Source organism: Balaenoptera physalus (genome assembly GCF_965194825.1).
Source record: "Balaenoptera physalus genome assembly, chromosome: 2".
Classification (NCBI taxonomy): domain Eukaryota; kingdom Metazoa; phylum Chordata; class Mammalia; order Artiodactyla; family Balaenopteridae; genus Balaenoptera; species Balaenoptera physalus.
Window position 1 is genome coordinate 92,451,167 of NC_138883.1, and position 288,358 is coordinate 92,739,524.

A 288,358-nucleotide genomic window follows, 5' to 3' on the forward strand; every position below is an offset into this window, starting at 1 on the left:
GCCTGAATGTTTTGCCCTGGGAAGCAGAGTTTGGTATCTCTGGCTCCTGATTTATTTAGGGTATGCATTATGATCCTTTAGGCGGGCGACCCTTATCCACAATTTCCTGGGTGTCTTGCTTTAATTGTATCCTTACTAGGCTCCTTATCTGTTCACAACTAGTTTGCTACTGAGTCAGCTTGCTCCCTTTCCTTGCACTTAGCTGCTCATCTCCGAGTTTCAGAGATGCTTGCCAAGGGCTGATTTAAGATTGTAACAGAGGATGAGTGAGTGTTTTAGTTATCTATTTCTATGTAAGAAATTACCTCCAAACCTTAGTAGCTTGAAACAACAAACATTTATTATCTCACAGTTGCAGTGGGCCAGGAAGCTAGGAGTGGCTTGGTTGGGTTTTATGGCTCAGGATCACTCACGATGCTGCAGTCAAGGTGTCAGCCAGGACTTGACTGTGTTGGAGGATCCACTTCCAAGATCATGAATGTGGCTACTGGCTGGGGGCTTCAGTTCTTTGCCATGTTGTCCTCTCCACAAAGCTGCTCATACAGAATAGAAACTGGCTTCCTCCAGAGGAAGTGAGCCACATGAATGAGCAAAAGAATGCCTCAGATAGAAGCCACGGCTTTTATAACCTAATATTGGAGGTGGCATATTACTTGTTTTCTGTGTAGCATTGGACATACAGATCAACACTGGTATAATATAGGAGGGGTCTACACAAGAGTCTTAATAGCAGAACGTGGGTTCCTTGGGGGCCATCGGGGAGGCTGACCACCATATTCTGAACCTCTGACCCCTAATGATGCACATGATTCCCCCATGAATACATTCATTCCTGCACAAGGTCCCCCCAAGTATCTCTTTAAAGCACTAGCTTGAAATCCAAAATCTTGTTATTGAAATCAGGTCCAGGAGAGGAAAAGTCTCCTCACATGTAGTTCCTTAAATGCAACTCCTCAAGTTCAGTTCCTCTTTTTTTTTTTTTTTAACATCTTTATTGGAGTATAATTGCTTTACAATGGTGTGTTAGTTTCTGCTTTATAACAAAGTGAATCAGTTATACGTATACATATGTCCCCATATCTCTTCCCTCTTGCATCTCCCTCCCTCCCACCCTCCCTATCCCACCCCTCTAGGTGGTCACAGAGCACAGAGCTGATCTCCCTATGCTATGCAGCTGCTTCCCACTAGCTATCTATTTTACATTTGGTAGTGTATATATGTCCATTCCACTCTCTCATTTTGTCCCATGTTACCCTTCCCCCTCCCCATATCCTCAAGTCCATTCTCTAGTAGGTCTGCATCTTTATTCCCATCTTGCCCGTAGGTTCTTCATGACCATTTATTTTTTCTTTTAGATTTCATACATATGTGTTAGCATATGGTATTTGTTTTTCTCTTTCTGACTTACTTCACTCTGTATGACAGTCTCTAGGTCCATCCATCTCACTACAAATAACTCAGTTTCATTCCTTTTTATGGCTGAGTAATATTCCATTGTATATATGTGCCACATCTTCTTTATCCATTCATCTGTTGATGGACACTTTGGTTACTTCCATGTCCTGGCTATTGTAATTAGAGCTGCAATGAACATTTTGGTACATGACTCTTTTTAAATTATGCTTTTCTCAGGGTATATGCCCAGTAGTGGGATTGCTGGGTTGTATGGTAGTTCTATTTTTAGTTTTTTAAGGAACGTCCATACTGTTCTCCATAGTGGCTGTATCAATTTGCATTCCCACCAACAGTGCAAGAGGGTTCCCTTTTCTCCACACACTCTCCAGCATTTATTGTTTGTAGATTTTTTGATGATGGCCATTCTGACCGGTGTGAGATGATATCTCATTGTAGTTTTGATTTACATTTCTCTAATGATTAATGATGTTGAGCATTCTTTCATGTGTCTGTTGGCAATCTGTATATCTTCTTTGGAGAAATGTCTATTTAGGTCTTCTGCCCATTTTTGGAATGGGTTGTTTGTTTTTTTAATATTGAGCTCTATGAGCTGCTTGTAAATTTTGGAGATTAATCCTTTGTCAGTTGCTTCATTTGCAAATATTTACTCCCATTCTGAGGGTTGTCTTTTGGTCTTGTTTATGGTTTCCTTTGCTGGGCAAAAGCTTTTAAGTTTCATTAGGTCCCATTTGTTTATTTTTGTTTTTATTTCCATTTCTCTAGGAGTTGGGTCAAAAAGGATCTTGCTGTGATTTATGTCATAGAGTGTTCTGCCTATATTTTCCTCTAAGAGTTTGATGGTGTCTGGCCTTACATTTAGGCCTTTAGTCCATTTTGAGTTTATTTTTGTGTATGGTGTTAGGGAATGTTCTAATTTCATTCTTTTACATGTAGCTGTCCAGTTTTCCCAGCACCACTTATTGAAGAGGCTGTCTTTTCTCCACTGTATATTCTTGCCACCTTTATCAAAGATATGGTGACCATATGTGCGTGGGTTTATCTCTGGGCTTTCTATCCTATTCCATTGATCTATATTTCTGTTTCTGTGCCAGTACCATACTGTCTTGATTACTGTAGCTTTGTAGTATAGTCTGAAGTCAGGGAGCCTGATTCCTCCAGCTCTGTTTTTCTTTCTCAAGATTACTTTGGCTATTCGGGGTCTTTTGTGTTTCCTACAAATTATGAAATTTTTTGCTCTAGTTCTGTGAAAAATGCCAGTTGTAGTTTGATAGGGATTGCATTGAATCTGTAGATTGCTTTGGGTAGTAGAGTCATTTTCACAATGTTGATTCTTCCAATCTAAGAACATGGTATATCTCTCCATCTGTTGGTATCATCTTTAATTTCTTTCATCAGTGTCATATAATTTTCTGCATACAGGTCTTTTGTCTCCTTAGGTAGGTTTATTCCTAGATATTTTATTCTTTTTGTTGCAGTGGTAAATGGGAGTGTTTTCTTCATTTCACTTTCAGATTTCTCATCATTAGTGTATAGGAATGAAAGAGATTTCTGTGCATTAATTTTGTATCCTGCTACTTTACCAAATTCATTGATTAGCTCTTGTAGTTTTCTGGTACCATCTTTAGGATTCTCTATATATATATATCATGTCATCTGCAAACAATGACAGCTTTACTTCTTCTTTTCCAATTTGGATTCCTTTTATTTCTTTTTCTTCTCTGATTGCTGTGGCTAAAACTTCCAAAACTATATTGAATAATAGTGGTGAGAGTGGGCAACCTTGTCTTGTTCCTGATATTAGTGGAAATGGTTTCAGTTTTTCACCACTGAGGATGATGTTGGCTGTGGGTTTGTCATATATGGCCTTTATTATGTTGAGGAAAGTTCCCTCTATGCCCACTTTCTGTAGGGTTTTTATCATAAATGGGTGTTGAATTTTGTCGAAAGCTTTCTCTGCATCTATTGAGATGATCATATGGTTTTTCTCCTTCAATTTGTTAATATGGTGTATCACATTGATTGATTTGCGTATATTGAAGAATCCTTGCATTCCTGGGATAAACCCCACTTGATCATGGTGTATGATCCTTTTAATGTGCTGTTGGATTCTGTTTGCTAGTATTTTGTTGAGGATTTTTGCATCTATGTTCATCATTGATACTGGCCTGTAGTTTTCTTTCTTTGTGACATCTTTGTCTGGTTTTGGTATCAGAGTGATAGTGGCCTCGTAGAATGAATTTGGGAGTGTTCCTCCCTCTGCTGTATTTTGGAAGAGTTTGAGAAGGATAGGTCTTAGCTCTTCTCTAAATGTTTGATAGAATTCACCTGTGAAGCCATCTGGTCCTGGGCTTTTGTTTGTTGGAAGATTTTTAATCACAGTTTCAATTTCAGTGCTTGTGATTGGTCTGTTCATATTTTCTATTTCTTCCTGCTTCAGTCTCGGCAGGTTGTGCATTTCTAAGAATTTGTCCATTTCTTCCAGGTTGCCCATTTTATTGGCACGTAGTTGCTTGTAGTAATCTCTCATGATCCTTTGTATTTCTGCAGTGTCAGTTGATACTTCTCTTTTTTCATTTCTAATTCTATTGATTTGAATCTTCTCCCTTTTTTTCTTGGTAAGGCTGGCTAATGGTTTATCAATTTTGTTTATCTTCTCAAAGAACCAGCTTTTAGTTTTATTGATCTTTGCTATCGTTTCCTTCATTTATTTTTCATTTTTTTCGGGCCTGATCTTAATGATTTCTTTCCTTCTGTTAACTTTGGGTTTTTTTTGTTCTTCTTTCTCTAATTGCTTTAGATGTAAGGTTAGGTTGTTAATTTGAGATGTTTCTTGATTCTTAAGGTAGGATTGTATTGCTATAAACTTCCCTCTTAGAACTGCTTTTGCTGCATTCCATAGGTGTTGGGTCGTCGTGTTTCATTGTCATTTGCTTCTAGGTACTTTTTGGTTTCCTCTTTGATTTCTTCAGTGATCTCTTGGTTATTAAGTAGTGTGTTGTTTTGCCTCCATGTGTTTGTATTTCTTACAGATTTTTTCCTGTAATTGATATCTAGTCTCAAAGTGCTGTGGTTGGAAAAGATACTTGATACGATTTCAATTTTCTTAAATTTACCAAGGCTTGATTTGTGACCCAAGATATGATCTATCCTGGAGAATGTTCCATGAGCACTTGAGAAGAATGTGTATTCTGTTGTTTTTGGATGGAATGTACTACAAATATCAATTCAGTCCATCTTGTTTAATGTATCATTTAAAGCTTGTGTTTCCTTATTTATTTTCATTTTGGATGATCTGTCCATTGGTGAAAATTGGGTGTTAAAGTCCCCTACTATGATTGTGTTACTGTCGATTTCCCCTTTTATGGCTGTTAGTATTTGCTGTATGTATTGAGATGCTCCTATGTTGGGTGCATAAATATTTACAATTGTTATATCTTCTACTTGGATTGATCCCTTGATCATTATGTAATGTCCTTCTTTGTCTCTTGTAAGAGTCTTTGTTTTAAAGTCTATTTTGTCTGATATGAGAATTGCTACTCCAGCTTTTGTTTGATTTCCATTTGCATGGAATATCTTTTTCCATCCCATCACTTTCAGTCTGTATGTGTCCCTAGGTCTCAAGTGGGTCTCTTGTAGACAGCATATGTACGGGTCTTGTTTTTGTACCCATTCAGCCCGTCTATGTCTTTTGGTTGGAGCATTTAATCCATTTACATTTAAGGTAATTATTGATATGTATGTTCCTATTACCATTTTCTTAAATGTTTTGGGTTTATTATTGTAGGTCTTTTCCTTCTCTTGTGTTTCCTGCCTAGAGAAGTTCCTTTAGCATTTGTTGTAAAGCTGGTTTGGTGGTGCTGAATTCTCTTACCTTTTGCTTGTCTGTAAAGGTTTTAATTTCTCCGTCAAGTCTGAATGAGATCCTTGCTGGGTAGGGTAATCTTGGTTGTAGGTTTTTCTCCTTCATCACTTTAAATATGTCCTGCCACTCCCTTCTGGCTTGCAGAGTTTCTGCTGAAAGATCAGCTATTAACCTTATGGGGATTCCCGTATGTGTTATTTGTTGTTTTTCCCTTGCTGCTTTTAATATTTGTTCCTGGTATTTTATTTTTGATAGTTCGATTAATATGTGTCTTGGCGTGTTTCTCCTTGGATTTATCCTGTATGGGACTCTCTGCACTTCCTGGACTTGATTAACTATTTCCTTTCCCATATGAGGGAAATTTTCAACTATAATCTCTTCAAATATTTTCTCAGTCCCTTTCTTTTTCTCTTCTTCTTCTGGGACCCCTATAATTCGAATGTTGGTGTGTTTAATGTTGTCCCAGAGGTCTCTGAGACTGTCCTCAATTCCTTTCATTCTTTTTTCTTTATTCTGCTCTGCAATAGTTATTTCCACTATTTTATCTTCCAGGTCACTTATCCTTTTTTCTGCCTCAGTTATTCTGCTGTTGATCCCTTCTAGAGCATTTTTAATTTCATTTATTGTGCTGTTCATCACTGTTTGTTTGCTCTTTAGTTCTTCTAGGTCATTGTTAAACGTTTCTTGTATTTTCTCCATTCCATTTCCAAGATTTTGAATCATCTTTACTATCATTATTCTGAATTCTTTTTTAGGTAGACTGCCTATTTCCTCTTCATTTGTTACATCTGGTGGGTTTTTGCCTTGCTCCTTCATCTGCTGTGTGTTTCTCTGTCTTCTCATTTTGCTTCACTTACTGTGTTTGGGGTCTCCTTTTCTCAGGCTGCAGGTTCATAGTTCCCGTTGTTTTTGGTGTCTGTCCCCAGTGGCTAAGGTTGGTTCAGTGTGTTGTGTAGGCTTCCTGGTGGAGGGGACTAGTGCCTGTGTTGTGGTGGATGAGGCTGGATCTTGTCTTTCTGTTGGGCAGGTTCACGTCTGGTGGTGTGTTTTGGGGTGTCTGTGGCCTTATTATGATTTTGGGCAACCTCTCTGCTAATGGGTGGGGTTGTGTTCCTGTCTTGCTAGTTGTTTGGCATGGGGTGTCCAGCACTGTAGCTTGCTGGTCGTTGAGTGGAACTGGGTCTTAGCATTGAGATGGAGATCTCTGGGAGAGTTTCGCCATTGGATATTACATGGAGCTGGGAGGTCTCTTGTGGACCAGTGTCCTGAACTTGGCTCTCCCACCTCAGTGGCACAGCCCTGACTCCTGGCTGGAGCACCAAGATCCTGTCCTCCACACGGCTCAGAATAAAAGGGAGGAAAAAAAAGAAAGAAAGAAGAAGATAAAATAAAAGAAAATAAAGTAAAATAAAAGAAAATAAAGTTATTAAAATAAAAAATAATTATGAAGAAAAAGAATTTTTTACGTAAAAAATAAAAGAAAAAGCAACCAGACAGAATCCTAGGACAACTGGTAAAAGCAAAGCTATACAGACAAATTCACACACAGAAGCATACACATACACACTCACAAAAAGAGAAAAAGGGAAAAAAATAAATATATATCATTGTTCCCAAAGTCCATCGCCTCAATTTGGGATGATTCGTTGTCTATTCAGGTATTCCACAGCTGCAGGGTACATCAAGTTGATTGTGGAGATTTAATCCGCTGCTCCTGAGGCTGCTGGGAGAGATTTCCCTTTCTCTTCTTTGTTCACACAGCTCCCGGGGTTCAGCTTTGGATTTGGCCCCACCTCTGCGTGTAGGTCGCCTGATGGCATCTGTTCTTCGCTCAGACAGGACGGGGTTAAAGGAGCAGCTGATTCGGGGGCTCTGGCTCGTTCAGGCTGGGGAGCAGGAGGGGTACGGATGCGGGGCGAGCCTGCTGTGGCAGCGGCCGGCGTGACATTGCACCAGCCTGAGGTGCGCCATGCATTCTCCTGGGGAAGTTGTCCCTGGATTTTGGGACCCTGGCAGTGGTGGGCTGCACAGGCTCCCAGGAGGGGAGTTGTGGATAGTGACCTGTGCTTGCACACAGGCTTCTTGGTGGCAGCAGCAGCAGCCTCAGCGTCTCATGCCCGTCTCTGGGGTCTGTGCTGATAGCCGTGGCTCGTGCCCGTATCTGGAGCTCCTTTAAGCGGCACTCTTAATCCCCTCTCCTCACGCACCAGGAAACAAAGAGGCAAGAAAAAGTCTCTTGCCTCTTCGGCAGGTCCAGACTTTTTCCCGGACTCCCTCCCGGCTAAACTGTGGTGCACTAGACCTCTCAGGCTGTGTTCACGCAGCCAACCCCAGTCCTCTCCCTGCGATCCGACCTCCGAAGCCCGAGCCTCAGCTCCCAGCCCCCGCCCGTCCCGGCCGGTGAGCAGACAAGCCTCTCGGACTGGTGAGTGCTGCTCGGCACCGATCCTCTGTGCAGGAATCTCTCCGCTTTGCCCTCCACACCCCGATTGCTGTGCTCTCCTCCGTGGCTCTGAAGCTCCCCACCCCCTGCTACCCGCAGTCTCCACCTGCAAAGGGGCTTCCTAGTGTGTGGAAACCTTTCCTCCTTCACAGCTCCCTCCCACTGGTGCAGGTCCCATCCCTATTCTTTTGCTCTGTTTTTTCTTTTTTCTTTTGCCCTACCCAAGTACGTGGGGGAGTTTCTTGCCTTTTGGGAGGTCTGAGGTTTTCTCCCAGCGTTCAGTGGGTGTTCTGTAGGAGTTGTTCCACATGTAGATGTATTTCTTTTCTTTTTTATTTTTTTTCACAAACACACACACTGTATTTTTACAAGAGATAAATAGACTGACACCAAGCATTGTAAATGGATGACCACAACAAAAGCAACAATGATTGCAATTACCAAACACGAAACACACTCATGCTATGTCATAATATTGACATTCAGTCCAGTAATCCTCCACTGTAACAGCTCCTTTACTTTGCAGTGAAAATTGATTTGTATATTTTTTGCCTCTGAGTCCTTGTGGGATTTTTTTTTTTATTCAAACAAAATCACAAGAATTATAATTATCCTCATCAGTTCACTCAGTCTCATGTAATTTATTTTTTTTTATCTTGATCTTTTGTTAGCACTTTTATGAATTCATCAGCTTTCCATTAGAGTTCTGAAAATGCTTATTTATTCAGTTCAGCAGTATAGTCAGTTACCAGAAACCTGTCCTTGTCAGAGTCTTTTCCATGAATTCCTTGAAGATGAAACCCTTTTATAGGAACATATTTGCGAAAGCATCAGAGTACACCCAGAACTGTCTGTAAATGACAAAAGACTTAAAAATGACCGTGGTTAAAGATTTGATGAAAGTTCATAATAATGCAATTGACAAGGAAATTTAGTTATTTCTGAGACATACATTTTAAAGTAATAACTAGAATTATGACTTATAACATTACACCAGAATGTATAAGATTTTTAGAAATTTCACTTAATGTCTGAAACATTTATATTAACATATTTCCATACAAATAACCCAAAGAAAGTTTAGTATTAGTTGTTTTTTTGGTTTGTTTGTTTGTTTTATACTGCAGGTTCTTACTAGTCATCATTTTATACACATCAGCATATACATGTCAATCCCAATCGCCCAATGCAGCACACCACCATCCCCAGCCCACTGTGGTTTTCCCCCTTTGGTGTCCATACGTTTGTTCTCTACATCTGTGTCTCAACTTCTGCCCTGCAAACCAGTTCATCTGTACCATTGTTCTAGGTTCCACATATATGCGTTAATATACGATATTTGTTTTTCTCTTTCTGACTTACTTCCCTCTGTATGACAGTCCTTAGGTCCATCCACGTCTCAACAAATGACTCAATTGCGTTCCTTTTTATGGCTGAGTAATATTCCATTGTATATATGTACCACATCTTCTTTATCCATTCATCTGTTGATGGGCATTTAGGTTGCTTCCATGACCTGGCTGTTGTAAATAGTGCTGCAATGAACATTGGGGTGCATGTGTCTTTTTGAATTATGGTTCTCTCTGGGTATATGCCCAGTAGTGGGATTGCTGGATCATATGGTAATTCTATTTTTAGATTTTTAAGGAACCTCCATACTGTTCTCCGTAGTGGCTGCATCAATTTACATTCCCACCAACAGTGCAAGAGGGTTCCCTTTTCTCCGCACCCTCTCCAGCATTTGTTGTTTGTAGATTTTCTGATGATGCCCATTCTAACTGGTGTGAGGTGATACCTCATTGTAGTTTTGATTTGCATTTCTCTAATAATTAGTGATGTTGAGCAGCTTTTCATGTGCTTCTTGGCCATCTGTATGTCTTCTTTGGAGAAATGTCTATTTAGGTCTTCTGCCCATTTTTGGATTGGGTTGTTTGTTTCTTTAATTTTGAGCTGCATGAGCTGTTTATATATTTTGGAGATTAATCCTTTGTCCGTTGATTCATTTGCAAATATTTTCTCCCATTCTGAGGGTTGTCTTTTTGTCTTGTTTATGGTTTCCTTTGCTAGGCAAAAGCTTTTAAGTTTCATGAGGTCCTATTTGTTTATTTTTGTTTTTCTTTCCATTACTCTAGGAGGTGGATCAAAAAAGATCTTGCTGTGATTTATGTCAAAGAGTGTTCTTCGTATGTTTTCCTCTAAGAGTTTTATAGTGTCTGGTCTTACATTTAGGTCTCGAATCCATTTTGAGTTTATTTTTGTATATGGTGTTAGGGAGTGTTCTAATTTCATTCTTTTCCATGTAGCTGTCCAGTTTTCCCGGCACCACTTATTGAAGAGACTGTCTTTTCTCCATTGTATATCTTTGCCTCCTTTGTCATAGATTAGTTGACCATAGGTGCGTGGGTTTATCTCTGGGTTTTCTATCTTGTTCCATTGATCGATGTTTCTGTTTTTGTGCCAGTACCATATTGTCTTGATTACTGTAGCTTTGTAGTATAGTCTGAAGTCAGGGAGTCTGATTCCTCGAGCTGCATTTTTTTCCCTCAAGACTGCTTTGGCTATTCGGGGTCTTTTGTATCTCCATACAAATTTTAAGATGATTTGTTCTAGTTCCGTAAAAATGCCATTGGTAATTTGATAGGGATTGCATTGAATCTGTAGATTGATTTGGGTAGTATAGTCATTTTCACAATGTTGATTCTTCCAATCCAAGAACATGGTATATCTCTTCATCTGTTGGTATCATCTTTAATTTCTTTCATCAGTGTCTTATAGTTTTCTGCATACAGGTCTTTTGTCTCCCTAGGTAAGTTTATTCCTAGGTATTTTATTCTTTTTTTTGCAATGGTAAATGGGAGTGTTGCCATAATTTCTCTTTCAGATTTTTCATCATTACTGTATAGGAATGCAAGAGATTTCTGTGCATTAATTTTGTATCCTGCAACTTTACCAAATTCATTGATTAACTCTACTAGTTTTCTGGTGGCATTTTTAGGATTCTTTATGTATAGTATCATGTCATCTGCAAACAATGACAGCTTTACTTCTTCTTTTCCAATTTGTATTCCTTTTATTTCTTTTTCTTCTCTGATTGCCGTGGCTAGGACTTCCAAAACTATGTTGAATAATAGTGGTGAGAGTGGACATCCTTGTCTCATTCCTGATCTTAGAGGAAATGGTTTCAGGTTTTCACCATTGAGAATGATGTTTGCTGTGGGTTTGTCATATATGGCCTTTATTATGTTGAGGTAGGTTCCCTCTATGCCCACATTCTGGAGGGTTTTTATCATAAATGGGTGTTGAATTTTGTCAAAAGCTTTTTCTGCATCTATGAGATGATCATATGGTTTTTATCCTTCAATTTGTTAATATGGTGTACCATATTGATTGGCTTGCGTATATTGAAGAATCCTTGCATCCCTGGGATAAATCCCACTTGATCGTGGTGTATGATCCTTTTAATGTGTTGTTGGATTCTGTTTGCTAGTACTTTGTTGGTGATATTTCCATCTATATTCATCAGTGATATTGGTCTGTAATTTTCTTTTCTGGTAGTCTCTTTGTCTGGTTTTGGTATCAGGGTGATGGTGGCCTCATAGAATGAGTTTGGCAGTGTTCCTTCCTGTGCAATTTTTTGGAAGAGTTTGAGAAGGGTGTGTGTTAGCTCTTCTCTAAATGTTTGATAGAATTCACCTGTGAAGCCATCTGGTCCTGGACTTTTGTTTGTTGGGAGGTTCTTAATCACAGTTTCAATTTCATTACTTGTGATTGGTCTGTTCATATTTTCTGTTTCTTCCTGGTTCAGTCTTGGAAGGTTATAGCTTTCTAAGAATTTGTCCATTTCTTCCAGGTTGTCCATTTTATTGGCATAGAGTTACTTGTAGTAGTCTCTTAGGATTTTTTGTATTTCTGTGGTGTCTGTTGTAACTTCTCCTTTTTCATTTCTAATTTTATTGATTTGAGTCCTCTCCCTCTTTTTCTTGATGAGTCTGGCTAATGGTTTATCAATTTTGTTTATCTTCTCAAAGAACCAGCTTTTAGTTTTATTGATCTTTGCTATTGTTTTCTTTGTTTCTATTTCATTTATTTCTGCTCTGATATTTATGATTTCTTTCCTTCTGCTAACTTTGAGTTTTGTTTGTTCTTCTTTCTCTAGTTCCTTTAGGTGTAAGGTTAGATTGTTTACTTGAGATTTTTCTTGTTTCTTGAGGTAGGTTTGTATAGCTATAAACTTCCCTCTTAGAACTGCTTTTGCTGCATTCCATAGGTTTTGGGTTGTCGTGTTTTCATTGTCATTTGTCTCTAGGTATTTTTTGATTTCCTCTTTGATTTCTTCAGTGATCTCTTGGTTATTGAGTATCGTATTATTTAGCGTCCATGTGTTCGTGATTTTTACGTTTTTTTCCTTGTAATTCATTTCTAATCTCATAGCGTTGTGGTCAGAAAAGATGCTTGATATGATTTCAATTTTCTTAAATTTACTGAGGCTTGATTTGTGACCCAAGATGTGATCTATCCTGGAGAATGTTCTGTGCGCACTTGAGAAGAAAGTGTAATCTGCTGTTTTTGGATGGAATGTCCTATAAATATCAATTAAATCAATCTGGTCTATTGTGTCATTTAAATCTTCTGTTTCCTTATTATTTTTCTGTTTGGATCATCTGTCCATTGGTGTAAGTGAGGTGTTAAAGTCCCCCACTATTATTGCGTTACTGTCTATTTCCTCTTTTAGAGCTGTTAGCAGTTGCCTTATGTATTGAGGTGCTCCTATGTTGGGTGCATATATATTCATAATTGTTATATCTTCTTCTTGGATTGATCCCTGGATCATTATGTAGTGTCCTTCCTTGTCTCTTGTAACATTCTTTATTTTAAAGTCTATTTTATCTGATATGAGTATAGCTACTCCAGCTTTCTTTTGATTTCCATTTGCATGGAATATCTTTTTCCATCCCCTCAATTTCCATCTGTATGTGTCCCTAGGTCTGAAGTGGGTCTCTTGTAGACAGCATATATATGGGTCTTGTTTCTGTGTCCATTCAACAAGCCTGTGTCTTTTGGTTGGAGCATTTAATCCATTCACGTTTAAGGTAATTGTCAATATGTATGTTCCTATGACCATTTTCTTAATTGTTTTGGGTTTGTTTTTGTAGATCTTCTTTCTTCTCTTGTGTTTCCCACTTAGAGAAGTTCCTTTAGCATTTGTTGTAGAGCTGGTTTGGTGGTGCTGAATTCTCTTAGCTTTTGCTTGTCTGTAAAGCTTTTGATTTCTCCATCGAATCTGAATGAGATCCTTGCTGGGTAGAGTAATCTTGGTTGTAGGTTCTTCCTTTTCATCACTTTAAGTGATGCCACTCCCTTCTGGACCATGCCACTCCCTTCTGGCTTGTAGAGTTTCCGCTGAGAAATCAGCTGTTAACCTTATGGGAGTTCCCTTATATTTTATTTGTCATTTTTCCCTTGCTGCTTTCAATAATTTTTCTTTGTCTTTAATTTTTGCCAATTTGATTACTATGTGTCTCGGCGTGTTTCTCCTTGGGTTTATCCTGTATGGGACTTGCCGCGCTTCCTGGACTTGGGTGGCTATTTCCTTTCCCATGTTAGGGAAGTTTTTGACTATAATCTCTTCAAATATTTTCTCTGGTCCTTTCTCTCTCTCTTCTCCTTCTGGGACCTCTATAATTCGAATGTTGTTGTGTTTAATGTTGTCCCAGAGGTCTCTTAGGCTGTCTTCATTTCTTTTCATTCTTTTTTCTTTAGCCTGTTCCACGGCAGTGAATTCCACCATTCTGTCTTCCAGGTCACTTATCCGTTCTTCTGCCTCAGTTATTCTGCTATTGATTCCTTCTAATGTAGTTTTCATTTCAGTTATTGTATTGTTCATCTCTGTTTGTTTGTTCTTTACTTCTTCTAGGTCTTTGTTAAACATTTCTTGCATCTTCTCGATCTTTGCCTCCATTCTTTTTCCGAGGTCCTGGATCATCTTCACTATCATTATTCTGAATTCTTTTTCTGGAAGGTTGCCTATCTCCACTTCATTTAGTTGTTTTTCTGGGGTTTTATCTTGTTCCTTCATTTGGTAAATAGCCCTCTGCCTTTTCATCTTGTCTATCTTTCTGTGAATGTGGTTTTTGTTCCACAGGCTGCAGGATTGTAGTTCTTCTTGCTTCTGGTGTCTGCCCTCTGGTGGATGAGGCTATCTTAGAGGCTTGATGGGAGGGACTGGTGGTGGGTAGGGCTGCCTGTTGCTCTGGTGGGCAGAGCTCAGTAAAAGTTTAATCCACTTGACTGTTGATGGGTGGGGCTGGGTTCCCTCCCTTTTGGTTGTTTGGCTTGAAGCAACCCAACACTGGAGCCTACCTGGGCTCTTTAGTGGGGCTAATGACAGACTCTGGGAGGGCTCACGCGAAGGAGTACTTCCCAGAACTTCTGCTGCCAGTGTCCTTGTCCCCACGGTGAAACAGAGCCACCCCCCGCCTCTGCAGGAGACCCTCCAACACTAGCAGGTAGGTCTGGTTCAGTCTCCCCTGGGGTCACTGCTCCTTCCCCTGGGTCCCGATGCACACACTACTTTGTGTGTGCCCTCCAAGAGTAGGGTCTTTGTTTCCCCCAGTCCTGTCGAAGTCCTGCGATCAATTCCCACTAGGCTTCAAAGTCTGATTCTCTATGATTTCCTCCTCCCGTTTCCGGACCCCTAGGTTGGGAAGCCTGATGTGGGGCTCAGAACCTTCACTCCAGTGGGTGGACTTCTGTGGTATAAGTGTCCGCCAGTCTGCGAGTCACCCACCCACCAGTTATGGGATTTGATTTTACTCTGATTGCGCCCCTCCTACCGTCTCATTGTGGCTTCTCCTTTGTCTTTGGATGTGGGGTATCTTTTTTGGTGAGTTCCAGTGTCTTCCTGTCGATGACTGTCCAGCAGTTAGTTGTGATTCTGGTGTTCTCGCAAGAGGGAGTGAGAGCACGTCCTTCTACTCCACCATCTTGGTTCCTCCTCCCCTGTAGATGTGTTTCTGATGTATCCGTGGTGAGTAAGGTGATCTCCACGTCTTAGTCTTCTGCCATCTTGAAGCTCTCCTCCCCTCTTTTTTTTTTTTTCATTCATTTGTTTATTTGGCTGCGCCGGGTTTTAGTTGTGGCATGTGGGATCTTTAGTTGCGTCATGCGGGATCTTTAGAACCTGCATGCTGCAAGTAAAAGATCCTGTATGCCGCAACTAAAGCCTCAACTGAAGTTCAGCTCCTCTTCGCATATGAAACTAAAGAAACAACTTGTCTGCTTCCCACAGCCAACATACAATTGGGAGACAGGCATAGGGTGACTGCTATGGACATTCCTGCCCAAAAAGGGGGGAATTGGATGGCACAAAAAGTCACTGGTATTTCACAAATAGCAATTCTGGAATCCAGCTGGTCAAATGTCAGTTATTCCTTGATTCAGTGTAAAGGCCTGGGAATAACTCTCCATGGCTCTCAGGTCTGCCGTCTGGGCTTTTAGGTTCCTTTTTTTTGAGTCATCCTTCCTTTTTTTTTTTTTTCTTTTTTTAAATAAACTTTTAATTTTAGAATAGTTCCGGATTTACAGAAATTTGGGCAGGGTACTCATCCTCTCCAAGCCTCAGTTTCATTATCTTGCTTACTTCGTTTGGAATGTCCTCTAATGTTTTTCACCCACTTGCTTTTCCAAACTAGAAAACTCTTAATTAATTTTCCAGTCATTTTTTTCCAGGGTACATTCCTTGCCCAAATCATGCTCAGTGTGGAGTTACAGTCTCCTGCCACATGTTCCCTCAGCCTCCTGTCACCCAAATGAACACAGTGTATTGGAATTATTTATGTTCCAGTCTCTTGTCTGTTGTTTTTCAGCACCTTGAGGGCTGGAGTCCAAATCAGTGTCTGAAAGAGAGAAGACATTTAAATATTTCCTGAATAAATTGAATACATTAAAAATTAATTTTTAAATGAATATATGGTAAATGTATACATTCATGTAAATATCATCACAATCAGGATCCAAAACAGTTTCAGCATCCCATCAAATTTCTTTGTGCTAGCCCTTCCTCCACCCCCAAACCCTGGCAACCACCAATCTATTTTCTATCCCTACAGGTTTGCCTTTTCCTGATGTCATATAAGTGGGATGGTACAGTAAGTGGCCTTTTGAGACTGATTTCTTTTGCTCAGTATGATGCCTTTAAGATTCATCAGAATTGCTGTGTATTTCAATAGTTCATGACATTTTATTGCTGAGTTGTATTCCATTATATGGATATACCCCTGTTTGTTTATCCATTCACCCATTGGAAGGCACTGGGTTAATTTGTTGGAGGAGGTAATCGAGAGGATGTGACCACTAATTAACCCAAGAGCTGGACCTGGGTAATCAGCAGCTCCTCACCCCCTCACCTCTCCTGTCCTTGGAATGTATATTTTGCCAACCGTTCCCACAGTGGGAGCTGTTGAGACCATCTGGACAGTATGTGTGACTGAATCCAATTAAGGCCTCTATATAAACTTTTAAGATGCTGGCAGGTGGGTGTGGAGATCTACTTATCTTGTGGCCACCCAAGACAAGCCTTGTATTTGAGTTTCCTTGATTATTAGGCCTGTCACCTACCAATTGGGAGTGATCTGCCTCTTTCTTCGGTCTCTCCCTGCCCTCTGTGTATGAGGCCAGTTTGCAAACCAACATAAAACTACTTTTCAGTGATTATGAATAGAACTGTGATAAAAATTCATTTAAACAGGTTTTGGGGTGAACATGAGTTTTCATTTCTGTAGGCTAAATACCTTAGAGTGGTATTTCTGCATTATATGGTATATATATGTTTAACTTTATAAAGAACAGCAAATTGTTTTCCAAAGTACCATATCATTTTACATTCCCACAGTAATACATCAGAAATTTAGTTTCCTGTGAATCTTTTCCAATACTTGGTATTGTCAGTATTTTTTTGGAATCATTTTAATAGATGTGTAATGGTATCTCATATGGTTTTAATTTGCTTTTCCCTAATGGTTAATGATGTTGAACATGTTTTCATATTGCTTATTTGTTTTCCATATGTTCTTTTTGTTGAAGTGTCTATTCAGTTCTTTTGCCCATTTTTTTTCAAATAAATTTATTTATTTTTTTAATTTTTTGGCTGCGATGGGTCTTCCCCGCTGCATGAGGGCTTTTCTCTAGTTGCAGTGAGCTGGGGCTACTCTTCGTTGCCGTGTGCGGGCTTCTCATTGCGGTGGCTTCTCTTGTTGCAGAGCACAGGCTCTAGAGCGCAGGCTCAGTAGTTGTGGCGCAGGGGCTTAGTTGCTCTGCGGCATGTGGGATCTTTCTGGACCAGGGCTTGAACCCGTGTCCCCTGCATTGGCAGGCGGGTTCTTAACCACTGTGCCACCAGGGAAGCCCTGCCCATTTTAAAATTGTGTTGTTTATATTATTACTGTTGAGTTTTGAGAGTTTTTTATTCTTTCTGGGTACAAGTCCTTTGATGTTATATATTAGAAATATTTCCTCCAGTCTATAACTTGTCTTTCCATTATCTTAACAGTGTCTTTTGTAGAGCAAAATTTTACAATTTTGATAAAGCCCAATTTATCGTTTTTTCCTAATGGATAGTGCTTTTGGAGTAATATCCATGAATTTTTTGCCTAAAGATTTTTTCCTATGTTTCCTTCTAAAGGCTGTATAGTTTTACATTTTACATTTGTATCTTTGATCCATTTTGAGTTATTTTTGTATAAGGTGTGAGGGATAGGTCAAAATCCAATTGTTCTGGCCTTTGAAGTCATACAAAATAAATGTAATTTCTTCTATAAGAGTGTCTGCAATTGCAAATTCATTTCCTACTACAAAGAAGAAAAAAATACTAGGTCTCACTAATATCAATGGCAAATACAAAAAAACCATAGGAGTAAACTTCAAAAGAGATTCTAAGACCTGTGTGAAGAAAACTTCAAACCATTTTTTGAGAATATAAGAAAAATGGAAACAAATGGGGAAGGATACAATGAGAAGACAATATTGTAAAAATGTTGATTCTGTCAAATTAATCATGAGATGTAATGTCATTCTCATTCAAACCCCAGTAATTTTACATTCCACAGAGGATGTTTTGCAGATTGGGCTTTCCAGGAAGCTGATTGAGCCTGAGGTTAGCATGCAGGGCATTTGTTTGGGAGTGCTTGTGGAGTCTGGAAAGATGGGGGGGAGAAGCAGGGCTGGATAGGGGGAGAAGTTGGTCTGCAGAGCAGTCCCAAAGAAGGTTTCCCCTGTCGCCATGGGGAGCCCTGGCACTACGTTGAATCCTCAGTTATACCAAGTTGGGACTAGGCAGCTGGTGTTTATAATGCACTCCTCACCCCCAGTCAGGCAGTCATCAAATGCAGCCTACTTCTGGAAGGAGGCCTCCTCAAAGGTGTGACAGTTTTCTTCAGCTCAGGGCTCACAGCTGAGGGCCATCTTCTGGCAGCCCTCCCAGAAGCTGGAAGAATAAGTATTTCTGAAGGAGGATCTGGGTGGCTCGTTACAGCATCCACCACATGGAGGAAATTGGACAAAAGTCCTGTCTGTAACGTTTATCTGAAATAATAAATGTGATAGAAGACTTCATACACTTTTAACAAAGAAGAGTTATGTGGGAAGTCTTGCCCCATAAGATACAGTCCACAGTACTACGAAGCAACCTACAATGGTGAAAAGAGCAAATTATTAGCATAGGCATAGATAGATTAGTCAGTGGAACAAAAATACAAGACCAGAACCAGACCTTTTGTTCATAAAATGTGGCTTCTCGCTCTGTTAGGAATGAATGATTACTCAGTAAATGGTATTGGGACAGGGCTTCCCTGGTGGCGCAGTGGTTAGGAATCCACCTGCCAATGCAGGTGACACGGGTTCGAGCCCTGGTCCGGGAAGATCCCACATGCCACGGAGCAACTAAGCCCATGCACCACAACTACTGAGCCTGCGCTCTAGAGCCTGTGCTCCACAACAAGAGAAGCCACCGCAATGAGAAACCCGCGCATTGCAACAAAGAGTAGCCCCCCCTCACTGCAACTAGAGAAAGTCCCCGTGCAACAACGAAGACCCAACGCAGCCAAAAATAAAAAAATAAAATAAAAAAAAAATGGTATTGGGACAAAAATGAAGTTAGATTCCCTAACTCATACCTTACACTAAAGTTAATGTTAAATGGATTCAAGTCCATCTCAATGTGAAAAAGAAAACTTAATAGTACTAGAAAAAAATGATAGTGAAAGTGGAGAAGGACTTTCTAAGCATGATCTCAAAGGCAGAATCTATAAAAGAAAAATATGAACTCCAAATAAGATTAACATTTCATGGTAATAAACCTACTATAATTCACAAATCTAGTATTGACTGAAAGCTTATTATGTGCCAGTTACTGTTATCAGGACTTGGTATGTATTGCCATCTAGCCCTATCATAGGGCACTATTATGTCCCCTATTTTATCAGTGAGGAAACTGAGAACTAGAAAAGTCAAGAAATGTACCCAAGTTCACAAAATGAGGACACAGAAAAGCCAAGATTTGAACCCAACCCACTGTGTTCAAACTCGCTGTGCTATAAACAAATGTAAAAAACAATGACAACCTAGGAAAAACATCTGTGTTATCAAAGGCAAAAGGTGACTATCCCTACTTTAAAAAGGTTTGTTACGAATCAGTACTGGATATGTGAATACTCCAATGGAACATTCAAGAGTCCAAGGTAAAGCTGAAGAAGAATGACTAATAAACATATGAGAAGAGCTTCAACTTCACAATCTCACAAGTGAGGAGAAAACAAAGAATGCAAACAAGGAGAAAACATTTTTCTTTTGACCCTTAAGCCAAGAGTAAGAAGGCTGCTGTCCTGGAATGGTGAGAGTAAGGACATGGCCACTGTCATATAGCTAGGGAGAGGGTTGAGAAGCACAAATTTTTCAAGGCACTATTTGGCAATATTTATCAAAAGCTTTGACCCAATAATGCTATTGATAGCAATTTATCTTTAGAAAACATGAAAAAATATATATGATATATATACTTTTTTACTCTGGTGCTGTAAGTATAATAAGAGTTTGTAAAAATACACATATATATATATTTCAACTACTATACTATACTGTCATTAATGATGATAATGCATATCTAAATTAGCCTAGTAAGTTGTTAAGGTTTTTTATTGAGTGAAAAAAGGTAAGTATAGTGTCACATTTTTGTAAATATAGCTATAGATATAATAATCTGGATAGATAAATCTAGAATGTTAGCAATACTTATTTTTAGATGGTAGGATCATGGAAGTTTTTCTCTTTTTGCTTATCTTTATATTCTTATTTTTCTGCTATAAATGTGTATGTCTTATGTAATATAAATTTTGGTGCTTGATGTCAAAGTTTTGAGTAGATTTCCTTAAATCTGAAGTCTTGAAAATAGAAAACAGCAGTCACATTCCTTGCTGGACATTTAAAATTCTATAAAATGTGTTTCAGCTTGCTTCATTTTTTTTGGTTTCAATTTGGTTCATTTAAAAAATTTCAAGTTGGATCATTTTTTGCATGGGTCCTTTGTGTTTGTTTGCTCCCTGTACCTAGAAAACTTGCCCTTTCATTTGGTAAGTAAAGCAGTCAGAGAACAAAGTTACCAATGTAATTTGAGTAGGTGTGGATCAGAATGAATTAGCCTACAGGACATTGTTTGGGACTGTTTTTCAAGAGCCTTACTTTTTTTTTTTTTAGTCTTTTGTATTCAGAGAAGATTGAAAGCCTAAGTGGGAGAGGAAGGCTTTCAGGTTCTCAGGTTTTTTAAAATGCAGATCTCGAAGGCCTGAGATTGAGTTTTCTCAGCATGACAGGAACAGAATTTGGTGGAAAAAGCAAGCAAATCACGTTGGCCGAGATATTATCTCTGTGGTCCCTCCATCTCCCCAAGTGTCCTGGGCTTTCTGTGCTCTTCTCTGTCAAACACCCCTCTGCCTTTTCTCTACTTCTTTTTCCTCCAAGCTCCCTAAACTGCCAGTGTCCTTGAATTTGGTCATCTTCCCAAAGAAAGTAGAATTGCCTAGGGAAGTAAGGAGAGAAAATGAGAATTTATTTTCCAGTTTTCAGGGGCTATTTTTAGTGAGACAGATAGCTCAAGGCCTGTGGCAAGTTTGTGTGTGTGTGTGTGTATGTGGTGCTTTGTTTTGTTTTTGTGCATACATGCACTGCCCTAATGCCGTTTCTCTTTTCCATCTGTCACCTACCACCCCACTGCCAAACTGGCTACACACACTTCTCATCCTGACAAGATTCCTAACTGGGTAGCAGTCATAACAAAGAGGAGGGAAGAATGAGATACAGGCAGTAGTGCTGTCATCAACACTGGGTGCAAAAGAATATCTATGTTCTGTTGGGATGTCAAGATACCTATAGATATTCCTGTTCTCTTCTGATTCATTCATTCATTCATTCTTTCATTTATTCATCCATTCCCTAAACGTGAACGTATTTCCTATATATGTCAGACACTCTACCAGGCCAATGGGATAGATGGATAAGCCTACTTCCAGCCCTCAAGTAGTGCACAGTCTAGAGCCAAGATTCCCAAATCTGTATGCTCAAAATCACTTGAAGACTTTTGGAAGAATACGGATTTCTGGGCCCTGTCTCAGACCTTCTGAATCTAATTTCCCAAGGGAAAGGTTCAGAAATTGGTGTTTTAACCAACTTTCCCAGATAGTTCTGTTCTATTAGCACTGGCTTGAGGACCAAAATTAGGAAACCACTAGTAAGAGTTCATTTCATTTTTCAAGAAAGAAAAAAAAAATTAAGAACTGAATTGCAGTGTAATTGTCAGGCCAGCCAGTTCTTCCTCTATCCTCTCCTTCCTACCATTTCTCCTCCTGTGAGCATCCAAGTCAAGGATGGCTTTTTGGTTTTCTGTTGCTGTGTAACAAGCTGCCCTCCAAACTTAGTGCCTTACAACAACAACAATTTCTTACTTTTCACAAGTCTGTGGGTTGATTGAGATCAGCTGGGTGGTTCTTCTGTTCTACAGGGTGTAGCTGAGGTCACTCAGGGGGCTGCATTTAGCTGGGAGCTCCACTGAGGCCATAATGTCCAGGATGGTGTATCATCCTCTGAGAGTCCCTCTCCACATGCTGTCTCATGATTCAGTAATCTAGCCCAGGCCTCTTTACCACTTTTGCAGCTGACTTCCAAAAGAGACAAGCTGATGCTGACAGTTCTTTTAAGGCCTGGGCTCAGAAGTTTCAGAGCATTACTTCTGCATCATTCCATGCATTCAACTGTCAAAGCAAGACACAGGGCCAATGCAGGTTCAAGGAGAGAGAATTAGACTCACCTTTCATTGAGAGGAGCAGGGAAAAATTTGTGGTCATCTTTCATCCACCATAGATTAAAAAAATCCATGGGAATTTTTATGCTGATTTATAAGGCCTATACGCCCATTGACTGCACAGATGACTTCAGGCTAGGGGTTTCGGATGCAGTTTTAGAAATCAGTCAGCTTAGACCAAGACCTTGGCTAGTTGTACAAGTGGCCATAAATGAACAATAAAATTTAATAGGGACAGGCTATAAATACAAGATGGGTCACTCCATTGTGACTACATTAAAAAAAAATAAAAAAGAGCTAAAGATAAATAATGGACAAACAAGGCATGGGAATGTAATCTAGCCAAATCTCTTTGTCAAAAAAGGCTAGCATGATATTGGGTATATCTAGAAATTCTAAAGCATGGTTAAACCTTGACTAGAATATCATCTTCAGTTTTGGCCCTTATGTTGAAGAGTCAGAGTTGTTCAGGCTAGGAATAGAAATGATTCTTTTCTTTCTCTATCATGTCCTGGGGCCTGGACTTGATTAGGGAATCCAGGCTATCCTGTGCTCTGGGCAATGAGAAGTTTGGATGAGAGGAGAAAGAGACGGTGGAGTGCCAGGCCATCAGCCACCATTGACTCTGTGCATCCAGAACTTAGGATGTAAATTAGGCCATGTGCCTTCTCTGTTCCACCTTCCTTTGGCTACTCCGGTTATTCAGAGTAAAGCCAGAGTCTTTGCAAGAGCCTACAAGGCTCCTCCTAGTCTGGCCTCCACACCTGACTTCACCTTCTACAGATATTCTCCTTTCTCATTCCACTCCCATCAGAGTAGCCTTTGTGCTCTTTCTTGGAAATGCCGACACACACTCACCTCTAGGCCTTTGCACTCAATCTTCCCTCTGCCTGGGACACCCCTCCTGCAGATCCCTGCATAGCTCATAGCCTCTCTTCTCTCAGGTCCTGCCTATATTTAGGCCATCACCCTGCATAAGGCAGTCAGTTCCCCCATCCCCTTCATACTCCCTATCCACACTACCATGCTTTGCTTTCCTCCCTGTAATTATAGGCATATGACATGCATTTATTTCATTGTTTGTAAGTTTGTTGTCTTCCCCCATTAGCATGTTAACTTCAGGAAAGCAGCAGCCCTGTTTTGTCTCCTGTTATATCTTCAGTGGCCCTAGCAGTGCCTGGCATCTTCTAGCTACTCAGAAAGGGTTTTTTAAATAAATGAATGAATCTCCTTGTGAGCTTTAGGGAACTGAATGCAAGGTCTGGGTCATAGTGGCCCTTCCATGAATACTTATTGAATCGACTTGTTCGCCAGTTAAACCCAGGAGACCTAAGTTTAAGTCCCTGTTCTCCTTTGTGACTTTGGGCAAGTGTTTAGCCTCTTCATGTCTATATCTCATCAGACATCTCCTCTATAAAACTCAAAATTTAAAAGAATCCTAGATGAGGAAGTGTTTTGTAAGGAAAATTACCAATGGTCCTGTATTATTCATTGAGGGTCTTGCCTGCTGCTCAAGGCAAGAGAATTGCAGCCCACTCTCTCAGTTCAATTCTTTGTGTCCTGCTGGTGGGAAGGGGTAATATCAACCCAGCTCACTGTTAATGCATGAGGAGGTAAGGGCAATGCTGGGATTCTCAGAGGGGAGGGAAAGATGGGTGAGTAGAGATGGCAATGTCCCGGACACAGGGAGATGTGGGTTTTATCACTGTCAGAGTGGGTTAAAACACATGTCAGGAATTCTTGGGCAGGGATTTATTAGGGTTTTGAATCCCTCTTCTGGTAGAAATGGTGGTTATTTTCTAAAATGCTCATGAATATAGCAGGAGCATGGGCTTAGGTGTCAAATTACCTAGGTTTGAATTTCATTTCACCACTTTTCACCACAGGCAAATCACTTAATCTTTTAAAATCCCAGTTTCACTTCTGTACTGTCTACTTTGCTGGGCCATTATGAAGATTAGATGAAATATTTCAGGCAAAGTGGCTGGAACATATACATGTTCATTAGTATTATCAGCATTATTACTATCATCAGGAATAGCAGTAGAGTAGTAATAGTATTCTCATATCTACCACTTAGTAACTTAAATCCTCTGAGTCTCATTTTCCATTCAGTAAAATGGGATGGTAATCCACATTACATGGCTGTTATTGCACCTTCCTTTGGAAACCAGATGATGGTGTATGTCAAAGAAATTTGTAAATGTGTAAGCTTTATCCAGATGTTAGTTATTACTGAATGTTACGATTCATCTACTGTCACCAACCCCAGGGACCCAGCTCCATCTCCCCTCCCCCATGGAACACATAGATGTTTCCTTAGCCCTGGTTTTGGCCTCACAGTCTCCAGTCCTTCCATTTGCAGTCAGATAATCCTCTGGACCTGAGGGGACCAAGAAACTCAGTCCCAGATGCAGGATAAATACAGGCCTTTCTCTTACCAAGTTTCCATGAGGGACCCTAGAGGCCATGATGGAGGGACATACTTTAAGAGCTACCACTGCAGACCTGAGGGTTGTCAAAACTGTCAATAAATAAGGTTGTTAAGCTTCTCTCCCTGAGGTTTTTAAATATAAGGGTCTTGCCTGAGGATGGAGTCTGAATTATATGACCTCGCAAGATCACATCTCATTAATATTCCATGTCACTTCCCAAGTTTGTATAGGCTCTCTTTTGGAAAGTAAGGCCCTTCAGTAATTAGACATCTGAAGGAACTGAGCATTCATTATCTGAGCATTAATTCTGAAGGCAGATCAGGGGATTCTGCAATTTCAAATCATTTTGGTAAATGGTCATTTGATTATTATCCAACTGATGGAATTATAAAGACATCTTTGAACTCCATCTTTGTTTACATCCCTGTTCTTAGGGTTTCTATGTATAAAGGTCTTTGATTAACTTGCTGTAAGGATGCTCTGTTGAATTTTCTTTGTAGACATGTCTGTTCCCCCTGTGATATAGAGAGGTCCTATAGGCTAGAAATCTGTCTTGTCCTTGTGTGTCTCTCACTGCCTGTCACTACACAGGGTATCAGTAGTACAAAGTAAATGTTTTGTTTTCTTTTTAATAAACAAATGAATAAAACTGCAGAGGAATTAGTGAATTGATTGTGGCCACATTTGGGATTGCTACTAAAAAATTTAAGCATACTTCTTGGATTTGCTTTGTGGTTATCTGTTATCTGAAAACAAAATAATTGACAAACATTTTCAAGCAGACTTTTCTTATAATTCTGAATTAATTTTAATGACGTTAAGTACACTTCTGGAGTTTGCAGAAGTCATTTCAGCATGTGGGTTTTATCCAAAGAGGATAGACTAAGACTCTCTTTCCATACCATTTAGAAAATGGGACAGAAGAAGGTCCCTAGTCATGTTAGCAGTGAAAGTACAGATAAATTCATGTTCCAGACCTATGTCCTGTGCTTCTTCATCTGGGTAAAATGAAAATATCTGGCAAAAAATTGACTCGATAAGTATAGTTCCATTTTTCTGAGCCAGGAGTTTCTTGAAAGGCGGTGGTAGATTGAAGTCACAAGATTTGAATTTTGACTCTGATTTTAATGCCGTGGACCTCAGTTTCTGTGTGGGTATAATGTGGGTGGAGTGGAGAGGGGAAGCTCTAATGTTTTATGACTCAATGCCTGGTTTCTGGTAACCCACCCACCAGAGAGTGGAAATAGCAGGAATTTATGGCTCTGACTGAATTCCTTGAGACCAGAGTGCCTCACAGCACCTAACGTGTGAGAAGTGGCAAGGGGTGTCTATTGCTTCGTGGGTTCCTGGCTGAGAGTCACGGTGGTGTGGGCACTGGCTTTGAGGACAGGCTGAATTGGGTTCTTTCCTCAGACCTGCTGCCCATTAGCCTTATCACTCTATGTATGTGAACAGTTCTAAGACATCGTGAAATCTTAATATTTTCGTTTCATTGAAAAACGGGAATAAAAATAGTGCCCCTGGTACAGGGTTGTTGAAAGGACTGAAATGATGAGGTATGTAAGATTATGTAAGAAGCACCTGACGCACAGATAATAGTTGTTAATGTGGTGGTGACGGATGGAGATGATGACAGCCGTGATGGTTAACTGAAAGAAACAAGGATGTCGGTTTCCTTATCGGCCTCTTAGACTGCGGAGAGGATGAAGTGAGTTCATGTTTGCAAAGGAGTTAGCAGAATACCTGGCACACTGTAATTGCTATTAAAGTGTTCATGTTTTCAAGAAAAATACATAAGTTTCCCACACTCTCCAATATAGATCAAACTTCCACTGCATGAAGCTGGCAGAGAAGGAAGGCGTTTGCTGCCATTGAGACATTTTCTGGGCAAGGTTGTTCAGTTTCATGATTAAGAAGGAATGACTCATTCCCTCCTGGATGTGCTGTTGCCTGTAAAGACTACAGGTGCTCTGCCAGAGTATACCAAACACTTTTTTCTTCTCCTTTTTCCTCACGCTCCCCCTCCTTTTGTGTTCTTTTTTTTCCTCTTTTTGGTTCATAGTCAAGTAACTTTCCCTCTGCTGTGATCTTCCCCCTCACATCTGCTCTTATCCTTCCTTTGCTGCTAAGCCACGTGAGTCATGAGGACCGCTCCGACAGAGGTGCAACTGTTCTTTGGCCATCAAAGGGCTTCTCATGCCCTGCTCCGAGTCACACGGTAATGCTGCAAATGCCAGCTCAAATGCTAGCGCAAAGCCGGACCCCCTTTCATCTCTCCCTTTTGAAGAGCTTCTTTGTGGGGGGTCTCCTCATGAATACTATCGTGAGATAGAGTGCATTTTCACCCATTTGTTTTGCTTTTCTTTCTCATTCCTTATGGAAGGGGTGGGAAGTTGGACTCAGAGAAAACTCCTGCTACAGCTGAGGGAGCCTCCCATGAAACTACACCACTAAGCTGGGTTAGAAATGAGGTGATTTCCCAGAAGGGCAGGTTTGTCACACCCATTGTCTTATTCAGAAGACCTCATCTGTTCAGATTTCATTCGCACCTTATAGGTAACTCATGTGACCCCCCCCACCAAGGATTATGGACTTGTCTTTAAAATCTATGGATTTTCTTATGTGATATTTGTGAATCTGAATTAGGTTTATCGCATCAGATTTTTGTGTTTTAAATGTTTTAAACTGGTTTGCTGTGAACCACAATAATACCCCAGGCTCAAACTTATTTAGAGAGCATGTCAGATTCTGGGAATAATCCCAGCAGCCAGTCCTTCTGTCAGAGCTTTTGTAAAGAGCTTTTTTTCCTCACATAAGTAAACACTCGAAAATGAGATTAACATTCCTTCTAAGCCCCAGCATTTAACTCATCATTTTTACTTACTTGTTTACCCTCAGTCTAAAAGGTCTAACATAGATACAGTAATGTGGGAGAAATTAACTGTCTTCATTCCAGAACTGAGCTGATACCTTCTCAAGATGAGATGCTCTTGAAATGTTCTCAGGATAAGTGGAAAGAGCCTGAAGGATGGGCGATTTGGCCTTTTGTCTTATCCTAGTTATAACAAGCATCATTCCTTGTCCAGGTGCAGGTGTGTCAGCAACCATTGAAGGAGCAATAGACCATTTCTGCCTCTCTACATCTGACCCCTAACCTGGACTGAGAACTGGTATTGAGCATCTACTGCATGTACACACATAGCATACACTACCTGTAACCTTTCTGAGAACTCTGTGAAGTGTTATTATCCTAAGTCTGCAGGTAAAGAAACTGAGGCTCAAAAGAATCAAGTAACCTAACCAAGTACGGCAGATTGTAGTTTCAAAATATGGCTACAGCAGTATATCCTTATCTAGAAATGGCCTGTCCAGAATCTTGCCACTCCCCAATCCAGAGAAGTCCATTTTCTCTCCCCTTTAAATTTTTAAGCCTTTGTGATTGCCTCAACAAGTAGAATGTTGTAGAAATGATGCTGCATGACTTCTTAGGTTCGGCCAATGCAAGGTGACATATTTCTGTCTAGCTCTTTCTCTCTCTTTAGGAATACTTATCATCGGAACCCAGCTATCATGTTGTGAGAAAGCTCGGGCCACATGGAGAGGCCACATGTAGATGTTCCAGCAAATAGCTTTGGCTAAGGTCCCAGCTAACAACCAGCACCAATTGCCAAGCCTTCTAATGATTCCAGCCCCCAGCCTCAAGCCATCCCAGCTTATGCCTAGTGGAGCAGAGATAAGCTGACCCTGCCAAGTCCTGCCCCTATTGCAGACTCGTAAGCAAAATAAACATTGTTGTACTAAGATACTAAGTTTCAGCAAATGGCACTTCTAAATACACATTGCTTTGTCACAGCTACCTGTCTACCTCATTTTTTCTTCAAGCAAAAGAAATTGAACAGAAAGTTAATTGTGAAGATAGAAAATCTAAGTCATTTTATCAGAACAATCTAAATTAATTAATGGACCCCAAAGTCAGATGTTCTTGGTGATCAAGGATACAAGGTGATCAAGCCACAGGTTCTTAAAAGTCTATGCCAGTGGTACCATCTCAGGGCAATTGCTTTACCCTGGGACTTTACCTGTAAGTGAGGAGGTTGGACTAAAGATCCTCTGCAGTTCTGCCCTGTGTAGTCACTGATGCTGTGTTAGCCTTACCCCAACCCATCCAATTGTTTGTGTTTCTGTCTCATCTGTTGTTAAGGCAGAAAGATTTCCCCAACCTCTTATGCTGTCTGTCCATTGGCTCCCCTGAGTCCTTATGGAGATATACCCAATTTTCTCAAGTGTCTTCCGAAATAAATTTCGGATCACACATCTATTCACACACATTACAAAAAATTAACAGTGAAACCAAGAGTTCTCATTTGGCAGAAGAGCTGATGTGGCTAAGATAAAAGCAAGGCTGAACCTTGGATTCCAAAGTCTGGCGAGTGTCAGAAATTGTAGGAAACATACAATTATCTAGTCTGTCTCATGGCTGAGGAGCCCTATTGGTGTGATGGATGGCTAAATTAGTTTTACGATATTATTTCTGGCTTCAGTTCAGCTGAATCTAGGGACCCCAGGAGGCACACAAACTCTCTGCCATCTCTCTATTTTTGGGACCTATCCTTGCTATGTGGAAACAAATGTAATATCAACATGAAATATAAATTGAAAAGCTTCCCTTGGCTCTTTGTGTACTGCCTGGCTTTTTAGATCAGTTACTTGATTTCTATCACTTGTCTGCCATGCTCTTGAAGTCTTTGCTGTCTCAGTGTGCTATTTAGATGCTTAATGTCTCCTCTGTCGAAGCCCCGTTCCCTTGGAGCTGGCGTTAATGAGGTCCCAAGAAGTAGTGCTACATTTTGCAGCACAATTTCAGTTGCCCAGAGAGATGGATGGTATGAAACAGGCAAAAGGGATCCCTCAAGTTGGCTTGGAGAACAGGACCACCAGGAGCCCTGGGTGGAATTCAGTCAGGTGGTGCCGTGGCGTAGGGGAGCGGAGAGTGAGCCCTTTGACAGGAAAGCAAATGGAAAGGGAAAGAAAATCAGACAAATGCCACTCTTCAAAAGGGGAGCTGGGAATAGAGGGGCACTACATTTGATCAGACTGAGGCTCCACACTGCAATGGTTTTCTAATGTTCTGGGGGAGATTTCCTTCTGACATTGGACAGTGTCCTGATTTTAAGGTATCTCCTGAGGAAAGAAAATTCCCTCTGTAGATTTGGGTGCCAGGATTAATCTCAGTTCTTATGATAGCCCTATTTGGGTGGTTAAAAAAAATGAATAGATAGCTGGTGATTATGCCTCCTTCCCTCGCCTGTCAACTTGCATTACATGGCAGCTCTTTGCAGATAAAATTTTGGAAATAGTATTTCACTGTGTGTGCACGCATAAACACACACAGAGAGAAATCCGAGCACTGGAGGAAGTTTTAGATGAAGGTGTCCTTAAAAGTAGAAATTGCACCGTCTAAAAGGCACACAGCACGTCTGAGGGCTCTTTGAAACATGTTGCCTCTCTGCCTCTGTGTTCTATGTATTTCTAAGCAGAGACTTCAGGCAACTGTAGGAAAAAGGAAAACCTACCACAGTCTTTTAGGTTTTAGCCAATGAAGTGACATTCTTCTCCTTGGGCAGTTCGGAAGTCAGTGATTCCCCATTTGATTCAAGTACAGCCTAATGATTAGGGAATTTAGGCAAACTGGTGTAAATTCTGGCTGCTGCATTTACTCAGCACTTGGGACCTTGGTCTTTTAACTAACATTTTGGAGGTTCAGTCTCTGCAACATTGAACATTGTTGTGATGGTGTTGTAAGGACTAATGAGATAACGTATATAACTGTGTCGCATAGCGCTTGCCAGGTAACAGGTGCTCAATAATTTTTACCAATTTATAACAACAATAACAGTATCAACAGCCTGAAGTATTGGCCGTGGTGGCACACATGAGAAAGCAGTTTGGGAGATAAAACCTGGGATTATGTACTATTAGCAAGAAAAGGGCATTAAAGAATGAGCTTCACCCAAAGCAACTTGATTTGGAATATAAGGCTAAGTTCTTATGGAACAGTATTTCACAGATGGGTTTACATTAATGCACTTAACTTTTATAATATACAATGTAACCGATTGTATTCCATAACTTTTCTTTTCAAAATGCCTATAAAGGGAAGGCGGGCAGTGGATGGGGTGGGAATTATTGTTTCTTTATTGTAAATGAGGACCTGTGAGAGAGAAGGTACGTCCTGCACATGGCTCTTGGACCTGAAGCAGAACTGTGTGTACCGAAGTGGGGATGGCACAGTACACCCAGCCTGCCCTGCTATTGGCATCCCACACAGAGTGGTACATTTGTAACAACAGGTATACCTACATTGACAACATCATTATCATCCAGAGTCCATAGTTTATCCTAGGGTTCACTCTCAGTATTTTGCATTCTAGGGGTTTGGGAGAACATGATGACGTGTATCCACTTTTATAGAATCATGCAGAATAGTTTCACTGCCCTAATAATCTTTTGTGCTCTGTCTGTTCAGCCCTCCTTTCACCCTAATCCCTGGAAACCACTGATCTTTTTATAGTTCCTGTAGTTTTGCCTTTCCAGAAAATTATATAGTTAGAATCATACAGTATGTAACGCTTTCAGATTGGCTTCTTTCACTTAGTAATATGCATTTAAGGTTCCTCCATGTCTTTTTATGTTTTGATAGCTTATTTCTTTTTAGCGCTGAATAATATCCCATTGTCTGGATGTACCACAGTTTATTTATCCATTTGAAGGACCTATTGGTTGCTTCCAAATTTTGGCAATTATAAATAAAGCTGCTATAAACAATTGTGTGCAGGTTTTAGTGTGCACATAAGTTTTCAAGTCATTTAGGTAAATACCAAGAAGCATGATTGCTGTATCATATGGTAAAAATATGCTTAGTTTTGTATGAAATTGCCAAACTGTCTTCCACAGTGGTTGTACCATTTTGCCTTCCCATAAGCAATGAATGAGAGTTCCTGTTGCTCCACGTCCTTGCCAGGACTTAGTGTCGTCAGTGTTCTGGATTTTGGTGTGTAGTGGTATCTTGTTGTTGTTTTAATTTGCATTTCCCTGATGACATATGATATGGAACATCTTTTCATATGCTTATTTGCCATCTGTATATCTTCTTTGGGGAGGTGTCTATTCAGGACTTTTGCCTATTTTTAAATTGGATTGTTTGTTTTGTTATTGTTCAGTTTTAAGAGTTCTTTTTATTTTTTAGATAACAGTCCTTTATCAGATGTATCTTTTGCAAATATTTTCTCCCAGTCTGTGGCTTGTCTTCTCATTCTCTTGACAGTGTCTGGTGCAGAGCGGAAGTTTTTAATTTTAATGAAGTCCAGCTTATCAATTATTTCTTTCATGGATTGTGCTTTTGTTGTTGTATCTAAAAAGTCATCGCCATACCCAAGGTTGTCTAGATTTTTTCCTATGTGTTCTAGGAGTTTTACAGTTTTGCATTTTACATTTAGGTCTGTGGTCTGTTTTGAGTTAATTTTTGTGAATGATGTAACGTCTGTGTCTAGATTCATTTTTTTTACGTGGATGTTTACATCTTACTTTTGGTATGAATATTTTTCATTAAAAAAGACAAATGTAGAGGTTTATGAAGGTTCTTCACTGTTCCATTTTGCAATGTTTACTTTTATTGCTTATCAAACCAACCAATAACCACACTTGTTTCAAACTACTGTAAAAATCTGAGGTTTGAAACCAGGTGGATATTAGTTCTTACACAGAAGCAATTTCTCCCCATCAAAGAGGCCAAATCACTGGATTGCCCAGCCCAAACCTTTGCTTTGTATAGATGAGTCTCTCTGATAGGAAAAAAAATCTTTTAATAAATATGCTTAACAATTTGCAGAATTCTTGAGAAACTTAAGGAAATGAAGAAGACAACAATTTTCTGCTTGGGAAGGAAAAATCACATCCAAATATAGCTGTGCTTTCATCGATATTGAAATTGTATGGGGATGGTTTTAATATGGTTATCAACACCCTAAATAGACAGGATGTGACTGGGGACAGAATGATAAGAGAAGGGGAAAAGCCTATTTCTCCGAGAGCCTCATAGCACACTCATTCGCACAGCTATCTCTAACCAGCCGCGAGTCCAGGGCTCAATGTCTCCTTGCATGTGAAAGATAAGGAGTGGCTCATAGTTGCTTTGACTCATCACTCTGAGCCCGGGAAGGGGGAAGGGAACCCACCTCTCAATCCTTCATGCTCTCGTGCCTGTGCTATTCCGCTGAAGGAAAAATCAATATCTAACCCAGAGAACAAATCTAGCAGCACCCAAGAGGCAGTGTTTCCCTCATGCCTGACTAAAGAAGATATCTGTTGCAGGCTCTGGCCGAGAACTGTAATGACTGCCACCAGCTTGTGGATTTTCTATGCAGAGGGGATTATTTTTGCAGTAGGGTCCATACTAGGTACTCCCTCTTTCCTCTTCCCCTCTTGTCATGTTCCCACCTTTTTCTTGAACCAGAACTCCTTCCCAGTGGATCACCTTAGAACTCATTCCAAATCAGCCTAGAGATCCAGGTTGAAGCCCAGAGTGGGGGCAGGCATCCCATGTTTTAAAAGCCAACATTCTCTCTTGGCTCTCATGTTATGGTGAATCTAGGTCACAGACACCCAAGGTAGGCTGCTCCAGGTGTGGTGGGAAGTGATATATTTTGTCTTGAGGTTTTAAGGCACTTGTTTCTAACAGAAGCTTAGAAAGTCCTCTGAGCAAGAAAGCAGTGTGAAAGTTAGCAGGCGCTACAGCGAGCAATAACCACCAGAAAAGCTGCTGCTTCCCCGGGGCAACTACTCTTCTCTTTGCTGTGTTAATCAATGATTCCCTTTCCATTTAAAAATTTTTTTAAAAATTACTTTGAGCTGTCCATATTGATTAAAATCTAATGTCACACATATACATTGTTTCAAACTAAACTAGGAAAGGAGGTTTCATAGCTTTGCATAGTATTCAATGAAATGATCACTTCAAAGGATTTGTCAGTGAACGTTTAAGCACTTTTCCCCTTAGGACTAATAATAATGATAGTAATCAAAATCTTACTAGGTATGGGAATAAAAACAACAATCATCACTTGTTGAGTATGTTCTGCATCTAGGTGCAGTGCTTAGTGCTTTATGCACTTTTTATTATTTCATTCTTACAATTCTGAGTAAGAGATTTCTACAGGTGTCAGAAAATACAAACAAAAAACAAAACAAAAAGGCCTTAAATTTACCACGTGCTTTTGTTTTGTATTTTAGCCATTTCCTTTATTAGAATGTGCTATCCAATGCTTTTGGAACATGGCATAGGGTCTGTAGTTATGAAATCAACCTGAAGATGGTTTGCCTATTTAAAATGGCATTTGTAGGTTTTATTATAAAGGTTAATATTAACAAGAACAATTAGAAATAACAAGAGAAACCTTCTATTGAGCACCTAAAGTTCACCAGGCACTGTTTTGACCGCATGGCATAGGTTAGTTCAATTCAACCCTTTGAGATGGACATTTTTGTGTCCATTTGTAGATGAGGAAACTGAGGTTTAGAAAGGATAGATAGCTGGCTTGATTGAGGCAGGAGATAGATGGGCTCCAGGCTAGGCATTTACAACTGGCCTCCTGTTTACATTTCTTGGGGTGAGAAAAAGTGGGCTTCAGGCCGGACACTTACAGCTAGCCTACTGTTTGCATTTCCTGAGACAGGAGATAGGTGGGCTCCAGGTTAGGCATTTACCATCAGCCTCCTGTTTGTTCTCCAGAATGGAAGTAACAACAGAAACAGGGTAAATAGCCAGGCTTTGTCTCTTGTGGATGCCTTAAAATAACAGGCATGGCAGGAATGAAGAAGGGCTAAACCTTGTTTGAGTAAAGGATCAAGAGATCACATATCCCCCTCTTGGGGCAAGGGAGACACTACACATACGTAGAAAGGCTCCTTGGGGGTCAAAAGTCAGGGGACGCCAGGCCATAGTAAGTCTTGCTTCTTTCCTCCCGGACGCCTTTGCTTTGAAATCCATCTTGGCTGAGGGGTGCATGTGCACCTAGGGGAGGGTGCTGAGACAAATTAGCCAGGGGGACAAAACAAGACGAATGGCCAGAAGGAAGACAAAGACCCGGGAAACTGCCCCCTTATAAAGGATTTAAACTTCCCAAAGGCACGACTCTCAAGACTCTGTCGCGGAGTTCGCCCGTGTGTCTTTCCTCATGTACTCTGCTTTTCCAGTAAATGTTTTACTTTTCTCTTTGCCTTCCGCCTCCTTGTCAGAATTCTTTCTTGTCAACGCAGGCAAGGACTGGGGATTTAGGCCTCTGTGGTCTAGCAGTTAGGACTCCTGGTCAGGGAACGAAGGTCTTGCTTCCAGCTGCTGTTCACGGCTGCTGCTTACTGCAAGCTACCGATCACTGCTACGTGCGTCCGAAATCATGATGACCCTCAGCTGGTAAGTGATGAAACCAATGTCAGAAGCAGATTGGGGGCTTCCCTGGCAGTCCAGTGGTTAAGACTTTGCCTTCGAATGCAGGAGGTATGGGTTTGATCCCTGGTCGGGGAGCTAAGATTCCACATGCCTCGCAGCCAAAAAAAAAAAAACCAAAACATAAAACAGAAGTGATATTGTAACAAATTCAATCAAGACTTTAAAAATGGTCCACATCAAAAAAAATCTTTAAAAAATGTAAGGAAATACAAATAAAGTATGGATTTTAGTTAATGGTAATACATCAATATTGGTTCATAATTGTGACAAATGTGCAAATGTTAATAGTAGGGGAAAGTGGGTATGGGGTATACCAGAACTCTCTATACTATGTGCGTAACTCTTCTGTAAGCATAAAATAATTCTAAAATAAAAGGCAATTAAAAAAAAAAAAAAAAAAAAGAAGCAGCAGATTGGCCTGACCTCAAAGTGCTGTGCAGCTCAGGCTGTCTACAGAGAGCTGTGTGTAGCAGGGTGTGAACCTGTCAAGGAGTAACTGCACTCTAAGCATGCGGGCAGCTGACGGAAGTGGGGAAGGGGGCAAGGATACCTTGATGGGGCAGTAGTGACTGGACTGGGGCTGAAGTCTTCCTCTCCTGGATCGAGCCTCCTGCGTCCGCTGGTAGCAATGGCCTCTGTGCCACTGTAAGTATAACGTGGGGAAGGAGCTCTATCTTCAGGGAGGAAAAGTTGAAATACGAAAGTTGGTTGGAGGCCATCCTAGTTTTACACACTGATAGAGCTGTTTGCTTAGTTTCTGCTTTTTTTTTTTTTTTAAGTAGGTGTTAAAAGATGCTGCACCCGCTTTTGTGGCAAGCTGTCTTTTTTTTTAACCATTTTTTAAAATTGAAATATAGTTAATTTACAATGTTGTCTTAGTTTCAGGTGTACAGCAAAGTGATTCAGTTATATGTGTGTGTGTGTATATATATATATATATACACACACACATATATATGTATGTTCTTTTTCAGATTCTTTCTGGAAACTATCTCTCTACTCTGCTGACTCCCATATAACCAGGTTATATGAAGTAGTCTTGATCTGCTGGTCACAGCTGATTAGTCCAGGGTTGGGCCCCTTAGACAACCTGGGTTGGTCATGGTTCCTTCTCTGAAAATCTGGAATTGGGACTCAGAGCTTCCAGCCTTAGCAGGAGCTGTAGGTGACCTGGGAAGCTGAGACAGCTGGCCGGCAGTGAGAAAGAGTGATGTGGACGTATTTAAAAGCACGGAGAGGAAAGACTCAGAGAAGCAGCCACAAAGGCATTCCAGTTACAAGTTTTGGTCTATCCCTGAGGCCCTGCTGTGTCCCTGCCCTGGGGTTCAGTGAGACCATGTATGAACAATGAAATACAATATGGCAAATTTCTGTTTTTGTTTAAATTAATTAAGTGGATTTCTGTCATTGGCAGAAAAAGGGGCCTTAGTTTGGAGTGTTTAAGGCTCAGCCCCAGGTTAGAGGACAGCCCTGAATCGGTAGGGGAGGAGGTGTGGCCGGAGGATGGCTGTCATAAGCAAGAAGCCAAGGAAAACAACTGCACCCCTAGAGTCTCTGTCAAATCCTGAAAAACTGAGGATGGAGGGCAGTGGTATTTACAGTCCAATAATGGAATTCCCCATGGGTGGAGCGAGGAAGGCTCACCCACTGCTCCCTCCACCGTGCCTGCTGCAGCGGAATGGAAGAGGGGGTGGCAATGGGCAGGAGGCCCAGAGCAGCACCGGAGAAGTAGCCCATGCTGCCTGGGAGCCCACAGTTGGAACCGCGGGGGAGACGGTGGGCCCCAGGAGGGCCATACCCTATGAGAAACCTGCAGGGAGGGATTTGGGGTTTCTTTGATCTGTGGGAGGGCCTGTGGAGGATGTGCTATGATGTTAACTGTTGTGGAGATGCTACAGCACTCCCAGGGCTGGTGTGCTGTGACGCAACGAACGTTACACAAGCTGGGAAGGGCAGGAATGAATCTGGGCTCAAAGGGAGGGTAACTAGCAAAGCCAACTTACCAGACTCAAATTTGGCAGAGATGGCGTTTTGAATGTAAAGCATTGTCTTTCTGCTTGTAGCTTCTCTCTACCGAAGCCAGAGACATGAGACCGAGGAAAATAACTATGGCCCACGCTGAAACAGACACACCCCTGTCCTTTCTAAATGTCCTTCCACGCTCCTTCCAGGCCAAGTCACCTCGATACTCTCTGAGTCAGCCCCTGTGGCCACATGCTTCTTCTCTGCTGCATGAAGTCTAACTCTATGATTGAAGTAAACAAAAATCCAGGAACCGAATGAGGTGGGCTTCTTACAAGATCTCACTCTGTTTTACTACATTACCTTTCCTTCTTTAAAAAAAAGAAGTGTATTATCTTTGCAAGCAGAAGTGCCTGAGAAACGCTATGCTAGACTGACAAGGGGAAAATCTAGTGTTTTAGGTGTTTTTCTAAATAAGAATATTTATTTTATTTTTTTTTAAAGTTTTTTTTTAATACCTTCTTTTGTTTTTTGTTTTTGTTATTATATATTTTTATTTATTTATTTATGGCTGTGTTGGGTCTTCGTTTCTGTGCGAGGGCTTTCTCTAGTTGCAGAGAGCGGGGGCCACTCTTCATCGCGGTGTGCGGGCCTCTCACTGTCGTGGCCTCTCTTGTTGCGGAGCACAGGCTCCAGACGCGCAGGCTCAGTAATTGTGGCTCACGGGCCTAGTTGCTCCGTGGCATGTGGGATCTTCCCAGACCAGGGCTCGAACCCGTGTCCCCTGCATTGGCAGGCAGACTCTTAACCACTGCGCCACCAGGGAAGCCCAGGAAGATAATACTTTTAAGCACTATAATCTGAGTTGAAGAAAAACAGGTGTAAACTAATTTTGTCATTGCTCACAATATGGACCTAAGGATATTACCTATAAATCCCAGAAATGATCTTAAATAAGAATACTTAGATGCTTCTTATTCTTTTCTTCTTCCTTGGAACTCCTTGATCTTTCTGATAAAAAGTCCTGTGATCTGTGAGCAGAATATCTCCCACCTTTGTGGTACCAGGTCATCTTGGTGATAATATGCTTTTGATTGTGTTCATGAGAAACTTGTCATTTATAAGTCACTGCACACATTTTATACCTGAATAAAAGAGAAATATGCATGGATGTCATTGCGCTTGATTGAATCCTTATGCATGACGATCTGAAAGTGCTTATGTGAGGCATTACGAACAATTAATGATTTACTCATCTCTGAGTTCAGCATTGTGTCGTATATTACCTGGGGCTGATGAAAGGCACCATATAAGTGCAAAACCTTATTAGTTTTTAGGGAAGGGATGATAAGATTTGAAGCATAACCTAGCCCTAGTGAAATACTCATTCTCAGGTAAGCTGCTTGCAGTTCAAATTGCAGTAGCAAAGAGGCTTTTGGTCCCCACTCACGTTAATCTTTTAAGCAGAAGTGATGCCTAGAAACTCATACATCTCCAAATGGAGGGGGTTCCTGGGATGTATACTGCAGACATCTTAAGAATCACAGTGGGGATCTGGAGATGCACCCACCGGCTTCTCTGGGTGATCTTTTGCTCAGGGGCTGAGTGTGGTGGGTGGAGGATGGAGAGAGGCTGGGCGGAAGGCTTTGTTTGGTTCCAGGAGGCACCTCATCAGGAAAGGATGAGACTTGCATCTCTGACCTATGAGCTGTTAGAGGTTTAAAATGTTTGCCTTGGGTGAACTTAGGGAAAAACACCATCCTCTCTGGCTTAATGTGAATTAAATTTTTCGATTACTCCCGAGGAAGGAAAGGCAGTGGCTCCAAGCATGCGTATTTATGGAAAGTAAAATGAAATTAAACACTCCAACAGAAGGGATCTTAGCAGCTCACTGATCCCGGGCCATCGCTCCTTGCCACTCAACGGCAGGGAAAATTTGATTTGAGGGTAACGGATATTTTAAATGGAGTATCCTGAATCCATCTAAACACGTTTTTATTCTGAGAGAATAACGATACTAATTTGTATATTCTGCGAAAGAAATGAAGCATTTTAATGTTTTCTCTCCCTTCAAGGAGAGTGTTGTAGGTCTCTTGAGTAATGGAAGGAGAATCAACATAGGGATGCGTGGTTCTCCTGGCAGCTGGCGTTGTGTGGTTTGCCACATACATGCACATAGAGAATCCCCTTTTGGTCATGGGATGCTCAGATAAAAAAGTGGAAATCCTGGGAATGGAAGAAAGTCTTGATGTTTTCATAAAAGTGAAATCCTGGGTGACCCTTTCCTTCTGTTTGAAAGAGGACAAGAGGAAAAGCATCTCTCTCTCTGTGTGCGTGTGTGTTTGTGTGTCGTTAGAATATGGGCAAGCACTCTTGATTCTATATCAGGAAGCCCATGATAGTATATGCATGTAGGTATATTTAAAGTCTGGAAAAAAGAGTTGTAAAATTATCATATCATCATCCTTGGGGGTTCCTATGAATATGCCAGATCCCTCTGAGTTTGGAGTGATAAGACTTAGTTATTCTTGGTTAGAGCAGGAGAATGTAGAGTGTCTGTGTGTGTGGGGGGGGGGGGTTAGGCATGACTTTCGTGCTTATGAGTATTCCTCATAGCCTTTGTTTGGAGATTGAATGAAGAAGCAAACTAAAAGGATGAGGGAAGGCAGGAAAAAGAAAAAGATATTTCATAATACCTTGATTTTTTAAAGTGTGCTGATGATAGAGACAAAAGTTTCCATTTCTGGTTAAGACTTGAGCAGGCAGGGGTGATCTGCTCAGGTGGGAAAACTTGAATTTTCAGTTATGAAGTAAGACTTTCCAAAAAAAGGAGAAGGTGTAAACAACCCTCCAGCCCCCGTGCCACGTACACAGCCAGGCACCATCTAACGTCTCCGTGACTTCCTCTGAGGCTGCTGGACCATACACACCACTAATAACGGATAATAGTTGTTCTGAAAAAAGAAAACTTAGAATGTAGAGGAATCATGTTACTACGGACATGTTTTTAAGATTAGAACTAGGTGATGGGGAAGAAGAAAGAATGAAGAAAGGAAAAGAAAGAGGAAGAGAAGGAAAACAAGGAGAGGAGAGGAGGAGAAGAGGAAAATGACAATGATGTCATATTTGGGACATACTTACACTAAAAAATTATTCATTGTTCATCAGAAATTCAAATATAACTGGGTGCCCTGTATTTTATATGGCATTCCCAACCATGTTCCAGGCAAAAGGCTAAGCATTTCCATGTATAATCTCATTTAAACTGCACAAAACTCCTATCAAATAAGGACTACTGTCCTTTGTAGTTTTAGATAAGAAGCTGAGACTCAAAGATGTGAAAACACTTCCCCAGGGTCCCATAGCTGGTGAGTGATGGAGCCAGGCTAAGAACCCAGGCAGAGCCTACGCACTGGAGCCCTAGAAAAAGAAAAAAAATGAAGCAAGGAAAGCAATTCCACCTTGGGACATTTTGAAACAATTAAATGGAAGCTTTAGTTCAAGGAAAGAGAAGGCAATTAGCAAGACTCATGGTTTCTGAAGATTGTCGGCAACTACTCCATTGTTGGCAACTAACTTCCTTTAGGGAGCTCCGTGTAAATTGTAATCCTAGATCTATGACAAAGGAGACACCCTTTCTATCCCCTGTTGGTGGCATAAATTAAAAATCTTCCTATATTCTGAATAGAGAAATGAAACCTTTGTGGTAAATCTCATAAAAATGTGCCCTGGAGATGAAAAATTGCATTCAGACCTCAGCCGTCTATATTAATCATGAGAAAGGACAGTGTGAATAGGGAAAGATATGAATTATGAAATATTTCTAGGTGCTGCATGTTAAGAGAGACACTGTTAAACCAGAATGTATCTGAGGTTGTGTGACCAGCCTGCTGGCAAAGTGCCGCTGCTGGCGGTGGGAAGAGGGTGTGCTTAGCGTGGGCTGGAGGTCCCTGAAAATAATTTGAGAGAAATAAGGGACTGGAAGGGGTTAGCCTGGAAATAGACTACCAACAGGAGCTACAATAGCTACCTGAATTATGCAAAGGGCATGATTCTAATTTCTAGTGGCTAGAATTCTGTTACTACAAAAGATAGAACTAGACCAACATGTAAAATTTTATAGAGGTAGGTTTCTACTCATCATAGAAGATCATGTTCTAGAAACCAGAGTGGTCTGATGGTAGGATGGCTGACCTCTGGAAATAGTTGTATCATCTTATACTACAGGTCTTTAAACTGCACCTGAATGCCAGGCCATTTGGGATCCTGTAGGGAGGATTTCTGAATCAAGTGAACAGCTTGGCCAGGCACACGCATGTGCACACACACACACACACACACACGTATATTTAAGAAATTGTACTTTGATTACAAGTGAAACCTGGAAAGATAAAGTGTCTCTCAAGTCTGTCGGTTCAGTCTGCCCCCACTGCTGCCCTATGCCTGGGCCCCTCCTCTCTTCCCTGGGTTACTGTCCAGACCTCCCCGTTGGTCTTCCTGATTCCAACCTCTCCTCTGCATAATCTATTTTTCACAGAACTTCTAGTGTATTCTTTTCTCAATTCAAGTATATTAATTTCATTCCCTTGCTTAAAAACCTCTTCCTACCTTGATAAATATTCCCTCATCACGACAATACCAAATACATGTAAAGCTCTGTGTTCTTAATGACTGAAAGTCAGCAAAATACCAAAGATGACTGAATTTAATTATTAATGCACATGTCTGAGAGCTCTCTTGATGAGTTGGTGACATTTGCATGAGAATAAAATGAAGACATACATAATTCATAAAGTACCATATATTTATTCCATTAAATTTATTCTCTTCCCTTAACTTCAACAAAAATCACTAATTATGTGATTTTTCACATAATTTGCGTTCTATTCATAGTGATCATCTAAAGGATGAAAATTGTAACTGTATTCAAGATATACAAAATTTAAATATATTTTCATAAAAAGATAAATTAACTTCAAAGTCAAAATATAAAATTAAAATTATTTTTCACATATATTTTCAAAAATTTAAACTAATATCACTTAAATAAAGCTAACATTTTTAAATTTAAGTTTTGAAAAGATAAATAAACCTTATTAGGTGTTTTGTAAAATAAAACTATTTGCATTTCTAGCATTCAATATCCAAGTGCTAATGTAAAAGCTCAGTATCATACTTCATGCATGATATATATACGTGCATATATATATATTTAAGTGCAATATGAGTTATTTAATATTGCAAAATATTCCTTAATTGTCACATGCACCTGTTGTGAATACTTTGGTAATTCACAAGTCCATGTAGAACTACAAACAGGAATATGAGGAAAAGCAGGAAAGAGGACGGTGCTACTGGGAAATAGTCCTTCATTATGCACATTCCACTGAATTCATGCCACCTTAGAGAGAGGATTTGACATGTAGTTAGTCTTTTCTCTTACCTAAGCACAAACCCTTACCCCCCCCAGAATCTGTGTTGGACAAGTGGCAAAATTCTCAAACCTTCATGGCATTCAGGTATAGTTGCCTTCTGTTTTTGTGTTTCTATATATTTGACATGTATAATTGACATCTAACATTAATTTCAAGTGTGCAACATAATGATTTGATATTTGCACATTGATGTTGCAAAATGATCACCACGGTAAGTCTAGTTATCATTCAGTTGCCCTTTGTTTTGAGGACTTAGGGCAAGAGATGCAAAGCGGTGTTGGTCTGGGACCTGAACAGTGTTAGTTACCAGGACAGATGTTTAAAGTTCTGGATCAGGCTGTGTCAGTACTAAGAGCCAGATCTTGAGTGACAAGGGTGCCCACGTGTGCTTTAACATATTACTATTATTACTATTGTTTGCATGTTCTCTAATCCATACAGGGCCCTCTATAAAGTAGAGCACAGGTCTGTTTGCCTCAGCCTAAGGGGTGTACTGATAAAATCTGATGTTTCTGTGGGTACCTTTAAAATAGTTTGATTTCTTTCATATTTAAAATATTATTTGCAAACTTGTTACTTCAAATTCATAGCCCAAAGACCTAAAGGCCTGATAGTAAGAGCACTGATGTAGAGATAAAGAGATCTGGCTTTGAATCCTAGCTTCGGCACTAATTTACTCTATGAATATGGGCAAATCTGAGACTGTCTTCTCATCAGAAAAAAAATGGGAAAATGTGGGTAGTTGTTAGGGTTGAACAAGGTAAAGTAGTTGGAATTTCTTTGTAACTAAGAAGCAGTTCATAAATTAAGGGATTCATTTGATATAGCCTTGTGTTCATTTTGTAGGCCTACCATAACATATACCACAGACAAGCAACAGAAATTTATTTCCTCATGATCTGGAGGCTGAAAGCCAAGGTCAAGGTGTCAACAGGGTTGGTTTCTTCTGAGGCCCCTCTTCTTGGCTTGTAGATGGCTGTCTTCTTCAAGTGTCTTCACACGGCCTTTCCTCTGTGTCTGTCTGTGTCCTCATCTCCTCTTCTTATAAGGACGCCAATCACAAAGGATTGGGGCTCATCCTAATGACCTCATTATACTTAATTACCTCTTTAAAGTCCCTATCTCCAAATACAGTCACATTCTGAAGTACCGAGGGTTAGAATTTCAACATTTCAGCCACATTCTGAAGTACCGAGGGTTAGAATTTCAACATTTCAGCCCATAACAAGATTTATCTCCTTTTTTAAAGTGAATTTCAGATTTTATTTGAATTATCCTAATTCCATGGTAATAATCCCACTTAATGGCAAATTACTACACTTATTTAGAAGATAGTTCCAGTTGAAGATGGTTATAGGAAATACTAGAAAGACGTGCACTGCCCTTCACCATAACATCAGTTTATTTGAACGCCATACACCCCTTCCTGTAGTAAATAAGCTGTCTGAACGTGGCAGAATGTTAGACCCGATGGGGTTTGCAATGTGCTCCCCTTGTTTCTGGGGAGCTCAGGATGTGCCAGGGGAAGAGCTTTGGATCCTGACAGTGAGGCGAGGTGGTGGGGAAGGTCTTCCTGTTCTGCAGCCAGAGGGAGTCGTGGGCGAGTTGGATTAAGTGCTCGGGGACTCAGAGCCCAGGAGGGGTTGGTGCCAGTCTGGGCAAAGTGGCCTCGGGAGCGGCGGGCACGGTCTGCTCTGTGGTCCTGTGTACCCAGTTCTCCCACGCCACTTTCAAAGCAGTGAAGGAAAGTCTTAGAGTCAGCAGAGTTCTTGGCTACTGGGGAATCATTTTACTTTTCAGCTGATTTTAAATCAGATCTGTGGAAAACCTAGGAGTAAACTGAGAATATCACCCTTTGGTGCCTGAGAATCTAGGGGTATATACAGGGATGCTTTTCTACTTTTTATGGACATGAAAGGAAAATAGGAAATATTCTAGTGTAACATTTCTCAACCTGGTGCAAAAGGAAAAAAATTTCCAGTGTTCCTAGTATTATGAACATAAATCATTATGTTTCAACATAAAGTTAAGTACAAATCCTTGTGCCTCCATACCTTTTTTATAGCTATGAAATCAAAAAAAATTTACAAACTGAATGCAAATGAATCTATAAAACCCGCCACATTCACATCAACATAATTTAATATGAATAAAATGTTTTACTGTGATAAAAAAGATGAAATGTGTATCTAATATGTCTTGAATTGACCTTGATTTTAAGGATGAGGATATTCTCATTTGAGTCACGATCATGATAATTTTTAACAATGACTAAATTTTATTCATGTGTTTGATGGACCAATCAATTTAATAGTGCACCTCAAAATAAAATTTAAAAATACATCTTTTACAAAAAAAAATTATCACCTACATTTTATGGTTTACTCCATTAATGGCTCCCAAAGTATTACACAGCCAAGATATGAGTGTGCACTTTACCAGTGTGAACAGTGTGTGCAGCTCTGAGCAGGCACTTTAGGTTGGGTGTGCTGGTACCACCATGTGCCTTGTGACGGCTGACAGCTCTCCTTCCTCTTTGTCGCCTTGCTGTGAAAGCTTTGTTTCTGCAGCATGAGGAGACATCATTTTGCCACAGATGCAGGTACTTAAGTTATGGGGCAGTACTTAGTTATGGGCAACTGCCTGATTCACTGTGGGCTTTAAATTTTGTTTAGCACTTCATCAAATGAGGATACCAACTTATAAATTCTCGAAGAACTCTCGAGCCCCCTGAGAGCATTTTCCACAGATCCCCAGTAGAGAATGAGACTTCTAAAGGCAGTTTAAAAAAGATCTGTTGTAACACATTTTTTTCCCTAAAACTCAATATATTTTGACAACTTTATTGAAATATAATTCATATACCATACAATTCATCCATTTAAAGTGTACCATTCAATGGTTCACAGACTTCTGCAACCACCGCAGTCTAATTTTGGAACATTTTTATTACCCCAAGAAGAAACCTTATACCCGTTAACTGTCACTCCCCATACCTCCGTCCTCATACCCCTCTTACTCTAAGGAAACCCCTAGTCTATTTTCTGTCTCTATGGATTTGCCTATTCTGGACATTTCATATAATGGTATCATATAATATGTGGTCTTTTATGTCTGGATTCTTTCACTTAGTGTAATGTTTTCGAGGTTCATCCACGTTGTAGCATACATCAGCACTTCATTCCTGTGGCTAATAGTCCATTGTATGAATATACCACACTTATTTATCCACTCATTTATTGATGGATATTTAGGTTGTCTCCAGTTGGACTATAAGGAATAATATTGCTATGAGCAATCGTGTACAAGTTTTTGTGTGAAAGCATGTTTTCATTTCTCTTGTGTATACACCTAGGCATGGAATTGCTGGGTCACATGGAAACTCCGTTTCAAATTTTGAGGAACAAAAAAAAAAAAAAAAAAAAAAAAAATTTTGAGGAACTGCCAAACTGTTCTGGAAAGCAGCTGTATAATTTTACATTCCCACCAGAAAGGAATGAGGGTCCCAATTTCTCCACATCCTTTTCAACACTTGTTATTGTGTGTCTTTTTTGATTATAGCCATCCCAGTGGTGTGAAGTTGTACTTCATAGTGGTTTTGATTTGCATTTCCCCGGTGACTAATGATGTTGGGCATATTTACAAAGTGCTTAGTGGCCATTTGTTTATATTCCTTGGAGAAATGTTTATTCAGAGTCTTTTACATTAAAAACTTTGTTATTCAAACTCCATATATTTTTAAATGAGCGTCTGTGGAAATGAGAGAGTGAGATGGCAATGTAATAGGTTTCTAAGAGCTCAGGCTCTGACTTAACCTCCTCTGCATCTTAGATAGGGTTTTAACATCTCTGAGCTTCTGCTTCCTCGCATATAGGGTGGGATTAATACCTGCTAGAGCTGTGGTGGGTATTAACTAAGGTAACATGCAGACAGCTCTTGGCATAGAACCTGGCACGTGGTGAGTGCTCAATAAACAGCAATAACTACGACCTCCACAGTTCTTCCTGGCATTGAATCCCAAATGGGCTTGTCCTCTTCTTTATTAGTTTATTGTCTCTCTGGGTAGATTGTAGACTTCCTAAGGGCAGGGGTGGTGTTCTAACGCTTCTCTTAAAATTCCCACAGTATTTCATAGTCTGAGTGGACTTGGGGTATGAGAGCGAATTGGGAAATGTCTCGTGGTGCCAGTTGTGTGAGAGCGGGGTTGTAAAGACCAGGTGGTTTTGAACATGCAGATATGCAGGGGAAGAATACTTTGGGTAGAGAGAATGAAATGAGTAAAGGCGCAGAAATAGGAAGGCTTAGTCCGCAGCTCGGTGGAGCTCGTTCTGTTTCTTGGTGAGCCTGCTGCACCACCGGGGGCAAGAGATTAGTGAAGAAGGGTCTTTACAGGCTCTCCTGGAGGAGCGACTAGAAGGACATAGTGGAAGCTGAAGAAAGACGCATTGCAGGGCCTGGTCTCTCACGGCCCTCAAATAAGTCTGAAGATGCAGCCTCCTGCCTGTGGTCTCCAGACATAGCCATCACTCACTCGGGTTTTCTAGGCCCATGGCTAAGGCCAAGGACAGACTTTTGTCATTGTTGTTTCTGCTGTCTTAAATAGCTGGAGAGTTGCTGCTTTTCTCTTTGCTCAGATAGGACAAGCAGCCTCCAGCTCCAGTTTACCGGCATGACTCGCTTCACTCTCTCTTTGTCGTAGGAATTTGCGACATTTTCCATCACAAGCCAAGACTCAGAGCAGTTACCTTACCCATCTGATATCACTCAGAAAGTCAGCAGGGACACTGGGAACTAATTCACTCATTCGTTCTCCAAGGCTGTGCTTTTTTCAAAAGACAAACTGACCTCTCTTCTATTACAGAGAATTAGTAGGCACTAATTTATCGTCACTTTATTTCCCATCAAATAAGTATTAGAAGTAATAAAAGGCCTAGATAAAGGCTATCCAGAAACTCCTAAATTGGAGTTATCTGTGACCAATTGTCTTCAGGCTTTTAAATCCCATTTAGCAGCTGGTAACCATTCCCTTGCATGGTGTTAGATGCACCCAAATCTCCCTGTGCTTCCTGAGCATTGCAAAAAAATAAATGGTTTTTGGACTTCCCTGGTGGCACAGTGGTTAAGAATCGGCCTGCCAACGCAAGGGACACGGGTTCGAGCCCTGGTTCAGGAAGATCCCACATGCTGCAGAGCGACTAAGCCCGTGCACCACAACTACTGAGCCTGCACTCTAGAGCCCATGCTCTGCAACAAGAGAAGCTACCGCAATGAGAAGCCCGCGCACCACAACGAAGAGTAGCCCCCGCTCGCTGCAACTAGAGAAAGCCCGCCTGCAGCAATGAAGACCCAACGCAGCCATAAATAAATAAATAAATAAATAAATAAATAAAATTTAAAAATATATGTATGGTTTTCAAAAAGGTAAGGGAAAAGATGCCATGTAGTAGACTTCCAGAGAGTGTGTGAACACACAGGGTGGAGATGTGAGAGAAGTCCCTGTGTAGCCTTCCAGCCTCTGCTCTCCCCGCTCACCGCGGGGCTCCATCGCTTAGGGCACAGTGTGTCCTCTGAAAAGTCACGCAGCTGTTGGCAGCGGGAGGCGCTCTCCCGGCGGTGTGGGCTCCTCCCTCGCTCCTCCAGGCTGGCTCACTTCGCTCGCAGAGTCCTTGGGCCTTGAGGACAAGGACAAGAAAGCACTAATGAGGAAGAACACACTGGAGGGGCATTATACTCAGCAAGGCTTAGAGACACTGACTCCAACAGACAAGATCACAGGCAATGCCTTCGGTCGGACGCTGAAAACCTGTCAAGGGTCCCTTTTGCTCACTGTTTCTGTTCTCACTTGTTTCCCGTGTCTGTAGGTGCTTGTGTTCAGGCAAACATCTTGCTGCTTCTGCATCAGAGAGGCCATTGGAAAGGAGAGTTAGGGTTTGGAAAAGTTTCTTGAGAAGGTGAGGAAGGACGTATGGAGGGCATACAAGGTGGAAGTATATAGCTTGGATTGAGGACTAAAGGGATTGAAAAATATTAAAGAAAAGTAATGTGTGTAAGTGAAAAAGGAAGCAGAAAGAGTGGTGCAAGAGAGTCAGGATAGGTCAGGCACCTATAGATTTGGTCAATGACAGACGGAAGGAGAGGGGTGAGAAGTTTAATCCATGGTTGACTTCGTGGATACTGCTCAGGAGGCAGCCGGAAGGAATCCTGGGCTCAGGGTCTAATCCTGCTTCTTGCTCTGGTATTTCCTAGCCATGTAAACATGGGCAAATCGTGTAGCATCCTTGAACTTCAATTAAGCATTCACTAATAATAATATCCAACAATGATATTATTGCAAGGATCAAAGGAGATGTGCATGTGAAAGCGCTTTGTAAACTGTAAGCACCATCTGATGTAAGATACTGCATACCACTGACTCTCATTATTCACATGGAGCAGACCAGAGGCTGGTCGGCAATCACAGTGTCGTTAAAGGAGTGCACTTTAATGACTTCCCACGTCATAGTAGCTTGGACTACGTCAACAAGCTGGCCTAGTGGAAGACCTTGGGGTCTCCTGTTGTGAGGTGGTGGTAGATATTGGAGGGTTTAGTTTAAAAAAATGCAAATCTTCATGCTTTATAAATTCTTATGATGCTTCTTAACCTAGTCCATGGTCTGTACAGGGTGGAGGTAGGAATATTCTGGTAACCATTCAGGAAGGAGTCCTAGTTACCACCCTACCAATTCACTCTACCTGGAAAAATTGGTTTCACTCTTAGTCATCCTTTTTTTTTGGAGAATGGAGGTCATGCAGGTGGAGATACACTTCTGTACTCTGTGGCTTTGAGAAGGTAATAAATGAGGTAGTGCAATGAAAAGGGCTTGTGAACTATAAAGTGCTAAAGACAAGTGCTATGCGTGCCTTATTATTGTAGTTCACAGAGGCAGCTTGTGGTAGTCGAAACAAAAGGGATCTTAAGTAAGAAGAGCGGAGCCCAAGTCCTGACTCTGTCACTGGCTATTTGTTGGAAAGTCTCCACCTCACCACTGTCCAGGATGTGGGGAAGACAGAATGCATGACAGTGGAGCTGAGAGTGCTGAATGGATGCTCCTGTCTGAGTATAAAGCGTGTAAGCCACCTATTTTCTCTCCTGTTGTCCACACCTGTCCCTCAGGGGAAGTCTGACTGGTCTTTCTGCACAGGGTCTGCCTCTAGGTTATATGCGTACAACCCCCTCCTGAGTTCTGCTTGCTGACTCAATAGTCATAAACTTTCAAATCTGCAATGGCTTTTTAGACCAAGTGACCGTGAAGAGACAAGAAGTGTGACATCCCAAGATGGAGCCCAAGGTCTATGCTGTACTTCTCATGAAGGTGATCCCTTGTTATCTTTGGTTTTGAATACCTCCATTGTGCGCTTTCCATCATTTTTATGATGAGAAAGATGTCATCTGTGTAGCATCTGCAGGGCTATGGTTGAGAAGTGAGTTGATTTAAAGCATTTCATTTCAGATTACTCATAAAGATTTCCAGGGCACTTTTCCTTCATCCCACCTGGTAGTCAATTTTCTTCATGGCCACAATAGCACGAGTGTCATCTTTTGAGCCTATATACTGCAGTTTAAAAGTCCCCTGAACCCGAACAAAAACACTTGTTTTCTTTAAAGTGTGAGCTTTCCTCCAGCCTGGCCTAAATTCCCTTTATGTCTGCTTTGAAATGCAGCTTCTGTTAGCCAGTCACAAGATATGCTTCTTCTCCCTCTGCTTCTTCCTTAGGACCCAACGTGGTTCATTATTAGTTCAAGTACACAAGGCAGGTGCAGGCTCGATTTGACCAGCATTTTAAGTGAGATGGAGTTGGCATTTAGTGTGGTGTCTCGCTATCTGGAGAAAATCTGTCCTTATATGGCCAGGAGTTTTCACTCACCTGGGGAACACTGGTATCTTTCAATACTTATGATGCATTGCCAACATGTTTTCTTCTCTTTTGGCAAACATTGCAGCAGGTGGGACATAACTCATGTTTTTGCTTTTCAGGAGAGTAGCTACTGTCTGAGACACATGGATGTTATTTTTCTTAATACTACAATTTTACGGTGTTGGTTACAAATATACAAATCAGGTCTTAATTTAATAACATTAACGAGATGAACATGATTCTCTCCTGCTGAGAAACAGTGTTGTAGTAAGAGCCCCAGTTCTGGAATGAGAAGATCTGGGCTTGAATCCTGGCTATTCTACTAATTAGCTAGATGACCTTGGGTAAGACACCAAACCTTTGTAAGTCTTAATTTCTTGCTTTGTGAAGGGAGGGATAATAAAGATTGTTGAGATTTCAAATGTGCTAATACACATGATTATAGAGTGATATGTAAGTGAAAAATTATCATCACTGAATCTTTATCCTTATAACTGCTGGGAGTTGGAAGGTACATTTTGATTTTCTTGGGTTTGGCCAATAGATTTCATATGATCCCTGCTCTTGTAATTTCAGAGGATGGTGCAACTTATCAGTGCTTCACACCAACTTTTTCAATGGTGCCATTGTTTGATAAGGAAGAGGAGGAAGAGAAGGGTTCCTTGAGGAAGAAATTTACACTCAGCTGGATAAAGCCTTTCTAAAATCCCTCCAATCCTAAAATCTTGTTATGATAATATTCTAGCACTAACAGTTGTAATAAGTCTAAGAAACTCATGGAACTTAGACATTGTCTTGCTCATTCACATCACAGAGAGAGAGAACAGTTAGGAAACAGATGACACCATGCCAAGGGCTTGACAAATAACAGTTGCTTGGTTGTTTCAGTTGACTGAGGATCATTCCATCCTCTCCTTAGGTCTTTTGTGTCAATCTAGCTGAACAGATACTGAGATAAGTAGAAGCCCAGGTGCTATGCAAGATACAAAAATTATAGAACTCATCCATCTCTGTCCTCAGGAGTTAGCAACCTTGTTAGTCCCTTCTTTGGTGCTGCCTCTCTGTTATCTACATCTATCTATGTCTAAATCGGTATGCTGTTTAAGCCCACACTGGAAGGGGATTGTGTCTATGAGCTCCTTCAAGACAGAGTTCCACTGCTTCCAGCATCTGACCCACTAGGAAGCAGGTCTGCCTACCCAAAGGCTGGACCTACAAAGGATAGAGATCTGTAGTTGGTATATTCAGGACAAATGATAAAATTTACTGGGTTCATTGGCTTGGGGGCGATTGGTGGAGAGCAGGACAGTTTTGGGATCAGTGATCACTCTTGTGTGAAGGTCTATGTAGTCATGGGTTCTAGCCTCAACAGCTGCTTGCAGACTGGGGACTCCTCTCCTTCATCATGGCCTCTGACACCACCATTTATGGAAACCTCAGACTCAGCTCCCGATGAGGCTGTAGTAATAGCTGCTATTGCCATGGGCCCATGGATGCTTTCAGCTTGCTCATTCAATCATTCACTCATTCATTCATTCAATAAATGTTTATTGAATGTCTACTATGGGACTGTTCAAAATACTGGTGGCAAAATGGTGAGCAAAACTGCACATCTTTATTTTCATGGAGTTTACGGTTTGTGAAAGAAATACACGGATGAAAGTTATCCCTGCAGTGAGCATATACACCTGTGATATGTGCTATGAAAGAGAGGAACTGGGCCTAGAAGGAGAGATCAGGGAAGAGCTAAAGGAATGGAGGGTAACAAGCAAAATGGGCCTGGGAGAGCTTTCCAAGCAGAGGGAGTACTACACGCCATGGCCTCCCTCTCTGGAGATGTGAAAGCAGCCAGTGTCTGGAATACTGAGAGTGAAGAGAAGCAAAGGCGAGATATGATTAAGGAGGGAAGGAAGGGCCTTTGTAGGTAGGGTCAGGGTTTTAGATGTTAAACCTATCAGCGAGGAAAAGACAAAAGGGTTTTGGGCAAGCAGATGACAGGGTCAGATTTGCATTTGGAAGCCTACTCTTGCTGCTTGTTGGTGAAGGGTTGCAGGGGGACCTGAGATTAGGTGCAGGGACTCCAGGTGGGCTATTGTCTTCATCTAGAAGAGAGCGGGTAGCAGCCTTGGACTAGGGTGGTGGCCATGGAGGCTGGGAGGTGGAGGTACTGAGAGACGTTGAGGAGTCAAGGCCTTGGAAGAGGTTTGCTCATGAGGGGAGAGAGAGAGAAGGCAAGTCATCAAGCAGAGGGATGCTCAGGTGGGCCAGGAAGGCCAGAAATGAAAGCGAGAGTCAGGGTTAGGGAGGCAGGGTTGGGAGGTGGCAGGGAGAGAGTGGCAGGAAGGCTTCTGTTTAATTTCCTTCCTTCCGCTTATCAACACTGCTCTAAGCCTGATTTGTCCAATTTGGTTTCAGCTTTAAGCAATTTTGCTTTGGAGGTTAACTGTGAGGGGCCATTCAAGTCCTGGGTTCAGTTTTCGGTTTGTTTTTCAGGTCTGCATGTTTATGAGTGCGAGTCGGGGCGTGAGAGGGGACGTGGATATTTGGACCTTCAGCTCTGAGTTCCCCCCCCATTCCCCCCGCTTCTGGAATGTGGCTTTCCTGGCCCTATGCAGTCTCCACCCCCCATTCCCCCTTTCTCCTCACTAACTTTCACTGATGACCGAGCAAGTTTAGTTAGCCTGAGTTTGCTTAAAGCTTTTCTGGTTCTTGTTTTCAGCTCAGCGGTCATTCTCCCCTCAGGCAGTGTTCCTGGCTGAGTGGTCTCACCTGACCCTGCAGGTGCTTCAGGGATTGTGAGGGTGGGGAATGGACTGAAGGCAGCTTTCTTTTTTTTTTTTTTTTTTTCTTAATCCAGCTGATGTGTAACGGAGTCCCACCCCCATCCCAGGAAGTTTCAAATTGTCATTTAGTGCCAAGTTGCCTACCATGACAGTATATATTACTCTTCTTGTATTGCAGAGAGGTTGGTATTAGAGGGATAAAGATCTCGACATTTGGGATAAAGAAACATTTTTTTTTAAAAATAAACTTCTCTGCTCCTAACTTGTATGTCCATTTGTCTATCCAATTAACCAACAAATACAAACTTATTGGGCCATTTCTGCAGTGCCAGAAGTAGTGATGAGAAATGGGGGAATGTTTGTGATGCATGCAATCAGTCCCGGCAGCGCTTCTCAAACTTTTCCTTGAAGTATTCCGATGGTCAAGGAGACTGCAGGAGAATAGAGACATCAGTCTTGGATTGGGACACTGCTGCTGGTGGTTGGGACAGCATAACTTGAATCGTCTTGCCATAATCTCCCTTGAAATTTGTTTGAGGGCTTTAGTTTTAGTTTGAAATTTTGTGCACATTTTGCATTTGGCTCTATAATGTATCCATGTTTGTTTAATATTAGAAATGTCTCCCAAACTAAAAAGAAAATTGTTGCCCCAGTTTTGCGCATCCTGCCTATCCCAAGCCCCTTGACATATACCTGCGCACCCCCAGACCTGAGTATCACAAGAAAGATGAGTGAGAGAGCTCCATGTCCGCTGTCACACATACAAATGATGACAGTACAATGGAGAAGAGAGGCAATCCTGGAAGCAGGCATTAATACCATTAAAACATTGTCTTGAAGAAAGGATTATGTATTTTGAGGGGTGGGGCATGCATTCTAGAAAATGAGAGTTGCTTATGCAAGTGTGCGGAGATTTGAAATAAAACGACTTGTTTAGGGAATAAATTGCAAGAGCACAGTTTGTCGAGAAGGAAGGAGCTAGGAGAGTAGATTGAAAAGGACGCTGAATGTCACACCAAGAGTCTGAACCAAATCCAGAGCCGTTGATTCCACAGGCAAGGGGAAGTATCTTAAGTTTTCCTCAGGTGGGTTGCTGACCTAGAAATATCACGGAGCAGGACTCAGCTGTAGAGGGGAGGGCGGTTCAGAGGGCACGGATCCCAGGATTCCCCTCTCTCTCCGACCACCTGAGACATGGGGGTGGGGGTGGGGCGGCCCACCCACTTCTAATTCTGATTGGGTCTGGGGTGTGGCCTGGCCGTCTGTATGTGCAAATATTTCATTTCAGATCTGAAAGCACTTAGCCAGGTTTGAGACTGGCTGATCTTCTGCGATCCTATCGTGGGGCACAGGGAAGAGATGGAGGCCTAGAGAGGTGAAGCCATTTCCCCAATGTCACCCGCTAATTATTGGCAGAACTGGGTCAAACACAGTCCTTCGGCTCCCCAGTCACGAGCTGCCCCACCAGCCCAGGCTGGGAGTTTTGACCTACGTCAGGGTTTCTCTGTTCCTCCCTCCCTTGCGTATTTCTCCATAACTGAAGGCATGTGGGAGGCCAGAGTTGTTTTGCAGGGCTCTGGAAGTTTTGTGTCCCAGCCAAGGTCAGTTTAGCATTCTTATTAACATGCTGAAGATAATGGATGTTTAAAAGTCTGAGGACATAAATATTTTAATGTAGCCATACCATGTTGCTGTTTCTTTCAGACCTGCACTTCAACTTTTATTTACTTTTACATGTTGCTGGCTTAGGGCCACAAGGTTTTCCATCAACAGAAATGGCTGCAGATTGAAGCGATTTGCTTTCTCCCCCAGCGCCGAAGAGAGACCCATTCTACAAAACAGGTGTTTTTAGAACAGGATGGGCTATTGGATGACACAGTGGGGAATACACTTAGTAAAGCACTGTCATAAATTGGGCTGGGGCTTCCCTGGTGGCGCAGTGGTTAAGAATCCGCCTGCCAATGCAGGGGACATGGGTTCGAGCCCTGGTCCCGGAAGATCCCACATGCCACGGAGCAGCTGGGCCCGTGAGCCACAATTACTGAGCCTGCGCGTCTGGAGCATGTGCTCCGCAACAAGAGAGGCCGCGATAGTGAGAGGCCCGCGCACCGCGATGAAGAGTGGCCCCCACTTGCCACAACTGGAGAAAGCCCTCGCACAGAAACGAAGACTGAACACAGCCATAAATAAATATAAATAAATAAATTAAAAAAAAAAAAAAAAAAAAAAAAAATAAATTGGGCTGGTGTCGGCTTCCTGATTTAATGCTTTGCTCTATTTAGTCATGAATTATATATTCTTTTTCAGACTGATCATTTATCCCACTGATAACGGGACAGTGTTCTACCCAGTGGGTTTGGCCCCTGACCTAAGAAATATACTGATGGGTCAAAATTCCCTGAGCTAACAGCTGGGATGAACTCTGGAGACTGTAAATCTGCAAAGGCAGAGAGGGGGCAGGCAGGCCTGCGTGCTACAACTCTCCCCTCACTTAGTATGCATCGACTACCAGGATAGCTGAGCAATTCCTTGTCTGCTTTTTACCCAACGTAATTTGCAAATCGATTGTTCTTCCTTGGAAGTCTTTCTTAATTAAATAGTAACTGCAGTTATTACCCTCTGACAAAGGGGATATTTTAGTGTCTTGGCAGAGTATATCCTTAGCTCAATGGATTATCTTTTGTTGAAGTGCCCACTGTAGACTATTGTGTGCAGAACTCTACTGGGTGGGTCCTTCTCGAAGAATGAGATGGCACCTCTTGTCCACTGAGAGCTAGAATCAGGTGAGTTAATAATAATGCCCTCTAACAAAATGTGTGTGGAATGCCTTTGCTTTTCAATGCACTTATTTCAAACATCATTCCATCCCACTTTCACACAATGTATGGCAAACTCACTCCATTTGTCAGTTGAGAAAACTGAGGGAGAGAGACCTTAGGGGTTTGCCCAAGCTTGTAGAGAAAAGTGAGAAACAGGACTAGAATATAGGTGAGCTGCCTCCTGTGCTAACCTGTCTGCTCCCCATGTTCAGTTATGCCCACATGTGTTCATTCAACAACTATTTTAATGTGCCAACTATGATTGGGCCCTCTGAGGACGGATAGAATAGCCGTGAGTGAACAGGTGTTTTCAATGCACATCAGCCTTCCAACCACAGCAGCAGTTCTGAATTCTTGATAGGTATCAGAGCATCTGGGAAGCTCATTTAAAAGCACAGTTGCCTGGGCCACAGCCTGGGGTTTTCCTAAGTCTGGGATATGCCCCAGCTTATACATTTTCAAAAGTTTTTGAGGTGAATCAGATGACCAGTCAGAGTGTAAGCCAGAGAACTAGGCTTTTGTCTCACCCCGGATTGCATACACACACACACAAGGAAAGGTGAAGTAGAACTAGGAGACCCAGCATTGGAACCCAATCAGCCTGGAGATTTGTAGAGGTACAAGTGTCAGCAGCAGGAGTGCCTCAGAGCCCCTATAGAGGCAGGCACAGTCTCTGCTCTAAGGAAACATACCAGTGTGTCCCGGATGAAAATGTCCTGGCTTAAGCCAGGTCAACGTAAAAGGCTGGGAAAAGAAAGCCTACCCCCTTTGCCCACACTGGATCTTTCTCTCCTACTTTTCTCCTCTTCATTGCTTCCTCGCTTCCTTATCCATACTCAAAATTCCCTTCCTCCATCAAAACCCTACTCATCCTTCAAGGCCCAGCTCACCTGCAACCTTTCCCCCTGACATCTTTGATTTCCCCTCTCAAAGGGACTCTCTCCTTCCTCTATGCCCTTCAGCACTTTGTACCTCTATGGTTTTTACTTAGCCATTGTATACAAAGGCATATTTCTGCCTTGGGGATTGATTCTCTGTTCATCTTTGTCCCTCCTAGTAGCCAACACAGAACCTGGCACATTGGAGGTGACCAGTATTTTGTTGGTTGAGTTAAATTGACTTACTGAACCGTAACAACTTCTGAGCCTACTCAAAAGTAATTAATGAATGTATCAGTTCAAACTTAGAACACATATCCCCACCAACAACTTCTATACTTTGACAGTTTGAAACAATTTTTAAAAAAAGAAAAGCAAAACACATTTAACTCAGAATAGTTGGAGAATAATTGCTGGTTTCAATGATGAATCCACCTTGGCCACTGGTAAGCTAACTCGGATCACGGATGTAATGAAATGTTAATTATCTGTGGATCATTTATTGTGCCACACAGCCACCCTGTGACTGCTAAGGCAGCCCTGCATGCTACTCTCCTTGTACCCTAGGGCTGACCTTGGCCCAGCCTCCTCCCCATCAGGAGGAAAAACCTATTCCTGATGGTCTCCTCCCCTACCCGGCCCCTTCTCGTCCTTCTCTCATGTCCTGGAGCCTGCAGAGGCTGGCCCTGGACAGGAAAGGGGTTGACAAAGTATTTCGCAGAAATGCGGCCTGGAGGTGGTTGGTCTAGGTGGGTGTGCACCCTGGCTTGGAAAGGCTGAAGGTCAGGTCTGGTGTTAGGAGAGAGCCCTCTCTTCTCTCTCTTGTCTCTCCCTCCTCCTTCCTGCCTCCAGAGTCAGGTTTGAAGACCTGCATCTGGCTGGCTAACTCTTCCTGCATAGCTTTTCTTTTTTTTTTTTTTTTTTTTTAATATTTCAGCTTACTTTTTTTTTTTTTAACTTTGGGTTTATTTATTTAATTAATTTATTTATTTATGGCTGTGTTGGGTCTTTGTTTCTGAGTGAGGGCTTTCTCTAGTTGTGGCAAGTGGGGGCCACTCTTCATCGCGGTGCGCAGGCCTCTCATTATCGCGGCCTCTCTTGTTGCGGAGCACGGGCTCCAGACGCGCAGGCTCAGTAATTGTGGCTCACGGGCCTAGTTGCTCCTCGGCATGTGGGATCTTCCCAGACCAGGGCTCGAACCCGTGTCCCCTGCATTGGCAGGCAGATTCTCAACCACTGCGCCACCAGGGAAGCCCCCTGCATAGCTTTTCTAGCCAAGTTTTTCAGGCCAGGGCCAGGAACACTCAAGGTCAACTCTAGCCAGGGTTCATCTTCCATACAAGCATGACAAACTTTATGTACCTACAGAGCTGATTCCTTCCACCCAGAAAAGCATCTATAGGGAATAGCCTCGTGATCTTGTCTGCACCTCGGGAAGTGGTGGTGGGCCCACATGTCTCCCTGTCCATCATCTCACACTTAGTGGGATGCCTTGGCTTTCAGCATGGCCCTGAATCTGGAGGATAGGCAAACAAGATGTATTTGGGATTGGGAGAGTCACAAAGCTCTCTGCTGGAGAAACACTGGAGGATTTAGAGAAGAGAAAATCAGCAAGGCCAACACAGCTGTCCTTAGACTCTTGGAGGGTCTTCCTGAGGAAGGAGGACTTAACTTGCCCTACGAGATCCTGATGGGTAGAACCAGGCTGAGTCATAAATCCAATCCCTAAATCACCTTCCTTGTCCAGGCTCTGGCCATGCTCAATGGCCTCTGGTTCTATATGCATGCAGTTCCCTTTAGTGCAACCATCTCCCTGGATAACCTTGACTCCTCCTTTGGGAAACAGCTTACACTTCATCTCCCCAGAGCAAGGGGCCTCCCTTAAATCCTCTAGATCAGGTTTCCCTGAGGGACCCTGTTTGGGGCGGGATAATTCTGTGTTGTGGGGCCTGCCCTGTGCATTGTTAGGATGTTTAGCAGCCTCCCTGGCCTCTACCCGCTGGATGCTGGTCGTATCCTTTAAGTTGAGACAATCAGAACTGTCTCCAGATATTGCCAGTTGTCTCTCGGGGGTTAAAATCCTCCTCTCCTCCCCCAATCCAGTTGAGAACCAGCACTCTAGGCCAAGGTGCCCATAGCACCCTGTACTTACGCTCTTGTAGCACCCATCACATTGCTCACACGTCCAGAGTTCTCCATGCTTGTTTGACATCTGTCTCCTCCTAGGTCAGCTCCCTGATGGCAGGGGTGCATTCTGCTGTTCTTTGCTGGTCCTAATTTTTCAGTTATAAAAAATGAGTGAAGAGATGAACGATTTAAACAAGAACTTTGTAGCTCTCAGAGCTGTCCACAGCATAGTTTCCCCCCCAAATTTATTTAATTTCCTATCACTGGGTGAGTCCAAACAAGGCAAACGGCCACTTGTTGAGAATGTCGTAGAGGAGATGTAAGCTCTGAATGGGTGATCTTGAAGTTTCCTTCCAGTTACAACATTGCATGGAATGTGGGCTTTCGGCCAACCACCCTCTGGGTAACTAATTAAATCACAAGGAAGAGGCCAACCACTCCTTCAGGAGTCAGGTGCTAAGTGTTCCTAGGAAGGGGTGATGCAGCTTGGGGAGTGACCTTTAAGTGGGTCAAGAGTCACATGAATATGGAATGCCTTTCCCTTCCCTTTCTCCTCTCCTCAGAGGTCATTTGACCCATATCCTCAGGGGTAGGATCATGCTTGAGAGGTTGAGAAAACATCCTTTCCCCCCTAAGTCCCACTCTTCGGCAAGCAGAGCTGGGCAGGCTTCTGGGGTGTGAGGTGGGTGAGACAGAAAGGCCAGCACGTTTCCCTGGATGGTGCACCAGTTGCCTGGGGCAGTGTTCTTTAGACTTTGAAGGTTACAGCATGTATGATTTATTGCTGTATTTTTCTTTCCCTATAACCCCCTTTCCAATGGGGCAAAGAACTGTAAGCAGAGACAAATGGTTGCCCTCTGAGCCCACACTTGATTTCAAGGGCTGTGGGAGAATCAGCTTCGGCTGCCATTGACTACCTGCCCGTGTGCCTGGCCCTGTGCTGGGCTCTTTCACATGCACGATCTCCTTTAATCTTCATAACCCAACAAGGGAGGTGCAATCACATCTGTTTTTCCAAAGAAGCAACTGAAGGGGTCAGCGACTAGCCCAACATCACAGAGCTAGTTAGGAGCCTGTGCTTGGGGCAGAATCTGTCCATATCTGCTGTGCCCCCTGCATGTCCTGCCACGAGCAGAATGTGAAAGCCTTCTACCCCAAGCTCCTGTTTTAAAGAGTCCCTATGATTTGGCATTGTCATGATGAAAACTATCCTCGAACTCAAATTCCTGCCGCTTTTGTGGCTGCTGCTTAAGATCTTGCCGTGATTGACTTGATTATGTTTTTGCAAGTCTCTCCTTACATATCTGCAGCTGAGCTGCCTTAAATCATTGTACTTCTGACTTAACATGGCGAATTGCACACACATGTTTATTTCTCTTTACAAACAAAATAAAAGCAGAGGAATAAAGAAGGATAAATCTACAAGGACAAAGGAGAGTGAGGATCTCAACCAAAATTTGGAAGATGGAAGCTAGATGGATGGACGATAAATGTCCTGGCATACCAGAGAAATCCGAGACCCAAATGTCTGGGGGTGGGGTAGGGTAGGGTGGGAGTAGAGTGCGGTGCAGGGATGGCAGAGGAAGATGTGAGACCACCTAGATCCTTTCTACCTCCCAGCTCAGCTATGTGACCTCTCCTCTCTGACCTCAGCAGGCTGAGTACAGTATACTCTGTAGTGCTCTGGATTCAGACATGCCAGGTAGAGTCAGAGCCTGGGGAGAGACACTAGTGGAATCAGGGACTTCAATTAAAGTTTGCACACTGAATGAGATTCCACCAACCCCATTCTCCTGATTGGCTCCTGGATTTCTGGAAGCCAGGCCTCTGCCCAACACCCCAGGTAGGAGATTGAAAATTTTTTCTCGAGGGAAGCTAAGAGAAAAGGCCTAAATATTTGGATATTTGGGGCATTTTCCAGTAGAAGCCTGTGGTAGATAAGCACTGCCCATGCATACAGACCATCCATTCAGTGGTAAAGCACCTCACTTTAGAAAGCATTAAGCTGTGGTATTGCTCAAACTGGATCTTTCCTCGTTATCAAACAAGCAACTTGATTGCTATTGAGACATCACTGCAAACTTAATATTTGAATTTGATGACCTTCTAATTGCAAAAGCCTTAGTCCTTATTCCTTTAAAAATTTTGGCCTCCCCCTTTGCAAAGCTGGCCCTCTTCCTCCATACCCCACCCCACTCTCCACCCAGTCTTCCAAGTGTGGGGTTGGTTCGTTCAATTTTATTCCGACATAGATTGAAGCTTGGATCTGCTTCATGGGGGCTGACAGGGCTAATTCCCATTGTATATTGTTTGACGCTAGTTTAGCTATTTTACTGGTTATTTTGACTGTGTTGGTGTTTTTTGTGTTTCTTGTGTTTTATGCCATTTTTCTCCACCTTACTCTTTGAATGCTCTGAACCTGATCCTGGTTTCCTGGGAATAAGTAACAAGTGCTTTAAAGCATTTTGTACTCTTGCCAGGTGCCATTATCTAGAAATATGTTGGCATCTCATATAAACATATGTTTAGATTTCTATAACTAAATGTATCCTTATGTATGACTTATTATTGTAACAGAATTCATCTATAAAGATATACCTTTATTTACAGGTGAGATCTATTAAGCTTCTATATTTCTATTCAGTTGGTACTTGTGCCCAACAAAGAATGTGTTATTTTTCCTTAGGAATACAAATCACATTATTTGTAAAGACTTAGTAGAGCTTAAATGAGTATAAGCAGTATTTACCTTAACTAGATACTTTCAACATTTATCATTTAAAAGTCCCATGTTCAAGGACGACGTTCTGAGGCATTTCAAGGTGACCTGTAGCTCTAGAGCCAAAACAAATGAGAAAATGTGGTAAAGCGCTGCTATTTGTGGATGTTTTGCAAAGGAAAGCAGAGTGGTGGAGTGGAAATGACAGGAGGTTGGAAGCCAGAGACCTAGCAGGCTCAAGCTCTCCATTTATTGACTGTATGATCTTGGGGGAGCCACTTCACCTGGCTGTGGGACCTAGATGAAATGGGAATCATTTTCATCACCTCACAGTTTATTATGAGTTGAGTTAATGTGTATGAAAGCATGACTGTAAATCGTTAGGCGTATTTTTTTTTAATTTTTTAAATTAATTAATTAATTAATGGCTGTGTTGGGTCTTCGTTTCTGCGTGAGGGCTTTCTCCAGTTGCGGCGAGCAGGGGCCACTCTTCATCGCGGTGCGCGGGCCTCTCATTATCGCGGCCTCTCTTGTTGCGGAGCACAGGCTCCAGACGCGCAGGCTCAGTAATTGGGGCTCACGGGCCTAGTTGCTCCGCGGCATGTGGGATCTTCCCAGACCAGGGCTCGAACCCGTGTCCCCTGCATTGGCAGGCAGATACTCAACCACTGTCCCACTAGGGAAGCCCAGGGAAGCCCCCGTTAGGTGTATTTCAATGGCTGTATACCCAAGCCTGTTTTTTCACCCTGTTGCCCACAGTGCCTTGGGCAGAGTACTCATTCAATCAACATTTGTTGGATAACAAATTAATGAATGAATTTGTGAGTCTAGGTTTTCAAAATGTTTTTGCACCCCTCTGAGTCATTTATAGACATTTATAAAATCGAGAATTTATAAGTGGTTCCTGGATAATCAGATCTCTTGATTCGGAGGTAAAAGATAACTTGTTGGATTTTCAAGCCTTTCTTGCATATGGGATAGTAACTGACAGGACTGATGATGAGAAATTGTCTTCATCCTGCTCGAGTATAAGATCACGGATTGGGAGGAACTTAGAGATAACCACTTTCTTCTCAAATATGAGGAAACTGAAGCCCAGAGGCTCTTTGAAGTCGGTGACTTTATATAACTTTTCCCTTCTATAGCTCTAGGGCTATTGTAGATAGATGTACAACAAATACATTGATAATATAATCGCAGTAGCTCGTGTCTGACTGTGTCACAGCTCTGTGTCTCAGTTTCCTTGTCTGCAAAATGAGGCTTCTGGTCTCAGTCTCCAAGGTCCATTACAGCCCTCATACCTGGTGCTTACAGAGGGCCTGGGCAACACTGATGCCCCAAAGACAAATTCAGGGCCCATCAGGGAAGGAAAAAAAGCACTGTTAAAGTTAAGTCTAGCATCAGTTACATTGAAATTTAGACTTTGGGTGGTTATTGCAGAAAGTTTTTGAAATTAAAAAAAAAAATTCTATGGCTTTGTCACTTCCTATTGGAGCTGCCACAGAGCCTGTCTCAGGGTTACACCCAGGCCACCTTTTCAGACCACACTGGTTCCCAGCACCCTCCTTCCTTTCTCATAGAATGTTCTAGTATGTACATACATCCATACACACATAGTGTTGATACATCCAAGTCTGGCTGAAGCATGGGAGGCCATTTCTTATCTGGAGAGGAGAGAAAAGAGCAAACTTACAGAGGTCCTTTCAAGGTTCCTGTAGCCACTGTTCTGGAGTCTCTGGCTTCCTCCTGAGATGTAATTGGAAACACAGTTGGCCTCTGTCTTCTGTTCACTGATCCTCTCCTCCATCCAGCCTCTGCTTAGCCAAAGGGCATGTGGTCCCATCCTCCTGGAGGAGAGAGAAGACAATTCAGGCAAATCAACATATGCCTTTATGTGACCTCCATTTTACCGGGCTTTTTCCTGAGGCAGGACTTTTCCTACACTTTCTCTCCTCATTATATTTTTGACCTGTGGCTATTTCTCTTTTATAACCATCTGACAAGAGGGCTTATGTGCTTTCTTCAGAAAGGTGGGAGAGACAGAAAAACTGTGTAGAGTTGCTTGTTCCATGGTAAACCAGAGAGTAAGAAAACTCTGAGGTGGGGAGGGAAAAGAGCAAAGGATGTGGGTGAATGGGTGGTCCAATCCCCAAGTCCTGCAAGGGAACCATCCTTGAGTCATCTCCAGGGTCTAGACGTGGTTCCCAGAAGTACACAGCATCAGGAGGCTTCCTTTGGAGTTTCTTAGCAACATTAGCTTCTTTCCCTCATTGTGAACATTCCCTGAGGAAAATTCTACCCCTAGTTCATTTTCTTCACATACAAACACAAAGAAGGGAAGACAGTGAGGCAAATGACCATTACCTTTTGCTCTGGCTCTCCTCTCCTGAGGTCTGAAGTGCTCCTGGAATTGAGCTGGAAGAGGCAAATGTTAATTTACACAGCCTTCTCACCTGCCACTCTAGGATGTCATTAAACTAGAGAATAAATTAGGGCGTCCTGGAAGGGTAGCGTGTGCTCATGGGGATGTAAAGACAACCTTACCTAAGGTACATTTTACCGGTGATCACTAGCATTTCCAGTTCTCCTCTCCTTTCTGAAGATTATGAACATGGAATATTGTTTTATGACTCCCTCTGTAGGCAAGTTCCCTTCTTCCAACACAGTGAATCCTTCTTCAAGCCTTATGTTGAAAGGAAGGTGCCGCAAGATCAGTACAGCCTGGACCACTGAGCCACCACATGGAACTACCCCCTGGAGAGTTACTCATTCCCACAGCAGTTGGCGTGAGTGAGATTTTAACTTTTCTTGCATTAAGTCACTGAGATTGTGGTATGGTTTGTTTCTGCAGCGCGACTAGCACATTCTGACTGACACATAGATTCAGTCTATGTGTGTGTCAAAACCACCTTAAGTGCTTTACAACTCATCCCAAAGTTTCTGATCCTGTAGATCAGAGGTGGGGCCCAGGAATCTGCATTTTAATTGTATATTAAATCACCCACAGACATTCTTGTTCAATATATCTGTGAATCCACTATTTCCTGAGGCCCACACATGGAGAAACACTTGACGACCAGCTGAAGACATTAATTTAGATTGCTTGCTGTTTAAGTTGTGTTTTTCTGTCATTTTAAAGGCCTCAGTTACTTTCTTAGCCATCAGAAGAACACAAGGGCAGGAGGTGAGTTTACCAGCAAAGAAGTGCTCATGCTTACCAAGATCACAGACACAGGAGGGACGCTTACCTCATAAGCTTCTCCTGGGGGTTCAGGGAGATAATTCAACAGGATACATAAATCATTTTAGTTCCTTGTCTGGAACAAGGAAGGTGCTCAGTAAATGTAGTTTCTTTAAAAAGGAGAAAGAAAAACTATGTTTCAGGAATGGTTTCATTTCAGTAAAAAACAATTACAGATTACCTTCATAGTTCCAAGCCCAGTTAGAGACAGGGAGCTACACCTGTCCCAGCTATCAGAGTGGGGTCTGGTAGGAGACTGTGCTGTGTGTGTGCCGTGTGTGTGCCACAGCACAGAGCTCTGCCTGATACGGGCTGTGAGAATTGTAAACCCAAAGTACTGAGGGAGTTCAGAGAAGGGAGAGATTTCAATTCTCTTTGACTGTTGACTTGCTACTGCATAGTAACGGTAATATCTTCTAAGAATGACAGTCAGGCATTTCTCACAAGGGCTAATGAATCACTGCATTTAGCTGTGACAACAGCAAGGCAAAGAAATATCTTCAAGGGCCCAGACATTATTTTTCCAGCCTTGTCCCGGGGATATAATGTGCCTAGAAGTTATGACAAATTAGCTGCTTGTGGCAAATCTACATGGAACCTTTTATAAAAAATGGAAGTTTGGGCCTGAGTTAATGGGTTATTATTGGCAAGGGAAATCAAGTTGGATAAGGAGGGTGGGTCCTGGCTAGGAAGGACTTTGAAAAGCAGCAGAAGAGGTTAGACTTGACTCAGGAAGCCCAGGGATGAGTAACAGTGCCAAAGGCATGGACCAAACCTCCATTTAGTCACAGGTCATTGCTGTGCTTCAATGTCCCAACAGTCAGTTTACACAGGAAAGCTGAGGGTACAGTCACCAGACCATCATACAGGGTCATGGAAAGGAAGTAAAAGAGAAGTAATTAGAAAAAAGCAAAATGAAACTATAGATGTGAGGAGAATGCAATTCTATGCTATTTTTCAACCGTGCTAACTTCTTTTTTCTTACCATTACCGTTTTCCTAGGAGCGAGCATCTCTTAATTTCACACTGCCATGTTTATGCGTCCAGGTACCTGAGCGACATTCAGAAAGACCAGCCTCTGGGTGCTTTCTGTGCTTTGCGAGGAAGAAGGCATCCTTGTAGTCAGGGTGCTTAAGAAGCAGAGCCTTGTGTTGGCAGAAATGTGTGTCCATATGTTGAGGGAGGCTGTTCTGGTCAAAAGAACATAGCTGACCTCAAGCTGACCTCACGTCCTGGGTGCCGTGTGGTCAGATGCCGGGCCCTGGGGACGGCAGGAGAGCAAGCGGCCTGGCGGAGGAGGAGCAGGACGGGGAGGCCTCCAGCGTAAGGTGGCCACGGGCCTCACTGCAGTTCTGGGGTGCTCTCTCTAGCTGCCCCCGTCCACGGGCCCCCGCGGCCTCCCAAGTGCTTCCTCACTCCTCTCTCCACCTCGTGCCCCGTGGGCCTAAGGCTTTGCACGCTCAGGGTTCCTGCCTCCTCATGATTTGGCATCCTCGTGGCCCGCAGTGGCCCCTGCTCCTGTCGTTCAATATGGCTTTGTTTTTTATTGCAAATTACCTGCTTATATCTGTTTTATTTATTTTTTCCAACGTCAGCTCCCGAAAGAGAAAAATCTGACTCCACCAGCTCATTTTATTTTGTACCATGTCATTTTCATTAAAAAAACAAAAAACAGCTTCAGTGAGGTATAATGGATACACGAAGAATTTACACACAGTTAATGGAGGCAATGTGATGAGTTTGGGCATATGCAAACACCCAAGATATCGTCAGCACAGTAAAAGTGTGGGCCACTGGTGACTCAGGGGATGGCACCCGTGGGTTACGTGCCTCCGAATCACAGCTGTGGCCCCTCTGGGAGAGGTGAGGGGTCTCGGACCTGTGAGGTTAGCAGGGGCTGTGGCAGAGCAAGCATCTGAGTGGCACATTTCTCCAGGTTCTCGCACTCATTAGTTTCTCCAGGCTCTCTGCTGGGTGCAGGTGTGGGGCCTCTGGGGGTCCCGGTACTGGAGGTGGTGATCATGGGAGGCCCTGGCATCTTCCTGCCCATCCTGCGGTAGTCATAGCATATGCCTGTGCCAGAGTCCACAAGGGTAGCCCGTTCTATGTCAGGGCATGACAAGTCAGTGTAAATGAACATGTCACTGAAAATGACAAAGCAAAAGAGAAGTCAAGGTTTGTCTCTCACGGGCCTCCCTCTGTTGCTCCACTTCTGAGGTGTGAGTGCTGTAGGAAGCAGCGGCTGCCCCTCCCGTTGATGAGGCGAGGAGTTTAAAGCAGGTAGTATGCTTAGTAGCAAAGCCAAAACCCAACTCTGGCTGACCTAGTGCAGAAAAAGTTCTGATCAGACAGTCGCAGGAACTTCTGAGATTCTCCTGGGGGGTTTGGAAGCTGTGCCACCAGGTAAAACCTGCTTGGTCATTGAAGACACCTCTCTTACTGTCACTGGGCACCCGGGCTCAGCTTGCTCCGTGGCACCACAGTCCTGGACTCTGCTGCTAAAACTGCAGCCACCCTTGCTTCTGGAAAGCAGGCGGAGCTACCACTAGCCTTTGCCGGAATGAGCTCTCCAAGGCCCAGGCTTTTTCCAATTTAAAATTTGGGGTGCTGTTGTCTGAAGGTGGGTCCTAGGTTATACACCGAGGCCCTAGCTGCAAGGAAGGCTAGTGATGCAACTTTCAACAGTGGGCTCTGCTTATTGAGGGAGAGGATTCCCCAAGCATGGAAATGGAGTTCAGATACTGAGCGGTAGAGTAAATGACAAGGGTCCTCTTCTGAGGCTTTGTCCATTCTTGGAACAAGGGAACAATGTGAGGAAAACAGTGTGCTATGAACTACATGTTTGTGTCCTATCCCAAATTCATATATTGAAACTCTTGTCCCCAATATGATGGTATTTGGAGATGGGGCCTTTTTGAGGTGATTAGGCCGTAAGGGTGGAGCCCTCACAATGGGATTAGTGCCCTTATAGGAAGAGACATGAGAGTTTGCTTCTCTCTCTGCTCTCCATGTGAGGACACAAGCAGAAGACAGCCATCTGCAAGCCAGCAAGAGAGCCCTCACCAAGAACTGAATCTGCCACACCTTGGTCTTGTATTTCCCAGCCTCTATGTGAGAAAAAAACGTCTGTTGTTTAAACCACCCAATCTATGGCATCTTGTCACAATAGCCTGAACTGACAAAGACATGTTTTAGGGAAGTTGGTTTGGCAGTTTGAGGATAGATTTTATGAGAGAGACTTAAACCATAGGCAATCCCTGGTGAGTGGTGTAGAAATACTATGCTGATCTCACATGCTTAGAGCAGTAGATCTGATTACCTTATCATCATGCCTCATGAAAGGAAGAGAATTCTAATATAGAAAATAATTTCTAAGCACCTCCATTTGGGGAGGAGAATAAGCTGAGAGAGGTAGACCAATAAGCACATGGACAGATGCACAGACAGACAGATGCATCCAGAGCACAGGAGGTGGTATTGTCTAGTTGTGGAAGAGTGTGCCTGCATTCTACTACTAGATTACTTGCTAAGTATGGAAACTTAGGTAGGTTAATTCACCTCTAAGTGTCAAACTAGTCGCCTGTAAAAAGGGGGAAATGATAACACTCATAGTGTACAGTGAGTTAATGCATAAGAAACTCTCAGCTGAGTACTCTCCAAACCAGGTCGCCACTAAACACTAGGAATTAATAGTGATATTCTGACATGAGGTTGTGAGGGCTGGGCTGTTTGGTAGGCATGGAAGTGAGGGAGGGAGAGTGAATTTGAGAAAGATGTGAAAGGCAGGACGACAGGACATTGTGACAGATAGGGTAAAGGGGACAGGGGAGAATGAAGGGTCAAAGAAGACTCCATAAATTATTGATAAATCATCTTTCTCATTTGGTTCTTGGCATTGGGTTATTTTGGTTTGAGCTGGCGTTCTTTCAGATAAAATAACAGAAAGAGAAGAATTGAGAAATTGATCTGATACAATGAATTTTCCGAGAAGCAAAAGAATGGCTGAGAGCATACACACAGGGAAGCCAGGGAAAAATTCAGCTTCCACACACACACCCACCCTCCACTCCTTCTTCTTTATAAAAAGAGGACAACTGAAAACATAGGGGACAATTTTACACTGACTTTACTGGTCAGATAGCCTGATCCTTAATCAGATCTCCTCGCTTTAAATCCATTTTAGAAGGAGATAGGATATAAATTGCAAATAAATAAATAATCAGGTCAACTCATCCACCTTAGGGATTGACTCTTTCCTCAGCAAATGGAGGTCAGAGCCGTACAAGGAGAAAGATGAGAACTGGCCCTAACTCCAAAATTTCACCTCAGTGGCCAGTCCCTGGATTGGAAGTCCCTACTGTGTCATTCCCTGAGGGGGCCTCCGAAATCCTACACATTCTAGCACGTTATTACCGGGAGAGGAAGTAGTTGTTAAGCTCACATGCTAACAGTAGTAGATATAATTTTCCATTAGCCTCTAGTCTCCCCTAGCAGAAGGGTAACTAGGGAATGAAAGATAAGATTTATAGATAATCTTAAGAAGCCTCAACTTATTTCATGCCTTGCTGCCAAGAGCATAGTCTGGAAACCAGAAGTATCAGCATCTCTCGGGAGCTTGGTAGAAATGCAGAGTATCAGGCCTCACTAACTCAGACCTAAATCAGAAACTGCATTTTAATAAGATCCCCAGGTAATTTGGGTGAGCATTACATTTTGAGAACTACTGGCTGAAGACAGGAGAGGGAGAGAGAGAGAGAGACAGAGATCAGTTTTATGGGCAGGAGAAAGCTGAGGCACTGAGAAGGTGGAAGAATAATGAAGGCCTAACTTATAATTTTACCTAAAGCTGGCTTTTGAGTGGTGTCGAGAAAGTGACTCATGACAAAATCCCTTGCAAGGTAGAGGCAGCAGTAACAGTCTTCACAAAGTTCTCTGAAGCCCATAAGTGTCATGTCAGCTCAGCTCCAGGTGCAGAGCTGCCTGTCGACGACAGGTTTATTGAGCTCAGCGTGTGCAGAGCACTTGTTCTCTTCCTTTAAATTGGAAACAGATTGAAGCGCTGTAGGCAGTGTCATTGAGAAGGTGGCAACTGTCTTGTTCCATCTCCAAAGTCACCCAGAGTGAAAGTGGCCTCTAACAACCCCAGGCCGCTCTGGTTGGACTTTCAGGCCCTCAGAGAGTAACTTTCTAAATAAGTCCTCTTCTTCAGTTTTTTTTTTTTTTTAATTCCCTATGTTAGTGGTTCTCAAAGCATGATGCCCAGACCAGTAGCCTCAGTATCTGGGAACTTGTTAGAAATGTAAATTTCTCAGGTCCCTCCCCAGACCTACTGAATCAGAAACTATGGGGGTGGGGCCCAGCGATCAGAAACAAGCCCCCCAGGAGTTTCTGATGTCAGCTAAGTTTGAGACTCAATGCCCTATGTCTTTTAAAAAACTTAAATGGAAATGAAACAAATCTCCTTTGGCCAGCTTTCTAGGGGATAGAAATGTAGATTTTCTTTTTGGACGGCCATTGTATTTCTGTACTACCACCACTAAGGAAAAAAAAGTCAAGTTCTCTATATTTTAAAAAGCACTTTTGCAAGTAGTGTTCCCTGTACACACACACACACACACACACACACACACACTCACACACACACCTCTTTGTGAAGCAGATAGGGCAGCTGTCCAACCCCCATTCTCTGTCTTAACAGACAAGGAAACTGTCCCCAACCGGTCAATTCCCAGGAGCCAGGTCGATTTGGGTTTTGCGTTTTCAGGAAACATCCAATGTAGAAATTCTGTAAAGTCTCCTCAAGGAAGAGATACCTCCCCATCAATGACGCTGTTTTCTCTCATGCCATCTGAAGTTCTATGGTCTTTTTGGAGGCCCTTTGGAATGACTGAAGGTGTGGGAAATCTTTGACTAGTTTTTGCTTTGTTTGTAAAGTTCCTTTTTTTTTTTTTTTTTAATTATTATTTATTTATTTATTTATGGCTGTGTTGGTCTTTGTTTCTGTGCGAGGGCTTTCTCTAGTTGCGGCAAGTGGGGGCCACTCTTCATCGCGGTGCGCGGGCCTCTCACTATCGCGGCCTCTCTTGTTGCGGAGCACAGGCTCCAGATGTGCAGGCTCAGTAGTTGTGGCTCACGGGCTTAGTTGCTCCACGGCATGTGGGATCTTCCCAGACCAGGGCTCGAACCCGTGTCCCCTGCATTGGCAGGCAGACTCGCAACCACTGCGCCACCAGGGAAGCCCCTGTAAAGTTCCTTTTTAACATGGCTCAGTAGAGCTAGTGCATCTCCAGTTCCTTCCAAAGAAAGGGGTTCAGCAACCTGAATCTGCCTTCTCGTTTGCCTTTGATTGAAATTTAAGAGGCTCCACGAGCCACTGGGGTTTGGGGTTAGGGGCTGGGAACTCTACTTTAAGAGGAGGACTACCAGCCCTTTGAGGACATTAGAGTGCCTTGGCTACTGCCACGGTAGTCCAGACCAGTAGCCCAGTATCCTGCCAAGTTAATGTCCTGCCCCCATTTCCAGAGCCGTGAGAGTGTCCTGTGATAGGTGCATATTTGACCAGGAGCGGAGAGCAGGTGTGACTGAGAACGGGCAGGAAGGTGGAGCCACCCTCACCAGACCGTGGGACCATGTGGCTTCTGGTTCTGGGTTATATCTGAGAGGCAGGCTCTGAGAAGCTGCCTCATGGTGAAGGATGAATCTTTAACTAGGATGCAAAGATAAAGGTTTCTGGTCCCAGATCTCCTGATTCATTTGCCACATAAGTTTGGGCAAGTCACTGAAGCTCTTGGACTTTATTCTCCTCATCTATTAAATGGAAGTATTAATACCTGCCCTGCATGTTTCCTGGAGGTGTTGCAAGACTTACATGAGGTCTCCCTCTGAAAGTAGCCTGTAACCTGGGAAGTGCTGTGCAAAGGTGGAGGCTGGGCATTCCGCATGATCCTTCCAACTGTGTGGTCCCCGCAGCTTGTCCCCTCGGGGAGAAGTCTACAGCTCCCCTCCCACGTGGGAGCACAGAGAATGTCTTTCAGGGGGGGACCACATAAGCTTCTCGCAACAGGGCAGTGATTCTTTAGCAATGCTTTTGTACGCCTGGACTCAGAGCCACCCAGAGGAGCCACGAGAGGGTGCCTCACCCCTCTGCGCCCACGAGGCTCTGCTGCCAGTGTGCTCCTCTGCCCAAAGCACAGAATCCAAACCGATGAAGACAGTCTCTGTTCTGCCCTCCACGAAGCTGAATAGAGTCCATTCTACTTCTTCTGCACCTTTTATCTCAAAGCATTCCCAAGCACACAATACACTTCACAGCCTGGTCCTCTGCCAGAAGACAATAAAGGGTCTTTTACTAACCGGCCCTGTTGAAATGCCACCACCTCCACTGTGCAGCTGCCAGATAGCTGTTCTGAGCAGAAAACATCTCTCAATTCCAGGTCATTTAGAATGTCATACGCTGATGAGAGTTCAGGAGGATAGCACCGCAGCCTGCAAGTTACAGAGAAAATCTGGATTTTCGTAAAATGCACACAACAAACCCAAACCAGTCTCCCAACCAATCCTAAGAAAACTAGACTGACTCTATCGGAATGACGTTGGTTTGCTTTGCAATGAAGATCCAAACTTTGACCCTGTCCATTTTTGTCCCATTCAAAGTGGCCTCTTTACTATAAACAATTAGGCCTCTTAAAATGGGAGTTGTATAAATAAAATTTGAGAGTGGTAGAATAAACTTTACTTGGTCTTGTCCCCAAATAACTATGGATATATTAGTGTGTTTTTGCCTAATTCAGTGTAACAAAGGGTTTGTTACGTGACAGAGCTGGGTTAGGAGCTGGGAGGCTAACATGAATTGGACAGCTTCTGGCCTCAGCGTCAGGCACATTCAGATGTTCACGTACCTTGCATAAAAGGAAAGGGCTTGGGGTAACTTCAGACCCCTGACTCTTTTTTCTTCACAACAGATGGGCCTCTCTTAGCAGAGCACCGAACTAGAACAGCTGTAACAGCCAAAGGCCATCTCATCTTGTCCTCAGCTTCCTTCTTACTATTGAAAGGAAACCCAGAATAAATTTGTGGAGGTTTTTAGTAATTATTTGCATAAATGACCTTATAGCCACAGTACCAGAAATTATTACTGGTGTTTGGGTTTCTTTTCAAGGGCTAACTAAATCTAAGCACAACTTTCATTAAGTTCTCTTCAAACGGATGATTTAAAATTTTTTTCAGTAGGGTTTAGATTTTATTTTTCTAACTGCCCAAGTAAATGCCCCATAACAGAGGAAGTTTGAGTTGTGTTTATTCCATTGATCTATACATGTGGGTCTAAGGCAATGCCTAGAAACCCTCGCCCTTTAATTTCAGCTACTTTTGGTGGGTTTTAGCTATTTTTGAAGTCAACATGACCCTTTTGCAGAATTCTTCATGAGCACAATGAAGGAAGGAGGGGGAAAATTGTGATGGCTTAAAATCTATTCACAGACTCAAATCTCTGTTTTCAGAGAACCGTATAAAACCCATTACCAACAATTTGATAAACACCAGTTTGTGCCAGAGCTATGCTGGGAACTTGCCAGAAGCATAGGGATAAGTATATGAGCCATATAAGCAAAAATCCTTGGGGAGATCTGGGCAGCGAGATGAGGTAATCATGAGAAACAATTTGAGAATACTCCAGGATGGTAGGTCGTTAAGTACTAAATTTTCTGCTACAGACTTCAGGGGTCAAAGGGATTCAGGGTAATTGAAAAATAAGGATGTATTGCTGTTCACAAAAGGCTTTGTGAAGGAGGAAAGAAAACCTGGGTCTTGAAGGATTATATTTGATAGTTGGAGTTCAGCCAGGGGAGAGGTATTAATTTAGACAAAGTCAGGCAGAGCAGAGGGGTGCCTGGTACATTTTTGTGTTGATGAACTAGGGTGAAAAACTTTTTAGTTTTTAGACTTCCAGTTGACCATTGAGATGGTGTATCGATGGCCACACGTCCACTTAGTAGAGTGGTGAACCTGCTTCTTCAGTTCCAGCTTTTCCTCAATTGCCCTCTCCTCCCCCAGGGTCAATTTTCCCAGGGATTCAGCTCCTCCACAGACAGGTGTTTGAACTGCAGGTGATACCACCCTTGTGATGTGGAATAGCATATTTACTGGATATTTCTAGATCATCTAACCCAGTGATTCTCCCATTTTTGTGTATATTACAATCACTTGGAGGGCTTGTTAAATCCCAGATTGCTGGGTCCTACCCACAGGGTTTTCAGTTCAATAAGTCTGGGGTCTGGGACAGGGCCAGAGAAACTTTCATATTTAACAAATCTCCAGTGAGGTTGGTGATGGTGGTCCAGGGACCACACTTTGAAAACCCCCAATTTAATCCATTATCTCAGTTTACGAATGAAGAAACTGGGGCCCAGAAAGCTCTGAGTTTAAAGAGTACTTAAGAAGGCAATTACCCACTACCCCTTCACTGCTCACCCCGTGCCACATCCAGCCTAATTCCCAATTCCTACAGGGCAAGTCTGACTTAGATTTTAATTGTCTGAGAGCTGAGCTTCTTTAATCTCAGTGAAAATTTCTGTATATTTAGGAACAGATCTGCCCAAAGGCAGGAGGATAAACTAGCTAACTTTGAGGCTTTTGGGGCTATGAAAATGTTACATTAATAAAATAACTTTTTTTCTACAAATTAAATATTAATTTATTATGTCCCTGATTTTACAACCTGTAGGTGGCAGTGCCTTCCTTCTCTAGACACAGCTAGAGGCCTGAACCGGTTCATTTTCTGAGGAGCTGGGAAGGCTGCCGTGTATATGGTATTAGAGATCAGGCCATCTACCCCGGCCCAGGCCCAGGACAGCTTTGCCAGGGACGGCAGAATCAGATAGCAGGATTTAGCATTCTGAAAACTGAACTGTCCCTGATTCACATGTGAGGTTTTATTAATTTCTAATGTTTTAACCTTATCATTTTCTTGTTTAACTAGTTACATTGTTATTCTTGCCCAAGGTTCTAAACTTAAGACTTGTGAAAAGCCAGAAACCAGAGACACAGCGAAGCGGACCTATTGAAATGCCATGAATTTACTGTAAGAGAGCATTCTTCACTGGAGAGGTTTATCGCTGCCAAAGCACTCTTTCACTGGTGAAAGTCGGGGGCAGAAAGGAAGAAAAAGAAAAGTATGATTCTAGGAACCACATTGCAGAAATGCCAAAGGGAGGTTCAAACAAGTAAGTGATTGTTCATTAGCTCCTGTCAATAATTAAACATGAATTCCCCATTTACATATGACCCAGGACTTGCAGATGCTAGTACATGATTTCCAGTTCTTCAGCAGTCCCTGACATAAAATTCACTCTACGTTCAATCTTAAGATGAAATGGTATTGTAAAAGGCTGAGGGGTGCGCTTGCAAACATCCAGCACTGATACATACTTGTTCACTCTGCCTCCCAAAGACCCCAAGGCGCGTTCCCTTTCCCAATTTCACTTCCCCTTGAAAAGGCACTGAACTGTCTCAGCAGCCGCCAGGGCAGAGAAAAGTTCTGATCTTATGCCTTTTGATCATTCCCTCCCTTCTCTCTCCACAGAGAGAACTGTGATTTCCTGATGCTGTCTTCTCTCTTTTAAGTCATGCAAAGATCAATTAATTCCATCTCAGTTAATTTCATTGGTTGTTCCAACATTTTATTACCAGTTGAAGCTGTTGTCTCCAAGTTACCTACGGAATTGAGTTTAAACTCTCTTTGCGTTCAAGGATGTAGGGTTAGTTTCCACCTTAATTCTTCAGCCTCATCTCTCTCCATTTCCTATTCTCCTCCCTGCACTTAATCTGAACATCACATCATTTCCAAAATGACTTTATGCCTGTGCTTTTGTACATTCTGTTCCTTCTAAAAAATTCTTACTCATTTTTGAAGATTAACTGTCATTTAGGGGAAGCGTTTCCAGACTCCCACAAACAGTACCTTGATCCTCTTTTAAAACAGCTTTTAGCACATTATGGTGTAATTTATATGTTTATGTGTCAGTTCTTACTCCTAGGCCCCCTGCCTTATTTTGTTCTACCACCCACTGCAATAGGTTGATGCCAAAATGGTAGCAACTGTCTTATTCTTCTTTGTTATATCCCTAAGACCTAGCATAGAGCTGGGCAGATAGTGGATGCTGAATAAACATATGTGGGTTTTTAATCAGTGAATCCTATTCAAGATGCTTCTTTCTTTTGTTTACTCAGGAAAGCCCCTCTTTTCTCAGTTTCAACCTTTTTCTTTTCAATTCTCTATTATTTCATTGCGAACCAACCAATAACTTGAGTTCTACAAGTGGTAGGGTTGTATCAATGAAAAGACAGAAATGTTGAAGTGAAAAGCTTGCATAATGATGACAATTCTACTTGTCTTCCTGCCCCTCCCTCTTTTCCTTCCTCTTCTTCTTCTTCCCCTTCTTCTTCTTCTTCTTTGTCTTCTTCTTCTTCTCCTTCTCCCTCTCCCTCTCCCTCTCCTTCTCCTTCTCCTTCTCCCTCTCCTTCTCCTTCTTCTTCTTCTTCTTCTCCTTCTTCTTCCACTACTACTACTGCTACTAAAAAGCAGCCTCGTTAGTATCTGCAAATCTTTGAAAGTTGCCTGAATCCCCCTTCAGAATATTCACAGAAGTTTTCATCTCCCTTTTTGTCTGCTAGATGAATTAACCTTTCCTCAATCACCTGAATTCAAATAAATAAAAATGATTTATTTGCAACTGTTGGGCATTATATTTTATTATCAGTTGTGAAACAATGTTGTGTTCTGCTTATTTTCGCTGCAATAGTATGCTATTTCTGATACTTTTTTAGATAGAGTATTGGGGCCAAGTCTGTGGTCAGCACCAACACTGCAAACATTGTTTTTTAGAAGAAAATGAATCTCACATTTCAGCAACTGACCTAAAAATGAACTTTTTGAACATGCCCTATGTTTTAATGTGAGAAATTTGGCTCTGCATATACATTTGGCATCAACTTGTAAGAGTGGTCAATTCTTTCATTATATAACGCAAACAGGGCAGAACATGGGGCTGAAAACATGTAGACCTGAGATTATGCTGCAAAATCTCTTACAATCCCCAGAAGCACATCCTTGATAATCCCCAGTGACATGTCCTTGTGTTTTCTGTGGTAACGGGGACAAAATGGGAGAAAACTGGAGTAAACAGGAGGCAGTCCTTTAGGAAAGGGCTGTCCAACTCCATGTCAGGAAAGCTGGAAAGCTGTCAAATATGGGTGAGGCTTGGTAATCCAATTTAGAGAATCAGTGACAATGAGTGACAGAGCCTGACATGCCCTCTCACTGTGGTTAGTGCATCTGGGCACATAGAAATAAGTAGTGTAAAAGCAAAAGATTATCTTTAAAGAAGGAGCCCATTGCTCTGGTATTTAGCATGCAAGCAGAGATACCACTTGTTTGGGAAATCAGGAGATTAATTCCTCCTAAAATTTCCAGATGGAGATTATAAGGGAGCAGCGAACACCACAAGGCAGCCTGCAGGACTTGTTAGGCTGGAAGATGAGCCTTCAGACTAGAGAGAGAAGGCAGGAGGAGATCTCACCAGTGATTCAAGGAGACACCCTGGACCCATGGACATGACTTTTCCTAGTAAGATCCATTTGGAGTAGGAATTAAAATATTAAATAGCACAAGCCCTGTGAGAAAGCAAGTGGACAGATTTTATCCACAGCTGCTGTAGCCAGGTGGTATATTTGATAGTGTTACACAAGAAATCACTATAAAGAACTTCAGAGTGTGCAGGAAGAGCTTTCCAGATAGCACTCATGTGAGAAATTATTTTCTTTTCATCCAAAAGTTAAGATAATTTATAACATCTTCCCACCATAGCAAGGCAGAAGAGAAGGCATTTTAGAGCAATTATTTTGCAGAAACATTTTCATGTTGGAGTAAAATAAACCTAGAGAATTTCAGCTTTGCATATCTATGAAGTAGCAAATAGTAACCAAAATACCTAGAGCAAGAGAAACACATTAAAAACAAACAAACAAATAAATAAACCCCACTTTCTTTGAAGGCTGACCTCATAGCATTGGTAACTGCACTGACAAATATTTGTGTATTTTATATATATATAATACATATTATATATATATATTCCCATTTATTTTTATTAAACATAACAATGCAAAATTATATATATATATGTATTAATTAAAATTTATGTGTAAAGTTTAAAGAGTAATAATGAAATGAACACCAGTGGACTCACCAACAAGCTTAAGATACATCTAAGGTCCCTGTGTGTTTACCCTGCTCTGAGCCCTTGGCCTACCTCCTAGAGTTAGAATTATTTTTCTTATTCTCTTGCTTTTCTTTAGTGTTTACCAAATTTATATCCCTAAATTGTTTACTTTTAAACTTTATACAAGTGGAAGATAATACCATGTATATTCTTCTGGAACTTTTCCCCTCTCATCTTTGTGCTTTGAGAATTCTGTTTTACTGCTGTGTGGTATCTCTTGTAAGAATACACCACAGTTTATTTATCCAGATTTTTGTCAATGGACATTTAGGCTCTTTCTAGGTATTACAGTTCCCCAAAATGCTTATATGTAAGTACTTACATTCTTGTCCATGTTTTCTGGAGTGCATGTGCAAGTGTCTCCCAATATCCAAATAGTGATGTAGTGGGAAACACACAACTTCTACTTGATTAGGTAATGACAAATTGTTTTCCTACCAGTGTGGTTTACTCTCAGCCAGCAGTATATAGGAATTCTGATTGTTCTATATACATTCTTTTCAACACTTGCTATTGCCAGACTTCTACATTTTTGCCAGTCTGGTGGGAGCAAAATACTTGTGGTTTTAATTAATATTCTCCCTTTCAATGAGGTTGAACATATTTTCATATGCTTTCTGGCCATAAATCTTTTTTCTTTCATGAAATGCCCAATTTTTATGGGATTGTTTATTAATTTTGTAGAGTATTTAAATATCCAGTATCCAATCGTTTGTCAATTATAATGTGTGGCAAGTGTCTTCTACTAGTTGTGAGTTAAACTTTAATTTCTCCATAAAATTATGCTAATATTTTCACCATTTGTTACATGCATATGCAGAGTTAGCTCTATTTGCATAGAAAAAGTAAATTTCCATTGCAGTATAATAAAGCTATTTTATATCCCAATATCTGGCTTGTAGTAACAGTGTTTTACACATTTGGTTATAATAGAATCTGAATGGCTAAGGCTTTGTCTTCATCACGCATGTCCGTCCTACCTAAAGGAAACGCGTGGTACTATTGGTTGTCCTGAAAGAGGAGAAGATCAAGCAAGCCACTGGCCATTCTCATTTTGCTGGTGAGTAGCAGTTCTCTCTCAACTCTTGACTCTTTTTGTGTCCACTTCAACATCCTTACATTCTCCCAAAGACAGAGAAAATAAAAGGTAGAGACCTAGTATCTGCAAGACTGAAACAAACGATGATGATTAATCACGTTCATATGTACTACTACACTTAACAGCCTATAGTTCTCCTTGATTTCACTTACCACATTAAACACAGCACTTACCATTATTCCAAAGTATAAATTGTTTGTTTAATGTCTGTTTCCCCCACTCCACCCCAGACTGTAATCTCCATGATACAGGGGTTTGTCTTCATTTGTTGTAGTGCCCTCAGCACCTAGCACAGTGCCTAGCACCCAGTCGTCCTCAAAAAAAGCATTTGTTACATAAATGAAAGAGCACATTTATTTTACTCAGCCTGCTTCTTTCTGTTCTGTGTTTGTTATCTGTTTTTGCTGTTTGAAAAGATGATGCTTCTCTACATTATCTCAGATAATCACCTCTACTTTTTCAGTTTAAAGAAAAATTTCTCATCTCTATGGTTGAGATATCTGTGCTTTGATTTTATGTTATGTTCAACTTGTTTACAAAAAAATCAATGGCTTGGACAATAGTATTGATAACATGCTGATCAAAGACGCCCACACATAAAGCTTGGAGGGATGGGGATTATGATTGGCTGAATCTATCAATACGGGATCTAATAAACATAAATGCAAAATGCTTAAGCTGGGTACAAAAAAGAAACAACTGTGCAGATGGTAGAGAAAAAAATCGTGCTTCAATGGCAAACTGTGCATTATTTAGGACACACTATTCAGAATTATGGAATTCTGATTCTGTGGAGATTCTGCATCTTTCATTGCCTTTGAGCTATTTTAGTTATGTGAATTGTGGATAACCTATAGCAGTTTGAAATAATTCTTGTCTATAGACTTACAAATAAATTTTGTCTAGTAGAATTTCAGTTGACACTGTAGATTTGCCAGTTTTGTATCTATTTGCAAATTTTTTTATTTCAATATTCCCAATCTATAAATGTGTCTGTTCTTTGGATTCTCCTTTGAATGAAAAGTGACATCTGCTTGGTTCCCTCATTAGATAATGAGTTAAATAAAATCTTTAATGTGTGTTCATTTTATATTTATATGAGAATCATGATTTTACCTTATTCTGAAAGTTATTCTTTAACAAAATAGAGAACGAGAAAAAACTTGGGTAGATAATACAATATGTGCAGAAGATTTGAAGTCTTAGTTGACAATAAATTCAATATAAGTCATTAGTGTAGTATGGCTGTTGCTGTGGTTATTTGGATATTAAGTACTTAGTTTAGAATCGCTGTTCTGAGATTCTAAACACTGGTTAACTTTTCTTATTTTTAAGCCAATAACTGATTGTTTTGATAATAGTTGCTATAAATCATGTTTTAAAATCTGGTATAGCAAGCCATTGTAATTATTCTTTTTAAAAGAACACTTCAATATTCTTGATAGTTTATTCTTCTAGATGAATTACACTGTGAGTTTGTCAGAGTTAATAAAGTATTCATTTGGGATCTTAGTTTTACATAAAATCTATAAATATTTGCTTAGGACTTAATTGTCATTACTCCTGTATTTGGTCTTTCCAGTAAGGAACAGTATATATATCTCCAATTATTCCCCTCATCTTTTATTTCTCCCACTGTGAGTTTTAATTTTTATTTGAATAATTAAATCGTTTACATCTTGAATTAAATAAAGATGCATTTAATGGTTTCAGTTGTAATATAATCTTTTTTTATTTTTTCTCTAGCTATTTGTAATGGGTCTAAAAGAATATATTTCATTGTTACGTTTATTTTTTCTAAAAAATTATTATCAACATTTTGGGAAATTTTATTGTATTTTTCTCAAATATCGCCAGCATTTCTAGTGTTTTGTTTTAAAAAGTAGGTTAAAAAAAAGACATCCTTGTTTTGAAAATAGTCTCCATTCATCCTGGAAAAAAAAATGAGAAAAATATTAGGTTTTCCTTTTCCTTCCTAAACAATGTCTTGAATAAAAGATGTTTTACTTTTTAGGTAAGGTTATTTTGGGGCAAGGCAGTTAGAAACACCAACAAAGTTTATAAGTCTTTCTAGTCCATGCTTGACCAAAAATAATTTGGATACGCCATGAGTGTTGGTGCCTATAGTCCAGGGCCCAGGAGTTTGTCTACTAAAGGTGTATTAGGAGATTCCACACCATCTCATCTCTTTAACATTCTTTTTTTTTTTTTTAATTAATTAATTAATTTATTTATGGCTGTGTTGGGTCTTCGTTTCTGTGCGAGGACTTTCTCTAGTTGTGGCAAGTGGGGGCCACTCTTCATCGCGGTGTGCGGGCCTCTCACTGTCGTGGCCTCTCTTGTTGCGGAGCACAGGGTCCAGACGCGCAGGCTCAGCAATTGTGGCTCACGGGCCTAGTCGCTCCGCGGCATGTGGGATCTTCCCAGACCAGGGCTCGAACCTGTGTCCCCTGCATTGGCAGGCAGATTCTCAACCACTGCGCCACCAAGGAAGCCCTTCAACATTCTTTTGAGTGTGAGTATCATGCAAAGGAGATTAAAAGTTTGAAATTAAGATTAAACTTTACACAATTTCCTTTGAAAGTCCTTGGTATTTCCTAAATTTCAGTTGTTTGACCTTAAGAAATTCTGAAGGCCTTCTTAGCCTCCATTTCCTTATTTATAAAATGGAATGAAAAATTGTTTTGCCTGTCTCCATGGGTGGTTGTTTGAATCAGATAAAATGGTGAGGGCACCTTTTCCTTTGTTAAGAGTGGTTGGCCATTGAGGACCATTTCAACTAATTTCAATAAGAATATGTTCAATCTATTTTATGGCTGCCATGATTCCATGTAATTATGGAGGGATGGGAATACAGATGAAATACAGAATACGGTCCCTGTCTCCTAGAGAAATGCCTCTCAAACATTAATGTGCACACAGATCTCCCAGGGTCTTGTTAAATGACAATTTCTGATTCAGTTTGTCTGGGGTGAAGCCTGGGATTCTGCTTTTCTTTTAATTTAGCATTATAGCACTTGTTTAGTGAAATTACTTCTCTGTTTGGAGTTGTCATTAATTAGATATCCAGGTCTTTGAGGAGGAAAAACACACAACCTCTGTTAATTAGGTTACCTACAGAAATCCAGACTTGGTAAACCATCAGAACACTTGGAATCAAGAGGATTCAAGTCCACTACCAACCAGGAGCACCATGAAAATGTGGTCATTTGGGGTTTGGTCAGGGGAACAGGGCCATTGAAAGCCAGAGGGGAATATGGGGCATAGCTTAGGAACTGGAGCGTCCATGGGCATGGAGGAGAGTTAAGATTGGAACACTGCGGTGGGCAGATCAGAGCACTAGAGCACTGGAGCAGGAAGAGGAAATGAATCTTGGGCAAAAGTACACAAAGACCTTTCCAAGGAAGACATTCTGCATTTCTAACACCCGCTAAGTGATGCTGATACTACAGGTGACAAGATCCTTACAGAAAAGTCATACACATTAGAGGCAGAGATCAGCAAAAACTAGATATCATTGAGTATCCAAATATATGGAAAACTGGAAAGATCAGTGTGGGCCAGAGCATGGGAGAAGTTTTCGTGGCCATGAAAGATGGACAGGATTCACCTTGAGATTCCTTTCTACTGTTGGTAAGGAGACAAAGCAGGCTCAGGCATACCACAGTCTCTCACTGGAGAAAAAAAGTGCTTTGAGTTTTGAAACTTCTGTGGATTCATGCATTTTCAGATGCTTGAAACAGCTTCTGAAAACAATGTATGAAGGTGCTTAACCAACAAACAGTGGTTTTAAGTTGCTGTTGGAGTTCAATATTACGTATGCACATACATTTGGAAGTTGAGATTGCTCCTGCATCCATGGAACATGTATGTGCACATGCCTTCTTACATATGACCTTATTACCAACCAGGATATTTTCTGTGCTTCTTTGTAGACAAGTCACATGTTTTGTGTTTGTAGTATCGTTAAAGGCAGCATTTAGGCTTCACTAAGAACCAATTAGGCTTCCAAGACAGTCAAGCAATGCCTTCCTACATGCTGATCAGCTTGCTCTGGAATGAATGAGTTACTGGATTCTCATCCCCAGGAGTGGTCTGCAGCAAAGCTACAAAATTGCACAAGTTTATCTTCAGTGCTCACTGACTCGTTTGGTCCCCCATCCCTTGGGGACTCAGTGCCCATATGCTTCTCCCTAATGGTCCTGATAACCCTCACTCTAGTTTCCATGCTCACACCCCTTCCTGCTATCAAATGTGTTTCATTCTGCATCTATCCCTTCAGAATGGAGCTATTACAATAAACTCATCTCCCACATACGCCCTACTTGGACCCCAGACTTCAGCCAGAGGTGTTTATTCATTGTTCCCTGACCACAGCTTCTGCTTTCTGCTCTATGCTTTAGCTTTCTCCTGGACTGCCCCTTCTCTTCCATTCTTTCTAGCCAGGCAGGTCCTACCCGTCTTGAGCTCAGCTCAAATCCTGCAGACTTTGTAAAGCCTTCCAAAACTTCCCTAACATGAATCCCTCAGTAGATTGTTGTTTCTACTATGCGTTGACAATTAATCATTTGCTGCTTTATTACTATTTTTCTATTGCTGTCTTCCATCATCATTTAGAACTTATATTCAGCTCTTTAAAACTTGACATCCTGGCTCCTCTGCTACAAAAGCTCCTTGAATTTAGAGTTTGAATCTTATATATTTTTGTATATTATACAGAGAGTCTCACACAAGTAAAATGTTTTTTAAAAGTTCTTTTTATGTGATGAACTAATTCTAAAATTTTCAGGATGGTCATAGTGAATATAGAAGGCCATTCAGGGGCTTCCATTGGCTTAACTGAAGAGAAACATAACTTAAAAAAACCTGGATAGGATCAATGGAAGTCTTTCTGATTCTCTCCCAAATGTACTCCAAAGCTCTGGAGCCTGCCCCTTCTGTTGGACTGGCCCTGTTGCCATGGGAACTCTGCCCTCAGTTGCAGTCCAGCTTTCAAGCTGCCAAATAAGAAAGGATGGAGGGGAGGACATTTCTTATGGCTTCTTGGCTGGCCTCATTTCAGTCCTGTTCTCCACCCAAGTAGGAGTGTGATATCTCTCCAAGGAGAAGCACATGCTGAAGCTGGGAAATAAAGTGCACCTGAAAGCACAGGTGAAAACCCTGCACAGGCGCTGGAAGAGGTGCTCTTCTGTCTGTGATGCATCCATCATGCACACCCAGCCTCCGTCTTCAGAATCTTCTGGCCTGTGACAGAACGCGATGTCGGGCTCTGTCTCCCACCCTTCTTTGCTGATCCTGGTCTGGATGGCAACTCTGGTCAGACGTGCCTGTTCTCTGTTTCCCTGAGAGAGTGAGTACCGATTACTCTGTGTGGGTGAGGCAGGGCAGGGCAGGCCCCTGGCCTGGAGAGGCAGCTAAGCTTCTGCACACACGGGCTCCCTCCTAGGCAGCAAGTAAGGACTTCAGCTTCAGGAGTCCAGCTCTGGCTTTGGGTCACTCTTTTTCCCTTCCTTCCACCCACCCCAAACCTTTCTATCACACCCCAAACTTAGTCACATCACTGTGAAAGGCAATGCTTTCAATAGCTACCTCAGAGCATTGATGTCTGACATACTTTCAGCTCTGAGAAATCACAACTGCCACCCAGGAAAATGACTGGGAAGAAGCCAGCTTTCCCTCTGCTTTGTTCTCTGCTGGCAGCCACAAGACCAGCAGTGGCCATCTTGCCCCGATGAGCTCAGAGCTGGGCTTTCATCCTTTCAGCCACACCCTGGCTACTCGACCCATGGGCTTAGCTGTTCTTTCCTCTGCCCACTCTCTCATCTGAGCCTTGGAGGCTATTCCTAGAAAGAGAAACACTCGTAAATGCACCTCCTTCTTCCAGATGGAGGGAGGGTATCAGGAACTGGACTCAAAGGAACAAAGAAAGTGTAAGGAATTGAGACAAGGGATTGAGGCAGTTGGGTCTGGAGCCAAGGAGTAGTGTTCAGGTTTGGTTACCAGTTTCCTGATCCCTCCACTAGTCAAGAGGGCAAACCGGGGGGATAGAGGACTAGGTGAGAGGAGCTGGAGGGTGGAAATAGAAGAGGAAATTTCTGTCTTTGGAGAACTTACACTCTTATGGACGCAGGATATATTTGTCTGTTTATTATGTATTTATTCAGGATCCACACGTGCTTTCCTGAACCAAACCGGCATCCTCTAGACCCTCGCTATAGAGTTTTTACTTTAAGATATCACAACTCATGTCTCATTCTCCTTCATGATGCTTGATCTTAAATACAATAATGATGAAGTGATTGTCCAACCTCAGGAACCTTATTTAGAGCTTCCTTGGGATGATCTCAGAGACGCTGAGAAATTTTCCCTGACCCTTCCTTCCATACCCTTCAAAACATGAAATCTAACCCACCACTATTTCACCCACCACAATTTCAGAACCTGAAATTGCATGTTAGGTCTTTTGAAGGTATCTCAAAAATATCTTGTTTCTTGAAGTCTTTAGTTAAAAGGTAGTGTCATATACACAAGACAAAAAAAAAAAAAAAAGATTATTCAGAATTATTTAGATATTTGGAAAATAATATAATTCTCCCCTAGTAACTCCATAAACCAAAAACCAAAATAATTCCCACTTTAGTGTAATACTTAAATGTAAAAAGAAAAAAACACAAATCCTTAAAATGCAAGAAGGACATAAATAAATGTTTACTTATTCCAGTCCAGAATGGCCTCTCTAAAGCAATGGAAGAAAATATGAAGGAAAAAAAGTAGATTTGATTACATAATAATTTAAGAATTCAGTTTGTCAGAATAGATTATAAACACTATTAATGATAAATTTCAAATTGGGGGAACTTGCAATAAATATGGCAAGAGACTGATATCATAAATGTATAAAGAGCTTTTCCAAATCAATATAAAGATCTCTAAGACCTCCGTTTGAAAATTGATTAAAAAATGAAGATAATGCACATATGAATAAACATTCAATTTCACTAGCAATCAAAGAAATGCAAAATAAAATGATAAGAAAATACTATTTTCATGTAAGAAATTGACATTAAAAAAAACAGCCGAATGGAACTGAGGTGACAGTGAAACCTCCAACCTGATGTCCCCTCCCTCCCAACAGAGGCTCCTGATTGGCTCCTCTCTCTACCCCCTCAGGGACTGAATTTGTCCTTCTGCATTTCTGGGTTTTCCACTCCCCTGAATGCTCTTGTCTTTCTTTCAGTGTTTATCTGTGTCCAGGGTAATGCTGAGAAGGAGGGGACAGAGCACAGATGAGAAGGAAGTCTGGAATAACTATGTCATATTTCTAGAGATGTTCTTTTACTCAGAATATCTCACACCTACTGCAGGCCAAATAACCTTTTGGTTCTCACTGCCAAATTTAATAGACACTCAGTAGAGAATGACTTATACTATAGCTTGAAAGCCATTAACTCTAGCCTTAATAAGTGGTTAAAGATTACTCTCTGGGCCCATAATTTGTCCATTAGCCCCTGCCTAGCTTCCCTTGATTCCTTGCCTGGCTGGGCCTCCATGTTTGACATCTTTAATCTTGTCCTCATCACTAATCTAGAATCTTGTCATCTTAACTTTCTATTCTGTCACTTTGCTTTGCCTCCCACCTCCAGGGACAAATTCCTACTTTCTCTGCTCCTTGCTTCTATTCCCTGCTTGCTGAAGAAGGACACAGGACCACACTGGCTACGCCCACTGCAACTCATGTGCTACACAATATCAATATCCTGTTGATTTTCCTGACCGCTTCCCGTAATGGCTGGTCCAAACGTGTTCGAAAATCCACAAAGTTCCTCCTCCTCTGATAATAATAATAATAACAACAACATTAACAATAACAATAATAAAAACAATAATAACAGCAAATACTACTATAGTACTTATTCTATTTGGGGCTATTCTATAAGTGTTTAACAATTATTAAGTCACTGAATACTCCTAGTAACTCTATAAAAGAGGTAGGTATTATTATATTTCCCATTTTATGGATGAGAAAACTGAGGCACATGGAGTTTAAGGAACTTTCCCAGGACCATCCAGGGGGTCAATGATGGTGCCAGAATTTGACAATGGGTGGTCTAGAGTCTTTTTCTTGACCACTTTGCTGGATCACATCTTTATATTCCCATCCCCTCTCTCTCAGGAGACAATTTTGCTTCCTACATCACTGAGAAAGTCCACATTTTCTCCTTTTATATTATGTTTTTTGTTTGTTTGTTTGTTTAAACAATAGAAATTAATTTCCTCACAGATCTGGAGGTGAGAAGTCTGAGGTAAGAGTCTCGGCATAGTTGGATTCTGGTGAGGACTCTTTTTCTGGCTTGCAGATGGCCATCTTCTCACTGTGTGCTCACATGACCTAGTTTTTGTGCATGCATAGGGAGAGAGGGCAAGCTCTCTGTAATCTCTTCTTAGAAGGGCACTAATCCTATCAGACCAGGGCCCCACCCTCATGACCTCATCTAATCGTAATTACCTCCCAAAGACCTTGTTTCCAAATACCATCTCTTTGGGGGTTAGAGCTTCAACATATGAATTTTGGGGAGGCACATTCAGTCCATAACACTTAGTATTCAGTTGTGCATATTATGTTTTTTGGGGTCTCCAAAGCCATTCTTGCCCCCTTATTTCAGACTCAGAAAATAGCATTTACCTATCACAGGAGGCAGGCCCCCCTACTGTGTTCTTGGCCCCACCTCTTTCTTTTTTGTTGTTGTTGTTGTTTTTTAATTTTTATTTATTTATTTATTCTTTTGGCTGCATTGGGTCTTTGTTGCTGCGCATGGGCTTTCTCTAGTTGAGGCAAGCAGGGGCTACACTTCGTTGTGGCGCGTGGGCTTCTCACTGCGGTGGCTTCTTTTGTTACGGAGCACAGGCTCTAGGCTTCAGTAGTTGCATCATGTGGGCTCAGTAGTTGCAGCACGTGGGCCGTAGAGTGTGCGGGCTTCAGTAGTTGTGGCACATGGGCTCAATAATTGCAGTGAGTGGGCTGTAGAGTGCAGGCTTAGTAGTTGTGGCACACAGGCTTAGTTGTTCCACGGCATGTGGGATCTTCCTGGACTTCCCAGACCAGGGATTGAAACCTGTGTCCCCTGCATTGGCAGGTGGATTCTTAACCACTGCGCCACCAGGGAAGTCCCTCCCCCCAACCTCTTTCTAAGATGTTCTTTTCTTTCAGGTTTTGCTCTCCTCCATTCACAGCTTATTGCCAAGATCTTCAAATCCTCCTCCCCAGTACATCTTTCCTTCCAAAGCCTTCAAATATGCTCTGGTCTCCCTCATCCTGAGAGAGCTCTGAGCCCTCCTGTATAGTGGGCCTAGAAGGCTTTACCTGCTTGTGTACTTCTTAAAATCGTGTCCTTTCTTCGGGTGCCATTGGGACCTCCTCAGGTGCCGTCTCTGAGCTCCATAGCTTGTCTTGCATTTCATGACTCTGGGCTCCCACAGCCCATGTGCTGAACCCAGTCCTATTGGCATTCAGGACCTACTGTCTCAGCATGCTGATTACTTATTCCTGCCTCATCTTCTAGGGATTATGGCCCCTTAGAAACAGAGCCCATTCATCTCTCCATCGATTAATTAGCTAATTAATGGTTTCATTAAAGCTGTTTATCGAGTGTCTACTGTGTGTCAGGCACTGTGAATTAAGAATACAAAACAAATATGGCAGCCCTGGAAACTGAGACTTGCACAGATGAAAAGTAGAAAGCCACTAATTGTAATATAGTAAGTAATATTTCGGTGGAACACCCATGTGTAATAGGCACTGTGCAAAACCCATTCTTATATCATTTAAACTTCATGTGAAGGAGCCATTATTCACAATTTAAAGATGAGGCAACTGAAGCATAGAGAGAGGTTAGGTAACTCTCTGAAGATTATACAGCTAAATGCAAGAACAGGAGCTCCAAGTCCATTTTCCTTTTTAATTCTGCTATGCTAACTACTGCAGACATCTCTCTAAGATGAAATGGGAACCCTGAGGCCAGAGGAACCAAATCTCTGGGAGGTGGGAGCTGTTTTGCAAAGGCTTCGCAATGATGCTAACACTTGATCTGTGTCTTGGAGGAGAAATAGACATTTGTCCAGTGGACTGGAGAGTGAGTAGAAACAGCAGGACATAAAACGGTGAAAACAAAAATGATTAGATTAAGAACTGCAAAAATACAGGACTTCCCTGGTGGTGCAGTGGTTAAGAATCTGCCTGCCAATGCAGGGGACACAAGTTCGATCCCTGGTCTGGGAAGATCCCACATGCTGTGGAGCAACTAAGCCTGTGCACCACAACTACTGAAGCCCACGCGCGCTAGAGCCCATGCTCTGCAACAAGAGAAGCCACCGCAAAAAGAAGCCCGCGCATTTCAAGGAAGAGCAGCCCCTGCTCCCCGCAACTAGAGAAAGCCCTCAGGCAGCAACGAAAACCCAACGAAGCCAAAAAAAAAAAGAAAAAAAGAACTGCAAAAATACTTCTAAGCCTGGAATGTAGGCTATACAGAGGGACACCTGGAGATGTGGTTCGAAGGTCCTTAGACAGTGGCTATATTGTAAAGAGTCTTCTATGATAAATGAAAAAGTTTTAATTTTACATTTTAAGATCCCAGTAGCGTCTAGCAAAATGATAACACTTCTGAGATGTCCAAACACTCTTTCTCGAACTGAAACTACTTTACAAGTATACAGAATGTGAGTCAGGAAATTCCTGAATCCGTGCCTTTCTGATGAGCTCACTGTTTTAGCAGCCAGAGTATTTTAGCACCTTTCTTGACCTATTATTACATAGTTTCTGTGCCTTCCAATTTTTCAGAAAACAATTCTGCCATTTCTTGTCTAGCTTGAGCCTTTTCCTCCCTGTACAAAGGGAAGATGATGTAATTCAAGGAACTGCTTGTTCTGTTTGGAAATAATGCCAGGGACACCAACGTCTCAAATAATTCCTTCTCTCTTGATTTCTTGTGCATCCAAATGGGTGTGTGCTTAATGGCTTTGAAGATCTAAATAGGTATCATCCTGGGTGGGGAGAGGGCAGCATGAAGCCAGGGGCCCAGGCACTGACCCTGGAGCTCTGTGCTCAGCATTCCCTGTGTCACTCACTGAACAGTGGACCTGACAGCTTTGGCAGGTTCAGCCTTGGGCTACAAAACCCTTCAGGCTGAGGGTGAAAATAAAGGCTCCCTGCTCTAGGAGTTGTTGCTGGTTTGTTCCCTCCCTGTAAGCAGTGACTTACCCAATCCCATCTCTGTCCTCAGCACACACGTCATGGAAAAGTTCTGCCTTTCTTCACCTTGAACTGGTCATCAGTACAAAATATCAGCCAGATCTTTCCAAAAAGTTTTAGGAAATGCTGCTCAATGCTATTATGGGCATCCAGTAACAAGACATTTATTTACTTAGCATGCAGGGTAATGAGCTATTGAACAGCTATGAATTCTCTGGATAACTGAAAATCAACTCTCTTTTTTGGTTTGTTTTGTTTTTCTTTTTAAAATCCTCCCCTTTTTAAACTGAGGTATAGTTGCTGTATAATATTATATGTTACAGGTGTACAGTAGAGTGAGTCACAATTTTTTAAAGGTTATACTCCATTTATAGTTATTATAAAATATTGGCTATATTCCCCATGTGGTACAATATATCTTTGTAGCTTATTTTATACCTAATAGTTTGTACCTCTTAAGCCCCTACCCCTTCCTCATCCCTCCCCGCTTCCCTCTCCCTACTGGTAACCACTGTTTTGTTCTCTATATCTGTGAGTCTGCTTCTTTTTCGTTATATTCACTAGTTTGTTGTATTTTTAAGATTTCTCATATAAGTGAGATCATACAGTATTTGTCTTTCTCTGTCTGACTTATTTCACTAAGCATAATGCCATCCAAGTCCATCCACGTTGCTGCAAACGGCAAAATTTCGTTCTTCTTCATGGCTGTTAACTCTGTTTAGAATATCATTTGGGCAGCAGTATTTCTGGAACATATTACATACGTGATGGGATAACATTCTGAGATATTCACTATGTTTTTCCCTCTCTGCCTTTCTCTTTTTTTCCTTTCCCCCATCCAAGCGGGGTCAGCTTTCTTTGGTTCATTGTCTCAGAGAAGGAATATGATGGGGCAGAAGGCAGAAGCAGACTGTACATCTATCTGGCTTTTATGTTTCAAAGGCCCAGGTTCTTAGAACAATTTAGTGGATTCGCAGAGGGGGTGAAAGAAAGAGGACTTGGGGTGTGGAAACATGCATGAAGAAGGATAATCCTCCAGACTAAAAATAAATGCACCCGGGGGCAGAAGGAGGGGAAGGGAGAACCACAGAGAAGGGGAGGGGGTGGGGAGAATGGGGGGAGTGGCAGGAGAGGGGAGAGGTAGAGAGACAGAGATGCAGACCCCTAGAGCCTAGACAGGACTTCCTGAGTGGTGACTCCAGGAAGAAGAGCCAGGCAGAGCTTTGCAGGAAGATCTTTACTCTCCAGGAGTGGATGAGAAGCCGCAGTGAGCCAAGGCTGGGTGAGGAATAGGAGTGCTGAGGGCAACAGCGAGCTCACCTGTGTGTGCAGGTGACTCAGGGACCCAGTGCCCAGCTCACCAGTGTTTCAACATTATTGGCGTCTCTTGGAACCTTTGACATAACCTCAGAGTTATGGAGGCTAGGAGTGGAGAGGTGCTATGAAACCTTGAGGTTTGAATTTGTAAACCACTCAGTGGGACAGGGACTCTCAATAGAAATGATTGCGAACTAAAGAACGTTAAATTTCTTGCAATCCGTGCTTTTGCGAAGCATCAGGCAGTCTTCTCCATGGTTGGGACTGGCTCACAGTCAAGGTCCTGAGTGTCTGTTGAGAAGGGAGCACTTTTACCCGCCAGCCAGTGTTGCAGGCTGTGGTGATTTTTCAGTCTTTCTTTCTGCTTTTTATATAGCTTCCCTGTCCCCAGCCCAGCTTTCACTTCTTGATACTTATCGTGGATATACGTAGCTCCCACTCCCTTTTCCTCTCCAAATTTGCTCTCCTTAATGTGCCTTGGCCAGGAAGCCAGATAACGAACCTTAGAATTATATATAAAGGGAGAGGAAATCAGATCTGCGAGTCAGCTCATTTTCCTCATCTACAAAATGAGGGAGCTGTCATAGATCATTGCTAAAGTCCAGTCCAGCTCTAACGTTTTATGATTCCTCTGAATAAACTATGTGAGCTTTTATGCACCGTTTTTGGAACGTATACTTTTCCCATTTCCTGATTCTCAGCCGTGTTCTCAAGAGATGAGGTTGCTCTGTCTGTGACATCTTGAAAAGTGACGTTATTTAACTTGGCATTTATTGCTCAATTTACAATTCGTCCATTCATTGAAAAAATTATCGAGCATCTACTGTGTGCCCAGTGCTGTAGTATATGGTTGGAATACAAAGATTAATACACAGTGCCTCCCTCAAGGTGTTCACAGGCTAGAAAATTGATTCTCCATCTCTTCTGCAGTCGTGGAACCCTTTGGGAATCTGATAAAAGCCCATTATATTAGAGGCTATTATTTATTGAGCACTTACTACATGCCAGGTTCTGTTCCAAATGCTTCAAAAGTAGCATATTTTATCTTCAAATATCTATGAAGTAGTTATTATTATCTGCACATACAGATGATAAAATAGAGACGCAAGCACGAGGACACATGGCTAATAAGTGGTGAGAACCAGAATTTACTCCCAGGCAGTGCAAGTCTGGAGTCCACATGCCTCATCTGAGACTGCTGTGTTACTGAAATCAACCACAACAAGAACGACATGATAACAACAGCGACAGATTTTGAGAATCAGTGCCATATACCAGGCAATGTATCAAGCTCTCTACATTATCTCATTTAGGACTAATCCCAACGTCATGAGTGGATACTTTCATTATCTATATATTTCAGTGGAGAACCTCTTGGCTTAAAATGCTTAAATAATTTGCCCTAAGGTTCACATCTAATAGTGAGGGGAGATGAGGTACAAAGTGCATTTTTGATACAGTTTTAGATGGTTCATGAACTTCTTGTCCTCTGACCAAGAGGAAGAGACAGATAAAAAGTGTACTGATTTGTGGTAAGTGCAGTGAGAAGTTCTGTGGGAACAGCATATATCATTCTGCAGGATCAGGGAAAGCTTCCCAGAAGAAGTCATACTTGAGCAGAGTTTAAAGGATAAATAGGAGCACAGACAACAGCAGTGGGGAGAAGGGCGTCAAGGGTAGAGGGAAGAGCATGTGCCAAGGCAGGAACCAGAGACAATAGCACGATCTAGTGAACCACAGAGTTGAGTGTCACTGGGATTTGCTGTGTGTGAGGACAAGGCAGCAGAGGATGAGGCTGAGAAGTCAGGCAGGAGTCAGGTCACATAGGCCCCTGGGTGTGAAGGAAAGGCATTCGAACTCTACCTGCTCTGTGAAGAGCCATTGGGGGCTTTTAAGTGTGGTAATGTGCATTGTAGAAAGTAAGGTGCAGGGAAAGCTAGAAGGGGGAGCCCCCTGAAACAGAAAAAAGAGGAAAGTGTGTTAGGCTATTGTTGTGATGAGAGCCTGAGTTAAAACACTGGAGGTAGAGATTGATTTGAGAGATATTTAAGGGATAAAATCAAAGAATGGTAGGAGTGAATAGGAGAGTCTAGGAGACTCCTGGGCAAAGCCTGGGGCCTGGCTTGTCAGCTGCTTGGGATCCAATCTAGAAAGGTCAGTAAAACAACCCAGAAAATGAAATGAGGTAGTAAAAATGATATTGCCCAGTTTTACTTAGGGAGATTCCTGGCTGTAGCTGATGGTTCGTGATCTCCATATACTACATGAGGTAGTTGAAGTGGGCCTGGGAGGTTGAGAGTCCCAAGTAACCAACACCAAGTATTGTGGGTTGAATTGTGTCCCCCTAAAATTCATTTGTTGAAGTCCTAATCCCCAGTACTTCAGAATGTGACCTAATTTGGAAATAGGGTCATTTCAGATGTAATTAGTTAAGTTAGGATGAGGTCATACTGGAGTAGGGTGGGCTTTTATTCCAGTATGAGTGGTGTCCTTCTATAAAGGGAAAATTTGGACACAGACACATGCACAGGGACAAAGCCACGTGAAGATGAAGGCAGGAATCAGGGTGTTGTCTCTACAAGCGGAAGAATTCCAAAGATTGCAGCAAACCACCAGAAGCTGTGGGAGAGATACGGACCAGATTCTTTCTCACAGCCCCCAGAAGGAACCAAATCTGCCAGCATCTTGACTTTGGACTCCCAGTCTCCAGAACTATAAAACAATAAATTTCTGTTGTAGAAGCCACCCAGTTGATGGTACTTTGTTACAGCAGCCCAAGGAAGCTAGTGCAGCAAGTAACCACAGATGGTCTCTAAACTGCCTTCTAAGGACAGAGAGAGAGAGAGAGAGAGCAACCAACTGTCCAGATTTGCTCAGGAACAGGGGGTTCCAAAGAATGGGGTTTTCAATGATAAAATCAAGGAATTACTGGGTAAATTGGGATGAATTGGTCATCCTAAGAGAGTGGGTCCGCTTAACTGCAGCTTGAAGGTGTGAGGCCGGAGCTGAGTTACTTAGGAAAGGAGGGAGCAGTGAGCACAGCCTCCAGTGGGGCTCTGTCTTCCCACAGGCAGCTCATACAGACTCCTCTAAACATGTCAGATCCATATTTAACAAATGCTTCTTTGGAGGGCCATCGGTGTTGGCCTGTCTCGGTCACTGTAGTTCTCTGGGTGGCTGGTGGTACCATTCTCTGAGATGGAAAATGCTAGGCGTGGAGAAGGCCTGGCAGAAAATATGGTTCTGTTTAAGGTGTGTTGAGTTTAAGGGAACTGGTAAATCCAGGGTGGAATGTTTGTCATAACAGCCAGATGGAACCAAAAAGGAAGTACATCTGGAAGTATACATGGGTCTTCAAAGGGAGAGAAGCTGGAAGAAGCTGCTGAAGTTCCAGGAGAATGGTGCCTAGGATACAGGGTCCAGGACCACTCCAAGGCATTGATAATGAAGAAACTGTAGTGAGAAGGAAAGTAGGGGCGGGGTGGAAGAAAGTCTGGACAGGCAGGAGGAAAGTGAGAGGTAACACGACTTATTCAATAAGATGAAAGAGTCGGGCATATGGAGTGCCTCTGTATAGTCAGACAAACACATGGATGCTATTATGCTGTCCTACTGTGAATGACATTCATTCTCACTGCCTCTTGCAGCCCATGAAATAGCTCCCCGGGTCGTATTAAATTGTACCTGGCTACCCCTGAGCTTCAGGACATGGGAGCTGCCATGTGATACTAGCGTTAGGTTTGCAGATCCATCCTAATGTTTTCCTCTTTCCTCCATTTCCTGGCCCAGGAGAGAGTCTTAGTTTATTGACTTATAATTCAAGGATGAATGAATGAAAAAAAAGTCCCTTTTCAGATGGAATGGGTTTAGGGCAGAGTTAAAGCCTGTCTGTCATTTCTTGGTGAGCTCGTGGTTCACTTCTGGTAGAAACATATGTGTTAAATAATAATAACAAGGTAATACCTTACATTTACAGAGGGCTTTATACTTTATCAAATGTTTTCACATGCATTATCTCATATGATTCTTGTACACTATTGATGTGAATTCTGGCATGAATTTATACAATTCCATCACTGCCATAGGTAAGAAGTTAATTTATTGACTTAGTAATATTTGAAGATTCCATTCTGTGATCTTCACAGACTCTCTTTGCAGGCCCAATAGGAGCTTTTATTCTCACACAATAGGAAAAAAAAACTTTCAGGAAATTAAGAGATAATTATTTATCCTATAATTAGAGCAAAACATTGGACTAAGCCTTGTGGGAAGATGCAATGAGACATTAGATGGAGCTTCTGCCTTCAAAGAGCTGAAGATTTGGTTAAGAAGACAAGACACGCAAACAAAAAAAGATGACTCGGTAAAAGGATCTTATAGGCCGAATGTGTAAGGCAGACACAAATTGGAAGGAGGGTGGTTGCTTTGAAATGTTCAACTGAAGGGTTCATTGAGGAGATAGGGCTGAAAGGCGGAGAATGGGGAAGCTTCCAGAAGGGGATGCACTGCTCATCCAGAGACTTTGACGATGGAACTTGTTAAACTTTGGTTTGCTTGTTGGAAAGAGCAGAAGAGTTGCTGCCAGCTGGTACACGTGTGTGTGCCTGAGAACACAGGAATGGCATTTCCTTGTAGAGATTTAGAAGGTAATTTTTGGCAGAGCCTGGATGTGTCTTGGAGAAGGTGAAATACTAGGTGTGAGCAGTGGTTTACTGCATGGGAAATGGGAAGATTTTCCAAACAAATGGTTAGGAAACCATGGCTGACTTAGGGGTCAGCCCCATTAAACAAACAAACAAACAAACCCCTCCAACTTAATTAGCTATTTTTGATCTAGAGTGAGTCTCCACTTCATGAATTGAGTTTGGTCCAAAATTTTGCTACTCGAAGTATGGTCCATGGCCTGGTCCAATCAGTATCACCTGGGAGGTTGTAGAAATGCAGAATCTCTGACCCCACGCAGATCTACTGAAATGAAATCCGTCTTTTAATAACATCCCCAGTAGGCACATTAAAGAAAATCATTTACTAGGAACTCAGAGTATGTCCTTACACCCAAACAACAGGGTTGAAAAGGTTATTCAACACATGGTGGTTCGAGTCATCACAGTGCAAACCTAAACATCAATTTATATCAATATTTCTGTGCATGAATATGTTCTTAGGTGCAACTTACAACCCTAGCATAACCATTCTCCCCCATTCACCATCCTCTACAGGACAGCAGAAGCCCAGTCTTCAGATCCTGGGTTAGCTTCTGGGGAAAGTGTTACGGATTCTGCTGAGTAGGGGGTGGGCATCAGGTGCACAGAGGAAAAGGCATGGGCTTTGTGGACAGATGTGGATTCAAATTTAACTTACTTCTCAGAACCCATATCCTTCTTTATAAAATAGGGCCATAAGAAGGTGAGATTCTCTACCATACACGTTTGTGAAGTTAAAAAAGATAGATTATGCAAAGCATCTAGACAAATGCCTGGCATTTTGAGAGTATTCCCCTCCAAAAGCAAAAGTCATGTAAATTTCTACCCCTCCTCCCCACGAGTAGTTTGCTGTTTAACCTTCAGTATATCATTCAGCCTCTTTGAGACTCAGCTTTCGCTTCTATGTAATGAATCAGGTGCTAGATGATCCCTAAGATCTTCCCAGGGTGTGACTGTTAAATACCCTAGCATGCAAGCAGAGTGCATATAGGAGTGGCTGCTCACTGCACTCGCCCTCACTCCATCCCACCCCCATGATTCTCAGACCACTACCCACAGCCCTCTGCCACGTCTCTCTAAAACCAAGGCCTGGCAACCAATTTCTGCCAGGCAGTTGACAAGCTGAGTGAATTCCATAGCCATTAGAAGTACTAACGCACCCAGGATACCAGATCTGAGGAGAGGGCTCCACTGGGCACGCTTGGCTGCTAATATGGAGATCCCAGCTAGGCTACACCCCTTTCCCGAGACATTATAATCCTACATAGAGACGATGTAGGGAGCCAAGGGCTTGTGTTGCACAAATAGGTGTTCAGCAGCAAGTCTTTCTTCATACAGCAAGTGAAGCGAAGACTTTTAGTCACCGGGCCCAAATGAAGTCGTGGTAACTTGCAAATGATCAAATTAGGAGGTTTAGAAAAAATTGTGTTAAGTCAAGTTCCACTTGGCAAAGTTGGCTAAGCAATTTTGGTTTTGGCTGGGATTTCTCGAAACAAGAGAGGGTGCTTGCTCTGTGGTTGGGGGCAGGTGAGGGAAACACCACCACGGTGGTCTGGGTTTTGTCTTTCCTGCTGACATAAAGGTTTCACCTGAGCCACTGTACTTTTTGTAGTCCTTTCCAAGGCACAAAAGCAAAACAAAAAGAAAGCCCCAAGTAAACAAAAACCAACTGTTTATTTCTTGAAGATTTGAGTTTGGAGGGAAAACAAGACTTGCCCGTTGCTTTGCTTGAGTGCATTTGCTTCTCCTGAGACTTGTGTCTCTGAGCTCTGAGCTCTGCTCTGCCCAGTTCTTTTCTGTCACACATGTCTCGCCACGCCTCCTGTTCCACCCCTCCAAAGTTTCTTCTTCCCTGAACCGTGTTCTCATTCTCATCACCATTTCATTGATGAGGGAACCATCATACGGTAGCCAATTAGAACACTTCTCTAGCAGGATGCTTCTCCAGTGCCAAACAGGCCATTATTGTCCTTTCCACTTCCTCCTAAAAGATTTGGTTTCAACTCCCTGTAGCTGCTCTGAATTTTGAAGAAACAATGAATCAGTTTGTCAATAAATATTTATCAAACATTTACTCTCTTCCATCCTGTCATGGGAGTATAAGAGCAGAGCTTCTCAAACACGAACACAAGGACCCTAAAAGCAGAGGAGTGTGGACTTAGACTCCAGGAAGAGTTTGGTGCAAGCTTGGGGGAGGGAGCGGGTGTTGGCATAACCTGACAGGCCTGCTGTGAAGATGAAATTTCATTCAAATCAAGTTTTGTCTTAGAGAATAGTGTAAATTTCCCACTCTACTTTTAAAAATATCTGTTTGTGTTCATGTATAAATAATGTTTAGATTATTTACCATGGAATAAAACCAATGCTCCTAGAAGATTTTTCTTCTATGTATTTATTTAAAAGAGTTTACCTTCACAGCAAAATGAAGAGGAAGATAAGGAGGTTTCTCATATACTCCTGTCCCCACACCTGCAGAGCCTCCCTCATTATCAATATCCTTCCCCAAGGTGGTACCTTTGTTACAATTCATGAATCTGCATGGACACAACATCATCACCCAAAGTCTAGAGTTTACCTTAGGGCTCACTCTTGGTCATTCTACGGGTGTGGACAAATGTATAATATGTTTTGTAAGAAAGTGCCAAACTGTCTTCCAAAGTGGCTGTACCATTTTGCATTCCCACCAGCAATGAATGAAAATTCCTGTTGCTTCACATCCTGGCTAGCATTTGGTATTATCAGTGTTCCAGATTTTGATGAGTAATGGTATCTTTTTGTTGTTTTAATTTGCATTTCCCTGATCAAATAGGATGTAGAGCATCTTTTTATATGATTATTTATCATCTGTAAGTAATCTGTTAAGGTGTGGTGTCTGTTAAGGTCTTTGGCCCATTTTTTATTTGGGTTGTTTGTTTTCTTATTGTTGCGTTTTTAAGGTTTTTTTGTATATTTTGGATAACAGTCCTTTATCAGACATATGTTTTGCAAATATTTTCTACCGGTCTGTGGCTTGTCGTCTCATTTTCTTCACAGTGCCTTTTGCAGAGCAGATGTTTTTAATTTTAATGAAGTACAGCTAATCAATTGTTTCTTTCATGGATTATCTCTTTGGTGTTATATCTAAAATGTCATTGCCATCACCAAGGTTATCTAGGTTTTCTCCTGTGTTATTATCTTCTGAGAGGTTTATAGTTTTGCATTTTACATTTAGGTTTATGATACATTTTGAGTTAATTTTTGTGAAGAGTTAATTTTGTCTGTGTCTAGATTCATTTTTTTGCATATAGATGTCCAATTATTCCAACACCACTTGTTAAAAAGATTATCTTTGCTTCATTTGTTGCCTTTGCTCCCTTGCCAAAGATCAGTTAATTGATTATATTTATGTAAGTCTATTTCTGAGTTCTCTATTCAGTTTCACTGATCTGTCTATTTTTTCACCAGCACCACACTGTCTTGATTATTATAGCTTTATAGTGAGTCTTAACATCAAGTAATGTCAGCCCTCCAATTTTGTTCTTCTCTCTTGAATATTGTGTTGGTTATTCAAGGTCTATTGCCTTTCCACATAAACTTTAGAATCATTTTGTCAATATCCTCAAAATAACTTGGTGAGATTTTGATCAGGATTGCACTGAATCTATAGATCAGGTTGGAAATAACTGACATTGTGACAATATTGTCTTCTTATCCATGAAGATGAAATATCTCTCCATTTATTTAATTCTTCTTTGATTTTGTTCATCAAAGTTTTGTAGCTTCCCTCATATAGATCTACATATCATATTAGATTTATACCTAAGTATTTAATTTGGGGGTTACCAATGTAAATGGTATTGTGGTTTGAATTCCAAACTTTATTTGTTCATTTCTGGTATATAAGAAAGTGATTATATCAGTTGATTAATACTGTTGTTCAGTTCAACTGTGTCCTTACTGATTTTCTGCCTGCTGGATTTATCCATTTCTGATAGAGGGGTGTTGAAGTCTCCAACCTTGATAGTAGATTTGTCCATTTCTTCTTGCAGTTTTAGCAGTTTTTGCCTCATATAGTTTGATGCTCTGTTGTTAGGTACATACATGTTTAGGATTGTTACATGTTCTTAGAGAATTGACCCCTTTATGATTATGTAATGCCCTTGTTTATCCCTGATAACTTTCTTTGCTTTGACGTCTGCTGTGTCTGAAATGAATGTAGCTACTCCCACTTTCTTTTGATTAGCAAGTTAGCATGGTATATTTTTCTCTATACACTTATTTTTTTATTTTTTTAACATCTTTATTGGAGTATAATTGCTTTACAATGGTGTGTTAGTTTCTGCTGTATAACAAAGTGAATCAGCTATACATATACATATATCCCCATATCTCCTCCCTCTTGCATCTCCCTCCCACCCTCCCTATCCCACCCCTCTAGGTGGTCACAAAGCACTGAGCTGTTCTCCCTGTGCTATGTGGCTGCTTCCCACTAGCTATCTATTTTACATTTGGTAATGTATATATGTCCATGCCACTTTAAACTGGGTTTCCTGTAGACAACATACAGTTGGATCTTGCTTTTTGATCCACCCTGACAATCTCTGTCTTTTCATTGGTGTGTTTAGACCATTGACAATTCACAATGATTACTGATATAGTTGGATTATATCTACCATATTTGTTACTGTTTTCTACTTGTTACCCTTGTTCTTTAGTCCTATTTTTGTCTTCCACTATTTTTCTGCCTTTTGTGGTTTTAATTGTGGCTTGATTTAATTTAATTTTATATGATTCCACTTTCCCCCTTAGCATATTACTTATAGTTTTTGTTTTGTTTTGTTTTTACTTTTTTAAGTAGTTGCCCTAGAATTTGCAATACCCATTTACAGCTAATCCATGTCCACTTTCAAATAACACTATACCACTTTACATGGAGTGTGTGTACCTTCTAATAACCAAATAATCCTAATTCCTCCCATCCCTTGTATCATTGCTGTCATGCAGTTCACCTATATATAAGCATACATAAGAATATACATATATAGGCACACATAATCAAATACACTGTTGCTATTATTATTTTGACAAGCTCTTATCTGTTAGATTAAGAATAAGAAAAATAAACGTTTCTATTTTACCTTTCCTTATTCATTCTTGATACTTTTCCTTTCTTTATGTAGATCCAAGTTTCTGACCTATACCATTTTCCTTCTCTCTAAATGTTAAATGTCTCAACATTGCTTGCAAGACAAGTCTACTGGCAAAAATCTTCTTCAAGTTTTGTTTGCCTGAGAAGGTCCTTAGTTTTCCTTCACTTTTGAAGAATAATTTAATAAGGTACAGAATTCTGTGTTGGCAGGGTTTTTTCTCTCAATACCTTAAATATTTCACTCCACTATCTTCTTGCTTGCATGATTTCTAAGGAAAAGTTGTTTTCTGTAGTTTGAAAATGATAGGCCTAGGTGTAATTTTAGGGGGAGTATTTATCCTGCTTGGTGTTCTTTGAGCTTCCTGGTGTCTGGTGATTTGTGTCTGACATTAATTTGGGGAAATTCTCAGTCATTATTGTTTCATATATTTCTTTTGTTCCTTTCTCTCTTTCATCTCCTTCTAGTGTTCCCATTAAACACGTTACACCTTTTGTAGTTGTCCCACAGTCCTTGGATATTCTGTTCTGCTTTTTTTTTTTCCAGTCCTTGTTCTCTTTGCTTTTCAGTTTTGGAGGTTTCTATTGATATATCCTCGAGATAAGAGATTCTTTCCGCAGCTGTGTCTAGTCTACTAATAAGCCCATCAAAGGCATTCTTCATTTGTGGTACAATGCTTTTGATCTCTAGCATTTCTTTTTGGTTCTTTCTTAGGATTTCCACCTCTCCACCTATATTGCCCATCTGTTCTTGCATGCTGTCTACTTTAGCCATTCACAGCCCTTAACATATTAATCACAGTTGTTTATATTCCCAATTTGATAATTCCAACATCCCTGCCATGTCTCGTTCTATGTTTACCTCTGTCTCTTCAAACTGTGTTTATTGCCTTTTAGTACACCTTGTAATTTCTTATTGATAGCCAGACATGATGTACCCATAAAAGGAAATGCTGTACACAGACCTTCAATAATGTGGGGGTCAGTGGGAGAAGAGAGGGGAAAAGTTCTATTGTCTATGATTAGGTCTAATTCTTTTAGTGAGCCTTTGGACTGTGAACTTCACAGAGCATTTCTCAGTTTTTTTTTCTCCTCCCTTAGGTGGGACAGGATGGCTAGAGTGGACCACAGTTGATGATTTCACTTCTCTCACATGGAAGGCTAGCTCACTGGAGTTAGGTACTTTCCTCCCGCCAGGTCAGTCAAGCTCTGATAAAACTCCAGCAAGTTAGGCTCTAGTTAACTAGTTTCTCCTGAGGGCAGGCCTTGTTAAGAAGAACAGTGCACTCTAGCATATTTCAAAGTCATTCCTTTTCCTCTTGCCCTTCCTGAAACATGAGGGAGTTTTTCTCCAGTATTTACTGTGAGAAATTGCTTGGGCTCCTGGCCATAAAACCCACAAAAGACTGGGTCTCTTTGGAGTTTTTAACTCTCAGAGTTGTTCACACTGAGCTTCCAGCAATTGGTCAATTACAATTCAGATTTTCCCACCCCGGCCCTGGCTCCTGTGGTTGTTTCTGCTCACGAGTCTCTGCTCTGGTAAACTTTGGCTCCTTGTATTTGCCTGTCTGTCACTCCAATCTTGTGGGCAGTGGTTTACCCTGTGTCCTCCTCTCTGCTACAGATTCAAGAGGAGTTGTTAATTTTTCAGTCTGTCCATGCTGTTACTTGTTGTTAGAATGGATTGGTGACTTCTAAGCTCCTTACGTGTGGAACTGGAACTAGAAATTCATGGAGATATTTTTTTAGATGCTTTGCATCCTGCCAGCAGGCCATTATAGGCCCCGACAGTGTGCCGGCTCCAGTGTGAGAATATGACCCCAGGAAACATGAGCATGGTGACCACATGGATGTTCAGAGACCTCCTAAATTTAGACTATTCCGTCCTATTATTCTCAGACATGAACTTGTACTTGTAGACCCATATGAACTGAATTTTAATTTAGGAAATAAGATTCCCATCAGCTTTTGTGACTTATAGGGTATTTGTCCTGCCTTTGCAGAGTTACTAGTCTGGAGAAATGAGATTATCACATATGAAACAAAGGACAATATGAAACATTAAATAATACCCTGAATTATTCCCCAAAAGGATTTGAGATGATGAATAAGGCCATTTTTAATTGTTTATTAGTGAGTAGTGGATTATGAATGCTGAAGCGGCTCAGGAAAAAGAAAGATCAGGGCAGAGTAGAGACCAAGGCACAGGGGGCTGTGCTTGAGCGGAGGGGAGAAGAGAGCTGGTTTTGGCTTTCAGAATTGCTATGACAATGATACTTGCCAATGAAGAAGCTGAAGGTTTGAGAAGAAGGGCTTTTTATCTCTTCCCAGAAGTCTTGGCCCCTGGGAGCAGAGAGGTTTGGAGTCAGTAGGTTCCTGCCTGTGGTTTGTCACAAGCTCAGGGGTTCCCTGAGTGGGCCATTCACCAAAGAAAGGAGGCTTCCACATGATTTGTGGAGTAGCTGTATTCCATCCTATTCCACCTCCATTTAGTCTCACAAAGGCCTCTTCTTCCTACATTGTTAGCACCCTTTTGACTTTCTGAAATGGTTCCTGCTCTTATCCTGGAGAACACCCTCAAGAGCTCCATCCAGCTCAGTTGGCCTTCATTTATTTTATGGGTCAGTTTTGTGAGGTGCCGGGGAATCTTTGTATTAGTTGCTACCCCTACTTTAGGGAGAAAGTCACTTTGTGGGAGTGGAGTCACTCTCAAGTAATAGATGGCCACTGAGATTACTCTGAACCAAAGGTAAATGTGAAGAAGAAAGGACCAGCCAGTAACAAAATGGAATATCTACAGTAATATTGGGCAAACACTTAGATTATCTACCTCTTAGTGGGTTTTACAGGTAGAGCTGCTTCTAAGCAAAACAGGGAAGTAGGTGACATATGCTTCTGTGGTCTCCTATCTGGGTGTTTCCCCCACTAAGGGGCTTTCTTCCATCTACCACTTAAGTACCCCTTGCCTTTGCGGCTCTGTCACAGAATAATTGTTCTCACAGAAAATTCACATGTAAATTATTATCACAACCTCAAGAGTGAATTTCGTGGGATACCTTGCATTTTAATAGAAATCAAAATCTTGCAGAAGGAAGGGAAGGATGAAGTTCCTGTCTTCAGTATGTCAGCCTGGCCATAATTCCAAGCAAGAAAAGGGTCAAGGGCAGCTCTGGGCTCCTGGAAAAGAAGTCCTAATTAGATTGGGTACCCGGCATGAGCACAAAGAGGAGGGAGGGTGTTCCTCCGTTCAGTATATGGATTTCTTGGTCCCGCTTACTTGGGCAGCCCTGCTAGAGAATATTTACTTCTCCTTTTTAATCCTCTCCTCAGTATCTAGGCCCTTGGCAGAGGATGCCATCATTCCCAGCACTTGGATAACAGAATAAACCTAATGGAAGCAGAAAGGACCTCCCTCAGAACAGTCAGTGAGGCCTGGAAGCGCCCTGGTGCCCAGTCCCCGTTCAAAGCTGTTTGTAGCCACAGGGAGAAGGCCTTGTCCTTGTCAAGTGTCACATTGACACGAGGCCTGAAGTGACACAAGAACCCAACCTACATACCTATACTTGACCATCCTCTTTGAGGAACCCCAGAAATGACTGTGGCCTCTTGCATGTTCAGATAAACCAGTTTAAAAATGCTACATTGGAAAAAAAAAAAAAATACTACATTGGGGGGGCAACCCTTGTCAACATCCGGTCTGCATCAGAATGCCTGAGTTGCGATATGTATCTTTGTTTTGTGTATTTATTTCCGTCTCCCCGCTGCTGTAAAGTCTTTTAGGGCAGGAGCAAGGTAGACTATACTTCCTGTCTTATCCATAATGCCTAACACCTTGTCTTGTACATAAAAAGAGCATAAGTATCTGTTGGACAGATGAATGAATTGATAGACCATCTTGTTTTAGAACCATTAGGTTTTTATGAAAGAGCAATATTCAAAAAATGCAATTCTTCTATGACATAACACAATCTCTGAACAAGTTATGGACAGGTACTCTTGAAGTTTGTGAAAGAAAGGTCTGCATAGAATTACGTAAGATTTCTCTACCTTATGAGATACTGTGGATTATTTTGTTTGAGAGAAAAAAATTACTCCCCACTTTATCTTTAAACTTCCTGCCGATATTAACATCTTTAACTCTAAGTGATGTTGTGGTCTGTGAGAACATTACTGTGGGTTGGTGTCTTGGGTTGAGCTAAAAGGCGTTGGCAATAATCCAGGGCCCTTTTCCAAGAAATATACTATGAACTTGAGGGAGAAAGAACAGAGGGATGGAGAGGGCCCTCGAGTAACCCACAAGTCATGGACCACAATTCCTGTGACCTCCCCTCCCACACACACACATACATACACACATAGGCCTGGCCCCTCACCCCTACTTGCTACTTATTGGAGCATGATAGAAAAGAATGATGCAATGGCAGAAAAGTGAAAAAAAAAAAAAGAAGAAGAAGAAAGATTAGAATGTGTGGAACTTAAGAGTTAATGGACACTTGCTGAATTAAGACAGGAGAGAGTAGAGGGTCACAGCTGGCAGAGACTTGACTACGAAGGTAGGAGAGATAGGAGTGGCAAAGGAAGCTGGAGATGGGGCACAGGTGAGCAAGAAGCAGAGCATACCTGGGAAGTGGGGCGTGGGGCAGAGAGCCAGAACTGATGATGCCACCATGATAGATGAAGACCACTAAAGAATGTAGAGGGGAGCCCCGGTCCCCCAATAATGAATGTTTAGGTCTAATCAGCACAGAGCAACCCTGTGAAGTGAGGGCATTGAGTTGAGAGTTCCAAGATGAAGACAAATCACACGGAGCATATCCTAACCAGCCATTCTAACAGCAAAAAGACTATAGATAATACAAAGCAAGGAATTATCCGAAGGACATTTTAAAATAATTTTACAAATTTTATCCCATAAATATATATTCCCATTCCATTATGAACAAAAATCCCTATTGTATCTATTATCTTCCTTTTTTCAATTTAGAATAGTAAACATATCTTTAAGAGTTAGATAAAAGGTTAAGACCCTGGGCTTTGGGAATTACTGAGCTCTAAAAAATTAAGTTTCCAGCTCTGCCACTTTTTAGTGGTATGACTTTGGGCAAATTACTTAATGCCTATCTCTAAGCTCTAATTTCCTTATCTATAAAATGGGGACAATAATATATACCTCCTATGATAGTAAGAAATAACATGAAAATGTACTCAGTGTATCACAGAGAGCTTGATCTCCAGAAAGGACTCAAGCTCAATCAATGGTAGCTTTTACTACCCACAGTCAGTGTCACTGATGGTAGTAGGTTGATGCTGGTAAACGTATTTGTCAGAGACTGAGGAAGGAGGTTGTGGGAAGATGTAGCTTCTCATTAACTTTGTCACTGATTGTTGGATAACTTTGGACCAAATGCTATTCTTTAATGAATGGGAGTGCAAAACATATTATGATTAATGACTGTCACAGCTGGTAGCCAGATGTTTACATAATTCCCTCTGTTTTAAAGCAAACATATCAGAGGAAAAGGCTTGAATGATAGAATTAGGCAAATTAAGTACAGTACTTTGGGAATGTATTTTGATTAGGCTAATATTAAAAATTAACATCCGTAAACCAGTAATCTAAATGAGGCAGTTTTTGGACACCGTGACTGGCAGAGGGAACCCGGCATAGGAGTGCATGTTTCCAGCAAAACCTTCGTCAATTGAATCCTCCCCTGCAGAACAGAGAGAGTTAAATGTGTCTTTATTAGCCTCTAGTATAAAAGGACAAATCATTTCTTTTAATTGAGAAAGGATAAAATGTTTTTGCTCTACACATGTATTTATGTTCTATTTTAGCATCATAATTATTTTTGCAGCTGTCAGAATTTCACACAACCTAACAGGAAAATAAATCTTGAGTCCAGACTGGCTCAGTACTTTCCAGAGAAGTCCAGTAAATAAAAACTTCACAGTAACTGACTGACCTCATTCGAGTCAGAACTCCCAAGCCCAAACCCTAGAGTGAATGGGAAAGAGGTTAATTAGTTGGAAAAAAATTCATGGGATTTTTTTTTTTTAAGGAAACATCCTGAATCGAGGTGATTAAAACAACACCAAACGGATAAAGGGTAGAACTGAGAGAGGACAAGTTTTGCATAATTGAGTATCTTGATTATGTTGGGAAGATGGGAAAGAAATCTTGCTATTCTGGTCTTGAACTACTAAATCCTGAAAACGCCAAGAGGGAGAGTCACCAAAGTCAGAAGTGAAGCTGGAAGTATGGCTGAGCTGTCCACAGATGGAGTGCATATGGTCTCTGGAGGTTTTTATCAGTCATGTGGGTGAGAGGTGAGATTCTCTAGTAATTACGTTTATTTTTAGGATTTATAGTTAAGTCAGGAAGCTGAATTCATTCATTTGGCACATATTTTTTGATAGACACTTGTTGGCACTGCACGTGCCCTCAGTGAGCTGCTAACCCAAAGCTGCAAAGGGGTGATCCAATAGGGAAGCTGTGGTAGATAGAATAATGGCCCCTCCAAAGACACCTACATCTTACTCCCCAGAACCTACATATATATGTTATGTTACATGGCAAGGGGGAGATTAAGATCTGCAAATGGAACTTAGGTTGCTGATCAGGTGATCTTAAAATAGGCATATTATCCTAGATTATCTGTGTGGGCTCAAGGTAATCACAACGCTTCTTACAAGATGGAAAAGTGAGGCAGAAGAGCCAATGTCAGAGTGATGCCAAATGAGAAAGACTCAACTTTCCGCTGCTGGCTTTGAAGATGGAAGAGGGCATGAGCCAAAGGATACAAGTGACCTCTAGAACCCGGAAAAGGCAAAGAAACAGATTCTCCCATAGATCCTCTAGAAGGACTACAGTTCTCTTGACACCTTGATTTTAGCCCAGTGAGATCCATGCTGGACTTCTGACCTCCAGAACTGCAAGATAATATATTTGTGTTATTTTGAGCCACTACGTTTGTAGCAATATATTATGGCAGCCATAGGAAACTAATACAGATACCAAGGCAGTGGGACAGGAAGGCAGCCCAAAATCACAGCAATAAGAGGAACAGAAAATGTCCTAGGAAAAGCCAATGTTTCTAATGAAAAGGAAAGTTCACCAGCAACTCCCATTTGAATTTCTTAAGAAAATTCTCTTCACACGTAGTCATCAATCCTAAGGTGACAGATTCTAGAGCTGATTGCTTATATGTACCCTTTCCTTTTTTAAAGGGTCTAAGGTCATTTCCTTGACACTGATTTAAGGGGTAAGATTGTGGGTAGGGAACAACTTCAAGTGGGGAAGGACAATTGTTTCCCTACATAACCCAGTCACATTGCCTCCAAACTTGCTTATCTTTCTGCTCTTTCCAAACCAGACCTTTCATACCTACAGACTTCATGGGGGTTAGGCCAGAACAAGAGTTGTGCTACACACTACTGTTCCTATTATCATTTCGTGTCCCACTGAGCGCTCCCTGCTTCGCCGCTGTCCGGGACCACCCGCTGGGCAGATCCTCTACAACCCAACAGGAAATCCCCAATGCCCATCTTGGAGGTGAAGTGCGGTCAACACTGATTGTCTGTGGGAATGCCATTTCTTCCCTGCCCTTTCAATATTCTTATGCCACTCCTGCGATCACTGCCAATCTGTAGAAAATGACAGGATAAATTTTTGTGAAGGACTGAACTTGCATAACTTGTTTTTTGTTGTTTGTTGTTGTGGGGGGAGGGATTCTGACTTTTATAAGCAATTTGTATGCATTTTATTGGAGGGTACTGAGCTAGATTCATCCCACTCACTCACTCTCCTGGCATTGCTATGCATGTGCTGTCGCGGCTTAGCATGAGACGATTTTCTTTGTTCAGATTTGGGTTGCTGTCTCTGCTTGCAAATTATTTTTCACCAAGAATCCCCTCCCTTCTCCCCTCCCCTCTCTTCCCCTCCCCTCCCCTCCCTTCTCCCCTCCCCTCTCTTCCCCTCCCCTCCCCTCCCTTCTCCCCTCCCCTCCCTTCTCCCCTCTCCTCTCTTCCCCTCCCCTCCCCTCCCCTCTCCTCCCCTCCCCTCCCCTCTCCTCTCCTCCCCTCCCCTCCCTTCTCCCCTCCCCTCCCTTCTCCCCTCCCCTCTCTTCCCCTCCCCTCCCCTCCCTCCTCCCCTCCCCTCCCTTCTCTCCTCTCCTCTCTTCCCCTCCCCTCCCCACCCCTCCCATCCTTTCCCTTCCCCTCCTCTTCTCTCTCTCTCTCTCTCTCTCTCTCTCTGTGTCACACACACACACACAGATGAGATTAAACACATTTTTCCATTGCAAAGTTCAGGACCCGTTAATACCTTTTCCAAGTTCAGGGCTCTTGGAAAGTTCAGGGATAAGTCTTCTTCATTTTGGCTCCTGATCATCACCCAGCCATTGTGTTCTGCTAAACAAAATGAATTACTAGAGGAGGAGCCCAGGTCTGTGTTTTAATAGAGCCTGATTTCTCCAATTTAGTTCTATTGACATTTTGGGCTGAGTAATTATTTGTTCTGTGGGGGCTGTCCTGAGCATTATAGGATATTTAGCAGCGTTCCCAGCCTCTACCCTCTAGATGCCAGCAGCAACACCTCCCCAAGTAATGGCAGTAAAAAATGTGTTCAGATACTGCCAAACATTCCCTGATGGGCAAAAATCACTGCAGGGTGAGAACCAATTGGAGTAGAGAGATCAACACACCCAACTGCAAGCAACTTGTTAAGACAGCCTCCAAAATAGTGAACAGACTCAGCTGTTCACCCAGCTGTGTGGCCCACCTGTGGCCAATTACTTTGACGAGATTATTGAGTTACAGGCTTCGGCATGTGGGCTCAGCTCCAGGCAACTGTATGCGCTCTGTGGGTTGGCGCCACTGGTGGCATTGGGTTACACACAGTCCACTCTACTTTTCAGCTGCTGGGAGGCAGCTCAGTTACTTGCTAACTGACAGTGATGACAGTTCAAACCAACCGTATGACCCCAACACAGTTGAATGTGCTACGTAGAAATAACCATAGTCACTTTCTGCGCAAACTATTAGTGTTGGTGGCGCTGGTGTTGTTATTATTTATAAAAGAAAAAAGTTCCCAAACTCGGGAAATGACATCGATTTCATTGACTTCTTTAACAACTATAGATCTGCCTTTTCACTGGCTGCTGTGTGTCCTGACGGTATGTTCAATAAGACATGTTCAAGTCCAAGTTCATCATCATTCACCTCCCACACAGCAGTTTTTAAATCTTTCCAATTTTTATTAGTTCTTTCTGTTAACCTCGACTTGCAATAGCACACACATGAGGTGCCTAATTCAGTTATCTTCCTTCAAATCTTCCAACGTACAATTACCAAATTACTCTTCCTAAATCAAAGGTTGGATTAAAAATTCTATTGAAAAACATGAAATGGCTTCACTAACTATTGATTTCAAATTTTGTAGCTCAGCATTTGGGGTTTTCCAATATTCACCTTCATAGCCTGTATTTTTCCCTCTTTCTTTGTCCTTCCTTCCTTCCCCCTGTTTCTCCAATGTTATCTCCTAACCAAGTATTTCTCAAAATGTGGTCCATGGTTCACTTGAAAAAGAATCAACAAAGATACTTTTTAAAATGCAGATTTCTAGGCCTAGCCCCAGATTTCTAGGGATAGGAACTGATTATCTCAAAAAAGTGAAATATCTTAAGATCCAGCTCAAACGAACGTCTCTCTTTCAAATACTTAGTGCTTTTCTTCTGGTACTTATTCTAACTTGGAGGAGGAGGAAGAGGAGGAGAAAAAGGAGGAGGGGAAGGAGATGAGGGAGGAGGGTAGCTACAATTTTTGTGACAGGGACTGTGCTAGGCGCTTTACATTGACTATTTCATTAAATCTTTGCAATATCATTATTCACTTTATGGATGTGGAAACTGCGTCTCAGAAAGGTTTATTTACTTGCCAGTGATTACATTTACAGCATAGGGGAGTTTTTCACTCCAAATTCACAGAGTCAATGCTGACCCCGCTCAGACTTCATTCTGCTCTTTCTACACTTGTCTTATGTCTTTTACTTTTACTTTAAACTTTTGTGTATAAGGCCTTGATAAAATGGCTCTGTGGAAAGAACATTGGACTTAGATTCAAACTGGTATCTGCTTGAATCCTGGCCTTGGCATTTTGGGGTTTCTTCTAGTTGTCCCTAAGGTATGGCCATCTGCCTCTTGTTCAGAGCACAGCCAGACAATGAAGGAGGGATGGAGCCGAAAGGTGCACAGGGCAAGTCCCGACTGTCTTTTAAGGAAGATAACTGGAAGTTTCCACGTATGACCACGTTTACTTGTAGGAGTCACAAATATGAAAAAATAGGCCAGATAGCCAGAGATGTTTTTCAGAGCTCCTCTTAAGACTTTGAGAAGAAACCAAATAGGAAAGATCTCCCCAGTTCCAGTCAGGCCACATCCATATGTGAGAGTAGAACCATTCTCAAATAGTTTCCAACTAAAATTTTATTTTCACTGATCATCTGTTGCCTGCCTTCCTGGTGATGAAATGCAGTGAGGGCACCACTTCAGTGGTGTCGCCAGATGGTGTCGTCATGTAGATGGACAGTTCCTGCTTAGGTCCTCTGAAAGGGGACAGGGGAAACATTTCTGCAACAGGTCCTTCAGTGGAGCAAAATACGAAATTAATTCAAGCATTTGTTACTTATACCCATTTTGCTCCCAAAACAGATTTGAGTAAGCTTTCAATAAAAGGCACAAGTGCAATAGATCTGTTAGAACCAAGATAAAGGAACAAGTGCCATAGAATGAAGGGTGATTATATCTATTAATTACAAACATTTTAGATAATAGCTACATTTATGGAAGCGTATCATGCATGTGGTTAAGTGCACTGTTCTTAGCACTTGTGTCATTTCATTTAATTCTCACAACTCTATGATGGTAGCTCTTGGTATTATTTGCAGTTTATGGTAAGGAACTGAGCACAAAGAGGTTTAGTGACCAGCTCGTAGTCATACATCAGTAATACATACACACAGCATAGCTGAGCCAGGATTTGAACCAGACAGTCTAATCCAGGACATGGGTTAGGCAGAGATGTCCATCAGACAAGGTTGGAATCCCTGCTCTTCTACTTAGTAGCCAATGACCTCGGCAAGTCACTTCACTTTGTTAAGCTTCAGTCTATTCATCTGTAAAATGGGGATAATGATATTTGCCTGTTGGGTTTGTGGTGAAGACTAAAAGAGACAATGTGTAAAGATGTGTAGTAATGCGACTGGCACAATGTAAGTGTGAGAGACACTGTGCTACATTCTACGTGTAACCCTTTGTTATCTCCTTTGAATAACACTCTAATAATGTTCCAATAATCTAATAGTAAGAAAATGTTAGATTACTAGCTATGGAACTATGAATTTTTTTCTTCTTTCCAATGTCATTTGCAAAGGACATCATCTGTCTCTCACCATTTTGTTCTGGCAACATAGTGCTAGGGTTGTATCCTTGTAGGAATGACAAAACTTTAAAAATTAAGAGGAATATTCCAGAGGTTCAAACTGGACAAAAGAGGCAGTGATAGAATGTGAAATAATAACATGGAGCAGACTGAGTGTCTGTCAATTTTCCTTACTGAGTATGCAAATCCTCAATAAAGCTCATCAAATACAAAAGTAGGATTTAGCTGGTACAGCCCAGCGCCTCTTCACTGTGTGCTTTTGAAATGAACTCTTCTTTTTGTTAAGCCAATAAATAACAAACTCCCCGAGTGTCCTCAGAACCGTAAGAAAGAGTGACATTGTCATTCAGGGCTGCCAAGAGTGACATTGTCATTCAGGGCTGCCAACACAAAGAAAGGAAGGGGCACAAAAGCCAACCAGCCATTGATTATGTGGAGGGTTGGTCCTGTTACAGAAATCATTGAGCAGATGTCACCACTGGCCTGAAAACACTGGTATGTTATTGTGCTACAGAAAGACACAATGATGTGTAACAAGCCTCTGCTTAATTATTTGAAAAGCCTTAAATCCAAGCATTTTGTGTGTGTGTGTGTATGTGTGTGTGTGTGTGTGTGTGTGTGTGTGTGTGTGTGCATGTACACATGTGCGTGTGGTTAAATTAAATAAAACTCAGTGGGCAAAAAATGTCATACACCTTCCAGATTAAATTCTGTTTCTGCAAACCTGGGCTGTGAGCTGTCCACTTGGTGCTGTTCTGAGAGTTACTGAACAGGTCAAGGGTCAAGCAGGAGCAGATGGGCTGAGGATACAGAGCACCCTGCGCCTTACTTGTTGGGAACTAGATCTTAATTAGGCTAGTCCAGGAAGGCCCCAGGCTCAAATTGCTAGTTAATCTAATAGAGTGCTTTCTCTTAGGGAAAAAGTAAACATACTGTGCAGTGAAACCCTTGACCTGAGGCTCCTACCGAGGGGAAGAGGCAGTGTCCCAGGGAGCCTCCTTGAGCCTCGCGGGAACTTGCTCAGTTCAGGGTGTTAAATGGAAGCTTCGCTTCCTTTTCTCCTCTCCTGCGTCTCTCATCTCCTTTTTTCCCCTCTTTCAGACTTTCCTTTCTTCATTTCATCTTTGCCTTCTCTTTTTTCCTTCTCTTCTTTTTCCTTCCTTCCTTTTTCTATTCCATTTTTTCCCTTTCTCTCTTTCCTTACTTTTGAAGGATTCCCTAATTTGTACTATGTATCCAGGGGAAGCAACTAAGAAGTTGGGGGCATAACCCAAGTGCTATGATCTGAATGTTTGTGTCCCTCCCCCAAAGTTCATATGTTGAAAACCTAATGCCCAGGGCTTCCCTGGTGGCTCAGTGGTTGAGAGTCCGCCTGCCAATGCAGGGGACACGGGTTCGAGCCCTGGTCTGGGAAGATCCCACATGCCACGGAGCAACTGGGCCCGTGAGCCACAACTACTGAACCTGCACACCTGGAGCCCGTGCTCCGCAACAAGAGAGGCCGCGATAGTGAGAGGCCCGCACACCACGATGAAGAGTGGCCCCCACTTGCCACAACTAGAGAAAGCCCTTGCACAGAAACGAAGACCCAACACAGCCATAAATAAATAAATAACCCGAAGTTTAAAAAAAAAGAAAAAGAAAAAGAAAAAAAACATTGGTGTCTGGGTCCCAGCCCCAGAGATTAAAAAAAAAAAAACAACTAATGCCCAAAGTGATGGGGTTAGGAGGTGGTACCTTTGGGGAGGTGATTAGGTCATGAGAATAGAGCCCTCATGAATGGGATTAGTGTTCTTACAAAAGAGGCTCCAGAGAGCTAGCTCACCCCTCTTCCCCCATGTAAGAATATGGCGAATAAGAAGTCTGCAACCCAGAAGAGGGCTCTCACCCAACTATGCTGGCACCCTGATCTTGAACTTCTAGCCTTCAGAAGTATGAGAAATAAATCTATGTCGTTTCTAAGCTACCCAGTTTGTGGTATTTTTTAATAGTAGCCTGAATGGACTAGGACATCAAGCCAACTTGAGATCCAGGCCATTCTAACCATTTACCAGGTTTGCATTAAAAACAGTCTATTCAAGTTAATTCCATTACTTAGGCACATCATGCTGTGTCCCTCCAGGTCAGCATTCATTGTGACAAAATAAAACACATTGTGGTATGATTTTATTGCATCCGGTGACACACATGAATAACTCGGAGAAAACCAAAGAGCTCTTCTTTCTTTAAAAGCTTCCCAGTTCCTAGAATTAATACAAATTTATTATAGCTGGTGTGCGGGACTCCTTGGTTTTACAGTTCCTATAATTCAAAACATCTACAGTGTGTTTGTTAGCAGAGGTAGACTTAACGGTGAGCCAAAGGCAGAAAAATCATGTCAAAAATTATGCTTTAGTAAAAGGCCTCGGTGTAACTTGCCGTGTGGTCTCAATTCACACACACACACACAAAGTTACAGAAAGAACATGGTGCTTTCACAAGCTCTAATCACTCCAGAAATCTACACAGTTCTCCCGGATATCACGGGACTCTGCTTCAGGCCTGACATGGTTTTGTTAGTAAGAGGTAGTCCCCTGGGACTGCCTACAGCTGAGTGAGTGATGATTTTTCCCTCCAGCATGGCAAGCTACTGGAAAGGGCTGCTTAGCTACTGTGAGGGTTTGGAGAGGTATTTGGGGAGAAAGCAAAGTTTTACAAGGGTTGAGTAGTCTTCTGAGATTGCAGTCTTTCCTGGCTGCCAGGAAAGCTACACCATTTCATCTGCTAGGGGAGGTCATCAAGAAGACGTGACTGCCCCCTGGTTTGACCCGAAAGCTGGACCGGGGCATTTGAAGGCTCCTCACGCCTTCCCCTGTTTTTGGAATGTGCCTTCGCTTGCCTTCCCTGCTCTTTGCTCCCAGAAGCTTCCCAAGGACACAGCCTTGAGTGAATAATGTGCTGATGAGACTATCTGGACTGTGTACCTGACTGAACCCAGTTAAGGCTTCTATACGGATTTTTTTTTTTAGCTGTGTTGGGTCCTCGTTTCTGTGCAAGGGCTTTCTCTAGTTGCGGGCAGCGGGGGCCACTCTTCATTGTGGTGCGCGGGCCTCTCACTATCGCGGCCTCTCTTGTTGTGGAGCACAGGCTCCAGACGCGCCGGCTCAGTAGTTGTGTCTCACGGGCCCAGTTGCTCCGCGGCATGTGGGATCTTCCCAGACCAGGGCTCGAACCCGTGTCCCCTGCATTGGCAGGTGGACTCTCAACCACTGCGCCACCAGGGAAGCCCTTCTATATAGATTTTTAAGGTTCTGGCAGGCAGGCGTGGAAATCTACTTGTCTTGGGGCCACAAAAGACAAGACTCTAAAGTAAGTTCCGTTGCTTCTTAAACCTTCCACCTACCAATCTGGAGTAATCTGCCTCTTTCTTAAATCTCACCCTGCCCGCCACCTACTGGTTGGGGGCTGGGTTTCAGATTACACCCGGGAGGTTCCAGAGGAAGTTTGAGAACTAACGTCATCTTAAAAATATTATTTTGATCCCAGACCATACCATGTTTCTGGCTAAATGTTACACTTGACAAGCTTTACCCAAATTACCATACACAGTCACATACTGTTTGCAGCTGATTCCATTTTTAGCAATGTCAGAGGGAAGAAGGAATCTCTGGACGGTGAGTACATTCGATACGCCTAATACTGCTCTCAGAAGGTCAGCTCCACGCATGCCCTTCCCACAGACCAGCATTCCCCAGAGCTCTTCAAATAGCTCCCTCCTGCATGAAAACCCTCTAGGCTCTGCCAAGTTTCCCCTCCCAGTGCCTGAGCCCTCTCCTCCTTCAGGTCTAGAAGGAAATATAGATGGTCAGCATTTTGGCTGGCTTTGTTCCCCGCGGTGCCCTCTTCCGTCCATGATAGAGGGCTGCTAATTTGCCAGTCTCAACACTGGAGCTAGAGAAGGGGAAAGAAGTGTGACAACTGTGGCTGCAGTCTGTGTGTGTGTGTGTCTCTGTGGACCTATGTAAGTTGTGTGTGTTCCCAGCCACAGGCTTTATGGAATTACTTTTGCATAAAGCCACAGGGTAGGATGAATTCTAGGCTTGGGGAAGAAATAGAGCCTGAGCATCAGAGGTCATAGCTTATATTGGAAACCTTTTATATGCTAACTGGAAGCTTCACTTTTTTCTTTCGTTGTTTGCAGTTTTACTATGAAATATTACATACAAAAGAATAAATATAATGAATATAAATATGTGAATGAACATAACAGATATATATACATATATAATATGTATGTGTGTCTATATATATGTGTCCATATGTATATAATATATAGCAAAAAGAAAAATACACAGCACGTATCTTTTTTTTAAAAAGAAATCATTTTGACTCAAACTCACTTTTTCTAATTTATTTATTTTATTTACTTATTTTTGGCTGTGTTGGGTCTTCGTTGCTATGCGCGGGCTTTCTCTAGTTGTGGCGAGTGGGGGCTACTCTTCGTTGCGGTGCGCGGGCTTCTCATTGCAGTGGCCTCTCTTGTTGCGGAGCACGGGCTCCAGGTGCGCGGGCTTCAGTAGTTGTGGCTCGCAGGCTCCAGAGCGCAGGCTCATTGGTTGTGGCGCAAGGGCTCAGTTGCTCCGCAGCATGTGGGATCCTCCCGGACTGGGGCCTGAACCCATGTCCCCTCCATTGGCAGGCAGATTCTTAACCACTGCACCACCAGGGAAGCCCCACAGCATGTATCTTAATAAATAAAAGAAAAAAAAAAGAAAAGGTTCTCTATTGACATGGCCCCAGTTGAATTCTTCTCCTTTCTTTCTACTGTTTATAATTCTCTTTCATTTTGTTGGACTTTATTACATATGTTAAGTATCCCTAAACAAGAATTATTACATTTATGGTTTCAGAATTTACCTGAATAAGGTATATAATGTGGTTGTCTACAACTTGCTTTTTCCACTCAATCTGAATTTTTGAGCTTCATCCATGGTAATCTATGTAGTATGTGTTGTGAATGCAGTTGAATGCAGTATGAATGAATGAATGTTGTTCATTCATTCTAGGCACTGTAGGGAATTTTACGTTGTGACTAAATCCCAGTATATGACCCATTCTGCTCACCATGGGCGTCGTGCTCTTTCTGGTTCATTTTGCTAACAGGAGTGGCGCTTCTGGGAACATTCTCCTGCCTGACTCCTGGTGTACACACGCAAAAGTTTCTCTAGGGCACAAAATATGTGTAAAAGAACAAGGTCACAGGGTAGGTTCACCATCAATTTTACTGCCTAATGCCAGATTGCTCTGGCTTTGTACAAATGTACATTCCCACCAGCCAAATATGAAAGCTTAGGCTGTCCTACATCCTCGCCAACATTCGGTGTTGTCAGACTTTAGAATATGTGCCAGTCTGATGTGTATGAACTGGTACATCATTAGAATTTTAATTTAGGCTTCTCTGAATAGTAAGGAGCCTGAACACCTTTTCATATGTTTATCGGTCATTCATACTTCCTATTTTGAATTCATGTCTTTTTGGCTATTTTTCTTCTGGGTTTTTTTTTTTTTTTTTTTTTTGGTCTTGTTGAAATATAATACTTTTTTAAAAAAACCCTATATTCCAGATACTAACACTTTGTTTTTACATGTGATAAATGCCCTTTTACTTTGTTTATGAAGCCCTTTGATAAACAGGAGTTCTAAATTTTAACACAGTCAAAATTACCAATATTTTGTTATAGTTACCTTTTTCATCTTCTTTAAGGAATCATGTCTGACATCAAGATCATAAAGACATTCTATTTGTCTCCTAAATAGAATATCTTCAAGTTTTGTTTTCACGCTTGTCTTTAATACATGTAACTGGTTTTTATACTTGGCATGGGAAAGAATCTATTTTCTTTTTTCAAATGGATAACCAAGTGCCTCATCACATTACTGTTTATTGCATAGTCTATATACCATCCTCCTATCATCTATCAGCTTTCCATATCTGTGGGGTTCTATATTATATTCCTTGGGTCTGTCTGCTACACTTGCCAAGATCATGTTCTTTACTCTTAAAGCTTTGCAATAAGTCTTGATTTTTGTAGTCTCCTTGTCTTGTTATTCTTCCTGAGGAGTATAGTAACCATTCTTAACCTTTTGTTCTTCTACATAAATTTTAGAATCAACTTGTCAAATTTCACTTAGAACCCTATAGCAATTTATATTATAATTTTATTGAATTTATAAATCAGTTTGGAGAGAATAGATGTATTTACAATATTCAGTATTTAGATCCTTGAACATCCTTCATTCCTCTGTCCCTCCCTTCCTCTCTCCTTTCCTCACTTCCTCCCTTCCCTCCCTCCCCCATTCTCCCCATCATAGGCAAACATTCTGATTTGTTTTATGTGAATCTTACGGTCTGCATTTTTGTAAGATATGCTTTTGTGTGTATTTTAATTTCTGTAAATGCTATTGTGTAATATCATTTATTACTCTTTTTTTCTCAGTCCTGGTTTTCAGATACATTTAAGTGCTTATATTCCTATCTAGATAGTTCTTGCTAATGGCTGCATAGTATGCCTACATGTGAAGCTACCTTATTTTTACCTATCCACTCCCCCAGTTATGGGCACCCAGGTTAACTTCAACTCATCCCGCCCTTCTTACATACACACAAATAACAGTTCCATGAACAACCTGGTATAGGTGTGTGTAGGTAAATTTCCTTGGGGCTAGAAAAATGCTGTGTCATAGAGGATGCATACACTTAACATGACTGTGTCTTGACAGATTTCTCTCCAGGATGGCTGCAGTGTGTATTTCCCAGTCCCTGCCTTCCTGCTGCATTATCTAACTCTCTAATCTTATAGGTATAAGAGAATATAACTTTATTTAACATTTATTTTCCTGACTTTCAGAGTCTCTTGACATGCTTTTTTGCCTTTTGGATTTCCTTTTCTGTCATTTTCCTGTGATGTGATGTGATGAACATTTTCCTATTAGGACTGCTGCATTTTTTCTTATTGATTTAAGAGACATTCTTATATATTCTAGATATTAATCCCTTGTCTGTTTTAGACACTGCAAATATCTTCTTTTATATCTTATATCTATCAACATTTTCTACAGTATCTCTTGCTGAACAGAAGTTCTTTTTTTAAAAAAATTTATTATTTTCTAGTTTTATTGAAATATAATTGATATAAGACATTCTATTAGTTTAAGATGTACAACAAAATGATTTAACATATGTATGTATTGTGAAATGCTCACAAGCTTAGTTAACATTCATCACCTCACATAATTACAAATTTTTTTTCTTACGATGAGAACTTTTAAAATCTACTCTCCTAGCAACTTCCAAATATACAATGCAGTATTGTCAACTATAGTCACCATGCGATACATTATATTCCCAGAACCTATTTATCTTATAACTGGAAGTGTGTACCCTTTGACCACCTTCACCCTTTTCTCCCAGCCCCCATCCCCCACCTCTGGCAACCACCAATCTATTCTCTGTTTCTATGAGTTCAGTTTTCCTAGATTCCACATTATAAGTGAGACCACTCAGTATTTGTCTTTCTTTGTCTGACTTATTTCACTTAGCATAATGTCCTTAAGATCCATCCGTGTTCTTGAAAATGGCAGGATTTTCTTCTTTATTATAGCTGAATAATATTACATTAAAGAATATTACATTTTCTTTACCCATTCATCCATCAATGGACAGTTAAGTTGTTGTTTTCATGTTTTGGCTATTGTGAATAATGCTGCGTGAACACAGGGTGAAGATATCTCTTTGAGATAATGCTTTTGCTACTTTCAAATATATATTCGGAAGTAGAATTGCTGGATCATATGACAGTTCTATTTTTAATTTTTTGAGGAACCTCCATCCATACTGTTTTCCATAGTGGCTACACCAATTTACATTTCTACCAACCAGGTACTAGGTTCCTTTTTTCCCACATTCTCACCAACACTTGTTATTTGTTGTCTTTTGATGATAACTATTCTAACAGGTGTGAAATGGTATCTCCTGTTGTTTCAATTTGCATTTCCCTGATGATTAGTGACTTGAGCCCTTTTCATGTACCTGTTGGCCATTTGTATGTCCTCTTTGGAAAAATGTCTACTTAATTCCTCTGCCCAATTTTTAATTGAACTTTTTTAATATATTGAGTTGTATGCATTCTTAGTATATTTTAGATATTAACCATGTTAAAAATAAAAAACAAATGGAAACCAACCTTGAAAATTCCCTGAGTAGACAAAACCAGTTTACTCTTACAAGCAAAGCTTAATTTAGCTCCCTTTGCAAGACTAACTTGACCTGGGTCATTTCTGGCTTATGCCTCTGGAAATCAGAAGCAATACTTAAACTGTTTCCCAAGACTGATATGAGGTAACCACTAACCAATTCCCTATCACTTAAGAAAATTCTAATATAATGACCAATCACTGTGAAGAATAAAATCCACTGCTTTTTCACTGTATAACTGCTTTATATCAATATACCCCCAAACCTCATTTCATGTTTTGGTTTGAGTGCTCCTGGTTTACAAACTGTATTTTTAGTGTGTGCATAATAAACTTTTACTAATTACTACCTCAGCAATTAATTGGTTTTACTTCTGTCATTTTTGAACTTTTGACAGCTCACTAGATACAGAATTTGAAAATATTTGTTCCCATTACATGGATTGTCTTTTAATTTTGTTGATTTTTTCCTTTGCTGTACAGAAGTTGTTAGTCTGATATAGTCCCACTTGTTTATTTTTGCTTTTGTTGCCTTTGCATTTGATGTCAAATCCAAAAATTCCTTGACAGGAGCTTACCTCCTATGTTTTCTTTTAGGAGTTTTATGATTTCAGGTCTTAAGTTCAAACCTTTAATTCATTTTGAGTTGATTTTTATGTATGATGTAAAATAGTGGTCCAATTTCATTCTTTTGCATGTAGCTATCCAGTTTTCCCAACAACATTTATTAAAGAGACTATTCTCTCTCCATTGTATATTCTTGGCTCCCATGTAAAAAACTAATTGACTATATATGTGTGGGTTTATTCTGTTCTATTGGTCTAAGTGTCTGTCTTATATGAATACCATACTGTTTTGATTACTATAGTTTTGTAATATAGTTTGCAATTAGGAAGTGTGAAACCTCTAGCTTTGTTCTTCTTTCTCAAGATTGCTGTAACTATTTGGAGTCTTTTGAGTTGTGTTTCACACAAATTTTAAGATTATTTGTTCTATTTCTGTGAAAAATGCCATCGGAATTTTGATATGGACTTTATTGAATCTATAGATCACTTTGGGTAGTATGGACATTTTAACAATATTAATTCTTCCAATCCATGAGCATGGAATATCTTTCCACTTATTTGTGTCTTCTGCGGTTACTTTCAGAAGTTCTTTATTTTGATGTAATTCAATCAATCTTTTTTTTTTTTTCTTATGGTTTGACTTTTTGAAATATTTCCCAGGATGTCCTTTCCTGTTCCTAAGTATGGTAGACAGAATAATGGCCCCCAAAGACATCTGTACCCTAATCCCTGGAACATATGAATATATAACCTTACATAGAAAAAGAGACTTTGTAGGTATGATTAAGTTAAGGATCTCGAGATGAGAAGATTATCCTTGATTATCTGAGAGGGCCCAATGTAATCATGAGGGTACTTATAAGGAAAGCAGGAGGCAGGAGAGTGAAAGAAGCAGAGGTCAGAAAGAGACAGAGATTTGAAGATGCTGTGCTGCTGGCTTTGATGATGGAAGAAGGGGACACAGGCCAAGGAATGCAGGTGGCCTCTAGAAGCTGGGAAAGGTAAGAAAAGGGATTCTTCCCTAGAGCATCCAGAAGGAACACAACTTTACAGGCAGCTTATTTTTAAAACTTCTGACAATAAATTTGTATTGTTTAAGCCACTAAGTTTGTGGTAATTTTTTTTAGCACCAATAGGAAACCAATATACTAAGTTACAAAATTATTTTCCTGTGTTTCTTTTTAAGAATTTTATAATGTAACTCTCACAGTTAGATTTTTTTCATATGTTAGTTCTATTTTTAATTTTTTGAGCAATCTCTGTACTGTTTTCCACAGTAGCTGTACCAATTAACATACCCAACAAAAGTGCACAAGTGTTCCCTTTTCTCCACATCCTGGCCAATTCTTGTTAGTTGTTGTCTTTTGGATGACAGTCTTTCTGTCAGGTGTGGGGTGATAATCTCATTGTGGTTTTGATGTGCATTTCCCTGATAATAAGTGATGTTGGGCATCTCTTCTTGTGTCTGTTGGTCATCTGTACGTATTTTTAGAAAGATGTCTGTTCGGGTCTCCTGCCCATTTTTAATTTGGTTGTTTGTTTTTAAAGATTGTGTTGTGAGAATTCTTGGTCTATTTTGGCTATGAACCGTTTATCAGATATGTTGTTTGCAAATATTTTCTTGCCTTCCATAAGCTGCCTTTTCTTTTTGTGGATGGTTTCCTTTGCTTCTCACAGTTAGATTTTTAATTCATTCATTTAGTTCACTTTTGTAAGCAGTGTTATAGAGAGGTCCACATTTATTTTTTTCCTAAAGTAAGTCAGTTTTCCCAACACCATCTACTAAGTTATATATTCTTTCCCCATTAATTTATGGTGCCACTTTGTCATACAGTATATGTAAAGTTTTCTTATATACTGGGCTCTCTACTCTGTATAGTTGGTCCATTTTTCTTCTCTCCATTTATTTGGATCTTCCTTAATGTTTTTTAATAAAGTTTTCTAATTTTCTCTATGAATACTTACACATACTTTCTAAGATTTTTCTTAGGAATTTTATAGTTTTTTAACTGCTATTGTAAATTTTATATTTCAAAATATTTATTGCCAATTTGTTCCTGGTGACAAAAATGTGACTGATTTTTGTATATTGATCCCATTTCAGTCATTTTGCTAATCACAGTTATTAACAATATTTTTCTGTAGATCCATTCTAGTTTCCTATGCAGAAAATCAATCATTGCGATGTTTTGATATCTTCTTGTTACAGATGGAATTGTTGCCCTCACACCCCCAAATTCTTATGTTGAAGCCCTAACTCCCAATGTGATGGTATTTGAAGATGGGACCTTTGAGAGGTAAGTAGCTTTAGATTAGGTTATGAGGATGGGGACCTCATGATGGGATTAGTAGCCTTACAAGAAGACATCAGGAGTTTGCTCTTGTGCTTGCCATGTGAGGACACAGCAAGAAGCTGGCCCTTTGCAAGCCAGGAAACAAGCCCACAGCAGGAATCGAATTGGCCAGAACCTTGGTCTGTTGTTTAAGCCACCCAATTTATAATATGCTGTTATAGCAGCCCAAGCAGGCTAATACACTTCCTTTCCTTATATTTATATCTTCTTTTATCTTGCCTTACAGCTAGGTCTCTAGTATGTTGTTGAATCAAAGTAGTAATAGTGGGTATCCTCACTGTATTCCTGAATTTAAATGGAATGATTCTAATTTTTCACCATTATCATAATGCTTGCTATGTATTTTTGGTAGACACACTTTAACAAGTTAAGGAAAATGCCTTCAATTCTTTTTTTGCTAAGGTTGTTGAATTTTATCAACTGCCTTATCTGCATCTATTAAGATGACTGTATGATTTTTCTTCTTTAAATATTAATTGTGAAAATTTTATCAGTAGGTTCATAATGTTCTAACATTTTATTTCTTGGATAAATATATATTTTATACATATTCCTACATATAATTTTTTTGATGGACTTTGTTTTCTAAGTTCTGGTTTAGGTAGGACACTGAATCTATGTTTATTAGATTAACCTGCAATTTTAGTTTCTCATATTCTTCTTGCTGGTTCTGCCACCAAAGTTATACTCATCTTGCAATATGAGTTGGAGGTGCATTACCTCTTTCTCTGTTCTCTAGATTGAATAAGATGAGTGTTATCTGCTCCCTAAAACTTTGGTATAACTCATTTATAAAATTATCTGGACCTGTATGAGAAGGTTTGAAACTACTAATTCAATTTCTTTAAGGGTTATAGGAATAGTCTAACTTTCTCTTTCTTCCCAAGCTTGGTAATTTATAATTTTTTTCTAGAAAATGTATCTATTTTGTCTAAGTTTTCAAATTTATTGGCATTAAGTATTAACAATATTGTCTTATTAAATTTTAACCTACGCTGTATCTGCAGTTATATTCCTGTTTCATTTCTAGCATTTTTTGTATGTTCTTGCTCTATTTTTTTCTTGATCAATTTCTGCATAGGTTTGGTTATTTTATTAATCTTTTTCCAAGACCAATCTTTTGGATTTGTTGATTCTCTGTATTAGATCTTCGTTTTCTATTTCATCTATCATCCTCAGTATGTTATTAGAGATTTTATGATGAATTTTAAAATGCCTAACATTTTTTGAGCAGTTGACATTGGCCAGATACCATATCAAAATGCTCACATACATATCTTAAACATTATCATATTTTGTCCTCAGGATAACTTTAGGAGGAAGATACTGTCATATCTGTCTTACATATTAGGAAACTCTGTTAAAGTTATAGAGCCACTAAGTCATAAAACTGGGATTCAAATCCAAGCCACTGTACTATACTATTCCTCTATTTTCTTTGAAATAGAACTTAAAGAATAAAGACAATGTTTAACTCCAGGGAATAAATTACTAATGTTGGGATTTCAGTATGGTATGAAGCAATGGAACATTTTTGTTGAGTTTGGATTTGAAAGTCAGCTCACAGCTGCCACCTTCAGCAGTACTTCTGTGCTAAAGATGGCAGAATGAAAGGGCCTAATTATCATCTGAGTCCTAGCCAGGTTTTTTACTTCCAGATATGTCTGAGCCAAAAAATAATTGTTGGACATATAATGGAGTGCTTCCTGCAAATTATCAAATTGTCTTGTAATGAATGATAATATTTTTTTGAATGTCGTTTTTGAAATAGCTTCTTTGGAATGAGTGTTCAAGGCATTTTCAAGTGCTGCATCTAGTTCTCACACTTCTTACTTCAGCAGCCTGTAGGTAGATAGGACCATTATTATTCCCACCTTACAGATGCAAACATGAGAAGTTAAATAACTTGCTCAAAGTTACATACATAGTGAGAGACAGAATGATTCTCAAATGCAGACTTTCTGATTTCCAGCTTGTTCATTGCTTTTTTATTCATACATTCCACATATATTTATTTAAGAACCACTATATTTAAGGTACAGTTTGGGGCACTGTAGTGTGATAGAAAGTTGTATATGTCATAGATGTAAGACATTCACAAAAATAATTGTGATAAAATGTTACCAGAGAGATTCAAGTAAAGGGTTGTGGGAATTTCAGAGGAGGGAGAGAATTTATTTCTGAGTGGAAGGAAGAGGAGGATTCTGATATTTTTCTACTAAGGTCCAAATCAATCTTAAGAATTAATCAACATCAAAAACCCAGAGAGATTTTTTTTTTTCTTTTGGAAATTTTGCAGTATAATATTACATTACATGCAATAGAATAAACAGACCAGACTATCAAAGAAAATTCTGGACAGAATAGTGGGTAGCTCAATATACTATAATACTACCCTCAGCTGGATTTAAGGAACTTTCCAGATTTCTATAAGCCCATGGTAAGACCAGCACTCTCACCATGACAGCCCACTTCTCTGCTATTATAACCAAGAAAAAGGCTGTAAATGGAATCAGTGGCCTGCCTTCTCCTGAGAAACCATCAGGACTAATGCCATTATGCCTCATTTACCTCTATCTCTTCCAGAAGTCCAAGAACCCAGGTCATCAAAGAACACACAGAAATATCACCACATATAAGGATCTGAATCCTCTAATAATCTAAATCCTTCCTCTCTGCTTTTCTGTCACTTATGTTCTTTTTTTGCCATCATCTTCCACATCCCTGGTCTCTCCTCTGAATCTTCATCTCTTTATCTTATGATCCATCTAAAACCTGATTCCTCCCTTTATCTTGTGATCTATCTAAAAAAGTCAAGGAAAGTAGTTGAAGCCCTCACAGGTGTTACCTGCTTTTTCTCACCCACTGTCCGTACTGTGGACCCAAGAGATGATTGGTGCCCTCCTTATTTGCCATTGTTTTCCCAGATGATTTTTCTCTTCTATCTTCTCCCAAAACCCGAAAGTAGACAAAACTACTTTCCACGCTTCCTTCCTGCAATTATTCTCTGATCTTTCAGTCATACGACTCATTGAAGCTTTTAGCACTTGGCTCATAGTTTTCTCCCTGTCACTATTTCTGTCATTGTCTTGGTGACTTCAACAATTATGTAGATGGTCCATTCCACAACCTGTCCTCTCACAGCCTTGACCTCTTTACTTAGAATGATGTCTTCAACCAATCCACCTCAGCCAGTTACTCTCAGAGTTAAACTCTAGACCTTGTCATTGCCTTTAACATCTTCATATCTCATTTTCAAGTGCTCTATGCTTTAACAATCACTCCTAGCTTTCCAGCATATTTATCCCAATACTCTAACCACAACATTTCTTTGACCCCACTGGGAACTTCAGTTCATTGCCCTTGCCCTTTTGCTTTTATATTGTACCTCTCATCCTTTATATCCTCTTTAACTAGACTAAGTTCCATGCTTCATCACTCCCTTGCATACAACCTAAACACCCTTTCCCCTTTCTCTGTAAGAGTCACCTGGCAAAACCGCAGCCTAGGTTAAATAAAGCTCTCTGCCTCCTCTTTTCCTGTGGCCAGGGGAGGAAGAATCTATTACTGCAAGAACTCACCCTAAATTTACAACCACAAAACTCAAGTGGACCCTCAGCACTGCTCAGCCAATCTTCATCTCTCTAGTCAATTTTCTTTCCCACTCTTTGAGAAGATTATTTCACACCTTCTGTCTCTTTGAACCTGTTCTCTTTTCACTCGTAACTGATGATCTCACTTCCTATTTCACTGAGAAATAAGAACAATCAGAAGAGAAAAATGCTCCTCTCCTGGTAAATGGGATAAACTTCCCTAGTTCCTATCAAATGTTTTTGTACTGGATCTCATCTCCTGTAACCTACTCAAGAACTCTGGTCTTCTCCTTATTTCCTGAATCTTCGGTTTCCCCTTTTCTATCAGTAAGCAGACATGGTGGGAAATCTCTTGTTAGGAAAGAACCCCTCAATTATCCTCCAGGGAATGAGGAAATGATCTGATTGGTGAATAGAGGAGCTCAGCTCAGCTCCTTCTTCTCTCTTTCCTCTTTAGGCTCCACTTGCCTAAAGAAAGCCCACATTTTATTTCTTTCCTTAAAGTTATGTTTTACAAGGGCAGACCCCAGTGGGGAAGGTCTACAGTTGTTCAGGGCTGCCAGGAACTGGGCAGGTAATTCTGCCTAATTCTATCTAAAATATTATCAATTGCATTTGGCTAATTGACTTAATCCACTTACCCTAACAGTTTTGTCAGTAATGAAAGTAGTATTCTTATCTTTGACTGCCTGTTTCCTATATTTCATAGATTCGGAATTTGGGCAGATATGAAAGGGATGATTTCTTTTGGGTTCTCTCAAACTCCAACATCTCCCATCTTAAAAAATATTTCCTAGAGCTTGTCTTTCTCCATCTCTCGCCTGATTATTAGAAATGCCCTCCATTAAAGCCAAGCACCCCAGGACTTCCCTGGTGGCACAGTGGTTAAGAATCTGCCTGCCAATGCAGGGGACACGGATTCGATCCCTGGTCTGGGAAGATCCCACATGCCGCAGAGCAACTAAGCCTGTGTGCCACAACTACTGAGCCCACATGCCACAACTACTGAAGCCCGCGTGCCTAGAGCCCATGCTCAGCAACAAGAGAAGCCCACACAGCTCAATGAAGAGTAGCCCCCACTCGCCGCAGCTAGAGAAAGCCTGCACGCAGCAATGAAGACCCAACGCAGCCAAAAATTTTAAAAAAAAAGCCAAACACCCTAAGAAATTTGCTCTAACTCTCTGCCAACTTGTCCTTACCTCCTCTTACCTCTTCAGACTTTCAATCCCAACATACCACGAAAAAACTACTCTGTCAAGACCACTAACAACTTACATCTTGCCAAATCCAATGGTCAGTTCTCAGCAGTGAATTACTCAACCTGTCAACCTCATTTGCCATAGTTGATTACTCTTTCTTAAAGTGCTTTTTCCCCCGCCTCTTGGCTTCCTGAATACCAGACTTTGTTCTTGGAAACCACTGAGGTAGGTTTTCATCCTACTTAACTAGTTAGCTCACTGGCCAGTTCCTCTTCAGTTTTCATTTTCCCTCTCCCACCATCGCATCATAACCTTCAAACTATTATTCCCTGATTGTTCTTAACCCTCCTCCACTGCATTTTTCCCACCATCAGCAAGCAAGTCACTTTGTGACCTCAGTAATGGCCTTTCCTATTGTTTTTTTTTTCAGAGATTCACTCTCAGTGTTGTCACAGAAGACTCCTTTTTCTTTCAGCCCTAACTTAAATCTGGCTCTCCTCTGAATATATCAATATATTTGTAGCGCTTTTTCTACACCCTGTGTACTTCAGGATGGAGAGGGAATAACTAGCATTCTTTCACTTTGTGTTTGCTGCTTTCAAACCACTGCTTTTCCATTCATAGGTAAAATGGAAGGAGCTTCCTTTGAAGCTCCTTCTGTCTGGCCTCACCACTCTCTGTATTACTTTCTATCCTCCTCCAGGTCTCTCAACCTCCTTCACTGGCACCAGACTATCCTTTGAGGGATCATCTTGCTTATTTCCCAATACGCTGGAATAACTGCCTCAGGGCCTTTGCTTATGCTATTCCCTTTTCCTGAATCACTCTCCACCCAGATTTCCACATGGTTGTCAGTTAATTTTCGTCTTCTCAGTGAGGCCTTCCATGACATCCTTTTTAAAATATAAGCCTCCCAATAAGCACTGCTTTAGGTTTGTTCAAAGCTCTTCTTCCATCTGACATAGTACAACTTTTACCTTGTTTATTTGCTTATTGTCTATTTCCACCATTAGAATATAAATAAGCTCCATGAAGACAGTAATTTTTGTCTGTTGTGTTTCTTTAAAACAGTACCTAGCTCATGGTAAGCCCTCCTATATTTGTTGAACCAAGAAACAAATGAGTGAATAATTGAATCCTCCTGGGTGAATTCAATATACATCTAGCTGGCCCATTCCTGGCTTCGCCTGGTTCTCTTGAACTCCATGGCTGTCACCTGACTCACCTTCATCCACCACCTGCCAACTTGCTCCATCTCAGAGTCCATGACCTCATACTCTCCCAGTTTTGTATGTTGTTAGACCCTCGTCTCTTACCAGACACATAACCTTTTTGGAGAGCATTTTGGCAACATATATAAAGAGAACTAAAAATATTTTTTGAAAAATTTTTAATACATTTTTATTTATAAGATTCTATTTATAAAAATATATCTTAAGGGGAGAATCTGAGGAAAAATATACGCAAAGACAATTTTAATTTGAATCTTAACATAGCAATCTTAATTTTAATTTGAAACAAATCGAAATATTCATTATTGGAGAGTAAATAAATTATATATATACTCAAAAACACGATTAGATAAGTAGTTACTGACATGGAAAAATGTGTTATTTCAAGAAAGGTAAAAAAAAAATCCCAGGTTATAAAATAGTAGGTATATTATTATCCCATTTTTATTGTTTATGAAATAATACATATTAAATAGCACATACAAATGAATCAGTCTATAGAGAAGTAGTGGTCTCAACACGTGGTATTATTTCCTTGCTTCTTCCCTATTGGACTCAGATTGGTGGAAGGAGGAGAAGTAGGGGTGCTGGGTGAGACTTTCTAAGTTCAGAAATAAGAACACAGATCAGAAAAAACAAGATTGATTCGGTTGATTATATAATAACTTCTTTATGTTCATATAGACAGAAGTTTCATATATATGTATATGAAGCTGTGAAGCACTTTCAGTAAATATGACATGATTATATAAATACATCATTCAAATTAATAAGAAAATCGCTAAGCCAAAACTAAGTAACACATATGAATAGCCAATTTTTAAAGAAGAAATATAACTGGCAAAAATCGTAAAAGATTATTCAAGCTTGCTAGAAATGAAATGTCAGTTAAAATTTCAATGACGTAATCTCCCCATTAAAATGCTAAATTAGTAGAATATAGGTATAACTATGTATATACATGTATATATGTATGTACCTGTATAAATATAAGCATGTATATACACATGTATGTCCTTTGTCTCTCTCTCTCTCTCTCTCTCTCTCTCTCTCTCTCTTTCTTTCTGCTCTGTTAGGTTAAAAGTTCTATGAGGGATAAAACTATTTTGTGTGATTGACTACCTTATCCCAAATACTCAGCTCAGTGTTTTTAACTTAGTATTAACAGATATTAATCTGTTGACTGTACAAACCAATGAAACCAATGAAATTGTGGTGAAACTGGTGTACACTTTCTATAATTGTGTCTTGCCAGTTTATAAAGCCATTTCGGAATTCTTAGTATTTTATCTTTTTAACTTTTCTAGTTTCTGAACATTATCAAGTGTGTAGATTGATGCAATCTTTAAAAAAATTAATTTTTCTGATTCTAGTTTTTTAAATTATGCTTTTTCTGTTCTTTATCTAGCAATGTAATCTACTTATTTACATCATGTTTTAGTGCAACTTACAAGAAAAATAACATGCCAGAGAAAATTGCATTGTAAATGTAAAAATGTAAATCAAATAAAAATCCCATTGCAAGTCTCTGGTGAAGCTACCCCTAACATCAGTTACAGGGCAAAATATAGCCTAAACAACCACTGCCTTGTTATGCAGACTATAAAATGCACTTTAAAAGTCTGCAAAAGGTCATGGTCTTTCTCTTTCTCTTTTTCCAATCATGCTGGGTAAATAGCAGGGCATTAGAATGAAAAACTATTAAGATTACACTCTTTACTCTGGGATTGAAAGCTATGAAATATTGACAACACACATAACTCTAAAAGTGCTAGTCTTTCCTTTCAGCATTGATAGCTGAGTGATTTGGGTTGAAAATATGCATAGATATATTGCAGTTCATTTGCGAATTGAAAGGGCAGATTTTAGAGAGAAAGCTACAAAATGGGCACCTGGATATTGTGACCTGAGGGGTCCCACTCAAGCCAACAATAGAAATGCATGCCTTTGGGCAAATAAGCATCCACCTTTGAAATCCTATGAGAAAGCAGATCTGGAGAAATACTACCAAAATGTGGCTTCTTGGGCATTTTTGCCATCATAAACTTTCCAGTGCCCTCCTTCTTCTTCCTTCACACTAAGGAAGAAAGGTGCTTCTTAATTCCCAACAGCGACCTAGATGGGTGGGAATGGGGGGGTGGGTGAGAGGGAGGTCGAAGAGGGAGGGGATATATGTGTACATATAGCTGATTCACTTCGTTGTGCAGCAGAAACTAACACAACATTGTAAAGCAACTATACCCCAACTTAAAAAAAAAAAAATACTGGCCTTTCTACCTATTGCCTTTGAAAAGCAGACTAGTATAAGGGAGAAAACCACTAGAGTAGGATTTAGGAATGTAGTGTCCAAATCCCAACTCAGTCATATATCAACTCAATCAAGCGATTAAATTATGTGAAACCTTAGATTAAGTCATTAACTTATTAAACCTCAGATTACTCATCTACGTAACAAAGCTAATAATATCAGTTCCATCTGCCTCTCAGGGTGGTGACGTCAGTTCCGGTAGCATGCACATTGTTTTTCTTTCTGCACCTTTCTTCACCCTTATCCACAGGATTTTAGATTTGACCTCAAAGGCAAGTTCTCCTCAACAAGCTAGCAAACCATCATTTACCCTTTAGTTAAAAATAACATAGACATCTGCTTTCTTCTTAAGAGTATGTTGATATCATGGCGTGGAAGGATTGAAAGTGATTGAAAGTTTTAATTCATAGGAGAGATAGAAGTCATTTTGAAATATAAGGTATTACCCAAAGTAAGACTTAAAGGCCCTCTGTGGTTGATTTTCTCTGTTTCCTTCACGCATCTCTCAACAACGTACTCATGACTCTCTAATGTCTGCAGGCCTGGCCCTCTCCTAAGCTTTGGACTTCAACGCATCTGGCCATCTTATAGGCACCTACACAGGTCCCCATCTGAGCTCATCAGTTCCCGTGTGCATTTCCTCCAAACCTTTCTCAGTCCGTGGACATATCACTCTAGCCACTGCCCAAGTCAGAAAACTCAGAGTTATCTTGCATTCCAATGTCTCTCGGCACTCTTATTTCATGATCAACCAGTCCTGTCTTCCTGAACCATCTCTCCAAGCAGCCCCTTTACTCTCTTCTCTTCACTGCCACTTCCCTACTTCAGATTCTCATCATCCCATGCCCAATCTACTGAACTAACCACGTAACCAGATTTCTCCTCCTACTATTTTCCATCCTGCTATCATAGTGCCCTTTCTTAAAAACAACATTCTCCTGCTTTAAAGTATTCAGAGACCCGCCACTGTCTAGAGAGACCATACTTTTTAATATGGCCTTCAAAACACTCAAACCTCCCAGTTCGGCTTTCTCCTGGCCACTCTGCCCCCTCCCAGTCTCATTTATCCTGCACTTTAACCTTCTTGGCTGCCTTCTGTCTTCCCGGAGTGCCTTCTACACTGTCCTAACCCTAGACCTTTGCTCATGCTGTTCCCTGGGTCTATTCCTTCCCTGATGGAAATGTCATCTCATTTGAAAAGACGCACCTGGACTCTATACACCTCCCAACTCTAAGCTTTAACTCTCAAACTTTGGTTCCCCTTCCATGTGGTGCCCACAGCATACCTATACCTTTATTCTTCAACTTACAGCCTGGCACACTTTTTTTTCTCTCTGTTTGTCTTTACACAAGACTCTGAGCTCCCAAATGGCATGGGTTGCTTCTTATTCATCTCCATATATCTAGTGATTGGCCACAAAGCTTGGATTCCATTGAGTATTCAACACATGTGTGAATGACAAATGAGGGGACAATGCATAAAGGGTTCCTGGGCAGCCAAGCTAGCATGGGAGTTCCAGGTGACATGGGCAGTACCAGACAGGGAGAAGAAAGAAGAAATTAGGAAAATACTGATGGCAAACTTGCCTTGAAATTTGTGGAAGAAGCCAAGCACAAATTCAGAGAGAAAATGTCAAAACAGCTCTCTCCCTTTTGTGACTCCCCATGCAAAGTTAAATCCCACAGCAGGTCTTCTCAGCAAGGCACCCTCAATATTTGCCTCTCTAATAGATAATGATACCAGGAAGCTACAAATGGGATTTCTGGAGAGAGACCTGGACCTCAGCCTGCCTGGGAGCTTGCCCCAGGATGAGCCACCTGACTGCCAGGTAAAAATAGAAGAATCTCAACTTCTGTGTTTTCTCACTCTCTTCACAGATCTCCTAGGGCCTATCTCTTTTCATCTTTGCACAGCTTGACACCTCCATTTGGCAAACCACTGCTAGGCATTAGCATCAAACTCCACTGGAGTCACACCTTACTTGCAAAGGCTTGAACGAATTTCTTTGCACTCCCTGTCTCTAGGGCAAATGTTCTAATTCCCTTTGATTGATGGAGAAAGCAGGGAGATTACTGAGGGGCCTGGTCAAGGAGATAGAGGACCAGCTATAAATGTTCATTTAAATATGCTGACAACAAAACCAGGTAAGAGCTGAAAGTGGGTACATTTCTGCTCACAGCTCTTAAGTTCTGCTTCCCTTTTCCTGGGATGTAAGACTCTGTGAAAGGAGAGTTGGTAAGGCCCTCTCAAACAGGCATTGCTCAAGGGCATAGAGCATTTTCTTCTTTTCTAATTATAACCAGAAGAATAGAAAGTCTTGGCTTCAACGCTCCCATCAGGAAAAAATTGTTTCCAGCTTATAGATGAGGCCCCTCGAGTGGCCTGGGAAAGACAACCCAGGCGGCTCTGAGCATCTTCACATACCCGTTCTCTCAAGGCCCCTTCCTGCCCTGCTAGCACACCGCTGGCTGACAGTGATCATTTATACAGTTTCTGGGCACCATCCCAGGGCATTGCACAAGAAAACTCATCACTCTCTCTGTCATGTTGGGTTTCAGAGTTCCAGAAAACTTCACTGTCACTTCTACTTTTCATCATGCATCTATTTTTCATAGATGCCCCCAAACCAAAGAGGCCAAAGAAATATTGATATTGGCCACCAAAGGCTCCTAGAGAAAAGGCAAATCACACGGACCCAGCCTTTAGACTGATTCAGGTTAAACTTGTGAGCAACCTCTCTTCTCTCTCTCTCTTTCTCTCTCTCTCTCTCTCTCTCTTTTCCCCCTGTCTCTCCTCTGGGTCAGACAATTGAGTCTTAACACTGGCCTTTACTGAGATTATTTGTTCTTTTCTATAGGGTTCCAAGCTCAACCCTCAACTCCGGCCAAATCCTCGCTCTCAGCAACCACTGGGACCTTGTTAAACTAGTGTACAGTTCCTTGGATTACTTCCCAGGACCTTTTGAACACACTTTTCTCCCTAGGCCCCCCTCAATCTCTCAAGTCCCTCTTCAGTACTTTCTCTCCTCTCCTCTCTCTTGGCCACACTTAAACGTCAGCTGCTGACTTCCTGGCCACCCACTGTAGCTCATTTTCCTGCATTTATCTCATCCTGTTCCCTGATCCTTTCTTTTAAGCATCTCTCCCACTTCAGGGACTCACTACCTGAGATTGCTATTTCCTCCCTTATTGTCCTCTTGTCTCAATCATTGATGACACATTATATCTATTATCATGTCTAAAACCTTATAGTCAACTGTTTCTATCTACCCAGAGAATCAGAGTATATATGCAATGAATATAGAATTGGAAAAGATGGCAATTTTCATTATAATCTTTTATTATTTTTTAAGGTTTATATTGTACTATTTGATCCTTTGCTGAGATGGCTTAGGAGGGTGTGGAACCAGGGAGCTTACTTAGACTAGAAGCCTGAGAATTATAGTATAGAAAAATCTGTTTTCCATCATATACAGGTATTATTTAATTGATGATTATTAAGTGTTAAATAGGAACAAAACATAGATTTTCTTACAATGTTCAGACTCCATAAGAAAATTTGATGAACCGCATAATGGAATAGGGTTTTGATTTTATTTTGCATGTATTATTTTTTACCATATTTATTGTTTCATTACTGTTTTCTTTTTTTACTCAAGTTTTTTGTTTCCTGGTTCATTGTCTCTCCTCCCTTGTTTTCTTCTTGGCAGATGTGAAGGTTGAGAGAACATTATGAGTGGATTGCGTGACTTACATAACATCTCCTATGGTTTCTGTGACAGGATAGGCACTCAGAATGGGGGGACACTTTAAAAATCCCACAAATTTTCTTTCCATATAAATGTATAATGAAGAAAGAGCAATAGAGAGACTCATACACAAAGAGAACTGTGTACCCAGAGTGTATCTAAGACGTTTCCTTAGAGCTTAATATAGAATATCACCTGCCTTTCAATGAATTGTTTATAGGAAAGCTTCCTCTTGAAGTAGACCTTAAAATTGGTATTATGAGGATAAATAAAATAAAATAAAATAAAACCAAGCATGGTTCAAGAGTGTGTGTCCTGGAAATGTTCAAGGAGTAGACTACTTGTGATGATTTAAAGCATATGTTTTTTCATGAGAAAACTAATACACACTTATTGTAGAGAATGTTGAGATGAAAGAAAGAAAGGAAGGAAGGAAGGAAGAAAGGAAGGAAGAAAGAAAGGAGGAAGAAATTAAGAAAGAAAGAAAGCTAGCATCTTTGTGCATAAATCTTTATCCAAAATTTCAAACTTGTTTTTTTTTAGGATAGATTCCTGAAGGTGAATAAATTGAGCCAGAGTGCTGGAACATCTGTAAGACTCTTGACATATTTTGACAAATTGCTTTTCCGGGAGGTGGTATCAATTTACACTCCCACCAGGAGTGTATGACTGTATCTCACCTCACCTTTGCCAGAATAAGATAATTTTCAAAATCTTTGTTAATTGGATAAGTAAGAAATAGCATTCTTTCTTGGCTATACTTTGTATTACTTTATTTCTAGAGAAGTTGAAGGTTTTTCATTTTTATAAGCTCATTAGAAAATAAGATTTTGTTTAAAAAGAAAATCACGTGCAAATTGAGACTCTTGTTAACCTCTCTTACTGTTTTGCAAGTGTTGATAATAGTTTCAATGGATGATACAAAGGTCCTCCAAATAGAAATGGTAACTGTTAAATAAGCCCATGCTGTTAGAAGTAGAGGCATTAGCAGCTATGTATGCTTACACAACACCCTGTTTTGGAAGGGAACTAAAAGACTGGATTCAATCTCTCCAAGTGTCTTAAATTGGATTCTTCAGAATCAGCCCCTGAGGGTTCATGTGAAAATGATTTATTAAGAACTATTTCCAATAAAAGACAACAAGGCAACAGGGAAGTGGGCCTGGGACAGAAAAGAGGCCAAACAGATGTGAGATATCAAGCAAAGTCGAATGGAAGGTAACTATAGTATAGATGGGCTTGCTCTGGAGCCATACCTCACAGCCACCCAATCAGGGGCCTAAGGAGCTGGAGTATTTATTTATTCCTCCCCATTCTCAGTCATTGTTTAAGGTGCTCAGGGAAAGAACATAGACTTTTCCAGGCACTACTGACTCTCCACCCTCCATGCCTTTAGGCAATGTGGGTTCCAGCAGCCTGAGGGCAGCCCTCTGACAAAGAGATGCAGCAAAGAGATGCTGGCTACCGGAAGTGAAAACACAGGGGAAGGCAGTGGCGCACAAAATGGTAAGAGGGATTTGAGGGTATCAGGGAGGAACACAGGATAGCATCTTCAACCCCAGGCATGCTGGGACTAAATACTGTTATGGAGAATAACTTACTTGACTGCCTTAGGCAAAGTCAATTACAGTTTGTTAAACCTAAATGGACCTATGTTTTCATGCCGATGGTGAGCCATAAAAGGTGGAGAAGAAACAGTAAAGTAAAATCTTGTTCATGTTTGTGTGTGTTGCTTGATGAGTGGGTGGGTAACTTGAAAAAAGAAAACCAGTGGAAGAAGAGTCTAAGAGGATGGAGGGAAAATGTGAAAGAAAAAAGAAAACCGATGGTAAAAAAAGAAGTGGGATCTGAAGGCCACTGATTGGGAAATGAATTAGGAGGCTGGGTGGCCAAAAGCATACCTGGAATGGGAGCCAAATGAGTGGACACAGCCTATATCCCGGTGGCCGTAGCAGGGTTTGGAGTTTCTTGGTAATATTTTCTGTTTGACTTGAAAAGAAAATATAGATATTGACTTAAGAAATTAAATAATGTATATATTTGGAACATTCACAAAAAGATTTGAATATTTTGTGTGTTAAAATGTTAATATTTCATTAGGTTTATGTAAAACATAGATCCCCTAACATGATAAATAACTGGATATAATAAGAGAGAGGGAATTTCCTGGGATTGGCCACTCAATCTCCATTTCACCCTCCTTCTATTTGAATAGATTGGAAATCTAAAAAGCAAACAAACTCTAAGGAACAAAACAAAACACATTTACGTGAACCAAAAACATCTACCAAAACTTTTCAAGCTAGACCCCTGGATGAATGAGTTTCTGCCCAAGAGATGCACTTGTGTGACTTAGAAAACAGAAGTAAGAAACACAGGATCAGCTTCAGGTTGTTGCCATCAGTTAGGAAGATTGTAGTTTATCCGTGGCAATTTCTGGAATTTATTCTCCAGCTTCCTGGATGTTGAGAAACAGTGGTGGTAGCAGCAACTCTCTTGTTTTGAGTCCCTGATATGTGGAAAACATTTTTAGGTGTCCTTTCAAGGTTTTAAGGTGCCCAGACACTGCTGTGGAAAGGGTGTCCTTTCAAGGTTTTAAGGTGCCTAGACACTGCTGTGGAAAGGGTGGCAGCTCTGGGCTCCAAGCAGCATGATCCAACAGGAACCCCAGTCCTGCATTTCTCCAGAAATCATTCCCAAAGGCTCAGACTAGAATCTGCTGCTGCATCCTCCAATGAACCTGTTAGCATCCAATTACCTAAATACCTACTGTTTAAAATACCTGGAGTGGCTTGCTTTTTACCCTGAGCCCTGGCTGACCCAGGAGTGCACACAACGCCCCGGCCCCGCCCTGTGCCATTTTTAAATAATAAAAGGAACAGTGATTCTCTTCCTCTTTCCCTCCCTTCCCTTTTCTCTTTCCTCTCTGCCCCCTCCCTTCACATCCCTTCTCTTTCTAAACACTTCAATCCAAAAGCCATTATAAGCATCCACAGGGTAGGAGGAGTCCTGGTGTGGCATTGTAGCCCATGTAGGGTGAGGAGGGCATCCAATGGGAGGGTGGCGGCAGCGGTGGTCTGGTGTAGGCCATCAAAGCCACAGCAGGATAGGGAGTTTCCTGTGCAGAGGTATCAGAGACTCAGTGAGGTGAGGAAGTCATGCTTTTGGGTGTGTGTGGTGCAGGATGTCAGAGCCTGAAAAGAGTAAGGACACTGTCTATGTGTGTGCATGGCTGGGGCAGGAGGAGCCAGTACTGGTGGTTGGACAGAGTGAGAAGAGCATCTGCAGGGCGGCAGCATTAGCGGTGGCCTGATAAGGGGTTGTTGGATGCTGAGACAGAGGAGGACATCTGTGTGAGTGAGGGGTGTGTGAGGGGGAAGAGGTGGGTACAGCCCAGCATGTGGAGTCAGAGCCTGAATGGGATAAAGAAGGCATCCACGCAGCAGAGGTGAATTAATCCAGCAGCAACAGGGTGTTAGATACAGACAGGGGGATTGAGCAAATAACTAAATATTTTAAAGATGATAGGAGCAAGATTTCTCATTGTCAGAGAAGGTAGTTGCAAATATGAAAAGAGAAAAAAATTAGAATGGACCCGATGGTGTTAGATTGGAATTGGAGATATTGATGTGAAATCATAGTTTTTGATAGATATATATACACATTGGGTGTAAATGTGTGACATGCACGTATTCTCTAGCTCTATTCACAAAGAGAGTCTGAGAGCAGTGACGGCCCAATAGCAATAAACACAGCAGATGTCTAGATCTTGGAAACTAAATGCCGTTCTCCACTCAAAAGGATCCCTGAAGAAGCCCCAGAAATGGGACAGAGAAAGTATAAGTAATCCTGGAACACTGCATTGTGCCAGAAAGTAGTGATGTGCCCGATGAATGATGGGGACATATCAAAGGACACAGAACATAGCCTGAGGGGCTCCCATTGAACAAAGCTAGGACAATTTGAGCATCTAAATAAATTATGATTATAATGGAATATAAACCGCTGAATACAAGAGGCATCTATGAGTCCATGCTGATATCAATAAGCCAATGAATAGGTTGAAAGTTTGATGAAGAGTAGAAATCAAGGCTCAAAGTAACTTCCTAAGAAACACTTATTAAATACAAAGGAAAAAGGTAAATTTACAGTGGAGAAGCTGGCAGACACTGGAATTGGCAGACAACCAATCAGCTGATTGTCACTTGACAATCAGTAATGTGGTGTTAAATCATGTTGCTACCTAATTGAAATCATGTGCCACCTAATAAGATGCAGTGAAAAGAACATAGCATCACTTTGTTGTCATTCCCGCCAAAACCAAAGACGCATAATCGGAATCTAATCATACAGAATCATCTAACAACCCCAAGTTGAGGGCCAGTCTACAAAATAACTGGTCTGTAATTTTTAAATGTCCAGGTTATCAAAGACTGAACAGATTTTTCAAATTAAAGAACACTAATGACACATGATAACTAAATGCAACTTGTGATTTCAGGCTGGTTTATTTTGCTTTAAAGGACATTACTGTGACAGCAGGTGAGACTGGAATGGATCTGAGAATAAGATGGTGCTAGGTATCAATGTTACTTTCCTTTTTTTTTTTACTTTCCTGGTTTTGATGGTTGTATCGAGTCATATAGGAGAAGGTCCTTGTTGGTAAGAATTAGATACTAAAGCATTCAGGAGTGATGGGGCATCATGTTAACAAGTTACTCTTCAGTGGTTCAGAAAAAAACATTCTTGTGCTGTTCTTGAACTTTTTCTGAACATCCGAGATTGTGTCACACATATACAAAAATAAACAAACAAGCAAACCCCAGTTGTTTAGAGTATCATGATCTAGACTCTCAAAGAAGGAAAGGTACCAAGGGAGGCACAGGGTCACAGAGGCACAGAGAAATAAAGAGAAGAATTTCTTCATCCTTGGGTAATGGCAGTGAAGTGGCCAGAGGCCAACATGGAGGCCTCCATTCAGGGGGTCTCAGTAGGGGTCTCTGAAAGGATAATACAGCACGGAACTGGACAGCACGTGGGGCTAGGATTTACTCCTGCTTAGACCGCCTGAGTCTGACTCTGGTGGGGGCGTCAGCGAGTGTTTTAATCACTAAACCAAGGTCCTGTCGTCATCACTCATCACATCCCAGTACATCTGAGAAGAGCTCCCCCATCCTTGTCATCTTGGGCAGTGCCACGTGCAGTGCAGACCCCACAGAGTCCACTTTCAGCCTTGACTCATGGTGGGCAACGCAGGTCTAACACCTGCTGAGAAGGAGCCTCCATCATTCTTATTCGACTCATTCGTTCTTTGCTCATGACCTTCACTGCAAAATTTTTTGTCTTGTTCTGGTTCACATTCTGCCTCGTCCCTGTGGCTCTGGACCTCTTGCCACTCCTGCCTGCAGCCTTAGTCTCTGTCTTTGCTGTATTTCTGTTCCTGATTGCTCTAGGAACAAACCTGGTTATCAGTCACATGCTAGGCAAAGAGATTGGCCTTCCTCTTTGAATGCCTCTTCCTGTTGAGGGAAACCAGAGCAAGTGTCTCTGCTGGAAGGGGTCCAAGAGATCCTTTAGCCCAATTCCATCATTTCACAGATGAGGAGACCGAGGCCTAGAGAGGCTACCTGATGTACCGGTGGTGACAGAGCCAGGAGCAAAGCCCAGGTTTTTAGGCTCTTGGGTCAGTGTACAGACTACATGTTATATTGGGGTGGAGATGGTGGTGGCAGAATTTAAAAAATAAAAGTGGAAAAATAGAAAAGGGCCTCTTAAAGGAGGCAGAGAATTCAAATCCAAAGCTTGTCAGTTTGATCTAGAAATGAATAAGGAGTCACTACCAGAGGGATGATGTATTTGAGATGGATTATGGCATTGATTTAACACAGGGTTTCTCAACAGTGGTATTACTGATACCTGGGACTGGATAATTCTTTGTTGTGAGGGCTGCCTAGTGCACTGTAGGATGTTTAGCTGCATCCCTGGCCTCTACCCATTAGATGCAGTAGCACCTTCCCAGTGTTGACTATCAAAAATGTCTCCAACATTGCCAAATATCCGCTGGGGTAAAAAATCGCCCCTCGTTGAGAACCACTGGTTTAATGCATGGATTGGAACCAAGATGCACTGGAGAAAGGAAGCCAGTAGGAGGTTACTAGAGTTTCAGTTCACTGAGGTGGTGCAACCAATGGTTTCAGATGTCTGCTTCAGGAGGCAGACCGCCTGCTTTACATAAAGACTAAACACCAGCTATGTGGCCGCCCCTGGGCTCGCTAACATGGCAGTGATAATAATACCTATCTTTTAGGGTTGTCATGAAAGTGTATCTAAAAAACACTGATAGCAGGGCTGGCAAATAGGTAGATGTTTGATGTGTGAAGAGAAATGGAGGGAAAACGAGTAAGCCTTGACTGAGTTTGTGACCCAAGAGCCAAGCCCTGCAGTGATGTCAGGGTGATGCCCCCCCACCCCCCAGGGTATTGCATCAGGTGCTGTGAGCAACACATCTAGACCATTCTAAGTGGTCTATTGACTAATGTATTTGCTCTATAAGGATTTGACGACTGATTGGTAAATTAGACTTGCGGGCATTTTAGTTTCTACTGAAAGGCTGACAGGTCAAATTTTAGCAAACTTCATGTTGTATGGAAATAGATGAACCAAAGGAAAGAAATCAAGTCAGATGTCTCATCTTTGTTTCAAACACGAAAATAGGTATGGAGGTGCATATTTATTTCAAGTGAGGAGAAAAATCACAACAAATGCCTGGAGCCCTGGCAATTCAGGACCCGTTCTTCTGTGATCTCTTCAGGCAATTTGCCAGAAAGGCTTACACAGAAACGGTTCCTAGTGCCACCTGCCTTCCACTCACCACCTGGAACACTCTGCAATTCCCGCAACTCCCCGCATTCACGGGAGCCTTGAAGCTTCAGCTTTCTTGACCCCGTAGTAAATCTACCCCTCATTACAGTATGCAAATCCCAGATGAGTGTGCAATAATGTTATGACAGCACTCTGTGCCCTTGTTCTGGGTCTTCTGGAAATATTTTGTGGGAATGAAAAAAATCCCCCTGTGGTAACCACAGCGTGACTGAGCTCCAGTGGCCTCTAACATACCACTGGTGCACATGAGAACACTCCAGCGACGGACATGTGAACAGGTTTTACTGGGCTGCTGCTTGCTCTCCACATTTGTATTGTTTCCTCTGCCAGAGATATGCACTTATTTTATTTTCCCAGCCTGAAGATTTATGATTCTCCCACCAAGAGGCCCCTCTCCCTCTTGCAGCATTCTTTTAAATAATAATAGTAATAATCCCCTACATTTATAACACTTTATATTTCCAATGCAGTTTCACATATATTAACCCACTTGCAGTATTATTTTTGCCTCAGAAATGGCTATCAGCCTTCTATAGAATTTCTAATTTCATTCTAAAACACCGCGATCCTTTCGTTTTGCTCTTTTAGCGACGTTACATGTTGTTCAGTTTGCAAGGTTCAATCTTAATTAAACCAAGTTCAGGATCCAAGCGGAAATGACTAGCAGTGAGGGGCAGATTACTAACGCCCTATGGCACATTCACTCTAAATTTAGACGCTACCCTTAGAGTCTTCCAAATGGAATCACAACCTTATAATTAATATTTCCTGTCCTCCCTCCCTGCGTGAGATTGTCTGTCCCAGTGGCATTTCACAGTATTTGCAAGTATTTATTCTTTACAGAGTGTATGTTACCAAATGTGAACTGAGAATAGCAAGACCACGCTTTTCATTTTTCCTGAAGAGACTGTGAAAAACTAAAAGCCAAACCATTACTGTATAATTGTATGTAAATATATGGATTCTCCCCCCGCCAAAGTCCCTAGTTTAAAAAACCTTATTTTTAAAGTTAAAATATGTTGATGTGTGTGAATCCGAATTCTAGTATAGCAATATGTGTGCATGGGAACACACTAGTGTGTGTAGAGTGAAGTTTTAAAGCACCATGAAATTTTGTAGAAGATCAGTGTGCAAGGTAATGTCTGTTTTGTTTGACAGCAATATATCAATATGCATGAAGACCTAATACCAGAATAAAATTTACTAACAATTTGTAGCTTTTCCAAGTTTTCTCCGACCAGATTTAAAGACACAGAAGAAAAAAAAACCTCAATTTCAAAAAAATCAAGGTTCAGTGTCAGGTGCCAGGAATTCCATATTCTGCTATGTGACAAATGGCTAATGTCTAAGAGGGAAGTGAGAGGAAGTAAAAGAGGGGGAGAGAAAAAGACAGCAACCGCCTAGGCTGAAAGTGAGCAATGCTGCTTAAGGCTGGTGGGCATGTTCTCGTGTGTGACCCTGATAAAAGTGTGTTTTATAGCTGACTTCAATGGGATAATTAAGTGCTCAGATGTGCCCATCCATATTTGCCAATTGAAGGTATATTTGATAATTGGCTTTAATAATAAGTTTGCATAATAGTAACCAAGAGAAGAATTTGGCTAGCTGTGGATTTTTTCCTGTGAAAACCACGTTTTGGATGAACTAACAACAGCTGAAATTGTGATGAATCTAGAGCTCTAGCAGAAGCCCAAAGCTACTCAGTCCATCTGTAGTTAAATTATCTAGTTCCTGGTCAATAGCAGGCGACATGAAGCCATCGTTAAATGAACCACATACCCTAATATCATACTTGGAGAGGTTTATGGCCATTTGAGATGAGATAGCCATCTCTGTGACTGGCATGTCTCCAACTATCTATGCATCAAAGACTTATGCATATCTATCCCAGTCATTTGCTATTCCTAGTGTGGCTATGCCTTACAGAATTATGAACACCTGTAGCCCTCTCATATTAGGTCAATACACATCACCTGCTGGTTAATAGCTTCCCAAAGAGGCTCTTGATGTCCCAGGAGACTAGCAGTGCTCTCATCATTGGGAGGCTTGTTGGAAATGCAGTCTTGAGCCCCATCTCAGACCTCCTGCATCAGAATGTGCATTTTAACGAGATTCCCAGGTGATTCAAATGCACTTTAACATTTGAAAACCATTGCTTTACACAGTCTTTCGCACCTTCCTTTGGTCATTATCTTTTAAATCTGTATCAGGGCAAAGAACTCTAAACAGATCCTCCTGTCACCGCTCTTACCCCACTTCATGAATGCCTTCGTGCAGCTGCCAAGGCACAACTCGAATGATACAGGAAGTGCACTTCCAATCTCCCCAAGCCTTCCTGTGGCTTTCAGAATTAAGCCCGGACTACTCAGCCCTTTCTGGTCTATTCCCATCTACATTTCCAGCTGCGTTTCTTAACATTTCCATGGGATGTGAGAGTGACTTGGGCAAGCATAGAGGTGGCTACTCTAAATTAGAAGGTCCAAGAAGTCTTCTGGAGGAGGAGATGGTTGAACTGAGACCCAGATGACAAGAGCTCATGATGCCCAGAACCTGCCTCCTTCTTTTTGCACAATCCATTTCCTGCACCTGGAGGAAATGTGCTTACCTTACTCTGCTTCCTGCCTCAATTTTACATGCATTCTCCCAGATTCAACTGAAATGTCATTCCTTTCTGGAGAGTCTTTTCTGAGCAGCCCTGGTTCACATTTGGGTTTGTTCCCTTGCTTTGGACTTACATATATGTCAGGCTAAAATGGCACTGTGAGGGTCTGAGTCGCTGGAAGCAGACACTGATGCAGAGTTTGGGTTACAAGATAGTTATTCAGGGTCAACATTTGTGAATAGAGGATGAAGGAAGCAGGACTGGTCTATGAACACAGTCTGAGGAGTTATGTAATGGAAGAAATATGGACTGAAGTCATGCAGATTTGGGGCCAATCAAAATCTCATGCAAGCTGAAGGTCTGGGGAAGCAGAGAAACTTCTCAGTCTGCAAAGAGAATAGAGAAGTCAAAGTCCATGGGGTCCACTTAGAGACAAACAAGCTGCCTCAGTTCTTGACCTACACCCTTTCATCCCTGAGACCGTCTACTGTCAATGAAGTTGCCTGCTTGGTTTAGCCTATCTTGAGTGGAGTTCTGTTTGGTGCAATGAAAGGATCCCTGGCTAAGGTATTAAATGACATGAATATACACCCACAGGAAAGTAGTTCTAGAGTGAATTTCTAAGCCTCTTCCATCCACAGCTGGCCACCCAGGTCCAGCTACAAGTGATCCAGATGTGGAATGCCTCCAGAAGACAAGGGTCAAAGTACTGTTAGCCTGGAAAATTCACTTGGGTCTGCTGCTTTTTTATAAAGCTACCAGGGGATTGTGAAACTCTAAGCCTTAGTGTACACTTGCATATGGGAACATCCTGATTCATTTTGAACGTCTGGAGAGAGAATCAAGGTTGTAAGGTTGAAGGGTAACAAGAGAGTAGTAGACCAGTTGTCTTCTTCAAATTATGTTACAAGGCTTGTGAGTGCTTGCTGTGTATTGTATAAAAGAGGGATTTCCATGCCAGCAGATCTGGCCAAGCCTGATGTCATTGACTAGCAAGCATGACCAGTACTGCTGCAGAAAAAGATGATGAAAATGTGACTGCTGGTATTAGCTGGGATTTTCCCAGCAAAAGTCGAGGTGAATCCACCTGGAATTGCCTTGATCAGGGAAATTGGGCTATTCTTTGGCATATCTACTCTACTTCTACAGTTTCTATAGACTTTTTGTTCACTGATACAACTCTATTCACCTTGCCTTCACACATATGGGTGTTCGGTGTTTGCTGGTGAGCATTTAAGATGATGTTTATATATTCTGGTTTTGCACAGATGTGTCTAGGGATTTAAAACTTGGGGATTTCATTATGCCTGTCTTAATGACTAGATATTTATTGACTAGATTAATTAACACATTGTATATTCTTAGGCAAAAACATCTCCATTGTCAATGATATAATAGTTTCATGGGAGACATTGGAGTCATTCATTAAGGTACATCTTTACCCTTCTGGAACACAAAAATGATTCTAAGCAATTATCCCTGGGAAATCACACTAAATTACATACATCAAAAGACTTAGGGGGAAATCGTGAATAGTTCATTTCTGTGTAATTCCTAAAATCTTAGCAGCATGCATGGAGGGTGATGATATTGGCTAACTCAAAGCCCTCACCTCTGACAGTAGTGGAACACGTCAACAAAACTGTACTTTAGGAGATGAAAAGAAAACAGAAACCATTAGGACCATAATTATGGGCGTCAGCAAAAGAGAGATCCAGCTGGACTTTAACAATAGATTTCAACTCATACCTGTTTAATTTCCATCTGAGTTCATTATCCATCAAATAGAGTCTTCTCCGCATCTCATAAAATTCTCAAATCTTTCCCTTAGAGAGAGGGAGCCAATATCATTTCTGACCTATTGACTGACAGATATCCACCCCAGGCTGACCATAGTTCATTAAAAACAATACGTGTGTTTTTCTTTATGTCATCACTTTATTGAACCTCACATGTTCATTGCTAGTTCTGAGGCTAAAAGGTTAAATTACTGATATTGCAGAAGTTATCTAACTTTTCTGAAAGTTATTCTTCATGACCTCAAGTTTGGCTCTTTGAGGTAAACCTCAGGCCTGGGCATTTTTAGCACATTCTGCTTCTGAGAAGCAGACTGCTAAAACTGTTGCTCGCAAAACATCACACTCAGAGGGCTTATCGCCACCCCCCACTTCAACTGTTGCCAATAGGCAGGTTTTAATGTGTCAGCTCACAAAGCTCTCAGGAAGCTGCTGTCGCTTTTCATTTTTGTCCCTGTGAAGTTAGTGGATGTGCCCAGCATTGTCTGCCCCTTGTGGTGTGGGCCGTGAACTTTACATAAGCTAGCATGATACATGTGGGCAAACTGTCTAAGCAATTTGGGGAATTAAAACTATACATTTATATACCGCGGATGGGCCTTTCCCAAGGGCTTCTAGGATGGAATTCCCCTGATTCCATCCTAGATCATGGCCTTGAATCTTCTCCCCTCTGCCTCTTCCTTTAGGCTGAGGTTGGTGCATGGGCACAATGAAACAGCATCTAAGAAAAAGGTGATGATTTCTGCTCAAAGATGTACTAAACAATTGTTAAACCTCATTATGTAAATGTATTACCCTAATACACTGATTCTTCTCTTGTTCAACAGAGCCCTTAGACACTGGACAGCCCACAACAAACTCAGAATATTAACAAGAATTCTTTTTCCTACTCTGTGACTGATGTACAAAGATCTAGCTAAGGCCATTTCAGAGATTCAGGTCTAAGGCAAATTATATTGTGTTTTCTTCCAAAATTTTTATTTAAGCAATATTAGGCTAAAACTGGCTAAACTTCAAGCTTGAAATGTAAAAAGAGTAGCATAAAGACAACCTACAGACTCAAAGCAAGTGTGACAATGGGGCAGGACAGACTCAGGTTACTCAACATGTTGCTTTAGGTTTTATGGGGAACAATGGAAGGGAGGTTCCAGGAGGACTGATAAAACTCAAGAGTATTTGGCATCAGCTGTGGAGCCGCCACCTCTTCCCTCGCCTGCACCCTCTCTAAGTCACTGCCAGGTACTAAGCAGGACTCCCGAAAAGAAGGGGCAGAGCAAGGAAGGTCAGAACATAATGTGTGCGGAGTCTCAGGTTGGCCTTGAAAGCAAGTGAAGTTCATCTTAGTAGAGAGGAATGGAGAGGCCATTCTTGTCCAGAGGGATCACAACACATGGGACTCACAGGGTCACAAGTGTGTTGAGTGGAGAGACTAGAGGTCAGGTGGGCACAGGTGACAAAGGAGGCTGGGCTGGTGGTGCTGCCGCCATCTTGTTTTCTCTGCGTCTGGGTTCCTATTGTCTCACATCTGAACCACTGATTCCCCCACTTGTAGTCTCCGTCTTGGTCCTGTTCTCTGCCAGTCCTCCAGGAGACTGAAAGGGTGTCCACAGCCATACCCTCTTTCTCTACCAGGAGTTGCACACTCCGATTTACGTCACCGTTATGGACCTGGCCCAGCCACACCTGCAGGACTGCTGACATTGCTCTTCATCCACTAATCAGATGCAGACTAATTGGTGCCCCTGGAGCTATGCCTGCAATCAGATTTCCCCAGATGACGGCTTACTTCCTGCCAGCTCCCAGCCCTTCTAGGTCTAGAGTCCTACTATTTCCAGGCCCCAGGGCTTGGGGCTTTATGGCTCTGCCTTACTCTTGATGACCTTTCCTCCTATGTGGGATGGGAAGTTTTACCCCTGACCCCAGCCCAGTGGTTGAGATTTCACTCCCCCAGAAAGAGCTTTTCAGGATGATTATCTGTCTCCCTCATGCTCTGCTTTCTGGAGTTTGGGCCAATGTCCCTTGCTGGCCTGATTGGGAGCCCCAGTTGGAAGCCAACTGTCATTTGAATCATGACTAAGATTGATGTTGATTTAAACACTGTTTAAAAGAGCTTAGCACTGTTCTTTACCTGTTCTTCCTGGTCCAGGAGTCAGCCTCTGCATCCTCATTATTTTCCCACCACTCATTATGACCTGGTAGCTTGTTATCCTGCTTCTTGGAGAAACACCATGCATTGTACTTAATTACAATTTAATCTATTATCAAGACATGCTGGGAACTTCCCTGGTGGCTCAGTGGTTAAGAATTCACCTGCCAATACAGGGAACATGGGTTCGAGCCCTGTTCCAGGAAGATCCCACATGCCGTGGAGCAGCTAAGCTTGTGCGCCACAACTACTGAGCCTGTGCTCTAGAGCCCATGAGCCCCAACTACTGAGCTCATGTGCCACAACTACTGAAGCCTGTGCGCCTAGAGCCCATGCTTCGCAACAAGAGAAGCCACTGCAATGAGAAGCCCATGCACCGCAACAGAGTAGCCCCCGCTAGCTGCAACTAGAGAAAGCCTGTGCGCAGCAATGAAGACCCAATGCAGCCAAAATAAATAAATAAATAAATAAATAAATAATAAAACTGCCCCTGCCCAAGCTCCAGTCCAGTCTAACTAAATCAGAGTTTCTAGGGGTGGGGCTTGAGCATCAGTGTTAAAAAAAAAAAAAAAAAAAAAAGACATGCTGTGTACATAGGAACGACACTAGTGGACAACCTCAACTGATAGCCTGTGATGTTAAGGTCTGATTTTTTTATGTAATAATAATAACAGCAGTTAACACTAGTATAATACAGTACTTTAGATATATACTCATTTGGTCCTCACAATAATCCCATGGTGAGTAGTACTGTAATCTCCATTTTATAAGGAGGGAAGCCAAGTCACAGAGAGGGTAACTGACTTGCTCAAGTTTACACAGCTGGTGAGCAGTATGCCTGAGATTGAATCCCAGACACCCTGACCCCTGTGCCTGCATGCTTCACCATCATGCCATGCTACCTCTCTGAAGCAGGAGGCCACTTTAGGTTCACAGTATAATCAGTGGTCAACTTCTGGGATACTTTTGGAACTGCTTACATAAAATATTTCTGCTCAAAGAGAATTCCTGCTAACTAAAGCTAATTTAGGCTTGCACTCTGCCAACACATGTACATACACGCAAACACACACACACGCACACACACAATCTGACGCAGACGAGTACTTACCCCTCAGTGTACAAATTGTCAACTTAGGCAAGAGTTTTAGAGTAAAAATCAAACATAAAATATATAAAGGGATTATCACAGTGCCCGGTATATTGTAAACATTTGATAATGTTATTTTGTAATTATTATTATTAATAATGCATATGTCAGTATTATGAATTCATTTGCAGTCTCTATACTACTGTCATAGATACCATAGCTTACTATGAAAAGAAACAGGAGAAATGTAAAATGCTGCTTCTCCCACTGTGCTCCCTTGCCTTTGGATGTTCCTTTAAAATGCATTACTTGACAATTTCTCTATATGTAAAATGGATGCTAAAATTTTGTCTCTTTCAACATCACAATAATGTTGGGAGGTAAAATAAAATAATTTGCAAAGTAAAGCCCTTGAAATAGACTATTTTAATGAAACACTTGGAGAGTTCCTTAAAAGTCAGATTATATTTTATACTACCCCTATACACTCCCTAGAAATATACCATTTTGAAGTAGCTTTTATTAACAAGAAATAGCATGTCCAGTTAAGGACACAACATTATTTTCAAGTACATAAGAATGGGAACTTCTCCCTCTCTCTCTCTCTGGTCTATATATCTACCCAGCTTCATGATGGACTTGTACAACCACCCAGGGTCTCACACTTGGAAGATCTCCGTGCTTGCTCTGCAGTCACTGTTTTGAAATTCTTTATAATTTATGAAGCAGGGTGTGTGCATTTTTCACTGTGCACTAGAAATTTGCCCTACAAATTACGTAGCACCTATCATTAGTCTGTAATGGGACCTCCTTACAAGGTAGAGTTGATTCACTTGGGGAGCAACTTCTCAGGGTCTAGTAACTCCCCACAGGGGGTTAAGCTAAACTTAGAACAGAGGAGAATTAAGCGCATATTTCCAGTAAAGATTATTTCCTTTATTATTACCACATTAGACACACATCCTGGCAAAGTGACTTGGTGAAAAACTAAGTGAGGTTAGTGGGGGAAAAAAAAAACTGATCAGTGTCAGAAATACCTGCCCCAACCAGGGAGGAGGGAGTTAATACTGAGGTCACCCCCATTTCTAGGATCTTGGATACTAAGAAGCGTCTCCCATGCTCAGCTGCCCATGCTGTAAGATGAAAGCTGATCACGCTGGGGGCTGAGCTTCTCTGCGTCTCTCGTCCTGAGCGGGGGCTGCACACCCTCCTTCAGCCAACTTTCACCTCAAGCGTAGAGCTGCTCTTGTTTCAGAGTCAGTCATTTCCTAAAACAACTTTATTACGATATAATTCATATACTGTAAAATCTAACGTCTACAATTCAATGCTTTTTTTTTTTCAGTATATTCACAGAGTTGTGCAATCATCACCATAGTCACTTTTTCAACACCCCTGCAAGAAATCCCATACCCATTAGCAGTCATTCTCCATTCCTCCCCCACCCCTCACTCAGCCCCTGGCAACCACTGATCTACTTTCTGTCTCTATGAGTTTGTCTATTACAGATATTTCACATAAATGGAATCATACAATATTTGTCCTTTAGTGTCTGGCTTATTTTACTTAGCATAATGTTTTTAAGGGTCATCCACTTCATAGTATGCATCAGGACTTCATTTCTTTTTATGGCTAAATAACATTCCATTGTATGGACGTACCTCATTTATTTATCCATTCATCAGTTGATGGACATTTGGGTTGTGTTCATTTGGGGGCTGTTATGAATAACGCCACTATGAACATTCAAGCACAAGGTTTTGTGTGGCTCTGTGTTTTCATTTGTCTTGATATATACCTAGGAGTGGAATTGAGGGGTCATGTGGTAAAGCCAGTCATTTTTCTACATACCTACAAAAAGGAGACCCTGCTCTCAGCATCACTAAAACCAGACTAGATATTGAATATGAAAATCCCTAAGGCTCCAAATTAGATAGCAGTGAAATCTTTCATATTTGGGTTCAAAACTTGGAGTCAGATTTGCTGAAACAGCCATGGCATCAATGGCTCTCTAATTAAGTAAACAAGACCCAGAAAAGGTTAACATCCCTCTGCCCTCCAGCACAGAGTAGATAATCCAGGATTTTTGCTCTACTTCTGCCAAAAATAAAATTGCATTTGGCATCTGTTTAGCATCACACTCTCTCCGGAGGCACTTTGGGAGATCTTGCCTGGGACATATTTGTAGAAAAATGGCCCAAAAATTAGCCGCGTCTCTGTGTGTGCGCCTAGGACAGATTTGGGAGGGAGAGTTTTGGGAGATGCTGTGGTCTAAGTGTATCTCTGCCCCCTATTCATGTGTTGAAATGTACTGCAAGGTGGCGGTATTAGTAGGTGGGGCCTTTGGGAGGTGACTAGATCGTGAAGACAGAACCCTCATGAATGGAATTAGTGTTCTCATAAGAGATGCTCTAGAAAGCTGTCTGGCCCCTCTTTCACCATGTGGGGCTACAGGGAGGTCTGTGACCTAGACCAGGACCCTCACCCAACCCTGCAGCACCTGACTTAGATTTCCAGCCTCCAGAATTGTGAGAAATAAAATGTCTGTTTTTTTATGAGCCACCCAGTTTATGGTATTTTGTTATAGTATCCTGCCTGAGCAGACTCAGACAGGAGGGGGTGTCAATTTGAGGGAAGAAATTATAAAAAATAATGTGGGGCTTCCCTGGTGGCGCAGTGGTTGAGAATCTGCCTGCCAATGCAGGGGACACGGGTTCGAGCCCTGGTCTGGGAAGATCCCACATGCCGCGGAGCAACTGGGCCCGTGAGCCACAACTACTGAGCCTGCGCGTCTGGAGCCTGTGCTCCGCAACAAGAGAGGCCCACGATAGTGAGAGGTCAGCGCACCGCGATGAAGAGTGGCCCCCGCTCGCCGCAACTAGAGAAAGCCCTCGCACAGAAACGAAGACCCAACACAGCCATAAATAAAATAATAAATAAATAAATAAATAAATTTTAAAAAATAATAATGTGAATACTGCCACGGTAGTGTTGTCAGACTCTGAAGTGCTCGTGAATTGCTCGAGTGTCTGATTCTGATTGAGCAGGTCTAAGAAAGAGGCTTTGAGGCTGCGCTTCGAGCAGGTTCCTCGTTGCTGCCCCTGCTGCCTGTCTGCTGACTCACACACTGAGTAGTAACAAGGCTCCCCCGGACTCTGTGGCGGCAGCAGGACGTGCTCGGTGACGTGGCTCCCTAGAGTCTGAGCGTCTCATGGACCCCAATGTGCTGCCCCGAATTTGACTCCTGTGTGGTTTTCTAGGTGAAAGCAAGCTTGTTAGGACCAAATATCCCACACCTAATAACCTGAGGGGAGAGAGGGGAAGACAGGAGCACCACAAGCCCGGTTCTCCTCCCGGAGAATCAGGGAACCACATCTGATTTTTCAATTCAATGAAGCTCAACAAGCTTGATTAAAAGTAGCAACTTATTTGAAAGCACAGCAGCTTCATGGTGCAGAGAAAGGCCAGGATCAGACCAGAAATGAAGAATAATTGAAAATGAAATTCGAAGTTGTACTGTATTCTCCTGAAAAACGTTAAAGGGGGGAAATAATTTAAAAGCCACGGGGGGGGAAAAAAAAAAACGTTAAAATGCTTCTTCCCCAACTGCACTCTAGGTCTCCCTAGACACAACCCAAGGTCTTAGACATCTTTGTTCTCACATTTCTCACAACCCCATCTTTCAGTCTTACCCATAGAGACTTTCTTTTTCCTCTCTCTTCCCTTCTTTCTGGGTCAGCTTTTAATTGGGTAGACACTGCCTCTCAGACTTTAAAGTACACCTGGGATCTTGTTTAACAGATTCTGACACGTAGCTCAGAAGCGGTCCAAGAATCTGCATTTCTAACAAGGGTCTACGTGATGTACATGTGTGCCACGCTCTGAGAAGCAAGGATGTAAACTCAGCCTCTCTGCTTCTTTAATTTCTCGCCCTCCTTAAAGTTAATAGGTAATAAATGCTGGTTGAATAGACTAAATGATCCTTTCTGATTCTTAGTTTTATCATCTGTAATAGAGATGACAATGACGGCTACTTTTCCAAGGTCAGGTTGAAAATTAAATTTAATAGTAATATATGGAAGACCTAGCACAGTGCCTGACACACAGTAGATGCTAAATAAATATTAGTTTAGTTCATTCCATCTTCCTAGGTTCTCTGTGGAGCTCTAGGCAGGCAACTTTTGTAAGTGCAAGGGGTAAACAAGCATTAATAATTGATATCAACAGGTATCCACAAACCAGACATTTCCCCATTAATAAATGCACTAGTTATTGAAATAGAAGTGAACTATACAATTAATTGCTGTGAAAAAGTGCAATCATACCGACTTAGAAACTATACGAATTGCAGGGTGACATCCTTTTGAGTCCAGGCCATCTAAAGTAAGATCAAGATTTCAGAGAAACCCAACGGCAAAGGCCTCACCAGTCTTTATTCCCCATCAAAGATTATGCTATCAAAGACTAAAGTAAGAAAAGTCAGATATCACCCCACAGCTCCTAGCCTCTGCCTGAAGGTGGGTTCTTCAATCATCAGAATGAGTCTGAGCCCGGCTGACTTGGCTCTCTCTGTGGTGGGTGGAAAGATGACAGATGGGTGCCTGGCTCTCTAGTGGGGGGGGAGGGAGTCCTGCAGGCCTGAAGAACTTGCTTTCCAAAGGAAGAGGCATTCTGACCCGTTTTATGCTTCCTCAAGGCAGAAAACCTCAAGACCCTGGCGACACCCGATCATGAGTCTAATTTCATCAGAGACACTGAGGATCAAGATTCTTATATTATCTAATAGAACACAGAGAGTCAAGCTAGCATGACTTCCAAACAAAGAGGGACTTTTAACAAGAAAGTCACAGACATTACACATTCTCATTCCTTATTGCACTCTGCCGTCCATCTTCTGGGAAAGAGGCGTACAGATCATGGAGCAACTTGCTTAGAACAATAGACAATTGTCACAGTTTATTAATTCCATCTGCTTCTGACGGGAAGGAAAAATGGTTACATGGTGAAGTCAGAGGCTCTCAGGCACAGATGGGGATTTTCCTAAGGGTCTCCCACAAGAACTGATGTATAACTGGAAGCATGATGTAAGGAAGAGATCTCGAGACATTCTTGGCCTCTGGGTTATCAAGGTCTCAGTCCCACCACTGTTTCTGTGATCTGAGCCCACTCTTTTATTTTAAAAGATATTTTTTCCAGTGGAGAGCTGGGCTTGGAGCTGCAGTATTAATATGGATAGTGAGAAAGTGAAGAAAAGCAGGGAGGGACTTTGGAGTGAGATTATATTACCTGCTGTAGAGTGGAGGATCTCTACCTGATTTGTCCTACCCGTATCCAGCTACTTTTTTTTATTTTTATTTTTATTTATTTATTTATTTTATTTATTTATGGCTGTGTTGGGTCTTCGCTTCCGTACGAGGGCTTTCTCCAGTTGCGGCAAGCGGGGGCCACTCTTCATCGCGGTGCGCGGGCCTCTCACCGTCGCGGCCTCTCTTGTTGCGGAGCACAGGCTCCAGACGCGCAGGCTCAGTAGTTGTGGCTCACGGGCCTAGTTGCTCCGCGGCACGTGGGATCTTCCCAGACCAGGGCTCGAACCCGTGTCCCCTGCATTGGCAGGCGGATTCTCAACCACTGCGCCACCAGGGAAGCCCCTCCAGCTACTTCTAAACCAGAGAGAAGAGCAGTGCCTAAATATTCTTAGGTTTCTTGATAATTCCTAAATTACTCCGTTTTTTATTATTTTAAAAATTCATATAATTTGAGAGTATCATTTAGACCACCTTACCCTTAATTGGATCATCCCAGGAAGTAGGCCTGATAGGGAGCCAGGATTCCTGACTCTTCAACTAAGTGCTTGTGTGATCTTGGGTAAATAGTTTAAACTTTCTAGGTTATTCATAAGAGATTAGTGTCTATCGGTGTTTTCCAATGTGCATTGTGTAGAATAAGTGTTAGGCAAAAATAGGATTCATTGATCAAATAAATAGGGATAATGCTGAGTTAGGGTTAGTTTTCTTTGTTGTCAGACTTCTCAGTGTCCTTAATATGCTAATATACACTGGGACTCTCCAAAACCAGGCTAGAATATACTGTTTCCAGAAAAACTTTGATCACAGAGCCCCTCTCCTTCAACCCTACCCCCACTTTAGTAACGTTTCCTGGGACTTGTATGAGATTGAACACATTTTAAGAAACAATGGTCCAAATAATATCCAAATATTAGCTAATAGTTAGTTTGAAACCCTTTTGAAAGGATATTGGATTCTACTTATCAAGTTGCCAACCTGGAGAACATTGTCAGAAACTTCCTGTAGGCATTAAAAATTCCATTTCTCTCAGGCTTTTCATTGACATAATATGAATTTGATGTCGATCATAAAAGCACGAATGAGTCCAATACCTTCATGGACTGCATCTGAAACGAATTATTCAGACCTTTGGGACTGCTCTATTAATTCATTGAGCAGGGGAATGTTTATGTGACTTAAACATTAGCTCCAAATCTACTCAGTCTGATGTTTTAGGCTGTTTTAAGAACACATCGGATTGATTTTATGGCCAAACAGATTGCTCAACAACTCCTTTTGAAAATGGTCCAGGAAAAAATAGACTTCATACTGTTTGATTCAAGGGACGTATACAGAATATGCTAAAGTTCATTATAAACCACCACTTTGGTGGATTACAGAGGTGTAGAAGCGTCCACCAAGGGTAAATTCTGGTGAAAGAAATTATGAGTTATCAATGATCTTTAGAACTTGGGTATTTGTCCTCCGAGGGGATATCATTGTCTGTGCAGAAAGAAGTCCTAATCACAAACAGGTTATTACAGTAGTCTAAGCAGTGCTGATGAACCATTTATTCATTTTATTTCTTGGGTAATTGGTTCCATCTATTAGCAGTCAGCCACATATTTAAAAGACTTTTCTCCATAAAAATCTTTCCTCTTGGGTGTGATGGTCAGCTAAGCCAGTAAGCATAGTGGATTTTGCCAACATCTTAGATCTGTGATTTCAGACACACCAGAGATTGGCCATAAATACCTCCCCAAACAAGATCTACCCAGTGACTCCTACTATTTTCTGACAAAAATAATCCCAGGATGGTGTACATTTTGCAATTAGTTTTCTTTTATTGTACAGCACAGATTTATATCATTTACTTTGCTGTGCTCATGATATCCTTAGAACATTGTAAGTATCAGTTTAATATGCCATTTCAGAAGGACTAGAGTAGCTGAATCTATTTTACAGTTTGCAATAAAAGAGGTCCTTTCTGAGATGAGAGCACAATACTGATTTTTATGTGCCTTTCATATTTCAAACTTGGATTTAGTTGAACTACAAAATATTTACATTTTTCACAACCAGCAAGTTCCCGTTTTGACAGGCTGATTGTAAAGAGACCCCCAACTCTTTTTCAGTTTTCAAAAATGTCCAAATTCCTGACTTTTCTCTTACCACCACCACTGCCATCTAATCTTCATTTTGGAAAAACAATGTGATCCATTTAGAAACTGAGGCTAAAATATGCTAATATGCTAACATGTTATCATGGTGGAAGAGTGATTTAATTCATATCATTCCTGAAGGGATAACAAAAATCTGTTCTAATTTGAATCTTGGACCAGAGGGGCTGAAAATGATGTACCTAGAATAGTGAATCATATTACTGTTATATCTCCTGATTTTGATAATTATACTGAAAATAAATTAGTGAATATCTTTGTTCTTGGAAAAAATTGTTTTAAAAATCTGTCCTAAACTGACAAAAAGCACCACTTTGTAGTTCTCTGTTGCTGGAATTATACCACATTCATTTGAAAGGTGTGTGATTCATGCAAAACACACTTTATGGACTCAAATACCTATCACCTGAGACCATCCTCAGTAATTGTAAAACACAGTCAAACGGAGAAAGAGAGGATGGCTTTATTGTCTACAAGATCGGAGCAAGGGAAAAAAATTTTATTTCCTCCCTTGAAAGTTAAATTTTCATTTCAATGAATTTAACAGACTATAAGAATTTTTTGTTTTAAATTAAAAAAATAATTTTGGAAGATTTCAAACCCAGGAAATAATACAACAGTATCTGTGCATGAATTATGAAGAGTAAACTTATGTTAACATTTTTCTATATTTCTTCAGATATGCCTTTTTAAAAGAACTACTATGTTATAGTACACTCAAGTGTTCTCCCATTTGTCCCCCTTCTTCCCTCTACAACAGCAATCTCTATCTTGAATTCAATGTGCATCACTGCAATGCCTCTTTTGACACTTGACACATGTATGTATCCATGTCCCCAAACAAAATCTACTTTTGTTTTCTTACTTACCTAAATGTTGTATTAGTCTACATCTTTTTTCAAACAAATTTATTGAGATATAATTCACATAACACACAATTCATCCATTTAATGCAAGGGTCCCCCACCCTCGGGCCACGGACTGGTACCGGTTCATGGCCTGTTAGGAAATGGGCTGTGCAGCAGGAGGTGAGCGGCAGGTGAGTGAGTGAAGCTTCATCTGTATTTACAGCCGCTCCCCATCACTTGCATTACCGCCTGATCTCCGATCAGCGGCGGCATTAGATTCTCATAGGAGCATGAACCCTACTGTGAACTATGCGTGTGAAGGATCTAGGCTGCGCACTCCTTATGAGAATCTAATGCCTGATGATCTGAGGTGGAGCTGAGGCAGTGATGCTAGCGCTGGGGAGCGGCTGCAAATGCAGATTATCATTAGCAGAGAGGTTTGACTGCACAGAGGCCATAATAAATCAATTGCTTGCAGACTCATATGGTCATTTTGTGTCGGTATATGCACGGACAGAGTGGCTGCCATGACTGGACAGCTTTCTGGTTTCACTACTGAGGTCAAAGAGGTCACTTCTGAATGTGAGTCTACGCCCTGTGTCATCAATAGAGAAATGCTGGCTAGCTGAAAACTGTCACCTGAACTTAACAACGTTTTGCAGGATGTGATTAAAATTATCAATCACATTAAAGTACATGCCCTTAACTCACGTCTGTTTGTGCAGCTCTGTGAGCTGATGGACACAGAGCACACGTCTTCTCTTATACACAGAAGTGAGATGGCTTTCTAAAGGTAGATCACTGGCCAGGGTTTTTGAGTTGTGAGAGCCACTCCAGAGATTTCTTTTAGAAAAACAGTCACCACTGGCAGCACATTTCAGTGACACAGAATGGATCTCAAAACCTGCTTACTTGTGTGACATATTCAACCTGCTCAATGAACTCAATCTGTCACTTCAGGGGAGAACAACACTGTGTTCAAGTCAGCAGATAAAGTGGCCGCATTCAAAGCCAAACTGAAATTACAGGGGTAACGAGTGAACATTGGGATTTTTGACATGTTTCAAACATTAGCAGAGATTTTGAAAGAGACTGAGCCAGGGCCTTCTTTCTCCCAGCTGGTGCATGATCACCTATCTCAGCTTTCAAAAGAGTTTGAGCATTACTTCCCAACCACAAAAGGCCCCTGAACTGGGAAGGAATGGATCTGCAACCCATTTGTGAATAAGCCAGGTGAATTGATTTTGTCCTTGCTAGAAGAGGATCAACTGCTTGAGATCGCAAATGACGGTGGCCTTAAAAGTATGTCTGAGACAACTTCAAATCTCTCTATGTCTGGATGAAAGTCAAGGCAGAATATCCTGAGATTGCCACAAAAGCACTGAAAGCCTGCTTCCATTTCCAACATCCTATCTTTGTGAAGCAGGGTTTTCTGCAGTGACAGCAACCAAAACGAGATTACAGAATAGAAGTTTGCACCAGGGACATAAGCAACACACTTCGGGTGTCACTGTTTCCCATCACCCCCAGATGGGACCATCCAGTTGCAGGAAAGCAAACTCAGGGCTCCCACTGATTTTGCATTATGGTGAGTTGTATAATTATTTCATTATATATTACAATGTAAAAATACAGAAATAAAGGGCACAATAAATACAATTCGCTTGAATCATCCCCAAACCATCCCCCCCACCCCGTCCGTGGAAAAATTGTCTTCCACGAAGATGGTCCCTGGTGCCAAGGAGGTTGGGGACTGCTGATTTAAAGTGTACAACTTAATGGTTTTTATTATATTCATAGATATTTGCAACCATCATCACAGTGAGTTTTATAACATTTTAATCACCTCAGAAAGAAATCCTGTATCTTTAGCTATCATCCCCCATTCTTCCGTCAATCCTCCCCCAACCCCTGTTGTAATCAGCCACTAATCTACTTTCTGTCTCTGTAGATTGCCTATTCTAGACATTTTATATTAATGGAACCATATCATATGTGGTCTTTTGTGAATGGCTACTTTCACTGAGCATAATGTTTTCAAGGTTTGTCCATGTTGTAATATTCCATTATATGGACATACAACAATTTGTTTATCTGTTCATCAGTTGACAGACATATGGGTTGTTTCGACCTTTTGGCTATTGTGAACAATGCTGCTATAAACATTCGTGTACATGTTGTTGTGTGGACAGATGTTTTCATTTCTCTTGAGTAAATTCCCAGGACACAGCGTTGGTTTTTGATACACATAGATTGAATTCATTGTAACTGCCGTATGGTACTGCATTGTGTTAATAAGCCTCGTTTTATTTCTCTCTCCTGCTAATGGACAAGTTGGTGGTTTGTTTTTTTTGTCTTCTGTTCACAGTGCTGCAGTGATGTCCTTATATGTACCTCCGTATGTGTAAACAGGGACTTTCCAAAGGATGACCTTCACAAACGGAGGGTGAGCACATCTGGAACTTTCTACTTTTTGCCAGACTTCTTGCCAACATTGCTGCAAACATGTTCACATTTAGCATCAAGGTATAAACATTCTTATTTCTCTACATTTTCCCAAAACTCAGTGTTATCTGACAACTGTTTTTTTGCCAGTGTGATGGCTCTGACTTGGTGTTTCAGTAGTTCACGTCTATATTCATTTCTCTGTGTAATAGTGAAGTTGAGCAGATTCTCATCTTTATTGATCATTTTCATTTCCTCTGCAGTTAATTTCTTTCTTAATTTTTGTCTGTTTTCCATTGAGTTATATAGTTTTTCTCTTATTAATTTGTAAGATACCTTTTAGATATTCATTTTATGTCTATTAAAAAGAGATTGCAAAGATGCAAGGTCGTCTTCTGGTCTAAAGTGTTTTCCCCAAATTCAAAAAAATTAAAAATTTTTTCCAGCTTTATTGAGATATATTTGACATATAACGTTGTATAAGTTTAAGGTGTACAATATGATGATTTGATACACTAATACATCGCAAAATAATTACCACAACAGGGTTAGTTAGTTAATACATCAATCACCTCACATAATTTTCTTTTTCTTTTTTTTCCACACTATTTTAAATATTTATTTATTTATTTATTTTTGGCTGTGTTGGGTCTTCGTCTCTGTGCGAGGGCTTTCTCTAGTTGCGGCAAGCGGGGGCCACTCTTCATTGCGGTGCGCGGGCCTCTCATTATCGCGGCCTCTCTTATTGCAGAGCACAGGCTCCAGACGCGCAGGCTCAGTAGTTGTGGCTCACGGGCCTAGTTGCTCTGCGGCATGTGGGATCTTCCCAGACCAGGGCTCGAACCCATGTCCCTTGCATTGGCAGGAAGATTCTCAATCACTGCGCCACCAGGGAAGCCCTGTAGGCTCATTTTTAGTAAACACTTCTCCCCAGCTCTTAACCCATCCCAGGGCTGTGAGAACTGAGAGGGTTTGCATTTGCTTCTGCCAAGTACCTCACCAGTTTTGAGGCCATAATTGGTTCACTTTTTGGTGTGGGAGTTCCTAAATATAGGCTAGTGTGAATTTGGATGCCTGCACTGCACAAGGTGCAGATAGGGTGACCAGCTGTCCTGGTTTGCCTAAGCCTGAGGGGGTTCCCAGGATCCAGGACTCTCAGATTTAAAACCAGGACAGTCTTGGGAAAACTCTGACCACTGATCACCTTAAGTACAGGCCTACTTTCAACTACTTTCACTCAGGGAAGAATTGTTTTCCCACCCAAATCTCAGGCAGAGATGGACAAGTTTCTGTATCAGGTCCCTGACAAGGATAATACTTTCAAGTCCACCTTGCCAATGAGGCTGCCACCCTTGGGAGCTCCTCGCTTTATTCCAGAATCTTGGTTCCTACTCCCCTCTCACTTGGTTCAAAGGTCCTGCCTCCGGTACCTGCACAGAGTATTAGGATGCCCCTATGCCAACCCCACTCTGATACTCCTGATCTATTAGCTCATGTGCTTTCAACTTGTTTTATTTCCACCTTTGTCTCAGGCAACTGGGTGTTCCTCTTCTTGCTTGTGAGTTCATTGTGCATTTAAACATTTTATTTTATTTTTGCAGCATTTTCTAAGTCTTTATAGCTAGAGGATGGTCATGTTATCTCATCTGCCATCTTGCCAAGAGCAGAGCTCTTCCCATAACAAATTTTTACCAGCCTGCCTGGCCCTGCAGCAACATAGCCTATAAAATCCATAAAATACAGCAAGTTTTAAATGATTCCAGTTGATAGAACACATGGGTTTGCCAAACAACAGACACTGGATAACTTTTGTGTATTAGTGAGGGTTCACCAGAGAAGCAGAACCAACAGGACATACAGAGATATATTCAAGAGGAGATTTACTATAGGAATTGGCTCACACAATTATGGAGGCCAGTAAGTCCCACGATCTGATGTCTGTGAGCTGGAGATCCAGGAAAGCCCATGGTGTAATTCAGTCCAAGTCCAAAGGCCTGAGAATCAGGGACCAATGGTGTAAGTGCTGGTTAGAGCCCAAAGACCCAAGAACCTGTCTGAGCAGGAGAAGATAGATAGCCTAGCTCAAGCAAAGAGAGCAAATTTACCCTTTCTCTGCCTTTTTGTTCTATTCAGGCCCTCAAGAGATTGGATGCTGCCTGTTCACATTGGTGAGGGCAATCTGTTAATCTCCTCAGTCTACCAAGTCGAATGCTAATCTCTTCTGGAAACACCCTCACAGACACACCCAGAAATAATGTTTTACCAGTTATCTGGGCATCCCTTAGCCCAGTCAAGTTGACACAAAAAATTAACCATCACAATGTGATTCACTATTTCTATAAATTATTTCTAACACTATGCTGTGCAGTAGAAAATATAATTATTGTTTAGTGAAACAGACACAAGAGATTCTTCTTTATGGCGTCTGTAGAAAAAAAAAAAGTCCCAACACTTTGACATGGGGTAGATAATCTATGGGATTTGTTTTTTAAAAACACTGATATTGATCAGCTCTCCAGCACCAAATCTATTTTGTCTCCATCTCTGTGAGAATTGGCTGTGGCAGTGCCAATGCTGTGCCCCACCCTGAATTGTTGGTTCAGGAAAAGGTGACCCCCTAGAAGAAAAGGTGGATGTGAAATCTGTGGACCTTAATGGTGTAGAAAAGCCCCTCTGCTGGGCCAGATCCACACATCCTAGGTGAGATTAAGTTGGAGGCTCCCATCCACACAGTAACCAGCGTTATTCAGTGAAAAAAGGAGCATATTACTTTTCTAGAAATTTTGTAGAAAGGAAAAACAAAATCTTGCAAATAAGATAATCTCACTAAAATAATGTCTCTGAAACCCCAAGCTTTCAACGTAAAAAAAATTAGCCTAGAGAAGTAAATACTACGTATATATTTTTGTTCTAGTCTTAATGATCCTACATATTCTTATACCTTGAACTTTTGAGAACTAGCACCAGAAAATGTGAATAAGTAAGCACTTCTTACTTTTATCCCTACTGCTGGCAGAGGGGACTTTACTCCTGAAAGATTTCATTGAATACTGGATAAATGGCATTCAGGAGGTTATTTGCCTTTTGAAACTGGGCCAGGTATGTTGGTTTCATACCCAACAACCATTTATTCTTCTTTGCTCACAAATTCCTGATTTCATTGGGTTTTCTGCCTTTTCCCCATTTGGCTCTGGTGTAAATCCTAATTCATCTTAGTCAGTCACCGGAGTTCCAATTTTATAGCCTGTAATTGGGTATGGGGGTGGGCATGAGAGCCAATGAGAATTAAGAGGAGATCTGGTGGGCATTTTCTAGCAAAGAAATTCTTCTTTAAAAAAGACAAATGATAAGCAATTTGTCTCTTATTTGATTGCACATCTACATTTGCCAATGATGTTTGCAGTTTGGGAAATCATCTCACGAGTTTGAGGGGAGCTTGATAAGAACAAGGCCAACATGCTGAGGTTGGCATAGTGGAATGAAGAATAAACCAAGGTCCTGGTGTCCTTGAGCTGTGTTATTGAGCCACGCTAGAGCCAACCTATGCTAGGAAATATTGTTACATAAGTTGTAATTGCCCTTACTGTTTACGCCAGGTGAGGTAGGATTTTCTGTTATTTACAGCCCAAGTCATCCTACTTGATACAATAGCAATCTTTAAGGGTCTTGGCTTAAAACCACTCAACTGGCCCTTGTAAGATTTGGAGGCCAGGGGCAGAAAGGATTTGAGAAATTCAACTTCCCAGACAGCCTAGTGGGAGGAGGGATGATAAATGTGAAACGAGGAGGCCGTGGGGTGTGACATCAAGACTATTTCTAGAAATCTATCTAAGGTGCAAAATCTCCATTACCCATTTCAAGAGAACCTTCTAACGCTGCTGGAGGTGCCTACCGGCTGATGATTCCAGGTTCAGGCTACCGTGGTTTAATTAGCAATGGGGCTCTTGCCTGCATCAAAAGTACAAAATTCACTGTTTTTTCTTTTCTCCTGAGGTACAAACACTGTCCAAGATGCCTGACACTGCAGGGAGGAAGGAGGGATGAGGAAAACCTGTTTATTTAGCACCCACTCTGCAGCAGTATTGGAGTCTCAGAGGTTGAGCTGCTTGTTTTGCAATTTAAAAAGGGTGAGAGACTTCTACAACTTTTCCTGAGTGAATATACAACAGTTCCAAGCAGCTGGTAACTGCCAAAGAACAAAAGAACCTGATCTTTTGTTTTGTTTTGTTTGCTTGTTTTTTATTTTATCTTAACATTGGAAACAGCTGGTGGCCAAGGAAGGCTCTGAGGTTTCCAACTGCAAGGCTGTGCTGGACACACCGAGGCAGGTCTTGGGGCTGCCATGAATTCCAGTGCAGGAGGGGAGATGTCTACACAAGACAGACAGAAGGACTTGCTCCAGAATTTCCTTCCTAGGAAGGCCATGCTCTGCAAGGTCCTGCCAAAATAGGAAAATGCCCAGAGCAACAGATGCCCATCCTTCCGCCCTGCTCCCCACTCCATCCAACCACGGAAGGCTGATGGCAAGTTGGATTCCTGATGTGCACTGTTACCACCACTCTACTGCATCTAGCTTTACAGAGACATGAAGACATGTCTTAATTTTTTGGTGAGGGGAGGGGTAGTAGGGAAGAAATATTCTAGTGCCTAGCAATATGTTTCAGACTGTGCCCAGGAATTATTAAAGGAGACTCAGAAAATGCAGTGCTCTCTTCCTAGCACTGCTGTCTCTCACTTTCCTCTGGTGTTCACATCTGCAGCTAGGCTGCCGAGTCTCCAAGACTCCCTAGGTCCCTGCGCTAGAGCAAGGCAGGTGAGAGCAAGGCTAGCTTCTCACCTGTTATGATTTTCCTCTGTCAATAATTGAGATGGATTCTGATGGGGAGGAAAGTGTAAAAAAGGGTCTTGCACTCTTCCTCTGTTTCCTGCTTTCCTTTGTGTCTGCATTAATCAACTGCCTGATGCTTTAGTCACAGCTTGCTGGAGTCCAGAGAAATACTTGGGATTTAGAAATCAAACAAAAAGATAATCACCCAGAAATCAGATTTAAATCTGCAGTGACTAATGTTGCTTTGTTAGGGAAATAAAAGTGGTAAGAAGCTTTTTCTTCTAAGGCTACTGAACAGTTGTAGCTGGCACAAACAGGTTTGGGGCTGTTTGCATTGAGTGATGTGAAACCCACCTTGCATGTGGAAACAGGCTGTATTTACTTTGATTTTAAAGTTCTTGCAGTCGCTCAGAAAATGGGGGAACAACTCCTTGCTCTGATTTAGAAGAACTGATGCTTTCCCTATTAATTGTCAAGGCTCAAAATAATACAAACTTGCTTTTGGTTGGATCCCAAATGCCACCCTCACATCAGGAAAATGAGAAGACAAATATGCCATGGGAGCCCAGTGTAGGCAAAAATTACAATGCGTGTCACACTGTCATTTTACAAAGTGACTTTTTAAAATAGCAAATAAATAAATAAAGCCAGAAAAACCCCACAGAGACATGTTAATGCCTCAACCTGGAACAATAAAGCTCTGTTAAAAACACTTCCCATTAGCCACCATCTGCTGTCAGCAGTTGGGGGTAATCTTTATGTCCTCTTGACAGCTTTGCCTCATTCCCCCTTTATGAAGCAAAAACTCTACGGTGGACAAAACATTCAGGGGTAAGGATCCCTCAGTTCTGCAGCTTTTCAGAGCTCCGAGCTTGGTGGCCAAGAGTCAATAGTCTGTTCACGGTGCTCAGGGGTGCATATTGAATTGGAAAAAATTTGCTAACTGTATTTCCTTCCCCACACATACTGCTCTGTTCCTGTCAGCATTTTCTGCGCAAATCAGAGGTAAGGTGGGCTCCCTGTCCTTGACATATTTGGGGATTTAGGAAAATAAGAAAATGGCTTTCTCGCTCGGCTCTGATAAATGAGGGAAGCTGTGTGCCGCAGCAAGATTCTCTTGATCAGAATCCCCCCAGTGCACCTGCATTTTCCCCCCATTTGAACTTATACTTTTAGACTCTTTAGTAAATATAATTCTTGTTCACACCAAAAATAAACTTATTTTCTCCTTGTAGGGCTGTAGGTTCAGAAATCTTAAAAACCATTAGCAAGATAGATGACAGAGTCCCATGCTCCCTGACAATTTGGCGGAGAACGCTTGTGCAGAAAGAGGCCCAAAGATGCTATTAATATTCTGAGTGCATTGAGACCACTGCTTTCCATTTTTCAGATATAATCTTACTGCATGTGAAGAATATGACTAGAGAAGGGAACGCAATGCAGGTAGAATGTCTGAATGACACTCGCCTGTTGTCATTTTTCCCCTGTGGGGTTTTTCCCTATCTGGCTCTCTGTGATGGCGCAGAGCCATAAAATGCACTGGATGTTCTAGAATGGTCCTTCTCCAGTTTTTGGACTACATGAACTTCCTTGGGACAAAGTTACTGCATTCTTTTGTGAACCTGCTTGTCACAGTAGAGGAAATGGACTGAGGCCATAGACACAGTCACCGGGCAGGCAGTTTCTTCAATCATCTTCAATCCCAAGGGTAGTGCCCTCTGACCCACTCCAATCATGCTTATTGAGGTCATGCCCTGCCCTTTGACTTCATTTTTGTGCCTTCAGGTAGTACACTGAGAGAGAAAATGGGATGCAGGGGAGGATATACTTTCCTTCACCGACAATTTCTCATTCTCCTTACAGCTATCCAAGGACAGTATCCCTTGCATTAATCTCAAAAGATGGTGTACTTTCCATTTAAACGAGTAATCATAGGGACAACATCACTTTGAATCCATCCTGAGCACTCATGCTCTATTGGGAAAAGTTGCTCTAGGCACAAAATGTATCTCTTCCTTTTCTTTTCTTTTCCTCTTTTTTGGGTAACAGTTTTAAAATTTATTCTTTGTTCTTCTTTTTTCAACCTTAAACTGGCCATGGATTCACCCAGACCGAAAGTGCCACACTGTATACTGGTCTGCAGTCGTGTGGAAAACTCTAGGGAACCAGCAGACGTTGTTCTTCTTAAGGGCAAGAACCACCGCTCTAGGAATTGATGTTCTCTTGAAAGATTCCAATAAAGAATATTTTGCATAGATTTATGATTCACGGGTCAAAAGTTTCCTTCATCTAGTTGTACCGTGATGGTCTTTCAGGCAACATGAGCCTAGAAAAACTTTAATAATGGGAGTTTATTGCAATCCCTGTGGTATATCACTTGCCCTCATGGAGAATAAGAATGCCCACTGTTTGGAATATTGCTCAGACTCAAAGAAGGAATTGTCTCAGTGCAAATCAGTCATCATAATTCCCAGGAGAGAGGATACGATCAGGTTAGTTTTCACCGTTATGTACCAAACACCCGACGTAATCAGAGGTTCACCTCATGGTCAGATGGTCTTCCTCGTGTCTAGACCAGTCATCATTTTCATCAACTTTATCACCATTGTCATCCCCAACACTTACACAAGCCCTGTTCTAAGCATCTGACATACATAAACTCAATTTAATTGTGTCAACAACCCCATGAAGTAAACACTACCATTATTCTCATTTTACAGATAAGGAAGTTAGGCACAGCAAGGTTAAGCTACTTGCCCAAGGTCACCCAGTAACCTTGGAGGAGCCAGAATGCTGGCGTAGGGCCCATGCTATTAATTGACAGCTCATTCAGACATGCATGCCGGCCAAGGCTTATTGGGGATCCCCGATTCAGTCAGGGAGGCTGATTAACGTGATAATGCTTCCCTGGGTCCTAGAGGCCCCTTGCTCTGCCGGTTAAATTTCTTTGATTGCTGGATCCTGGGGAAGTTCCGGGATCCTCAGGGAAGTGCTGGTGCAGCCGTTTTAGGGCTGGAGGGAGAGGCTGTTTTCCAATTGGTAAGGAAGAAGTATTTTGGTATTTTAATTATGGGCCGTCCCCAGTGGCACGTACAGCCCTCTGAACATGTATGCACACTTACAGGACTCAAATACAGCTTAGTTCTCCTTAATTGAAAGTCCCTTTTCCTCTAGCCAAAAATAAAGGCACCAGTTATACCACCTTCCCTCCAACACATACATTCATTCTCCCGTTTCAGTAACCAGTAATGAAAATTGGTACAATTTATTTCAGAATCAAGCAATTTCTACATGTGTAATTTTGGACTCTGTATCCAAAATTTGTTCATGTTAGTTCATATGAGATTAGTTCAGATAGCAAAGTTCACATGTATAACTCATTTTCTAAGATTATTATTATAAGGGAAAACTATGTTCTGAGGACCAGACGGCATCTCCTTTTGCATTTAAAAGATACAGGTCTGGTTAACAATGCAGTAGTATCTAGCTATACTCTAAGTTGAGCCCAAGTGAAATTAGGAAAGAGTCAAATATATTTAGAACTCATTTATAAAAAGACTTCATTTAATGAGATTAGCAATCCTTGAAAGAATGAAGAAGGCATATACTGGTGTAAAGCTAAAATTACCACCCAGTACTTTAAACCCTTGTGCTGACTTAAATATGTTACTGAATGCAAATAACACACCCTAAGAGAAAAACTGTTTTAGGAGTAACACCCATTGAAAACAAATTTTGATTTCAAGTCCAATGTTGTAATCATCTTTCACACACAAGGTCCATATTATACTAGTGGAGGAATTGACTTACTTCATCAAATATAAGCCAAAAACAGCCTTTCCCCTCCCCCACCAAATTCTGAGTGAGCTATTGTAACCTGGACAAGGCAAAACACCTCCTTTTTATGCCTTGTAAATTTCATTAGTAGGCAGTTCAAGAGTTAAAAAAACAATCGTCACAACCACCCAGGGCAGTCAAAGTGGTTTTCAGTTGCTTTCCCTTCACCTATCAGAAAAGATGCATTAAGGAGATTCTGTGAGGTCCTGAAGCAAGCAGGATTCTATGTTAGTTCCAAGGGTCTCATAGGCAATTCTTCTGGAATTATTTCTAATTCAGAGAAGACAACTTTAAGGAAGGAAGGAGGCAAATCTCTTGGATGTGCTATCACCTGGAGAAGCTTCAGAGCCTAACCCTCACTTTTTTTAAAAAACTAATAAACAGGCTGAATGGAATACCTTGAAATTGCCTTGGAGGATCAAACTCCAGCGTGATGAAAGTGTGAAAACTCCATTTCTCCCTTATTAAAATGGTCCCAAGCCTGGGGCATTTAATCTGGAAAGTCTGTTTTTGTTTGTCTCCAGTTCTCCATGAATAGAGGACCAGCATCTGCCGATTGTCAAAGTTGCCGGGGGGGGAGACAGGATTGAACACATCTGACGTGGCAGCTCTTCTCACATCCCAAGTCTTTACATTTTCAGTGTTGTGCCTGAATTATATGCCCAGGAGAATTTAAGTCCTCTTCTCTGATAGCCTTGTAGCTTATATCAACTCTAAGTTTTAGAAGAAATAAGGAAAACTTACAGTGTTGAAAATGGTCACTTTGTGACAACAGTATCCCTCAGTTTGATACCTACTCAAGTTGAGAGCATTCCCTTAACCTCAAACGCACCAGTCCTTCATAAACCACTTCTCCTCTAGAGGATGGAAGTACGGCCCAGCTCGATACTCTAATCCCAGTTACAAGCCAATGGGGTGGATTTACTATAATTACAGGGTTCCTGAGCTTCAGGTTAAGACTTACTTCCTTGACTTTAAAGGACAAAGGTCACTCTGGTTTGACATATTCCATCCTGGGGGACCATTTTCTTCTCTCTTTATTAGAACTGCAGTGTTTTAAATGAGGACAGCAATGAGTAATGACCAAGGATAAAGGTAGAATTGAGGTCAAAGAAAAATCTAATAACTTCTGAACCTTCTACCACCATCTTAATGCAATTTGAAATATAATTTCTATTCTAGGACAGGTGAGAAAACTCTTTGCCGTAATCCAATCAATCTTAGGGGTTTTTCTTCCCCTCACCTGCTAAAAATCACCCAGTGAAAGAATCTGAGAAGCACTTCTGGTGGGATATTTATACTGTGGTATATCTAACTTTGTCAAACTTTTGTCTATATATTTGTGTTGATTCTTGACTCTTTAAGAGGTGGCCCAAGTCAACTGATTCATTCTACAGAAGAAGAAACTGAGCTCTCTGAAAGAGGAAGTGACTTACCTAAGATTCCAGTGTGAGAGAGAGGAAAACCTGAGATTAGATGTCAACATTCTCAATACTTATTTGAGTTCATTACCACCCCATGCCCAGTGATACAATTCACCACTTAAATAAAAATCAAGTTATAGTAGCAACTTCCAATCCACTGAATGGGAAAAAGATTTGGTAGATGAATATCCATGCAAGAGGAAGGAGAAGAATCTAGGGGGGAAAATGTTCAATCTAACTTTGTTCCCCAAGCTCACAATATACTTTTCTCAAATAATTTATTTTTATATACCAGGTACAATTTTACATTCAACATGAGACGGAAGTAGGGTGCGTTTCCAATTGAAGGTTAATCCAAGGTAGGTCATGGGTAGAATTTTATTGGGAGGGGAATTGAAAACATGTGTTTGAAGTTACCTACAAGACACTCACTGCTTATTTCAGATGCCTCATGTCTCAAGTCCATTCATGATCCAGGACTCCCTAAGCCATGGACATAGCCATCACTCATCAAGAATAAACTCTGAAGCCTACTTTATTTTTCTACGGCAATTCAGTAGGTTGTCTTCCCAGTTTAAAAAATGTATAAATCAGAGCTTCTTTTAAGAACATCTATGTGCTAGGGAAATTTAATGTTTTAACTTTGAATTAAGGTAAAATCTACATGCAGAACAGTGCATATAAGTGTTTCTTTTGCTGAATCATCACAGACTGAACACATTCACATAAGCAACAGCTAGATCAAGAAACAGCACGTTACTAACATCCACTCTGGCCCCCTTTCAGTCACTAACAAACCCCCCGCAGTAATCACGCTCCTGCTTTCTAACCACACACTAGTATCTCCTGTTTTGTCCTTATAAATGGAATGGTGTAGTATGTACTTTTTGGGGTGTGACTTCTTTGGCTTAGTCTTGTGTCTGTGAGAATCACCCATATTGTTGCATGTATTTCTAATCGTTCATCCACGGTGCAACTATATTACGGTTTACTTAACCAATCTACTCTTGTTGGGTGTTTAGGCATTTATCCTAAAGATGTTTTATTGTGTTGAATTGTTTGTAGAAAACATTATCTCAAAGGTAATAAATTCACCTTTTAGAAGAGTGGTATATTCCACTGAAGGAAAATACTAGCTCACACTACGGAATTATTTTTCCAAAATCTAGTTTGTTTTTCTCTGCATGTGTGTGTACATTTTAATTTACTGTCTTCCCAACCAACAGTTTCCATTGAGCCTTTCAGAGGCTAGAACCTTGGGCTGCACTAAGGAGCCTGCTGCAGTCAAAATGAATGGCTAAATTCCTGTGACATTAGTAAACAGGTAACTCATTTCCCATGTCATTGCTCCTCACCTCAAGCTGGTTAGCCAGCTCTTTTCAAAAACCCCAACTTGTTTGACCTACTACCCGTTACAGTCTGTTTCAAGTCCTTCAAGGTATAAAATACAATCTTGTCAAAGTGAAGACACCTGCTCCCGGCAGGGTGGTTACTCACCAACTGCCAAGTCCTTTGTTACGGTGTCTAGAAACAAAATGATCTTTCCATCTGGAATGTGTCTACAACTGTGACTGCTGGCCTTGGGTTGACTGCCAACCTCTGGTAGCAGGATGAGGCAGAGAAACATGGGAGGAGGGCACTGGGAAATGGATTCTGATGAGGTCTTGATATTGTGATTTTAAAGTTAATTTTCTCCAAGGGAAGAGTATTTACATCCTGGGTGACCTCAGCAAAATGCACTGTTTCTAAATCTGGTTTCTCCTTCTGTGACTCCAGTTCTAGCGTATTTACTTCTTCTGGGCTATTTTGAATTTTTGAAAAGACTTTCATTAATTTTCATTTTTCTCTAAAATAATCTCCTTTATGGAAGACAAACTCCTGATTGGGTTCCCAGGCTTTCTTCAAGGCAGGAGAAGCCAGTGGGCCTCTGCGCTACTTCACTCCCTTCCATGACAGCATGGGACGTTGGAATCCTCCAATGGCCTCCATCAGGAAGACAGCTCTGTCACAATGACACATGTGGGTTAGCCCTTTGGCAGTCTGGGGCCATTGCAGGAGGCTCTTCTTTCTAGCTGTTATTTAACACTGTGAGTCGAGTCCATCTGATGTTTAATGGATGCATTTTCTAGTACCAATCCGCTTATTTCTGACTGAAAATTATCAATGTCACCACGGTTTCCAACTGCCTGCTCCTCGGAGTCATGAGGAAGTGGAAGACTTCTGAAAAGGCTGGCTTTATTTTTATCTCCACTGGGCTGCACCTGGAACATAGCCAGATATAGTTTTCAGGTGGCAGATTTTTAAAAAATCGCACAGTGGAACGTGTACACTAAAATAAAGAAAGCATTTAAAAATTTTTAAATATTTTTCAAGATTACCATTCTCTATTGAAACTCATTTCAAAGAACTTTAAGGTTTCAACTAGGGACTATTATTTGATGTAGTTGCTGTGGATGGGGAAAAGGCCACCCAGTATGATGCTTTAAGACAGAGTAATGAGAAAGAAAAATTTAACTATCTCAAGGCATCCTATAAATTGGAAAACCCAGCACAAATGTATTGTTATTTTAATTGGACCTGAGGAATTATATGTTTAACAATTGTCTAAATGTCCTTGGTCTTCAGATTGAGTGAAATCTTGAAAAACAGCGATCACCAAACTGCAAAACAAAACCTGCTCCCATTGTAGAAGCCCAGTAGTAATCTCTCACCCTAAATTTATTTCCACCAAAGGTAAATAACCTCCCATGGCCTCCATCTTTGTTTCCTATTTAATTAAAACAACACTAATCACCAACTAATCTAGCTCGCTCGTAACAAACTATTGTGTTCTAACAAGTCTGGTTTTGTTTATTTCTTTTTCCTTCTCCAGGGAGAAAAAAGGATGAAAAAAGGTAGGTATTGTTTTGAGGTCAGCAAGGAGATGTAGGTAAGAAAATTAAACTACCAGGGGAATCAGCTCCATTTAGCCATAAAGCATTTCTCCCTGCAAGCTCAGGAAGGATTTCCAATTATTTACAAACAGATAACATTGTGTAGCTCCCTCAGTATTATAGATAAGTCACCAGAAAACAACTAGGTTGACAAAATTGCCCAGCATCCCATTAAGTATACAGCTCTGCTAAAAATCCACCGGAGCGTCCCTCTGTGGAATTTGCTAAGGAAACAGAGAATGGAGTGAGTTTCCCACCAGACATCTGGAAACCATGAAAGAAGTAGCAGGAAATGGCTTATACCACTGATGTACTGTCATCAGTTGAAGTACTGGTTGTCATGTTTGGGTGTGGGGTGTGTGTGTGTGTGTGTGTGTGTGTGTGTGTGTGCACGCCTGTGATTGAGGGGGAGAGAGAGAGAAAGAGAGGGTATAAATAGATGGTAAACATCCAGTAAATGTTCTGGATCTTCTAACTGTGAATGAATGTTTTATTACGGTCTGTCCAGGGATAGCTCAGCTTAGTAATGGCTAGAGAAAGGTTTTTTTTCTGGTTCAGTTTTTGGAAGTGAAAAGTTATTTTCTTCATCTGAAAGGCCTTTCTTCTGGTTCAGTTTTTGGGAGTGAATAGTCATTTTCTTCATCTTAATGTAGATAAATTCCTATTGTACTATGGTACAATTGGAAAGGAATTCAGCCATGCTAAGCCTGAGACCCTAGTTTAGTGGTGCATATTTAAAATCCTAGCAAGCAACACTTTTGAAAGTTTATCTTTTATTTTCTACTCTCCTAAGGTGCCTTCTCTGCAGACATTGAGAGAGGTACAGGTCACTTCTGTATTTGGGAGTAGGGTTGGGGTGGGGTGGGGTGCGGCTGTTCGTACACTATAAAATAAAAATAAGTGCCAAAATAAAAATTACAGAAGCTTATACAAGTTCAATATTTGCATTTAAGATACTCTTACTTGGGACTTGCCTGATGGTGCAATGGTTAAGAATCGCCTGCCAATGCAGGGAACATGGGTTCGATCCCTGGTCCGGGAAGATCCCACATGCCGCAGAGCAGCTAAGCCCGTGCGTCACAACTACTGAGCCTGCGCTCTAGAGCCCGTGAGCCACAACTACTGAGCCCACGTGCTGCAACTACTGAAGCCCGCAGACCTGGAACCTGTGCTCCACAACAAGAGAAGCCACCGCAATGAGAAGCACGCACACCACAACGAAGAATAACCCCCTCTCACTGCAACTAGAGAAAATGCCCGCGCGCAGCAACGAAGACCCAACGCAGCCAGAAAAAAAAAGGTATTCTTACCTTTAATTCAGAAAGTACAATTTAATAAAATTGTGCCATTCAAAATGTAATTGGAGGATTTATTTTAAAATTTAAATTATCTCACCTATAAGTATTATAATCTGGTAATGGGATGAAAGTTTAAAATTATTTGATGAACATCATCTTCTTCCAATCCTGTTGGTTCACTTCTGTAATTAAATATATAAGTAACATTATTTGGATATAATGTCAGAAATCTAAAATTTAGGCAGTAATTGAATGGGAGACCCTGACCACAGGGACCTTTGCCCCTTTCACACTCTTGATAGGCCATCACTTACTTCATCCTACTTGTTCACGATGGTAAGTAAGTTTTGGGAGTGGGAAGTGATTTGAGGAAATAGGTGATTCTTACCATTGGTTTTCTTACCATGGGCTGTCACTTGCTTCAGAATCATCTGGGCTTTCCATTAGAAATTTAGATTCTTGGTCCCCACTTTGAACCCTTTGAGTCAGTATTTTGGGGTGAGTCTTAGGAATTTGCATTTATTACAATGCTTAGGTGATTTGGGGTGGGGGGGCAGAAATGTTTGAGAACCACTAAGCTATGGGGTTGGGATTGAAGGTAATAAAGCCTGATTTTAGATGTGACTAAAGTTGCAACCCAGAAACACTACTCTGCTCACATTCTGGCTGGAAGTGACACCTTATGGCAGCCATTTTTTTTTTTTGCTTACCTCCTATCATTGGGGCCACCTAAATCACTCCAGTGGATTGGGAACCACTGGGAATATTTTGAGCTGGCCAGTCTTAAAATCCATTTTTTTTTTTTTTTTTTTACCAACCTAGTTCTGTTCTTGTGATGAAACACAAGCAACCGGGCTCAAGGAGCTCCTGCAGTATTCTTACTAGTGTGGTCTTGCAGACAGCACCATGGAGGTTCTAGAGAACCATGAAAAATTCCTGTGTACTACCATGCCTCACCCATTACCCTGGGGCAAGAGTCCACCAGGGAGGTGAAGGAGGGTTGGCAGGATAGCACTCTACCATCCCATAGTGGCCCTACTCTACATACTCTGCCTCCTGCTCAACTCAGAGAATCCATAGGCTAAAATCCTTCCCCAGGAGTGACATGGAAGCTCAGAGATTCGTGGCCAATAAGAATATGTTTTTTCTAAGAACTTGAATGTGGGTCAGCCCTCCCCACTCCATACCTACTTTCACACTGTATTTTACTTGAATAGAGAATGAATATGTTCAATGGGTAAAAAAAAAAATGCCTGAGCCCTCCCATGGAAAAGGACCTGGAAGAATCCAAAGAACAGAGCTAAACTAGCACCGGAGACTGTTTACAAGGAGATGAGCCCTTGTCTGGCACTGCAACCTGCACTCTTCCCTGTAGCATAACCAGAGGACCAAGTACTCTGGCCACAGACAACTCTGGTAAGTTCTGAGGTAGCTGTCCTGGCTTGGGAGAGTCTTGGCTAGATTGCAGCCTTCACTGAGAAAAAGTGAGTGAAAGCTATAGGTAAACTATAAAGCAGTACATGTGTTAGTTGTTACTCTTATCATTAACAGAAATCAGCAAATTACAAGGTGATGTCATTTACTAATTAATCATCTCTTTTGATGGAGGAACTCTTAGCATGTTAAAACAAAGTTTTTTTAACCCAGAGAAGTTATACATTGTACTTGTTTGTTTGCATTTGTTTTGATTCTGAAAGTTACATTTCATATTCTAAAGGAAGATTTTGGGTACTGCTGAGAAGTATTGAATTCCTCCCATTTACTTCCTCCCCATTGAAATCCTTCAAATCCAGTGCAAATATCACCTTTATACAGTCTTCTGATGGCCCTCTCTGCAGCCAAAATTAACAGCTCCTTCCTCTGCATTTCGGAAATTTGTAATTGTACCTCTTTTTGGCATTTCTGTCCCTCTGCCTTGTATGATAGCTGTTTCACGTCTCCTCACTAGTTAATGGCCTTTCAGGGAGCAGGGGCCATGCTATCTGTGCTTACCCATAAGCTTCTATCACAGTTTACAGAGAGCAAGTGCTCATGAAACATACACTAAATTAAAGTTTGTAGTCCTACAACAGAAGTCACAAACTGGCAGGTCATAGGCTAGAAGCATCTTTAAATTTTGACGTAATGGCCTATTGGCAGATTTCACATAAAACTTTGGATGTCGTCTGGCATTTCCCACGGCTATAATCAGCTTGAACGAAGTGGCAGCTGTCCCTTTAAAGGGGGTATACTTCCTCTAGTTTTCTGCAGTTGCATTTCAATCACTTGATCATTTGTATTATCTGCCTGTCCTCTGTGGACAGCCTTCGCACAGAGACACCATTCCCTTATCTCCTTTGACATTAGTCAACACTAGCTGCCTCCGTTGATGGATGCATGACTGTGCTTATGGTGGAGGCTGTTCAGAACCAAAGACGGTATGTTTGCCTGGATCGATCATTTATAGGCCAACTGCCAAGTAATCAGTTGGTTTGCTGTGCTCTATGATCTAATTTAAGGTGGCAGAACGTGATCTGATCATATATTGGTTAATTGTTTAAGGCTTAATGGCCTTAATACGAAGCAAACTTCAACCTGAAGCCAGTACAGATAAAATGAATATATACATTAATACCTAGTTCTCATTGGTCTGAGGCTCTACCAGCGTGATGCTTGTACAGTCTCCCTCCTTAATTATTTCTAGGAATTCCCCCCAGGGGCTACAAGTTGACAAGGCTTTTTCTACCTGAGAGCTCTATTTCCCCATGTCCCACTTTTTCCTTGACCTGCTCCAGGCTGGTATCTGATCCCACTGTGCTAGAGAACAGTTCTGATAATCCTTCCAGGTCACCAAATGCAATGGATATTTTTTCAGGGCTCTTTGTACCCAGTCTCTTGGCAATCCTTGCACTATTTACCATGCTCCCTTTTTCTTGAAGTTCTCTTATTCTTTAGTCACTGTGATACCACGCTCTTCCTATATTCCTACTGCCTACCTGGCTTCTCTTTGTCCAAAGCTTTCCCTTGCATATTTCTCTCCACCTGATCATTAATATTTGAGTTCTTCAAGGCTGAGTCCTGGTCTTCTTTTCTTCTTCTTCTATATATTCTTCCTAAGAAACATATTCTTGTCCTCTACTTTAACTACTACTCATATGCCAGTGATATCAAAATATATATTTATAGTCCATATTTTTTCTTTGTGTTCTAGACCATGTAAGTCCTTGTCTACATGACATCTTTACTTGGATGTCTCAAGGGTATCTCAAGTTTAATTTATACAAATTCATATCTCCCTCCAAGATTGGTCCTCTTCCAGGGTTATCTACCTAGTAAATATTACAGCCATTCAGTTGAGCAAGTGAGAAAACTGGAAATCATCTGCCTCACTCACCTCCCCACCAAATAAATAACCATCACCAAACTAGGACATTCTGCCTCCCAAATGCCTTGAATCTGTCCACTTGTTTCCATCTATGTCATCCCCTACTGGTCTCAGTTACCATTATTTATCACCTGGACAACTTAGACAGTTTGTTAACTGGCTTCCTCCAGTTCATTCCTATGTTGAACCAGAAAAATCCAGATGCAAATGTGAGCATGCTTAAAGGACCCTTTGAGTGCCTTCCCATTGCTCTTAAGGACCAGAATCCTTGAAAAGGCTGTGCATGAGCTGGCTTCTCCCTACTTCTTTTACCCCAGTCGTAAATACCCTCCCAGGACTCTGCAAGCCAACCAACTTCTTTAGATGTCAACACAAACATCACTACCCCAGAAAGTCTTTCTTGACCCCCTTTAGTGTGTTCTCTCTGTAATGGCATTAATTATAGTTTGCAATAAATTCATTTTTGTGAATTTGATTAATGTGTTTCCACACTGTGTTTTTGCTCATTATTCCCCTAGGAGTCTCCCTAGCCCCTGTGTAATTCAGGAAATAAATATAATATATACATTTTAGGGGGTAAAATTGTTATTTACCAAATTATTGATCAGAAATATCTGAGTCCTAAGTCCAGCCTAGCTAAACACCCTGGTATACTTCATCAAGTCACTTCCCATTTCAAAGCAATACTGTCTATAAATTGTCTATAGAACAAAGTTAATAGAAATGCTTTAATTGAAAATGAGAACAGATTTCTATGTGTGTGGCACCATACATCTCTACCCACAACCTAAATTTAGAATACTTTCGTAGTTTCAAAAAGGAAACTGTCAAAGATGGATGGTAATGGCGGAATATTTAAATTGCTTCAGTAAAACCATTAAAGGGAAACTGGGAACAATATTTTGATTGATTCAGCACAACAAACAAATTGCACTGATATGCTTCTAAATTGCTACTATCATGATCTTTAGCAATTGTATAGTGTAGTCAATCAAGCACTCAGTATAGTGTGAGCTCTAACAGAAATAGGCTAGATATGATAATTAGGTGAGAGTGTGATCATTACATGAAAATGAACATGAGGCTTCTATCAGTTTTGTGGTTATGTATGACCCTCTTCATCCTCGTGTACTGTACTAATAATTATTCCATTACTTTAAGATTCCCTCTAAAGCATTAATACATACTTGAATTCACATTGAATTCTACATCTGAGCCATAAAAAATATTCTGAGTTGGGTTTAGATATAAAAAAAAAAAAAAATAGGCTTACTGGTTTCAATTTCCAATCACAGCTTTTCTGCTGAAAATTTCCTGATGTGGTAGCAGAGAATCCTTGGCAGGATTCTTCTTAGAATATTGGTAGGCAGACTTCAGGGAAAGATATACTATATAACTGAAAAGCAAAGAATTGCAGTAAATATTTAAAAGTCGAAGAGTTGTATTCTCTAGACTCTGAAAAAAATTTTAAGGCAAACAGATTAACAAAGACAAGTGTCTTTCAAGCACTGTTAACTGCAAGTTCCTCTAGGCCTTTCCATTTCGTTTCTGAAACACTGGTTTTCAGTGACACCAGCTCATCTGAATGTAAAGTGGAAAATGCCACATGTTCTGTACACTTGGCACTCCTCACCTGGCTAGTTCCCAAATCAGAACAGACTTCAGTGAACACAAAATAAGAGCTAGTCTTTGGTTAAAGTAGGACGTAATTTGAGTCACCTTTTCTGCAAATATTCTGATTAGACTCTAGAGTTTGTTTTTGTTTGAAAGCTGATCGATGACTGATCCGAACTGTGACGCTGAATGGAGTTAGTGCTGTGCTGCACTTCTGAGCAGTGGGGATTATTTGGAAATCGAATCTCCTAACACAATCAATGACTGCCATTTATCTTCCCAAGGCAATTTGACTAATCAGCTTCTCTCATTTTCCTGTATTCTGACTTTCAACCATGCTTCCTATTAGAGGAGAAACACAGAACTCTCCTTTCAACTGCTTTCCATACAATTAACATCAAAGAGAAATAAGTGACTCACAGTCACAGATAAAAAATTAGCCAATTAGATACTGAAACTGGGACAAACAATTTTGTCAATAAAATCAACTGGCACAAGATGCCAGACCAATAAAACCGGGACCCTGAGCAGAATGTAAGACTTCCACTCCCTGCAAAATCTCACTCTCCTTCCAGTCTGTCACCCACTAGCACAACGGGACAAATGGACAATGGATAATGGAGACTTGAAAAAAAAAAAAAAAAGGTCATGGCTCTGGAGGGGGTCATTTAGGGCCAGTTTATTCAGCGGGGCTGTATGAGTCCGTGGAATGGACCAAAAACACTTCCCTTTCTCTCCCCTAAGCAAACCTTCACATAAAAGCATTAACTTAGCAGCCCTTGGGACAGATGAACGTTATTTTTCAGACATAATTCTTTTTTTCTTGGCATATAATATAGAGGGGAAAAGAGCCATCAGTTTAAAAACTCAAATACTTAAATCTTGGAACACTGTTTGCCAGACATGAGGGATGAATGACTTGATTCAAGGTCATGCCTCTACACAATGAAATGACCAGCCTGAAGCATCACTGAGCCAGCCGCCATGCCATCTTAATAGGGCATCACTCTCCGAGCGGTCAGGGCACACGCGGCACATCCATCCGGACTTAGGAGACAGGCTGTGGTGATCCAAAGTGAAGGGTTCTATTGCTCCATGGTCTTTTCGCTCCATTTGATTAGACACAGCTTCAGTTTTGACTAGTTTACAGATGGAGATGCTCTATGCATTCCAATTTTTGTTGAGATTATTATGGGGCTAAAAAGTGAGCTCTCTTTGGTTATCTGAAGCTTGTGTGGTACAGCTAATAAGCAAAACCCCCATTGTTCCATGTGTCTGAATCCCTCCTCAGTAGCAAGTTAGGTGCTTAGAGAGCTCTAGTATCTATTTAAGGTCAATTAGAATATCATTTAATGCATTATTGCTACAGTAATGCACTCTTACCTTTGCAAGGGAGCAAAATGGCCATTTCTGTAAGAGACGGAGAAATGCCACTTTGGCTTGACCTCTGACATCCTCCTAACCATCATCAGTCATGCCATTTCTGAGGAGAGTGGACCCGTATATTTTTATCAATTATAGGGCAGGGGAGGGGGACTTGAACTTAGCTAAGACATAAAGTTGGTCTCTTATAGCATTTTTTAAAATTTTTTTAAAATTTTTTATTTTTGGCTGTGTTGGGTTTTCATTGCTGTGTGCCGGCTTTCTCTAGTTGTGACGAGCGGGGGCTACTCTTCGTTGCGGTGCACAGGCTTCTCATTGCGGTGGCTTCTCTTGTTGCGGAGCATGGGCTCTAGGCACGTGGGGTTCAGTAGTTGTGGCTGGTGGGCTCTAGAGCACAGGCTCGGTAGTTGTGGCACATGGGCTTAGTTGCTCCGTGGTAATGTGGGATCTTCCCATACCAGGGATCAAACCCGTGTCCCCTGTGTTGGCAGGCGGATTCTTAACCACTGCGCCACCAGGGAAGTCCCTCTTATAGTATTTTTTAAAGGCCCAAATGCTGGCAGTAAATTTCTAATACCCCCAAAACAGGTTGGACATAGTATCTAAAAGCATCACTTGTTATGTTTGCTTGTCAATGGGTCCCTTTCTTTCCCTTTCAGACCAGAATTGCATCGGCAATCAAATACCCTTAATCTGTCTGAGGAAGAGAGATGTAGAAGTGGGACTGTGTCCCCTGTCCTGTGTCTTTTCAGATCAGACTAATAGTTTCCTTGCACGGTGTCCAGAGGACCATCCACAGAGCATGGGAGACGGGGTAGGTAACAGCCAGGGTCAGCCCAGTGCCCACTGCTGCCAACTGGACATGAAGAATGAACCATGCATTGAAATATCCGTGGGAAGGTCTGGTGACCAGGCAGAGAGGCTGATGTTGGAACTGAATAGAAAAGTCTTTGAAATTTTAATTTGTATTATGTAACAGATTCCTGACCCCATTCATAAAGCATCAAAGTTAAGACTCAGATTTCACTCTTCTTAAAGACAACAGGCCTCTATAACATGAGTCGAACAAGAAAATCCCAAGATCAGCTGACTTGAAATCCTCAGCAATTTCCTTTTCAATTTTTTTTCCCCCTTTTTACCACTAACCTCCAAGCTTAAGTCCACTGTGACTTGACAGAACTCTCCTGCCTGTAAGTGATTTCAAGAATAACCAGAAGATAACAGTAGGGAGGTGGGTCATCTCTTTCAAAGGTGTTTACTGGGCTGACAGGGGTCTCATGGAGTCTTTTTATCAGTCCCGTGCTGAACTTGGATAGCAGTAAACGTGGTAGCTGTGGCTGAATTTGTCCTGCATGTTTGACAAGTGTTATCATGGCAAACACACTGAGTCTAAGCAGTGCTGGACAGAATAGAAGGAGGAATAATCCCAGAGGGGCGGCTTGGGACAGGGTCCCAAGTATTACATTAATCAGATTGTCAGCTTCTCAGCAGCCCTTTCGGTGAACACTAACTGAGGGTGTGTGTGTGTAGGGAGGGGAGGAAGGGAGTGGAGAAGAATGCTTTCTGCCTTTCTATTTTTTCCCCGTTTTTAAAACTTTAGTTTCTTAGATCTGTTTTAGATTTACAGAAAAATAATGGAAAGAATGAAGAGTTCCCATATATGCCCTCACTTTCTCCCCCCATTTTTCTCTATTATTAACATCTTGCATTAGTGTAGTGTATTTGTTACAATTAATGAGCCAATACTGATGCATAATTATGAATTAAAGTCCATAGTTGACTTTAGGGTTTACTCTTGGAGATATGCATTCTTTGGGTTTGGACAAATGTACAACGACCTGTTTCCATCACCGTAGTGTCACACAGAATAGTTCCAGTGCCCTAAAAATTTCCTACACTGTGTCTATTCATCCCTTCCTCCCCCCAGCTCCTGGCAACCACTGATCTTTTCACTGTTTCCATAGTTTTGCCTTTTCCAGAATGTGTTATACTTGGAATCATAGAATGTAGCCTATTCAGATCAGTTCTTTCATTTAATAACATGCATTTAAGGTTCTTCCATGTCTTTTCATAGTCTGATAGCTCATTTCTTTCTATTGCCGAATAATATTCCACTGCATGGATTTTCCAGTTTGTTTATGCATTCACCTAGTAAAGGACATCTGGGTTGCTTCCAATTTTGGACCATTATGAACAAATTGCTATAAACATTCGTGTGCAGGTTTTCGTGTTGACACAATTTTCTGCCTTCCTATTTTTTAGTATGAGACTTTGAGAATTTTGGTTAGATACAACCTTAGCCCAAATTCATGTACTCCATAAGTCAAGGAAGAAAAACAAGCATAAATAACCACACATCCCAGATGTAGCACACTGATGGGCAATTGTACTTGTTTGGTAAATATTGGTTAAATGAGCAACCAGATGACCCAATAAATAGGTTCACTTGGGGGTGTCATAGACTGAATTTTGTCCTCCCCAAATTCACACGTTGAAGCCTTAACCCCCAACATGATTGTACTTGGAGATAGGGTCTTCAAGGGTGTAAAGTTAAGCAAAGTCATAAAGGTGGGTTCCTAATCTGATACGAATAGTGTCCTTATAAGAAGAAGAAAGCTAGAGATCTCTCTCCTCTCTCTTTGCACTCACACACAGAGGAAATTTCATGTGAGGACATGGTAAGAAGGTTGCCCACTGCAATCTAGGAAGAAAGCTCTCACCAGAGACCAACTCTGGCACCTTGATCTTGGACTTCTAGCCTCTAGAACTATGAGAATATAAATTTTTGTTGTTTAAGTCATTCCGCCTACAGTATTTTGTCATGGCAGCCTGAGCAGACTCATACAGGGGGTCTCTCTTCAATGATATTCTTAGGGAGGTTACAGTAAGGAGGTGAAGAAAAAAAGAAATGCTTGTTTTTCTTGCCTATCCTGGGGACCCCTGTGGGTCTGCATAGGCGAGAACCCATTTATCCCCGCTCAGACGTGACTTCCCCCTGCAGTAGGTACCAAAAGGGGCTCTAATAATGCATCCATATATTATATGTATACATAGGTATATACATATATATATATACACACACACACATATATATAGTTGAGGTTTAGTTCTAAAACTCTAAATGCCAATATCATTAAGGAGTCTTGGGAAATGTATGGGTTTTTTTTTTTATAAATTAATTTATTTATTTTTGGCTGCATTGGGTCTTCGTTGCTGAGCACGGGTCTAGTTGTGGCGAGCGAGGGCTTCTCATTGCGTTGGCTTCTCTTGTTGGGAGCACGGGCTCTAGGAACGTGGGCTCAGTAGTTGTGGCTCGTGGGCTCTAGAGCACAAAAGAGCATATTCAGTTTTAAGGATTGTTATGTGTTGCCCGATTACCAACTATACCCATTTACACTTCTACTAAGAGTTTTAAAAAATATTCATTTACCAATGTTGGCTGTTGTTATTATAAAAAACAAAAGTAAAGCAAAGTTTGTTAACTTCATAAGCAAAGCACATCTGACAGATTTTACGATTTGTATTTATTTGGAAATTATTGAGGTAGGGTATTTTTATATTTTTTAATGATCATTCATATTTCTGTGACTTGCAATTCACATCTTTTTTCCCTTTTACTATCTGCTCATATTTTTCTTTTTAAATTGAAAGAAACCTTTATATATTAAGAAGACTAACTCTATGAGCCACATGAATTGCCCATTTCTTCCAGGACCTTCTTTTGACATTCAATTGTGTGTGGGTATTTTTGGTGTGCAATTCTTTTAATTTTTATGTCACTACAATATATTGATCTATTCATTTTTGCTTTCTGCCTTTAGGATCATGTTCAGAAATTCTCACCCATAGCAAGGTCAAATATATATTTTTTCTGTATTTTTATCTAGTACTTTGTTGTTTGGATTTTTGCAATTAAATCTTTAATCATCCCATAATTATTTGTGTATACAGTGTGCAATAGGAGTCTCGTTCTTTTTAAAGAAGTATGAACCAACTTCCTTCTCTCTCTGACTCTATTCTATTTCTCACTGACTTCTTGAGAAAATCTGAACTGAATTAGAAGATCTTCCATCAACAGAGACCAGGAAAAGAGAGCTAGAAGGAGAGGGAAGAAAAAAAAAAGGGAGATCAAGGGGGAAATTTTGGTTGAAAAAGCCAAGTAGAAAAGCCACTTTAGCTTCTCCATCTTCTAAATGAGCAGGTTGGACAGGATAATCTGTGGAGCTCTGTTCCAGCTCAGCTTTATAGGATTTGAGGATTGAGGGCAAAACACGTCTCTCATCCAGTTTTTCTAAAATGAGACTAGTGCATGCTAAACAACTCTAAGCTGTAATGACTTTTAAGCTCAGGAAATACTGGAACCCACCTGAAAGGATCTTCGAGAACTTTTAACCTCAATCAAATCATTTTGCTGATAAGGACGCTGAGTCCCAGGGAGGTTAATGGATCTACCCAAGATCCCACGACCGACCGGTCCAGTAGCAGAGCCGGCCTAGGGCTCAGGCCCACAAATCCACACGCGGCTTCCCTCCCGTCCAGGTCTCTAGCGATCTCTTCATTTCCTCTTGTCTTCCTTTTCTTGTCATCTCTTCAGTACGGAATTCATTTCACTCTAATCATGATTGCTCTGCTGGAGGTGACACTGTTTGACAATGAAAGCTGAGAAAGAAGGTGGCTCGCACCAGGAAAAATGTAACAGAGAGAGTCTCTCTCTTAGGAAATGAACCACTTAAGGCAGTGTGTATGTGCTTTAGGCCCTCTCAGGCACTTTAAAATATGTTCCTCTGGGAGCCCAGAGATCTTTTCACTTCTCTTCCGAGAATCTGATTGCAGCCAAAGCAACAGACTCTCCCATTTTTGCCTAAAAGCAATGAAATGATTACCTATATCCTTAATTTAAATTCCCACTGACAGCTCAGACACTGTTGCAGCTGGAGGGGGCGAGCTGACCTTCACATCTATTGTCAGTGTGGAGACAGAGGGGAATTTTATTGACTAGAGAGGAAAATATGCATTAGGCAAACCAAGCAAGGATGCTCTGACCTATCGGAATATAGTGCGGGGCAAAGGGCACAGGATTAGAGCTGCACATCATCTTAGCGTAAATGCCAGTTGCGTCCCTTTGTGAGCTCTGCTGCGGCCCCTGCCTGTCTGTACCTTGGGGACTGCAAGAGAGTCTCTTTCAGTTGCTCTTTGCTTATCTATGGCACTGAGAAGAGCTTTGCTGCCAGCTCCCTTGGGGCTGCCTCTTGAAAAAAAGGGAAAACAACCGATTGCAACATTGCGAATCCCAGAAATTCCATCTGCATATTTTCGGAGCCTCTGGTACACTGGGTCACTCCTTAGGGGGACAGTTTACTGTATTTGCCTTTAGAAATGAACCTTCAGAAATCACTTAAGGGAATGCCCAATGAGCAATTCCGCTTTCTTCTCCCCATTTCCCCACCCCCATCCCCGCTAAGTGTCTTTGGAAAAGCTCCTCTCTAGGGACACTTGTTCCCGGTAATATTAAGCCCCAGCAATGCGTGAGACTCCTGGATATTTTTGTTGTTTACTTCTTTCCTCACTTCCCATGTATAGGAGGAGAAGGGCAGGCTCCGGGGCCTGTTATGAGTTCACCAGAGTCCTGGGAACCAGCTGTCTTAGGGGCTGCCTTTCCCTACCGCAGGGATACAGCGCTGTTCTAAGTGTCAAGCACTGGCCTATGTGCTTGATATATATTTTCTCATTAGGCAGGTATTACTAGTATCCCCATTTGACAAATGAAGAAACCGTGGCACAAGAAAGTTCAGTAACTCCCCAAGATGATACAGCAAGTAAGTACAGGAGTTGTGATGTGAACCCAGGCATTTTGATTCTAAAGTCCATGCCCTTAATTACATTCCCTCTTCTCTCTTTCTCCTTCTCTCTCTCTGAAGCAGAGGCTTTTGGTGCCCCACCCAGATTCCCTTTAGCAGGCAGTGCCCTATCCCCTAATTGCTATTGCTGTTGACCCATACCAGTTCACGGCCTTCTCATCTGCCCAGCTGTTATAACCCCCTCTGCAGCTCTTCATTCCAGAAGTAGCTTCTTAGTTCTTATGCAGAAGGTAAGAGAGCACCCAGGACAGGGCAGCATTCACCTGGTGAGGGGGCAGCGACGGCAGGAGCCCTGGAGGAGATGGGGTACTTATCAGGCCCTGTGAGTGCCCAGTGGATAAGATTGGTCAGCAGCAGAGGTCAGGGGGTTGGGGGAGAGCTCAGCGAAAGGCACCTGAGAATCTTCTGGAGCCTCCAAGACAATTTGGCAGGTGTTAGAGGGGCTGTGTGAACACGTGGGTGTAAGAGGAACACAACTGGTTTATGAAAGTTAATTCGATTTCTTTTGAATCTGTAGCTGATGTGGCCTAGGGTCACACTAGTTACTTTTGCTGGGTAACACATTCTCCTAAAACTTAGGGGCATAAAACGATCGATTTATTTTTCTTATATATTCCATGGGTCAGGAATTCAGGGAGGGTGCAGCAGAGGCAGCTTGCCCCTGTTCCATTATGTCTGGGGCCTCAGCTGGGAAGAGTCAAAGGTTGATGGTGACTCTATGCTGGGGGCTGAAATCATCCGGAAATGCCTTCACTCACAGGTCTGGCTGTCCTACAAAAGGACAAAAAAGACCCAGATGATCATGCATCTGCAGGACACATAGACTGATGGCAGAGTGGACCAAAAGGGAGCTAAGGACCTCGTTCATGGAAAGCACCAAACAGAGGGCAGGCTGGGAGGATGAATGATTGAATCCAGACTCCAAATGGCTTTGACATGCTGCCTCCTTGTACCAAAACCTGACAGACGAACTTTCTTGTTTCCCTTCTGGGGTTCCCATCTTTTCTCAGGTCTACTTGGTAGCAGCCTCTGATTCAAGCAGGAAATGGTCTGAATGCTTTGGAAATAGTTATGAGAATGGACATGAAATTATAGTCACTAGATCAAAGTATGTTATTGCTGGAAGGAATTTTGGAAACTATCTAAATCAGTAATTTTCAATAATTAAAAACAAAACGTTTTTCCAAACAAAACATAAGGTTCAAGCCCAGTGTTCAGAGCAGATAAAAGCATAGCTGATTTGACTGAAGCAGGGGTAGGGGGTTCATGTGTCTACTCACTCATTGGACACCTGTGTACAGCCCTGGGGATCTTTTTGATGAAGAAGACATTGAGTCCCAGAGAGATGAAATGATTTACCCAAAGCCACCCAACCGGTTTTTGATGGAGGTGAGAATGGGACTCTGGATTCTGACTCTCAGATTAGAGCTATCCTACTTTTAAAATTAACATTTTTCATTTATATCACATGAATAGCATACTCACTGTAGAAAATCTAAAAAATACAGACATGTACAAGAAAATAAAAATCATCTTTAATTCCATGACCAAGGAATAACCATTTTTAACATTTTGATGTAGATCTTTTCAATCTTTTATATTTGTGTATATACACATGGTAATCTAAAATAAACATTGTTTTATAGCCTGTTTTTTCTTCTTCATAATTTCATGAGATTTCCCATGTCATTAATTTTTTATAACACCACTTAATGGTTGCATATCATTCAATCATAAAGAGGTACCATGATTTATTTAATGGATCTCCTGTTATACTTTGTCTATTTCTTTTCATTTTTCCCTTTTGCAGCTATAAACTAAATTGTGATAAACATCCTTGCAGATATATCTTCATGCACATCTGGGTTAATTTGATTATAAATTTTAAATTTATAGGCGTACAGTCCTAGGAATACATTTTTGGGTGAAAATGTATATGTGTTTATTAAAGTCTTTTGATACCTTCTGCTAAATTGGCTAGGATTCCTTCTCTGTAGCACCACAGTGCCTCCTCCTAGAAGACCACTCTGCATTTTCATGGTAGTGATGTTCATGATGTTCACCCTTGGGAAGAGTTATATTCATTGTTTTGACTTCTCTTTACAAGATAAAACCATAGCAACATTGACCTGGAAAGAACTTCAGAAGCTGGATAGATCATCTCTCTCCCTATTATAACTAATACAATTTAACCTGGGAGTGAATGAAGTGAAGAGAAAAGTAGTGACAGGAAAATTTCAAAATTTAAAATAAATCAATTCCCTGCCATTCCAGGGTCATTTACAAAAGTGAATGACTAGGTTATAAAGAAATAAGTATCAGGATTTCTTGCTTTAGCCTAAGCTTGGATTTAGGCATATTTGGTTATGTTCAGAGGATTGGTAGGGTATGTGTGCCAAGGATATCTTAATAAGAGGTACCTAAGGGAATGTAGGTGACTCAAGAACTTCAGAAGGAATGGAAGATTCTGAAGATAAGGATGATCATCTCCAGGCTTGTATTAGTTTTTGTTTGGTTATTTTTGGTTGTTTGTTTTTGTTTGCTTGTTTTTGTTCTTTTTTTGCTGCGGTAGCAAATTGCCACAAATTTTTCTGGAGGCCAGAAATCTGAAATTAGTCTTATGTGGCTAAAATCAAGATGTAGATAGGGCTGTTTCCTTCTAGAGATTCCAGGGAAAATTCATTTTTTGCCTCTTCCAGCTTTTGGTGGCTGCCAGCATTCCTTGGTTTGTGGCTACATCACTCCAATGTCTGCTTCCATGGTCACATCACCTTGTGCTCTCTTGACGTCAAATGTCGCTCTGCGCCACGCCATCCCCCCTTCCAACCCAATCTTACAAGGATAGTTGTGATTACATTTAGGGTCTGCGAAAATAATCCAGAATAATTTCCCCATCTCAAATCCTTAACTTAATCATACCTGAAAGTCTTTTGCCACACATGGTAACTTCACGGGATCCAGGAATTAGGGTCTGGGGTTATCTTGGATCGGGAGGAGGTCATTATTTGACTTACAATGAGGCCCCGCTGAAAGAGTGCATGCCTAAACCTTAGGTTAAGGAAGCTGTGATAAGACTGTCAAGGGGAAAGTACACTGAAAAAATCTACTTCATCAAAGTCTAGATGGCTGCAGACTACCATAAGCAACCAGGAGCAAAGGCAGAGCAGCAGCAATAGTGGGCCCGCAGTGTCATTCATTGGAGCCACTGATGCCCACAATATAAGCACTATTGGCTCAAATATCAGTGCCCTTGGCCTTGGACTCATTACCTGAGCTGAGAGGACAGTAGTAGAATCATGTGCCTTTATGGTAGTCCCTTGGCATGGTCTAGCTCTTGCCTTTGTTATTACCAAAGAAATCTGGAGCAGAAAAGACAAAAACTTTTGGAAATGTAGCAAGAGGACAATATTCAGAGCTGACAAAGATTATAGCTATAAGAACCATTTGAGGATTTGAAGGGGGACAGATTTCCCACAGAGTAAGTGTGATGAGGTCGAGCCAGAAGAATCCTGTGTTGAGTTTCTGTCAGCCATTCACATCTGGTGACCAGTGGGCCTGGGAAAGTGGGTTATACAAACATGTCAGAGCTCATGTGTCTATGGAAACGGCTCAAAGTAGACATCTGCAAGACTGCTGATGACCCAGTTGCAGCCACAGCTTAACCCTTTGGTCATAAAGTGACCAAAGCATTATATAAAGCATTTGATCAGATTCTTTTTCTTTTTTTCTTTTTTGTCAGAAGGAAGTGTGGCTTTAAAGCAGGGGTAGGAAAACTGTGGCCCATGGGCCAAATATGACCTGCTGCTTGTTTTTACAAATAAAGTTTTATTGGTACACAGCCAAGCTCATTCATTTACATATTATCTATGGCTGCTTTCAGCTAGTACAGCAGAGGTGAGTAGTTGCAACAGTAACTGTATGGCCTTTAGAGCCTAGAATATTTACTATCTGGTTGTTTGCAGAAAAGTCTGACAAATCCCTTCTTTGGAGCCACATACTATCTGTGTGGCCGTTGTTCCTTTTCTTTCTTCCTTCTTTCTTGCTTTTCCTTCTTTCCTTTTGTCTTTCCTTTTACAATTTGTTAAAAAGGTAAACACCATTCTTTGCTGCAGAGCCATACAAAAACAGATTTCTGACTATAGTTTGCCAACCCCTGCTCTAATCTAAAGCATTGATTCTAACTGCATTACTGAAGACTATTTTAATTACAAGTAATAGAAAACCTTGACCAAAGTGCTTTAAGCAAAGGGAAAAAGGACTTTACTGGATCGTATCACTGGAAACTCTAGGAAAATCTCTAATATCAGTGGGGGTTGATGCAGAGGTTTGCAACTTCATCCCCAGGGACTCTATATCTCTGTGCTTCTCTCAGCTCTGACTTTTCAGTGGGTGGGCTTTGTCCCTATGTGGCTCCATTCGTTGCAGCAGAAATGCACGATTCCAATCATCATATCCTTGTACCACACCATCCAAAGAAAACTGTTCCAGTAGCTTTCTTGGAGAGTGAAAAAGCTTCTTTACGAACAGCTCCCAGCAAATATCTCACATCTCATTGGCTCATCTTGGGTGACATGCCCATCAATGAACCAATAACTGTAGTCCAGGAATAGACTTCTCTGGCTATCTCAAGCTAATTTCACCTAAATATTATAGCAAATGGGAGAGGATTTGGTTAGCCCAGTGGAAATATAGACCCTTGCTAAGTAAGGAGTGGTCCATGGACCAGCAACCTCTGTACCACCAAGGAGAAATACAGGTCAGACAGAGTATCAGGTCCCACCCTACACCTACAGAATCGAAATCTGTGTTTGCACAAGACCCCCCAGATGATTCATCTGCACATTCAAGTCTGAGGAGCACTGACTGCTCTACTAAGAAGGGAGAACGGTTGCTGAACGGTAGCAACAGTTGACTGCTACACAGATTTCCTTGTGATGGTGTTAAATTGATTCTGACAGCATTTTCCATCAAGGAGATTACAAGATGAGTTGAGCAGTTATCATTTATCAGTTTGAATGTTTTCAGTGACAAATAAGAAATCTTCAACTCCACAGGCTTAAAGAATAAGGGAAAAAATATTACCTTACATAACAAAATGTTACAAAGTAGCATAGCTCTTGGGCTTGTTGGTTCTTTCTAAAACCATTCCATGAAAACTCCCAGTGGGCCTTCCCTCACGTTTCATTGACAAGGACTAGTGTCCATGCCCACCTCTAAACCAAGAAAAATGGTATCTCCATCACTGGCCTGGGCAATTCAGGATGTATCTGTGACTCATAAGGGGAAGGAGTGAATGCCAAAACCCAATCAGGGCCTTGGCAGCAAGGAAGAAAGGTCACTGATACCCAGGGATTAGCTACAGCGTCTTTGATGTATTTTTGGAACTTCCTAAGATTGATAATCTTTATGCCAGTATTTATGCCCGTATGCTCCATTTCTTTTTTTTTTTTTCCATTTCTTTTTAATCAGTTGTTATTTTAAAGCTCTACCTTAAAACAATTAACCGTATTTGTTTATATGTACTTGTTTTTACAAATGAAGTGAGGAAAATTTTTAGTAAGATGAGGACCAAGAACAGCAAGAAAGAAATTTCATATACAGATATCTGACTGAGTGTGACAAAAGGCAAAATAAATAAAAAAGACACTTGACAGAATCCTTTATATAAAAAACGGTCTTTTTTGTTTTGTATTTGGGCAGCACAGCTTCCTTTTCCAAGGACTGCAGCTGGAGGTCAGACTGTCTGTATCAACCAGGATCACTAGTATTTCTGGCACTGTGGTACTTAAGCCCTGGGGTACACATTTAAATTGTCATATTCGGCCTGTCTCACAATGACAGTCTTCAGCAAGGAAAGAAAAATAGAGTGTGTGGTTGGTGTGAAAGAGAAAAGCCAGATACCCTTGCCAGTCGCACAAGAAAGCTGGAGGTTTCTTTACACATAGGCTTGTTTTACTTCATTAAGGCAAAATACCAAGTTCATTCTCAGTCTCCTAAGAGCAAGGACCAGCATGGGAGTGAATTAGAAGGCAGTTAATTACGCCCAGGGCTGTGTCAATCCTCTATTGATGACGCCTGTGTTTGTTAGGAAAGGGTGGACAATCCTTAGCGTCCAGGGGGCTGCAGCCAGCGAATGGCGACCCTCTCTTCCGAGCTCCATGTGGTAAGGGGGCTCTCCAGCCGCCCTGGGGCCCCTGCCTTGTGGCCAGCCAGTCTGTTGCGCTGAGGGGGTAGTGGCTGGTTTTGCACTGGCTCTATTTGATTACTGAATGGATGGTTCCTGTACGATTTCTTTTGTTCCCATTTTATTAGCAATCTTCCCAGGCAGAGGAGTTTTGGACAAGTGTGGATGCTGGAAGGAGGTTATATTACAGATTTCACAGACTTCAGAATGGCCGTGGTGGCACTTCACCAGTCTCCGGTAGATTTTACTCTTCAAGCCTGGCTGTTTTTGAACATTCTTCTTGGATTTTACGACAGAAAGAGCGTTTACCACAATTGAGGGTCATATAGCCGCCAAGACCTATATCGGGCCCTTTAAATGCAATAGCTCATTTAATACTCTCAACCGCCCTTCACAGTGTGTAGTGTTAGCTCCATTTAAAATATGAGCAACTGAGGCTCGGAAGGAGAGGTTGTGACTTGTTCCTGGTCACGCAGCAAGTAGGTGGGAAATCCAGAAATAAAACCCAGCTTTAATTTACACTGACGTCTGTGCTCTTTACTGCCCAAGGCTCCACCCTGTTCTTTGGTTTTTTTTTTAAATTTTATTATTTATTTATTTATTTATTTATTTATGGCTGTGTTGGGTCTTCGTTTCTGTGCGAGGGCTTTCTCCAGTTGCGGCGAGCGGAGGCCACTCTTCATCGCGGTGCGCGGGCCTCTCACTATCGCGGCCTCTCTTGTTGCGGAGCACAGGCTCCAGACGCGCAGGCTCAGTAGTTGTGGCTCACGGGCTTAGTTGCTCTGCGGCATGTGGGCTCTTCCCAGACCAGGGCTCGAACCCGTGTCCCCTGCATTAGCAGGCAGATTCTCAACCACTGCGCTACCAGGGAAGCCCTGTTCTTTGGTTTTATTTATGACATGTTTGCGCCCTCCTAAGGAGAGAGAGGGAACCCAGGCACAGAGGCTAAAGGCATGGAAACCGCAGGCTCACAGCCTGCCCATCGGGTGATCGTCCCAGCAGCAAACAAGGAAATAGACCTCATTCCTCTGCTGGAGTCCCCACATTATCACTTAGAGTGCGTTCCTGCTCCTCCAGGAGGGAAACATTTATTTATTCATCACTGTATTCCCAGAACCTAACAAACAGTGTCTAACTCAGACACAGAAAGCACCAAATGCATTTGAATGGATGGAAAGGAGGTGGCGGGCGAGATGGGGAATCACAGCAACAGAGCAGGCCCCACTTGTTTTTAAGTAGCCACAGCATATTATTTTCAGCTTGAACCTCAAATTTTAAATTGTTGCTGTGTGACATTGGGCAAAATGCTAAATATCCCTGAGTTTTAAAAATAAGAGTATCAACAACTAGGTTTGTTTAGAGGATTAAATAAAATGAGACAAGGAATATAAAGACTTTAGCTTGGGGGCTTCCCTGGTGGTGCAGTGGTTGAGAGTCTGCCTGCCAATGCAGGGGACACGGGTTCGAGCCCTGGTCTGGGAAGATCCCACATGCCGCGGAGCAACTAAGCCCGTGAGCCACAACTACTGAGCCTGCGCTCTAGAGCCCATGAGCCACAACTACTGAAGTCCACTTGCCTATAGCCCGTGCTCCACAACAAGAGAAGCCACCGCAATGAGAGGCCCGCACACCGCAATGAAGAGTAGCCCCTGCTCACTGCAACTGGAGAAAGCCCGCACACAGCAACGAAGACCCAACACAGCCAAAAATAAATTAATTAATTAATTAATTAAAAAAAAAAAAAAGACTTTAGCTTGGTCTCTGGATGGGACAGGCTTTTGATAAATGGTGGTTCTCATCATCATCACCATCATCATCATCATGGTATTTTGCCAGTGTTGGGTATAGTATTATATCAATCAGGTCTGTTTCTAATCAAGGGAGGCTCTTGGCTGCCTGGCTGCAGGAACCTTGGTCTGTTTTCTTTTTTGTTTGTTTGTTTGTTTATTTAACAGTAGGTCCTTGTTGGTTATCTATTTTAAATATAGCAGTGTGTACATGTCAATCCCAAACTCCCAATTTACCCGTTGCCCCCGCCCTTCCCCCCGGTATTGGTCTGTTTTCTTAAGGCTAGAATACTTGTGTTTCATGACTCCCAAGAAAGGAGTTTCTTGTCCCTCAGTCACATTGCTCTTCAGGGAGCAGGCCCAGAATTCTGAACATGGCAGGCAGGGCTTCCATGCATTTCTATTTTCCATACCAATTGCCTCTTTCACAGCTCTGTTACCTGGAGATCGCTCTCCCATTCTTGACCTACCAAAGCACCATCATTGCAAGAAACAAACATCGGAATATTCATCTTCTAAGTAATATGGAGACCAACTAGTGTCTTCCTCAATGAGTGTTTTAAAACTAGAGATGTGTGGCTCGTTCAGAACCATTTTACCAGAAGAGGCAGCCGCAGGGAAAATGACTTAAAAGGACATGAGAAAGACGGACTCAGCCTGTCTTCGTGGTAACAGAAATATTGCTGTTATTAATATCATGCACTTAGAGAGTTCTGCTTTCCCAAGGAGCTCAAAACATTGCACATATATTATCTTATTTCTCCTTGCCACATGAGAAGGAGGTAAAAGACAGGAGTAGGCAATCTTCAGGGAAAAAACACTGTTTATTGAAGTGCATTTGTGTAGAACTAGAACCAGACCAAATCATCCCCGTCTGGTGGGAAGAGAGCTAATGAGTCGTATTCCCAGAAGCACCTGACTTCCTCTTACACCTTGCAGAGTGCGGGGTGGGGAGATAAGAGTTCCTTCTGAGTGAGACATCTGAACCCACACCTCAGAAGAAAGACAGTGCGCTGAGTCTCTGGGCCACTCAGCAGCCTTCAACACCCACAGCGGACCTGGGGGCGCCACTTCCCCTTGGAGCTATGCAGGCTCCTGGGTGAGCAGCTGAGTCCAGTGCCCGCTCCTTGGTATCTTGCTGATCTTAGCTGCTGACCTTCTCCAAGGGTGTTTGCGGAATTCTGTAGGTAGAGTCAGGAGTGTTCACCATTACCCAGGACCTCTCCCTCTGAAGAATATTGGATACGTTTAGGATTAGGCCATGGAAGATGCACTAGACTGAGGTCTCCCACTGTCCCCTAGCCATGGGAGATTCTCCGCAGAGTTGTATACCTAAGAAGCTGTCCAGGAGTTCAGGCATTTATTTCATGCTCTACACCCTCAGCCTTAGTGCTAATCAGAGCATGTCAGACTTCAGCTCATCCTAACTGAAATTTGACTCAATATAAAAAGTGGGAAGTTGCTGCATAGCACAGGGAGATCAGCTCGGTGCTTTGTGACCACCTAGAAGGGTGGGATAGGGAGGGTGGGAGGGAGATGCAAGAGGGAGGGGATATATGTATAGCTGATTCACTTTGTTATACAGCAGAAACTAACACACCATTGTAAAGCAATTATACTCCATTAAAATATATATATATATAAAAAAGGAAAAGCTAGCAGTAAAGGGCTACAGGCCCACATTTCAATCAATGTTGTGCTGCATCTGAACTGGAGCTTAAGGGAGGCATCATTCTCGTCTTTGTAGGTGATGTGAGCTTCAGATAAAGTTAGAGGCATTTGGGGGCCAGAAGAACCACTCAAAGCTACCTCAGTGCTGCGGGATGGAGATATCTTTAGACATCAGGTTCTGACACACTGGAATTTCAATCCTGGATCCCCATGTACTTATCCAGACGATCTTGGAAAGTTCTCTCATCTTTCTAAATCTCAGTTTCCCCTTCTGTAAAACAAAAATCACGACATGGATTTCAGAGGGGTGGTTATGAGGCACAAAGGTCATACCACACACTCTCCCACTCAGAGAGGAGCTCCGCGTAAGACCGTGGGAATCTTTATCTCCCTGTTTTGCTCGAGTACACGTAACTTGGAGCCCTGGGTGTTTCTAGGAAATGGTAAAATTGGGTGTATCCCTTTAGGAAACTCCAGGAAAATGCTAGCATTTAGTAAACTTTGGGCACGGGGCTAAATACTACAGACACCATGATGGAAAAGGACAAAATCCCTGCCCTCGGGGAGTGGTGGTGGCTGTGTTTGCTTGATTTTTTCCCCCCAGTTGGTGATATAAAAACCCCATGTGGCCTGAGTTGGGCTGCTGTCTGTAGAGCAGTGAAAGGAAACCACAGACACTCCGCTGAGTTGTCATAGCCCAGGGATTCAGCAATTCCAGCTGCACCAATCACAGCGTTTTCTGTTGGGGTTGACCTTTGAGGAGATTGCCTCAATTATAAAAGGTCAACATCTCCTGGTTCTGGCACAAGCAAGTCCTGAGCTAGGTGGTAAAATATAGCCAAATTACCCCATGGAGGTTCTTTGTCTCCGCCATGCATCCGTGACTTGAGACTGTCAGACACCTTTGGAACATAATGGTTAAGTAGCTCTGACATGCAAGGTGTGGGCTGGAAAATTAACACTTAGGTCTTAATATAAGTAAGTTGTGTGGGCTTTTTTATTAACCATTCACAATAGGTTTCCATAGCTAGTTAGTGGTTACTCTTAAATGAATCAGTTCTAAGGGTCATGTATTTCTCCGTACAAAAGTTAAGGTATAGTAGGGCAATGTTAGGTGGCTGCTAGAGAACTCATTCCTCCAGTAGAAGGGAAAGTGGGTAAAGACGTTCTGTATCAAGTTCCTATTTTTCATCTTGCTGCCTTGACACAAACTCCAATAAGAGAAATTACATCTCCTGACATTACTGTAAGGATAATAGTGACTCTGGACCTAGATGCAATTCCCTGTCATGAAGCTCCATCTTTGTGGACTGTAGGATTCCATCTCCCTGCACCCAAGGAGTAGAAGACAGACCAGGCTACACATTCTCCTCGGACGGACAAGACAAGGGAGAAGAGTTCAGAGAGAACAGCAAACAGGGTCAGGCCCACAGCGATTCTGTGGAATAGGCTTCCCACCTGCATGGCTTCTTCTATGAACCAGATCCAGCCCTGTATTCACACCAATTCCAGAGAGATGTCCTCTGTGTCACTGGACAGGATAACCGGTTTATTCTCAAGCCAGAGGCACAAAATCAGGCTGGAAACTAATTTTTTTTTTTTTTTTTTTTTTTTTAAGAAATTGTCTCCTTTTTTTTTTTTTTTTTTTTAAGAAATTCACGTTCTTTTATTTATTTATTTATTTATTTATTTATGACTGTGTTGAGTCTTCATTTCTGTGCGAGGGCTTTCTGTAGTTGTGGCAAGTGGGGGCCACTCTTCATCGCGGTGCGCGGGCCTTTCACTGTCGCGGCCTCTCTCGTTGCGGAGCACAGGCTCCAGACGCGCAGGTTCAGTAATTGTGGCTCACGGGCCCAGCTGCTCCGTGGCATGTGGGATCCTCCCAGACCAGGGCTCGAACCCGTGTCCCCTGCATTGGCAGGCAGATTCTCAACCACTGCGCCACCAGGGAAGCCCTGGAAACTAATTTTGAAGCACATTTTCACATAGCTTAGATTTACTTGTCAGGGAGGGGTCTGGAATTTCTAACTCTTGTGCCCTAGACCTTTGGTTTGTTTTTAAAGTCAAGTTGTCAGCAGAAGATCTTTTGACAGAGTGCTATTATGAGAATTCTTTACTCACTTTTCTCAGAGTAATGCTGGTACCAGTACCCTTTCTGACATAGTTAAATATTTGTATTGCCTGTTGGATAGTCTTCCCGTTTATAAAACTTGGACTTTACAGGACCATAGAAAAGAGTGTTTAATTCTGGATCACAAGGTCTATGAATGGGTTGAAATCCTTATAATTATATGCAAACAATTTTGAATATGTACATTTCTTCTCGGGGAAAGAGCTGATATCCTTTACCAGATTCCCAAAGCAGTCAGTAACCTAGAGCATGTTAAAAACCACCGATCTAGACAAAGTTTCCTTAACTCTGGTAGCTGATAGGTGACCAATAGAGGTTAAAGTTCAATTGTAACTAGAGAGAGAAGCAGTAAGGGAAGATCTGTCAATAGTAAGAGAAGGTGATTCTCAACCTTTCGGAAGTATGAGCATTATAACCATGGGCCTGGTGCCCGGTCCAGATGGAATGTATTTTGGTTTTGTGCCTGTGTTCTGACTTTACAATAGGCTTCATGTCACCATTCTGTGTTGAGTTTCTTATGAAAAAGATTTGTCCAGAGAGCATCTCACTTTGATCACACATAAATGGTAATTTTAGAGGCTTCTCATAGCCAGCAAGTAGGAAAGCCTTGCAAATTTAAATTTGTAAAAAGAATACAACTGACATCAATCTTCTCAAAAGCAACTTAGGATGCTAGAAGACAACAGCGCAAGCAATTTTAAAGTTTTGAGGAAAATAAAGTTCAACCTAGAATTTTTGCCCACTCAAGTGGGAAGTCAGAATAGAAACCTCTTTAGATATCAGAGACTCAGAAAATGTACATCTCATGACTGGCAAGGTTGAAGTATCAGATTGAGAAAGTGGGAGAGAAGGCATGGCTGAACAGCACCAGAGAGTTGCCAAAATTAGGTCACAACTGAGTTAACCATTCCCACTTCCATAGAATACTGACTGCATACCCTGTTTCACAGTTGCAGCTGGTCCTGGATGCTGGACCCTCACACCACTGTCTTGGGGTCCACAGAAACTCAACACCCTGGCTGATGCCACCAACACCACCATCCCACCAGAGCAAATACTCTATGGTCCTTGTTTCTTTGAGTCACTAGTTCTCAATTCAAAGTCCTGAGTAGGGAAATCTGATGGGCAAAGCCTAGGTAACTTGTTCATGGCCATGGATGCAAAAGAGATTAGGAAAGAGGATCGTAGATTCCAGTAGAGGAACTTGGGCTTTGACCAAAAATTCCCCACACAGAAAAAGAGAGTTTAGATCCTGAGGAGAAAAATTTACAAATGTCTTCATAAGATAACTTGGGCATACTTGGTGATATTATAAAGGCCAAAATGCAAACTAAAATGAAAAATAAAATAAGAAACTCCAAGAAAAATAAACAAAAGAAAAGGAGCAGAATGGCCCCACTATGAAGCAGAGTAAGATGTTGTTTGATTTTATGTAATTGATTGAGTATAATGGTATAAAGGGTTTTTAAACTCTGATGCTAGAAATTTTCCTACCAATGACTGAGGAATCATGAGGCTAGACCTGCAAGGAAAGAAACACAGTCCTGGCGTGCTGCTCAATAGAGTAATGAACACAATTTACACAGTCCTAATAATGTAAACAGGTTTTGTTGTTTTATTAGATGTTTACTATCAATCTGTGAACTAAGTACATTTGCTTGTGGTTGCTGGAATGAATGTAAATGTAAAGCATACTGGCAATGCCAACGTGTAGGAGACGGAAGGGGGGATGTAGGGAAGAGGAGAAAAAGCAGAGGAAAAAGTAGGACACTAATATCTTTATTTTACAAATAGGGTATCAAGAAATATATTGAAAGTCAATGGGACAAGAAATAGAATAGCATATTTAAAGCTAAAAAGAGAAACATTAGACATTTAACTATCAAATGCTGGGAGCAGAAGAGGAGAAGGGGGGTAGGGTAAGTGACCCAGATCTTCATCTTTCATTTTTGAAAGTCAATAGAAAATCTTCTAAATTTAAAAAATCAAGACATGGTGTTACAAGCATCTCTCAAGAGACATAGTGATAACTTCAGAACAAGTGAAAACTGACTAGCGTTGAGATTGCTTTTGAGGAGTGGGACTAGAGTAAAGAGATGAAAGATTTCCATGCTTATCTCTTGAGTTGTTACTATGCATATATATAACTTTGATAAACACTAAATTAAAAGTAAACAAGCATCTTTGATTGAAAAATAACCAAAATGCACTTATTTATTTCCTTTGTTGCATGAATAGAAGAAAAAGTGGACTTGTGATATTAAAAACAGATTAGGAACCAGGATTATTTAAAAATTAGTTTGTTACAGATGAAAGGACGCTCAACAACATTAATCATTAGAGAAATGTAAATCAAAACTACAATGAGATATCATCTCACACCGGTCAGAATGGCCATCCTCAAAAAATCTAGAAACAATAAATGCTGGAGAGGGTGTGGAGAAAAGGGAACACTCTTGCACTGTTGGTGGGAATGCAAATTGATACAGCCACTATGGAGAACAGTATGGAGGTTCCTTAAAAAACTAAAAATAGAACTACCATACGACCCAGCAATACCACTACTGGGCATATACCCTGAGAAAACCATAATTCAAAAAGAGTCATGTACAAAAATGTTCATTGCAGCTCTATTTACAATAGCCAGGACATGGAAGCAACCTAAGTGTCCATCAACAGATGAATCGATAAAGAAGGTGTGACACATATATACAATGGAATATTACTCAGCCATAAAAATAAATGAAATGGAGGTATTTGTAGTGAGGTGGATGGAGTTAGAGTCTGTCATACAGAGTGAAGTAAGTCAGAAAGAGAAAAACAAATACAATATGCTAACACATATATATGGAATCTAAGAAACAAAAAAAAAGTTCATGAAGAACCTAGGGGCAAGACAGGAATAAAGACACAGACCTACTAGAGAATGGACTTGAGGACACGGGAAGGGGGAAGGGTAAGCTGGGACGAAGTGAGAGAGTGGCATGGACATATATACACTACCAAACGTAAAATAGATAGCTAGTGGGAAGCAGCCACATAGCACAGGGAGATCAGCTTGGTGCTTTGTGACCACCTAGAGGGGTGGGATAGGGAGGGTGGGAGGGAGGGAGATGCAAGAGGGAAGAGATATGGTAACATACGTATATGTATAACTGATTCACTTTGTTATAAAGCAGAAACTAACACACCGTTGTATAGCAGTTATACTCCAATAAAGATGTTAAAAAAAAAAATTAGTGTGTTACATTTCCCATCTTTATTTTTGTCATGTATACAACTATAAAGCAATGATTTATTTTAATTTTCCTGGAAATTATTCCAATAAAGATGTTTAAGAAACATTTGAAACGTGTAGTATATGTGAGCTCAATGTAGAATATACAACAGGTTTTCAAATTCCTTTTGGCAAGTCTCGATTACATAGAGCTATTTTTTTTTCCTTTTTGGTGTTGTTACCTCCTGAATTTCAATTTTAGAAATCATCATCAGCAAAGATCTGCAACAGAAAACTATATTTTCAAGCTAAGTCCCTTACTTTGACAGAAGTTGTTGAGTTCTGCAATTAATTCCTGTCTGTAGATCAATGGGTTGCATAAATGGCAGATCAACCTAGACAAGAGGGAACAAATACAATCATTAGTGAAATCCTAACGATACAGAACAATTGACTGTGAATTTAGGTCAGTTTGTCTGCTTTGAAACACTTTTCCTCTGTACTAGTTCATACTTGACTAGTCCTTATTGAGTCTTGACACGTTTTGTAATTGTTCATAGGCAATTTAGAATCTTAATGTATAAAAAAAATTTACTTAAGAGATGTGAATGTGCAGAGCATGGATAGCGTCATTAACCTGAAGTGTTAACACAGTGCAGGAAACACAACACCTTAAATATTCTGAGATTTTGGAATAATACCTACCGCCAGAATATGAGGTAGGTGGCAGGAGGAGGGTGTGGAAAGGAGAGCAGGTCTGCTGAAAGTATGGGGTGGAACAGCATTCTGTCTCCAGAAGACTTGAAAATCAGGGTTTGGGGTTAGTATCTCACTTAAGAATTTGATGAAGGACAAAAGCAGAGAGGAACCAAAGTGATGCGTTGGGGCACCTTTGCAATAAGAACTTCCGACGTGGCAGGCAACGTAATAGGCTCACAAAGGGGGCCTCCTTATGCATGCTGGGTGGACTTGCCTTTTTAATCATCAAAGATCCTCTGTGGACCACCATCTGATTGGGTTCTTGCGCTGCTTCCTTCTTCCCACGAATCATTCTTTGTGGCTCTGAGAAAGACACAACAGGCTTAGATATTTTATTTCCTGGCAAGTCAGCAGGCGAGTTCTATTTACATGGAACCTCCTTTTGTACTACAGTGTGAGAGATTTAGGAAGGACTCTAGGTCTGTCTGGGGAGGGATTTACTCTTCCTACCAGCTAGAAAGCACGAAATAACCCAGTTTTTAGAAGCTTCCCAGGAGGTTCACGCTTACGAGTAAGATGCATTCTAGTATTCTCACTTTTACCTAATGTTTCCTCTTCAATATTATGTTCAGAATTCTTAACCATTTTTATAAACAGTTGAGAAGAAGCTCTGCAGGCAAATTCAAAGCTTGCTGGATGGTCTCAGAGCCTCCAGATTTAATCCTGTTGCACACAGGTGCGCACACGTTCCCTTGGTCATAAAGGTAGGCAGTCCTCCTCGGAACTGCAGGATTGGTGCAGAAGAGGGCTCATTCTCATCTGTGCAGAGGGTCACGATGGTTACTAACTACTCCTCACATTCCCTTGACCTCTACCCCATCCTCAACACTTTTTCATCATAGTGGGTGCAACTTGCTAAACACTTGCTGAATGTAGTTCTTGACTTTCTCTCCACTGCTCTTTCATCTGCCTTCTTCCACTCGGTTAGGAAATGTTCCTCTTTCCAAGTGCTGAAACCAGAAACCATGAGCAATCCTTAATCCCTAATTTCTTCATCATGCACTCTATCCAATCTAGTCCAAGTTCTACAGATTTTATTTTGAGTTCATCTACTGTCTTCATCCCCATTCCCTCAAGTTTAAACATTCATATCTCTTTCCTGGACAACAATAGTCTCACTAGTCTTCCTGCTTCCTTTCTTGGTCCCTGGCAGTCAATTTTACACATGGCTGTTAGAATGATCTTAAAAAAGACCCAAAAACAATAGATTTCATCATGTCACTGGTGGCGGTCAGTATACTTAAAGTCCTGATTTCGTAAGACGAGTGGCCCCTGACTCCTTCTCCAACCTCATCTTGGCCCATTCTCTTCCTGCTTCCCACAATTCAATTACATTGGTCTTTTTTCATTTAGTTGAATGTGGCCAAGCTCTTTCTCACCTTGAGGCTTTCACACAGCTGAAAAGTTCTTTCTTCCAGTCTTCACCTGGATGACTCTCTCCTACCTTCCAGATCTTTCCTTCAATATCACTTCCTTAAAGACGCTCTCTACAACTCTCTATAAACTCACTTATGTGGCTAACACTGTATTTTTATAGGACAGCATTTCTCTAAGGGTAAGTAGGTACTTATAGATGTGACAAATGCAAGGCTAGCCTAGCCCATGCTTTATCTTTGCCTACTTCTGCCTTTCCCCAATCCTACCAGCCCATGTCCCTTGCTTTCTGCATTTTGTAGAATGTCTTGGCCCTGTCCTCACTAATGTCCGGCCAAATCGCCAACTTTTATATGGCTCCTCATTTGAATATGCAGAACTCAGAACCTCATGTTTCAGGACTCTCTAATGATGCAGAAATTGGTCCTTGATATGGTAAGCTCCATTCATTCAAACATTCAACAAAAAATTTTAGAGCTACTACATGCTAGATACTGTGCTAAGTATTGGGAATAGAAAGTGAGTGAGGTGAAATGTCCTCGGAGCTCATACTTGACTAGAGAGACAGATATTAGGCAAATACACACACACACACACACACACACACACACACACACACACACCTCCTCCCCTGACACACATGTGCACATACAATAACATTGGTACAAGTTGTGATCAATTCTATGGTGAAAATAGTATGACTGGAGGTTGGTACAAGTTGTGATCAATTCTATGGTGAAAATAGCATGACTGGAGGATCTATGATTTTAGAATTTCTAGTAACTATATTTAAAAAGGTTAAAATGGTGAAATTAATTTTAATAAAAATGCTTTTATTTATCCAGTATATCTAAAATATTACTTTTCAACATGCGATCTGTATAGAAAATTAGTGAAATTTATTTACATTCTTACAAGTCGTCAAACTCTGCTGTGTACTTTACACACATAACATATCTCCATTCAGACCAGCCGTATTTCTAGTACCCAGTAATCACATATGGCTAATGGTTACCATATTGGACAAACAAGCCATATAGGTTCCTAAAGGCTTGTTGGTGCTGACCATGAACTAGTCCTAATTTTCTCGCAATGGGACATGATCACTCAAGTAGGATGTGACTCTTTGAGTGACACACTCCTGACAACTTTAATTCCACTCAAGGCTGAAGTTGGTGGGTAAAGCTGACGTGTAAAAGAGGAAGCTTTTGCGTAGCTCCAGTATACAGAACTGGAACTGAATTTCAAGGAGGCAGATTGTATTCAGAACTGTAAACAATGAGAACTTTCAGGAAACAAATGAGATGCCCTGTCTTGCACTTCTTGTGATTAGAAGAGACAAGTAGAGGCTGATGCCCACTTGGGCTAGGATTCAATAATTCAGTGAAGGCGCCTATCAGATGATCTCTCAAGTTCCTTTGAATCATGAGATTCTGTAATTGAATTAAACTTGAAATATTCTTCCAACAAAATATAGTATTATTTTTGTCTTTCTTTTGGCTTTCATTGAGGCATTAGAAAATGCTTTTGAAAGCATTTTATTTTTAGAGAAAACAAGTTATCATCTATAGCTACACATACAAAGAGAATATGAGAATTTAGGCAACTACTTGAATAATTTTAGGGAAAACATTATGAAAAACTTTTTGGAGGGGTAAAAAGAGATAATCACTTTAACCCTTATTTGTTGACCAGTTTTGTTAGTATAAATTAGACCTAAATGAATTTTTACCCTACACGGCATGTTGAACTCATCCACAATCTAATTTGACTGAATGATGTAAGTTAGTGATGGCAGCCTGTTTTATAAATGAAATTCTAACTACATATTTGTATATGAAATTAAATAATATTTACAAATAGATTTTCTATACTATGGAACTCAGTAGGCCTAGGAAATGCTCACTGATTATAGTCACTGCTCTCAAAATTTAGATCAATACATTATGCTTCCTGTTGGTTGCCAGGAATAGCCTTAGTGACTCCTGGGCCGGGTCAGTGTTGAGCACTGGCCTCCCTAATGCTGGGAAGACAGAACTCAGCCCAGACTGGTAGGGATTCTCCCTGCTTTTAACCTGGAAGACAAAATAAAAAATTAACATTTTTTAATGGAAAAATATAAAGAAATAAAATTGATAATATAGAGAAAAATGATATAATGTATTTTGCAATAACAAATGTTCATTTTTACTTGTTTTTTTAAATGACTAAGGTTAGGATTGTTTCTGGAAATCTGCAATTTTTCTTTAATTTCGGTATTTTCCTCATGATTATTTCCAACGTGAAAGTGCTTTCTGTATTTGTGGATAGTTTGTTATTAACTCTACTCAAATCCAGTGTCCGTGTACTCCACACCCCCATCCCTGCCTCCCCCTCCTCCTCCAGACACTCACAGTGCCCTCACACATGCATGTGTGGCCTCATGTGCGCGCGCGCGCACACACACACACACACACACACACACACACACACACACACACACACACAGAGCAGCAGAGGCGTCCACTCTGTTAAGGCAGCCCGTTTGCTCTCTATGCTTCCAGGTGAGATAACTGTGCCTTTGGTTCTCCTAATTTCCTCCCAGCCTCTTTGTGTCCTATCAGTTAACAGATTCCCTAAGGCAAAGTTCAAAGCCTTTAGTTCTCTGCTCCAAGAGTAGTTTAGGCTGCAGAAAAATCTACAGAGTGCTAGATGGTATCCTTGTCCTGTTTAGAAAGGACTTCACTCAGGTAAAAATGGAGAGCTCTTTCCTCCTTTAACTTTACTGTTTAACTCACTTATCTATTCATTCATTCATTCAGTCGTTCACTTAGTAAACATTATTTCTGAACACTTGCTTCATGCCAACCACTGTATGAGGAGAGCAAATCCATTCCATACTCTTACTCAGATTGCAAGTAAGCAGGGGACACTTTCATCAACATACTACCTTTACGACAACATCACAGATCACATAATGGACAAGTGTGCAAAGTTTCATGTCATGGGGCTGCTGGGGAGGGAGTGACATGCTCCGCCCGCCTCTCTGAAGAGATGGGATTTGAACCAGGCTTGCAAGAATGCTGTGCACTTCTGGCACTTGGCAGAGGGTGGGAGCCTGCAGCCTGGGAAGGGTGAACAAATCGAGAAAGCACAGGGCATATGCAGGGAGCGACGGGTGGCGTGAAGTGACTGGTCATTGGAGTCAAGGCTGCAAAAGCCAAGAGTGGGCAGGTTGTGAAGAGCATAGGTGCTGGATCTGCCCTGGGAACTTTCATTCTTCTCCCTTGACCTCCAGAATATTTTAAAATTCGAAGTCTGACAATGGAGACTAGAGAGTCTTCTAGAATGCTGCATTGGAAAATATGAGAAATAATCAGGTGACATTTTGGTGGCAGTGGCCTTGGTGGAGATTCTTCTCCTTCCTCTTCCTCCTCCTGCCCCTCTCCCTCCTCTTCCTCCTCTTTTCCTTACAAAATAGCAAGAATGCATCTTTTTGTAATAATTTTGCAAACAATAGTGCATAGAAGGCCTAGACATGGGGAAATTCGAGTGCCACTCTGTACTAGTTTTCTATTCAAAAACAAAATTCCGTTATCTCATAGGCATAAAATGTTAATGAGCTGAGCCTCTGTGCCCACTGGGAACCACCCATGGTCCAGCTCTGCCGTAGAGAGCTCTGGAGATTGCTGAGCAGAATGTCAGAATTCAAGTGATCTCAAAGCCCTATTGTGACAAAGTGTCAATGGGGATGTTCACACTCAGGCCTGTGACCACAGGAGAAGGAGCTGACCCACCAACCCTAGATGATTATGGAGTCTTTGCAAACTAGCATGGTCTTGGGCTTGTTTTCTCCTGAACTGAGGCTATGATCCCATGGGAAAGTAGGAAAATCTAATGTGAAATCTGTGCCCTGCACTGGTTGCGGTATCTGAAAAGCCACCGCAATGGAAAATGACTGATGAATCCTGTTGACTCTGATGAGCTGGTACTCAGGTCTTAAGGGCCAAGATCACATTAGTACGCCAGTCAGGCTAGACTAATCAGAGTGGCCAAGCTACTTCGCGCATCAAGACACAGTCTGGATCCCCACAATAGGTAGACTCTGGGCCTGACTTTTGGTGAATCACTGCCTTGCACATAGGGTTAATTCTAAAACTTTATTGACAACCTAAGCACCTTACTCCTCCAGCTTTTAAAAGACCAGGGTAGCAGGCATCCAGACTTCTGCAAGCTCACAGCCATAAACATTTTTCTGAGCTCACACATGCCCATCCAGGAATCACCTTCATGCATTTCAGAAAGGGATATAAGAGATCAATGAATTGAATTTTGGCAAACTTAAGCTTCTTACACTTGAAACTAATTTCTTCAGAATCTCCCAATCTGTCTCAGCTTTTCTCCACCTATGATCTATATCAGATCTCCCATTTTTGATCCCTACCCTGCCCCCACCAGTCACCCACAAAGTTTGTTACTTTCTATTTGCCCAGTCTGCTCTCCCTTTCTTAAAATGTCAACCTCTTTTTCTCTTACCTAGACCCTTAGCCCTCTAGCTCTTGTGGCTTTGGCTTCTTTTTCATATTATCTAGAACTCTTTCCCTAACAATTTCTAGAAAACACAAATAACTCCTCTTCTTTCATTTTCATTTCCGTAAATATTTATCAAGAGCCTACTTTATGTCAGTATTCTGTGTTGTGAAGAATATAAAGGTAGGTTGGGGCCCCTGTCCTAAAGAACTTCTAATTTAAAGAAGTTAGTGAAATAGACAAGTATACCAATAAGGCATGGTGAAATAAGTGCTGAATCAAGGTTGAAACCCTGTGTTTTGGGACCCTAAGGAAAATGGGGCTGACAGTGACTAGAGAGATGAGAGAGACTGAAGAGTTTGCCTTTGAATTAAGCCTTGGTGAATGTGAATGATCTTTCATTTCTGATGGTTTTCAGCACTTGTTATTCTTGCACGGCAGCATTTAATTAAATACAATGTGACAGTCTTTTAAAATATATGATTTGTTTCATGCCCAAATTTGCCAGCCATGGTAGAGTGTGTGTGGGGGGGAAGTCTGGTCTCCCTGGCAGAGAATAAAGTCCTTTAGTGCAAGTCCTGTCGTCTTTTTCTCTTGTATTCCTCAGGTACACAGCATGTGCTCAGTTAACCCTGGTTGGGTCATGGGCACATCATCGTCATCGTCATCATCATCATGAGTATCAACAGATTTGGTTCCTTCAAACAATCTCAAGTGGAAGAACCCAAGACTTCCTTTAAAATAGGGAGTGTGGTTTAGAATCATAATAGATAATGTGCATTTCAAGATACTACCATTCTCTTTAAAGCTATTGAACCACTAGAGTCTGCCTAATGCCCCCAAAGGACTGTCTGCAGAAACCTGTTTAGAGACATTGAGATCTTGGAACCTAAATCTAGAACCAGAGTAACCTGATGTTGGTGGCCTTAAATCAACCTCTTTCAGAGCCCAGCTAACTCTGCCCTATGGTCTCGTGTAATCAAAGGGGAGGATCGTTTGGAGCAAATGGGCAAAGCCCATGTGGGAACTATGAACAGTCCCTGTTACCTCTAATTCCAGACTGACGCTGTACATGATCACAGAAGCATTTTCCTCTATTCTATGTACTTGGTATTCAGTTGATGCTTGTTCTGTTACATGGCGAGCTGTTTGTGGCCTCAGGAAACTCAGGCCTCTTGACTGATGATTTTTCCTAGGAGTTGTTATAGCCAATCTTCTAGTTTGATAAAATTGTTGGAAAGGATGGATGAACCATTCACGGGCAGTCCCAGGCAGGAGGAAGTCAGTACTGTAGTCACCTCACACTGGAGTGTCAAGGCCATATTAATCTCCAGCTAGATGAGGTTTTCTTCTCAGGAGGCTCCTTGCCTCTCTCAATCTTCAGAAGTCAGCAAAGCCAGATCTTGGTTTATTAGACATCAGTATATGATGATTCTTTCTGCTACTCACCCTGCACAATGGGCCAGAATCGAGGGCTGACCACTGCAACGTCTCCTCATTGGCTCCAAGATTCAGCTATTATGTCATGCAGCAATGCCCTTTGGATTAGGAAAGCCTCACTGTCTAAGGACTTGATTTTCTGGACTGCTAGCTTGTGTTCAAGGATGTTCATTTCCTGAGAATTGTATTGAGCAGTTTTAGGAAATGCTGATACAACTGTAGCAATTTTTCCCAATTTGTTCTTGACAGAGAACTCTCTTCAAAATTGAGTTGGCTTCTTTTCTTCTTTTTTTTTTTTTGAAAATGCTGGTAAACACAATTAGCCTCATTAACCTCAGTTTCTGTTTCATAACTGAAAATTAGCCTACAATCACTGGTTTGCTGGAAAGCACAGTTATAATTAGTCTTTGACTGATACGAAAATTCTGCCTCTTCTTTAATTTCTCTGACATCTCAGTGCATGTGAAAACATGTCTGAACTCTCCCACACCGACCCTGGGGAGATGAGTAAAAAAATAAATCCAGTATTTAAATCAAGGATCTCAGGCTGAAACATGAAAACCAATATTCTCGCACATGGAAACTGGAGATGAGGAGGCATTTGTTGAAGAGGCAATGATGAGAAGGTAGACTCTATGAAGTGTATTCCCAATGCCGCTTCTAGGTGTCTAAAGATGGTGTTATTATGCTGATGAATCTGTCATTCATAGGCAAAGTAATATGATTACTTACAGATAAAGGATCTGGGGAAAAGTAGTTGCTCCCTTGGCACAGGTGAAGAATCACTATCTCAGCCCTTTAAATCCATTTGTTTACCAGCTTTTCCATACCTTTCTGTGGGCAAGAGAAGAAGTCACATTTCACAATCAGTCTTGGCAGTCGTTCCTTTACAGGCTAGCTCCTGAAGACTAGACTTTCAGGTCTTGTGATCAGACAGCTGGGATGATTAGTCTCCTGGAGAAACTCCATGGCCATCATTCCTCCAGTAGCTGGTAGCCTAAAAAAGGGTCCAGTTCAGGAAGGATGGGAATGTTCATTTCCTTTTTATCAACAGACAATCTGCTGAGATAAAGGGAAGGTAATCTGAAGTAGTTCAACATGGTCTTTGGGTCTGAGTTTAACACAGTGTTGTCTGGGAAGCCAGACCACAACGGGCATCCACTTGGCGGAGCCCATCAATCTGGATGCATCACTGAGATGGCATATCAAGCACACGTACTGATGTGTGCCCTTCTGGGTTGTTGTCTGTGGGGACAGCATGATAGAGATGACTATCTCAGTGCTCAGAAATCCTTCTGTGTGTATATGGTGGGGGGGGTGTGTGTGAAGGGCAGCAGGTCCTTAGGCTGAAGCATGTATGACTCCAGATAAGCTCATGGTGTAGTAGTACCCAGAACGGGGAGGTGGGGATCTATGTGTGGCAAACATCTTTCCTTTTATTGATCTCAGTTTCCTCTTGATGGAATGAGTAGTTTGGAGGTTATAACCCCTGACACCCATGTAGCTCTGGCACTCATTGAGTAGATACAAAGCAAAGCCATAATCTCCAGCCTGAACAAACAAGCATTGGACTTCTTAACACGGACATGATTCCTTCCTTTGTCCCCTTTACCTCCTCCCCACACGACTTTGTCCTCTTAAGTCCCACTAAAGATACTTAATTTCCAAGCTGTCTCTCTATAGACCTAAAAAATGCCCCCCGACAAGCACGTGCTCAAGGACTCTGAGTTGTTTCCCTGCCAGTGTGGACTCTGGCTGGGGGCTGTGAAATGGAGTTGAGCCGTTCTGTCTCAGTGCCCAAACTGCAAACTAGAAATCTTATAATTCAAATTGAAGTTCTCCTGTGTTACTCCCTGCACCTCTTATTAAGCCCCATAATAGTGAAATAAAAGAGTCACTAAGTCAGGAAATAATCCAGGGCAGTAAAGTAGCTTTTATTAGGCACCTAAGGCATCAGATGCAAATAAAGTGATGAGAGAGGAAATTAATATTATTTTCTCTGTGCTCGTTGGAGAAAGTGGCGTGTGACCCTTGACTGAGCAGCAATATCTCTGAAACATCTTCCTTATTCTCTTCAGCATTGTTTATGCGAGAGGCTCTGTCTATTCAATAACCAGGTTGGAAATGATCAGGTCCGGCAAGATAACTGGATCTAATGACTGAAAGCTCCACGATAGAAGTGTCTGAGTTGACAATTCTGTTTGAAGAATTCCCAAGAATGGGCAATTTAGGAGCCACTTATTCCCAAGAATGACACTGAGACGCTTCCTTGCAGAGACATGTTTTTGTTTAGCTATTCCCCACCCGATTCCACCTTCTCTCATGGCCTCACCACCATATGCTTCATTCATTTCATTTTCTGTTCATTTCAAAGAAGCATCACATATCCCGCAGAAAGAGAAAAGAGCTTGAAGGTGGTTATTTTGACAAGACACTCAGGAACAGGGACCTCCCTCTTCCTCTGGCATTCATTTCTTGCATGCTTCTTTTGGGTAATTAAACACACAAAGGTCACCTAGCATCCTGGCAATTACAGGAAGTGGGAGGGGGGAACATAAAGTAAAAGCAAACAATCAATATGAGGAAGTCAACACTGTGTTTCTGTTTTTCTTCCAGTTTCTCTAGAAAGGGATTAGTTATTTATTGATTATTCATATGCCACCTACTTCCCCAAAGATTTTTGAGGCAGTCCAATGTGATAGCATCTCAGTAACACCCGCATGCTCCTAAATTGAGTTTCTTAGCAAAATAACAACAACAAGCTAATACAAATATCTAACCTGAGTGCTTCTGAGTTCCAGTGAAATAAAAAATGTGTCTCAGCAAAAATATCTGTATTCACTTGTTCCAGCTCCCTGTTCCACCATCCAGTCATGTTGTCTTTATTTCAAGAACGTATTTGCTTCCTTGCCCTGCTCAGATGCATGTGTTAAAACAGGTGAAACTACAAGGTTTGACTCTTCCCATGTCTTGCACCCCTTTGGCTCAGCCCAGTGAGGAGCGCAAATTGTATTCCATAGTCCCAATGTCTAAGGAGGCTTGTGTCAGAATGAACCCTCTTTCAGTAGGGCTGCTTGTCTAGAGAGCAACCACCCTTCCAAATCCATTCTTGGAGCTGATATCATGATAGGGGTCATTTTGAAACTCTGAGCCTTTTCTTAAAATTTTATTTACTTATTTATTTATTTTTGGCTGTGTTGGGTCTTCGTTTCTGTGTGAGGGCTTCCTCTAGTTGCGGCAAGCGGGGGCCACTCTTCATCGCGGTGCGCGGGCCTCTCACTGTCGCGATCTCTCCTGTTGCGGAGCACAGGCTCCAGACGCGCACGCTCAGTAGTTGTGGCTCACGGGCCCAGTTGCTCCGCGGCATGTGGGATCCTCCCAGACCAGAGCTCGAACCCATGTCCCCTGCATTGGCAGGCAGATTCTCAACCACTGCGCCACCAGGGAAGCCCCGAGCCTTTTTTTATTGATCTGAGTTATTGCCATTCTGTGAACATATCTTTGGGCTTTCTGACTGCATGGTTTTATTCATGCTATTCCTTTGGCCTGAAATCCTCCACGTTTATACTGCCTGTCACAATTCTCCTCATTCTTCATGGCTTTTTTGAAAGATGACTACCTCGTGAAGCCTTTGGTATCAGTTATGAATTGTCACAATGAAGCTGAGTAACAAATATCCAAACTGTGGTAGCAAACTGCAGTAAACATTTATTTGTCCTCACAAGTCTACAGGTCTCAGCTGAGTTCACCCACGTATCCGCAGACAGCTCTGTGATGGCAGAAAAGTCTGCTCATCTTGGCTGGGCTCTCTCACGTGTAAGGGGGTTGGCTGGCTGTGAGGTAGCCTAGGATGGCCTTAGCTGAGACAACTGTGCTTTCCTCCACATGGTCCCTCATCCTCCAGCAGGTTAGCTTGGGCTTGGTCTCATGGTGGTGACAGGGTTCTGAGAGAAAGGGGCAGTGTGCAAGGCCCTTTGAGGCTTGGGTTCAGAACCGGCATGCTATCCCTTCTGCTCCTTTCTATTGGCCAAAGAAAATCACAAGAACAACTTGGTTTCAAGAGTGGGGAACTAGACTCAACCTCTTACAGAAGGAACTGCAAAATCACATTTTATCGGGCATGGATAGAAAGAATGAAGAGTTTGGGAAATGTTTGCAGTCAGTCAACCACAACCTTTTGATTGCCTGGTTTGAAGAGGTTTTGCTTGTGGTTTAATTTTACTGTTTTGATAGAAATTTAAAAACAGAATATAATTTGGACACCTGCTTTATCACCTTTTATGAGTCCCTTAAAGTCAGAGGCCATGTCTCCTTTATTCTTTGGGTCTCAAGTTGCTTAATTCAGCGACTTGCCCCTTTAAAGCATTAGGCATGTTTAAGAATAGAAACAGTGTACAAATAAGGCAAGATAGAAAGCATAAGCATCCAGAATTTAAAATGTGGACTGACCTCAAAAGTTAACTCCATCATCCTGTCCTGTGGTAGTATGTAAGCTGCTCTAAATGGAAAGCCAATATAACAATTGTCTCAAAATGCAGAGAAGTTCCTCCCGCAATGAATGCCAGTTGCAAACAACGCACCATCCATGCACCCTAACACTCCAGCTTTAATCTTCCAATTTCTTAGCAGACAGAGAACAGCCATTTCCCATTTTCACCTTAGCCTCCACTCTCTGCCTTCCTCTTCTCACTGTGGTTCGACTACACCTTTCCATTGGTGACAATGACTTCTGCTTAACGTCCCCAGTAGGGAACAGCGCCCGAGTGCCAAAAACAGTGCTCTGCGCATAGTAGGTGCTCAGTTCTGCTTGTTGAACACATAGATGTAGGAGATTCCTTCCACCTGAGTGTCTCCAGGTCCCAGCGAATTGAGCATTTTCTGGCTTCTCTGATGTCTTTCTTGTCTTCCTTCCTGAAACATTGCTCCTGAGGAAGTCAGACCACCTCAGATGATCAGTGGAAATTGAGTTCCTATCCACTCAGCAGCTTCCACTCAAGTTTTTGTCCAGAGTTGTATTTTAGGAAGATAAAGCCAAACTAGTGGGAGAAGAGGGAAGAGGAGTGAGTTCTGCTCTGAAGAGAAGGAGAAGATTGATTCTCTATTGATTCATCCTTTTTTTTTTTTAACATCTTTATTGGAGTATAATTGCTTTACAATGGTGTGTTAGTTTCTGCTATAACAGAGTGAATCAGCTATACGTATACATATATCCCCATATCCCCTCCCTCTTGTGTCTCCCTCCCACCCTCCCTATCCCACCCCTCTAGGTGGTCACAAAGCACCGAGCTGATCTCCCTGTGCTATGCGGTTGCTTCCCACTAGCTATCTATTTTACATTTGGTAGTGTATATATGTCCATGTCACTCTCTCACGTCGTCCCAGCTTGCCCTTCCCCCTCGCCATATCCCCAAGTCTACTCTCTACGTTCACGTCTTTATTCCTGTCCTGCCCCTAGGTTCTTCAGAACTTTTTTTTTTTTTAGGTTCCACATATATGCGTTAGCATATGATATTGATTTTTCATCCTTCTCAAAAGCTCTTCACTCTGCAGAATGGAATTCAATTAATATTTCAGGTTTTTAATGAAACTTCTTCTCATATGACTCTCCCTGTTGCCATTTATTTGAGTTCTAGGTCTGTAGAACTCAGTAGTAAAGAAGGTCTTTCATAACCAGTATATGTCCTCGTGGTTCTCCTGGTTTGGTTTAATTCCCCAGGCATATCACTGAGAAAGAGGAACCCGTTTTTCCTTTCACCCAAAGAACAGTTTGAGAGAAGGCTTATTTAGTCTGTAATTCTGTGCCCTTTACTGTTAGTCATAGGTTAGTACGTTTTTAGTCTCAGTGTACAACCCAGATTCTCCCTGAATTATTTTTTTTAAATTAGCCCCTGCAATGGTTAATTTTATGTGTCAATTTGTCTGGACCATTGGATGCCCAGATATTTGGCTAAAAATTATTTCTAGGTGTGTCTGTGAGAGCGTTTCCAGATGAGATTAGCACTGGATCTGTAGACTTCGTAAAGCAGATTGTCATGCTCAGGGTAGACCTCACCCAACCCTTTGAGGGCCTGAACAGAACAAAAAAGTGAAAGAAGGGAGCATTCTCTCTCTCTCTCTCTCTCTTTCACTCTCTCTCGCTGTCTATCTGACTGCTTGAGCTGCGCACTGGTCTTCTGTCCTCAGATTGGGTCTTGCACCATTGGTGCTTCTGGTTCTCAGACCTTTGGACTCAGCCTGGAGTTTCCACCACTGGCTCTCCTATATCTCCAGTTTGCAGACAGCAGATTGTGGGACTTCTTAACCTCCGATGTTGTGGGAGCCAATTCCTTACAATAAATCTCTTCATATATAGGCAATGGGTTCTGTTTCTCTGGAGAACTCTAATATAGTTCCTTATCGTGATACGACTATGGCTTTGTGACTGTAGAACAACCTGCTGTCTGGTCCCTTCTGGCTATTCATTCTCAACTGTCAGCACTTCTCCATCAGCAGAGGTCAACACAAATAATTAAATCGATAGCCCTGCCTGCCTTCTTACTTTTCAGGATGGTCTACTATTCTCTATGACTTTCAAGATTCTATCTTTCCTGAATTTGAGTTTTCCCTGAAATTTAGTCTTTCCTATCAGAAGAGGACAGTTTTCCACGTTGCCTTTTAAAATAGGAAAACATCTCTCCCTCTCCAAATCATTTCTTTCCTTTTCCGTAGTCAGAGTCTATTTGAAACTTTGTATCGTACTTTTAAGACCGGCAGACATGGTTACTAAACCCACTATTTAGAGTGATACATTACTGGCTAAAATCTTTATGAGGGTTTGTTTCAGAATGTTTTGAAAATGAAATAAAAGGTAGACTTAATGTAAAATTTTATCTATAATTATTTATTCCTAATAGTTTCCCAGAGATTTTACCAAATTATACAGACCTCTCTGTTTTTCTCTACTTGTCCTTATCATTTGAGAGAAAGCTTTATTCTTCAGACAGTTAAAACAACATTCATTGAGCAACGGCTAGGTGACTGGTACTTGCATTAGGTACTGAGGACCCAAAGATGAACGCCCTCAGGCTGTGCAGGGAACATTTGTGCGTCTTCCTGCCGCTCACATCAGAAGCCTGGGGTTCCTGACTAAGGATGCTGGGTGAGCCTTTGCCACTTCCCTTCTGCTCCCTCTGATGGCACAATGATGTTTTGAGCACTGGACGTTCATCTAGTTACTGAATAAGATATTGGACAGGTTCCTTTCTTGCTACCAGGAGGTGATTTTAAAGAGAAATATCACTATTTTTTTCCCCTGCCACTTTTGAATAGTAGGCTGTGGTCATTCCCAACTTTATGCTTTATCACGATCCAGGTAGTATAAGCTTTATACCATCACCCATGTATGCTCCCTTACTTCTTCTGGCTGTGCTTTCTCCCCTCTTGAAATTTAGATTTTCTGTTCCCCGTCTGCCAGCCTTTCCCATGAACTCTCAGGCACAGAATTTATTTCAATTTTCTGTCATCTCGCCTTCTAACACCAATAAAAAAATCCACCTATCTCTGTGAGGCCCTGCTGACCTTTGCTTCTTATCAACTTGACGTATTTTTATTTTTTGTCTTTAGTTTTTAACATACCTTTGCTTCATTTCTCTGGCCTGGCTTCCTTTTGACAAGCGTTGTACCCTGGCCACCTACTTTTGACTTCTCAGACCCATACTTTCCCCTTCTGTTCCTTTGCAGAGGCTCTTCTACCCCCAGGCTCATGTTCACGGCTCACGGCTCCTGACTTTCTCACCAGGGTCTGCTATCTGCCTGACTGCCTGGGTCCCAGCTCCTCCGGGGCTTGTTCTACCTCTGGGCCTTCACCCTCCTCCTCCTCTTGCCTGTGCTCCCCAAATTTCTCTTCCCTGACCTGACTGTGCAAAGCAGAATTTCCAGAAGCTGGAAAGCCTCTTTACCTGCCCCTCCCCATCATCCGTCCCTGTGACCCCCTCATTGCAGTGAAGCACTGGAAGTGCTGATTTGTTGGACAGGACTGAGGAATATTTGTGCTGCCTCTGGCCTCTGCCAGCCTCAGTGTTCCCTCTCCATTCCCTGCTCCCCACCTTCTCTTCATCAGCTACTGGGAAACTATGGTGCCATGCAAAGAGATTTGTGTAATATTTTATTTTGACAGTTCCAACCTTACAGAAAAGTCATAAGAAGAGTAGAAAAACCTCCTATAGAATCTTGACCCAGAAACCCATTCAAATTTTGCTCGATGTCTCTGCAACATCCCTTATAGCAGAAGGTCTACACAGGATCAACCATTAAGCCTGTTGTCAGTCTCTCTGGTCTTTCAACCGGCTAGTTCCTTAGTCTTCTCTAACCTCCGTGACCTTGACATTTTTGAAGATTGTCACCCAGTCATTTTGTGGAATGTTCCTCAGTTTGGGGTTTCCAGTGCTTCCTCATGATTAGGCCCCAGTTATATATTTTGTGGAGGGAATATCACAGATGTTGGAGTTCTTTCCAATACTTCCTACCTAGTGGCACATGATGTCTACTTGTCCTGTAACTGGTGCGAATTTTGATAATGTGATTGAGATGGTGTCTGCCAGGTTTCTCTATTGCAAGGTAACTTTTTATTTCTTTCTAACTAATCAATATACTGTGGGTGACATTTTGAGACTATGTAAAATGTTATTCCTCATCCAGTTTTTACCCACAAGTTTTAGCACACTTCAGCACATTTCTTGCCTGAATTACTCACTACTATGATGGAAATGGTGTTTTTTCCAATACCTTGGTTCCTTCTACATTTATTAGTTGGTTTCCTCTCCTTGGAAAGAACTTTCTCTTTCCATTCATTAATTTATTTATTCATTTATTTATATCAGTGTGGACTCATGGCTTCCTATGGTATTCAGCCTGTTGTAATTCACTCTCAGATTATTATTTTGATCCTCACATTGTCCAAGTTTAGCCGATAGAAACCCCTATATATGTGAACTTTTGGCCTGTCCCCATCCTTCTTTGACCATTTCTTTACTTACTGTCACAAAAAGGTGTTCTAGACTCATCTTGTGTTTTATTTGACCCAGTCCTGGGGAATCAGAAATTTATATATATTTTTATTTATTTATTTATTCTCTATCTTTCTAACTAGATAGAAAACCATGAGTGCTCACTGATACTTCCAATTCCAATCCAGCTTTACAGGTTCATTCCACCTCCCCCCGTTCTATATGTGTACTTCCCTTCTCTGAATGTGAGAAACCTGGATTCCAGCATCTCCAGTCTCCTCACCTGGCGCTAGCCCCCTGGTTACCCTTGCTTGGGCCTGCCTCCTTCAGATCACCTACCTATTTGGGTCCGCCTTAATGGCTTTTTGATAGAGGAAGGAAAGAAAACAATAAACGGTTTTTAAAGAAGGGAAGAGGAGGAGCAAAAGAGCAGTGCTAAGAAGTTGTATCCAAACTACATTTGTTGGGCTTCCCTGGTGGCGCAGTGGTTGAGAGTCTGCCTGCCAATGCAGGGGACACGGGTTCGAGCCCTGGTCTAGGAAGATCCCACATGCCGCAGAGCAACAAAGCCCGTGAGCCACAACTACTGAGCCTGCGCGTCTGGAGCCTGTGCTCCGCAACAAGAGAGGCCACGATAGTGAGAGGCCTGCGCACCGCGATGAAGAGTGGCCCCCGCTCTCTGCAACTAGAGAAAGCCCTCTCACAGAAACGAAGACCCAACACAGCCAAAAATAAATTAATTAATTAATTAATTTAAAAAAAAAGAATCAGATTTATATTAAAAAAAACTACATTTGTTATTTCTTCCTTTGAATTTAGACAATTACTTCTTTACCATTTACAAAATTATTCTGAATAGTTTCAAAATGTATCTTTGACTATTTTGCTCTAATATTTTTATTCTGTTGACATTATGTGTTGTTTTTACAAATAGTCACTATTCAATTGTCTTTGAGAATGGATAGGAATATGAGATACCCAGTTTACTGCTGTGAAAGAATAACTTCTGTTTTGATTAACATGTGTTAAGTTAAACTGTACAAACATCCACCAAATCTCAGTGACTTAACACATTGAAAGTTTAGTTCTTGTTCATGCTACAGGTCCAAAGCAGGTAAAAAGATGGGGATCTCAGAGACCAAGATTTATGGAGGCTTCATTTGTAAATGGCTTCCCAGGATTTCCATAGCTTTCCCATTCTCTGGAAAAGACAATGACTAACTGCACCCTGCTTTGAAAGTTTCTACCGGGAAGTTAAACACATCATTTCTGCTCATATTTCTTTAGCCAGAGAAAATCACATGACCATGCTTCCCAGGAGGTGGAGAAGGCATCGCTACCATGTGTCTTGAAAGAGGAACGTATGAAGCAGTTGGAGTGTCCCCCACAGTGTCTTTCGACAAGGGACATCAAGGCCAGTGCTCCGACCTTGGCTCTGCCTTTTGCTACCAGCCTGATCTTGTGTTGTTTCTATTTCTTTATCTGCAGGGCAGAAAAACCTAGCTCATGTGGTTATTATTAAAAAAATAATAAAAGTCCTTTACAAAATACAATACTATAAGAATGCATGAGAGCATCAAAACTACCATTTCTAATAGTAATGCCCACAAATGGCAGATAATCTCCCTGGGAGCTGTGTAACTCAGTGGATTCCATATTTCAGGGGATGATGAGAACATTCTTTTTTTTTTATTATAAAAGTAATAGATGCTCAATATTTTCCTATATTTTTACTTAACCTTAACCTTTAAATATTTTCATGTAGTTATAAATTCTTTGTAATATCTTTTTTCAAAGCCCACTTACTGTTTTCTAATTAATCAAACATCTATCTGTGCCTGGGCATTTAGGTGGTTTTCACATTCACAATATTCATGGTGATTTAACTCTGCTGAAGAGGAGAGAAGAATTCCTTGCTTTCACTAAACCGGTCCTGGGCCTCAAATTCACTCCTCATCCTTCCTCTGTTTTGCTCCGTATTACGGGTCTCGGGGTCAGTTGGCTGCTGGCTGAATTCACCTAGTGAAGGCACTGCTAACAGGAGATTGCAGGACAGGGGAAGGAAAAAGCCCAGCTGTTTCTCTCTTTCCACTCTCCCTTGGGTGCTTTCTCAGCAGCAGCCATGCCTCCTCCTCAGCTCCCCTCTCACCAGACAGGTTCCCTCCACATGATCCAAGCCCTCGGCTCCAGTAACACCTTCCTCCTCCTGTCTCTCTTGCCCAGGTGTGACAGTGGCTTCCTGCTGTTGCTAATCTCTGGGTTACCGCAGCATCTCCAGATTGGAGCTCAGCTCCTCCATCACTTGCATTACGAATTCCAGGCATTAAATTCTCTGTATTGGAAATACTTGAAGAGGTCTGTGTTATCCTGTCTAGACTTTCATTTATTCCCACACTGGGACGTTAACAGTTACCATCACATTTTCTTTCTGCCCAATCCCAGCTTGTGATTATGGGCTATTTAAACTCAAGAAACAAACCTAATAAAACTAGTTCAAACAAACACACATAAAAGAGGTAGCCATTGGAAGAACAAACGAGCCGCACACGTTACCCATGAGCAAGAATTACAGCCAGGAATCACAAGGAAGTGCAATTCAAAACTGCCCTCCTTCATCTTTTCTCTCCGCAGAACAGAGTAAACAGACACCACAGAATGGAATAAACAGAGTACCTCAGAGGAAGTGGTACCCACAGCCCCAGTTCTACCTATCTTCTCCAACCCAGTGGTCAACATGAGCTAAGTAGATCTCTGTTTCTCCATTTCTTATTATCAAGCCTTGCTTGTTTCAGGTGCCCAAACCTCACGCAATCATCTGTTAGCAGGAGTGGGGAGTGGACAAGGTCACACCCTCTACTGCTTACTCAGCTGGGGTAGGGGAGCACGGATTCTCTGAGAAAGGCCATGAGAGGGGCTGGCCCCTTGACTAGCATGTCCTCAAGCCTATTACTTAGTGATACTGAAAGCCATATGGACTTTCTGTTTCTGGTGATGTGGCATATCAGTGCTACAGAGAAACGTCTCCTAATACAGGACACCTAAAACTGCAGGATAAGTTATAAAACAACAACATCTTTTTAGCTCATGGCTGAGCCGGCAGTAAAGTTAGGAAAACCACTGGGATATGAAATGAAGAAAAAAATTCCTCTATGAATGGGAGGAGTGAGGGCAATCGCTCAAGAGATGTATAGATATGGGCATTGGTGATCTTTTATTATATAAGCTTGGTGGTGAGTATAAGTGCATTCATTTTATTACCATTATTTAAACTAAATTAAATAGGTATGTTTGTTTGCATGTATGATATATTTAATGAAGTAAATAAAATATAAAATTACATAGCTATAAACTGGAAATACTTCTAAATCTCAGTTCATAATTGGCCAAAGCTTAGTTTTGAAAGAATAAAGATTTTTAAATGTATTTCCCTTGTTCTGTTTCTGTTATTGCTGCAACAGAAAACCATGCACAGCTGCAAATCTCCAGGTTTTTTCTACTCTAATATGCAAATTCTTTGTAGAATGATTGCTATGAAATGCCTCCTTCTGCTTACTGCTGTGGTAGGAGGTTACTATAAATTTTCTTATCTTTTTGATGAAAAGAAAGTCATCTGGGGAATTCCCTGGAGGTCCAGTGGTTAGGACTCTGCGCTTTCACTGTCAAGGGCGCAGGTTCAATCCCCAGCTGGGGACTAAGATCCCGCAAGCCGCGCAGCGCGGCCAAAAAAAGGAAAAAAAAAAAAAGGAAGTCATCTGTGAGACTCTTTCTTATGCCTTGAAGGTCTTGGTTCCATGATCATTTGCTGGGCCAAATCGTCAAGCACGCCATTTGGCCATAGCAGCTGTGGATGAAATATGTTCATTTACCATCTCACTAGGCGTTTGCTGTTTAATAATTCCTATTCCAAGTGAACTCACTAGGCAAGATGTGTCCTGGGTCTCTCCATGAATCACTCCATCTTGGTTTCTATTCTGCTCCCTTTGTTTATAATCTAAATGTCCATTCCCCCAGCCCTACAAGGTCATCCAACCTCCTATCCAGTCCCCTTTTGTATTTTCAGGAGGCAGTTGCCTCTTGATCTCGCCAATAACTGGAATATCACAGAACCTCTGCTTTTACACTAATTTGTCAGAACAGTGGGTTTCCCATTTTAAGTGTTTATTTTTTAACTCTCTCATCACTCATCTCTGCACTTCTGTTAATATTAGCCACAGTAGGAAGTCAGGGCAGGCTCTGTTCTCAGTCATGGTCCCTGACTCTTCAGTTTGGGTCGCCAAGTGTCCCTCAAAACATGGCATCTTTATACTGTCCCTGGGATCAGCCTTTCCCCAAGGGTTTACCTCTTGCCACTGGTTTTCGTATGGCATTTGCAATCGCGTACTAGAGAGAATCATAATAGCTAGTGAGAGCTGATTGTTAAATATTCAGGAATTTTGTAATCCAGTTGTTAAACTATTTGCAGCTTGAAATTAGTCATGGTGGGAGCGTTTATACCATGGAGATTGGCAAATACTATAAACCAGGGCTTCCCTCGCCTCCCAGAAAACCAGTTTACCAGCACAACACTGCATTTGGGTAATTAAAATGAAAATAATGAAAATAAAGAAGTATTTTTGTGAACATGGATAATCGGGAAATTTTTATTCTTGAGAACACTTAGAAAATGTTCTTTAAAAGTTTCAGTCAAAAAGTCACCCAAACGCGTAAAGATTTTCTAGACAAAACAAAAAATGCTAAATGTAAAGGGAGAGAGTTGATAAACTAGACTATCAAAATTTTAAACTTCTTATTAAAAAATACTGTTAAGAAAATGAAAAGATATGCCACAGACTACGGAACATATTCACGATATGGCAAAGAGCTTGTATCTAGAATATATAAAAGCTTCTACAAATAAATGAATTTAAAAAGACAAACAATTCAATAATGAAATGGGGAAAATATTGGAATAGACACTTCTCAATAAAAGATCTGCAAATGGCCAATAATCACATGAAGAAAGACTCAACATCATTATCATCAGGGAAACGAAAATTAAAACCACAATGAAATGCCATTTCACATTTACTAGAATAGCTGAAATCAAAGAATGTGTCTAGGATGCGGAACAACCAGAGCTCTCATACTCCGTTGGTGGAAATGAAAAATGTTGTAATCATTTTGGAAAACTATTTGGCAGTTCTATACAAAGTTAAACATACACCTACCTTTTGATCTTGCCATTCTACTGTTATCCAAGAGAAATTAAAACATACCCTCAAAAAGGCTTACACAAGAACTTTTATAGCAGCTTTATTCGCAATAGCCCCAACTGGAAACTACCCAAATGTCCATCAACAGGAGAAAGAGTTCACAAATTGTGGTACATTTATATAATGGAGTATGACTCAGCAATAAAAATGAACAAGTCATTTATTCATGCAGCGACTTGTTGAGCAAAAGAATCAGACACCAGAAGACTATGTACAGTATGCTTCTATTTATATGAAGTTCAAGAACAGACAAAACTACCCTTTGAAAAAAAACAGTGGTTACCTTTCAGGGGATAGAGGTAGCTGGGAGTCACTGGAAGAGGACAGAAGGCAACTTTCTGGAATGATGGAGATAGTCTATGTCTTGATGAGGGAAGTGATTACACAGGTGTATACATTTATAAAAACTCATCATCTGTGTGTAAATTAACTCAATAACAAGACATAAAAAGAACAGAAAAAAACCCTCTCCCAAAATAGTAACTCAAAGAAGGCAACCAAAATGAAGCAATCTCATCAAGTCTCAGGACAATGAAGAAGTAACATTTTACCTGGTTTAATGATGGAAAATACATATCATCAGATGATATCACACAGAGTGTCAGACCTTAAGACAAAAAGAACAGAGAGCAGAAAGCAATTTAACCTTATACCATTACACATTAGCATGATGGTACACTAAAGCTTTCCACCAATCATTTTATTTCAGCTTAACGGTAACTCAGGAGTAGTAGTTTAACTCCTGGCCTTAAAAAAAAAAATAAAGAAAAGTAGTTTGGCCTGTTTACTCCTAGTGGTGGAAATAATAAATCTAAGAAATCATCGCAGCCTCCCATGCTCCTTGGCTGGCGTTAGGCTGTTGACCGACGGTGTAGCCACCAGGCTCTGCAAGCCCTGCACCACCAGGCCTGCTAACTGCTGCACAGCCAAGGAGATTTGAAGAGAAGATTAGAGGAGAGGAGTTAGGGAGTTGAGGAAGTCTGCCTAGGAATCACAGGGATGGCAGAGGCAGCTAAATCAGCATTGCTTAAACCAGATGTGGTTAGTCCCCCCTGCCGTTCCCCCATCAGCAGAAGCAAGCTTCAGTGGTCATGGGACGTGGTATCCTCCAGCCCTAGACTTCTGGGTTAGCTTTGATTTTACTATTCAAGTAAGATAGCTCCGGACTCTTGGCTGCAGTCTGCCTGGTTCTGGGCTCTCTCTTCAGAACCCACCTATAGCCGCTGCCTCGTTCTGATCCCACCCACACCCCAGCATCATGCAGGCTTCTGACCCACTCAAAGCTGAGGCTTGTCTCTCCCTTCAAACCCAGTCTCATTCTTTAGGCTCAGACCTCCTACTCGAACAGGTGTACACAAGGGAACGGTTGCCTGCTCCAAAATGGAGTTGCCTGAAATAAGTATTACTCAACCTTTTCCTTGAGGATGTATTTGAATAAACTATGTTTAATGAAAAAAAAAAAAGAAGTAAGATAGCTCCAGCCCATCCCTCATTTTGACTGCCACACCCTTAGTACTTTCCTGGACATTTCTGAGAAAGCCTGGGTGGTCCCCATGTGCCCTTGAGTCACCCGTGAACACCCTCTCCAAACCTGGCTCACTTTCTCAGTGCCCTCTGGCACCTGGGGTCCTGGCACCTGCAATGTGAGCACAGCCCACCCAAAGCAGGGTTGTCACCAGGTGTACCCTAAACTAAATGGTTCATCAAGCTGTCTTGAAGGCGGGGAAGCATGGAGAGGGATTGGAGCACATACTGGACCCAGAACCCCACCGGCTATGGAACAGCAGAGTTGCTGAACACTTGGCGTCGGCCTCCCCATCATCATGGAGCCCTCTCCTCAGACCTGGCTTCCTCATCTTATCTCTGGGACCTATGTTTACCTTATTGAATCCCTGCCCCCACCCCACCCCGCTCTCCTCCCTCTGTGACGGAGGCTGCCACAGAGGAAATGAAAACCTCATTTCACCTGAGAACAAGCTCTCAGTCTCAGAATTGCCTCACTGTGTACAGTACGTTAAGTTCTTTTGTCTTGACAACCCCATTCCGGACCACGTTCTTGCCTCCCTAACCGATACCCCTTTAAACAAAAGAGCAGCCCGGGCCTGCCCTCACTCACGACTTCTGCACAAATAGTCACCCCTCCCCATTAGACTGAAAAGCTGCCTTCAGTTTCATAAAAGATTTTCTTCCCTTTAATTCATTTATCATACACTTTGAATTGATTTTCCTCATGCTGGTGCCATTTGGGCTAGATATTTGTGGAAGCCCAGCATTCTCCAGAACACAGTATAACCTGGGTTAGATAGACAGGGAGGAGAGGATACAGTTAATTCGTGTGCTGCCTGCATGTCCTCTTGCCTGGCTCTGGAGCCACTCTTTGCCTTCTTCTTATTTTTTTTTTTTTTAATACATTTATTTATTTATTTATTTATGGCTGTGTTGGGTCTTTGTTTATGTGAGAGGGCTTTCTCTAGTTGCGGCAAGCGGGTGCCACTCTTCATCGCGGTGCGCGGGCCTCTCACTATCGCGGCCTCTCTTGTTGCGGAGCACAGGCTCCAGACGCGCAGGCTCAGCAATCGTGGCTCACGGGCCCAGCTGCTCCGCGGCATGTGGGATCTTCCCAGACCAGGGCTCGAACCCATGTCCCCTGCATTGGCAGGCAGATTCTCAACCACTGCGCCACCAGGGAAGCCCTGCCTTCTTATTTTTCAGGTCTGACTTTAATTTCTCTATTTTATGGACGCTGAGAGTAGATGAGCTAGCGTCTGCTTCTGGCACTCAGGGCCTTTCCTCCAGGCCAGCGGGGCCCATGCATACGAACCAAGCCGGGGGGCATCAGCTCTGGGCCGCTGAGATGCCACCACTCGGCAGCCCACGAGGAGCCCACCCATTTGTATTAAATGCTTTTCAGCTGGTCTGTCGTTTTCACACCAGCTCTCCTGTCCCATCCTATGTGAGGGTCCTGGTGGAGGAATCAAGATTCTCTTTAACTCATCGAACGCTTCCTGACCACTGTTTTCTGAACCCTGGTTTCCCAAAGCAGGTTTGGAATAAGCTTTGCCAATTTTTTTCATGTAAAATAGGAAAACGTCGAGGCCGGTTTCTCTTAGCTCCAGCTTCAACTGCCCTTGTTTACACTGTGGCATACTCAACCTCCACCAGGCTTGTGACGCGCAGGTGAAGCTGGGACAGGGAACGGGCTTACTGCTGCCTGGCTTGGCCGGCCTGCAAGCTTACAGGCTGAGGCCAACCATAAACAAACCTGGATTAGCAGTTTCAAACAGGCTTAGCAAAAAGAATAAATGTTTGTGATAGAAGAAAACAGTACTGACTAGAGCATTTTGCCTTTAGACATTCTCCCATGCCTTTGTCTTTCATTCCTGAGCCTTATTACAATATTTACAAAAATGCCAGGCATGAGCACGGGCCTGTGAATTTCCAAGTTTACTAGCCTACTGTCTTTCTTTCTTCCACTGCAAGGAATTAAGAAAATGGAGCTGAAAATGAAAATGTTCACTAGCATTTTCTACACCAGTGCATCAGTGATGATTTTCCCCCCACTTTTTTGCCCCCCAAGTAAATAGTGCTGAGAATTGCAGACGTCCAGCTCAGCTTAGGGCAACTTTTAAAGCCTACCACCAGATCCCCACCAAGATAAGCAGGCCCCATGCTGAGACGCTCCACAGTCAGATACAAGAGATGACTGGGACTGATGATAGGAAAAGAGGAGAGATGCTTTTACAAAAATAACATAATTTGGCTCCCTGAGAAAAGGAAAGGTAAAATGCAGGTGGTGTTCCCTCTTCTCTCCCATGCTTGCGTCCCTGGGTGGAAGCGTTAATAGGCTTAGTGCTTATTAAGGTGAAATCAAAAAGAGAGAAAGACAGAGGAACTGCATGAACAAGATTACTAGAAACTCAAAGTTTGAGAGTTTCCAGCTGGCTCATTTATTTCAAGAAGGAAATTTAAGGAGTGCTGGAGCCCCTTTCAACCTTCATTCAGCTTTAAAAGGAAGAAGTTTCTTCTTAAAAGGAAGTTTCTTCTTTAAAAGGAAGAAGTTTCTTTCTTCTTCTACATTTCTTGCTATTTCTTAATAGCAAGAAATGTAGAAGGTGTGATCCAAAATGATGGAAACTATTCCATTTTTCACTTCAACAAGCATTTATTTTACTTATTTTTTTGAATTTTATTTTATTTATTTTTTTATACAGCAGGTTCTTATTAGTTATCCATTTTATACTTATTAGTGTATACATGTCACTCCCAATCTCCCAATTCATCCCACCACCACCACCACCCCCACCCCCTGCCACTTTCCCCCCTTGGTGTCCATACATTTGTTCTCTACATCTGTGTCTCTATTTCTGCCCTGCAAACCGGTTCATCTGTACCATTTTTCTAGGTTACACATATATGCGTTAATATACGATATGTGTTTTTCTCTTTCTGACTTACTTCACTCTGTGTGACAGTCTCTAGATCCATCCACGTCTCTACAAATGACCCAATTTCGTTCCTTTTTATGGTTGACTAATATTCCATTGTATATATGTACCACATCTTCTTTATCAATTCGTCTGTCGATGGGCATTTAGGTTGCTTCCATGACCTGGCTATTGTAAATAGTGCTGCAATGAACATTGGGGTGCATGTGTCTTTTTGAATTATGGTTTTCTCTGGGTATATGCCCAGTAGTGGGATTCAATAAGCATTTATTGAATGCTTATTACATGCCCAGCACCATGCTTGAAATGGGAACCATTAAAGACTTAATCAATGGAATATTACCCAGCCATAAAAAAGAATGAAATAATGCCATTCGCAGCAACATGGATAGACCTAGAGATTATTATACTAAATGAAGTAAGTCAGACAGAGAAGGAAACTATCATATGGTATCATTTATATGTGGAATCTAAAAAAATAATGATACAAATGGACTTATTTACAAAACAGAAATAGACTCACAGACATAGAAGACAAACTTATGGTTACCAAAGGGGAAAGGAGGGGTGAGGGATAAAGTAGGAGTTTGGGATTAAAATGTATACACTACTATATATAAAATAGCTAATCAACAAGGACCTACTGTATAGCCTGGGGAACTATACTCAATATCTTGTAATAACCTATAATGGAAAAGAATCTAAAAAAAGAACATATATATATATATAAAAAACTGAATCCCTTTGCTGTACACCTGAAGCTAACACAACGTTTGTAAACCAACTATATTTCAATAAAAATTTTAAAAAATAGACAATCATAGATTCTGCACTTAATGTCTTTATAACTTAATCTCTGTAAAGATGAACCAGAGCTCCTTGTGAAAGAAGGCTTTCCACTTTCTGGACTGCTGAGACAGTCTGGGATGATTCACATGCATCGGACCCTATCAACAGTTAAAAGGTCCTGTTGTGGGTCATTTCTGAGTCTCTGCAGTGGGGTAGCAGTGATTTTAGAATCCAGTTGACCCACTCGAATTTTGGAGTTGTTTATCTTTGCCTTTTTTTCCTCGACATCCTACATCTGAATTGTTTGCACCACACTGGCATCACTTATGTGGAACGCTAACCAAATTTGTTTCCCACATTCGAGCTCAGTGTCTCCATATGTGTTGTTATAGAATCATCTGGTTCTAAGTCACTCAGACTCTCTTGGCAGAGGCTCAGGGCAATTGAAAGCTAGTACGTGCTTGCTTCAAGTCCTTCTGGTTCAGGACTCCCTGTCTGCCAGTCCAGGGTATCTGCTTAGTATCTCTATATGTTATATCTCTAAAGATGCCTTTTTGAAAAAAACAATCCCTGGGTATACTCACCAGCGTAGTAGTCAGTCTCTTCCAGTTATTTGGCTTTGTTTTATGTTGAATGAATACAAAGATTTCAGAAATAGTGTGCATTTTAATTCAAGTTCAGAACAGACTGATGTCAGAAAGATCTGCTAGAATTCTTCCCTTTGAAAAGAATCTGGCTATGTGATACTACAAGCAGCTGTAGATGGCCATGGTATCCACGTTGCCTTTTTTAAGTGTGTGTGTGTTGGGGGGGGGGTTGGAAAGTTGGAATGGAAATGAAACTAGACATTTCTGCAGAAATTAAGCAATTACTATTCACTGATATAATGTCAAATCATAAGTGACCCCTTAGTAACATCAAAGCACATCACTTGGAAATTAAAAAATAACCACCTCACTGAGCAAGCAGGTGTATTTACTTAGCTGAAGTATCCGAGAGTCCTGTGACCCTTCCAACTAACCCAGACTGCCAAAGACAGGGCTCCATGTGCCCATCAGCCCAAGGAGGGACTCAGGAACCTCCATCACCTACAACCCATGGGTTCTGACAGCAAAGTGAATCACTCACTTCTGGGGACGACAATGACTTGTTTACTTTTCACTGAATTGAAAATTGAAGATATTTCATAATAGGATCTGGGAAAATTTGCCAGATGTTTCATTCTACTGTGTTCTTCTGGCAGGTCTACAAGATATGATGCTGAGAAAGGCTAATAAATCAAGATAGGTATGAAAGGCTTAGGGACAAAATTCATAAAAACTCGAACTGCAGGAGTTTCTCTAGCTGCTCAAATATGAAATTTCCTTATTTCTGATGCTTCCAGACGAGCTAATATAAACTGTAGATCTCACACTTATTCATTTCTCCTCTCCTCTTCTTCTCCTCCTTCTCTCCTTCATTTCTGCTCTAATTTTTCCAGTCTAAGAATGACTAAACCTAGAATAGGAAAATGTATTATCTAAATTACTCAAAAAGGATGATCACATGAATACGTAACCACAACTTTGAATGTAGCTTCAGCTTGAGGTCTTGCTCACTTGGCCCAAGGAAAGGTACACAGGAACAAAGCTTGGGACGCTTTAAAATAACAAATTCATTTTGCCGGGGACAAGCACTGAATGGAAAGCTTTTAGCTTATTTTCCTTTTCTTCCTCCCCAGATTTTTGAGGTGCTAAAGAACCGTGGCACTGAGTAGAGGAACAGTGGTGCAGACTTTGTATTAGTGATCTGTTACTTTGGACCACTGTCATTATCACAGTGACTATAATACCAGTTGTCATAGTTATCTACCGCTGCATAACATCACCCCAAAATGCAGTGGCTTAAAACAACAAACACATTATCTCACAATTTCTGCTGGTCAGGAATTTGGGAGTGGCTTAGCTGGGTGGTCTGGCTCAGGATGTCTTGTGAGGTGGCAGTCAGGATGTTGACTGTAGCTGCAGGCAGTGAAGGCTTGACTTGGGCTGGAGATTTGCTTCCAAGATGGTGCACTCACGTGGCTGCTGGCAGGAGGCGGCCTCGGTTCCTTACCCTGTGGAATTCTCCACAGGCTGCCTGAGAGTCTCATGCCATGGCGGCTGGCTCCCCCCAGAATGAAAGCTTCAAGTGAGAGAGGGAAAGAGAACAAGCATGAAGCCACAGACTCTCTACAGTCTGGTCCCCAAAGTCACATACTATGTGCTTTATTTTATTTGTTCAGAGTCCAGCCCACACTTAAGGGGAATTAGTCTCCATTTCTAAAAGGGTGGAGTAGCAAAGAATTTGTGGACTTCTCTTAAAATCACTTCACTGGTTGAGTAGAATTTCTAATGTGTGCAGTTGTTAGGGAGATATCAACAAATACCATGCATTAAAATGAAGAAGAAAAGGAAGAAAGAAAAAGAAAAGCATAACTCTATTCCTGGCACTCTTTATCCTGCCATTCACTTCCATCTGAAGCCCCATCCCCACCCCTTAAGCCATTCTGACATTGCTCATGGCTTTAACTAACTTCTTCCTAATTCCAGTTGTTGATCTTACAATTGTTGAGATATTACAACATTCTTAACTTCTTAGGAAAAAGAACCCAACATAGGCAGAGCACCAGGTACCCTTGATGCCTAGAGTCATTTGAGAGCTGAAAATCTATGAATTCAGAGGACAAGGTAATGTGATATGTAAGGAGGAGAGAAATTCTCCAGTTCTCCCACGTTTGTGATCTTCTCTTACCTGATGTCTCCTAGTGTTCTGCGAGGCTTTGCTAAGGCCTCCCAGAGGATTCCCTTAGTTCCTTCTACTGACAAGAGCAGGCAACCTCTGTGGGGTCAGCATATCTGCTTTCTCACTCATCTCTCCTTCTGCAGCTCCTCTGAGCTTCCTGGGTGCAATGCTTCCAGCCTCTGTTGAGGAATAGTCATGGTACTACATCACTCTTTGCCCATTATTATCCAGACTGTGCCCATGGACATCTTTACATCCCACCAGGAAGTCTGTTCTGATCAGCCATTCACCGACTTCCTTTCATACTTACAACAGGCAAGCAAAGTGGCTCCAGGGACCAGCGGCTCACACAGTGCAGTCAGCCCTAATGGCCTTATCACTCGGCTACCTGCTCCTCCTTCCCAAAGGGAATACCAGTTAGTGTATGTGAGCCAGAGAGTCTGGCTGAACCATCCTATTACTGTTTTATATAAAGCACTTACCGAATTCCTAGAGGGAAGAGGAGTCTCCAAGGGGGACTTGTCTCATTAAACTGCTGCTTGCTTTCCAAGCAGCCAGAGAGGATCTGAGAAGTGGTGGGCAGAGAGGAAAGACCTTTGGGGGGCTTGGTGATGCTAATGTGCTAAGCTGTGGGCATGTGGGCCGTGTAAAGGGGAATAACCTCAGAGGGGAAAACGAGAAACGTGCTTCTCTCTTTTGTCCCCTTTAATGAGGTTGAAGAAGAAACAGACATTTTTATCGAGTGATAAAAATACACCCAGTATCAAAATTTCTAGTTCCGTGTACCTAAAAACTCTTTATGATTTGTTCTTTCCTTTCTTTCTTTCTTTTTTTTTTTAAATAAAGAAAATTCTTATTCTGTCTCTGATCTATAGAATTCTCTACTTAGCCCCAGATAGATAAAGAAAATGGCTTCTGAAAATGTGGTCTTTTAAAAGCCTGGAGAAGAAAGAACAGAAATTTCTTTAAAAGGCTTCTGGCCATGATGTCTTTCAACTCTGGTTTATAGGAACCATTCACAAGAACCCTCTGGAAAATGGCTTTTTGCTAAGACAGCACCACAGAAAACAAGCCAGCTCCCAGGTTGACAGGATACTGTCTGCAGAGAACTTGGGGATTGCATTTGCAAAGCTTTCCAGAGCAGACTGATGCATCTGGATGCAAAGTACACGGGGTGTCAAATCATTAGGGACTTCATTCTATTGCCAAGGCTAAGTCTGCAGAAAGAGGAGAAGGAAGCCCTCGGCACTGTGGAGGACAGTTGGGGTAGGATGATTTCTGAATCTCATTCTGCCCCAGAATGGGGCTGGCAAACTTCTACTCCTCCTACCCCCTACCAAGCTGCTCGACACAGAGAGGGGGATTCCAATTCTCCCTTCTCTAATGTGGGGGGTTTAAGTAAACATTTACACTAGGCAGTCTGGGGAGGGTTGTGTGTGTGTGTTTGTGTGTGTTTGTGTGTGTGTGTGTGTGTGTGTGTGTGGTAGTATGTTGTGCCCATGTAGTAGCACCACCTTCAAATATCTGAGAACTCCTGGATATCTGCGACCTCAGAAAAGTCAGGCTGTACTTGGAACAAAATGCTTTGTTGATTTTCCTTTCCCAGGATGTAATTTCTTCTTTTGGTGATGGTGCATAGAAGCACAGTAATTAGGGCTGAAGAACCGTAGTCTTTAGGGCTGAAAGCAAATATTTACTTGCTTCTTTAGGGCATTTGGTAGAACTCTTTTGCCCCACCCACTCTGAAGTGAGCTGTGGCCATCTGACTTGCTTTGCTCACTAAAATAAGGATGGATGGAAATAATTGTACCATCTCCTGTTGAAGCTTTAAGAGTTACTACCTAATTCACCACCTCTTCTTTTACCTGCCAAGGTGACTGGCAATGGTCAGGTGATGGTGGCTTCGAAAATGGAGATGACTTGGAACACGGCCCCTGCCAGCCATTGATGGACATGTAAGGAGAGTGAGAAGCAAGTGTTTACTGTCATAAGCTACTAAGATAATTGCCTTGCTTGTTAATGCAGCACAGCCTACGCTGTTCTACTGGACTCTCAGCTCCCCTTCTGGGAAGAGGGGGGCTTCTAGCTGTCAATGGAAAGAATCTGTGTTCATAGCTTATAGAAATACCTCTCTAGGGTTTGAAAAAGTCCTTCTCACTTCCAGACCAGGGAAATATATATTATCGAGGATGTAGGAAAGAACCAAGTTTCCATAAAACTTTAGCTATATATGATTTTATTGTGGGGGAATAGAGAATTAACCAATTTTTTCCAATGCTTTATTAAAGTTTATGATGAAACTGATCTGCCTTTCTTCCTAGGTCTGTGGGCAACCTATAACCCCTATAATATATATACATATGCTAGTCCCACTTTTTATCTGAATGTATTTATCCCTTGAACAGGATTGGGTTGGAAGATCATGAGCTAATCATGCTTCAGCAGTGATGAAACCTGGCAGCATTCTTGTCTAGAGCATAATTATTTTCTTAATGAACTCTTACATCTGTCCTCTGCAGGAAATACTTTGGAAAAGATCTACTTTAGGACCCTTAAGAGTAAACAAAGTGTTGTAGGAAGTGGCCTATCACAATTTTATTCTCATCCAATGGGAGGTAGGAAGCACAGTGTGTGTGGAGTCTGTATAATAAGGTTCCGTATACAAGATATGATTGTTTTAAAAATAGGCAAAACCCTTGGATATGCATGGAATTATCAGCCTGAGTTTCCTAGAGCAGAGCTTAAATCAGGGTTTAAATGCTAGGGCTTCCCTGGGGGTATACAATTCCAGGGCACAGAGAGTAAGGCAAGGGAAGCAGACAAAGCAAGTCAAAGGCAGTGGTTTCTGAGGCGGCCACAGCTTCATGAGAAAGCACAGTTGGTTGCTCCAAGGGCTCTGGAGGTGCTGTGAGGAGCCCCTGTACCTCAGAACATTCTGTTGAGGGGAGAACAGGAGTAGTGTTTTCCTGGTGGTTTCTTTCTGCCTCCTCTGCCAGTTACTGGTCAGGTGTGGTCTCTCTGGGTATCAAGCCCTCCCTCACCCCCCAAACACACACTACCAGGCTGTGTCACTCAGCCCTTCTGGGAGAGGGCCAATTCCTAGCCTCGTGCCCTGGAGTTTCATTCGTGCCCCAGAATGTGGAGGACCTGAGCCTTTATGCCTCTAACAAGGTCTGTATAGGGCCTGAGCTGCTGCCAGTGGTGATAGGAAACGGGGCAGCAGCAGCCAGGGCTCTCCACTGAGCAAAATCCAAGACCTGGGGACATTTGGGGCAGAGCGAACTGGGGAAAGGCATAAACTGAGTCCATCACTGGTACTTCGTATCTAAGTAAAAGAAGTATATGTTTATGTACAGACCATGATTAGAGTCCTTGAAATTTTCTTATATGTGGGCAATTGAATCCTTGTAATTATAGATGATTGTCAACTTGTTTTGGAGGGCTGTGGACCTTCTCAGCAGAAAGCAGCTTGGATAAGGTTTAAGATTAAGATATTACAAGCTGTGTCAGAACTAGTATACCTCGAATGTCCAGATTGCTGGAAATCATGAGACCCAGTTAGCCTACTGGAAACTTTGAGAAGGTGAGATTCGAGTCAGTTCTGCAAGAGTGGTCACTAAGTCCTCTGTGGCAAACTTTTCAAAGACAGAGGGGCAGAGATGGCACTCATCATACTACAACCAAGTGGGGCTTGCTAGCACACACGCATGAACACACTCAAATAAACATTCAAAACCAAGGCATTAGGTTACTGGGCACTGAAATAATTTGAATAGTAGGTTATGCCTACTTGATACCAGAAATCATCCAAATATCCAAACTGTGGGTATCATATACACCAATGAGTATGACTTCTTAGAGTGCTTTCCGAGATGCAGGATGATCTGGAAGTAAAGGTCTGTACGGTCAAGTACGTTTGGAACTGCTATGTGCATTGCCTTGTCTTGGAACACTTAAGTAGCATGAAGGCTCCAAGATGTCTTACGGTAAAGCAGCCTGCTTAACCTAGCCTTTCCCATACTTACTTCATCACAGACCACTCCTTTTTGCATAACAATTATCCACCTTCCAAGAAACTTGAAATCCTTGGAGAACAATTTTTTTAACTCTTTTAAGAAAGGCAGTGTGGTTTGGTAGGAATTCAGGTGGCTCAGAGCCTGAGAACTGTGCCCTAGGACTGCTTTTGACATTAATGCACCGTGACAAGAAAATCGAGTCACATAACCACACCCTTCCTCAGTTTCCTTGCTTTTCAAATAGAGGTATGTTACAAGGTAACATGTAGTAACAAGGCAGGATGTTACAAGGTCAGCAGGGAGACCAGATGAAGGAGTGGTTATGTTTTGGAAAATCAAAAGGAAAGAGAAAACAAGTGAACGCTCCACTCTTGAAATGAACGTTGTGGTCTACGATGGATTCAATAAGCACCCTCCTTTTTTTTACAAATGAGTCCTGTGCTGATCTGAGCAGATTTGGCCTTTACCAACAGGCTCTCACAGAGCTCTGTGAATGCAGAGCCAAGAAGAGCAGATGTTGAGCGGTTGCCGGAGTGAAATGAGGAAGCCCCGCTGCCAGCTTCCCCCCAAAAATGTAGGTGCTTAGACCATGTTATTTCAAAACCAGTTCTTTGAAGGCACTAAGTGCTGCATAAATATCACTACAATATGTGTGCGGATTCTCTGCTTTGGAGCTAGGAAATGAATAATTGAGTTCAGTGTCGACCCCATCACATATCCCTTCCTGCATATGCGTATCTTCCTGTATGTTCCTTCCGGGTACAAATGGAAAAAGTGTGAATCATAAACCCCTAGAATGGCAGAACAGGAAGGAAATCTGGGGCTCATCTTTTCCTCTCTCCACTTGACAGAACAGTAATTTGAGACCCAAGAGCTACACCAGCCAACCCCGGTCAAGATGACTATTGGGGGGGCAGAGCTGGACAGTTCCCTTCATCCCAAGCCAGTCCTCTGCCACGACACCACGACACCACAAGCCTCATTTCCTCCTCCCCAGTGATCTGAAAACATGACTACTGGAGACCCACTAGCGCTTAAATATAAATGAACCACAGGGCACATTTGTTAGGATTGCATAAAACCTCCAAAGAGCAGCCGTGCAGCAAAGCAGTCTACCTACCATTTAAACTGGCTTTTCTAGAAGAGAGTTATGTGGAAAGTCCGAGGAGAGATGGGCTGAGTCATGCTGGGTTCCTTAGAAGCTGAGCCTGACACAGGGTAGGGAAAGCAGAGAAGCTTAGTGAGGGTGTGGCTTGGTAAGGCCCGGCCTTGATCTGATCTATAGGAGAAAGGTTCTGGAGCACATGCCACACAGAATGATTGGCCCCTTTTAGGCAAGGAGGTTGGCTTTCTATATGCCCGTGTATATCAGGCACTGGCTGTGGGCCTCTAGGGAGGGTGCGTATCTTCCTGGGCAATGCGGCTCCTGTCCTCTGAGGGTGGTTTTCTGGAGAAGAGGGCAGCTATGGGTCATTAGCACAGTAAGTGGGATCGGTGCACCAGCTGGTTAAAGGGATCTGGGCCCAGCCCCCTGCCCCCCACTCCCACCCCATAGCATCTACTGCAGGAGCAGAGCGTGGATGCAGGAGAGAGAAGAAGGTTTAACAGGACAGAGAGAAGAAGTCTGGTCTATTGTCATTCCCTTGGACATGGGCGTTTGCTCAGACCGTTCAAGGCTGGACAGAAGAGGCAATCAAGCGAAACCATCAGAGGAATGTGTTTGTCTTTGTTTCGTTCTGTGGTCATGGTCAGAGAGCTAGGTCCCTCTCAGCTTCACATTTCCTTTAGGGTTTCTCCTGCATTTCAATTGTAATGATCTAAGCAAGGTCAACAAGAAGAAGGACAAGTGTGATGATATCTCTTGATGCCTTGGCAGCCATCCTTGACCCTCACGCTCCTCAGAGAAGCCATCCAGAACTTTCCCATTCTGCAGAGTGACAGGACAACAATGGCTAGTACTCATGGAATAAAAATGGGGAATGGTACACTCCTAATTTGATAAATTGGAAGTGTTTTTCTCGTGCCCCATCTCAGTTCTCTTTGGTATGTGAACTTGTGGTTCCAGGACAAATGAGATGGCAATGTTAATTTATTTGCACAAAGGTCTCTAAAATTTATGTGTCAGAAGGTCTCTAAAAAACAAACACATTCTTATCATACTGTGAAGAAAATGTTAATTCTTTGTTTTGGAGAGCTTGAGCCATAATGCTGTGGTATAACGTTTTATTGATGGGAAGAGTTTTAGGATAATTCTTGCCCAACTTCTTCATTTCAAAGTGGAGGAAACTGAGGCCCAGAGAAATGGAAATGATTTAACCAAGAGCACAGAGTTAGTTCATGGCAGAAACTGTAAGTAGCATTTTAAAAAAAACAAACAGACAACAACAATGACAAACCAATGAGGCTTCTATTGGGCACCAAAACGCCAAAGCTTGTGCTGGGAACCAAACATACCAAGTTGACTAGGACTCAGTGGTTCCCTCCGGGAAGGCACAATGCACTAAGCACTTTACAGCATGTGCTCCATTTGAAGTACACAGAGGTTCCGGGGGGATCCTGGGAGTCAGATACCATAAGATCGACCTGGGGAATTTAGGGGAAGTCTTTTCAGAGGAGGGGATATTTATGTTGGAACTTAGAGGCTGAATCAGATTTTGAAATTCATGAAAGGGAGAACAAAGAAGGGTAAAGAAGACACCCCCACCATATGCACAGCCTGAATGAAGGCAGAGAGAGGGGAAGGAATGGCACTTTTCAGCTGAAGGCACAAGTGAATCTGAATAGCTGCATAGGAGCGCTGGAAGGGACTCCAGGGGAGAAATGGTGTGGGAGCCCCAGGTGTGGAAATTAAGCCCAGAAGGTGAGGTAGGAGAGAAGGGAATGAAGACTGAACTCCCAAAGTAGACTTGCCCTATGAGCAGTGATTTGAAGAGCAAATATTAGGACCTCTTAACCACAAAATCTCTCTCTGATCCTATCCAGCACCCGTTTTAGTCACTGTGCTTAAAAGTCACTGTTTAGGATGTATTCCTTTGGGTATTGAAGATGTCTTTGCCTTAAGTAAGCCCTATTAAAATGTCATGCCCCTGAACGAGATAAGAATAATCCGTCAGGTAATACCTCCAGAAATTTGTTGACAACTAAATGACAGCTAGCTGAAAACAAGACCTGGAGGAAAGAAAACAGAAGAGGCACGTGCTGGGAGGGAGTTGGGTGCTGAGAGAGGAGAAGGTGCTGAGAAGGGAGGATTCAAAATTGTGCCTTTGGCTGACCCTTCCTGAGAATGGTATGTGCAGGCCAGATATGGGGTCAAAGTGAAATTTATCTGAACTTGAGACTGATGGGTGGTGCCCAGAACCCCAGTTCTGAAGGGAAGGTAACCTGTGTAGACAGGAAAGTGTCCCTTCAGCCAGTGACTTAGGGAATGAGAGGGCAGCTTCTCAATATGCCCACCTGATTTGGTTTGCAGGGGGAAAGAGGGAGTGCTGGCTCACATAAGACTCTAGTTTTCCCTTCTGCTTACAGGGAAACATGATGAATGTAACTCCAAATTTGGATATTCTTAGACTGTTGGGAATCTGCAAACTGGTACAGCATTGACATTAAACTTGCTTCAGTCATCTCCATGATATGCATTGCACTTATCTCCAAATTTGGATGATATTGCCTGCCCATTCGATAGTAACAAAAATGTCACATGGCTACTAAGTGGCAGAGCAAAGCTCTGAAGCCATCTCTGTTATTAAACCATGAGTAGTATCTGCCAGTTGTAGCCAACCCCAAGATGGCCCCAGTATTCATGCCTGTGTTAGAGACCCCTCCCACAAAGAATAGGGCTGACCTATGTAACCATTAGGATACTGCAGAAAGGATGGAGTGTGATTTCTGAGGCTGGGTCATAAAAGATAGTGTGGTTTCCAGCGTGTGTTCTTGGATCACTGGCACTGTGGGAAGCCAGCTGCTGTATCACGAGGATTCAGGCAGCCTAGGCTAGACCAATGTGGTTAAGACCTAACGTCTCCTGCCAACACCCATGTGAGTAAATCATCTTGGTAGAGGGTCCTCTGGCTCCATCAAGCCTTCAAATGACTGCACTCCCAGCAGATATCTTGACTGCCACCTCACGAGACACCCTTAGCCACTCTCAAATTCCTGACCCCAAAATACTATGGATGATGAATGTTTATTGTTTTAAGCCTCTAAGTTTGAGGGTAATTTGTTACACAGCAGTAGACATCTAACATATTGCCTAATACAATGAAATTTGGGATAAAATGTAGGAGGACCCTGAGAACCAATACATATTACTTTAAGAAGAAAAGATGGTAAGACAGCTGAAAAGTTGAAAAGTGACCTGGCTGAGCACAGAAAAGAAATGGAAGAGAAAGTCAAACTATTGCAAAGAAGAAAGTCACATAAAGAAAATACAAACAGTGAAAGGAAATTGAATGCAAACATTGTTAGAGACATGGATAACAGGCCTGAGGGAATTATCACTTTAGAATCACAATATAATTTAAAAAAATAAAGTGTTATCAATAAAATGAAAAATACGAAAGGCAGACAAAAGGTAATCATATATACATGTATATAAATATACATGCATATATATAAGATAGCTGTTTATTATATATATTACATATATATGGCTGGTGTTCATGAATAATAATAATAGCTAATATTTATATAGTACTTAATGTCAGGCATTTTCTAAGGCTTTTATTACCTCATTTAATCTTTATAAAAGCTGTATAAAGTAGGTCTCCATTTCATGGGTGTTATGGGCTGAACACCTGTGCCCCCCTCACCAAATTTACATGTTGAAACCCTACCCCCACCTGCACCTAGTGTGGCTGTATTTGGAGATGAAGCCTGTAAGGGATTAATTAAGGTTAAATGAGGTCATGAGGCTGAGGCCCTTAATGGATTACTATCCATTAAGAAGAGACCCCAGAGAGCTCTCTCTCTCTCTCTCTCGCTCCACCATGTGAACACACAGTGAGAAGACAGCCATCTGCAAGCCAGACAGAAGACGCTCATGAGAATCCAACCTCGCTGGCATTCTGATCTCAGACTTGCAGTCTCCTGAACTGTGGATTTCTTGTCCAAGCCACCTAGTCTATGGTACTTTGTTATGGCAGCCCAAACAGACTAACACAATAGGCGAGAACAACAAGGCACAAAGAGGTTAAGTAACTTATCCAAGGTCACCTAGAAGGTAGGCAGCAGAGCTGAGATTTGAAACCTGAAGTCTCCAATGTTCTCAACTGCTATGCTATACAGCCTCTCATATGTGATACAAAACAAATGGAGTCTTAAGATATTCAGAGATATAATTTAAAAAAATTTATTAATATGTTAGCAGTAATAGGAAAATATGGCATTTACTGTGTGTCAGGCTGTACAAAATAGCATACTGTGTCAGCAGAAAAACTGATAGAAAGTGATCTACATCAAAGTAACTAGTGATAAAGTTTAAAAAAAGAATCTTGGGGCATCCAAGCAAATCATAATCACAAGAAAAAAAATATCTGAGTGACCTTAAACTTCTCCATAACAACATTTAATGATAAACTACAGTTCAGCACTCATGTGAAAAATCCACATGAAAAATAAATAATTTTGATTGTTTTATTTTTATGTTTACCTTAATTTACGCTTTTGGTCCAAACATATTCACATATTATATGAAACTACATTTTATGTTTAATTCTTTGTCTCACTACTGTCAATATAATACAACTTATATGAAAATCTCAACTATATAAATATAATGTGATTTGGCTTAAGTACAAAAAATAAATACATAATACTTTGTAAGTTATGTATGTCTTTTATTACTCATTTATACATCAAAACACATCAGTAGGAGCAAAAATAATTATATTCACTTGTCTATGATAGTTCCCAACTTTTAGCCATATAAAAAAATCTATAGTTTTACATATTTTTCAGTTTGGTATTATGAAGGTATATTGATTATCAGGGTAGGAAGATAAAGAGAATTTCATTTAACAGTTAGCATTTATAACAAATATTTAGGCACAGGGTAAGTGAGTTTTTGTTTTACTGTCACCACAGACCTCACAAATGTTAAGGCCAGACTGAATAACATAATAATAATAATCATGAGATGGAGAGGAAGAGTAGGATGCTAATTTCCTTATAATTTATAATAAAACATCAATAAACACTCTTTAAAGTTAAAATAGGGAGTCTTTTCCCTTTTAAATGATTTTCAGTCTCTTCATGTTATCCATAATCTTCACTTTCAAATTTTAGGTATCTTTTAGACACGTTAAAAAATTTTATCTAAAGATCAATATGTTTCGTTTTATTATATTTGGTTATATTCTGCTAACATTTATAAAAATTAAACTTAAAACATTTAATACAAATAGCTCGTAGAGTAACTTCATTTTTGTGAAACTTGTCTCCCAACCTCCTTCTGTCTGTATGTGAATCTCTGGAATTATGGTCCCTAAAATTCCCTGCTGTGCCTGTTAGAGGCTATTTCTTACTCAGCTCTCTGTACTCTGTATGCTTGCTTTTTTTTTTCCCCACCAGCAGCTATCATTTTTCCCCAAAATAAATAAATAAAACGGCATGTGGGGCTTCCCTGGTGGCGCAGTGGTTGAGAATCTGCCTGCCAATGCAGGGGACACGGGTTCGAGCCCTGGTCCGGGAAGATCCCACATGCCGTGGAGCAGCTGGGCCCATGAGCCGCAACTACTGAGCCTGCGCGTCTGGAGCCTGTGCTCCGCAACAAGAGAGGCCGTGATAGTGAGAGGCCCGTGCACCGCGATGAAGAGTGGCCCCCACTTGCCACAACTAGAGGAAGCCCTCACACAGAAACGAAGACCCAACACAGCCGTAAATAAATAATAAAATTAAAAAAAAAACAAAAACAAAAAAAACGGCATGTGTATATATGTGTTTAGAGAAAACAAAGACAATCAGATTAGCTTTGCCTACCGTGGCACGGTAATTACTTGGTGATTTGTTGAATCGGGGTTCGCTGGCTTGATGAGATCAGCCTATGTCACCTCATTTAGATTCTGCTTGAGGTGATGTGCATCATTCTTGCTGATTTGCATAGCACCATGTGCTGCTCAGACTGAATCTTTGCACGGTATGAAATAATTCCTTTTGACAGGAAAACCACTATTACAGCAGGTAGGCCAAAATGGGGGAAAACTGTAATCAAATTAAGGAAGCAGTAATTAGACAATTAGGTTTACCCCACCACCAAATGCCAACACTTATCTGTTCAGGATATCTAGAGAGCACTTCGTTGGGAATGGCTTGAGGGCCACTTAGAACATTGCTGCAGTGTGAATGTGAGACCTCCTGAAGTTTCTTATTCATAATCTGTTTAGTCCTTATTGGTGGCATTAAGTCCTGAGTTTTGCCGTATTTTGAAAAATGAACATTTCGGTCCGTGCCTCAAAACCCGAAAGTATAGCCCCAGGACGAAGGATGCAACTACAAATTGGCTTTTCTGTTTAGCCTGATGGCCTCATGCGTTAGTTTATTAGTCACATGTTTAAATTTTAGTGTCACAGGTTAATGTTTAATTATCTGGCAGAAAGATACAGTTGCATACTCTGGAATATAATGTTCAGATGATTCTTCCTACCTTCCGGCCCTGCCCCCTCCTCCATCTCCCTTCTGTGCTGTCAACCAGCAAGCCAGTTCAGTAAGCTGCAGAGCAAGGATGTGATTTTATAGTTATCTCATAGACATCCTGCTCAAGTGGGCTGGCCCCAAGACACTCGTAATCCCTTTACATTCATAGACCTCACCCTTTTCCTTGATCAACAGGAAGCACTTGACCCCTACATTCCCTAGAAAATTGCTGCTTTTCCCCCTTCCCCGATGTGTGCTCCTGAACAGACCGAGACCCCAAGCCAAGCTGAATGCCTGAGATGAAAATTCACTCTGGAGATGACAGGATTCCAGAGGTCAGAGTTCCATGGGACAGCTCTTCTGAGAGTAAGGCAAACTTCTGTTCTTTTTTTTTTTTTTTTTAATTTATTTTATTGAAGTATAGTTGATTTACAGTGTTGTGTAGATTTCTGCTGTACAGCAAAGTGATTCAGTTTTATATATATATATTCTTTGTCATATTCTTTTCCAGTATGGTTTATCATGGGATATTGAGTATAGTTCCCTGTGCGATACAGTAAGACCTTGTTTTTTATCCATCTTATATATAATAGTTTGCATCTGCTTCTGCTCTTAAGGATCCTGAACAATTCTGAAGGAGGCCATGTTGGCGGGAATGCTTTTTAATGTCTCCCGAAGTTAGAAGGAAAAAAAATCAGAGTGTAATTGTGGGGTCTGATGGCTTTTTTATAACCTGGGTCTTTAGGAACAGTCAATTAAGGTTTACCTGCTAGCGTATTTTGCAAAACAAATCAATATTTCATTTATTAAAAATTAAGAACCCATGAGCTTCTAATACATGGGTCAAAAAGCAGGGAAGCAGTGTAGCCATGAATGCTTGGGGGACTAGGAAAAAAAAAATAACATACATTTATGATTGTGAATATACCACAAGGTTCAGGGTGTTGGTCACACCGCACTGCATGGCATCAGCATAATCAGATTAGCTTACTTTTATTTTAAGCGTTGTAGCCCGTAGTTAGGTTTGATTTGCATTCTGTTTCTTCTGAATCACAGGCTCTAGTCCTGAAAGCGGGAGAGCAAAGAAGGAACTCACAGAGGCTGCAGAGAATAAGCAGGCTACTGGTCTTCTTTGACATGGAATAGAAAACAGAAAACATGACGAGAGTGGAGACTTTCCTTATTGACCTTTCCATTTGTGGATTTTGAGCGGGTTTCTCCACCAAGGAGTTCCCCACCAACGCTGGGAAAAAAACAAAACAAAACAAAAAACAGTCCTGTTCCTCTTCCCCTCCCTATCCTGTAACTGTAAGAAGAGCAACCCACTGGCATTCCACAAATGCTCAGGGCTGCCCATTCCACAGCCACATCCCTGATTGGCTCATCAGAGCAGTACCTTTAGATACAGGCTCTCAAACTTGCCTGGGCATTTGAATCACCTGGAGAGTATTTTAAAAACACTGATGCCTTGGTCCCAACCCCCCCACCCCCCAAATTCTGATGTAGTTCGTATGGGGTGCAGGTTGGGCACTGGGATTCTTAAAACCCCCTACGTGATTTTGATGTGCAGCTAAGTTTGAGAACCACTGCCGTAAGTCAGCAGTTCTCAAAGTGTGGTCCTCGGACCAGCAGCATTGGGAGCTTGTTAGAAAGGCAAACTCTCTGGCCTCACCTCAGTTAGACTGATTCAGAAACTGGGGGTGAGCCCAGCAACTTGTGTTTTAACAAGATCTGTAGGAGATTCTGATGCCTGCTACAGTTTGAGAACAATTGCCTTAAGTAAAGAAATTCTTTAGACAAACTGTGTTGACACCATTTGTGGAGTAACATTAACATCTCCCAAATTGTCTTTTTCAGGAAGCAGCAAGATCGGATGGAAAAACTATGGGCTTTGGGGTCTGGCCAGACCTGGGTTTGTGTCTCAACTCCATCCTTTGTGAGCTGTGTGAGCTTAGACAAACATGCAATTTAACCTCTCTGAGCTTTAGTCTACTCAACTCTGAAACAGTGGAAATTTTATCTAACCCATAATGTTGTTGTGAAAATTAAATAGGATAACAACATCTAGAACTGACTCATAGAATACTTTTATTCAGATTTGAGTTCCCTGCCCTTCCTCCCTTCCATTCCAAAGTTTAATGAGCAATAGGAAAAAGTGATGAAATCTCTCTGAGCTGGGAGTCTTCACTTTCTCACCAGTTCCTAAATATTCTTTCCTATCCTCTTCTAACTGCATCATTTATTTTCACCTGAACCAGCAACACAGCATGGGACTTCACCATCAGGCAAGTTTCAGGAACTGGGCTCCAGCTCTTAGGCCAATGAAGGAGAGTCTGCCTGTGGCCTCATTGGTTGATGAGGGACAAAAAGCATGGCCGTCACTCAAACCCAGGCAGACCCTTCCACAGAGCCCCAAGGGCATAGATATTTATTCTCAGAGGCACTCCGAGTCCTTAGAAGTAGTTCCCTCTTTGACTCAGGCAAATTGCTTAGTTTATTCCAATAATTCCCCTGTTCTGACTGGTTTGTAGAATTCATATTTTAACAGAAGGGATTTAATTTCCCATTGTTGCCCAAGGAAAAGGCACCTAAGCACACTCCAGGACAACTGGGTCCATGCAGTGTAATGGCTGAGAAGAGCAGTATCGACAATTAACATCTGAATAGATCATTACTCTTTAACTCATAATGTCTTTAACTCCAGTTCATTCTCACAAGTCAGTGAGAGAGGCATAATTATTATTGCCATTTTACAGATGAAAAAACTGAAGCTCAGAGAGGGCAAGAGACTTGTCCAAGGTCATGCAGATAGCAAACAGGGGAGTCATCTTTCTAAACTACCCTCCACATTCTCTTAATTACTGTGCTGCTGTAGTAATGATAATAAATAATAAGAACAATATAAACACAAAGAGCACCTGAGAGATGCATAGACTTGGCGACTAGAAACAGGTGCCCTAATATTTATGTCCAAACTGCTGGATCTAGAGTAACTGTTTCTAAGTCTCTCCTCTCCACCTACCGCTCCCTCCACTATCAGCCCCCTCCCCTCATTGATTCCAATATTTGTAGTCCCTAGAATAATGAGATCGACTTCATGGGAATACCTAATCATATTTTCCAAGTTTAAAAGCACTTGCTTGAAAACAGAGAGGAACTGCACTGAAATTACCGGGTGCCCCAGAACCACTCCTGTTGAAGGAGCAGCTGTAGCAGCAGTATCCCCGGGAGAAGTGCAGTATCTCAGGGCTCGCCCCACACCTACCCAATCAGAGCTCATGTTGAGCCAGACCCCCAGGTGATCTGTCCTCAGTCTGCAGCTCTGAACCAACTCCCAGGTGATGCCAAACCCTCTGGCCTGTGGACTCTGCTTCCGTAGCTGGGTCCTAGCACACATGTCTTTCCCACTCCTCATTCCAGCACTCTCAGCCTCGAGTCTCAGTGCTGTGGCAGAGTAGATGACACTGATTTCTATCCTATGACCTTACACCCACTCCCCAGTCCTCCTGCCAACGCCCTCCACTTGAGCCCAGGGGGAGCGCAGGGGAGGCTCATTAAGTCCCGCCAGGCAGCAGCCCTGCAGAGAGTAACCTGGGGTTTACGGCTGCAAAAGGGGTACACTGTTTCACAGTGGGAGTCCCTCAGCCCACCTGCACATGGCGGTGGAAGAACTTACCTATGAAGCTGGTCTCGGTGTCTCTCTGTACCCATGGCTGGGATAAGCTCCAGCTCCGGTGAATCTTATATCATTCAAGAGGATGGATGGTTCTAAAACAGCATCAGGTGGATATGGCATATTTTATGGAAAGTTTTGTAGAATGTTCTCACCACACACACACAAAAATGGTAATTATGTAAGGTGATGGATGTGTTAACTAACCTTAATGTGGTAATCATTTCACAATATATACATGTATCAAATCATCACATTGTAAACCTTAAACTTACACAATGTTGTATGTCAATTATATCTCAGTAAAGGTGGTAAATTTATCTACCGATTTAGGGATGGTCTGTAGGTTCAACTTCTATCTACACAATGACTCATGGTCTTTTATTTTCCTTAGCTTTTATTTTCTTTTCAAAAGATGGTTTAACTTTTCATCATGTTATCTGAGAGATTTAGTCTCATAAAAGAGGTGGTTAAATTGATTATTAATATTTTTCTTTCATATATAAAATATAGATACATATATTTACACACACATTGTATACAGATACACACAGCTACACATATTTGCAGTTTCTCAACGTGTCCTTTCTTACCTTGGAACATTTAATCAATAAGATCATTTTTTTAAGATCATTTTTAATTTAAACAATTTATTCTCTTCTCAGTGCTATAGTTGTTGTCCTTAAATAGTAGATCTAAATATTACAGATTATTTTTACATTTCTGAAAAAAATCGTTTTAAAAAGTAGAAAGGAAAGAAAAGAAAAAATTAAACACAGCATTGCTTTAAACACACTGGAATCTACGACTATTATTACAAGTTTTCACCTCATCAAGGGATGCTGAGTTACGCTACAATTCAAACTGAAGTTTAAGTAAGATCATCGAATAGCTTTTTTCTTTAATAATTTCCCTTCTTAATAGTACCATTTATGGTGAAATGCGGTATTCACATTTCTGAGAAATAAGTTGACGGAAGGAACTTGCACAAGATGATTACAAATGATGCTTCCACTAAGGATGTCCATGCCTCTCAAGATTCCGGTTTACAGTTTAAGCACTTATAACCCAAAGGGAAAAAAGCTCGGGATGTTCAGCCTCAGTTTCCAGCTTGAAGCAGGACTATTTTGTGGATGCCCTGAGGACCTCTACAAAAGCCTGTAACTGGAGCTCAGGAGTACGTACTACTTACCTCTTCCCACCCGGGACTGAAATACAAACTCTGTAAGTGCAGAAGTAAGGTAGATGGAGCAGAATAGAGAAGATTATTTTGCATCACTCTTCCATTGTTTTCACCTTTCCTTTTGCTAAGTCGGCTGTCAGTAGCTAACCGATGTTTTATTTTTAACTCTGTTTCTTCATTCAAAAAAAAAATCCCATCTATATAATGTGCCCATCTCAGGCTTCACCAGCCAATAAGCGCAAATTGAGTTTTAATACACAAATCGTAATGGCTCCAAGCCCCTTTCATATTTAACTGCACAGCCCAAGCCACGCTACCCCCAGGGTAATTGGTCTTGTTATGCTCCTCACTGCTGCTTTCTAAACTTCTCTGTTTCACGGACACTCTGCAACACTCTGCAACGCTCCTCCGCAACCCTGCCCTGCTGTTTCTGGGGAGGGACCATTCTGATTCTAGAATACAGCTGCTGTCTCTGTTGCTATTGCCTGAATCCTGCAGGAATTGAAAATCAACGGTTCTCCATGTCAGGGAAAGTGGAACGCTATCTCCTGACCGGGTGCCAGAGATCCTTATCACTGCTCCTGCAAAGTCAGAAGCTGAGGGTGGGGCTGGGAAAGTTGAGGGTGGAAGACAGGATTTCCTGCAGAACTTCAGCTTGAGCCTCAAAATATCATAGCAATTAGTGATCCAGCTCTTTCCTCCTCCCAGGGTGGTGGGTGTGAGCCTAGATCAGTAGCCCCCAGGCTAGCCATTCCTCAGAGACACAGCTCTGAAGGTGGAAATCTGCTTGCATTCCTACAGTAGTGAGTACTGCCTTCACCTGTCTGAGGTTGAAGTGGGTGCCAGACGTGCTTACTTTTGAAGTCAAAGGTAGAAAATGACTTCATTTTCAGTCTGAAAGGGAGTAAGGTTCCCAGAGCAAGATTACATGAGCAGCCCTCAAGTACTTAGGGATATATTCTTTCAATGTATAAACACACACACACACACACACACACACACACACTGCTAGTGTAACTGGATATGACTAAATTGAGATGGGGGCAAATTCTTTGACAGGCTTCCCAAGGAGAAGTGGGACCTACCTGTCCTCTCCCCACCCCTCCCCGTGACTCTGGCTGGCCTGTGTTTGACTAGGAGAATGAGTACCATGGAAGTGAATCTGCGCTGGATCTGGCCCTGGCTTTGAAGAGCGCTGGCAGCCTCTGCCTTGACCTCTTGGAACCTGGCCCCAGCATATGAGAAATCTGACTACCTTGCTTGAGAAACTATGCGCAGAGGCCCTAAGACTCCACGGAAAGGCAAAGGGTCCAGCTGAGTCCAGCCTTCCAGCCACACCTGCCAAGGCCCCAGGCATGTGGCCGAAGCCTCTGGCCCCTCCAGGGGAAGCCAGTCACCAGATGAATGCCATGAAGTGACCCCAGTCAACTCGACACGTGGCAGAGGAATCGACCAATTCCTGACCTATGTAAAAATGGTCATTGTTTTTTTTAGAAATTTATTTATTTACTTATTTATTTATTTTTGGCTGTCTTGGGTCTTCGTTGCTGTGCGCTGGCTTTCTTTAGTTGCGGCGAGTGGGGGCTACTCTTCGTTGCGGTGTGCGGGCTTCTCACTGAGGTGGCTTCTCTTGTTGCGGAGCTCGGGCTCTAGGCATGTGGGCTTCAGTAGTTGTGGCACACGGGCTCAGTAGTTGTGGCTCACGGGCTTAGCTGCTCCACGGCATGTGGGATCTTCCCGGACCAGGGCTCGAACCCGTGTCCCCTGCATTGGCAGACAGATTCTTAACCACTGTGCCACCAGGGAAGCCCCTAGTCATTGTTTTTAAGCTGGGGAATATTCTTTTTTTTTTTTAAATTTATTTAGTTTTATTTATTTATGGCTGTGTTGGGTCTTCGTTTCTGTGCGAGGGCTTTCTCTAGTTGCGGCCAGCGGGGGCCACTCCTCATCGCGGTGCGCGGGCCTCTCACTATCGCGGCCTCTCCCGTTGCGGAGCACAGGCTCCAGACGCGCAGGCTCAGTAGCTGTGGCTCACGGGCCCAGTTGCTCCGCAGCATGTGGGATCTTCCCAGACCAGGGCTCGAACCCGTGTCTCCTGCATTGGCAGGCAGATTCTCAACCACTGTGCCACCAGGGAAGCCCTGGGGAATATTCCGTTATGCAGCAATAGATTCCTGGATCCCCGGATAAGGACAAATTCTATAGGAGCATCTGAGCTGTGTTCAGAACTCCATTACCTTTCAAGACCTTGGCCCTGTCCCTTGTCTGTCCCTTCTCACTAGACTCCTTTCCACTGGCTGCAGACCCTCTGGGATCCTCAGATACATAGACATCATGGGACCAACCAGGGTCATTAGAAGAGTTTCACCTTTTCTCCTACTAGTTCCAACTACTATATGCAAAGAGAGATCCTCAAAGAATTGGAGACCCATCCTCTGTCCGAGGTGGACATGAAACTGGAGGAAAAAAGTAAATATTTTCAAAGTTTTTCTTCTTAGTATTTGAGAGGAAAGAAAATATTCAAGGCTGTAAAGTGCATGAATAATTAGGGTGCTTGAATCCTTCCTTATTTTTACTTGGTAATCATTATGTTTTCTCTTCACCAAACCTCAAGTCCTGAGGCCTGCACTGCATTTCATGATATAAATCCAAATGTTCCCAATTATTATTCTCCGTTAGAGCGATTTTCTCCTCATTTTCTCTTTCACTAAAGAGAAAATGCTAAAATTAGCATTCGTAGCTGGAATCCGTAGCTCACTCAGTATGTTGCTCTAGCTCTGAGTCAGATGCTAAGAACACCTTTGCAATCTGGTTCCCAGGGTGTCGGCATTGATGTGCTGTGCCAGGGCATCAGTGTGATGCTCAGAGATGCATAGTTCTTTCTATTCTAAGAGGCTACATTTGACTGTTTATAGAGCAGCAAGACACAGCCTAATCTTTACCTGCTGACAAATGAATGTGGGGGAGGTGCTTCTAGATTCATGTCACTGACGCTCACGACCAGTGATCAGCTGAGTTTGGGTGCAGCTTACAGCAGCAGTAACTTACTGGATCCTGGACCCCCAAATGGCCTTTTCATTCGATTCGGGCCTCAAGAAACCTTTTCTTAGCTGGCTAGAAGCAAGGAGGGTTCAGGAATTTAACGTGTCAAAATTACCATGTCCCATTTATCAGGGGATCTTTATTTTCTGATCCTCTCACATCAAGTTTTGGAGTATTTGTGAAATGTGTAGAAAGAAATCCAGTCTGAGGAAGAACTGAATGGGCTAGTTAGGACTTGTTGTTTCAAGTTATAGAAAAACTAGGGTGACCATATGATTTATTATCCAAACTAGGACACTTTGAGAGTGAAAGGAGGCACTGCCAATAATTAGTCCAGGACAACAGGTATAAACCTGGACTGTCATGGGCAAACGGGTCACTTTTCCACCCTTAAAATACCCCAATTCAAGTTGTCTTGAGCAATCTGGCCTGCAAACCAAGAACTCCAGAGGTCAGGTGGGCTTTGAAGCAGTCCAACCAGTTTCTTCTAATGTCTCCACTCTGCCTTCTGGATGATAGCTTTGTCCTAAGGCTGCTTCTTCTGTGGTCATAGACGGGTGCCAGGAGGAACTGGAGCTCCATGCTGCTGCTTTCACATCTGGCAACGGGGAGAGCACTTCTGCCCCGGCCTTACAAGCAAGGATTTTGAGGTTCAGACACTTAGGTCACGTGCCTACTGCTTATAAATGACATGGCCCAAGAAATGGAATGCCTTGATTGGCTTCCATCAACAAGGGTCCACCATTTGGAACTGTGAGTGGGTCAGTTTCTCACAAATACTGGGGCCCTTTGGGGATGAGTGGCTTTTTTGTTTTTCATTAAAATCTGGGTGGTATTAAGAAAGGAGGTGGGGAGGCATACTGGAATATAGCAGTAAATGTCAGTTCTATTGGAAACAAACCTAAAATTTAATAATTTTAGGCTGTGGGTAGTTAAGAGGGAGATTTCCCAGGTGTAAACCCAGGTTTTACCACTTACTAGCCATGTGATCTTGGACAAGTTGTTTAACTTAAATCTCATTTCCCCAGCTTGGAAAATGAGATAATAATAGTATCTGACTTCTATGGTTGTTATGGGGTTAAATAAGATAATATAACCGAAGTGTTTATGACATTGTCTGGCACACAGTAAGTGCTTAATAAAGATTAGCTTCTATTGTAATGGTCATTTAAGTGACTCTCCAGAGGGATGTTCATGGGAATTTGTAAAGAAATCCTAAGGCATCAGCAATAGAGAAATCCATTCACTTGGCTGAGGAAGAAATAATGAAGGCAGAAATAGGAGCTAGAAGAAGTAGCAGAGTGAGGGCTGCATATGGGAGAGGGAAGCATGACCACAAATAAGCAGAGGAATAAAGTCGGGTTTCAGAAAATTTTAACTGGTTCCCATCCAAGGTGAGTCTGTCATCCTTAAACATTACAATAGACTCTTATAAAAGCCTTTTGCAATGATTCATGGTCAAGAAATTCTCCCTTATATTCAAGATAAATCCTTCCGGTTGTCACATAAGCCCGTTTTACGTCTTTACACAGGATAAAACATGGGTAAAGATTTAACAGACATGGAGAGCTAAGATGGAGTTAAGAGATGTTGTAGAGAAAAGTGACAAGGCTTAGTGACATCCATTGTTTAGTGACAGGGAGAAAAGGATAGTGTCAGAAGCAGGCCTGTAATGGTGAGCATGAAAGATGAGGGAGACAATGGTATCTGTGACAAAGAGGGAACAGGGAGAGGTTGGTCTGCTAGATAAGGAGTTGGATTTATAAATAAAAGATTGTGGTATTACCAGGGCTTTGATAGTAAAATCAAAATGGTGCCAGAATAGTAAAGAAGACATTTTTTTTCCTTTCTGTCCCTTGCTAGATAAATAGGTAGTTAAAACAGAGAGGAGAAGGGAAAATGTTGTCAACAATGAGAACTTTTAACAATCTGTACACATGCTGGCAAGGTTTATAAATTAGAAAATCATCAAAAATGGATATTGTAAAATCCTACTTTTTGGTGTAGGGGGAGTAGAGGGGGGATTGGTGGCTTTTCTTTTTTTTCTAATTTATTTTTAAAAATTTTATTGAAGTACAGTTGATTTTAAATGGTGTGTTAATTTCTGCTGTACAGCAAAGTGACTCAGTTATACATATATATATTCTTTTTCATATTCTTTTCCATTATGGTTTATCACAGTATATATATTTTTTAACATCTTTATTGGAGTAAAATTGCTTTAAAATGGTGTGTTAGTTTCTGCTGTATAACAAAGGGAACCAGGTATACGTATACATATACCACATATCTCCTCCCTCTTGCATCTCCTTCCCACCCTCCCTATCCCACCCCCTAGGGGGTCACAAAGCACTGAGCTGATCTCCCTGTGCTATGTGGCTGCTTCCCACTAGCTATCTATTTTACATTTGGGAGTGTATATATGTCCATGCCACTCTCTCACTTCGTCCCAGCTTATCCTTCCCCCTCCCCATGTCCTCAAGTCCATTCTCTGTATCTGTGTATTTATTCCTGTCCTGCCCCTAGGTACTTCAGAACCATTTTTTTTTTAAATTCCATATATATGTGTTAATATATGGTATTTATTTTTCTCTTTCTGACTTTCTTCACTCTGTATGACAGACTCTAGGTCCATCCACCTCACTACAAATAACTCCATTTCGTTTTTTTTTATGGCTAATATTCCATTGTATATATATGCCACATCTTCTTTATACATTCTTCTGTCGATGGACACTTAGGTTGCTTCCATGTCCTGGCTATTGTAAATAGTGCTGCAGTGAACATTGTGGTACATGACTCTTTTTGAATTATGGTTTTCTCCGGGTATATGCCTAGTAGTGGGATTGCTGGGCCGTAGGGTAGCTCTATTTTTAGTTTTTTAAGGAACCTCCATACTGTTCTCCATAGTGGCTGTATCAATTTACATTCCCAGCAACAGTGCAAGAGCATTCCCTTTTCTCCACACCCTCTCCAGCATTTATTGTTTGTAGACTTTTTGATGATGTCCATTCTGACTGGTGTGAGGTGATACCTCATTGTAGTTTTGATTTGCATTTCTCTCATGATTTGTAATATTGAGCATCCTTTCATGTGTTTGTTGGCAATCTGTATATCTTGTTTGGAGAAATGTCTATTTAAGTCTTCTGCCCATTTTTGGATTGGGTTGTTTGTTTTTTTGATGTTGAGCTGCATGAGCTGCTTGTAAATTTTGGAGATAAATCCTTTGTCAGTTGCTTCATTTGCAAATATTTTCTCTCATTCTGAGGGTTGTCTTTTCGTCTTGTTTATGGTTTCCTTTGTTGTGCAAAAGCTTTAAAGTTTCATTAGGTCCCATTTGTTTTTGTTTTTAATTCCCTTTCTCTAGGAGGTGGGTCTAAAAGGATCTTGCTGTGATTTATGTCACAGAGTGTTCTGCCTATGTTTTCCTCTAAGAGTTTTATAGTTTCTGGCCTTCCATTTAGGTCTTTAATCCATTTTGAGTTTATTTTTGTGTATGGTGTTAGGGAGTTTTCCAATTTCATTCTTTTACATGTAGCTGTCCAGTTTTCCCAGCACCACTTATTGAAGAGGCTGTCTTTTCTCCATTGTATATTCTTGCCTCCCTTATCAAAGATAAGGTGACCATATGTATGTGGGTTTATCTCTGAGCTTTCTATCCTGTTCCATTGATCTATATCTCTGTTTTTGTGGCAGTACCATACTGTCTTTGCCAGCTACTACTGTAGCTTTGTAGTATAGTCTGAAGTCCAGGAGCCTGATTCCTCCAGTTCCATTTTTTTTCTCAAGATTGCTTTGGCTATTCGGGGTTTTTGGTGTTTCCATACATATTGTGAAAATTTTTGTTCTAGTTCTATGAAAAATGCCAGTGGTAGTTTGATAGGGATTGCATTGAATCTGTAGATTGCTTTGGGTAGTAGAGTCATTTTCACAATGTTGGTTCTTCCAGTCCAAGAACGTGGTACATCTCTCCATCTGTTTGTATCATCTTTAATTTCTTTCATCAGTGTCTTATAGTTTTTGGCATGCAGGTCTTTTGTCACCTTAGATAGGTTTATTCCTAGGTATTTTATTCTTTTTGTTGCAATGGTAAATGGGAGTGTTTCCTTCATTTCTCTTTCAGATTTTTCATCATTAGTGTATAGGAATGCAAGAGATTTCTGTGCATTAATTTTGTATCCTGCTACTTTACCCAAATCATTGATTAGCTCTAGTAGTGTCCTGGAAGCATCTTTAGGATTCTCTATGCACAGTATCATGTCATCTGCAAACAGTGACAGTTTTATTTCTTCTCTTCTGATTTGTATTCCTTTTATTTCTTTTTCTCCTCTGATGGCTGTGGCTAAAACTTCCAAAACTATGTTGAATAATAGTGGCAAGAGTGGGCAACCTTGTTTTGTTCCTGATCTTAGTGGAAATGGTTTCAGCTTTTTACCATTGAGAATGATGTTGGCTGTGGGTTTGTCATATATGGCCTTTTTTATGTTGAGGTAAGTTCCTTCTATGCCTACTTTCTGGAGGGCATTTATCATAAATGGGTGTTGAATTTTTTGAAAGCTTTTTCTGCATCTATTGAGATTATCATATGGTTTTTACTGTTCATTTGGTTAATATGGTGTATCACATTGATTGATTTGCGTATATTGAAGAATACTTGCATTCCTGGGATAAACCCCACTCGATCATGGTGTATGATCCTTTTAATGTGCTGTTGGATTCTGTTTGCTAGTATTCTCTTGAGGATTTTTGCATCTATGTTCATCAGTGATATTGGCCTGTAGTTTTCTTTTTTTGTGACATCTTTTTCTGGTTTTGGTATCAGTGTGATGGTAGCCTCATAGAATGAGTTTGGGAGTGTTCCTCCCTCTGCTATATTTTGGAAGAGTTTGAGAAGGATAAGTGTTAGCTCTTCTCTAAATGTTTGATAGAATACACCTGTGAAGGCATCTTGTCCTGGGCTTTTGTTTGTTGGAAGATTTTTTTTTTTTAATTTTTTAAAATTTGTTTATTTATTTATTTATGGCTGTGTTGGGTCTTTGTTTCTGTGCGAGGGCTTTCTCTAGTTGTGGCAAGCGGGGGCCACTCTTCATTGCGGTGCGCAGGCCTCTCACTATCGCGGCCTCTCTTGTTGTGGAGCACAGGCTCCAGATGCACAGGCTCAGTAGTTGTGGCTCACGGGGCTAGTTGCTCCGCGGCATGTGGGATCGTCCCAGACCAGGGCTCGAACCCGTGTCCCCTGCATTGGCAGGCGGATTCTCAACCACTGCGCCACCAGGGAAGCCCTGTTGGAAGATTTTTAATCACAGGTTCAATTTCAGTGCTTGTGATTGGTCTGTTTTTATTTTCTATTTCTTCTTGGTTCAGTCTTGGAAGGTTGTGCTTTTCTAAGAATTTGTCCATTTCTTCCAGGTTGTCCATTTTATTGGCATATAGTTGCTTGTAGTAATCTCTCATGATTCTTTGTATTTCTGCAGTGTCAGTTGTTACTTCTCCTTTTTCATTTCTAATTCTATTGATTTGAGTCTTCTCCCTTTTTTTCTTGATGAGTCTGGCTAATGGTTTATCTATTTTGTTTATCTTCTCAAAGAACCAGCTTTTAGTTTTATTGATCTTTGCTAATGTTTCCTTCATTTCTTTTTCATTTATTTCTGATCTGATCTTTATGATTTCTTTCCTTCTGCTAACTTTGGGTTTTTTTTGTTGTTCTCTCTCTAGTTGTTTTAGGTGTAAGGTTAGGTTGTTTATTTGAGATGTTGCTTGTTTGTTGAGGTAGGATTGTATTGCTATAAACTTCCCTCTTAGAACTGCTTTTGCTGCATCCCATAAGTTTTGGGTCATCGTGTTTTCATTGTCATTTGTTTCTACGTATTTTTTGATTTCCTCTTTGATTTCCTCAGTGATCTCTTGCTTATTTAGTAGTGTACTGTTTAGCCTCCATGTGTTTGTATTTTTTACGGATTTTTTCCTGTAATTGATATCTCATCTCATAGCGTTGTGCTCAGAAAAGATACTTGATATGATTTCAATTTTCTTAAATTTACCAAGGCTTGATTTGTGACAGAAGATATGATGTATCCTGGAGAATGTTCCATGAGCATTTGAGAAGAAAATGTATTCTGTTGTTTTTGGAGGGAATGTCCTATAAATATCAATTAAGTCCATCTTGTTTAATGTATCATTTAAAGCTTGTGTTTCCTCATTTGTTTTTATTTTGGATGATCTGTCCTTTGGTGAAAGTAAGGTATTTAAGTCCCCTACTATGGTTGTGTTACTGTCGATTTTCCCTTTTATGGCTGTTAGCATTTGCCTTATGTATTGAGATGCTCCTATGTTGGGTGCATAAATATTTACAATTGTTATATCTTCTTCTGGGATTGATTCCTTGATCATTATGTAATGTCCTTCTTTGTCTCTTATAATGGTCTTTATTTTAAAGTGTATTTTTTCTGATATGAGAATTGCTACTCCAGCTTTCTTTTGATTTCCATTTGCATGGAATATCTTTTTCCATCCCCTCACTTTCAGTCTATATGTGTCCCTAGGTCTGAAGTGGGTCTCTTGTAGACAACATATATACGGGTCTTGTTTTTGTATCCATTCAGCCAGTCTATGTCTTCTGGTGGGAGCATTTAATCCATTTACATTTAAGGTAATTATTGATATGTATGTTCCTATTACCATTTCTTAATTGTTTTGGTTTTGTTATTGTAGGTCTTTTCCTTTTCTTTTGTTTTCTACTTAGAGAAGTTTCCTTAGCATTTGTTGTAAAGCCAGTTTGGTGGTGCTGAATTCTCTTAGCTTTTGCTTGTCTGTAAAGGTTTTAATTTCTCCATCGAATCTGAATGAGATCCTTGCTGAGTAGAGTAATCTTGGTTGTAGGTTTTTCCGTTTCATCACTTTAAATATGTCCTGTCACACCCTTCTGGCTTGCACAGTTTCTCCTGAAAGATCAGCTGTTAACCTTATGGGGATTCCCTTGTATGTTATTTGGTGATTTTCCCTTGCTGCTTTTAATATTTTTCCTTTGTATTTAATTTTTGATAGCTTAATTAATATGTGTCTTGGCATGTTTCTCCTTGGATTTATCCTGTACGGGACTCTGCGTTTCCTGGACTTGATTGACTATTTCCTTTCCCATATTAGGGAAGTTTTCAACTAAAATCTCTTCAAATATTTTCTCAGTTCCTTTCTTTTCCTTTTCTTCTTCTGGTACCTCTATAATTCGAATGTTGGTGCATTTAATGTTCTGCCAGAGGTCTCTGAGACTGTCCTCAATTCTTTTCATTCTTTTTTCTTTATTTTGCTCTGCAGTAGTTATTTCCACTATTTTATCTTCCAGATCACTTATCTGTTCTTCTTCCTCAGTTATTTTGCTACTGATTCCTTCTAGAGAATTTTAAATTTCATTTATTGTGTTGTTAATCATTATTTGTTTGCTCTTTAGTTCTTCTACGTCATTGTTAAACGTTTCCTGTATTTTCTCCATTCTATTTCCAAGATTTTGGATCATCTTTAGTATCATTACTCTGAATTCTTTTTCAGGTAGACTGCCTATTTTCTCTTCATCTGTTTGGTCTGGTGGGTTTTTACCTTGCTCCTTCAACTGCTGTGTATTTCTCTGTCTTCTCATTTTGCTTCACTTACTGTGTTTGGGGGTCTCCTTTTCACAGGCTGCAGGTTTGTAGTTCCCATTGTTTTTGGTGTCTGCCTCCAGTGAGTGAGGTTGGTTCAGTGTGTTTTGTAGGCTTCCTGGTGGAGGGGACTGGTGCCTGTGTTCTGGTGGATGAGGCTGGATCTTGTCTTTCTGGTGGGCAGGACCACATCCGGTGGTGTGTTTTGTGGTGTCTGTGACCTTACTATAATTTTAGGCAGCCTCTCTGCTAATGGGTGGGGTTATGTTCTTGTCTTGCTAGTTGTTTGGCATGGGGTGTCCAGCACTGTAGCTTGCTGGTCGTTGAGTGGAGCTGGGTCTTAGCATTGAGACGGAGATCTCTGGGAGGGCTCTCATCGATTGATATTAAGAGGGTCTGGGAAGTCCCTGGTGGACCAATGTCCTGATCTCGGCTCTCCCATCTCAGAGGCTCAGGCCTGACACCCGGCGGGAGCACCAAGATCCTGTCAGCCACACGGCTCAGAAGAAAAGGGAGAAAAGCAAAAAAAAAAGAAAGAAAAATAAAGTTACTAAAATAAAAAATAAATTATTAAAATAAAAGAATAAAAAAGCAATTTAAAAAAAGGAAGAGAGCAACCAAACCAATAAACAAATCCACCAATGATAAGAAGCACTAAAATCTACACTAAAAAAATGGACAGACAGAACCCTAAGACAAATGTAAAAGCAAACTTATACAGACAAAATCACACAAATAGCATACACATACACACAAAAAGAGAAAAAGGAAAAAAAAATATATATATATATATAAAAGGAAGAGAGCAACCAAATCAGTAAACAAATCTTCCAATGATAATAAACTCTAAATATTAAACTAAGATAAGCATAAAACTAGAAAGAAATTAGATGCAGAAAGCAAATCTCAAGTCTACAGTTGCTCCCAAAGTCCATTACCTCAATTTGGGATGATTCGTTGTCTATTCAGGTATTCCACAGATGCAGGTACATCAAGTTGATTGTGAGGATTTAATCCACTGCTCCTGAGGCTGCACGGAGAGATTTCCCTTTCTCGTCTTTGTTCGCACAGCTCCTGGGGTTCAGCTTTGGATTTGGCCCCACCTCTGCATGTAGGTCGCCCTCTGGAGTCTGTTCTCCACCCAGATAGTAGGGGGTTAAAGGAGCAGCTGATTAGGGGGCTCTGGGTCACTCAGGCCGGGGGGAGGGAGGGGTACGGAATGTGGGGCAACCCTGCCATGGCAGAGGCCAGTGTGACGTTGCACCAGCCTGAGGCGTGCCGTGTGTTCTCCTGGGGATGTTGTCCGTGGATCACGGGACCCTGGCAGTGGCGGGCTGCACAGCCTCCTGGGAGGGGAGGTGTGGAGAGTGACCTGTGCTTGCACACAGGCTTCTTGGTGGCGGCAACAGCAGCCTTAGCATTTCATGCCTGTCTCTGGTGTCCGTGCTGATAGCCGTGGCTCGCGTCCATCTCTGGAGCTCGTTTAGGCGGCGCTCTGAATCCCCTCTCCTCCTGCACCCTGAAACAATGGTCTCTTGCCTCTTTGGCAGCTCCAAATTTTTCCCGGACTCCCTCCCGGCTAGCCGTGGCGCACTAGCCCCGTTCAGGCTGTGTTCATGCAGCCAACCCCAGTCCTCTCCCTGGGATCCGACCGAAGCCCGAGCCTCAGCTCCCAGCCCCACCCGCCCCGGCGGGTGAGCAGACAAGCCTCCCGGGCTGGTGAGTGCTGGTCAGCACCGATCCTCTGTGCGGGAATCTCTCTGCTTGGCCCTCTGCACCCCTGTTGCTGCGCTCTCCTCCGTGGCTCCGAAACTTCCCCCCACCACCCCCTATCCTCGCCAGTGAAGGGGCTTCCTAGTGTGTGGAAACTTTTCCTCCTTCACAGCTCCCTCCCAGAGGTGCAGGTCCCGTCCCTATTCTTTTGTGTCTTTTCTTTTGCTCTACCCAGGTACGTGGGGAGTTTCTTGCCTTTTGGGATGTCTGAGTTCTTCTGCCAGCGTTCAGTATGTGTTCTGTAGGAGTTGTTCCGCATGTAGATGTATTTTTGACATATTTTGTGGGAGGAAGGTGATCTCCACGTCTTACTCCTCCGCCATATTGAAGGTCCTCTGGGGTTGGTGGCTTTTCTTTGCTTCTCAGGGACTTTGGTAAAAAAAGTGATACTTTTTTGCACCAGTCAACAGTCAAGCGCGCCTCCTGTCTTATAAATACGGTTTGAATTGTTCACGCATGTGCAGTCATTTTAGATTTTGTTTCCCTATAGATTTTCTGGGATATGAGTCTTTCTTATGAATGGTTTCAGTGAAAGATAAACTAGGTTATCCGAATTTTGGTTATTAATATAATTGCATTAAATGTAATTTCTCAAAAAATTAAATACATTTTCATTACAAGAAATTACTTGAGGTTTTTTAAATACTTAATTTAACTTGCTATGCACATAGCATCTGGTCATGATTTTGCATCAAAAATAATAAAGAATAAGGACTTGCCTCTGAAGTTCGTACTTTGATTTGTAAGTAGAACTATCTAGTCGTATAATTGGTAGAAAATTGAAATCCCAAAGAGGATTGTGTTCCATGAAAAAGAGAGACTATGAAAAGAATTTTTTTTCTTCCTTTTTGGTTCTCCCAGCATGCTTTGCTTGTGTCACAAACTAAGGATTTTTCCTATATAGTACTTACCTTATCTCCATTATCAAACTCTCCATTATCAAAAAAACGTACTTTTTTTACAAACAGTAGTTGCTCAAAAAATGATTGCAAATGAATGAATGAATGACTCTATCATACTTGAGTAAATCAATTCATAGTCCTGAATATTTTCATGAGAAGCCTTGAAATATTATGTGTATTGATGCAAACTTATGGACACAGTAAAGTTGCATTTTATATTTTAAAATAGATCTGGTCCTAATTTATTTATATGTTTAAGAATTTAATTCTTACTTAACCACTTGACCTACTACTGTCCACAATTCTCAATTATTTAACAACTTAAACTAACACTTAATAAGTATGTAAATGGAAAGCACCCTAACATAATGCAGGTGTCTTCCTAAGTGCCAATTATATGCCTCAACATTCCCTTCAATTTGAATGTGTTAGTAAGAATCTAATTACACTGGTTCATAGCTGATGGAATTACGGAAGGTTTCTCTCCTACATACTTATTAGACCTCAATAAGTGTTTCTTTACAATCTGTCCCTATTCAATTACCAAGTAATAACTGTCTTAATGAATCTAATTGAAATGCTTATTTCAGACTCCTGTCACACACAAAGAAGGAGGCTTCACTTAGAGTGCTTCCCCTGGATGGGACCTGACTTGTTTATCCAGAAAGAAGTGACTTCACTGGGAAGAGGGTCAAGGGGCAAAAGCTTTTGCAGAGTTTCAAGGGCATTCATTTCTCCATCATTCAAGTATCATAAAACTTAAGCCAAAACTTTGCTACTCAAGCCCATGCCTACATGAATCTTCACCCACTCTTCAGCTTGCATTTTCCCCTTACAGTGAGAAATATTGGTTTAGCTTTTCTCAATGAAGACAGAATAATAATAAAAATGTAAATACCAATAGCTAATATGCATAGAGTACTTCCTAGTGCCAGAGCTGCGTAAACACTTTACATATAGAAACTCATTTAATCTCCACAAACTCCCTAAGAGGGATATATACTGTTATTGTACCCATTTGACAAATGAGGAGACAGAGGAGAGTTTATTTTTTCGAGAAGGACAAATTGGCACAGCTTATAGGCTAATAAATGGCAGAGATTGTGAAGCAACCCCAGGTCAACTGGCTCCACTGCATAAACTCACAAAAGCAAGACTTGAAATGGATGTTAGAGCTTAGTTGATGCAACCTCTTGTTACTCAGGAAATTGAGGGTTCAGCCTTACACAGCAGAGAAGGGTCTAGTTCCTGACCTCCAGTCTTGTGCACTCTGACCTAAACTATGCTGCATTGCTTAAAAACAACAAAATAGTTACGAAACCAAAACAACAACAAAACCCCTTGAGTTAGATGTTCTATTTAACACTCCTTCCCGCCTCCCTCCCCCTTTCTGTAATTGTTGTTTGGATCTGCAACTGGGTTTTAAAACTCATTTATCTCAAGGTGATGATAGAATTTGTTTGGAAGAATGTATAAGACGACAGCCCAAAACATACCACAGCGTTTATTTTTCTTAAGGAAGAAATTTAAATTGTATTAGTCCAAACAGGGATGTGAGGTTGATTCAGGGAATTGCAGATCCCTGATAGTTCACAATTTCTATGCAGATTCTGTGAGGCTGCGCCATTGAAAACCACCCTTGGAGAACTGGCTTGGCCACAGAGCTGCTGACACACGTGTGCTAAGCCCAGAGACTCACTGAAAGTCAAGTTAACCTCAGCAGGATGTGGTCCTTCTCAGTTTGTGTCCTCATAGTCATGGTGACGGGCAGTTATCACATCAGGGCTCAGCTCTGGGACATACGTTGCATGGATTTTCTTCTCCAAAAATGATAGTGTGTTCAGGAGACACCACAGTGATTGCAAGGATTTCTGCTAGGAAAATGTCTCTGTGGAATTTACAAGGATTTTAGATACACACACACACACACACAAAACTATCTGACAAGAATAACAACACTTTATATGAATTAGCTAGGTTTGCTGAAGCAGTGCCTTATATACAGGTGCAGTTTTTCTTCTTCACCCGTGGTCCATCTCAGTGGTGATTGGTGTCATTGCTCCAGTTATAAACGGCCAGAAATGGGACTGCTCAGGCCTGTTCCTGACCCACGTTGTCATCTGTGCAGCATTCTTCGCATTTTAGTCTATGATATTTTCCTCCAGACATCATGCTTGTCCATGCTGATTCTAGGGGTTTGCTTTAAGACTTCTTTTGCATTCACTCAGGAACAGTTTGTAAGGAGCAAGGGTCCTCATATCTACCCAGTGAACACAGCACCAAAATTACAGAGACTTCTAACAGAACAATAACTTCTTTCCTGTGGAAAGAAAACAACACTACAGGTGTAAAAGATATTTACCCTCTTGAGGAAGCCCTGAGTTCCTCCAGCCAGCCAACGGAATCACTTTGGGTTCCAGGAATGTGCCAAGCACTGTACTAGGTTCCCTGGCTCAAGGCCTTACAGCCTATAGTCTATGGAAAGCTCCCAGGAAGGTCCTTACAATGACGTCCATGGGAAATTCGCAGTGGGGAACAGGGAACACAAAATGGAGAAATGAGAGTTTAACTTAATCCTGTCCTTCCTGAACAGAAAAAGCCCAGCACAAGGCTTCATATAGATCTCCAGCAGGCAGGGACCAGTTCTGTGCAGAGAAAATGGTTTGTGAAACAAAATTAAAGAATTGCCAGGAATTTAAGTCCAAAATGGATTTTTCTAAAGCAAATGGCTACTATACCATTATAGAAGGATCATGTGAATTTGAAATCTTTTCATCTGAAATCTTAAAATATTTTAAATGTGAAATTGTGTAGGTGCAGGCTATAGTTACAAGCAGTAAATTTAGTAGAGTATGTGGACATTTTTTTTCCACAGGGGAATAGATCATATAGTCCTTACAGAACATATGCAGCAATCTGTATTTTTATTTGCTTTTTTTCAAGAGAGTGCGCTGTTCGGTTTTGAACGTTTACAAGGGTCGTTTACTTATCAGATGTGACTATTTTTACTCTGTTGTTGCTTTAGGGTACACGGTGTCAACAATCTTTGAACGGTTGCCAGAGGACCACAGTCTTAAATGCAGCCTAGAGAGTGATTCACCAAGTTTGCACTTGCTGCTGGGCTGCTCCTTTATTAGCGGCCCCAAGCATCTCTTAGTGAATCTTCCGCCCTGGAGAATTTCACTGCATCTCTTCCCATTCTCTCTTTCTGTCTCTTCCCTCCTCTCTGTGTCTCTCTGTGTCACTCTCTCTTTCTCTGTCTCTCCTTTTGCTTCCTCTTGGCTCTTTAATTTTCTTCATAAAAACATCAGAATCAATTTTGAGACTCCCTATTTTTGGTCCAAAGAGTTGATATGGATAGAATTGAATGATCTAAGCTCTGGATTTGAAGATCTTGATAACAAATGGAAAGGAAATAATCCCAGGGTATTAGGAGAGACACACGGTGTAAAGGGAGCCTGGGCTGAAGAAGGAGAATTTCTCTCGTTCATTCAGCATATATTTACCGAGTATCCAGTCTGTTCTGAGGGCAAAGCCGTGAATGAAACAAAGTCCTGACTCCGTGGAGCACGCATTCTGGCTGGATAAGACAATCAGATAAAACACCAACAAATAAGGAAATTCTGGTAGTAATGAGCGTTACGAAGGAGATAAAAAGTGCCATTAGGGCTTAGGAGGAAGGGGTTATTTCAAGTAGGTAAGGCTTCCTGTGAGAAGTTAACACTTGAACTGAGATCTTACAAGCTGTGCAACTTTAGATAAATTATTTAAACTCCCTGAATCTCTCAAGGATAAAATTAAAGTACTCGGCTCTTAGTTTACTGTAAAGATAGAGGAGAGGAAAGTGGTCCAACAAATAGTAGCTGTTATTGTCGTTGACAAAATACTGTGTCAGTTAGGGTCTGAACAAGAAACTGACAACACTCTCAAATTAAGATTTCTTGAGCAAAGGTTAACAGAAAAAGAATTCATAAAATTCTTTTGTAGGGAAATGAGTGCAATATCTGGGGTCTAGTAAGAGCAGACAGCAATTCTCATCTCTCGACCCAAAGGAGAGAACGTAGTGTGGTTACTGGCACTTAGAGGCAGAGAGAGCCACGTGGAGCAGGCCCCCAGGCTGAGCTCAAACCTTCGGTTCCGTGGCTTTGAGACATCTGAGGGTCTATCAGGTGCAGGGCTGGGTTAGGCCGTGTCAGGTGTTACAAAGATGTGCTACATATGGAGTCAGCCACCAACAGGCTTACAGTCAAGGGTGGGAAATGACCAGTACATGTGCAATTTGGTTGCAACGTAGAAAACAACAAGGGCCATAAAGGGAGTTCAGAGAAAGACTAAGGAGTCCTCGGGGTCAGATTTCTTCCAGCCAACAGATCTAGGGAAATGCCATAGAGGAGGTGGCTGCGTTTGCCCTGGACCTTAAAGGATGCACAGGGGCTTCCCTGGTGGCGCAGTGGTTGAGAATCTGCCTGCCAATGCAGGGGACACGGGTTTGAGCCCTGGTCCAGGAAGATCCCACATGCCGCGGAGCAACTGGTCCCTTGAGCCACAGTTACTGAGCCTGCGCGTCTGGAGCCTGTGCTCCGCAACAAGAGAGGCCGCGATAGTGAGAGGCCCGCGCACCGCGATGAAGAGTGGCCCCCGCTTGCCGCAACTAGAGAAAGCCCTCGCACAGAAACGAAGACCCAACACAGCCATAAATAAATAAATTAATTAAATAAATTTTTAAAAAAAAGGTTTCACAATGTCTCTGTCAAGTTTAAAAAAAAAAAAAAGAATGCACAGGATTCACACATGCACTGGTGAACGGTGGTGGGAAAACCCTACACGTGCAGAAACTAGGAAGTTTTGTTCAGCTGGAGCCTCTGGCACACAAAAGGGATTTAGGTTTTGTCATGTCTGTGAATCTGTCCTTTCAAGCTATACTTCCCCTTCCCTATGTCGTTGACCTTCTCATTTTGCTCTTGTCCTCTTTTATAAGAGGAGGATTTGGGTGGAAGGGCAAATGGGAGTGAAGTGAGGCTCTACCAGGTACCAGAAAAGTGTGCTCAGCCTCGATTTCCCAGCCTCTAACTTAGCCTATTCCGGAGATCACTTGACAGGATGGGAAATAATGAGGAAACGAAACAAAATAACCCCAGAGCAAAGGCTATTTACTTTATCCCTTACACCCAATTCTCCTGCTTCTCTCCCTGTCTACCAAGAACCAAAAGCAGAAAACATGGGAAACAGAAGGGAGAGAGATTTTACAGAATGTTGGCGTGGCCTATGTCCTTCAGCCTGCCACTACCAGTTTCTGTGAAAACCTGTTTCATTTCACACCCCACCAATGTGCACCCCCTGCCTTGTACTTGACTCAGGCACCTGTCATTGGCTACAGGGCAGCAGTACTTTCCAATGTGCTGTACAGTTTCCCAGATTAGAGGCTCTTCTTATGCACAGGACAGCGCTGCTTAGGGAAAGATAGATAAATTGTCCTGGACCTTTTTTGTCTGTTTGTTTTTTCTTTCTTCATTCACCATGGAACCCCACTTAAAGTGGAAAATTTAAGCTCAGTGCATTCCCACCAGTTTCTCTAGGTGTTTTCATGCTGCTCAGCAGTAGACACTCACTAAATGTCCCTTGAATGAATGAATACATGTTTGCAAAAGGGTACCTGGGTTAGAGAACTACCATAATTATTACAATGTGTGCACTCTAATTGCCATTATTTGTTTGTTTATTTATTTATTTTTGCCTGCATTTGTTCTTCGTTGCTGCATGAGGGCTTTCTCTGGTTGCGGCGTGTGGGCTTCTCATTGCGGTGGCTTGTCTTGTTGCAGAGCACAGGCTCTAGGCGCGCGGGCCTCAGTAGTTGTGGCACACGGGCTCAGTAGTTGTGGCGCATGGGCTTAGCTGCTCCGCAGCATGTGGGATCTTCCTGGAGCAGGGATCGAACCCATGTCCCCTGCATTGGCAAGTGGATTCTTAATCACTGTGCCACCAGGGAAGTCCTCTAATTGCCATTTAAATTTTTATTCCTGGCCCCAAGTAAGCCTTGAATCCATTCGCGGGGAGTGGGGGAGGGGGGAAAATACTTTGTTCATATTTGAACCTCCAGCAACGGGAAGACCATATATGGTCCATAATAGGCCCTCAATGAATTCTTATTTGAATGAATGAATAACTAAATTACTGAATGAACAGCATTGACTTCTAAGTATGACTTAGGGAAATGATAGGAGATAATGAGGACCCATCATTGAAGCCATGTCGGGAAGGGCCTTGTATACAAATAAGGAAGTTGGGATTTATTACTTATTCTTTTTGTTATAGGAAGTGACTGAAGCTTTTTAAGCAATCAGGGAGTAATTTAGTAACCAAAAGCTGTTTTAGAAAATCATGCTGATGGTCACGTAGAAGATCAGTTGGGGGGTGAAAAGACTGACGTGCACCTAAGCTTTTGTTGCTTTCAAAAAGTGATAATGAAAACTTTAACGACCAAAGGGCTTTTTAGTCCAGACATAGATGTGGCTGCCTTAATTCTGTTTTCTATTAACGGAAATAAATGTACTTTACCGACCTTACACAGTCTAAGAGTGCTGTATAGTTTTAGAAGACAAGTCCCCATGAAATTAGTGTAAACACATTTAATGTGTTCAGTTATTTATCATTTCAGTAAATATAAAGTCACAAGGAACTTCTAGATCCTTAATGGCCACCAAGACTATCCTCAAACTAAGAATAAGAAATGCTCCCCTTCTGAGTTTTTAACATCACTTTGGGAAAGAGATTTCTTTGATTCCTATGGTCCTTTAAAGTGTTGGACATCCAATTGCATGATTTTGTAGCCACTCTAAGATTCGAAGCGTTGGACTTATAGAAGCAGATTGTTTTGTTTCTTTCTGCCATCTGTGTTGTGGGCCCCTGATGGTCACAACTTAACATACAGTTTCAGTCAACCACTTGGGATTTTCTCCGTCAGAGTTAACTGAAATGTGTTGGCCTATAGCTGAGGCTACTTCAGGTCCATCAACTGTGCTTTTTGCACCTCTAAAACATCCAAACACCTCTTTGTTACATATCATCATAAATATTGATTGCTCACTCTGACAATATATGGCTATACATTTTTTACAGCTCCTTCCATCAAGCAGTGGGGGTCTTTCCTCCCCTCCCCACTGGATCTGGGCTGGCCCTCTGACTTGCTCTGACCAAAGGAAGTGACAGACATGATTCTGTGTGATTTCCAAGCCTCTGCTTAAAGCGGCCTTGGAGCTTCCACTGTCACGTTCTTGAAGCAAGAACCTTGAAGCAAGCCTAAGATAGCCTTTTTCAGGGAGAGACAGGGAGAAAGACAGACAGAGATCCTGTTACAATAGAGGTCCAGTCATCCCAGATATCCCAGCTGAGGCCCAAGGTATGTGAGGCCATCAAAGACCAGCCAGCCTCACGGCCAGCTCTACCAGCTGATGGGTTGCAGATGCATGAGAAACCCCAGCCAACACCATGTGGAGCAGAGGTGAGTTGTCCCACCTGAGCCCTCCCCAAATTGCCAGCCTATAGAATTGTGGAAAATAATCGTTGTTGTCAGCCATTAAATTTGGGATGTTGTGGTAGACAGAATTTTAAAGATGCCCGCCCCCCCCACCCCAAGATTCTCATTCCCTTCTTATTTAATCAAATACTAATATAGGTACTGCTGTGAAGGGATTTTTCAAATATAATTAAAGCCCCAAGTAGTTGACCTTGTGATAGGGTCCTGATGCAATCATTTAAAGTGCTGAAGTGAGCTCTTTAAAAGTAGCGAGTTTTCTTTAGTTTTTCTTAAAGGTTTTCTTAAATATAGAGTGGCGCCACATGACAAGGAATTACTGACAGCATTTAGAAGTTAAGAGTGGCTCCAGCCGACAGCGAGCAAGGGAGCTGGGGCCTCAGTTGTACAACCAAAACTGAATTCTGCCAACGGCCTGAAAGAGTTGGAAGCAGATTCTTTCCTAGAACCTCCAGGTAAAAGTCCAACTCAGCCAAGAACTTCTTACGGCCTCGTGAGACCCTGAGCAGAGAACCCAGTCGAGCATACCCACAACACTAACCTATAGGATCATGTGCTAATAAGCATCTAGTTTGTGCTAATTTGTTCTGCAGCAATAGAAAATTAATACAAGTAATTTATTTCAGATGACGAATACACATACTTACATTTTCATGACACCAAGAAAGACATAACATAGAGCAGGGAATTTTAGTTCTGGCTGAACATCAAAATCTTGTGGAGAGCACTTTGAACATACCAATGCCTGGGCCCACCCCGGAGATGCTGACTTAATTGATTTAATTGTTCTGGGATGTGGCCCAAGCATTGGTAGTTTTGAAAAGCTCCCCAGGTGATTCCAATATGCAGCCAAAATTGAAAACCACTAATATAAAACAAATTATGTATGGGCAAATAGATAGATGAGAGAGATTTCCACCTCATCACTCCTCCACTGTGAGATAACTACCTTACGCATGTTGGTGACTCTATCAGTTAGGGTGCTTTCAACTGGAAGAAACAATATCCCATCAGCCATGGGACAACAAGAATATTAATCTCTCCCTTAATAGGAAATCCAGATATGAGGGGCTTCAAAGTTGGTGAGTTCAGCAGCTCTATATAATCATCTTTCCTCTGCCTCTTTCAGCACGTGGGCTTTTCTCCCAGTTTACTTCATGGTACCAAGATGGTAGCTGCTGATTCATGCACCATATATCACATGCCACCATCCAAAGGAGGGGAGCTTCTCCTCATGTATTCCCTTCTATTAGGGAAGGAAAACTTCCCCAAAGCCTTCCCAGACTTTTGCTAGGGTTCTGCTGGCCAGAACTGGGTTACATTTCCATGTCCTCACTGTCAAAGAGACTGGAAAAGAAGTACTTGGCATGTTAAGCCTCTGTAGTGGGAGGTGGGCTCTCCTAGCAAGTTCGCAGCAGGAGAAGATGGGTGGAAGTTTACTGGGTAGACTACCAACCACCTCGATTCTTTCATGCACACCCTTATTGCTCATATAAAGATACATGTTTATGTATCTCTATATACATGTTCACACATGAATAGAATTACATCATAGATGGTCTTTACTGTGGTCATTCTCCCTCTCACATTCTATTATTGTTATTATAATAGTTTTAACTTATTCCGTTTTAGTCCAATAACAAATGTTCACACCTGGTGTTTATCCTTTAGTAATTTTCTCAATGCATACATAAATCATCAAACATGCATATACTAGGACTTCCCTGGTGGCGCAGTGGTTAAGAATCCACCTGCCAGTGCAGAGGACATGGGTTTGATCCCTGGTCCCGGAAGATCCCACATGCCGTGGAGCAACTAAGCCCGTGCACCACAACTACTGAGCCTGAGCTCTAGAGCCCACGAGCTGCAACTACTGAAGCCCACGTGCCACAGCTACTGAAGCCAGTGAGCCTAGAGCCTGTGCTCCACAACAAGAGAAGCCACCGCAATGAGAAGCCCACACACCACAAGGAAGAGTAGCCCCCGCTCACTGCAACTAGAGAAGGCCCGCACACAGCAACGAAGACGCAACACAGCCAAAAATAAATAAATAAAAAATAAAGTAAATTTTTAAATAATGCATATACTTATGTGTTGGAGAGGGGGTGTCATGGTTTATTTACCAAAAGAGGATCATATTGTATATTACAGCAGTTCTTTCAAGCCAAATACATGCAAAACACAGGTATTTTTCTTACTAATCTCTAAATATTATCTATTACTGCCCAACTTTTCTCAGTTTTCCCTCTCATTCATCTCTCCTTTCCACTCCTTCAACTTTTATCAGAGTCCAATTAAAACTGAGTACAAAGTAGCGTACCTCATACTTTGTTGTTTGGGATGTGATGGCAACATAGTTATGAAGCAAAATATTTTCTAACTACTCTTCTGTCTTTCAACTAGTTGCTTGCACTTAGAAAAGTTTTCTGGATATTTGCAAACGAATCAACGGACAAAGGATTAATCTCCAAAATATATAAACAGTTCATGCAGCTCAATATAAAAAAACCAAACAACCCAATCAAAAAATGGGCAGAAGACCTAAATAGACATTTCTCCAAAGAAGACATACAGATAGCCAAGAGGCACATGAAAAGCTGCTCAACATCACTAATTATTAGAGAAATGCAAATCAAAATTACAATGAGGTATCATCTCACACCGGTCAGAATGGCCATCCTCAAAAAATCTAGAAACAATAAATGCTGGAGAGGGTGTGGAGAAAAGGGAACACTCTTGCACTGTTGGTGGGAATGCAAATTGATACAGCCACTATGGAGAACAGTATGGAGGTTCCTTAAAAAACTAAAAATAGAACTACCATACGACCCAGCAATACCACTACTGGGCATATACCCTGAGAAAACCATAATTCAAAAAGAGTCATGTACAAAAATGTTCATTGCAGCTCTATTTACAATAGCCAGGACATGGAAGCAACCTAAGTGTCCATCAACAGATGAATGGATAAAGAAGATGTGGCACATATATACAATGGAATATTACTCAGACATAAAAAGAAACGAAATTGAGTTATTTGTAGTGAGGGGGATGGACCTAGAGTCTGTCATACAGAGTGAAGTAAGTCAGAACGAGAAAAACAAATACCGTATGCTAACACATATATATGGAATCTAAGAAAAAAATAAAAAAAGGTCATGAAGAACCTAGGGGCAAGACGGGAATAAAGACACAGACATACTAGAGAATGGACTTGAGGATATGGGGAGGGGGAAGGGTAAACTGTGACGAAGTGAGAGAGTGGCATGGACATATATACACTACCAAACGTAAAATAGATAGCTAGTGGGAAGCAGCCACATAGCACAGGGAGATCAGCTCAGTGCTTTGTGACCACCTAGAGGGGTGGGATATGGAGGGTGGGAGGGAGGGAGACGCAAGAGGGAAGAGATATGGGAACATATGTATATGTATAACTGATTCACTTTGTTATAAAGCAGAAACTAACACACCATTGTAAAGCAATTATACTCCAATAAAGATGTTTAAAAAAAAAAAAGGGAGGGGGTCAGTGGGAGGGGCGAGGGGAGGAACCACAGGGAATTTTGGAAAGGGGTGTGGCTTTTCTGACAGCATTAATTGGCATGCTGTCACAGAGGAGAGGAGTTTGCTCTACTAATATTTTGTGTTTTCACGAGTTGTCATTGCCGTAACAATCTCATTGTCCCCCAGAGCTACCTGTTCTCTATTCACGCGCTTCCTAGCTTTCTGTTATTCTGGAATCCAGGGAAGAGAAGACAAAGGAGAAGATGGGTCTTTCCAGGTTTCTGTGTCTGTGCCCTTTGAGAATAAGACCAAGGCTGATGCAGCTTCTCCATTCTGAGGTCCTGCTCTGGACTCTTAGCGTCTACTCACGCCCTGCTCAGCTGCTGCCCGGGCCGCTCTGCCTGGGTCCTAGTTCTTTCCTCGGAAGCCTCTTTTCTGCCTTTTGGGATTTTCACAATTTTCATATTTCACCACGTCAGTCCTAGGATCTCCAGCTAAAAATGAAATACACTGTTTAAACACCTTGGAAATCAAAGGACACCAAGGTCGATAACCACTGGGACATTTCTCTCCCAGTTAAATCAAACCTTCCCGGAGTTTGTTTCCAGCGGTGGACCGACGTCACCTTTTCTTGAGACCAGAAAACTAATCAAAGTCAGGGGCTGTCTCCAGGAGTTTTTTTTTTTTCCTTTTTTAAAACAAACTTAGAAGAATCTAAATTAAAGACATTTCTCCAAAATATATGTTTGAATGAGGCACATTTCAAAATGTTAGTTTTAATGATTACAACCAGTTTTTAGTATTTTGTGTGTTTCTTTCCAGACTCCCTTCTATATGTATACTTACATTTAAAATAATTTGAATTCCATTGCTTTCTTCAGTTAAATATTTTACCATTTTCATTAAATAAATTTATGGTAAATATTTATGTAAATTATGCCAGCTTCAAGAGTTCAACTGTTTCTACCTCTCTGGAGATGGGTTGCATAGGTAATTGGAAATAATAGCTTAATAAGTCCCAGAATTCAGATGGGCTTATTCAGGGGGCAGCCTTCACTTGGGCAGTCTGAGAGGCTGTCATCAAGTCAGGTTGAATCTTAAGGTTTGACTTCAATTTTATCAGTTGCTGTAGGTTCATAACTGACCAACAAACAATCCAGATTGCTTAGACCAGCTAATGGTCCTGTCTCTCAACCTGAGATGTCCTTGAATTTTGGAGCCTAACTCAAATTCCAAATGCACACACCTGAGGCTTTCAAGTTTGCAAAAGTACCCCAAGGTTTCCATTTCCTTTTTACACTTTCTAAAGCTCTCCCAAACCATTCAGAATGTTAAAGAATTCTCTAATCCTCTTATTTGGGAACCTGATTTGCAAATGCTAAGTGGTATATGCTTCTGCTATGTTTATTAGCATTAACGTTTGCAATTGTCTGGTCAGTCCCTGCCACCTGGCTTAGAATAAAACCCTGAGGCAGTCATCAAATTTGCTCCTTCAACAGACATTTTCTATGTTATTATTCCAAGCCTCACAGAAGGCTAGGCAGCTCAGATCATCAGAAAACATTCTCCTTTAAGATAAAGTGTGATTCCTATAGGTCTCCCAACCATAGGGAAAAGTGGAAAAATTATAACCGTGTTTAACTCCCAATGTACAACCCCAGCTCAATATGAAGAAATTCCAAAATAAGAAATAAAGTGAATTTGCCCCCAAAGACTCTCTGACAGTCCACAGATGTAGATCTGGCAGGATGCCCAGAAACTTAGATGGGTACAATTTGGACACATCAGGTTAGTTTCTTTTAACATCTCTAAATTCATCCTCTCTGGTTGCTTTCAGCCTACAGTACTGCATCAGCTCAATCCAGGGATTTTTTTTTTTTTTCCAAATAATTGATTTGGCATGTTCATTATGATAGCCAAGCATGTGACTGATTCACTAAATGTTTCATTTTTCACTCCGTATTTGGCACATACCCCTGGATACTGTAATTATTCTACCCTTTTTGTCTCTCCTCATTATACATGAAACACTGGAGAGAGGCCATCCTTTCTGACTGAACACTGATATTCTCTTTCAGCCCTTTCATGGAGAGTGTTGGTTTGTGCACAGGGCCTGAGTGTGAGAATATGTGAATTAGCCCTGATTTGTGAATTGGCTGTCATCTATATTTCCATAGCTGTCACAGCCCCGCTGATCTCAATTTCTGCACCTGGAAAATGGGAATGATGAAGGTTATTCCTTTCCAACAAAAAGCATGTTGAGAATTAACTCATAGAGCTCAAAAGCACCACGAAAATGTAAGAGGAAACCGTTCACCCAAGCCAAGTGCTGACCCTCTCTCAGCTTCCAATGGATGTGCTCATCATAGTTTCTAAACAAGAAAAAAAAAAAAAACCCCAAAGACCCTCAAACTAGCACTGTGATTGATTGGTTGATCAACTGTGAGCTCAGTGTTTATGAGACACAAGGGTAGATATACAAAATGTACAAGGCAGATCTCATCTTTTAAGCAGAGTCAAGTGTCCCTTGGAGTTGTTACATTCAGAGCAGCAGTCTGACCTCTGACAGTTGTGGCAGCAGCAGTGGTGGCTTTCCAGATCAGTGCTGTCCAATATAGTACTTCAGTGGCACTGGCTACATTCCAACTGCTCAAAAGCCATATATGCTAGTGGCTACCATATTGGACAGCACAGAGTCTCCACCAGCATAGAAACTTCCACTGGACAGGGCTGTCTGACACTGACAAATCTTCCCTCTCACAACTTCTCTAACTGGCCCTAAGTCAATCTTTACAGTAGCTTCAGGCGAGTCCATCTCACACAAATGAACAACAGTCTGAATTAACAGTGCATATGAAACAAGTGCCATATTTTCATACTTTCCTTGACCCAAACCCAGCACAAGAGGCTAAGATAAGCCAAAGTGCATGCTACAAAGAGATTTATCAACCAATAATCAATACCTAATTCTAAAAAGAATTATATCATGGGACAGGGTCTAGAAATAGTCTATTTTCCTTAATACGTGAGTCCCAGTTGATTCATGGTCTGAATATCCAGGGTTTGACTGCCCTCCCCCAACCTCTCACCCCTTGATTCCTCTGTGAATTAAAGATTGATTTTATTATCTGTCCATTTCCTCCTTGTTTATGGTATAACATCTATTTGATAAAGAAGGCAACATTAGCAGAGATTTAAGTGTTTTGCATGCTATATATGCAAAAAGGGTAAACATCAAATATAGACACAAGCTAAATGGCTTAAAATGCATTGTTGTCATGCCTTATTTTATTGCCAATCTCATATATACCTCACATCTAACAGGGAACAGGGCTCACACATCCATAAAAAGCTTACAGACCAAGCTATTGAAAGAGTAATATTTAAGCGTAGCATTCATAAAATAGCTAATGGTGCTACAGAGTTGACAGATACCATAGAAGTGTCAGAGAAATGGATGTTGAACCATCTCCTTTCAAAAATGAGAAAACTGAAATCAAGAGAGGGAACCCTCTTACACTGTTGGTGGGAATGTAAATTGATACAGCCACTGTGGAGAACAGTATGGAGGTTCCTTAAAAAACTAAAAATAAAGCTACCATATGATCCTGCAATCCCACTACTGGGCATATATCTAGAGAAAAACATGGTCCGAAAGGATACATGCACCCCAATATTCATAACAGCCAAGACATGGAAGCAACCTAAATGTTCATCAACAGAGGAATTAGTAAAGAAGATGTGGTACATATATACAATGGAATATTACTCAGCTGTTAAAAAGAATGAAATAATGCCATTTATGGCAACATGGATGGACCTAGAGATCATCATACTGAATGAAGTAAGTCAGAAAGAGAAAGAGAAATATCGTATGCTATTCTAAAAAGAAATGATACAAATGAACTTATTTACAAAACAGAAACCGATTCACAGACTTAGAGAATGAACTTTTGGTTACAGCGGGGAGAAAAGGGTTGGGGGGGAGGGATAGTTAAGGAGTTTGGGATTGACATGTACACATTGCTATATTTTAAATGGATAACCAACAAGGACCTACTGTATAGTACAGGGAACTCTGCTCAGTATTATGTAACAACCTAAATGGGACAAGAATTTGAAAAAGAATAGATACATGTATATGTGTAACTGAATCCCTTTGCTGTACATCTGAAACTAATGCAACATTGTTAATTAACTATACTCCAATATGAAATAAAAGTTTAAAAAAGAAAAGAGAGAGAGGTATAGTGCGGCAGTTACTTGATGTGTAGTAGAGTCGGGATTTGAACCCAGCTCCCAGACCTGGACCCAGGGCTATTTTGGACCCCTTGTTCTTTGCCCTCCTCTGAAAAGGAGGATGAAGGAGATGAGCTGGGAGGGGAGGAGAAGGGAGAAAGTTGGCTTCTCTCAGATGGCAGGAAGGCGAGTCCTCCTGGTACCTGGCCAGCACCTAGGCCACACAAGGCCCACTACTTTGCACGTGAGACCCCCTTTCTTCTTAGCCTGAACCAGCATCTCTTGTGTTGCCATTTCCCAGAGTAACCTAAATGCCAACCAATGGGATCTCTGGAACCAGAGTACGGGTGGTGTGTCTTGGTTAATTCATTTTCTTTACAATGCTTTCCTTATGAAAAGCTCCAAGTTCTCTAACTCCATTTCTCTCAAATGGCATCTAAGCATTTATCTCGAGGATTCGTAGGTGTGGTTTTAGGGGTCTGTAAATCCCCTGAAAACGGAACATGAAATTCAGCTCTCAGTCCGTACCATTCATTAAATTATCAAAGATGTCCATGATTGAAAAAGGCTAAAATTTGCTATAAAGGAAGAAGAGAAAAATGCACTTTTTAGAAGAAAAAGAAAATCACTGAACCCAGGAAAACTTGTAAAATGGCCAGAAGGTATAATAAACAGCAACTTAATAGAAATAGCCCATAGAAATGAAAGAGAATACAATGCTCAAGAAGCCCAGGGAGAAGCAAGGCTGAAGATACATTTCCCTTAATTGTCTCTTCCTTCATTCGTCTAAACCCAATGACAGCAGCCACTAACTAACGCATGCCATGCTAAGGAAAGAACTAAGTGGAATCATTACTTTACCTCCCATTTCCATATTTGAGGAACGTTATCTCTTACTTACATTCTTATTCAATTGAAGCAATGGAATTGAGAAATGCCCTATACCAAATAGCAAGAAATGTTCACAGGAACCTGATTGACCAGCTATAATTTTAGACTAAAATATTAACAATTTCACACGAGAACACAAATCATGAATTTTACAAATGCCTGTCGAACTAGCGATACGTGGACAAGGGTTGGCCTGAAGCATGTGACTGTTGCTGTAGTACAGTTCATCTGGTTTTCTGAATTATACGTTTTCCAGGGGCTCTGCCCAGCCTTCCAAGATGAGAATGGTGGTGTAACCACGACCTGATGGCAAGTATTCCAGGTAAGAATATTTTGGTATATTTTAAAAGAAGCTCTCAAGGATGTTGATTGACTTAAAAATATTTTAACAACACGATACCTTCCAGACCTCTTCAACATCAAGAGGCAGGATATAATGATTTGTATATTTTATTTTGACTTTACATGCGGTGTTAAAAACCCAAAGTACATATTATTTACACATCCACAATACAAGTTTACAAGATATCTATACATGTTAAAGTACTCTATAAAACAGTATAGAGCCACTTCACTTTAGGGTTACTTTTTATGCCGTACCATTAAAAAAGATACAATCTGTGTTTACCTTTGCACAAATGGATAAAGCATTTAAAAATTAAATTAACAGGATACAGACTAGATTTTATGTTAGAAATTTCAACATAAATACTGATAGAACTCACATTACAAACTACAAGGCAGCACAATGTTACAAAATGTTATCCGGGTTCACATAGAGTTACTGTTCCACTTTCCGCACGCTGGGATTAATATTGGTAAGGTGAATTCAAACAGGTTTGTCAGCGATGGACTGAGTAGTGTTTATCGTTGGTTGGTTTAATTTATTATCAATCTGTAATATTTTAGTTTCAAAGCTGAAGTGTTTCAAGAACAGAAGTTTTAGCTTTTGAGCTTCCAGAGACCTCAGGGAATCGCGTTCTTTATTAAACAATATTCTCAAAGGAAAAGAATAACTGCATCCATATTCTACATTCTGCGTAAAAATGCTCTGGTCTTCTGCAACCCATCTCCCCCAAGTAATAGATATCATCAGGAAAACAGGTGAACTTACTTGTCTGACTAAGTCAGGAGCATTCCTCTGCCTGGATACTTTCTAGATGAGGTTCAGTAAACCGTGGTGTGCAGCATATTAACCGAAATCGTCATCAGGGTTGCACATCATCAGCTCTAAGTGGCTTCTGCAAAACTACAAATAAATGACTCTGTATGGTTTCTGCAGGTGTCACATTACCCAGGAAACCTCATTTGACTTCACATTATCACTGTTTCATCCTTAAGAAAAGTAAGAGTGGAATGTTTATCATGGCAAAGGATGTAATGCAGCTATTTGGATAGATTGTTTTACAATTAACTGTTCTAGATTGTTGTTAGGATTTTTTAAAAGTCTTTTCAGGTGCTGGTTGAAAAACATTTACAACTGGCACTCAGTAAATGATGTGCTATACTGAAAACACTTGACATATTTGAGTACTTCTATCATTCTCATGAATAAGGCACAAAATGCACAGATTTAGGTAAACTCACATGTAATATGTACAGTATACTGTCATTACCTGCATGACTTAGGAGAAAATTCTCACATCACACAACATAGACAACATGATTGCACCACTGTTAGGTTTTCACAGACTGTTTCTGCTAAGCCAATTATAACCTTCTCACATCCCCTTCTTTTGTCTTCTGTTTTGTGTGTGTGTGTGGGGGGGGGGGTTTGTTTTTTTGTTTGTTTGTTTGATCTTGGGGTTAGGGGGAGTTAAAAGAAGAGGAATTTTACTACATGGGAGAAACCAAACACAATCAAAATAAAACCTCGTTAGTGTGTCCAAGGTTAAGTAGAGTGATTCGGGCTTGGATTCACAGTGGACAGGTGAATTTTACTACTGAATACTGGTGGATAAATCAAGGATACCTCTTATCATCTCCATCTCCTTAAGCTGGCAAGACTGTTATAGAAGTTTTAGTGAATAGCAGCACAAAATTACTTAGAACTCTTACATTCTGGCATTGGGTAACACGTAAGTCAGGTTAATCATTTTGACCGTCAAAATCAGCCTCGGTTTTCTTTCTTTCTCAAAGCTGAACCCAATGGACTGCTGTGGGAAGAAGTTATTGTCTCTTGTTCAGTCATGTGCGATGTAAACAACTCCATAGCACAAAAAGATGCCATGGGCACCTAAACAAATCCTAGTGGGGACAGAACACACACACACACACACACACACACACACACTTACACGCACACACACATGCACACGCAACACAGTTCCTTGGCGGCATGAAAAAAATGCCACACGTAAAAAAATGCTACAGTTTGGGTCAAAGACTGAATTTTTAGCAAATTGTTTGGTAATCTACAACTTCTTTTCTTTGAGACATTACCATTGTTTTTTGACATTTGTGCAAGAGGCAAGGTGAATGCATACATATTAAAATGTTCACATTTAATGGGAAGACCACACAGAATGGCAGTCTCAGTTGAACCCATTTTCAAGTATTTGCTCACAGACAGATTCTTCTGAGCACTGTATCAGCTCTTTGTACTGGTTACAGGTAGCCCCTCGGAGCCACATATCTCTTTAGTTTCAAACAAAAGAAATGGAATGACCAGCACCTTCCTTTGTTTTCAGGCAAGTACACAGAAGCCTTGCTGCAGTAGCTACGTATGGCAAGTTCTGATGTTGCCAAAGTTAGGAAGAGTTTCTTTGGCCACTTGGTTCTCTTAAGATACAAGCGAGTCTCTTGTCTTAAGGTACCCTTACAACATCATCCTCTCAACAACACGGACAGGATAAAGCCACATGGGGAAGAGCACACTTGAGGCCTAGTAAGTATATTTGTTCAGTGGTCTGACAGATGTGGTTTGGGGAACAAATGAAGGCTTTGGTGGTACGTCAGGTTTTAAGGACGGTGTCCTCTTTAGTCCCGTCCTGGGAAGGGTGCCGTTACTGGTGTAGCTGCTCTGTCTGGAGAGGGAAGGCTGCAGATGAACACTCACCGGTGTTCCCTGAATATAGTCCACCTTCGCCCCTGCGGGGGCGGGCATGTAGCCTCCACGGTTCATACTAGGCTGTCTAGATAACAACACACCATTTGGTGAACTTAAGTTTTTAGGCATAGCAGATATAGAGTGCCTCTGGGAGGAATTTTTATGATAACCCCTTTGTCTTTCCAGAGAAGTCATTGGGACGCCGGGAGTGGTGGGGACATCCACTCGCTTGGTTGGGCTGTTTCTGGGGAGAGTCGAGGGAGGAGAGTAGAGTGATGCCTCGCGGTTGGGGACCTTGGGCGGGACCTCAGACATAGGTCCCACGGGATCCAGCATTAGGGTCTGGTGGGCCATTTGGATGTCTCCCATGATGGCTTTGGGGTTACTGCTTGGGTCATTTAGATGCTTCAGGAGATCGTTGAGGGTATTTCTGGAATCCACAGAACGCCGGTGATCTCTTTTACTGGATGACTTTGTAAGAGGGTGGTCAATGTTTTGAAGTTTCTTTTCAGCTTTGTGAGCATTGGAGTTTGAGAAAGATGTGTTGTAGTCATGGGTAGCATTAGGAAGGACAATGGCACTGGGGATATGTCCGTGACTTAGTGGGGAATGGGGTGGAGGACTAGAAGGAAAAAACTGGGGGGTTTCTTTCCTTGAAGCCCCATGGCCGTGGGCCTTGTCTGAGTGGCTCTTCATGGCCTGCAGGGTCTTCTGGTGAAGCACAGGTGTAGACTCAGGTGTCGGGAGAGCAGCCAGCTCGGGAGGTTGGCCTCGATGGTCCATGACCATGGATTTCGTATCTCCATTGGGTGGCAGCTCTTTCCGACTGGTCAGCAGGTTACTATACAATTTGGGAGAATCTATATTCTGTTGATATTCCTTGACTGGGCTGTCAAAGAGACCATTCAGCTTGGCAAAACTTCCACTGGAGTCTGTACACGACTGGGCAGATTCTGCATCTTTATGGATCTTTCTGTTTTTCCGAACAAACATGTCACGATAGCAGTATACCGCCACACCTGCAATGAATGCACCCAAAACAAAAGCTGCAAAGACACAGGTGATGAGGACATTCATGTGGACCATTTGGTTGGACTCTCCAGATTGGACTTCCCATCGTACACCTGCAGTAGACACACAGGAAAAGAGTCTGAGTGAGGAGCTTCTTTAAAACAATATTAGCCAGCAAATGGCTCCCATTGAACCAACACTGCCTTCACATGGTCCATATGCTTAGCTTGGAGGGTGAGGTGGACTCCAAAATTCCATATTTGTTTCTTTAATCCCAATAGGATCCCCAGAGACATTTATGATCGCTACAAATACCAGGATAACTCTAATCTTCCACTGATCTGTATTTGTCTTTTCCCCTCCAATCTCTCTTAAATAGTTGTTACATAACATTCAAAATTTTAAGAGTTTCTACCTAAAAATTAGAGCTAGAAAGTATATATTTTCTAAGTGGACCATTTTAAACTCATAAAATGTTTTTTTCTCATGATTTTCTCTTAATTCATAAATCAGGATTAAAGGGCAGCTACTGGGATTAGGGCAATGTATGAATTGTCATAAATATATTTTGCTAAAATAATTATGCTAATACAATTATGCTATCTTAATTAGAATGAAAGTATATAGTTCGTTCACAAACTAAAAGCATCTGCTTGGTCACTGTTAGCTACAAATGTAGCCTTTCATGTTTACTTTGATTTTTTTTTTCATTCCATCTTGGAGTGAAGCACTCTTGAATTGCCTGCTATGAAAGAAATCCAGACAGTCTAAGGAAATATACTATGTTAAGTAATATTATCCAATTGTCTTAAGATATTTAAGAAATATTTAAATTAGACTAGAATAAGAAGAGTGAATTAGTTTATAATTATTGGGATTTTTAATGCAACCACAGACATCTAGACGTGTTAGTTTAAGAGGTATCCAAGTCTGTTACATGCTACAAGCACAGCTATCCCAGAGTAAGGTAAGTCAGAGTGATCTGAAGATTCTGTTGCTCTAGGTTAGTACTAAGGCCTTTGAACATTAGTTGTTTTTAACCAATGTTGAGGGCTATGGAATTCAGTGGCATTGTGAAAGACAAAGAAAGAAATGTAGAGAGAAATGGAATTACTAAAGAAAATAAAAGAGGAAGAATGATTATAAAATTGTTTACAATGAAAACAAATAAAACCAAAATCAACAGATGTAAATCATAAATGACAATGCACTGCTATAAAAACTGATTGGAAACCTGATACCACAGTTTAGTAAGCACTAAAGAATAGATTTTTTCCCAGAGTGATCTAACAAGGTAACTCAGCAGACAGCTCTTTGAGAAATGCTTCTATTATGGGCTGAAAATGATAGTTACGGACAAGCACTCTGTTAGGTTTTAGTGCTTGTGGCATTCAAACAACTTTGCGCCTCCCTTACTTTTCAGATTGCATTGTAAATTGCAGCTAAACAAAAGTCTGGGAAAGGCTCCTCAACAAAACATCCGATATCAGGATATTTGCGGTTAATGAGTTTTGTTTTTGGATATCGCTGGGGTGACCCTCGGAATTCTCTGAAACCCAGCAGAGTGTAGCTTCTTCAGACAGAAGCCAACACGGATTAGATTGTCTGAGTGGCTGTTTCACCAACTCCTTCTTCAACAGCTTTCCGCCTCTTTCATCTGCTAAGGAATGCACGCTCCACGTAACCACAGAAAACCGGTGTGACCGTGGCCAGTGGCGGCGATGGTAACAACAGAGGCAGCTCCGTCCGGCTTCACCTCCACACGTTCCTCAGAGACATTAGGAATCAGGTTTCCACTCAGTGAGAGATGAGTTCCCTGGTGAGGCCTTACCCTTTGGGATACCTGATAAAGGATCAGTAAAATCAGAAGTGTTTGGGTCATCTTGAACTACAAATTTCCGGGAGCTGGTCAGTTTAGGTCTCCAGGTATCAATCACTTTAGGTGTAATTTCTGGGATACTTGCCATTGTGGTAACAGAAGATGAAGATACCTCCATGTCTGTGGTGGCAAACAGATTTTTATTAACATGGGTAGTGACGGCGGATTGCTTCTGACTGGTCTGTTGTACTTTCAAGTAAAGTTTAAGCAAATTTTATGAGAAAGCCTGTTCTGAGATTTCATAAAAACACATCCAAGGAGATTATACCAAATCCTTTTCTTGCAAGGGAAAAATATAAGCTACAAATGAACAATAAAGACATATTAAGCAGATTTCGAACTTGAAGACACTGAAAATACTCCTCTACGAAGCCTCTGCGGTGATTAATGACACTCATGGAGAAGGTACGATGGATCCCAAAGACTAATTGCTAGTTTCTCATCCTTTTGTGAGACAACATCACTTCTTTTTGTGTCTATTTTTTTAAAGCATTTTCATAGATGGTTGGAAACTGTATTGCCTTCACCGGGGAACCTACAGTGTAACGTCATCAGAAAACACCTGATTAGGTCTGCATAAACACTTGATTTTAGACCTGACAAAGAGGCTGTCCTGCTTTACCGCAGACGTCTCGTCTATCTGTAGATGACTGACTGCACTGAGGGCTCACCACCATGGTAAAGCACTGAAGCAGGGATGAACCTTGTCCGTGCCTTCCAAAATGCCCGGGGAGTTTCTTCCAAAGAGTTAGCAGCAACTCATGCAAAAGAAATGGCATTTACAAGCTGAATAAGGATGTTCTGATACACAAGATCTTCCATCCTTTTCTCCCCTCTGAGGAATGAAACTGCTGGTAAGTTTTAGAACCAGCAATAGGATCGGGAGTAACTTAACCTCTTAGCGTGTCTATTACTGATTTCTGCCAAGTAGATTTTCCCTCAAAATGTAAGCATATGATCTTAGGTTAAACCCCTGGAGACCCCAATCCAGACTGGTGCAACGGTCACACATGAAGACTCCAAAACGGATGCAGACAAGAGGGGCACAGGAAGCCCAGTGAACATCTTAATACATCAGAAACCAGCTTCATTCGATGGGAACCTTTTTCACACCACTGAGACCACAACATTCAAAGGTTTCTGGGATTACCGCAAACCATTCAAAAAAGATCTCTCAAATTTATAAATACACATTTTGGGGAAATGTGTATTTGTTTAGTAGGTCTGAGGAAAGGTGAGGAGAGAAGGGGTAAATAATGAAATTCTGCCATCCATTAAATACAGATGGCCAGAGGGAACATTCACAATGCACAGGGGTGAGAGAGAAGAAAGCTTGGGTGGACGGGCGTGCAGCTGGAATGCAGCCTATGTTAATCCATTGGATTTTTCTTAAAGGATGTGCCTTGGTCAATGATGGGCTGTAAACATGCTACACAGGGTGAAGTGCTGAATAAGAAAAAGTCTTTCGGACCATCAGGGGGGTTATGAGTCAAAGCACAAAAATGAAGGGCTGCCAAACTGTGCAAAAGGAGGGGAGAAGGGGCTGAAAATGCTGAACTGAAGGAAAGAAAAGGTTGTTAATTCAAAAAAATGAAAAAAAACTAACCAGATGTTGGACCGCCAAATATTTTGTAATCTGGTGTAGTTGAAGTAGGCAAAATTTCTAAAAGAATTAAAGGAACAAGTAATCAGTAAAAAGTAACCAAAAGAAAGCAAAAATTTACGAATTCCAATTAACTCAAAAAGTCAAAAGAAAGGACTATAAATTAAAAGATTAACCTACCGCTTAGACTACCTTTCTCTAGATTTCCTACAAGATTGTAAATGGTGAAGGAAAAAAAAAAGTAAGATTCTTCTCTAATGTATCCCCATGACCAAATAGCTCAGCTTTTGTGAAGTTTAAGTTAAATGCTAGGTGGCATGTGTCCTGAGTCATTATAAAAGGCTGATTGTAAAATAATGTTCACGTGCAAATGTGGTCAAAAGAAGCACCAGGAGGGAAAGGAAGATTCGGTCTTACCATGGCAGTCCCCTAGATGGGCTGTGTTGCCATATTCCATGTCCTGTTCAAATCCTCCAGCGCTGTGGTTATGGAAAGCAAAGAAGTCTTCAGTTAACAGCCTTCATAGGAACACAAGTGACAACCAGAGCAGAACCAAGAACACAGACGGATTAGTAAGAATGAGCAGACAGAAAAAAAAAGGACATTTCAACATAGCTTGCTAAAATGAGTATTTCTATTAAACATTTGGTAACTAGAATGTTTAAGAGAGCAGAAGAGAATTGGTTCTTTCTCTCCATCCATTTCCCGTAGGTATTTCACTGTCTACAATCTCCTTTCCCTCTCACAGCTCCAGATTTTCTTTTTTTTCCTTCTCCCATACAAAACAAACAAACAAACAAAAAACACAAACAGAAAAAAGGAAAGAAAGAAAGAAAAGTAAAGCAAAAAAGAAAAGTAGCGTTATTGGAAGTTTTCTAAAATTTCTAGCTTTAGAGTCCCTGGAGAAGATAGAAGCACATCTGGAGAAGATCTCAGCTAATGTGACAAAGTATACTTACAGCATCCCTGGGGTCACTTGACCACAGGCCCCTGGGCTTAACCAGCCACAGTACGGGTCTCGAGATGCAATACAAGACCTGTATAAAACCAAACAGAACGTAACTTGAATTTTCTCATCATCAAAGGTAATGATGCTGTAAGACCCGGGATAAGGAAAGAAACATCAGCCTACTTTTTACATGATCCATACCGCTCACAGCGACTGAGGGGGATGCGGATAACACAGCTAGAGAACGCCACGTATAAAGCATGATGATCTTTATCCAGCTGGAGTGAGATGACCTTTCTGTCCTCCTCATTCTCCGCATTGCACCTATATTGTGGGAGACATTTTGAACATATACGTTTAGTAAGTCAAAAGCTACAGGAACTATACGAGGCAAGTGAGGTTTGGTTTTTGCAATTATTGAGAGCTGGGGAGG

General features: G+C 41.5%; 2 protein-coding genes and 2 long non-coding RNA genes across 16 annotated transcripts in view; 2 read left to right on the forward strand and 2 right to left on the reverse strand.

Annotated features, from left to right (window-relative positions):
* The first annotated feature begins 14,114 nt into the window (after positions 1 to 14,114).
* LOC309654658 (uncharacterized protein) lies at positions 14,115 to 149,875 on the forward strand. 6 transcript variants are annotated; one of them, XR_014260380.1, is made up of 4 exons: positions 14,115 to 14,227; positions 15,830 to 15,868; positions 124,074 to 124,161; positions 134,282 to 137,681. XR_014260380.1 is itself a non-coding variant. In XM_082449022.1 (4 exons), exons 1-3 carry the CDS (start codon positions 116,614 to 116,616, stop codon positions 137,844 to 137,846), a joined length of 345 nt encoding a protein of 114 aa, XP_082305148.1. In that variant the 5' UTR covers positions 116,068 to 116,613; the 3' UTR covers positions 137,847 to 138,845; positions 138,892 to 149,875. The 6 variants fall into 6 exon arrangements, 1 of the variants encoding a protein (XP_082305148.1); XR_014260383.1 differs by lacking the exons at positions 14,115 to 14,227; positions 15,830 to 15,868 and adding an exon at positions 71,098 to 79,201 and having other exon boundaries at positions 134,282 to 134,379; positions 134,576 to 137,681; XR_014260384.1 differs by lacking the exons at positions 14,115 to 14,227; positions 15,830 to 15,868 and adding exons at positions 71,098 to 75,084; positions 79,075 to 79,201.
* Positions 47,790 to 62,288, reverse strand: LOC309654663. The gene is made up of 2 exons (XR_014260388.1): positions 58,930 to 62,288; positions 47,790 to 48,073 (listed from the first exon to the last, which is right to left on the reverse strand). It is a non-coding gene; the product is annotated as an uncharacterized lncRNA (long non-coding RNA).
* A 5,579-nt stretch (positions 149,876 to 155,454) lies between the features above and the next one.
* On the forward strand, positions 155,455 to 170,600 carry LOC309654662. The gene is made up of 2 exons (XR_014260387.1): positions 155,455 to 165,700; positions 165,839 to 170,600. It is a non-coding gene; the product is annotated as an uncharacterized lncRNA (long non-coding RNA).
* Positions 170,601 to 268,031: 97,431 nt separating this feature from the next.
* SEMA6D (semaphorin 6D) overlaps positions 268,032 to 288,358 on the reverse strand; it is a 61,057-nt gene continuing 40,730 nt past the window's right edge. The window contains exons 14-19 of one of the 8 annotated variants that reach the window (XM_082448996.1): positions 288,109 to 288,249; positions 287,936 to 288,013; positions 287,394 to 287,455; positions 286,980 to 287,036; positions 285,338 to 285,493; positions 268,032 to 283,607 (exon numbers count right to left, since the gene is read on the reverse strand). In XM_082448996.1, the coding sequence (XP_082305122.1) occupies positions 282,319 to 283,607; positions 285,338 to 285,493; positions 286,980 to 287,036; positions 287,394 to 287,455; positions 287,936 to 288,013; positions 288,109 to 288,249 (1,783 nt within the window). In that variant the 3' untranslated portion in view covers positions 268,032 to 282,318. Of the gene's footprint in view, positions 283,608 to 285,325; positions 285,563 to 286,979; positions 287,037 to 287,393; positions 287,456 to 287,935; positions 288,014 to 288,108; positions 288,250 to 288,358 lie in introns of all 8 variants that reach the window. The other 7 variants (XM_082448995.1, XM_082448994.1, XM_082448998.1 and 4 more) reach the window with 7 other exon arrangements.

What these genes read in the sequence shown, in the direction of transcription:
- LOC309654658 (XM_082449022.1), top strand. Translation starts at nt 116,614, where the DNA reads ATGTTACACTTGACAAGCTTTACCCAAATTACCATACACAGTCACATA. An exon ending in GAAGAAGGAATCTCTGGACG is followed by an intron (nt 116,720 to 124,073) that starts GTGAGTACATTC and finishes TTCTTGTTACAG; the next exon opens with ATGGAATTGTTGCCCTCACA. An exon ending in GAAGATGGGACCTTTGAGAG is followed by an intron (nt 124,162 to 137,695) that starts GTAAGTAGCTTT and finishes CCATGCCTTTAG; the next exon opens with GCAATGTGGGTTCCAGCAGC.